The 288,358-nt window shown below is 38.2% G+C and overlaps 4 protein-coding genes, 1 long non-coding RNA gene and 1 pseudogene across 10 annotated transcripts; 3 read left to right on the top strand and 3 right to left on the bottom strand.

The window, feature by feature from the left end:
• Positions 1-5,426: 5,426 nt before the first annotated feature.
• On the top strand, positions 5,427-27,896 carry NRROS (negative regulator of reactive oxygen species). Of its 2 annotated transcripts, XM_036933174.2 has the most exons (4): positions 5,427-6,437; positions 22,057-22,177; positions 25,183-25,242; positions 25,675-27,896. In XM_036933174.2, exons 2-4 carry the CDS (start codon positions 22,070-22,072, stop codon positions 27,643-27,645), a joined length of 2,139 nt encoding a protein of 712 aa, XP_036789069.2. In that variant the 5' UTR covers positions 5,427-6,437; positions 22,057-22,069; the 3' UTR covers positions 27,646-27,896. The 2 variants fall into 2 exon arrangements, with proteins under 2 accessions (XP_036789069.2, XP_036789070.2); XM_036933175.2 differs by lacking the exon at positions 25,183-25,242 and having other exon boundaries at positions 5,432-6,437.
• LOC130683584 (uncharacterized) lies at positions 13,482-22,041 on the bottom strand. The gene is made up of 2 exons (XR_008997392.1): positions 20,233-22,041; positions 13,482-13,679 (listed from the first exon to the last, which is right to left on the bottom strand). It is a non-coding gene; the product is annotated as an uncharacterized LOC130683584 (long non-coding RNA).
• A 60,059-nt stretch (positions 27,897-87,955) lies between the features above and the next one.
• CEP19 (centrosomal protein 19) lies at positions 87,956-92,855 on the bottom strand. Of its 4 annotated transcripts, none has more exons than XM_057501498.1 (3): positions 92,313-92,855; positions 89,934-90,133; positions 87,956-89,307 (listed from the first exon to the last, which is right to left on the bottom strand). In XM_057501498.1, the coding sequence occupies exons 2-3, from the start codon at positions 90,061-90,063 to the stop codon at positions 88,946-88,948; spliced, it is 492 nt and encodes a 163-aa protein (XP_057357481.1). In that variant the 5' UTR covers positions 90,064-90,133; positions 92,313-92,855; the 3' UTR covers positions 87,956-88,945. The 4 variants fall into 4 exon arrangements, with proteins under 4 accessions (XP_057357481.1, XP_036789072.1, XP_036789071.1 ...); XM_036933177.2 differs by having other exon boundaries at positions 89,934-90,097; XM_036933176.2 differs by having other exon boundaries at positions 89,934-90,074.
• On the top strand, positions 92,744-151,693 carry PIGX (phosphatidylinositol glycan anchor biosynthesis class X; the record flags this gene model as incomplete). The annotated part of the gene is made up of 6 exons (XM_036933178.2): positions 92,744-93,017; positions 95,386-95,449; positions 134,488-134,629; positions 146,693-146,906; positions 148,493-148,593; positions 151,015-151,693. Coding segments are annotated over 6 exons (939 nt in total), but the record flags the coding sequence as incomplete, so codon positions are not given.
• On the bottom strand, positions 116,504-118,918 carry LOC130683581 (ras-related protein Rab-5A-like; annotated as a pseudogene).
• Positions 151,694-156,358: 4,665 nt separating the features above from the next.
• Positions 156,359-283,096, top strand: PAK2 (p21 (RAC1) activated kinase 2). Of its 2 annotated transcripts, none has more exons than XM_036875151.2 (15): positions 156,359-156,709; positions 222,629-222,836; positions 234,312-234,412; positions 234,741-234,888; positions 236,458-236,489; positions 237,459-237,566; positions 238,581-238,713; positions 240,402-240,465; positions 241,395-241,443; positions 241,939-242,051; positions 262,556-262,673; positions 264,843-264,942; positions 267,071-267,267; positions 278,743-278,880; positions 279,272-283,096. In XM_036875151.2, the coding sequence occupies exons 2-15, from the start codon at positions 222,650-222,652 to the stop codon at positions 279,356-279,358; spliced, it is 1,575 nt and encodes a 524-aa protein (XP_036731046.2). In that variant the 5' UTR covers positions 156,359-156,709; positions 222,629-222,649; the 3' UTR covers positions 279,359-283,096. The 2 variants fall into 2 exon arrangements, with proteins under 2 accessions (XP_036731046.2, XP_057357468.1); XM_057501485.1 differs by lacking the exon at positions 156,359-156,709 and adding an exon at positions 221,804-221,959.
• The last annotated feature ends 5,262 nt before the right edge of the window (positions 283,097-288,358 follow it).

Raw genomic sequence — 288,358 nt, 5'->3', positions numbered from 1 at the left:
GAACTTAATAGCAGTTATATGAGCACATCCTCATACATTTATGTATATCTTTTGTTCTTACCATCTCTGCTATGGTTCTAACTTTTTCTCACAGTTCTAAATATTTATTATTACTCTAGGTAGAAGTTGAGGGTGACTAGGCTTATCCCATGAATGAGGTCCCTAGGCTTTCAGACAGTTCTCTGCTGTTTTCTAGGTGTTTATAGTTGCCAGGAATCTGATTTCTGGAAGAATTAGGTGGCATTTTACTTAAAAAGAGATAGTAGATTGAAGAGGATGGGATTAACTGGGGCAGGTTTTGAGGAGGTGAGTCTTAAGTGAAATCCCCAAGAAGGCAGTAACAAAAGGCTGTCAGAGAACAGGGCATTCCTACGGGAGGTAATTTGTGAGATGTGTATGGGAAACACATCACTGGTGATACTGGTCTTGAGAACTGTGGGAAGAAGCAATGAAGAGACAGAGTCCCCTTCAATGTGGTGAAGGGTCTAAATCTAGCTGTTGAGCTCAGTGCCAGACTGATAATAACTGGATCTGAGAGGTCAATCTTTCTCTGGTTTGCTGGTGTGAAAAAAAAAAAGATCCCTTCTCCCTGCTTCCTCCTTACCAGCCTCCCCTTCTCTGCCGTCCCCACCCTGCCCCCCGTTTGTGGCTAAACTGCCCAACTGCCAATTAAAACCCACACTTCCCAGCACACCTTGCATCACCCGGGAGCCCCAGTCCCCGCCATTCATTCTGCTCTCCAGCTGAAAGCAGCTCTAGCAAATCACCTTCCAGAGTCAGGGCCCCCATCACAGGGCCTCTCGCTGTCTGGGGGCCTCTCCCCCCACCTCCTTTGACTGTGGCTGAACCTGCTACCACTTGACAATAAACCACACTTGACACCTGGAACAGGAAGGAGAATGGGGCCCATTGCCCTAGGGCTCCATGAAATCAACAAGGTTGTGCTCCTCCTCTCACAGCAGGCTGCTCTCAAGTCTTCTGCCCTTCCTTCCTCTCTCCAGGGTTTCAGAAAGCCCAGCAGGAGCCCCTCTGGTAGTTTTATCCTGATACGTAGCACTTCTAGGGGGTAGGTGGTGTGAAATGAATTTGGGAGCTTTTGACCTGTGCTTTATGGCAGTTTGCATCTTGCCCCACTGCCCAGGCCTTTCTGCACTCAGGAACCAGCACTTCCTCCGCCTCCCTGTACTCCCTTCTTCACTTCTAAGGAACCTGCTCCTTTTCCTAGAGCTAATCTCCAGGCCCACACTCCTCTGTTCTAGGAATCCCTGACCTGAACTGACAAAAGACAATTTTGACCACTTTATCTTTTTCCCACTTAATGTGAATATTCTTGTTGTTGCCAAAATATTAATGTATTGATTATGGGGTGTGGTTCTAGAACCCACTGGGGGAATTACGCAGTAGATGGCATATGTACCATGTTACTTTTGTAAACCATGAAAAAAATGTGAGTTTCTTTTTTTAAACACCTTTGACCTCAAAATTGTAGGACCTGTGCTATAATGCCACACAAAAGAGGACTAGACAATTAATTTACAGACATCCATGTGATAGAATATTACAGAACTGTTCAAAATCATGTCTTTGAAAACTTAAGAGCATGAGGATCTGTAAGAAGGACTCTATGCTTTGAGCAGAGTGAGTGAGAGGAAAGTGGGAGGGTATAAAATCAGAGGGAGCAAAGAAGGGTCCAGATCACATAGGGCCTTGAGCCCAATGTAAGGGCTTGGATTTATATTCATCAACTATGAAAAAAATTTTCTCAGTGACCAACAAGTGACTTTTCCGAAGTCCTCAATCTCTCCAGCTTCTCTAGCTGGAGACAATGCAAATGACACTTTAACATTCATTCATTTAAGAAAAACCTTTGCTGGGCACCTACCAGGTGCTAAACTAGGTATTGCTGAGGATACACACAAATGTGAGCAAACCACAGTCCCTGCCTGCCAGGACTCACTGCCCTTGGGGGAAAGGCAGAACAGTAGCATGTGAAGGTGATGCCCCGTGGACGTCTCTGGACAGAACCATGAACAAAGTCCTGCAGAGACTCAGAGATGCCATCATCTCTCCTAACTTCTCTCCTCTGACCTGGCTTTATTTGGATACATCATCTTCCTTATCCCTTCTTCAGTTTTCAACCCCGTTCCTCACCCCACCTCGTGAGGGTCCAGTTCATACACTGCCTCTTCTGGAAAGCATTCCTGGAAGTCTTCCACTTTGTCTTGTGGGAGTTGTGCTCTCTTGCTTCCATGACTCTCCCAGCACCTCGCTCCTATTTTTCCATGGTTCCCTTCCTTTCTGCCCTGAATTCGACCATGGTGAGCTGTATATACCCCTTTCCCTCAATGTCCTGCTGGCAGCCACACCTTGGCATTGGCAGGATACTCCTGTGAGCATCTTGTTACTTGAACAACACAAAATCGTTAATCATATGTTGAAACTGTCAGTGTTTCTATAAGATGAAGAGTCAGTGTTCCCACAAAGGCCTGGCACTGGAATTTGCTGCTGTGAGAGGCTTTGGGCTTATTATTCTGGGAGAACTTTGTGAACTGCCTACGTCTCCACCTGCTTGGGCAACAAGCAGCAAGAGGAATTGACTTCAGGATGTGAGACCCACCTTCCTCCCCCAGATGGTTAGTGACGAGGAGTAAGCATGCCATGAGGGACCTGCGGTCAAGCCACCCTCACTTTTCCCTTGGTCTTTGTATTGACCCCTAAGCTTTTCCAGGACTGGCATCATGAGGGATTGAGTGGTACCCATGTAGGCAGTGGCTTCTCCTCTTTCAGTTTTTGATTTTTGGTTCTTAAAAACTGCATTCCAAATGAGGGAAATGAAACTACTGAAAACTCTCCCCCAGCCGCCAGCTGACATGGAGCAAGACAAACAATTCCTAGTTATGGCCCCAAAGGAAATCCCCTCCCTGTCATGTGCTGAGGCCGGGAGAAGCGGGGGAGGTACTATTTTGCAGCTTGGCCAGGCCCAGCCTCCAAGTGAAGGGCCAGGATGGAAGGGCTCCCTGTCTATGGCTAGGGACAGAATGGAAAATATCACAGGTGAGAGTGAAAGGACGGAGATCTCAGGGCTAGATGAGCTGCCAGGTCCAGAGGCAGACCCTGCCACGCCATCGCTGGGTGCAGGGGCTGTGCTCTTCTCTCAGAGACCCATCCAGAGGAGGGAAGCTGAGCCGCATTTCTGTCGCTGGATCCCTTGACTACACTGCCCCTGACTCACATGTGTCTCCCTTTATGGTCCCTGCTGTATATTTCCCCATCCCAAGTCCTGAAAATTTTCTGTTTTTTCCTCTGGAAAGATAGTGGAAGGGCAGGGCAGAAGCCTAAGTTCATTTGAAGAGTTCTTTGGGAGAATGAGAGACCAGTGACAAGTGGTTATGAAGCTTAGCAAAAGGAAGAAAGGAAAGAAGGAAGTGGGGGGAGAGAGAAGGAGAGAGAGAGAGAAAGACCGGAGGCAGGCAGGCAGGCAGGAAGGAAGGAAGGAAGGAAAGGAGGGAGGGAGGGAGGGAGGGAGAGAGGGAGGGAGAAAAGGAAGGAAAAGAAACTCTCAGAAGACAATGCCTAGAGAATCACAGACAAGGTAGATTGATTGCTTTCCTTTCTTCTTTCCTTCTGTCTTTCCTTCCTTCCTTTCTTCATTGAGCAAATATTTACTAACCTCCTTTACATGCACTTGGCAAAAGTATACTTTTTGGAAGAACACATGACCCCTTCCCTCAAGTAGTTTATAGTGTAGTTGGGGAAATAAGAAATCTTTAAAGTTTCACATCACAATACGAGAGATGTTATGAGGCCCATGGATATTGTAGATACTTGTAATCACATGTTCAAAGGAAGAGGTAATCTCGATGCGCAGGCTTCACACAACCGGGGGAGCCTAAGCCATACCTTGGGGAAGGAGATGGTAGGGGTAGGGAGAGGAGAAGTCATTTCAAGTAAGGGAGCCCTCTAACAGTGAGAGTACAGAGTGGGGAGCATTTGTTCTGCGTTTAAGCAAATTGTGAGCAGATAAGACTGAATAAAACACTTTGGGACCAATGTTGAAGTATGGGAGGTAATAATGAAGAGAAGCTGGAGGCAAGATCAGGCTGAATGAGGCATCTGGACCTCCTTCTGCAACTGGGAAATGCCCAGCTCCTTGCTTTCACCTGAGATCTCAGAGATCCTGGGGTGCTGTTTGACACTAGGCTTCCTTAGAGTTGAGTAGGGAATGGATACAAGCTCCCCAACACACTGAACAGTTTAAAACAAAGAGGCCCATAGTTCCCCAGACTCTCACGTCCATGGAGGGCTGTGCTTGGCCAGGGAAGGCTGGATGTGCCACGAGGTGTATTCCAGAGGGAGCATCCTGATGCCCTCTGCCTTAAGCGGCATGGTCGGGAGGGGGCCCAGAGCGCGCAGCCACGTTGGAAAATCCCAAGCTGTGCAGTTAGAGCTACAGCCCTGTGAGCAAGAACATGTTCTGTTTTCATCTGGAAGTCTCAGGTCCTCCCTGCAGAGCTGGCCTGCGGCTAGACTAGAGGGAGAGCTGCTGGCACCATTGCCAACAAACTTGCTCATCTCCACACAGCCATCAAGACCGTTGGATTCCTAAGTCACTCTGAGGGCTAGCAGTTGCCTTCCTCAAAAGAAATTCTATAGGGAACCTCAGTGTATAAAACATAAAAGTGGAGTTGTTGAGATAAAGAGGGGATGGAGTCCTGAACTTCCACCCAGACAATCCGTAGGCATCTCTGAGGACCCCTGGAACCTGCTGAACCTAGTTTTAAGGTAAGAGAGGCAAAGGCAAGCCCTGGAAGGGCTTTAAGCAAGGGGTGAGATGAGCCAGTACACATTCTAGAAGGATGCCCATGGCCACTGGGTGGGTCTACAGCAGAAGCAGGGAATCGCTGAAATGGTCTGGACATGAGCTGGTAAGGTCTAGACCCATGGCAGTGGCAACCAGGATGGAGGGTAGGTTTGGGTTCAAGAAACTTATTCTGAGTTAGAATCAGCAGGAATTGGTGAACGATGGATGCGAGGGGTGGAGTCTGAGAGAGCTGGACTGCCTGGATGAAAGCATGCTGTTACTGTGACAGCCAAACAGGGCAGAGCAGCTGGCTGGGACAAAGGATAAGACTTGAGTTTTGGAGACATTGTGTTGCGGCCACTGTGGGACATGTAGGAGTTGACTGACCAGTAGAGGGTTAAAAACAGAACTCTGGATCTTCTCTCTTAGAAAAGAATGTTGGAGGTAGAGATTAAATTTGGGAGTTAGCAACATATTGATAGACATAAGGCAATAGAAAACATGCTTACTATGAAAGAGAAAAGGCCTTAAAAGAGAACTTCTGTTTATGAAAATTTGAATTTTACTTATTTTTTCATTAATGTCATCGTTATTACCATTACAAATGAATATTTTAAGAGCAGAGACAATTTGCTGGATGTGTGGAGCAATAAGGACTTGCTCCTGTTGTCTGAGGATGGGCAGGCCAAGGATAATAATGACACACAGAATCACAAATCAACAGGCTACAAGAGAGTGGAGACAATCCCCAGGACACTTCAACTCTCCATATCCGATGGGAAATAGCAGAACAGGAGATCCCTTCTCTGACTCCCCCAGTAGAGTGTCCCCTTTACTCATTTGGCATGCAGCAGCCACTCAATGTTTTGCCTCCTCCACTAGATGGTAAGTTCCTTGAGAACAGGAGTTATGAGATAATGCATATAAAGCTCTTAGCATAGTGCCTGGCACCCCTTTAACTGTGGCTATTACTAATTCAATTACTCTTTTGAATTTTTGGCGAGAATTAACAGGGCATTTTGCACACATCAAGTACAAAACATTTATTCATCCTATGATCAAGAAGTTCATGGCACTGGGACAGTCCACCACAAAGCAATTTTCATTCCTTTTTCTTTTCTTTCTTTTTTTGATGTGGACACATAAAAGGAGATTATTAATAAAGACTAGCTGAGTGGCTGACTCTTCCAGAAAGCGGACTCTCTCCCAACCAGAAATCGTGCGTCCACCTCATTCCAAGATCTTTTCCAGATTGACCCTCGGACAAACCTTGGAGAAGAATTTCTGGGTCAGCTTTGCTCACAGGCAAGGCTCGAACGCCGAGAAGTCTCTAGGGCAAGAAAGCCTGGGGAGCCTCGGTTAATCGTGCTGGGAGACCATACAAACATCCGATGCCCCTAGCCGCCCACCCGCGGCGGCAGTTCCCTCTAAGACGCCTGCTCTCGGTGACGGCTGAGTCGCTGAGCAGCGCACTCTCCATGTGACTTCAGTTTCCGTCCGTTCCTTCCGCAAGTGCTAAAATAATCTCCTGCCCCAAGGAGAGGAGGCAGCCCAGCCCCGCGTTCGGCTGCTCTCGAGAAGGCCGGAGCCCCGGGAGAGGATGCGCCGCGCGGAGCCGCCTGGGCCTGCGGGAGCCGTGAGTATTTCCCGCGCGGCCGCCTCCCCGCCGGGCAGCCGCCGCGCTTCTGTAGGGCGAGCGGGGCGAGGCGCGTGGTAGATGGTCAGCATCCGCGGCCCACAGCTTGGGGCTGACGGGGAAGTTGTGGCTTGTTGCACCCAGGCTCCACCGCGTTTGTGCTCAGTTTGGGGGCTACAGCCCGGAGTAGGTGAAAACACCTACAAAGAGGTGTTCGAACAAGGGGGGCTTCAGATTCCTGGTTGGAAGGTTTGCTTCCTGGCTCTGTGGGGAGAATTTCTGAGCCTCAGTTTCTTCATCTGCAAAGTGGGAACAATAAGGCTCCCTGCCTAGGCTGGATTTAGTGGATGTAATGAGACTACCTTGTGAACGCTCAGCATGCTGAGTGCTTGGATGGCCTTCCCTGCCCAGGACCTGGACTGAGAATCACCGTTTCGTATATGAAGACACTGAAATGCATTAATCGTGGCGCACATGTGTGGATGTCTTCCATGTGCCAGGGTGTTCAAGGTGTTGGGGATGGAGCTGTGAAGAGAGGCAAAGCCCCATCCCCACAGAATGTCCTTGGGAAATTCAGTAGGGTTGTTACTTGGACCCACAGCTAGTAAGTATCAGAGAGGCACTAGACCCCAGGACTTTCTGCCCCATTGTCCTGTGTTCTTCTGTAGCCCTCAAGGCCTCTCCACGTGGGCCGGATCCTGGAGGGTTCAGCATGTATCCCCATGTACTCAGGAACTGACATAAATAGGGAGTCACTGGCTGGACTCCAGGCAGCCCTCAGAACGGGCTGCCACCTCTCTTCACCCCTGAGAGAAGGTGACCATGTGCCCAGCTGAGGAGGCTAAGACAGGATCCTAAGAATGGAGACCCTGGATAGGGCTAGTCCCGGGCAGTGCTCTTCCAAGGGGCAGCAAAGGGACCCCACTGCAGGTTTCTTCCATGATGCTGTTAGGATTCTGGATGGTAGAAACATTCAGTGTTTATAGAACTGGCCTTCCAAGATCTGTACCCCCTGCACTGGGCTGTGCTGCACAGGCTATTTCTGTGGATGTTAATGATTTGCTAGGTTTTACAGTCCTGAGACTGACTGACTTCCCTTGCATACCTGTAGGTTAGTACATATATGTCTGAGAGTTTCTAGAGGATATTATAGAATCATGGGCCCAGAAAACAAATACAAATACAAAAACCTTCCACTCTTGCCTTTAGGTTAAAAAAAAAAAGAAAATCTGTTTCACAGAGAGGGTGCTTTCATCTAATGGGTGCCCTCATGGAAACTTCTTGAAAACCCGTAGAAACTGCTCCTACATGGTGCTTAAACCTGCCATCCAAGAGCAGCAGCCTCCCAGAGAGCAGGCTCCTAGCATCCCTGTCCTTGGGGAATGCATTGTCTTGTCTGTTTCTGGTCTTCTTTCTTCATCATGGAAAAGTGACCCTAGAACTGATTATAACCTACATTCTAGCTGCAGTGTGCATCCACACCACAAAGCATAAACTAGATTCTTGGATGGACAACTCAATGTGCCCCACGTAATGCTCAGATCCATATTATAACCACATAGGTTAGGGGAGAGTAGGCTTTCAACCATGACTGAAAAGCAGTATCTTTCTCAGGCCATGCTGGTGTGCTCAGTGATGCCTACTGATGTGTGTGCAACATTAGTGGCAAATATTTTTGCCTTTGTTGGCACTTTTTGTTATACTCATTTTCTCCCAAACTATTCTCAACTTCATTGAACAAACGTCATGTGCTCAGTGTGTGGGGGTTTCTGGGGTAAGTTAGGTACTGATTTCTGAAGGCTCAGAGAGGTGAGGAGAGAGAAAAAGGACATTGATACTTGGCTCTTATCAAACTTCTCAAGCAACTGTAAACTTGAGTTCAGGTGTCTTTTGGTTGCAAATGACAAAAACCCAAATCAGCTTGGCTTCAACAATAACAACAAAAAAGGATTTTATTGCTTCAAATAACAACAGCAAAAATCTATGGGTAACAGCTTCAGGCATGGCTGGATCCAGGAGCTCAAACATTGCCAGGAATTTATTTCCTTCTTAGCTTTGTTTTCTTCTGTGTAGGCTTTATTATCAGGCAGCTCCTAATTTTGATAGCAAAGATACTCCCATTCCTCTGCAAATTCAAAGAACATCAGCTCCGAGCTTAATCACCACCAGTTTGGCAACTGAAGCAGGAAGAGAAAGCCTCTTTCCCAAATAATTCTAGCAACTATTCTTGGATTGACTCTCACAGAGTTGGCTTCTGTAATGTACCCACTGTAAACCAAACAATGTGGGTAGGGAAACTGGAGGCTCTAATAGACCCAGACTTGTTTATAGGTCCCTCCTTGGAGCCAGGAATTGAGGTCAAACCCAAACAAACATGGACTTCTTAAAGGAAGGAGGTTGGTTGTGTGACATCATAAGGAAGTAGTAGAACCCTGTCAGGGTTCTCACCAGTGAGATGGGCATGAGGAGCAGTGCTGGTGCGGTGATGGGTTAAATGTGTCCACAAAGCCCTGTGATGACACAGAGACTTCCCGCCTCCAGCCGCAAACCAGAGGTCACCTCGGTCAGGTGCTGTGCCATGGTTCAAGGAAGTTCCTGCTGCCACCTCCAAGAAAATAATTAGGAGTGGATTTCTCCTTAGAAGATAGCACCTGGTGCCGTCTTTTCACCCTGGCTCTTCCTAAGCAGGACATTAGGTGTCTGAGGCAGCCCAGCACCCACAGTTCCTGCAGGGGCTCATCTTGGGGTGCACCTCATGTCACTCCATTTTGGATGGCAGGCTGGACACTAGCTCCTCCTGGTCCTCCCTATTGTCACTCCCTCATCTGGTCCAGCCATGATCCCTCGGGTCTCCTGCCTTTCCAGTGTCTCCTCTCAGTGGTCCTACAAGACACCAAGGCAGAGCTCTCTCCCTTAGCCTGCAGTCAGTGGGGAGTGGGTCTTCCCATGCCTGGCCCTGGGCCACCTCCTTTGGCTTCAGGCATGGTAATGGTGTCCCTACTGCTGCCCAGCCTGACATCCTGAGACTTCCTCATGGGACTCTCCCAATGGCCTTTCTCTTATTCTAGGTTCTTGCACCTTTCCTCAGGTCCCTAAACCGAGGCTTGCATTTTAGTTAATAATTCTGGCTTCTTATTTCCTTCTATATCCCCTATTTTTTTCTAGGCTTTCTAGCTCCTTTTGCAGAAGCTCTAAAGGCCCTCATCTTTGTCAAACATATACTCCATGGCATTGACAGGCTATCTCATCCCCACAGAAGACCATGGCCCCATGAACGCTCAGGGGTGCTATTCAGAATATCAAACGCTGCGTGGTATAGACAAGATCAATCAGCATGGACATTGTCATTAGATGCAGGGTCCTGGGGGCCCCTGCTGGGTCAGCTGTTACCTCCTTGGCTACTGCGTCATGGAGGCAGGGGCACCTAGGAGTTCCAAGAGAGCGGCCTGGAAGCCAGGGTAGGGGCTGGTGGTACATCTGTTTATCGACTAGTACATACCTGTGCAACCCAGCTGAACATTCACCCAACATATATTCCTCTCGGACAGGTGAACATCCCACACCTCCTACCTGGGCCAGAACTCAGCTCTGGTTTTGGCATCACTGTTTACAGTTGATGTGACTTGATCAATTCACTTTGGCCTTTTTGAGTCTTAGGCTAATTATGTGTAAAATGAAGATAATAAGCAGGGACTTGAACATAGATATCTGTACACCAATGTTCACAGCAGCAATATTTACAATGGCCAAAAGGTGGAAACAAACCAAAGGTCCACTGAGGGATAAATGGATAGACAAAATGTGGTTTATACATACCATGGGATATTATTCAGCCATAAAAAATGATAAAGTTCTGAAACATACTATTACATGGAGGAACCTTGAAACATTATGCTAAGTGAAATAAGCCAGGCATACAAGGACAGATATTACATGATTCCACGTATATGAGATAACAAGAATAAGCAAATATATAGAGAAAGAAAGAATAGTGGTTGCTAGGAGCTGAGGGGAGGGAGGAATGGGGAGTTACTATTAAATGGGTACACAGTTTCAGTCTGGGATGATGGAAAAGTTCTGGAGAAGGATAATGGTGAGGTTGCCCAACAATGTGAATGTATTTAATGCTACTGAATTGTATCCTCAAAAAGGGTTAAAATGGCAAATTATATGTAGATTTTTACCACAATAAAAAAATGGAGGTTATAATGCCTACTATATAGACTGTTGCAAGTATTAAATGATCAAAGGTCTGTAAGAAGCCTTTGCAACCTTAAGTGCTATTATGATTATCATCATCTAAGATCATTAAGGTATAATTCAATCATTTTGGTTTTATCCATGAGTTCTCTAAAAATCATTATTATTGGGGGTGTGGGATTTTTTAAAAATCACATTACTCTTATTTCTCTGTGAATAAAAAGTTTTAGAGAAAAAATATCAGCCTTAGAAGAGGTAGCCACTTTGCCAGTACAATTTGAGAGATTTTGAAAAAAACATAATTATCTCCCATACCATCCTGAAATTATACCATGAAAAATGTATTATTTTTCATCATTATCTATATAAATACATATTAGAGCAGGGTATTAAAGAGGATATCAGTCATTCACACTTTAGTGTGAATATAGCTTTCCTCCTAATTCTGGCTGAGAACACTAAGGCAGTGATTATTAAATCTTTTTTTTACAAGACAGAGTATTTTTTCTAAATAGCATAGCTAACTTTGCAACCTCAATTAAATTGAGGTTAAATAAATTAAATTGACACACAGTATGGAAAAACTAGGAACTTTTTAAAAGTTAAGTCACTTGATATGAATTCTTAAGTATTTAGAGGGAAATATACTGATGACTGAAACCTATATTGAAATGCATCAAAGAATAAGATGGATAGAAGGATAGGTAGATGAATATATTCATGACACAAACAAGTACAGTAAAATGTTAATAGCAGGATCTAGGTGGTGGGTATACCAGTGACCACTGTCAAACTCTTTCAAATTTGCTGTATGTTAAAATTTTTCATAATAAAATGTTGGGGGAAAGTCAAGTTACTAATAATACCTAGTAACCACCCACATTCCTTTTCATAAACATAAAAATCAAATAATAGATAAATAAAGCTTCCATGGGAGCTATAACCATCTATAAATATACTATCATATTATGTGGATTATTGGGTTATGGCTCCAACTGAATTGTTAGTATATGATGAAGAGGTGGCATATGCACTGGGCCTGAAGAATGAACAGGAGTTCAGCAGTTGGTGAAGACCAGAAAAGGGGTCTTTTCCACAGAGGAGACAGTATATGAAAATTCATGATTTAGTCAAGGATAGCAAGCATCCCAGGGTGGCTGGGGCTTGTGGTATTGAGGTTGACTTTTGCTGGACTCCTGACTAGGTTTGAATGGCAGCTCTGGCATTCTCTATGTGGCCTAAACCTTTGTGAACCTCAGTTTACCATGTGTAAAATAGGGATGATAACCTTTACCTGCTTGGATGTTGTGAGGATTATTATATGTAAAGCACCTGGCATAGCACTTATCCCAGGTGAGCACTCAGTAAACATTAGCTGTTACAGTTAAGAGCCTGGAAAATGATATGGGAGCTTGAATACTATCCACTGAGTTCCTCAGTTATCAGAAATCTATACCATTTCATTTTTCAGTTGCGCCCTTTCTCAAGGGAACCAAGGTTGGGAGGGCAGAGGTGATATATTTCCATTCTCGCCAACAAGCTCAATTATCACCTATAACCCCTTTCCTGCCCGTGGTCTCACACAGACTCTGAAGATCCCAAGGTCCGTCTGCAGCGCACATGCATGGGAGAAGGTGCTGAAGCTCCTCTGTTTGATTTATTCCAACCCCAGCTCCCTGTTTGCACAGAGGAACCCTGCCTTCCCTTTAATTGTGACACTACTTTGTCTTATTAATGAAGTTCACAACATTTCCTCACATTGATAAAGCTTTTTCATACACATTCTCTCCTCCGGTCTTGACACAACCCTGTGAGGTCAGCGAGGCAGGTATTATTGTCACCCATGGCCACCCCAGCAATGATCAGAGAGAACAAGCCTGTGCTACTGTAAGGAAATGACGAGTTTGAAACTAATGCATTATTGATGGACACCTGTCCACAGGCATTATGTGGGCCTGTCATAAACAAAGGTGACACCAGGGGCCCCCCACCAGCCATGGAAGAGCAAGTTGTTATCTGCTTAGTGGGAGCAGATTTGCATTTTTTAAGACCTGTGACCATGGAGCAGGACAGAGTGAACCACCACTGTTGGTTCTGAAGGGTCAGCGCTGGCCACCCAGGAAAGCTGGTTGACTCATTCCTCACACTGAGGAGCTAAATGGAGCAGGGCAATGCTCTCAGCAGGGCTCCACACGCTGGTTGCCTGGAGTTGTCACAGGAAGAGCCCAAGGGAAGAAGAGCTGCTGTGGCTTCCAGCCTCCTCCGCTATTCCCAGACCAAGACTCTTTGCACAAGCCCCGGGAGAGCCTGGCTGGCCAGGTGTGCTAGCTTCAGGGGGAACAAGAGATCTGTACTTTCAACCAGTGCTTGGAGACCACTGCACTGTGTTCCCTGTGGCACCTTGGTCATATCATTTCATTGCTCTGGCCTGAGTGCCATCACCTCCAAAACACCAGTGGCTAGTCCCTTCAGAAAGACTACAGTTCTTCTCAAAAGGATGGTCAGCTACTAAATTTGAATGAAAGTGCATTTGCCAGAATGCACATGCAACAAAGCTGTCCTGTCTCATGCCAATTCTTAAGACCCCACATTCAAGGAGCATTCCAGCAAATTCAGATCAGACAACTCCTCACTTATTTGTCCAGGCTTAGAGGGGGATCCAAGTCCTAGGAGCAGATGCAAAGGGGTCCCAGTAGTACAGCCAGCTTCATACAAGCAGTGAACTGCCAGCCTGGTGTCTTTAAGCATGGGCAGGTTGACAACCTGTCAGGGATGAGGATGCTGCAAAGATGACAAAGACTATTTTTTTAATTAAAAAAAAAAACTTCTCTCAATACAGTTAACAACCTTGCAACACGGGCATTATTTACTGGGGAGGAAATTCAGGCCAAGATGTTGAGTGATGCACCCAAGGTCAGAGGCAATCTCTGAACCTGCTCTGTCTGTCTATACCCTTGGCCAGGGCTCTTCCTTCACCCTTACAGCTGCCTTTCCAGGATCCAGGCTAAGAGACTGCATCCCCAAATCTAAATTCCCTGGACCCTGAAAAAGAAAAGTAATGTCTACAATAAAACTTATTTTAGTTATTAGCCAATGATATTTTTTATTTCATGAACTCCAAATATGATCATTTTAAGCACATACACAATAATTTCAATTTTAAGTACCCGTAAGACATTCTGTTTTAGTGATATTTATTAGGCTTTGATTGTGAAATATATTTTAATTTTTAAGGAATAATAGATTGACTCTATTCTTTTAAAATTTGTCTTAACATAGTAATTGAAGTGGATTGTTGGAAAATAGAAAAAATAAAGAAGCAAAAATACAGATGTGGAAGAAGAAAATATCAGACACAATCCTCCCCACTGTTGAGATTCTGACATGTGCCCTTTCACGTATTTCCCATGCACATGCAGATGAATCCATATTCTTTGAACTGAGTTGGGATTATATTATACATTCTGTTATGTCCTTTCCTTTTTTTCCCTAGAAATACTTCATTTTGAACATATTTTTATGTCAATAAATATATTGCTACCAAAGAAATTTTAATTGAAGAGCATTATTCCTGTCATCATGTATTTAGACAATCCCTTCACTGTTGGATTTTTGGATGGTTTCCACTTTTTAAAATTATCATTACTAATGTTGCAATAAACATTTCTGTAAAAATATTTTCACAAAGATTGTGATTTCTTAGGATAAATCCCAGAAGTGGAATTAATGAATCAAAAATATCTACATTTGCAACATCATTGGTAACTTTTGTCCTTGAGAAAAAGTGTGCTAATTTGCTCTCACACCTTCAGGGTACAAGACAGTTCTGGGGTGGGGAGACTCAAGAGCAATTGTGTTGCCTATATTTTAACAAATTCATTATTAAGAGAGAAAGCCAGAGAAGTAAATCATGGGGTCTGAATTCACACACCACAATTCTAAATTCTGTGTTGCCCCAGTCCTCAATATGCAAGCTCTTGTTTAATGCATCCACTGTCTGAATACTGATTCTTTGCAAAATACAGGAATGTATTAATTCAACCAAAGACTTCAGCTGGTTCTTTTATAACAATTCTTCAATTTCTTTTACATACTTAAAAAAAATCTTTGGATGTAAAAGTACACATCTTAGGCATTTCTCCAAATTTAGACATTTCTCCAAAGAAGATTTAGAAGTAAGTCACTAAACACGAAAATGCTCAACCTTATTAGTCAGTCATCAGGGAAATGCAAATCAAAACCACAAAGAGAGCACTTCACACCCACTAGGATGGCTATAATAAAAATGACAGAAAATAACAAGTGTTGATGGGGATGAGGAGAAACTGGAACTCTCACACACTGCTAGTGGGGATGTAAAATGGTGCAGAAACTTTGGAAAACAGTCAGTGGCAGTTCCTCAGAGTTAAACACAGACTTTACCACATGACCCAGAAATTTCACTCTCGTGGTGTATACTCAAGAGAATTGAAAACATATGTCCACACAAAAACTTGTACATGAATGTTCATAGAAGCATTATTAATAACAGCCAAATGGTGGAAGTAATCCAAATGCCCACCAACTAATGAATGCATAAACAATGTGGTAAACCCATACAATGAAATGTTATTCAGCCATAAAAAGGAATGAAGTACTGACACATGCCACAATATGGATAGTCTTTGAAAACATTATACTAAGTGAAAGAAGCCAGACACCAGAAGCCACATATGATTCGATATATATAAAGTGTCCAGAATAGGCAAATTCATAGAAATAGAAAGTAGATTAGTGGTTGCTAAAGGATGGGGGCATGTTTGCTAATAGGTATAAGGTTTCATTTGGGGCATGCAAATGTTCTGGAATTAGTAGTAATGGTTGCACTACTCCGGGTATATGCTAAACACCACTGAATTGTACACTTTTAAAGGGTGAATTTTATGTATCTCAATTTTAAAAGTACACACGGTGGCTTACTTGTAGAAAAGAGAGAACAGAGTATCTTTAAAACTTTTAGCCATCTTTCTTAGATTTGATACCTAGTTGTCAAAGTAATCCTAAATTCAGTATTCAAAATTGAATAGTTTCATCTTGAATTTAAAGTTCGAACCAAAATGTCATTCTGGTTTTTATCCTTCCCTCTCTCTGTCCCTTTCTCTCTCCCTCCCTTTCTTCTTTCATTTTAAAGCTGTATTTTAAGCAATAAATATATATTGCTGAACTCTGCTTAGTGTAAGTACAATTTCTCCAAGCAAAAATCTTGCAAATCAAGTTAGTTTTGGGTGCAGATTCTTATAAAATAGGGATGATCATCTAACATAATGATTTGTCAATACCCAAAATAAGTCAAATTTCCTGTTACATGAATCTAATTAGTTTTAGAATGCACTTTTTAAATTTTTTTCTGCTTGTATGTGTTCATTTTTTGTAACTTTTTTCAAGTGATTTCAAACTTACAGGAAACTTACAAGAACAATACAAAGAATTTCCATGAATTCTTCACCCAGATTCACCAACTGTTAACATTTTGTCAGATTGGCTCTCTCTCTCTCTCTCTCTCTCTCTCTCTCTCTCTCTCTCTCTCTCTCTCTCTCTCTCTCTCGGCAAACTTTTATGGCAAGGGCACTACAGAGATGGGGCTCTGTGTTTCCCACGGCACCACACCTGGGAGGCTCAGAATGTCAGGTAGTCTCACCATAGGAAATGCTGAATTCGAACATTTGATGAACGTTAAGTTCACTTTCATTTTTTGCTAAGAATCAGAGACCAAAGCTGCTTGCCTGAGGCTTCAAATACTTCGTGGCAGTAGGAGTTGCTTGAAGTGGTCACAGTCTAGGGTATCTGTACTTTATTATCTATTCTCTGTGGTCTGTGACCAGCTGTCCTTCCCTTTCTCTCAGGATCCCAGGTGGGATTTGCTCTTGCATTTTTAAACAAAGGCAGGCTCCCTTTCTGTGGAGCTCCCTATCTAGCACCTGTACCTTTCCGTCCACTGGCATCACCGTCACACATTTACACCCTGCACATGTGCATACACTGCTTTTAGAGATTCTCTCCCCTCAGACCAGTCTATAAGAATTTGTTTCTAACACCAGATACCGCTGAGAGTTAACTACTTTCTCCAAAGACCTCTTTGTTTAAAGCTTTTTCAGCTTATTTGATTATTTTCAGAAGAAAATTCTCAATTGCATGCTAATATATGTATAGCACTCTTAACACTTGCTACTAGCACCTTTAGCAAAGAGGTTGCAGCCCAGCTCTGGTGGCATCTGTAGTAGCAGCAACTGGAGAGGGTGGGAAGTGAGAGACCTGGGGAGGAAGGAGGTAATAGTCAGGGTACCCCTGAATATTAGAAATTCATCATCCTTTCCTGAAAATGCATCCAAAACCCACAGCAAAATAAAGGGCAGAATTAGTCCTTAGTATTCCCAAACTTTGAGCATAAGGAGACCTTCTTATGAATAAAAATTACCTGTAGACTGGTCTTTACCTGTGGTTGTGTTTTACTACCAGCTGATTAAGACACCATTATGGAAAGCTACGTGCAATTAATAACCCTTAAAAGGAGGTAAATTTTATTAATTTAGGAAAATCTACATACATTTGAAGAAAAAAGTTATATACATAGAGGACCTGATCAAAATAGGGATGCTACTGTACTCCTGCACTATTTTAATTCATATGATGATAAAGACATGGAAATTTCAGGGCTTCAGGAAGCAGAGGCCAGTCAAAAGATTTCATTCACCTTTTCTTTACAGTCCGTTGCAAATGTAAGTATCACCCACATGTCCCCTGCACCAAAGGGGACTGCATGTGGCCTGCATGTGGCTGTCATCTTCCGTCCAAGCAATCCTGAGCCCAGAACTGACATGGTCATGGGCATGGATAAGGAAATGCTGCCTCAGCTTACAGCTGAGCCACTGCTGGCAAGACCAGGATCCCCTTACGAAAGTAGTAAATGTTCCCATCCTTTTCACTGTTTCACACAGCCCATAAGACCATCCAATCAGTCTTGGGTTAACTTACATGGGTCAGTGAAGCAGTAGATTCTTCCTATTATTTTGTGGAAACAAAAAGAGTAAACAAGCAAAATCTCTAAGAAAAAGGAATTTTTGCAGAAGATGTGCATTCTTCTTGCTCACTGTTAGCATTCTCCTGTTTCAGAAGACAGTCTTGATTCGTGTTATTTTTATGAAATGAATCTGTTTTCACCACTTAATTTATTATGACCAGGTCTGGAAAGAGAAAAGCCAGACAAAAACCCATATGGTCTTTCTTCCTGAAAAGGAGTACTTTATAGACAAGGGATGAAGATGGAGTGGAATCACAGGTTTCTGTGATAACCAACTCAAGACTAATGTTTACAAAGAGTGATGACTAGACATAAACAGAATAGATAAGTAAGACATATAAATGTGACACTAAAAGGACTTCACTTTAACAGGAGGTAGAATTTATAATCTTAATATCTCCAGGTCCAATGCATTACAGACACAGTACAGAATCTTACTTCCTGCTAGCACCTGGGTCAATAGTGTCTTGTCTTTCAAGCTTTCCAGTGTTTAGAAGCTCACAGTCTTTGGCTTTAGCCATGATCATGATAACCATGACTGCAGAAAAGATATAGAGAGACCTTACAGAAACAAAGTGAATAAAAGAATATGAAATGTATACTCTCTACATAAAAGAGAATGGAATGTAACCATTTTCTGCCTCTACACTTGGAAGGAACTCTTCAGCCTTGTTGTCTCATTTAGGAAGAACAGATACAAGCAGAGTCTGTTAATGGTATCTGCTTCGCATGTCGAGATCTCGGGTCTTATAAAGTATATTTTCTCAATGGTCGCCTAGACCAGGAGGAGACACAAACTTATTCAGACCCTATTTGGAACATGGGCAGATTTGTGATTCCTTTGTATTAACTCTGTGGCTCCACAGTGCTGCACAGTCTATGAAATGGGAACCATTGTTTCAAGCACTTTTAATTATAATGAGGGGAGGTTCCAGTTTAATTATAATGTCATACTGCCACGTGTATCCTCCATCATAAGTGTTTTCCATTCACTTCCCTTTCTCCACCAAAAATATATCTCAGATGATTTGGCTTAAAAAAATGGATGCATTTTTTGGGAGATGTCAGAGAGACAGTTGTAAAGTTGGACAGTAACTTAACTACACACTTAAGCTTACTTGCTCTCTTACAGCTGGAGTCTCTGTTGAGGGATCTTCACCTAACTAAGGTTACATGTGGGTAGAGAGGAAGCAGTCCTGTGCATACAGGAGAGGGTTCATGGGATTTTCGAGAGAGATTTGGCCTCCAGATTGTTTATCTTGTAATCTTTGCAGTGCTCTGACTCTGATTAAGCCTTCTGCAGCTACACAGTCCAGGAAGAGTGTTTCTCAACCTAAATTGTTATTATTTTGACAGTCTTTTATTTATTTTCAGAGTTACTACATACCTTCTTGTTTAGTACTGCTCCAAGGCCATCCTCCCTTACATAATTGTATTAATCAAGGCCCAACCAGGAAACAGAAATGCCTAGATTATTTAAAAAGGAGGAAATTCAGTGCAGGAAATTGGCCACCTGTAATGGAAGAGGCTGAGAAGCCAACCAGAGCACAGACAGTTAACCCAGAGATTAGCCACCTCAGGAAACTGTGACCTTCCCTAGGTAGAGGAAAGGTAAAGAAAGGGAGAAGGGTGTTTCAGAACCTAGAAGTCACCAGAAGAAGCTTAAGGACTTCTCGGTCAAAGGCAGAGAGGGAGGGAAAGAAATACCCTGAATTCTCTCCTCCTTTTACCATCTACCTCCCTTTGAGCAAACCTGCTGAACGCCAGCTGACACTCAGAGCTTGGGAAACAGCCTTTAGAAGTCAGCCCCCTGCAGTACAAAGCAGGGTAGGGAAAGGATAAGGCACGGGTCCGAGAACAAACAGTTCTCAACCACCATAGTCAACTGCTACTGGGATTAGTCTTGTTCTGGTATTTATTAATGCAGAATTTTTAATCCAATCTTCCCACATATTTCACCCATTTAGTTAGTATAGTGATATATTCATTTGTTAAGCCAAATTTTTCATTCTTTTTCCTTCTTGTATAGCTATTGAATTACCTTGGCGATTATGCATAGAAATAACAACCACTTACCCAGCTCGTTGGTGTTTGGAACTCATAAGTAATAATTATGTTGTTAACTCATAGTTAATGAAGCACTTTCACATATACAGATTGATTCTCATAAAAATTCTGAATAGTTATTATCCCCATTTTGTAGAAGAATTACCTGAGTCTGAGTCTTAGAGACTTGATGTGAATTGCTCAAGGACAGAAAACAAATACTGGAGCGAGGATTCAAACCCTGGTCTGTGTAGTTCCAAACCCCATACTTTTACCATGCTGCCTCTTGAGAGAAGGAGTTGCCCATACGGGACAGCAAAAGTTTTCTGGATTGGCTGGCTGAGTTTAGGAAAAAGGAGAAAATATGTTTTAAAATCACAAAAATTTTCTCATTGACCTAGAAATCAAAATTACACCCTGGGCCTGACACCAGGCCTATTTAGCATTCCTGTCTGAAGAATTATATCCTTCTTGAAGAAACTGCACTCTTACCCTATACACATCCAGAAGCCAGTGTTTCAATACATGGGCTGGCTGATCTAGAAGGGTCAGTGTTGCAACAGCATGTACCATCCCAAGCCTGATGGACGGGGTGAGGGAGGGAGGGAGGAAGGAAACAGGCCCATGGTTCCCATCTCCCTGTCTTTCTTCAACAAAAGACAGCATGCCCAGTGAAATTTGAATGTCATATGAAAAATGAATTTTTTTAGTATGTCCCAAATATTGCATGGGACATATTTACACTAGAAAGTTATCGGTTGTTAATTTGACATTCAAATGGCATCCTGCAATTTGCTAAATCTGGCAACTTTATCTCAAGGTGGGCAGTGATCCCAATGTTTCAGGGGTGGACGTGTGTGTGTGTGTGTACGTGTGTGTGCTAGGACAGGAGCCCAGATGGCTTTGCCATCTGTGCCCTATTCATGCCACAAGGTAATAATTCCTGCAGAGGTGGGGGATTCCCAGTATCCAGCAAATACTGATGAATTCTGAATTGGAGGTTCCCTCTGTGGTAAGGAGAGCTGGTCTGACCTGAAGCTGAAGTTGATTTGCCTGGTTTCACTTAGCTTTTCTGTTTTCACTGGTGAGTATTCAAATCTGACCAGGAAGTTAAAATTAGCCTTAGAGATGTATAAACTTATTCGAAGAAAAAGAAAGAGGAAGGGGCCCAAGGTGGCCTAGATGTGTCAGGCAGAAAGGTCTGTGGGTCCCATGCAGCAGTGAGGAGGTGCGCATTAGCACTGGTGCTGCTGGCCCAGGAGAGGACTGGAAAGCAGGCCCAATGGTCCTTCCAGGGTAGATGCCAAGGAGAGGATGGGGCAGACAGGATGATGGGGCTGGGTACTTGCCTCTGGTTCTGAGGAACGTAGAGCTGGAAGGAGATGCCACTGGACTGTAAACTCTCCCAACCAGAGGGTAAGGTGATTCAACAGCCTCTACAGAGAGAGGTCTCATCCTGGGGCCCAAGGAGGAGGAACTGGGGGATGCTCCCACCCCTATCTCTACATCGATCTGGAATCTTGAGTAAGTCATTATTAACTCTGGGCCCTTGTATGCTCACCTCTAAAAATGTGATGGAGGAGGATATACTTTTCTGTTATGGTTCCTCCTAAAATCCTGTTAGTATATGTATAATTTTTAGCCTTTTCCTGACTCCTGTTTTGTGCTCACTGGCCAGGTAAGAGGGCTGGTAACAAACTTCATCAATAATTCTTATATCTGAAGATCACTTTTCACTTTCCCCTCAATTTTTTCACATATCCAGGCAAATATCAAAATCCTTTTTCAAAGAGCTATATTCAAATGACATTTACTCTTCTCTAAAAGCCTCGTGTCAACACAGCAATTAGGAACTCTGTAGGACCAGAGGTGACAATTAATATTTCAACCCCAGTTCACCATTCCTTTGTTCATTCAATCATTCAGCAGATATTTATGGAGCTCAGGCAATGTATCAGGCAGATTCGAGTTTGGGAGGAGGACTTCAAGAGAACTACAAAACATGCCACACTCTCAGGGACCTGAGACCTGATTCCTCAAATCCTTGGCTTTTCTCTTCTGCTGCTGGACTCCTCAGAGTTTCAGTGTCCAGCCACCCATCCATCAAATGGTAGAGGCAAAATGAAAATGAGTTCTTGTTGACAGCTGCAGTGAAAGGTTGAAAGTGTTGGCCAACTTGAGGTATTTGAATAATCTGTGGGTTTGCCCCTCCCTGGGCCTCGAAGACCAGACATAACTGGGAACTGGCTCCTACTGAGAGTGCAAAGGAGCCCTCTGGGATGTCCTTCACTCACTCGCTTCTTCCTTCCTCCCCAGTGCCGTACTTGAGATGGAGTTACTGCCCCTCTGGCTCTGCCTGGGTTTTCACCTAATGACAGCAGAATGGAGGAACCGAAGTGGGATGGCTACAGCAGCTTCTCAAGGGGGCTGCAAGTTGGTGAGTTTTCCCAGGGACTCCAAGTTTTTTGTCGCTCCTGTCCTGACAAGGTTTGGTCCATTTGGAAAGCTGATGGATTGTCCATCAAGGAGCGCTGGGAATGAAAGAGTCTGAATCACTCTGTACGTGCCTTGCACAATGGCATGTGCAAGCTACTCTCTAACCCAAGGTTAAGATGATGCCTGGGAAAGGCCAGACAGCCCCTGCCTGAACTTTTTCATACCTGCTGAAGATAGAAGTCCCCAGAGACAGACCTAGGTCTGCTAACTGGAACCGTGTTAAAAATCTAGATGGTTGAGCTCCACTAATGGTATCAGAATCTCTGGGTGGTTTATATTAAACTTGGAGAAGCCCTATCTCAAAGTTGGCATATGAGCTGATAGCAATGCTTAAGCATCAGTACTGAAGAGCACACAGCCCACGCTGCACTGCAGAGCAATGTATTTGACCACGCTTAGGCTAAGACAGTCCAGGAAATGGGTACCTGACCTTTTATGATTTACTCTCTCCAGGGCTTTCAGCCTATATACGTGGAAACAAACTTGCCTCATAACAGCTGAGCACATTTCTAGAAATTTTTTCCTTTGTCTATAACAGAGCAATATAAAAAATCTGCTTGAGAAACATATATTTAATAAACATTCCTTGAGTTCTATTAAATATCAGGCCCTGGGGAGGCAAAGTTGATGTCAAAGTTAATACTTGAATTCAAAAATGTGTTCTTGAAGCTGATAAATTTAAAAAACCCAGCTGGTCATGGTTCTTTACCACTTTTAGTAACCTCTAGCTGCCACACTGTGGTGTGCTCCAGTATGGGGTAAGGGTTATGAGCCAAACCCCAGTTTACTACTAGTGACTTTGGGGCCACTTTGTGTCTCAGTTTCCTCATCTGTAAAATTTGGAGGTAATAATAGCACCAACCAATAATACCATAACACGGGGTTCTCAGGATGATTAAGTGAGCTAATATATGTAAAGCACTCAGAATAGTGCCTTGGGTAGTAAGTGCTGTGTGCTCCATCTGTTGTTCTTGTTGCTGGTGGTCTCTGCTGCAGAGACAGTGTAAGATTAACTTCACAGTAGCTAGCCCAGGAATAAGAAGAGAAGGGAAGAAGGCATGAGTTCTTTGATAACTTTCAGGGTTCAGGCTAGACTCCCTGCCTGACCCTCTCCAGCCTGGTGGGCAGAAGGGACTCTGCTGCCAGTGAGCTCAAAGGGAGGAGTTCCCATGGCTCTTCTGAATTGAGGGCTGAGAGTTTGAGAGTCCAGGTACCCTCCATTGCCCCTCCTTGCTTTAGCTATTTGATGTTATTAAAGTGGACATGGTGGGCTCTAATGGTCATATGGTCATTTTGGAGCACTTCAGTGAGGCCACAGGGAATTGCAGAGGTGTGACCCCTACAACTGCAGCAGCTGTGGGGAAAAAGGGTCTCACAGCTTGAGAAAAGCCCCTAACCACAACATTCTCCAGAGGATGCCCCTGTTGAGGGGCAGACCAACACTTACTCAAATAAAGAAATGCACGTTGTTTCTGCGTGGGGAGATTCAGTTTTGTAAATATGTCAGTTCTCCCCCAGATTAACACATAATTGTTATGCCATCTCAGTCAAAATCTAAAGACATTTGGTGGGGAGGGGAGGTATGGAAGGAACCTAACAAATTCATTCTTACATTCATCTGGAAATTAGAAACAACTTAAATGGTCAAAAGTAGGAGATTAATTAATTATGCTAATCTTATAGCTAACATTTATTAAGCATTTATGTGTCAGGTTCTGTGTTGAGTGTTTTACATAAGCAATCATGCTGAATCCACCCTATAAGAACAACCCTATAAGAAAACTACAAGTATAATTTCCACTTTATAGGTGGAGTAATAAAGAGCCTGACTGGTTGGGTACCCAGTGCTACCCATATGATAAAAAGAGAACCGAGATGGACCTACCCTAGAATTCTTGCTCTTAGCCACTATTCATATGCTGTTCATGCAATGAATAATATACAGGTGCTAAAAAGAGTATGATCGAATTTATTTTTATTGCCGAGGCAATATGGCTATCATATTTCTGAAGGAGAAAAAAGTAGATTGCTGAGAAGTTTGTAGAGTACAGTCTCATAAAAATATATATATTTAAGGTAGATAATACATGTAGGAAAGAGTCCAGAAGGAGATGTAACAAAAGCTTAGTGGTGTTTTTTTGAGGGAGAGGCTGAGGTTACTGAAGAGTTTAATTTTCTGTATTTTGGTACTGTATCAATTTTTAACTATTAGGATGTTTTATTTTAATAATCAGATAAAGAACTTGGTGCTCCAAGAAGTTAATTCCTTGTGCAGAGTCCAAAGCTAGTCAGTTGCACAGCCATGAGTCAGACTTGAGTCTGTCATATCTCCAAACCTGTGCTGCTTCCTCTCTACCAGGATTCCAGTTGGCCCTGGGGTTGGGTGCACAGTTTCAGGCAATCACTGGCCCTGTCCTACTCATCAACCTGTGGAAAGGAATGCCGTTGCTCTTCTGTCTTCCCACTTAAAACTTTTTTCCTGGACGCCTAACCAAAGCCCGGCAGCTGATTGCTTTTGCCAATCTTGTAAAACACTGGACTGCGTTAAAGTATCCTAAGGCTTATTTGATTTCTGCAGGGAGAACAGGGTAGCCCCACCCCCTTTGCCTCCTTATGCTGTTCAATCGTGGTAGAACAGTATTGAGAAAAAGCACTGGACTGGGCATTAAGACCTCTGGTCACAAGTCTCAGCTCTGCCATTGGCTCTTTATTTCTCTACAGACCCCTCTCTACTTCTCTGTGGACTCAGGGTAGTGATGAACTCTGAAGTCCTTTGAAGCTCTACCATCTCTCAATACAGAATGTAGGGGAGCCTTGCAGGCAAAGCTTCTGTGGGTGAGCTGAAGATGCCACAGCACCTCTGGTTGTTTGGCAGTGTCTCTGTTAGACACACAGGTGTTACAGTAATAGCAGTAACATTGCAGTGGTGACCGTTTGCATTAATAGGGGTCCCTGTATGTCAAGCACTGTGCAGCCACTCGTCTGATCTCACTGCAATCCTCTCAAGTAGGTACTATCTTTAACTCCATTTTTTATAGGAAATAATAGACTTAGGCTAAATGATTTGCCCAAGGTCACCCAGGAAATAAATGGCAGAGGCATTTGACCAGAGACCTGGTCTTCAATTTTTCTCATAGTTAAAACCAAACTGAAAGTACAATTGTCACCATTCAGCACCAGATGGACAGGTGCTCAGACCTTCTCTACACATGGTACATTTTAAGTGGGACCTGGAGCTCAGCTCCTGGCTATTTCAGCATGAAGGCAAAGAACAAAGTTTCCTTTTGTTCTACATTTTCCTATCCTTTTAAAAATATTATGATCTCTAGAGCCATTCCCAGCCATTGCAGGAACACTCTGATGAATTAACTAGTTTCTATACATAAAGTTCTGCCTCAGAAGCCTCCTCCCTGCTGACCAGTGTGTTTTGGAACCTAGGTGGATGGAGTGGCTGACTGCCGAGGGCAGAACCTTGCTTCAGTGCCCAGCAATCTCCCACCCTCCTCCCAGGTGCTCATCCTGGATGCCAACCCTCTCAAGATCCTGTGGAATCATTCCCTCCAGCATTACCCTCACCTGGAGAGCCTCAGCCTGCACGGCTGCCACCTGGGGCGCATCAGTCGTGGAGCCTTCCAGGAGCAGGTGCATCTGCACAGCCTGGAGCTGCCTGATAACGCTCTGGCAGAGAGCTACAAGGAGACAGCGGCTGCCTTCCATGGCCTGCAGGGGCTGCGGCAGCTGGACCTGTCAGGGAACTCCCTCACAGAAGACATGGCAGCCCTCATGCTCCAGAACCTCTCTTCATTGCAGTCAGTGTCCCTGGCGAGGAACACCATAATGAGGCTTGATGACTCCATCTTTGAGGGCCTGGGGCGTCTCAGAGAGCTGGATTTGCAGAGGAACTACATCTTTGAGATTGAGGGTGGAGCGTTCCATGGCTTGACTGAGCTGAGACACCTAAACCTGGCCTATAACAACCTCCCTTGCATTGTGGACTTCGGCCTCACGCAGCTGCGGTCCCTCAACATCAGCTACAATGTCCTGGAATGGTTCCTGGCATCTGGGGTGGATGCTGCCTTTGAGCTGGAGATGCTGGACCTCTCTCACAACCAGCTGCTGTTTTTCCCACTCCTGCCCCAGTGCAGCAAGTTGCACACCCTCCTGTTGAGGGACAACAACATGGGCTTCTACAGGGACCTGTACAACACCTCATCACCACAAGAGATGGTGGCCCAGTTCCTCTTTGTGGACGGCAATGTGACCAACATCACCACCGTCAACCTCTGGGAAGAGTTTGCTTCCAGTGACCTCGCAGATCTACACGTCCTGGATATGAGCCAGAACCAGTTCCAATACCTGCCAGACGGCTTCCTGAAGAAAATGGCTTCCCTCTCCCACCTGAACCTTAACCAGAATTGCCTGGTGACACTCCACATCAAGGAGCACGAGCCCCCGGGAGCGCTCACTGAGCTGGACCTGAGCCAGAATGAGCTGTCAGAGCTGCACTTGGCTCCAGGGCTCCCTGGCTGCCTGAGGAGCCTCCGGTCATTCAACTTGAGCTCCAACCAGCTCCTGGGTGTCCCCACTGGCCTTTTCGCTGATGCCAGTAATATCACTACAATTGACATGAGCCACAATCAGATCTCACTTTGTCCCCAACCAGCTGGCTTCAACCTTGTGGGCCCCTCCAACTGTGTGGATTTCAGGAATGTGGCGTCTTTGAAGAGCCTCTCTCTGGAGGGCTGTGGGCTGGGGGCATTACAAGACTGCTCATTCCAGGGGACCGCCCTCACCCACTTAGACCTGTCTGGTAACTGGGGGGTTCTGAATGGGGGCATTGCTGCACTCCGGGATATTGCCCCCACATTACAGGTCCTGTCCCTCAGGAATGTTGGCCTCAGTTCCAGCTTCATGGAAGTAGACTTCTCTGGGTTTGGGAATCTGAGAGACTTGGATCTGTCGGGAAATTCCTTGACCAATTTCCCAAGGTTCAGGGATTGCCTGGCCCTGCAGACCCTGGATCTCCGCAGGAACTTGTTAACAGCCCTTCCCCAAAAGGCTGTGTCTAGGCAGCTCATGAGAAGTCTGCAGACCATCTACCTCAGTCAGAACCCATATGACTGCTGCAGGGTGGAGGGCTGGGGGGCCCTGCAGCACCTACACACCATCACGGACTTGGCCAAGGTCACTTGCAATCTCTCCTCCAAGGTTGTTCGCCTGATGGACCTACCCAGAGGCGTGCCTCAGGACTGTAAGTGGGAGCAGGCGGACATGGGCCTGCTGTACCTCGTGCTCATTCTTCCCAGCTGCCTCACCCTGCTGGTGGCCTGCACTGTCATCTTCCTTACTTTTAGGAAGCCTCTGCTGCAGGTAATCAAGAGCCGCTGCCATTGGTCCCCCATATACTGACCTGACTAAGTGCCAAGGTTAAAATTCGGTCTGTGTGTGGAAAAACACTTTCTCTGCCAAATTTCAGGATGTGAGGCAGAGGCGAGTCTGATGATGAGGTTTAAGTTAAAGCTTGAAATGTTTCCATCCCTAAATTACCCTGAGTTCCTCTTCCATCCTCTTGGTTCATCCCCATTATCATGGTAAAATATTTATTAAGTGACATCCAATGAAAACATAAAGCATGTCTCATAAATATTTTTTAAATCAAATGCAGTTTGTGTTTTATCTGTCTTGAATATTTTTTGGTAGTTTCCCATAGATTATTTTTCAGTGCCTTTTCCTTGGAGCTGGTAAGAAAGGGCAGTAATCCAATGCTACCTACAGCAAAAACAACTCCAAGAGCAGTCCTGTGAATGGTGAGAATCAGTGCCCTGGGGGTTCACCAAGGACAAGAATTTCAGAGCGAGCTGGGGCGTCTGAGCTGAGAACTCTTGCCTCTAGCCTTGGCTTGCATGGCCACTGCGGCCAGACTGGGCCTGCAACAGGGTCCTCGCTGGGTGCCCAGGGTTCACACCCAGAGTCTCTGGCAGGCAAATATGACCCTCCCATGGAAAAGTTAAGAGATCCATAACTGGGCCCTTAGTTTATTCATGCAGTAACTTGAAAAGCAGGCACAGCCCTTGTTCTGAGGGAAAGTAAAGAGAATGTGGATAGGAATCAGTTTGGTTAACTTGTGGATTACCCCAACTCTTCACAACCAGCCACAGACAGCATCTTAGCAGGTATTCAGTATCTGTACTCACTACATTCCTACTTTCCTTTCTGCCTCCCTTCCCTCAATGAATAGTGAACAATTTCTGCACTCCAATCTGGGGAGAAAAATAATAAGGATACAGGCCCTGCCCTTTCAGTAGTTTAGAATGTCCACTGTCTTTGCACTTTTTATGCTTGCTTATTAAATCATAAAGGGCCTAAATGCAGTGGGAGGTGGGAGTGGAAGGAGGATAGAAATCTCACAAGCTGATAGCTGATTACTGTTACTGTGAAGACTAAATGTCAGCAGGCATATTTAGGAAAATCAAAGGGATAAAATCATTGGTCTTACTTGGACAGAAACTTCCCTTGGATGCCCTACAGGGTATAAACCAGACCATTTGAGTAGGCTGTACCCTCAGTCACACTGGGGTCAGCCACGTCAGCTACTGTCCTGTCAGACCTGCATCTTTCCTGTCAATGTGTGTCCATCCTGTGCTGCCCCTGCCCAGTGCCTTGGAGTCCTTGAAGCCTCTGTCCAGGATTCTCTGGGCAAGCCCAATCAGCCAATGTCCATAAGGCCAGACCTTCCTGATTTCCTCCCCCCATGAATAAAAATGTTCCTGGGGTCCTGATGTTTCCCAAGGTGACAACTAACTAGACAAATGAATCCATCTGTGGCTGATACGATTATGGCTTTCTTGAGGTAATGTGTCACCCCTTGTACAAGTGAGTATTCTTGCAACTGAGGATGACTTTGTCTGACTGAAGTAGCATAAGGAATTAGTAAAAGGCAATTGGGAGGCTCTAGACTCTCCAGGAAAGCTGAGGAACAGACTCAGGAAATGGGCAGGAACAGGAGATGCTGTGCAGGAGTTGGGACCACAGCCCAAATCGTGCCATAAACAGTGATCGTGAGGACATGAGTGCAGCCACCCTTTACTACTGGACACCACAGTTTGCACCACTGCTCCTGGTGGCTCTGGACATAGTCATTGCCACAGGCTCACTGCCTCTGCTGCCACCCACCCACTGCCAAATAAATGCTCTCCCAAATTCTGCTACCTTGTGTCACTAGCTCCTGAGGCAATCTGGAGTAAGTGGACCTGGCTGGTTGAACTTAGGTCACATGCCCCTGCCTGGCAGCAGAAAACAGTCTCTGCTTCCTATCAATACTCAAAAGGGGTGGAGTTCTCAAAACAGGAAGGGAAGTTCTATGTTGAGACGTCGAAAAGAAAGACAAAAGTGCACCGCACCCTTCTAGGCAGCACATACATTTTAGCAGAGGACTCAGAGTGAGGGATGCGAGAGTGAGGGAGGCTGCAGACAGGCCCTCACGCCAGCATGGGAGATAGTGCGGGCATCAAGCAGGCCTTTCGAAGCCCCCCAAGTCACACCGCGTAGCTCGCAAGCCACTCTACCTCTTCTTAGGGCTTACCCTTGCAGAATGGCAAACAGGTGACTTTAAAACAAAGCCCTACCCCTGCCTCAGGCAGTGGCTTCAGAGGAATATGGGCTTTTCTTAGTTGGTTAGTCCATTGCTAGGCCCAAAGGCTACTTCCCAGGTTTCTTCTGGTATGGTGAGAAGGGTGAGAAGAACAGGTGGGTTTCTGCCTCTAGTCCTGAGCTGGGGTCTCTCCAGCAAATTCTGTACCTTCGTGCGGCTTTGCCCACCCTACCTCCACCTACAGAAGGGTGCACTCTAGTGTCCACTCTGAGAGCACTGGGGGTGTACCCACAGAGCCTGTTCTCAGAGTTCCCTGCAGGAACCAGAACAGTCTGCCTAAGGCCGCGCATACAGCCAGATTGAGCACTAAGGAGCTCCTCTTCAGTGGGTGAGAAGTGGGGGTCACCCCCAAATGCCACATGCCAGACTATCAGGAGAATATTCAGAATCAAAGATAAGGAATATCAGAGGTTAGACCGTTCACACAAGTAACAATAATTCATGAATAATGATTTTGAAAACCCAGTCACAAAACAAAAGCTTCAGGTTTTCTAGAGGTACAAAATAAGTTATTAGGAGTCAATTGATATTTTTAAGGACCCCTGTTGCAAGAAACTGGCTAAACTCTAATCCTTGGTTCATATCATTGGTCATCTTTGGTCATCATTGATCAGTACAGAGCCCACCTTTATTTATTTAACATGCCAGATATCTTCCATTTGCCCCTCCAGATCCGCTCCCCCTCCTTCTCTGCCCTGCCCCAGGAGGCTGATCTAATAGGCTCCTTCGCACTTTGCTTCGCGATGTTATTTGGCTAAGAAAGGGCCTGAACAGATCAGAGAGAAGGGGGAACATGAGGTCAGGGTGTTTATTCTCCTGACTCTTCCATGTGGATTTGTCTCAAACTGGCTGCTCTTAACAGGTCACGCTCCTTTAAAGGTGGCCCTTGCTACACAAACCTCTGCCTTGGCATTCTAGGTACTACTCATTCCATGGGTCCCTCCACCCTGGGTCTAGGGATGGGTAAGAGCTCTGTCCCTAACAGCCCAGTGTAATTACATTATCCCTTATGGTCTTCCTTTCCCTGCCTGTCCCTTTGTCAACAGTCTCTTTATAAAGCCTCCTCCTTGAGTTATCTCACACTCACTCATCTGGTTCCTGCTGGGACCCAAAGTGATGCGCTTGATTATTTATTTAATAATACAGAGCCAGAGAGATCCCAGTACATGTATCAGAGAGCCACAGGAGGCTAAGAATGGAGTCAGAGGTTTAAAGGCAAGACCCCCTCCCCATCCGGGCCCCTGCAGAGATGGTTGTCCCTATGACGCATTCTGGGTAGATGTGAGGAAGAAGCTGGACGGGAGTAAGATGGCACACCTCATCGTGTTACAGATATATTCCAAATTGGAGAGGGAGAAATTTCCAGCCTTAGAGAACTTTTTTAAAAGAATATGGGTGTTGTGATGTCATGAGGCCAAAGGAAAAAGAGTGGGGCTAGGAAAAAGGTGTTAGAAAAAAAGAAAAAGAAAAATACTCTTCACTGACTAGTCATCTACATCATCCTCATCAAGAATTACCAAGCATTTATTTTGTGCTAAGTGCTTTACATGGATAATTTTACTTAATTGGGAAAACCCTATGCTGAGGACAGTTCAGATTTGCCCAAGACATACAGAACTGTGGGAAACACGTTAGCATTGAGCTGAAGAAAAAGAAGCTGCTTCAGCAACTTGATCATCTTTATAAAGTCTATCAAACCATCAACCCATAGCAGCCTATAGGTGGCTAGTGGTTGCTGAACAACCCATATTTGCTAATTAAATGGCATACATGGAGATATTCATATGGAGCATGGGTGAGGAAGTCCAGAGCAGTTGAAGGTCACTCATCTTTCTGAGGCTGTTTTGAAGGCAGTGGCAGGGCATTGGAGGTAATTTACAATAGAGGAATCACACTCAATTCCTTCCTTCGTGAGCCACACAGCTATTCCTGTTCAACAATCAAGACAAAAGGCTGATGCTAGAGGACTGTGGTTTTTGCCATGGTTTTAAAGGTCCAGTGTGGGTGAGGGGATTAATCAGGGAAAGAAACTCTGGCCCAGGGAGGACTGTTTCTGGGATAACCATCTGATTCAAGTTTTTGAAATGCAGAACCCAACTTTTATAGATGCATTGTTCTCTAGGAAGGAAATGAGGTTAAACATCAACAGACACAGTACTCACTCAGACTTATAAGTTGTTAAAACCCTGACGCATTCACTCTTGGACCTCTGAGAGCTCAGGCCAAGTTCTTAGTAGGAGCATTACCATAGTAGATGAGGAGCAGCTAAACCCCAGAAAAGACAGGATTGCAATGCAAAAGCCTCGACATTCCATATGGAGTCTGTCTCAAATACTCCTCAGGGCTCTACTGTTTGTCAGTGACAGTTCCCAAAGTTGCTTGTGACTTTGACTTATATCCTTGACATGGCTTTTATTTTAATTGTCCCTCCTTCACATCAGTACAGTGACCACCCTCAACAGCTTTTCGGCTGTTCTTGGTCCTGTGGTCATTCCTCAGGTGCTCATTCCTGCACTCCCACCACCTATAGATCCCTTAATGTAGAAAATACAGAAAACTAGATTCCAAACTCTGTCATATTTAAAATCATATAGCTGGACACAACAATACCTCTCTCCACTTATTTTAAGGGTCTTTAGCTTATAAAGGACAACACAACAAACCATTTTACATATAAGAATATGCACACCAATATTGATACCACCTGAGTCCATGTCACAATGATTAATCCTTAGTAACTTAAGACAGCAGCATCTCACATGTTGCTCAGACTGAGAGAAGTTTCCTGCACAATCTCAAAATCTTAGGAGAGGTTGCATTAGTAGATCAGTTTGAAAACAGTCTTTCCCAGAGATCCAAAATAACATTATCTATGGTTTCACTGCTGAATTTTATCAAACATTTAATGAAAACCTAATACCCATCCTGCTTAAAGTTTTCCAAAAAGTAGAACAGGAGGGAAAACTCCAAAACTCATTCTACGAGGCCAGCATCACTCTAATAGCAAAACCAGGCAAAGACACCACAAAAAAAGAAAATTACAGACCAATATCCCTAATGAACATAGATGCAAAAATACTCAACAAAATATTAGCAAACCAAATTCAAAAACACATCAAAAAGATCATCCATCATGATCAAGTGGGATTTATCCCAGGGATACAAGGATGGTACACCATTTGAAAATCCATCAACATCATACACTACATCAACAAAAAGGACCAAAACCACATGATCATCTCCATAGATGCTGAAAAAGCATTAGACAAAATTCAACATCCATTCATGATAAAAACTCTCAACAAAATGGGTATAGAGGGCAAGTACCTCAACATAATGAAGACCATGTATGACAAACCCACAGCTAACATTATACTTAACAGCAAGGAGCTGAAAGCTTTTTCTTTAAGACCTGGAACAAGACAGGGATGCCCACTCTCCCCACTTTTTTTCAACATAGTTATGGAGGTCCTAGCCATGGCAATCAGACAACACAAAGAAATAAAAGGCATCCAGATTGGCAAGGAAGAAGTCAAACGGTTCCTGTTTGCAGATGACATGATACTGTACATAGAAAACCCTAAAGAATCCATTCCAAAAATACTAGAACTAATATCTGAATTCAGCAAAGTTTCAGGATACAAAATTAACACACAGAAATCTGTTGCTTTCCTACACACTAACAATGAACTAGCAGAAAGAGAAATCAGGAAAACAGTTCCTTTCACAATTGCATCAAAAAGAATAAAATACCTAGGAATAAACCTAACCAAGGAAATGAAAGACCTATATGCTGAAAACTACAAGACGCTCTTAAGAGAAATTAAAGAGGACACTACTAAATGGAAATTCATCCCATGCTCTTGGGTAGGAAGAATTAATATTGTCAAAATGGCCATCCTGCCCAAAGCAATCTACAGATTCAATGCAATAACTATCAAAATACCTATAGCATTCTTCAAAACACTAGAGCAAATAGTTCTAAAATTCATATGGAATGACAAAAGACCCTGAATAGCCAAGGTAATCCTGAGAAGGAAGAACAAAGCAGGGGGAATTATGCTCCCTGACTTCAAGCTCTACTACAAAGCCATAGTAATCAAGACAATTTGGTACTGACACAAGAACAGACCCATAGACCAGTGGAACAGAATAGAGAGTCCAGATATAAACCCAAGCATATATGGTCAATTAATATATGATAAAGGAGCCATAGATATACAATGGGGAAATGACACCCTCCTCAACAACTGGTGTTGGCAAAATTGGACAGCTACATGCAAGAGAATGAAACTGGATTATTGTCTAACCCTGTACACAAAAGTAAACTCAGAATGGATAAAGAACTGAATGTAAGTCATGAAACCATAAAACTCTTAGAAAAAATATAGGCAAAACTCTCTTGGATATAAACATGACCAACTTCTTCATGAACATATCTCCCTTGGCAAGGGAAACAAAAGCAAAAATGAACAAGTGGGACTATATCAAACTAAAAAGCTTCTGTAAAGCAAAGGATACCATCAGTAGAACAAAAAGACAGTACAGTATGGGAGAATATATTCATAAATGATATATTCGATAAGGGGTTGACACCCAAATTATATAAAGAGCTCACGCACCTCAACAAGCACAAAGCAAATAAGCCAATTAAACAATGGGCAGAGGAGCTGAACAGACACTTCTCCAAAGAAGAAATTCAGATGGCCAACAGACACATGAAAAGATGCTCCACATCGCTAATCCTCAGACAAATGCAAATTAAAACCACAATGAGATATCACCTCACACCAGTTAGGATGGCCAACATCCAAAAGACAGACAACAACAAATGTTGGCGAGGTTGTGGAGAAAGGGGAACCCTCCTACACTGCTGGTGGGAATGTAAACTAGTTCAGCCATTGTGGAAAGCAGTATGGAGGTTCCTCAAAAAACTCAAAATAGAAATACCATTTGACCCAGGAATTCCACTCCTAGGAATTTACCCTAAGAATGCAGCAGCCCAGTTTGAAAAAGACATATGCAACCCTATGTTTACTGCAGCACTATGTACAATAACCAAGAAATGGAAGCAACCTAAGTGTACATCAGTAGATGAATGGATAAATAATATGTTGGACACATACACAATGGAATATTATTCAGCCATAAGAAGAAAACAAATCCTATCATTTGCAACAACATGGATGGAGCTAGAGGGTATTATGCTCAGTGAAATAAGCAGGTGGAGAAAGACAGGTATCGTATGATTTCACTCATCTGTGGAGTATAAGAACAAAGCAAAAACTGAAGGAACAAAACAGCAGCAGACTCACAGAACCCAAGAATGGACTAACAGTTACCAAAGGGAAAGGGACTGGGGAGAATGGGTGGGAAGGGAGTGATAAGGGGGAAAAAAGGGCATTACGATTAGAACACATAATGTAGTGGTAGGGGGGGACACGAGAAAGGCAGTATAGCACAGAGAAGACAAGTAATGACTCTTTAGCATCTTACTCCACTGATGGACAGTGACTGAAATGGGGTATGTGGGGTGGACTTGATAATAGGGGGAGTCTAGTAACCATAATATTGTTCAAGTAATTGTACATTAATGATATCAAAAAAAACCACAACATTATCTAAGAGAAGGACATGGAGAAGGTACATAGCCAAACCAAATTTAAATGGGGATAAAGTTGGCTTGAACCCTGGAGTGGCCTGAACCGTGCAACCTCTGTGGGGCTTCTGAGGCTGCTAGGGGAAAGTGGGGCCAGCATGGGGAAGGCACAAGAGTGAGCAGGAGGTCATGCTTTCTAGAGGGTGGGTGTGTTTCTTTCTTTTCCGGCTACTGTTATCAGTGTGGTGAACACAACCCTCCAGCTGAGTGCCCTCGGGAGGAAGCCCAGAACTTCCTGTTGTCTTACCAGTGTGGCAAAATGCAAGTTAAAAATAAAGAAGAAGGGGGGAAAAGTGGCAATCTCCTCTGGCTAGATCAGGGATGCCAGACTCCAGGAGGAAATCCAGCTATATTTTTCCTGGAGATGTAGAGGAAAGGGGCATGTCTCAGATACCAGCTGCTTCTCAAACCAATCAGGGTCAGAAATAATCCCCCTATATAAAAAGGAAAAACATTTTTAAAATACAACAAAATAGACAACAAAACTGAAGACCTTAAAAGGAAGAATAATAAAATGTGTGTAGGGAGATACTGCCAAAGAAATATAACCAGGGTGTGCTTAATGCTATGAAAATCCTTCTGTTTGTGAGACTCTACCCAAGGTTTGTAATGTTGGGAAATATCATTTTAATATTGGAATCTGGTTTGTTTGGGGGCTACAAGCATCTTAGCTATCTAAGAGATATTTCATGAGATTTAGCTGAAATATCCTAACCCCTGGGGAGAAGTAGACAGGTGATACCAACAAGTCACCAACTATTTATTTATATCACTTATTAACTTATCACTTAGCAAAATAGCTTATCCTTGCCTTGCTTATTACTGGCCAACTTCATTCTTATATTCTTTAAAACATAAGTTTTATCCACTGAACTATTCATACTTTTTTTTTTGAGAGGGCATCTCTCGTATTTATTGATCAAATGGTTGTTAACAACAATAAAATTCTGTATAGGGGACTCAATGCACAATCATTAATCAACCTCAAGCCTAATTCTCAACAGTCTCCAATCTTCTGAAGCATAACGAACAAGTTCTTACATGGTGAACAAGTTCTTACATAGTGAATAAGTTCTTACATGGTGAACAGTGCAAGGGCAGTCATCACAGAAACTTTTGGTTTTGATCCCGCATCATGAACTACGAACAATCAAGTTAGATATGATTATCCATTTGATTTTTATAGTTGATTTATATGTGAATCCCACATTTCTCCCATAATTTTTTTTTTTTACTAAAATGCTGAAGTGGTAGGTAGATGCAAGATAAAGGTAGAAAACATAATTTAGTGCTTTAAGAGGGCAAATGTAGATGATCAGGTCTGTGCCTATAGACTAAGTATTAATCCAAGGTAGACAAGGGCAACAAAACATCCACGAATGCAGAAGATTTCTCTCAAAACAGGGGGGGTGAGGTTCTAAGCCTCACCTCTGTTGATCTCCAATTTCTCACCTGATGGCTCCCCTGCGACTGTGCCTGTCTTAGGTCGTTCCTCCCTTGAGGAATCTTACCTGTCTCTGGCTAACCAGTCATCTTCCGGGGCCATACAGGGAAATGTGAAGTTGGTAAGTGAGAGGGAAGCCTTATTGTTTGAAAAGGTTAGCTTTTTACTTCTTTGAAGATTTATGCCCTGTGGCTTCTATGCCCAGCATTTATCTTGAGGTATCTTTACCACTTGGAAGAATTATGATACTTGGTAATTTTCAATATGAGGCACGAATTCTACTAAAGGGTTGTAATTAGGAAGGTAGAAGAAAAGCTATAAAAGTAGCAGACAGAAGAAAACATGGGTAGATTGATTATTTCTTTGACGTATCTTCTTGTAGAGTAACATAAGCATGTATAGGTTTTAACAAACTACTAATTAAATTGCGTACACACATTAACAGAATAGGAATACAGCTACATAACAAAAGCAGACCTACAATTACCAGCCATATCCAGTGAAACCAAGAAAACCAGTTAGGTACCCTAGGCATCTGTGAAAACTTATCAATGATATGATGGATATTGTCTAACTGAATTTGAATAGTTTGAGAAAAATCAGACAAATTAAAACAACACATTCCTGGGAACTGTTCACATCCCATACGTTCTTTTAACAGTAGATAGTCTATAGTCGCACGATTTTGGAGCACTGCAACTTGCACTTCTCCTAATTCTTGGTTGAGTTCTGACAGTATAGATCCAGTCAAATTTGTTGTTTTACTGTATGCACAGGCCAGCTTAGATATCTCCTTCTTCATTCCAATGGCAAGTCCAGGAACCAGTGGGATGAATGCAGCTACAACTGCAACAGCGCCAGGATCTTTGTTGCAGTTTTTTGATGATCATCTTCTGGGATGACTCTTCCAGAGGATGTTGATGTTGGAAGTTCTTCTTCATATCGTATCTTAATTCGTTTTCTGGGTAGCCAAATTAGGCTTTGATCCTCCGTATAAACACAAACAAACCCTTTGCCTACACTTTGATATGACCTTTATACCATTGTGAAGAACCTATTGGGGATCACCACACAGGAACTGCTTTTTTTTTTTTTAAGAGAAAGGAATATTATCAGAAAAATGTACTTCCATAGCTGATCATCCGACACCCTTGAAAAGATCAAAATTAAGGATATGTAAAGCATGCATTAATCATTGATTTGCAGTTAGTTTTATCCTATCAGGGAGTGATCCCCCTTTTCTTTCCTTTTCTTTTTTTGTTATCATTAATCTACAATTACATGAAGAATATTATGTTTACTAGGCTCTCCCCTACACCAAATCCCCCCCACAAACCCCATTACAGTCACTGTCCATCAGCATAGCAAAATGTTGTAGAACCACTACTTGTCTTCTCTGTGTTGCACAGCCCTCCCCTTTCAGACCCCTTAATTATTTATGTGTAGTTACTTCATCTATCCTGATGCACATATCCAAATGGTATTAAAATTCATGTGAAGCTGGAACTTAGGTAAAGGCCTATATGTCTTTGTTTTATCTTGGGCAATTAGTTTCTCAAGATCTATTAAACTAACCTATTCTCTAGATCTATTAAATAAATTGGTTTTGCTCAATAGTTCATCATGGCTCACTCATATGCTGCAATGTGTTTTTATTTCTACCCAATCCACAAAATGTTAAAGCTTTTTTCACACCAGGATCATTTAAGCTTTCAATTCCTGGGTTGTATTTGTACAGTTTTTCCTTTCTTAGCAAACACTTGCATATATTGGTTCTTATAATACTTTAGTAGAATTTGTAGCCATTTTTGCAATTAATAACAGGTCTGTATGTTTTTTTTCACAAAAAGAAAAGAAAACTCAATTCAACTTCTGTTAGAATATTCCCCACGCTGAAGGACACCAGCTGATGGAGGCGAGCACATCCCTCTGCAGACATTCTGCATTTTGGGTTGTTGCTTTACACTTATGTCTTTTTTCTGAAATGATACATTTTGCAGAATACTTGACAGCCTTTCATAAAAATCAGTTCAGGGGAGGGGCGGAAGATGGCAGCGTGAGTAGAGCAGCGGAAATCTCCTCCCAAAACAACATATATCTATGAAAATATAACAAAGACAACCCTTCCTAGAATAAAGAACAGAGGACACAGGACAATATCCAGACCACATCCACACCTGAGAGAACCCAGCGCCTCGCGAAGGGGGTAAGATACAAGCCTCGGACCGGCGGGAGCCGAGCGCCCCTCCCCCCAGCTCCCGGCCGGAGAAGACTAGGCAGAGCGGAAGGGAGACAGAGCCCAGGACTGCCGAGCACCCAGCCCCAGCCATCTGGGCCAGAGTGCAGGGCCCTCGATACTAGGAAAACAGGGCAGCAAGAACAGTGAGCAGGCACTGGAGGCTGGGCGACAGAGGACATAAGAAAAGCGCGCGACCATTTTTTTTTGCTTTTTTGCTCTTTTGTTTTGGCGAGCGCTTTTTGGAAGTCTTAAAGGGATAGGGACCCCAATACTAGGGAAACAGGGCAGAAAGACCGGTGAGCAGAGGCCTGAGGCTGGCACTGGAGAATAAAGAAAAACGAACGACCACCTTTTTTTTTTTTTTTTTTTTTTAATTAAAAAATTTTTTTTTTCTTTTTTTTTTTGGTGGGCGTTGTTTTGTTTTGGTGGGTGCTTTTTGGAAGTCTTAAACGGGCAGGGCAGGTCACTTAATCCAGAGGTAGGGAATCCGGGATCTCTGGGCACCCTAACCCCTGGGCTACAGGGAGCAGGGAGGCCCCTTATGGAGATAAATAGCCTCCCAGCAGCTCCTGCTCCAACGCGACTCCACCATTTTGGAGTAGCTGCCCGAGCCAGGCCACGCCCACAGCAACAGCGGAGATTAACTCCATAGCAGCCGGGCAGGAAGCAGAAACCCTGTCTGCGCGCAGCTGCGCAGCACAAGCCACTAGAGGTCGCTGTTCTCCCAGGAGAGGAGGGCCACAAACCAACAAGAAAGGAAGTCCTTCCAGCCGTCACTCGTCCCAGTTCTGCAGACTATTCCTATCACCATGAAAAGGCAAAGCTACAGGCAGACAAAGATCACAGAGACAACACCAGAGAAGGAGACAGACCTAACCAGTCTTCCTGACAAAGAATTCAAATAAGAATCATAAACATGCTGACAGAGATGCAGAGAAACACGCAAGAGAAATGGGATGAAGTCCGGAGAGAGATAACAGATGCCAGAAAGGAGATCACAGAAATGAAACAAACTCTGGAAGGGTTTATAAGCAGAATGGATAGGATGCAAGAGGCCATTGATGGAATTGAAATCAGAGAACAGGAACGCATAGAAGCTGACATAGAGAGAGACAAAAGGATCTCCAGGAATGAAACAATATTAAGAGAACTGTGTGACCAATCCAAAAGGAACAATATCCGTATTATAGGGGTCCCAGAAGAAGAAGAGAGAGGAAAAGAGATGGAAAGTATCTTAGAAGAAATAATTGCTGAAAACTTCCCCAAACTGGGGAAGGAAGTAATCGAACAGACCACGGAAATACACAGAACCCCCAACAGAAAGGATCCAAGAAGGGCAACACCAAGACACATAATAATTAAAATGGCAAAGATCAAGGACAAGGAAAGAGTGTTAAAGGCAGCTAGAGAGTAAAAGGTCACCTATAAAGGGAAACCCATCAGGCTAACGTCAGATTTCTCAACAGAAACCCTACAGGCCAGAAGAGAATGGCATGATATATTTAATACAATGAAACAGAAGGGCCTTGAACCAAGGATACTGTATCCAGCACGACTATCATTCAAATATGACGGTGGGATTAAACAATTCCCAGACAAACAAAAGCTGAGGGAATTTGCTTTCCACAAACCACCTCTACAGAACATCTTACAGGGACTGCTCTAGATGGGAGCACTCCTAGAAAGAGCACAGAACAAAACACCCAACATATGAAGAATCGAGGAGGAGGAACAAGAAGGGAGAGAAGAAAAGAATCTCCAGACAGTGTATATAACAGCTCAATAAGCGAGCTAAGTTAGGCAGTAAGATACTAAAGAGGCTAACCTTGAACCTTTGGTAAACACGAATTTAAAGCCTGCAATGGCAATAAGTACATATCTTTCAATAGTCACCCTAAATGTTAATGGGTTGAATGCACCAATCAAAAGACACAGAGTAACAGAATGGATAAAAAAGCAAGACCCATCTATATGCTGCTTACAAGAAACTCACCTCAAACCCAAAGATATGTACAGACTAAAAGTCAAGGGATGGAAAAACATATTTCAAGCAAACAACAGTGAGAAGAAAGCAGGGGTTGCAGTACTAATATCAGACAAAATAGACTTCAAAACAAAGAAAGTAACAAGAGATGAAGAAGGACACTATATAATGATAAAGGGCTCAGTCAAACAAGAGGATATAACCATTCTAAATATATATGCACCCAACACAGGAGCACCAGCATATGTGAAAAAAATACTAACAGAACTAAAGGGGGATATAGACTGCAATGCATTCATTCTAGGAGACTTCAACACACCACTCACCCCAAAGGATAGATCCACTGGGCAGAAAATAAGTAAGGACATGGAAGCACTGAACAACACAGTAGAGCAGATGGACCTAATAGACATCTATAGAACTCTACATCCAAAAGCAGCAGGATATACATTCTTCTCAAGTGCACATGGAACATTCTCCAGAATAGACCACATACTAGGCCACAAAAAGAGCCTCAGAAAATTCCAAAAGATTGAAATCCTACCAACCAACTTTTCAGACCACAAAGGCATAACACTAGAAATAAACTGTACAAAGAAAGCAAAGAGGCTCACAAACACATGGAGGCTTAACAACACGCTCCTAAATAATCAGTGGATCAATGACCAAATCAAAATGGAGATCCAGCAATATATGGAAACAAATGACAACAACAACACTAAGCCCCAACTTCTGTGGGACACAGCAAAAGCAGTCTTAAGAGGAAAGTATATAGCAATCCAAGCATATTTAAAAAAGGAAGAGCAATCCCAAATGAATGGTCTAATGTCACAATTATCGAAATTGGAAAAAGAAGAACAGATGAGGCCTAAGGTCAGCAGAAGAAGGGACATAATAAAGATCAGAGAAGAAATAAATAAAATTGAGAAGAATAAAACAATAGCAAAAATCAATGAAACCAAGAGCTGGTCCTTCGAGAAAATAAACAAAATAGATAAGCCTCTAGCCAGACTTATTAAGAAGAAAAGAGAGTCAACACAAATCAACAGTATCAGAAACGAGAAAGGAAAAATCATGACGGACCCCACGGAAATGCAAAGAATTATTGGAGAATACTATGAAAACCTATATGCTAACAAGCTGGGAAACCTAGGAGAAATGGACAACTTCCTAGAAAAATATAACCTTCCAAGATTGACCCAGGAAGAAACAGAAAATCTAAACAGACCAATTACCAGCAACGAAATTGAAGCGGTAATCAAAAAACTACCAAAGAACAAAACCCCCGGGCCAGATGGATTTACCTCGGAATTTTATCAGACATACAGGGAAGACATAATACCCATTCTCCTTAGAGTTTTCCAAAAAATAGAGGAGGAGGGGATACTCCCAAACTCATTCTATGAAGCTAACATCACACTAATACCAAAACCAGGCTAAGACCCCACCAAAAAAGAAAACTACAGACCAATATCCCTCATGAACGTAGATGCAAAAATACTCAACAAAATATTAGCAAACCGAATTCAAAAATACATCAAAAGGATCATACACCATGACCAAGTGGGATTCATCCCAGGGATGCAAGGATGGTACAACACTCGAAAGTCCATCAACATCATCCACCACATCAACAAAAAGAAAGACAAAAACCACATGATCATCTCCATAGATGCTGAAAAAGCATTTGACAAAGTTCAACATCCATTCATGTTAAAAACTCTCAGCAAAATGGGAATAGAGGGCAAGTACCTCAACATAATAAAGGCCATCTATGATAAACCCACAGCCAACATTATATTGAACAGCGAGAAGCTGAAAGCATTTCCTCTGAGATCGGGAACTAGACAGGGATGCCCACTCTCTCCACTGTTATTTAACATAGTACTGGAGGTCCTAGCCACGGCAATCAGACAAAACAAAGAAATACAAGGAATCCAGATTGGTAAAGAAGAAGTAAAACTGTCACTATTTGCAGATGACATGATACTGTACATAGAAAACCCTAAAGACTCCACCCCAAAACTACTAGAACTGATATCGGAATACAGCAAAGTTGCAGGATACAAAATCAACACACAGAAATCTGTGGCTTTCCTATATACTAACAATGAACCAACAGAAAGAGAAATCAGGAAAACAACTCCATTCACAATTGCATCAAAAAAAATAAAATACCTAGGAATAAACCTAACCAAAGAAGTGAAAGACTTATACTCTGAAAACTACAAGTCACTCTTAAGAGAAATTAAAGGGGACACTAACAGATGGAAACTCATCCCATGCTCGTGGATAGGAAGAATTAATATCGTTAAAATGGCCATCCTGCCCAAAGCAATATACAGATTTGATGCAATCCCTATGAAACTACCAGCAACATTCTTCAATGAACTGGAACAAATAATTCAAAAATTCATATGGAAACATCAAAGACCCCGAATAGCCAAAGCAATCCTGAGAAAGAAGAATAAAGTAGGGGGGATCTCACTCCCCAACTTCAAGCTCTACTATAAAGCCATAGTAATCAAGACAATTTGGTACTGGCACAAGAGCAGAGCCACAGACCAATGGAACAGACTAGAGAATCCAGACATTAACCCAGACATATATGGTCAATTAATATTTGATAAAGGAGCCATGGACATACAATGGCGAAATGACAGTCTCTTCAACAGGTGGTGCTGGCAAAACTGGACAGCTACATGTAGGAGAATGAAACTGGACCATTGTCTAACCCCATATACAAAAGTAAACTCAAAATGGATCAAAGACCTGAATGTAAGCCATGAAACCATTAAACTCTTGGAAGAAAACATAGGCAAAAACCTCTTAGACATAAACATGAGTGACCTCTTCTTGAACATATCTCCCCGGGCAAGGAAAACAACAGCAAAAATGAGTAAGTGGGACTACATTAAGCTGAAAAGCTTCTGTACAGCAAAAGACACCATCAATAGAACAAGAAGGATCCCTACAGTATGGGAGAATATATTTGAAAATGACACATCCGATAAAGGCTTGACGTCCAGAATATATAAGGAGCTCACACGCCTCAACAAACAAAAAACAAATAACCCAAATAAAAAATGGGCAGAGGAACTGAACAGACAGTTCTCCAAAAAAGAAATACAGATGGCCAACAGACACATGAAAAGATGCTCCACATCGCTAATTATCAGAGAAATGCAAATTAAAACTACAATGAGGTATCACCTCACACCAGTAAGGATGGCTGCCATCCAAAAGACAAACAACAACAAATGTTGGCGAGGCTGTGGAGAAAGGGGAACCCTCCTACACTGCTGGTGGGAATGTAAGTTAGTTCAACCATTGTGGAAAGCAGTATGGAGGTACATCAAAATGCTCAAAACAGACTTACCATTTGACCCAGGAATTCCACTCCTAGGAATTTACCCTAAGAATGCAGCAATCAAGTTTGAGAAAGACAGATGCACCCCTATGTTTATTGCAGCACTATTTACAATAGCCAAGAATTGGAAGCAACCTAAATGTCCATCAATAGATGAATGGATAAAGAAGATGTGGTACATATACACAATGGAATACTACTCAGCCATAAGAAAAGGGCAAATCCAATCATTTGCAGCAACATGGATGGAGTTGGAGGTTATTATGCTCAGTGAAACAAGCCAAGCGGAGAAAGAGAAATACCAAATGATTTCACTTATCTGTGGAATATAAGAACAAAGGAAAAACTGAAGGAACAAAACAGCAGCAGAATCACAGAACTCAAGAATGGACTAACAGGTACCAAAGGGAAAGGGACTGGGGAGGATGGGTGGGTAGGGAGGGATAAGGGGGAGAGAAGTAGGGGGGTATTAAGATTAGCATGCATGGGGGGTGGGAGAAAAGGGAGGGCTGTACAACACAGAGAAGGCAAGTAGTGATTCTACAACATTTGCTATGCTGATATACAGTGACTGTAAAGGGGTTTATAGGCGGGACCTGGTATAGGGGAGAGCCTAGTAAACATAATATTCGTCATGTAAGTGTAGATTAATGATACCAAAAAAAAAAAAAAAGGCAGTTCCTGTGTGGAGACCTTCAATGAGTCCTACACAAGGGTATAAAGGGCATATAAAAGTGTAGGCAAAGGGTCTGTTTGTGTTTATACAGAGGATCAAAGCCTAATTGGGCTACCCCGAAAATGAACTAAGATACGATATGAAAAAGAACTTCCAACATCTGCACTCTCTGGAAGACTCATGCCAGAAGATGATCATCAAAAAACCCCAACAAAGATCCACGCACTGCTACAGCTGTAGATGCACTCATCCCACCAGTTCCTGGACTTGCCATGGGAATGAGGAAGGAGATATCTAAGCTGGCCTGTGCATACAGTAAAACAACAAATTTGACTGGATCTATACTTTTGGAACTCAACCAAGAATTTGGAGAAGTGCAAATTGTAGCGCTCCAAAGTCTTACAACTACAGACTATTTACTGTTAAAAGAACATATGGCATGTGAACAGTCCCCAGGAATGGGTTGTTTTAATTTGTCTGATTTCTCTCAGACTGTTCAAGTTCAGTTGGACAATATCCACCATATCATAGATAAGTTTTCACAAATGTCTAAGGTGCCTAACTGGTTTTCTTGGTTTCACTGGAGATGGCTGGTAATTACAGATATGCTTTGGTTATGTAACTATACTCCTATTATGTTAATGTGTGTGCGCAATTTAAGTAGTAGTTTAAAACCTATATATGCTGAAGTTACTCTACAAGAAGATATGTCAAAGAAATAATCAATCTTCCCATGTTTTCTTCCGCCTGCTACTTCTATAGCTTTTCTTCTTCCTTCCTAATTACAACCCTTAAATAGAATTCGTGCCTCATATCAAATTTACCGAGTATCATAATTCTTCCAAGTGGTAAAGATACCTCAAGACAAATGCTGGGCATAGAAGCCACAGGGCATAAATATGCAAAGAAGTAAAAAGCTAACCTTTTCAAACAATAAGGCTTCCCTCTCACTTACCAACTTCACATTTCCCTGTATGGCCCCGGAAGATGACTGGTTAGCCAGAGACGGGTAAGATTCCTCAAGGGAGGAACAACCTAAGACAGGCACAGTCGCAGGGGGGTCATCAGGTGAGAAATTGGGGATCAACAGAGGTGAGGCTTAGAACCTCACCCCCCCCCCGTTCTGAGAGAAATCTTCTGCATACATGGATGTTTATTGCCCTTGTCTAGCTTGGATTAACACATAGTCTACAGGCACACACCTGATCATCTACATTTGCTCTCTTATAACACTAAACTATGTTTTCTACCTTTATCTTGTATCTACCTACCACTTCAGCATTTTATTAAAAATAATAATAATAAAGAGAGAAATGTGGTATCCACATATAAATCAAGTATAAAAACCAAATGAGTATTCATATTTGAACTGACTGTTTATAGTTCATAATGCATGAACAAAACCGAAAGTTTCTGTGATGACTGCCCTTGTACTGTTCACTATGTAACTTATTCATTATGTAAGAATTTGTTCTACATGTAAGAACTTGTTTGTTATGCTCAGAAGATTGGAGACTGACGAAAATTAGGCTTGGGGTGGATTAATGATTGTGCATTGAGCATTGACTCCCCTATACAGAATTTTATTGTCGTTAACAACCGTTTGATCAATAAATATGAGAGATGCCCTCACAAAAAAAAAAAAAAAAAAAAAAAAAAAAAGGACAGACTTCCAATGGTAAAATAAATAAGTAACCGGGATGTAATGTATAGCATAAGGAATATAGTCAAGATATTGTAACAGCTTGGTAGGGTGATAGCTGGAACCTAGAATTATGTATATAAATGTTCTACCACTGTGTTGTGCACTTGAAACTAATGTAATGTAATACTGTGCGTCAACTACCGTTTAATAAAAAATAATTATTTATAAAAAAAAAAAATCAGTTCAGAAGATAAGTTCCATAGTTGGATCTTCTGGTAAAGAAGAGTGAAGTAGCGGGGAAAACAGTGTAGCACAGAGAAGGCAAATAGTGACTCTGTGGCATCTTACTACAGTGATGGACAGTGACTGCACTGGGGTATGGGTAGGGACTGATAATATGGGTAAATGTAGTAACCACATTGTTTTTTCATGTGAAACCTTCATAAGAGTGTATATCAACAATACCTTAATTTAAAAAAAAAAGAGGACTGAAGTAGGAAAATGTTAACTTTAGAAACAAAGCTGGATGTAACAAAAAAAAATGAATCTCAGATGATGCAAGCCGCAAAGACAGCTATACCTCTCAGCTGGTCGCCAGGCCTGTCGGGCAGCCAGTTTTTGCCTGTTAGGAAAACTAGGATATCAGTTGGTGATGCCAAAGTTACTTGTATTTCAAGGGGAAAGCATGACATTTTTGAAAAGTTAGAAAGTGGGAGGAAGTCTCCTTTTCTAGTTGACAGTTATGATCAAAGTGGAATTTTTGTTGTTTTATCTCTCAAAGGAAGGATGTTCTGTGATGTGAAACACAGGCAACAGAGGAAGATAATATTGTTAAAAGAGATCTAGTTCAAGAAAGGCAGGGTTGACTTGAAAAGTTTTGTCAGTTTTTCAGTAGGACAAATTAATTAGAAAAATAAAGATGAAAATGGGGAATAATGTACAAGTATTTGAATTCATGAACACAGTTTCATTTAGAAATGAAAGAACTCTGTGTATAAAGAATGTGTTCACAGACAAGAAATTGGCATTTATGAAGTCAGTGCCTGGATTATAATCCCGTGTGTGAAAGGAGTGAAAGTATCAGGTCTTTCCAAAAGTGCTTTATTTACTTTTGGCTGCTGCTATTTTTACTGAGGTTCCCGAGAGCAGGGGTACTTGGTAACAATTCAGCTTCTCTGGTTTTTTTTGGGTCTCCCATTCCCTGCCCACCAAGAGGTAGAACATCTTTGTACTTTTTAAATTTATTCAGACCAGTGGTGAAATCTTTTAACAACTGGATTTAATTTTTCTTTTGATAGCTACTAATTTGAGTAGACTTCCATTTTTGTCATTTAAGATCTTGTAAGTAGGTACAACTTGTTCCTCAGGCTTCAAAGAATATTGCTAATACTTCTTTAATTATTTGGGAAGTTCAGCCTTTGGTGGCTGGCATTGAATTCCTCTGGGTCGTCACTGAATTTATCATGTTTTCCCTTGATTTCATTGTTTCTTCTCCCCAGTTTGTGCCCACTCACCTCCACCCTCTGATTTTTAGATGCCCTTCTCAGGTGTATTTTTGTGAATTCATAACCAAATATTACTTCTTTGGGGGGAGCTTAAGTTTCTAATATTATCTTTTTGCCCTATAAATGTTAAGTCCCAGCACCATTGCAAAATGTTGCACTAACTGTTTATTTTTGTATTTTGTGTGCAGTTTTTACCACTGAATCACTTAGGGAGCTGTACTGCTCTTGCATGGTCCCCAAGAGGGTGACTGCCTTGGCTCATTTGTTAAGACTTAACTGGCACCTGAACTTTCAGGTCAGTGAGGTTTGTTCATTTTCGGAGGACAATTTAAGTTTGAGTTGGTAGTCGAAACTACTAGGTTCTCATGTTACTGGGTTTCAGAATTAAATTCTAGATTCTGCTTAATTTTTGGTGGTGGCTAACAGTGCTTATCACTTCCTTTGAGATGATAGATTATAGCCTCTTTTAGGCTTGTGTCAAATGAGGGAAGGTTGCTGGTTGCCCAGTCCTGCTCCTTTGAGTCCTCAATGACTAAAGATTTCTGCCTTTCATAGGACATATTCTTCTTCCCAGTCCCAAGCTACTCTTTTCTACATATGTAATTTTTTTAATCCAACTATATAACAAACTATAAAAATGATCCCTGAAAGTATGATCTTAAGCCAACCATTTAAAATATAAGTTTTCCCACTGTCACTTCCTGAGTTTTGATAGGTAGGACAGTCTTAGGTCTGGCTGTCAAATTTCTCTGAGGTTACTCTAGTAAAAGAGCAGTATTAGAGTAACAAAAGAGCCTTAGACTGGGAGTTACAGCTATGGCCACAGCCCCAGTTTGGTTTCTAACTCCACACGTACCCTTAAGCCACCATTTCTCTCCTGGACTTCATCTGTTCCACCTACAAAAGATGGAGGTTTACCTAGATAATCTCTAATACTAACATTCTGTGATTCTAAGGAGTTTTCTGTTCAAACATCTGGGTGAAGTAGGCAAATATTATAAATATTTAAAATAAAAGATTAATTAAATAAAATTATGAAGAGTGGGGTGTCAGCTTATGTAAGAAGTGGAGCAATATGAAGGTGCTTGGTTTACTGATGGCCCAAAGATGATGATGCAGCCCTACCTTATGTTACACACTTTTATATTATTGTGAGTAACTGTGACCTTCTGGATGCTTCCATGGGTTTTGTTTGTTTGTTGTCTGCAAGGGTTCACAAAATACCCAATTTGGGTCCAGTAACTTTCTAAGACTGGTATGTCTCCGTTTTACCTTCTAATCGGGGTTGCAGGATATATCTAAGGGATACCTCCCTCTTAATGCCCTTAAAAATGGGCTGGAATTCCCCTCTGCCACAAATCAACTGACAGCAACTCAGGAGGACTGGGCAAGAGGAAGGTTAGAAGTCACCAAGCATGACAAAGGGTGCTCTGCTGGAGAACTGCCCACCGCTTTCTTGGTATCAGTCAACTGGTGCTTTTAAAAAAACAGCTTCATCACCCCACCCACATCCTCAAATCTGATGCCTAATCAGGGAATTATAGCTCAGAGTCTTCCTTATGACTTCAATATCACAGACCCTTTAGATTTGTTAACTTTTAAGAATATTGATTCATTTTCTTGGGGCTTATTTCAAGTCCAAATACACAGAAATACCTTACTCCTTATTCCATGCCCATCAGTGTTCTACAATGAGGGAATGGGCACAGATCTCTAAACACTCACTCATTCAGCAAATATTTATTGAAACCCTGCAATGTGCCAAGCACTACTTAGCTCTGGTAATACACACAAAGCTATTTTTCTTCTCCTTGATTGCCACTTATAATTACTTTTTTTCACTTCCATCTTCCAGACCTCCTGCTGTTCTTTACTCTCCTCAGTATTCTTGAGAGCTGAGTATTGAAATACTGTGGTTAGTAGAAGGGTGAGGTACTCCTTGCTATATTTGGGCAATTATGAAAAGGGTGTGTCACATGTGTAATATAAGCTCTTTTCTGTGTCATCAGTTTTCTTAATTTAATGTGCTCCTCAGAGAGGAAACAGTTTCTGTTCCTGTGTCAACCATGTAGTTGCCACATGATACAAATGTACACAATGGCCCCTTTATATTCTTGATCCTGAGGCTGGGTGACACAAAAGAACATCAATCCTTCGCAGGCCCAGTCATCCAAAATATATTTTAGTCCAGGCTCTGAGGTCCAGAATCTAAAAGAAACTAGAAGTCAAGTAATATTGGCTTGAACCCTGGTACCAGTCTATTTACCGTCTATGTAAACTGCCTATTTAGAGTGCTTTTAAATCCTTTCTTTACTCTTCCCTGCTTTGCTCTGTATCTATCCGTACTAATGTAAAGAACTGATTAAATACATAAATAAATGGAGAAGAAGAGGCAAATATTCCTTACAGAAGAGGTCAAAATACTGAATATAGATACTTCCAACTGTAGGAAGTGAAGCTTGCTTTTGAGGGTGGGCTGGACTTAGTGACTAACTTCCAAAGACTAGAGTATAGGGAGGGAAACAGGAACTTTATAGTGGAAAACACCAGCAGATATGACTTTAACCAAGTTATCTAGGTTAGCATCACCAGGGATGTCATGTGGATATTTTATACCCCTTGATAAGACCTGATGAGATGGACACATCACCTTTGTGGTATTCTTTCCAAAAACCTATAACCCCAGTCTAACTATGAGAAAAGCATAAGATAAACCCAATTTGAGTGACATTATACAAAATCTGACCACTACTGCTCAAAACTGTCAAGATTATGAAAAAAAAGGAAATAGTAACTAAGAAACTAGTAACTAAACACAATGTAGTATCTTGGGTTGAATCCTGAAGCAAAGGTCATCAATGAAAAACATCTGGTGGAATATGAGTCTGGACTTCAGCTAATAGTAATGTACCAATGTTGGTTTCTTAGTTTTGATAAGGGGAAACAAATTAGGAGGGAGGGGCATAGGAACTTTCTTTTTTTATTTTTTATTTTGGAATCATTAATATACACTTACATGAGCAACACTGTGGTTACTAGAGTCCCTCCATTATCAAGTCCCCACCACAAACCCCATTGCAGTCACTGTCCATCAGTGTAGTAAGATGCTATAGAGTCACTACTTGTCTTCTCTGTGTTATACTGCTTTTCCCGTCTCCCCCTCCCCCGCTACATTATGTGTGCTAATCGTAATGCCCCTTTTTCCCCTTATCCCTCCCTTTCCACCCACCCTCCCCAGTCCCTTTCCCTTTGGTAACTCTTAGTCCATTCTTAGGTTCTGTGAATCTGCTGCTGTTTTGTTCCTTCAGTTTTTGCTTTGTTCAGAATACTCCACAGATGAGTGAAATCATTTGATACTTGTCTTTCTCCACCTGGCTTATTTCACTCAGCATAATACCCATTAGTTCCATCCATGTTGTTGCAAATGATAGGATTTGTTTTCTTCTTATGGCTGAATAATATTCCATTGTGTATATGTACCACATCTTCTTAATCCATTCATCTACTGATGGACACTTAGGTTGCTTCCATTTCTTGGCTATCGTAAATAGTGCTGCGATAAACATGGGGTTGCATATGTCTTTTTCAAACTGGGCTGCTGCATTCTTAGGGTAAATTCTTAGGAGTGGAATTCCTGGGTCAAATGGTATTTCTATTTTTAGTTTTTTGAGGAACCTGGGCTTGGGAACTTTCTGTACTCCTTGCAACTTTTCCATAAATTTATTATTCTAAAATAAAAATCTTATTTTAAAAAATTCCTAGCAAAACTGGTCAAGAGTATAAAACACAAATTATAACTATCAGCAATGAAAACAAGAATATCACTGATGATCCTACAACATTAAAAAGAAAAGATAACATGACTATCTTTGTGCAATAAATGTAATGCTTTTGATGAAATTAACAAATCCTTGAAAAATACAAGTAAATAAAACTGATACAAGAAGAAAGAAAAAATATGAATAGTCCTACAAATTGAATCTGTAATTAATATCTTTCCATAAAAGAAAATTCCATGTCCAGATGACCTCACTGATGAGTTACTCAAAATATTTAAGAATCAATATCAATATTGTTCAAATACTTTCAGAGAGTAGAGAAAGGGAGAGTACTTTCCAACTAGTTTTATGATGCAAGATAATCCTGATGACAAAAAAGAAAAATTACATTACAAAAAAAATTAAATAATTAGACAATATCTTTAATGAACCTATGTAAATAATCCAACCAAAATATTAGCAAATCAAATCCAGCAATATACAAAAAATGTATCACAGTTTGAATCAATAATACCAGGTTTATTTCAGTAATGCAAGATTAGCATAAAATGTGAAAATCAGAGTAAATTTTTACATTAAAGATTAAAGGAAAATAACCATGTATTCATTTCAGTATATAAAAAAATTTTGACAGAATTCAATGCCTGTTAATGATAAAATACTCAGCAAACCAATAATTGAGATCAATCCTTTTACTATAATAAATGTGATCCATCTATTAAAAGCCCATAGGTATCATCATACTTAATATTGAACACTTTCCCCCTGATATCAAAAATGTGACTGATTGGTGGTGCTGTCATTGTACAATATTGTACAAGAGGTTCTAGTAATTGCTACAAATCAAGGGCCAAAAGACATAAAAACTGGAAATAAATAAAACTGTCATTATTCATAGATGATGATAATATACATAGGAAATATAAAAGAATCTGCAAATAAACTATTAGGATTCATAAATGAATTAAAGAAGGTTGCTAGATAGAAGATCAATATCCAAAAACCAACTACTTTTCTATATGCTTGTACAATCAATTAGAGAACTATCTTTCTATATGCTTCTATAATCAATTAGAGAAAGATGTGCAAAGCTATATACTGAATACTACAAAACACTGCTAAGAGAAATTAAAGACAACATATCAGTGGAGAAATATACAATGTTCATGGATTAGACACTGATATTGCTAAACTGTTAAATCTCTCCAAATGATCTATAGATTCAATTAGATTCCAATCAAAATTCCAGCAAAATTTTTTTGTAGAAATTGATGAGAAGATTCTAAAATTTATATGGAAGGACCTAGAAGTGTAAAGATGTATTCAAGAAGAACGAAGTTGGAGGAGTTACATTACTTGATCTCAAGACTACATATAAAGTTATAGTTAATCAGACCACAGTGTATGGGAGTACACATGGAAGAGAATAGAGTTCAGAAATAAATGCAACACATATGCAGTCATTTGATGTATGACAAAGGCACCACTAAAATTCAATGGGCAAAGGAAAGTCTTGTCAATAATGGGACTACAGCAATTGGATATTATCACAAAAAAAGATCTTCTTGGATCCTCTATCTCACAGCATATACAATACTTAATTTGAAATTGATCATAGATCTGTATACTAAAACTAAAACAATAAAATTTGTATGAGAAAAGAGCATAGCATCATCACTTTGGGGTAGGTAGAGATTTTTTAGGCAGGACACACAAGGCAATACACTAAAGAAAAACACTGACGCTTTAGATTGATTAAGACTGCTCATCAAAGACACTATTAAGACAGTGAAAATCAAGTCTTGTACACGAAATTAGTCAACAAAGAATCATGATCAATCATATAAAGAACTTCTACAAATCTATAAGAAAGAAAAACAACCTAATTTTTTTAATGGGCAAAAGACACAAACAGAATTTCACAAGAGGATATCCATAAAGGAGTCCACCAAAAGACATGTACAAGAACATTTCTAGCAGTTTTATGCATAATACCTGAACACTGACAACAACATCCATCAACAGTGGACTGGAAAAGCAAATTGTGATATGCTTATAAAATGCAATAACACACAACAATATAAAAATGAATTACTGTTACAAGCTGGTGAATTAATCTCACCACCCTAGGTTGAGTAAAGAGATGGGGATGCGAAAGAGTTCATTCTGTTTGATTCAATTATGTTCAAGAAAAGATGGAAACAATCTATGGACATTAAGCACATAAAAAGATGCTCAAATAAGGAAAGTGCAATTGCATCCACAATAATTTACTAACACCCATTCACTACAATGGTTCAAATTTAAAAGACTGATAATAGCAACTGTTAATGAATATATGAAACCATATATATCCATTGCTGATGCGAATATAAGTTTATACAGCTTTGGGAAATTGTAGGTTAGCATGTACTAAACTATATGCTTATCCTATAACCCAGAAGTTCCATTCCTAGTATACATCCAAGGGAAATGAGTCCACCAAAAGACACGTACAAGAACATTGCTAGCAGTTTCATTCATAATACCTCAACACTGACAACAACATAAGAGTCCATCAACAGTGGGCTGGATAAGCAAATTGTGATATGCTTATAAAATGCAATAACACACAATATAAAAATGAATTACTGTTACAAGCTGGTGAATTAATCTCACCACCCTAGGTTGAGGAAAGAAATGGGGATGCCAAAGAGTTCACACTGTTTGATTCAATTATGTTCACGAAAAGGTGGAAACAATCTATGGTGGTAGAAGCCAAGAGTAGTTAGAACTTTGAAGGATTGGGTGTTGACAAGGAAAGGTATGAGGGAGCTTTTCTAGGGTGTGAGATGTGCTATAGCTCCATTTTGGTTGTTTTGCATGGGTGTATACATATGTAAACATCCATTGAACTATACATTTAAAATTAATGCACTTTGTTGTACTTCAGTAAAATTAAAAGAACTCTGGAACAACAATAGTAACCAACCTAGACAATAATAACAATGTAGACAATAGACGACAAAAGTCTGGACCAAAGCAATGAATGTAGAGATGAATGTTGGTTGCATAATTTTGCATTGACCCTTTAGGACTTGTAAAATCAATAGACATCTCCTTAGAAAGAAAGAAAAGTATAAAATAGCCACCCCATAATGACTAAATACATTTCTTTTCAATTTTATCTTGTATTTTAAGAGAGTATGTTACTTTAAACATTTGATGTAAACTTTTTTTCAGTAAGTGAATTACCAAAGTGTTAGAACACTTAACAGGAGAACTTGCCAAGGGGCTTATTAGTTAATTAACTAACACACATGCTACTCCCTGTGAGAAAGCAAAAAAAAAAAGAAAAGGAGCTGCAGGAAACAGGTCTCCAAATAATGAAAAGGAGGGAGTGGTGAACCTCCAGTGCATGGTGAACTCTGGAGTGAGGATGTAGCTGATTATCCTCCCCTGTACTTTTCCTTCATGGAAGAAGGAACAAAGTACAGATGTATTTGCAGAGGGGCTTTTCTCCAGAAAAAGGGTATAAACAAAATATTTTGAACCAACCTAAGGTATGGGGCTGTTCATAATTATTAGGTCTGTTTGGTGAATAACAGATGAGATCCCTAGGTCTCGGGACCCACAACCTTGCTACTACAATGAAAGCAAGTCTCAGCCTGAATGTGGCCACACACATGTCATGTTTATTATTGTGCAGGGATAGAAACAGTCTTAAAACTGAGGAACTTGATAAAGCTCCAGGTCTCTGTAGGAACCCCATTTCACTTGAAACAAATGAAACTGTTAGTCTCCCATGAGGATTCAGCAACCATCTTGTCAAATTTAAAGGGCCAAGGCTCTTCTGAATGAGTGGCTGGCTTACAGGACCATTTAGGAGACAAGCCCACAGAGGCATTCTACAGGGTGTGGGCCACCTGTGACCCCGAACACGCAATAGCAAAAATGCTCTTCAATTTTTCCAGAGAATCCACACATCTTGACATACTACTAATTGCACTAGTGAAACATTTCTAACATCCATTATGCTAGTTAACAAGACCTCTGGTGTGAACTGGACAAAGAAATACTGGAAGCATTTGATGATGGGCTTTGCTCATCACCTTTGGATTATGCATTCCTGCTTAGGACATTGAGCCATCCTTAGCTTGTAGATAAATCTAATTCACACACACACATTTACATCACTGTGATTCTGCGGAAGTCTGTAAGGTAAATTAGAGACAACAGAATAGAGGCTGTCATAGATAGGATTTCTTAACTGAGGGACATGAGGCCAAGCTTAGTGGAGGGGAACAAGGCTCTCTCTGACATTGCACATGGGGATAAAAGGATTATGAATGATGACGATTGGGAAAGAGAGAAAACAGGAAAAAAGCAGACAGTTATAGTAATGTTTTTTAAAGTTTTCTTAATTGTCATTAATAAAAGGGATTGTAAAATTGAAAAACAGAAAAAAAAAACTGTGGAAATCATAGTTGCAAACTCAGGTGAGCTCCAGAAGTGCTTTCTGCATTAATTATTGAAGCAAGTGTTCAAATCCTACCTCCGCCACTCACACTATGCTAGTTTGCCTACTGTGCACTTCATTCTGCTTGAACCCCCTCATCTACATAATAGTAACAGTAATGCCTCAGGGAAGAAGTGCTCTGAAAAGAACCCCAAACCCAGCAGGTTCAAATAGCTGACACTTACACACTCCTGTCCCCTGGTGGCAATTTTTAGAACTGTGGGTAGTGGTAAGGGCAAAAATAAAATAAGAAACTGTAAAACAAAACTCATGAGATGCCTTCTTGTAATACACACTAGCTTTTGAATTGTTAATTTTCTTCCCTCCTGAGTGCTTTTTCCCTCCTACTACTGTCAGTAGTCCAAGCACACACTGCAGAAAATGTCAGGAGTCATCCAACTACCCCAGAGGGATTGTAGTATATTCGTTTCCATTTGCATTTTTTCTTCTCCACTGGATCGCATGGATTTGTAAAGCATGTCCAGATTTCTATGTAGATACCCCAGCAGTTAACCTTGCTGTAATTTAGTTCCTGCTTAAGCTTAATCTACAGCCGAAACTAATCTAAGAAAAAGGAACAATAGGTGCTGCGTCTTAGAATATGGTGCAAGTCATCAGCAGTGTGACAAAGACTGCAAACAGTTAACTGCAAACAGTTCTCAGCAAGCAGTTCGCATGATCCTTTCTGAGGCAAACCCACAAAAGGAACACACCGTGAGACCCAAGTGGCCGGATGACTTGATGAGACATAATAAGAGAAACTTTAAGAGGTGATTAGCTTGCAATTGTTTAGCTTGATGAAAAAATTCATCCTATAATCATTAATCAATGCCAGTCTTTTTGCTTGCTGTAACTTAATAAAAGCACAGGGGAGTGCTGACTTGGTGCTTAATTTTCCAAGAAAGTCTAAGCCCTCTGGCTTAAAACATCATTCTGACTCGGTTTCTCATTTTCGTGGTCCCCTGACTGCAACATCTCTATCCATGTGGAGCGTATGTGTGTCATTAGCATGGCCTTTTTAGGAGATGTGACCACAAAGTCAAACAAAGCCATGGGAGATATACAAAATACAGCTGGAAGTCATTTATATATCTAAAACTGTTGTAGCACTAGCAGGTAGAGAATATATGAAAAGAATTCAAGACTCAATGAAGCAACAAATACTGGATTTAACTAAGGAGCAAAGCAACTTAGTTATGGAATTTTCACCCATCCTTGTTAGGTGGAAAGTGGAAAGAAATTCCAAGAATTAGTAGGGCTTTTAATTCAACCCAAGAGAATAGGTGTATGAATCCTATCCAATTGGTAGGACAAATTTATTTTTAAAAAACATCATGTATTTTCCTGCTTTCCATGACTGTAAGTGTGAGTTGGGAGTGGGAGTGGGAGAGGCAAGCAAAGAGAGGAGAAGTAGGAGGAAGGGCCCAAAAATAGGTCTGGGGTCTTGGAAAGTGTGGGAGCCAAGACCTTGGCAACCTTGTGTTGCCTCTTGATTGACCAGGGCTCCTGCTTTGTCATCCCACCTGCACATCTTCAGTGCATCTCTACCCATCTGGATATTTTGTCTGCTATACTTTCTTCCACTGAGGCTGACTTGGGCCTAGCCCTGGGTAAGGTTGTGATGTGGCTGAGATGTCTGGGCATGATTCAAGAGTCCTGTAAGGACAATTGAGTTTGGGGCTCTAGCTCCAACTTGATAATTTACCAAGCCACAACTTGGAGCCTTGGTTTCCTTATCTGTGAAATTGATGTATCTATTTTCCAAATTAATAGTATTAAATCAGACATTGGTACTATTAAGTCTGAAATAGTTATACCTTGTCCAGAGACACTTGCTTATTAAACCTTATCTCTACTTGGGTTGTAAAAACATTGAGCGCTCTTTCAAGAAATGTTAACCCACAGTTTGGAGTAGGGAAGAGAAGTCAGGCTTTCTTTGTTTTCTGAAATTACTTTATTTCATGCCTGAATTAGTGGAGCTGGAGCTCAGAGTGAATCTTTTGATTAGTGCTTTAAAGGGTCAGCCTCAGAGAATTTGAATTCCTTTTATTTCTATGCATATCATTTGTTTTTAAATTGGGATCATACGACATCTACAGTTAACATCCAATAAACCAACATGGTCCCTTGAAAGACATAATAGTGAAAGGGTTTAGTGCACAAATTCTGGAGCCAGACAACCTCAGTTCAAATTCCATCTCTCCTATTTATTGCCTGTGTGTTATTGGGCAGGTTCCTTAACTGCTCTGTACCTCCATTTCTTTATCTGTAAAATGGGGGAAGTTAATAATATCTACCTCCATAGGTTTATTGGGAGGGTTAAATTAGGTAATAGGTCTAAAACACTTAGAACAATGTCTGGCATTTGGCATTTGATAGTATTTATTACAACTACATGTAAAAAATCCAAACCATTCAGAAATTTAATTTTAAAAATTAAAAAACCCACTTAAGCTCCCTGCTCCCACTTGAACCTCACTCCCCACTCCACTGGCAACTGTTAAAAGTTACCTTTTACCATCCTTCAAGAATTTTTCCTGATACGCTTTTTAAATCATGGGATTATAATTTGCTCACTATTTGACAACTTGATTTTCTCACTTCACTGAGTAAATAGGAGGTTTTCTAGGTCACTACATCCAGCTCCACCTCCTCATTCCTATGTGCTTCACAATCCACCAAAGCACAGACACACCACAGTTTATTTAACCAATGTCTTATTGATGGATATTTGGGATGTTTCATTTTCCATTATTATGTTCAGTTTTTGCACATTCTTTCCTTTTCATAATTCAAAACCATCAAGCTGCAGCCCAGCAAGGCTTCCTTATTTCACCATCATAGCTCATTTCCTATTGAGCAAAACTTCCTCAGGTCAGTTCTTGCCACACCCTTCAGGGGTGGGGGCTTTTTCCACAGAAAGAAGAAGTGGAGTTATCTATCCTGGGCCTTAGGAGCAAACACGCTCATTTCCTTGATGGTGACATCCTGCAGCACCGCTGCTCCCCAGGGCTTCTGGATGCCTTAACAACCTCATACCCAAAATCAACATCACTTGGACTCCCATGCAGTGGATTGCACTTAATAAGTTACAACAATCAGGATGCCTTCCCATGACATACTTCCCCACCTCCTTGAAGAGATGTGTGTTTCAGGGTGCGTCAGTTTCCTCGGTGTTGCCCCAATATACACTCCTGTTTTCAGGGGGAACTGGGGATCTGGTTTACTTATCAGGAATGCTCTTTCCTCTCCCTTCTAAGTAGACCAATCTCCCTTTGAGAATGAACTGAAATCTGACCCCTTGTTTGAAGTCTTCCCAGTTCTTCCAGCCTACACTAAACCTTCCCTTTTCCAAATTTGTTCAGCAATAACGCCTTCTAAGTGCATAGCTCCTCATGAGGGTGAACCCCTGGGCTATAGACTAATGGTCACAGAATGAGGGGTTGTGGAAAGGCTTAAAAAAGTCAGATCACAGGATACCTGAATTTCATAGAAATAATGTTATTATGAGAGAAGAAGCCTGTAAGCAGAGAGAGACCATATGGAATATATTGAAGTTAATATGAACAAAAGGGAATGGTAGATTAGAAACAGGAACATCCACAACAAAAAACAGGAAAGCAAGAGTCTTTTGGAGTGTTTCTCAAAGTGCAAATTCTCAGGTCTCACCCCAGATGACTGAATCAGAAACTCTAAGTGTGGGGCCCATCTATCTGTGTTTTAACAAATCTTTCAGGTGAGTCTGATGCACACAGAAGTTTGAGAATCATTGGTAGGAAAGAAGAGATTTTTGTGACCAAAAGTCTCAGGAGATGTGAATCAAGTAAAGTCCAGGTGTTCTTTATGATTCACCCCCAACCAGTGGCTCCATTTGGGTCCCAATGGTAGGTAATGGAGGAACAAATCCAAGACATATGTGATCCTCCATTTGAAGAGAAAATGGGATGCATGAACAAGACAGTAATCCTATAAGGTAAGATGGACTCAGTGCCAAAGTGAGTGGTAGAGACCACTGGTTTTCAAATGGGGTTCCCTGAGGAAATTTATTATAAATACAGATTCCTAGAAACCACCCTGGGAGATGCTGGCTCAGGACATCTGAGGAGTGACTAAGTTTATACCTTTTTAAAGTTGCTCAACTTCTTGGTTCAACTGTAAAGAGAACCCTGATTTGGGAAGCCCTAGTATAAATAGTAGTAATGAAGAGGTTTTGAGTAGGGGGGAAAGAATTCGAGCCTGCTGTGGCTAGGAAACTCCAGACAGCAAGAAGGGATCTTTCTCCTTGGCAAACTCCCCTCCAAGGGCATGTGCTGGCCGAGGGTCTGCTGGAGGGCCTGCTGGGGCAGCAGTACAGATGTCCAGGGCCAGAGGCCTGACTGAAACTTGGCTCCAGGATTTCTCCCTGCCCTGGATGGAGGGACAAGTCTTGTCTGCCAAAGGTGGAGTTTGATGGAGGATGCAGGCCTGGAGGAAGGCATGCATGAGGAGGCAAACCAAAGGAGGAAGTGGGCATGTGAAGAAAGGCTTAAAGGTTAATGCTAGGTATCCAGCAAATCATTAGGCCTTATAGATTCAAGGGCTACTAACCAAAAGACTAAGACTGTTTTTGTTTTTGTTTTTGTTTTTGTTTCTGTTTTTAAAGAGACCATTTAGAAAGCTCCCAAAGTGATTTGAGTTCAAAGCTAAGACTTATCTAGTCATTGCTCTGGAGTGCTCTCTTGAGAGTCATGGGTCTAAGAGAAGGGAATTGTGTCACTGCCTAAGTTGGTGAGAAAGCTGTCATCTCTGGTGGCTCTTAAAATTTGACTTTAGTAGCAGAGCCCTTAACAAACATTGCAAGTGGAACTGTGAAATGGGGAAAATTAAAAATATAGGCACTGAACTGCCATGGTTAGTTTAAATCCAGGGTCAGTTCCCACCACTTTAGTCTGCTTCCTTTCAGCCACCTGGGAACAATTACTGTTCCCTGCCCCTATCCTGGCTCCTTGGGATGCCATGCCACAGAAAGCAGTTTGAAAAACACTGATCTGGTTGACCTCACATCTAGGCCTTGCTAGATTGCTTTCAAAGATAGCCAGATCACTATTTCACAAAGTCATCCTTCCCGTTTTCTAAATGAAAAGCCTTTAAATAAATATCCATTAAGAGCAGCCTTCTCTTTTCTGGGCAAAAACTCCATCGTGTCTTCCAATAGATATTCATGTGACATGATTACTCTCTGCAGGATATACTCAAGTTTGTCAATGCCCCTTGTAAAATAAGGCTCCTGAAGGTGAAAAATCTGTACTCTGAAAACTATAAGACACTGATGAGAGAAATTAAAGAAGATACAAACAAATGGAAATCTATCCCATGCTCATGCATAGGAAGAATTAATATTGTCAAAGTGGCCATCCTGACCAAAGCAATTTACAGATTCAATGCAATCCCTATCAAAATACCAACAGCATTTTTATTGAAAAATCATATGGAACCACAAAAGACCCCAAATAGCCGAAGCAATCCTGAGAAAGAAGAACAAAGCTGGGGGATTATGCTCCTTGACTTCAAGCCACACTACAAAGCTACAGTAATCAAAATAGTATGTACTGGCACAAGAACAGACCCATGGGACAGGTCAATGGAAGAGAATAGGGAGCCCAGATATAAACCTATGCATATATGGTCAATTAATATATGATAAAGGAGCCATGAATATACAATAGGAAAAAGACAGTCTCTTCAATAATGGTGTTGAGAAAACTGGACAGCTACATGCAAAAGAATAAGACTGGATTACTCTCTAACTCTCTATGCTGCCAAAACAAAAGTAAACCTGAAATGGATCAAACACCTGAATGTAAGACAAGAAACCATAAAACTCTTAGAAGAAAACATAGGCAAAAAAATATCTTCAACATAAGCATGAGCAATTATTTTCTGGACACATCACCTCAAGCAAGAGAAATAAAAGCAAAAATGAACAAATGGGACTATACCAAAAATCTTCTGCATAGCAAAGGACACCATCAACAGAACAAAAAGGCAGCCTACAATATGGGAGAATATATTCATAAGTGATTTATCTGGTAAGGAGCTAACATCCAAAATAAATAAAGAACTCATATGACTCAATACCAAAAAACAAACAACCTGATTTTAAAAATGGGTGGAGGACCTGAACAGACATTTCTCCAAAGCAGAAATTCAGATGGCCAATAGGCACATGAAAAGATGCTCCACATTGCTAATCACCAGGGAAATGCAAATCAAAATTACAAATGAGATTTCACCTCACACCAGTTAGAATGGCCACCATCCAAAAGACAAGAAATGACAAGTGTTGGTGAGGATGTAGAGAAAAAGAAGCCCTTCTACACTGTTGGTGGGAATGTAAATTGGTGCAGCCACTATGGAAAGCAGTATGGGGTTCCTCAAAAAAGTGAAAATAGAAATTCCATATGACCCAGTAGTTCCACATCAAGAAATTTACCTGAAGAAAACAAAATCCCTGATACAAAAAGATATATGCACTGCTATGTTTGTCACATTATTTATTTACAATGCCAAGTTATGGAAGCAACCTAAGTGTCCATCAGTAGATGAATGGATAAAGAAGAAGTGGTACATATACACAATGGAATATCATTCAGTCATAAAAAAGAAAGAAATCCTGCCATTTGCAATAACATGGATGGACACAGAAGGTGTTATGATAAGTGAAATAAGCCAGGCAGAGAAAGACAAATACCATATGATTTCACTTACTTGTTGAATCTAAAAACAAAACAAAACAAAATGAACAAAAAAGCAATAGACTCACAGACACTGAGAAGTGACAAGTGGTTACCACAGGGGAGGAGTTGGGGTGGGTGGGTGAGAAGGGGCATGGGAATAAAAAGACACAAAAATTCTCAATCATAATATAAGTTGGTCACAGGAATAGTAGTACAGCATGGAGAATATAGCTAATGATTCTGTAACATCTTTCTATGTTGCCTGATAGTAATTGCACTAATTGGTTGGGTAATTGGTGAACCACTGTGTTATATACTTGAAATTAATATAAGATTGTATACTTCAATTAAAAAAATAAAATAAAATAAGGCTTCTGAAAGAGAACATGGCTCCAGACAGGATCTCGCCAGGACAGCATACAGTAGAGCTATTCCTTTCTTGATCTGGACATTAAATCTTACTTAGTGCAACATAAGATTACATCAGTTTCTGTGGCAGCCACTCTACAGTCTGTTCATACTGAATCTGCTGTCAATTAAACCCCCTCTGCTTCACACTAATTGCTATTAAGTGAATTCTTTCCCATCCTGTGCTCCTGCAGTTGACATTTTTTTTTTTGAGAGGGCATCTCTCATATTTATTGATCAAATGGTTGTTAACAGTTAACAACAATAAAATTCTGTATAGGGGACTCAATGCACAATCATTAATCCACCCAAGCCTAATTCTCATCAGTCTCCGATCTTCTGAAGCACAACGAACAAGTTCTTACATGGTGAACAAATTCTTACGTAGTGAATAAGTTCTTACATGGTGAACAGTACAAGGGCAGTCATCACAGAAACTTTCGGTTTTGATCACGCATTATGAATTATAAACAATCAGGTCAGATATGAATATTCGTTTGATTTTTATACTTGATTTATATGTGAATCCCACATTTCTCCCTTATTATTGTTATTATTATTATTATTTTTAATAAAATGCTGAAGTGGTAGGTAGATGCAAGATAAAGGTAGAATACATAATTTAGTGCTGTAAGAGGGCAAATGTAGATGATCAGGTGTGTGCCTGTAGGCTAAGTATTAATCCAAGCTAGACAAGGGCAACAAAACATCCACAGATGCAGAAGATTTCTCTCAAAACAGGGGGGGTGAGGTTCTAAGCCTCACCTCTGTTGATCCCCAATTTCTCACCTGATGGCCCCCCTGCAACTGTGCCTGTCTTAGGTTGTTCCTCCCTTGAGGAATCTTACCCGTCTCTGGCTAACCAGTCATCTTCCAGGGCCATACAGGGAAATGTAAAGTTGGTAAGTGAGAGAGAGGCAATATTGTTTGAAAAGGTTAGCTTTTTACTTCTTTGCAGATTTATGCCCTGTGGGTTTTATGCCCAGCATTTGTCTTGAGGTATCTTTACCACTTGGAAGAATTATGATACTCGGTAAATTTGATATGAGGCACGAATTCTATTTAAGGGTTGTAATTAGGAAGGAAGGACATTTCTTAATGTAAGTGCTGGACTTCATTTTTATCTCTATAATGTTTCATTCCAGTGGTTTTGGTCTAGCCACTCAAAATATTATAATATCTTGGTACTGTTCTTCAATGGGCTATTACCACATGGCCTTCGTTGCCTTGAATTTTAATGTTAGTTCTGTACATCTGGAAGTCCTGTAATGTGTCTGCAGTTTAGGAGAAAGGTGGGGGCAAGACACTTTTTTTAAAACATCCACTTATTGAACTCTTACTCCCTGCCAGATGTTGGTCTATGCATTCACTATCTTATTTAATCTTTACACTGGCCCAATGAAAACAGGCATTAATGTCTCATTTTACAAATGAGGAAACTGAGGACAAGGGACAAAGATGAAGGTATTCTGTCCTCTGTGGGATCTTTCTTAGTTATCAGTCTCAGTGACAACTGAGCATCAGCTGCTCTTATGCCCATGAGCCATGCAGGCTCCACTCCATGGTTCTAAAGAAGTTTGGGCTCAGCTGTGGCTGAATGATTTGGCCCAAAGGGAAGAAAAAAAAATTAACCCTGGTTCCTCCTTATGGTGATATCTCATCAGCCTTTTGAAGAAATTTACATCAGGAATAGGAATGGACAAAAATAGCAAGCAGCTAGAAAAAAGATGAAGCTGGATTTTAAAAATAAAATTTGGGACATATAATGCTACAAAATGTGACTTGGTCATACAGGTGTTTTAGTTAGATGATCTCCATGAATTCTTTATCCTTGTCTTCCTTTTTAAAATTCTGCAGGAAGGAAGGATGGTTAAATGAAGGATTAACTCCATATCACACTACTTTAGTTTATCTGCACAGCATTCACAATCATATATTTTTCTTGTGTACTTATTTTTCCCCACAGCCTGTGAAATTCCATCTGCATTGTTGTCCTCTGTATCTCTATTACCTAGAACAGTACTTGGCATATATTCAGTGCTTAAAACAAATGAATCTAAACAACAAGTGGAAATCTATCCTGTACTCATGGATAAGAAGAATTAATATTGTCAAAAATGGCCATCCTGCCCAAAGCAATTTACAGATTCAGTGCAATCCCTATCAAAATACCAATGGAATTTTTCAATGAACTAGAACAAATAGTTCTGAAATTTATATAGAACCACAAAAGACCCTGAATAGCCAAAGCAATCCTGAGAAACATTCCCTGACTTCAAGCCAAACTACAAAGCTACAGCAATCAAAACAGTATGTAATGGCACAAGAGCAGACCCATAGATCAATGAAACAGAATAGAGAGCCCAGAAATAAACCCATGCATATATGGTCAATTAATATACAATAAAGGAGCCATGAGTATACAATGGGGAAAAGACAGCATCTTTAACAACTGGTGTTGGGAAAACTGGACAGCTACATGTAAGAAAATGAAATTGGATTATACACAAAAGTAAACTCAAAATGGATCAAAGACCTGAATGAAAGTCATGAAACCATAAAACTCTTAGAAGAAACACTACAGGCAAAAATCTCTTGAACATAAGTATGAGCAATTTTTTTCCTGGATACATCTTGTAAGGCAAGGAAAACAAAATAAAAAATGAATACATCAAACTAAAAAGCTTCTGTACAGCAAAGGACACCATCAACAGAAGAAAAAAGCAGCCTACATTATGGGAGATTATATTTGTAAATGACTCATCTGACAAGGGGTTAACATCCAAAATATATAAAGAACTCATACACCTCAACATCTAAAAAAAAATAACCTTATGAAAAAATGGGTGGAGGACCTGAACAGACATTTCTCCAAATAAGAAATACAAATGGCCAATAGGCACATGAAAAGATGCTCCACATCACTAATCATCAAGGAAATGCAAATTAAAACCACAATGAGATATCACCTCACACCAGTTAGAATGGTCACTATCCAAAAGACAAGAAATAATGTTGGTGAGGGTGAGGAGAAATGGGAACCCTCCTACACTGTTGGTGGAAATGTAAATTGGTGTAACTGCTCTTGAAAGCAGTATGGAGGTTTCCAAAAAAACTAAAAATAGAAATACCATTTGACCTAGTAATTTCACTCCTAGGAATTTACCTGAAGAAGAAAAAATCCTTGGTTTGGAAAGATACATACACCCCTATGTTTATCACCACAAATTTGCAATAGCCAAGATATGGAAGCAACTGCAACGTCCATCACAGATGAATGGATAAAGAAGAGGTGGTACATATACACAATGGAATATTATTCGGCCACAAAAAGAAAAGAAATCCTGTCATTTGCAACAACATGGATGGATCTAGAGGGTATTTTTCTCAGTGAAATAAGCCAGGTGGAGAAAGAAAAATACTTATGATTTCACTTATTTTTGCAATATAAAAACAAAGCGAAACAGAAGGGACTAAACAACAGTAGACTCACAGACATTGAGAAGTGACTAGTGGTTATCAAGGGGGAGGTTGGGGCAGGTTGGGGGAGGGAGAGGAGGATAAAGGGGCACAATAATTTGCAATCACAATATAAATTGATCACTGGGACAGTAGTATAGCATGGAGAATATAGTCAATGATTCTGTAACATCTTGCTACATTGATAGTGTAAGATAAATTCTAGCCGGAATAAGCAGGCAAAGAGAGGCAACAAAGGGCCAGGTAATTTATTTAAATACCCCCGGGTGATGTTCTCCGGGCCTGGGTACTACAAGCCGGAGAAGTCACGCCCGGTTAGGGAGGTGGGGCGCTTATAAGGGATTAGGAGGGGGAGGAGTGGGCAAACTACCTTAGGGGGATGTTCAGAGGTATGATTGGCTAAAGGTGACATAACAGTCAACTAGAAACTTTTTTCCTTCCAAGAGGGAGGAGGCTGACATCCGGGTCTTAGTTGGCACATCAGGGTGGAATTCAGGGAGAGCTGTCCCCTTTCCATATACAGCATGGATTTTGGGGTCTGGTCTGTTCTCCCCCTATGGCATCTCTCTGTTCTGTTTTCATGTCCTTGTTTTTCCTTTCTCCAGCCTAACAGATAGATAGTAACTGCACTACAGGTGGTAAGGATTTAATAATATGGGGAACTATGGAACTACCGTGTTGTATAGTTGAAATCAGTATCAGATTGTATATCAAGATATATCAGTATCTTGAATGGGAGGAGGGCGGAAAAAAGATGGGGGAGTAGGAAGGCAAGGCAGAAACCTTCTCTCCGCAAAAAAAGAATGAATCTAAGTATAAAACAGAAAACCTAGCATTTACAAAAGAGTATTTACAAACAATGTAAAAAGCTAAGCAAGTTTCAACCCCCCACCACACACCACACACCCACACCCACACACACACACACACAAAGCTGCCCTCTCTAATGGTAGTGGGGTTTTTCTGTTTTGTTTTGTTTTTTAATTTTGGCAGCAGTAGTTGAACATCTAGTTCCCTTAAGACCAAACTATAGCTGTGGATAATGGCAGAGCCAAGGAGTGGCCTGGGATTGACTTTAAGATGCACAATGTGTTTGCTATATATATATATATATATATTTAAGACAAGTCTCCTACTTACCCTTCCCCCAACCTTTCAAACCAGATTGCTACCCTGCAGCCCTGTTCTGGAGTCCTGATGGTTAACTTGGCAGTGCTAGGGAGGGCCTGTCCAGAGGCCATGCTAGGAAGACAGTGACACGGCTTGCTTGATGGGACCAGCTGGGACCCAAAGGGGAGGTGACCCTTCTATGGCAATTGTCCTTTATTTGTCAGACAGCTCAACTTGACCTCTTTCTCTTTTCCTTCAAGCTTTCTGCTCTTTCCTGCGTCCTGTTCCCAGCTCCTCTTATAGGTAGAAATGTCAAAATCTGAAAAGTTTAATATATGTCAGCCCATATATCAAAAGCATGCTCCAAAAGAGTAAAAAGATGTTCCTTTTAACATATGGGCTATCAGGTGTCAAAGTAAAATTTTCAAAAATTTAAAAATGTAATTTTCCCATCAGTATAAAATGAATATAGGTCTAAGACTTATTAACTCATTGATGCTGGGGCCCAATAAAATGGTGAAACTGGTTCAAACAGTATTTTGAAGGAGTATTTATAGGCTTTGATAAAAGGAATGTTAGAATAAGATGGCTGAGTTAGATACAAAAGTGGTTAATATCCTATAGGAAAATAAACCCATAGGTTACCTTCTTCACCAAATAGAAATTTTCAGGTTAACATGTAACTGAGAAGTATCTTGGCTCTAATCAAATATAAACAGCAAAGTCAAACATAGATACATTGTTCTAGCAAATTAATCCCTGGGAAAGCTACTAAACCATGCTACATTATAGCATTGAAAAGATGTATGGCCCTCATGTTCTGCCTTATTTGTAAATTTTGGATAATTTTTTACACTAGCTTATATATTTTCATATTTTTATATGTATCTTTGTGTATTTTATATTTTTTAAATATAAAGCTTATACATATTTCTCCTGTTAGTCTTTTCCATGTTTTGGCATATGTTAGTACTTCTCAAATACTAAACAATGGATATGAGAGAGAGAACATATACATGTCTCAAAATTTCTTTTGTTACTAGTTGATAATTCTAATTTCAGGGTGGGAGTGATTGGTGTAGAGGGGAGGGAAAAGAGATAATGTGAGGGAGATCTTGTTGGTGGTCCAAAATATGAAAATTTTGTAGTATCCAGTATCTAATAACAGGGAAGAAGGACAATGGAATCAACAAATATTTAATAGTAGTGATAACCTATGCTTGGCTCTGGTTAAAATTTCCTTTTAAGTATCTAGATAAATGATAATTTTGCTGTCCCAACTACATAAGGCTAGTATTAACAAAGTCCAGGTCAAGATGGCAGCTCTAATGGAATTTGCTAAACTAAGAGTTCTTACCAGAAACTGAAAGATTACCGGATCCATCAATACACAGATTAGGGTATCCATATTTAGGTTAGAAAAAAAGAGCCTTCATTCATTTTCAAGAATATCCTGTGTTTTTCCAACACGTACTGCCAGTTTTTTGTTTGTTTTGTTTTTCTGCTTCTGGTGAAGCATATATAGGAACTTTATTCTGACTTAAAAAAAAATCAAACCTTCTATTCTTTTATCACTTTTCTCCTCTGTAGTTTTTCTCTTTCTTTCTGAATAGCTGTTAATTCCATTCTTTTACAAATTCTTTTTTGAATTATTGATGCAGTTACCCTAAGCTATAGTAAGCACCTTATACCTATTCAAATGACTTTAGGATATGGCTGATTTTCTTTCCCCCTTTGCCCCTCATCAGTGTTCCCAGGATCTTTCTGTAAGATAAATTCTAACTGAAATAAGCAGGTGACAAGAGGCAGCAAAGGGCCAGGCAGTTTATTTGAGCACAATCCCGGGCGAGATTCACCAGTTTGAACTGGGACAGGCTGGAGAAGTTGCACTGAGCAGGGCAGGCAGCGAGTTTTTAAAGAAGGTAGGGGGAGGCAGAGCTTAGATTTACAGCGGCATGAGGACTGGCTAGCCTAAGGCACATTTTTCAGGTTGGGAGGGGGCAGTAGCCAGGGACTCTGGCACATCATCAGTGTCCGACATGCTCACCCCTCCCTCCAGTGCCTCCAACCTTACATTCCAGCCTTTTGGTTATAATGGGTGCCAACTCAATCTGGCTACTTCCAGCTGAGGAGGGGTGGCATGGGTAGTGTTGAGGCTGGTGGGAGGCCAGAGGCAGCTTGGAGGGAAGGGGCGAGTACTGATGTACCTACATGGTCTTGTGCACTTCTACTGTCTGACCTCTCTTTTGGTGGCTGGAGGTTTTAGCAGATATGTTGTCTTCATCTCTCAGGACAGATATGTTTAGCATGATCACTCAGGCTTTGCCCCATCTAGTACTATAGTTTGGACAATGAGAGACAGACTGAGGCTTGTTCATAGCAGGCAGCTTGGACGAAAGAATGGACAGACGAGCATTGGGCGGGACAAGGGGGTATCTTTCTTAGGAGTGAGAAGTAAAGTAGGTAGGAGAGGTGTCCGGGGGAACTTGAGATAAGAGTATAAGGGTTAGGGACGACCAGGTGAAGAGGGACTACAGCTTTGTTGATTATCTGCAGGTCTTGAACAAGCTGGTAGGCCCCTGATGGCTTCTTGACTGGAAGGATTGGAGTGTTACAGGGAGAATTAGTTGGTACTAGAAGCCTTTGGGAAAGAAGATAGTTGATGATAGGTAGGATGCCCTTGTGATGGGCATGGGAAATAGGAAATTGGGGTCTAGAAGGAGAGGAGGATGGGTCTTTGAGGCGGATGAGGACTGGAGCATGATGGCTTGACACTACAGGAGTAGAAGTGTTTCAGACTATTGGGTTAATGCTGGTCAACAGTACAGGAGGGTCTGTGGAGGGCTCAGGGTTACAACTTATATTGGCTAAAATGATGAGTGAGCTCAGTTGGGGATGACTAAGAGGCAGAGAGTTAGAGGCACCAAGCTTGGAGAGGAGATCTCTCCCTAACAAAGGGATGCAACAGGACGGGATGACTAGAAATGAGTGGGTAAGAGGATGGCTCTCAAATGTGTAGGCTACCGGACCTGTCTCTAGAGGCTTAGAGGGGGTTCCCTTGACACCCACGACCAAGACCTGGGAAGGATGTAAATGCCTGTGAAAGGAAGGTAAAACAGAGTAGGCAGCCTCCATGTCCACTAAAAAGGAGATGGACTTACCTGCTACCCACAGCATGGCCCTGGGCTCGGCAAAGGTGATAGGGGTGTTCAAGTTTAGGCATCTTCAGATTTTGAGTAGGCCCAGCAGGTCTAGAAGGGAGTACCTCAGGGGGGCCTGACTCCCACGAGACTCTGTCATGAGGGGATGACTTTCCCCAACTGGGTACTCTACTTTCCAATGACTCTCTTACCGTAAACTGGGCAGGGTTTAGTCAGCTTGTTGGTCGGGTTGGGGCATCTTTGCCCAGTGGCCTTCTTGGCCACACTGGAAGCAGGGTCTCGGAGGCTCACAAGCTCCAGACCCATCTTTGGTGTGATGAGACCCCTGTCCTGCCAGCTGCAGGGCCACTGCGAAGGCTCAGGTTTGGGACACTGTCTTCCTCTCATGTGTTTCCAGGTCACGGAGTGGAGTTTGGGGTCCCTCTTCTGCCTTTTTAACTTATGTCTTATGTAACTAATACTTGTTCTGGTGAAATGTAGTTCTTTACTAGTTTAGGAGTAATAAAACAGTGACTATAAATGACAAAAGACTTACAAATGACAATGGTTAAAGATCTGATGAGAGCTTACTGTAAGCAGTTGACATAAGAAAATTTGGATATTTCTTTAACACAAAACATTCAGTAACAAAGTTTAGAATTATTCTCTTTGACAGTGCTTTCTAGGTAATTAAGCAGGTAATTTTATTTCAGATAAATAAGCCAAACCGGCTAAATACTTTTCCTAATGAGAAAAAAAAACTGAATTGGCTAAATGCTTTCTCTAATGAGAAAAAATTCTTCTGACATGTTCTAGGGGCCCTCTGGAAAATATCAGAGTTAACTAGAGGTAAAAGCACCTTTTTGAATGTGATTTTGGGAAGCTGTTAAAGTTTTTTTTTTAAGACATTTGTCTAAATAGAATCATAAGTTACTATGAAACAACAGTTATCTATTTAACTAGAATAACAACAAAAGATTTCAAAGGCAAATACAGAAAGTTAGACAATTATTAGCAAAGCTTAGATTTTAGTTTTTTCATATTAAGATATCATTATCTTAAATATTCAGACAACTCATTGGGACTTTAAGCATGAGAAACTGTTTTGATTAAACAATTAGAGAACTCTTTGCAATCTTTTAACATTAAGAGCAGACTAACAGTTAAGAAAACTTTCTTTTTAACTGGAAACAAAATTCTAATTTTGCTGTGCTGTGTACTTGATACCGAGACTCATTTGTTTTAATTTTTTGTAGCATGACTATATTAAGTTCTTCCACAAGCTTTTTACAACTTTCCTTTTACATTCAGTGTTCTCCCTCTTAAATAAATAGCTGTACTTTAGAACAATTACCTTCTTTTACCCTCAACAAAACGAATTTCCATTCTTTATAACTTTCTCTTACTAAAACACACATCTTTTTAGCAAGTAGAGATGTTTTCTTCTTTAAATAGCTTTAATTAGACTTCAAAACCATTAGGAACTTTAATTTTCAGTGAACACTGAGAAGTGGGCTATTGTAAACCATTGCACTAGCATTCTTTAGATTAACAAATTCATGAACACACTTTATAATTCCTGACACCAAGTGCTTTACAGCATGATGTCTAAGCACAAAATATGTCTACTTAACTTAGCAAAACTTTAAGATGCTAGGTCACTACAAAAATTTTCAGGCTGCAGGCAGGCACACACACTGCAATACACAATCACTAAGATGTTCACTTGCTACGCCCAGCTCACCCAGTCCCAACAACCACGCCAGACCACTTACAAAATGGTGGGTGTGGGGAGGGATGTAGGGTCGGGAGAGAAAGGAGGCAGGTCTGTGCTGGGAGGAGTCTTGTCCGTGGCTTCCGAAACTGGAGGGTGGGAGGAGCGTTTTCCAGTGGGGGGGAAGAGGGCACTGAAGGCGGAAGGAGAGGGGAAGAGGAGAGGAGCAGGAAGACAGCATGGTTGAGAATTTAGGACTTTAAGATGGCAGCGACATGGGGGAGGACAAAGAACTTAAAGATGGTGGCAAAGAGGGGTGGGGGTAGTGAGCTGAGAGAGGTGGGAGACCAAGGTTCTCTGGCGAATCTGAAAAGGAAAAAGAACTGGGCAGAGTAAGAGGCTGACAATCCTTAACTAGAGATCAGGCCAGGAGAACTTGAGTCATTGAACACTTATCATAAAGGTCTGGGCGGGAGCGCAAAGTCCAAAAAGCCTGCGCATATGGGATTTCCCCCCACTCTCCGCTCCGGTGGCAATAATTAGTCAAGTCAGTGAGGAGGCTAAAATTGAAAGTTCCCTCAGGGGACCAGCAAGATTGGTTGTCCAAGGGATACTGAGGCCAGGCATGAGAGCAAAGGAAGACCAGCTTCCATTTGCGAACTTCCCAGGACAAAGAAAGAGTAGCCAGATTAGAAATGAGACACCGCAGTGGGGTCTGAGCCTCTGCTTTCAAGGGCTGGTTCCTCACGTCTGCGTCATCCTCCCAACTAATCCTGCTGAGAGGAGCGCCCAGCATCCCAAGCATGCCAAGTCAAGGGAGACGGCCTGGGAGCCCGGGTGAGGGACGTCTCCCCCACCACAGGGCCAGGGGCGGGTATCCCGGATGCCCACAGTGGATGGACCAGATGCCCAGGGGCCAGATGCCCCAACCTGGACGTGGCTACAATTTCAGATGGACCAGGTGAAACGGAGTTAGTAAGGGAAACAGACTGGGGGAAACTGAGGGACTCACTGGAAAATATAGTCTACACAGCAGAGAGCAGGCTGAGATCCTGGGTCAGGGAAGGAGGGGGCAGGACTGCCAATGGCCATTTGGGGCCCGATGCTCATGCCCCTTCCCGGGTTTTTTTGGCACCAAATGTAAGATAAATTCTAACCGAAATAAGGAGGCGACGAGAGACAACAAAGTTCCAGGCAGCTTATTTGAGTGCAATCCCGGGTGAGGTTCACCAGTCTGCACCAGGACAGGCTGGAGAAGTCACACTCAGCAGGGCAGGCAAAGAGTTTTTAAAGAAGGTATGAGGAGGCAGAGCTTAGATTTACAGTGGCAGGAGGATTGGCTAGCCTAAGGCACATTTTTCAGGTTGGGAGGGGGCAGCAGCCGGGGACTTTGGCACATCATCAGTGTCCGACATGCTCACCCCTCCTTCTGGTGCCTCCAACCTTACACTTTCAACACTAAACTATTGCTCCTCCAGACTCTTTAATTTCACAAGACTTCGTAACTTTTTTGATTTTATGGATTTCCTTCTCAATCTGTCTTGGCCCAGAAAGTTCAGATGCTGCTACCACCAGGACTTGCTGAACTTCTGAGATCTCCTAACCCAGCATTTCCCTTCTTTGACTAAGTTGCGTTACCTGCTTTCTCCCAAGCTCACCTGTCACAGCTTGCCGACATGTTGCCCTCTGGTGCCACCCTTTCTAGTACTTTTCATGGCTCAGCTCCTCCCAGTTGACTCAGCTTCCTCCTGCCTCCACAGGCCTCCATCCAGCCCTAGATTCCAAGGTCCACTGCTTTTTGCTACCCTGTGCCGGTTGCCAGGCCTTCCTCAATCCCTTAAGCTTTGCTCTATCCACTGTATCAATCTCTTTCCAAAGGTCTCCAGGCATATCCTTAAAAGACAGAGGGTCCATACTGGGTCTGGAAGTCTAAAAGGCTTGCTCCTTTGCTAACAGGAGTTTTTTGGTTGCAGAAACAGAAAAAGATCAATTTAAGCTGGCCTAAAAAATGGGGAATCTTATTATTTCATATAACAAAATGCCCAAAGGTAGGGCAGGCTCTATGTGCAGTATGCCAAGGCTCTGGCTCCATCTTTCTCTGATTCTCTTTGTTCTGCCTTCATTAATGGTTAGCATCATCCTCAGCTGATCACAAAATGACTGCAGTATTTCCAGGTGTCATATTCAGATACAACCATGTCCAGAGAATTGGAATGCACTCTTCTTCAACTAATAGGACTTTTCTTCAAGTCTTTGTAGATCCCCCTCCAGATCTTATTGGCTACAGCTGGGTTCTAAACCATAGACAACAAACTGGGACCACTGGGATTTATTGAGACCAAGCAGAATTTGCCTCTGAATCTGAGACTTATGTGGGAGGAGGAATTATACCTGAACAAACAATATTGGACCTCTGCAGGAACTGAAGAAGGGGAAAAGGATGTGGGTGGGTAATCAACATCGGCTATAGTGTGAAATAGTGAGCCATTGAAAGAAGTACTTAAGAGCCATAAAAGCTAAAATTTTTGAACTTGAAGATTGATTGTTAATTCAGCCACACTATTATTGTAAACTTGACCACAGGAAGTTCTTTTGTTGTTTGTCTTTAAGAGAGATGAGGTAAGGATGGGGAGATCATTTTTCATTTGTTAACTCCTAGATTGTAGATCTTCATTTGACCCCACAACCAGTCTACTTTCTCCATCTACATTGAACATATATAACCTAACCCTTCCACCTGAACAAAGGTCATTCCACTCATCTCTCATTTTTGCTCTAACTCCTCACTCTTTCCTAGCTCCTCCTCAATCTCACTATAATCATATGGCTCTACCTCTTCATTAAGACGACTGAAATCATAAACTTCAACCTGCCTTTGGCATCATAATGGCCAATATTAGTTTTTCTCTTTTGCTCTTCCTGATCCTTTAAAGCCATCCCTTTCAGGCATCTTGGGGAGCTTCCACACAGGAAATACTCAAAAAGTGTTTCTTGAATGAATGCATTTATTCCATGCCTTCTCCAATATTTTTCAATCTCCATGTCTACATATGTTCAAAGAGGTTTTACACATTTATTTGACCCCTCTTGTTCATTCTGAGAATGCTCTGAGGACATTGATTCTATTGTTTGCTCTTTTTTTAACAGCTTAATTAAGGTGTAATTTATATACCTCTCTCTCTCTCTCTCTCTTTATATATACATGTATATATATATATATATATATATATAAATACGTATATATATAGATACCATAGAAGTCACCTGACTTTAAGTGCACAAATCAGTGATTTTTAGTGAATACACAGAATTTGCGAACATAACACAATCTAGTTTTTAAGTGTTTCCATCACCCCCAAAATCTCTCTCATGTCCATTTGCAGTCAACTCCCATTCCTCGGCCCTCTCCCAGACAACTACTAATCAGCTCTGTCTCTATACAGAGAGTTGCCTTTTCTAGCTATTTCATATCAATGGATCATATCAATGGATCACATGATATGTAGTCTTTTGTGTCTGGCTTCTTTCACTTCACATAATGTTTCATTGCTAAATAATACTTTATTGTATGCATGTTACACATTTTGTTTTTCCACTCACCAATTGATGGATATTTGGAGTGTTTCCATTTTAGGCTAATTTGAATATTGCTTTTATGAACATTCAACTAAAATTCTTTGGGTAGACATATGTTTTCATGTCCCTTGCATAGATTCCTAGAGGTGGAATTGCTGGTTAATATAGTATGTTAATGTGTAAATTTTTAAGAAATTATCAAACTGTTTTCCAAGACGGCTGTACCATTTTACATTCCGACCAGCAATGTATAAGGGTTTCATTTTCCCCACATCCTAACACTTATTACCTGTCATATTTATTGTTATTGTAGACATTCCAGTGGGTGCAAAGAAGTATTTCATTGTAGTTTTAATTTGTATTACCCTAATGGCTGATGATGTGATCTTTTCATGTGCTCATTAATTATCTGCTTATCTTTGCTGAAATGTCTATGGAAAACTTCTGCTCATTTTTAAATTGGATTAGTTCTCGTCTTATTATTGAGTTGTAAGAGTCTTTTTTTCCATTAAATTTGTATTTTATTAACATTTTAATATAGTTCTACTGGCCAACATGTCAAATTATGGATGTGGTTTTCATGCAATCTGAGTAAACATAATGTTAATATTTTGAAAATTATTTTTCTCTGAGAAACTATTAAAAGGTTTTTAATGTCCTGAATGATATTTTAATTCCAATTCTGCCTCAATGTAAAATGCAAACACAGTCCTTACCACTCTCTATAATTCAGTAAAATGCAGAATACAATGTTTTTGAGGAATTGAAGCTTGAAGCAGTAATTTAAAATAACAATTGTTAATTAAGGTGACAAACAGTGCAGACAAGCAGACTTACTATTTTCTTATGCACTTTTTTTGTTTGTTTATATTCAGCATGATCTCATGCTTGTAAATATATATATTGTTGGTATCATTAATCTACAATTACATGAAGAACATTATGTTTACTAGGCTCCCCCCTTCACCAAGTTCCCCCCACATACCCCTTCACAGTCACTGTCCATCAGCGTAGTAAGATGCTGTAATATCAATAATTGTCTTCTCTGTGTTGTAGAGCCCGCCCTGTACCACCCCCACATTATACATGCTAATTAGAATGACGCTTTCTTTTTCCCGCCCTTATCCCTCCCCTCCCACCCATCCTCCCAGTCCCTTTCCCTTTGGTAACTGTTAGTACATTTGTGGGTTCTGTGATTCTGCTGCTGATTTGTTCCTTCCGTTTTTCTTTGTTCTTATACTCCACATATAAATGAAATCGTTTGGTACTTGTCTTTCTCCTCCTGGCTTATTTCACTGAGCATAATACCCTCTAGCTCCATCCATGTTGTTGCAAATGGCAGAATTTGTTTTCTTCTTATGGCTGGATAATATTCCATTGTGTATATGTACCACATCTTCTTTATCCATTCTTCTACTGATGAACATTTAGGTTGCTTCCATTTCTTGGCTATTGTAAATAGTGCTGCGATAAACATAGGGGTGCATCTGCCTTTTTCAAACTGGGCTGCTACATTCTTAGGGTAAATTCCTAGAAGTGGAATTCCTGGGTCAAGTGGTATTTCTATTTTGGGCATTTTGAGGAACCTCCATACTGCTTTCCACAATCGCTGAACTAATTTACATTCCCACCAGCAGTGTAGGAGGGTTCCCCTTTCTCCACAGCCTCTCCAACATTTGTTGTTTGTCTTTTCGATGGTGGCGATCCTTACTGGTGTGAGGTGATATCTCACTGTGGTTTTAATTTGCATTTCTCTGATGACAAGCGATGTGGAGCATCTTTTCATGTGTCTGTTGGCCATCTGAATTTCTTTAGAGAACTGTCTATTCAGCTCCTCTGCCCAATTTTAATTGGATTATTTGCTTTTTGTTTGATGAGGTGTGTGAGCTCTTTATATATTTTGGATGTCAACCCTTTATCAGATCTGTCATTTAAGATTATATTCTCCCATACTTTATGATACCTTTTTGTTCTATTAATGGTGTCCTTTGCTGCACAGAAGCTTTTCAGCTTGATATAGTCCCACTTGTTCATTTTTGCTTTTGTTTCCCTTGCCTGGGGAGATATGTTCATGAAGAAGTCACTCATGTTTATGCCTAAGAGATTTTTGCTTAAGTTTTTTTCTAAGAGTTTTATGGTTTCATGACTTACATTCAGGTCTTTGATCCATTTTGAATTTACTTTTGTGTATGGGGTTAGACAGTGATCCAGTTTCATTTTCTTATATGTAGCTGTCCAGTTTTGCCAGCACCATATGTTGAAGAGATTGTCATTTCCCCATTGTATGTCCATGGCTCCTTTATAGTATATTAATTGACCATACATGTTTGGGTTAATGTTTGGAGTGTCTATTCTGTTCCACTGGTCTGTGGCTCTGTTCTTGTGCCAGTACCAAATTGTCTTGATTACTGTGGCTTTGTAGTAGAGCTTGAAGTTGGGGAGCGAGATCCCCCCCACTTTATTCTTCCTTCTCAGGATTGCTTTGGCTATTTGGGGTCTTTGGAGGTTCCATATGAATTTTTGAACTATTTGTTCCAGTTCATTGAAGAATGCTGTAGGTAATTTGATAGGGATTGCATTGAATCTGTATATTGCTTTGGGCAGGATGGCCATTTTGACGATATTAATTATTCCTAGCCAGGAGCATGGGATGTTTCCACTTGTTAGTGTCCTCTTTAATTTCTCTTAAGAGTGTCTTTTAGTGTTCAGGGTATAGGTCTTTCACTTCCTTGGTTAGGTTTATTCCTAGGTAATTTATTCTTTTTGATGCTATTGTGAATGGAATTGTTTTCCTGATTTCTCTTTCTATTAGTTCATTGTTAGTGTACAGGAAAGCCAAAGATTTCCGTGTGTTAATTTTGTGTCCTGCAACTTTGCTGTATTCTGATATCAGTTCTGGTAGTATTGGAGTGTAGTCTTTAAGGTTTTTTATGTACAATATCATGTCATCTGAAAATAGTGACAGTTTAACTTCTTCTTTACCAATCTGGATTCCTTGTATTTCTTTGCTTTGTCTAATTGACGTGGCTAGGACCTCCAGTACTATGTTGAATAACAGTGGGGAGAGTGGACATCCCTGTCTCATTCCTGATCTCAGAGGAAAAGCTTTCAGCCTCTTGCTGTTCCGTAAGATGTTAGCTATGGGTTTATCATATATGGCCTTTGTTATGTTGAGGTACTTGCCCTCTATACCCATTTTGTTGAGAGTTTTAATCATGAATGGATGTTGAATTTTGTCGAATGCTTTTTCAGCATCTATAGAGATGATTATGTGGTTTTTGTCCTTCTTTTTGTTGATGTGGTGGATGATGTTGATGGATTTTCGAATGTTTTACCATCCTTGCATCCCTGGGATGAATCCCACTTGGTCATGGTGTATGATCCTTTAATGTATTTTTGAATTCAGTTTGCTAATATTTTGTTGAGTATTTTTGCATCTACGTTCATCAGGGATATTGGTCTGTAGTTTTCTTTTTTGGTGGGGTCTTTGCCTGGTTTTGGTATTAGGGTGATGTTGGCTTCATAGAATGAGTTTGGGAGTATTCCCTCCTCTTCTATTTTTTGGAAAACTTTAAAGGAGAATGGGTGTTATGTCTTCTCTGTATGTCTGACAAAATTCCGAGGTAAATCCATCTGGCTCAGGGATTTTGTTCTTGGGTAGTTTTTTGATTGCCACTTCAATTTCATTGCTGGTAATTGGTCTGTTTAGATTTCCTGTTTCTTTCTGGGTCAGTCTTGGAAGGTTGTACTTTTCTAGGAAGTTGTCCATTTCTCCTAGGTTTTCCAGCTTGTTAGCATATAGGTTTTCATAGTACTCTCTAATAATTCTTTGTATTTCTGTGGGGTCCATCATGATTTTTCCTTTCTCGTTTCTGATTCTGTTGATGTGTGTTGATTCTCTTTTTCTCTTAGTAAGTCTGGCTAGAGGCTTGTCTATTTTGTTTATTTTCTTGAAGAACCAACTCTTGGTTTCATTGATTTTTTTCTATTGTTTTATTCTCAGTTTTATTTATTTCTTCTCTGATCTTTATTATGTCCCTTCTTCTGCTGACTTTAGGCCTCATTTGTTCTTCTTTTTACAATTGTGATAATTGTGACATTAGACTATTCATTTGGGATTGTTCTTCCTTCTTTAAATATGCCTGGATTGCTATATACTTTCCTCTTCAGACTGCTTTCACTGCGTCCTACAGAAATTGGGGCATTGTGTTGTTGCTGTCATTTGTTTTCATATATTGCTGGATCTCCATTTTAATTTGTTCGTTGATCCATTGATTATTTAGGAGCATGTTGTGAAGCCTTCATGTGTTTGTGAGCCTTTCTGCTTTTTTGTACAATTTATTTCTAGTTTTATACCTTTGTGGTCTGAAAAGTTGGTTGGTAGGATTTCAATCTTTTGGAATGTACTGAGGCTCATTTTGTGCCCTAGTATGTGGTCTATTCTGGAAAATGTTCCATGTGCACTGGAGAAGAATGTGTATCTTGTTGCTTTTGGATGTAGAGTTCTATAGATGTCTATTGGGTCTATCTGTTCTAGTGTGTTGTTCAGTTCCTCTGTGTCCTTACTTATTTTCTGTCTGGTGGATCTGTCCTTTGGAGTGAGTGGTGTGTTGAAGTCTCCTAAAATGAATGCATTGCATTCTATTTCCTCCTTTAATTCTGTTACTATTTGTTTCACATATGTTGGTGCTCCTGTATTGGGTGCATATATGTTTATAATGGTTATATCCTCCTGTTGGACTGAGCCCTTTATCATTATGTAATGTCCTTCTTTATCTCTTGTTACTTTCTTTGTTTTGAAGCCTATTTTGTCTGATACTAGTACTTCAACACCTGCTTTTTTCTTCCTGTTGTTTGCATGAATTATCTTTTTCCATCCCTTGACTTTTAATCTGTGCATGTCTTTGGGTTTGAGTTGAGTCTCTTGTAAGCAGCATATAGATGCGTCTTGCTTTTTTATCCATTCTATTACTCTGTGTCTTTTGATTGGTGCACTCAGTCCATTTACATTTAGGGTGATTATTGAAAGATATGTACTTCGTGCTATTACAGCCTTTAAGTTTGTGGTTACCAGAGATTCAATGTTAGCTTCTTTACTACCTTACTGTCTAACTTAACTCGCTTATTGAGCTTTTATAAACACAGTCTGGAGATTCTTTATTTCTCTCCCTTCTTATTCCTACTCCTCCATTCTTCATATGTTGGGTGTTTTGTTCTGTGCCGTTTTAGATGTGCCGCCATCTAGAGCAGTCCCTCTAAAATACCCTGTAGAGGTGGTTTTTGGGATGCAAATTCCCTCAACTTTTGCTTGTCTCGGAATTGTTTAATCCCTCCTTCATATTTAAATGATAATCATGCTTGATACAGTATCCTTGGTTCAACACCCTTCTGTTTCATTGCATTAAATATATCATGCCTTTCTCTTCTGGCCTATAAGGTTTCTGTTGAGAAGTCTGATGATAGCCTGATGGGTTTTCCTTTGTAGGTGACCTTTTTTCTCTCTCTGGCTGCCTTTAATACTCTGTCCTTGTCCTTGATCTTTGCCATTTTAATTATTATGTGTCTTGGTGTTGTCCTCTTTGGGTCCCTTCTGTTGGGAGTTCTGTGTGCTTCCGTGGTCTGAGCAACTATTTCCTTCCCCAGTTTGGGGAAGTTCTCAGCAATTATTTCTTCAAAGACACTTTCTATCCCTTTTTCTCTCTCTTCTTCTTCTGGTACCCCCATAATGCAGATATTGTTCCTTTTGGATTGGTCACACAGTTCTCTTAATATTGTTTCATTTCTGGAGATCCTTTTTATCTCTGCATCAGCTTCTATGCATTCCTGTTCTCTGGTTTCTATTCCATTAATTTTTTAATATTTATTGTATTTTCATAAATATATATGTTTTTGGGAGGAGAGATCCACCGAACTACTCACGCCACTATCTTGGCTCTGCCAAGAGTCTTTTATATATGCTGGGTATAAGTCCTTTTTCAGATATATGGTCTACAGATATATTCTCTGTCTCTGGATTGTCTTTTTATGTTTTCAATGTTGTCTTTGGAGTAAAACATTTTTAAATTTTGATAAATACAATATATCAATTTTTTGTTTTAATGTTCCTGCTCTTAGTTCTTAGCTCTTAGATCTTCACCTAAGACCTCTTTGCCTAACCCAGGTGTTATGGACTGAATGTTTATGTCCTTCCAATATTCATGTTGAAATTCTACCCCTCAATATGATGGTATTTGGAGGTTGTGGTCCCACCTTTGGAGGTGGGGAGGTAATTAGGATTAGATGAAGTTGTAAGGGTGAAACTCCTTTGAGTGGTATTAGTGCTTTAGGAGTCATGAGAGAGGTTGCTTGCTGTGCTCTGCGTTCTACCATTAGACGATACTATATCACGCCGGGTGCGCTTCCCCATGAAAGCAGCTCCCCTGCCGGGCAGCTGTGTGCCGGCAGCGGCCTTTGGGTCTGGCCTGGGAGCTGTGCGTTGGGCTTTGATTCCGGTCGGCTGCCAGGAGCACGGCTGTTCCTGGGCTGCTCCTCCACCACCACCGCCAGCTCCCGCGGGCTGCTCCCGGAACTCTCTGGCGCCGCCTCTGCCGGCGCGTGTGGGCTGCACTTGGGCCCCTCTGGCACCGCTGCAGGTGCGCACGGGTCTCTCCTGTGCCCGTTTGGTGCCGCCACTGCCGGCACTCGCGAGCCTCTGCTGTGGGCTCTCGCGGGCCTCTCCTGGGCCCCTCTGGCACCGCAGCCACCAGCGCGCGCAGGCCGCTCCCGGGCCGCTCGGTTGCTGCCGCAACGGGCTTGTATGGGCCATTCCCGGTCCCCTCTGGTGCCGCCCCCAGCGTGCGCTGCCACTCTCCCACTACTGGGCTAGGGTGTCAGGGTCCGCGCCAGTTGGGGGAATGACTGGCAGGTTGCTTATTGCTGTGAGGGGCTTCAGAGCTGTGCTGCCACCCAGGGGGTTAGGGTGCCTAAAGTTCTCCGGGATTCCCAGCTGCTGGCTAAGTGTGCTGGGACGACTTCATCCAGCTGTGGGGTCTGTCTCTTTAAGACTTGCAAAAATCACTTGCTTTTCTTTTGTCTCAGGGGTGCCGGTTGGGGGGACCTGCCCGTAGGTTTTGCTTTTCCGTTTCTCTAATATCCAGCACCCCGTGCACCTTGTGTCTGCACTCCAGGTGCGGATTTCTAGAGCTGGTTGTTTAGCATTTCTGGGCTTTCACTCCCTCCCTGTTCCAACTCCTTTTTTCCGCCGGGTTCTGGGGTGGGGGGCATTTGGGTCCCGCTGGGCCACGGCTTGTATTTTACCCCCTTCGTGTGATGTTGAGTTCTCGCAGATGTAGATACATCCTGGCTATTGTACTGTATCCACCGGTGTCCCTTTTAGGAATAGTTGTATTTATTGTATTTTCATAAATATATATGTTTTTGGGAGGAGATATCCACTGAACTACTCACGCCGCTATCTTGGCTCTGCCAAGAGTCTTTTATATATGCTGGGTATAAGTCCTTTTTCAGATATATGGTCTACAGATATATTCTCTGTCTCTGGATTGTCTTTTTATGTTTTCAATGTTGTCTTTGGAGTAAAACATTTTTAAATTTTGATAAATACAATATATCAATTTTTTGTTTTAATGTTCCTGCTCTTAGTTCTTAGCTCTTAGATCTTCACCTAAGACCTCTTTGCCTAACCCAAGTGTTATGTACTGAATGTTTATGTCCTTCCAATATTCATGTTGAAATTCTACCCCTCAATATGATGGTATTTGGAGATTGTGGTCCCACCTTTGGAGGTGGGGAGGTAATTAGGATTAGATGAAGTTGTAAGGGTGAAACTCCTTTGAATAGGATTAGTGCTTTAGGAGTCATGAGAGAGGTTGCTTGCTGTGCTCTGCATTCCACCATGAGACGATACTATAAGAAGTTCATGATCTGCAACCTGGAAAAGAGTTCTCTCCAAAAACCGACCAGGCTGTATCCACCTTGGACTTTCAGTCTCCAAAACTGTGAGAAATAAATTTCTGTTATTTATAAGCCACCCAATTGACAGTATTTTGTTTTAGCATCCCAAGCTAAGACACCAAGGTCATAAAGATTTTCTCTTTATTTTCTTCTAAATAGTTTTAGCCATAGTTTTAGCTTTTTCATTTAGGCCTAAAATTGTTTCCTTTTTAATATCCTGCAGTTTCAATCCTAATCACTCCCCTCAAGCTTCATTTGTAAATATTGAGAGATCCAGTTGCCAAATCCAATGGCCTATCCTTAATTTTCATCCACCACTCTTGTCAAAATATTAGACAGGTGAATAATAATTACAAAACTACAAGGCAGACAGATCCTGGTGAACCTCTTATCAGATTATGTTTAAAGTGACCACTTGACACAAGGGGTGCTTGTTACATACTCACTTAATCTGAAAACAGAAAAGAACTTTTAAGTCAATTCTTGAACTGACCCAGGGTCCCAGGGTTACAATCTTTGATTAAGACTACAGTAGAGTAAGAAGTTCTAACTGATTTGCATTTCCAGGCTCACATATGAACAAACTTACCCCTCAATGAACCAGAGATTTTTTCTTTTTTTTTGAGGCTATTATAAATATCAATTTGTATTTGGGTTTTTAGGAGTTAAACATAGTCAACCATTGGTTTTGGCAAAGTGTATTTACAGTTCAAACAGCTTATTTTATTAATAACTGAGTATAAAATGACATGTAGTTGAGTCTTTTTTTTTAATTGACCTATAGTTGATATACAATATTATATTGGTTTCAGGTATACAACACAGTTGATCCAGAGATTTTTAGGGATCTAACAGACTAAGGATACCTCAGGGCCAAACTGAACTTCCAGGGTGGCTCTCATAGTATTGAGCTTGATAGGCTGAGCAAGCAGCTCTAGAACCAGAGAACAGCAGGATCTGCTCTTAAAGGGTGGATGAATGGGGTAGGGAGGGTTAGATTTATTTAACAACTAAATGAGCTAAAATTTGCGTAGGTACAGTATTAGGTAAAGAAAAACAAGGCAAGGTCAAGTGTTTTCCTGTTTTAAGACAGCAGGGTTCTATGCTAGTTTACAGACTGCAGAGAATGAGCCAGGAGGGCATGAAGCTGAAATGAGAAAGACAGAAATGGAGAGAGAGAAAATAATTGATGAAGTAAGGTCACAAGAGATGATGGGATCCAGAGCACTCTAGAGAAGCCAGTTTCTGGGCAACATGGGAAATGAGAGAAGGTGAGGGGAGAATTTTCCCATTTCACTTTTACACTAGTATTTGCCTACATTTGAAAATGATGAATATTGAATACGTATTAATTTTTTTAATGAAAAAATATAAAAGAGCCCAGCAGAAGAAATAGCTCCAGACAAAAAAAAACCCACAACTGCTCAGCTCACATGATCTCCTCCATCTGCTCTAGTTTCAGTCAGTACCTACCTCTACCTCATTTTGACTAGTTTTGTTGCTTTTGCTAAACTATGTTAACATCTCAAAGGCAAAAGTTATGATCCATTTTCTATCTTTCTATAACTCTTAATTTAGTGAACACGTGAGATATGCTTAATAAAAATCAAAAAAGCATGAACTGGGAAGTGTGCTGCAGATGACATTAACAATCAAAAGATAATTATTTGGACACATATGGAAACTTAGGATATGATAAAGGATGCATTTCAAATCAATGAGAAAAAAATGGGCAATTCAACTGATAACAGTGTTGGGACAGCTGAATGAGCATCTGGAAAAAAGCTGGATTTGTATCTCACATGTTATACCAAAATAAATTCCTGTATAGAAACAACCATGGGATTAAAAGAAAAATCTTGGATGAATGCCTCTCTATATATGACACAAAATGCAGAACCATAGAGAAAAATATTGACCAATTAGACTTGAACAAATCTGCCTAGAAAAAAACATCATAAACAAAATAAAAAACAAATGACAAAGTAGAAATACCTACAACTCATATCTTGACCAAAGATTATTTTCCTTACTAAGGAAATTAATACAAATCAGTAAGAAAAACACTACTCAATAGATAAATGAGCAAAAGATTTAAGTTATTTCATAAAAAATGGATCTTAGATGTATTAAGACAGTCTCACTCATAATAAAAGAAATGCAAATTCAAACTATGAGATACCACTTTAAGTGATAAAGTTGGCAAAGATCAACGTGTTTGCTAACATTCTCTGTTGATGAGCATGTGGGGGAGAACAGGTATTCACGTACTGCTGATAGTGTAAGTTGGTATGACCTTCATTGTAAGTGCTATGCATTGGTAAAACACACTCCAGCCTCATGTCTGTCATTTCGCTCTTGCTTAAACTGAATTAGCCATGGCTCAAAAGATCCTTTTTCTTCCTCAAATATGCCAAACACACTCCAGCCCCAAGGACCTATGTATTTACTTTTCTCCACTACCCCTGAAATGCACATCAACTTCTTACCTCCTTAGGCCTTTGCTCAAATGTCACCTCTTCAGGCCTTCCCTGATCACCCAATTGAAAACAGTGGCTCCCCGTTTCCATCATTCTTTTTACCTTGCTTTTAATTCTGAGCATTCATCAATGACATTAGTCTATGTATTTACCTTTATTGTCTCTCCTCTCCCACTAAGCTGGAAACCTTTTAAAGGCAAGGACTTTGTTGTGTATATTGCTGCATCCCCTCCCTCTAGAATAGTACAGGCTCAGCATGTAGTAGGTACTTATTAAGTACATACACTAAATGAATAAATGAATTAATGAACCCCTTTGGAAGACAACTTAGCAGTATCTATTAAAATTCATTATGCCCATGCCCAGGAACAACCATCTAGGCATTATTTATAGACTTCACACATGAGAAACAGAATGTACAAGATTATTTGCTGTGGCATTGTTTGTAACAGTAAAAGCAGAAAACAACCTAAATTCAACTCTTAGAAGAAAATATCTACATCTACACAATGGAATACTATGTAGATACCGAAAACTTTCCAATTCTGAAAATTCTATTGCTACCTTTGGCAAATATATATATGACCCATGGCCATCTTAAATCCCTGGTAATAATATCACTGTAAGAATGAATCCTTTAAGGGGGCTTTTAATGGTAAAGAGAGTTAGGATGGACAGGCACAAAGAGTGAATGATTTTTACAGTTTTATTTGAGTATTAATTTGCTTACAGCAAACATAAGATTTCTACAAATTGAATAATGTTCTAATTAAAAGAAAGATATATCTGTATACACATAACCTTGGTCAACAAAGATCCCTTTGTACATCCAAACTCAATAGGCCTACACTGGCAGTATCTAGTTTTCACTTATTATGGGTAGATTTCCCAATTTACAAACAAACCTCTTATTTATGAGAAGAGGTTCAGGGTTTCAGAATGTCTTCAGCAGATATTTCCTGATACCAAAGGGGCAGAACTCCCCTGCTGTCTATCAAAGGGCACCCACTTGCTGCTGCAGTAAACTCTTCCATTCCGGAGTTAAATACACATAAAACAGAGTTAAATAGATATGAAGACATAAGGCATACAGGACAAACCCTTAGGAACCATACATGTCCTCCAATCTTATCACATTATACTTTCCTTACTGTTCCTCAAAGAAAATCTTCTAATTCCTATCTCTTTACCACCAACCCTCACCCATCCACCCTTTTTTTTCTCCCAGTTTCTCTCATTTGGAATTGATTTAAGTTTCTATCCAAATACTACTATTTCAAGGGGCCAGGCAAAGTCCCATCTTGCCACTAAAGGACAAAATCTTCCCTATTTAACCTACAGTAATATAGGCTCTGACCCTCTTTAGCCTTTATCAAGCATCTGGCTGTCATCTCTTTGCTGCCTAGTACTGTTAATTAGCTTTTCACAAGTTTCTGACTTACCTTCCAATTAGATTGTAAGCTCCTTCAGGGCAGATTCCTATATTCTGCTTTTTCCTGTGTTCCTTATGCACCTATACAGTAGATGCTCTACATGTCCTGGGTTTTTAAAGTAACACAGTCAATCCAAATACGACCAAAAGGGTACATTTAGTGTTCTTTACAGGTATTTTGTAGAACCAACCTACATCCTTTGTGTAAACATGTATTTTTTGCTAGCCCAGTAGTTTTGAGTTTTTGGTATCAGAACTCATCAGCTGACTCTGTGTCCCAGCCACAGGACTGCAGTTGTTCATCCTGTGGGAACTCAACTTCAATGTCATAAACAAAATTTGGATCATCCTTCTTCTTCTGATTTTTCTCAAAAAGTTCATCCATGATGCTCTTCCTTTTGGCAAGTTCCTTGTCATCTAGTTTATTCAGGTCCTCCTCAGGATCAATAGTTGCTTCCCCTTGAATTTGTTTCATTGTTTCTGCCAAACTCTGTCCCCGCAAGTAACCTCGTAAGAAACTGAACAACCTCTCTAGCTGCCTCAGGGGTACCTGTTCCAGGTAACTCTTATGTCGTGGATTACTCTTTAACTGTTCGGCAGCTCTGTTGCAATCTAGGAGAGAAAAACAAAACTATATGCTACAAACAATATATATATCACAAACTACTGATGCACCACTAACTACTGAAAGCTTCATCTGCCATCACAGCAAAGTAGCTAAGTGGCTTTTTTGGAATGAAGTATTTTGCAGAACCATCCCATTATATCAAGCTTTGTGTGTGGTGTGGAAAGGAGGGATATTTATTTTATTTCCTTCACTTGAAATCATTTTAAGGAAATGTTGAACACTTTGAACTGGAGAAAATGTCCGAAGAAAAAAAGTATTATTATAGCTTTAGATATTAGTACTGGTACTGAGAATATCAAGACTGCAAATAAAAACACATTTGTGAGGAGAAAGAAAATTAATATTACTGAAAATGCCATCTCATTTAACCCACTACAAATCTGAAAGGGTTGGATTATTGACTTCCTTTTACATAATAGTAAACTGAAGCTCCTGAGAGTTAGTAATTTAGTCAGGGTCACACATCTGCCCTGATAGAGGCATGACTTGAATATAGGTCTGTTTAATTCTGAAGGCCATGTCACTCCATTACATGAGACTCAAATCATTCTTATTAAGTGATTTAGAAAATATTTAAGACAGGAGACAAGATAAAGAAAGCATGAGGTACCTGAAAACTTTGAAAAGTTTCGGACGGGCATGATGCGCAGGCGACTTTTCTCCTTCACTTCATTATCATAGATTAAGATAATAGCTGGAGGCTGGAACCTAATTCCACATTTCTTGGCAGTGCACATCATTTTCACATGTGCTTCAGGGTAAATCAGAGGAAATCTGATGAAAATATGTTAGTCACATAATGACTTCCTGCTAAAGGGGAAAAAAAATTAAGTGTTGGCTAAATCCTACTGCCTCCTCTCCTCCTCCCCAGTAGATCTGGCTCTAGTCCAGTTCTGGAGCTGCAAGCTCAGCCTACGAAACTCAGTATTTTGAGAGCTACCCTGAGAGTACAGTTTGGCCCTGGGTTACTCTTACTCTGCTGGACCCCTGAAAATCTCTGGTTCCATGACAAGATTAAGTTTGTTCAGATATGAGCCTGGAAATGCAAATCAGTTTGGACTTCTTAGTGTACTGTACTCTTAACCAAAGGTTTTCTATATATGTATAAGCCCCTGAATCAGCCCAAGAATTGGCTTACAGGATCTTTTTTATTTACCAATTAAAGTATGTACAAGCACTCTTTATATCAAGGTACTAAGAGTTTTTTTTAATCTTAAACATTATGTCCTAACAGGTTCACCAGACCAGATCTGTCACCTTTGTACATTTTATTTTTTGGTAATTGCTAATTTAATCATTTACTTTCTTTCTTTTTTATATGTTCCATGAAGGCAGGGAATATATCCATTGTTCACCAAAATTCCAGCACAATACCTGGAATGCGGTAGGCATTCCATTCATACTTGTTTAATTCAGTGTATTAAGAGAGCTCCTGTATATCCTCTGAGTGTTTATAGTATAGAAGTGTGATCAAAATGGCAGATCTGATTCAGAATCTGCTTCTATATATACAAGGCAATAAAGTTTATGTGGCTTTTATTTCAGCTTATTTGTCTCACTATATGTTTTTTCAGTTATAAGAAACACAGCTATTTTGCAGGTTAATAATTTCTATTCCTTCTTCTCTTCCCTGCCCCCAATGCCAAAATACACTTAATTTTAGGGACTGCTTTAAGTACAACTATGATATTCTCAGGAAGATTTCTAAATGTCAAGGAACCTAGAGGTAAAACAGGGTAGGGTGATGCTATCTTCATAAACTCAGTTCTGTTTGAGAATCACTATAGGAACATAGTTATTCCACATACATGCTCATTGTAGAAAAATGGGGTTATGGGTGAAAGGGGCAGGAGGAAATATAATCAATCACCCTTTCAGTCTTTCTTCTAGGCATACAGTTTTATTTTTTAAACTATAGTATGTTTTTTATATTATATGTACTATTTCTACCTTGTAAATAACCTATGTGACTTTGCCATTAAATGTTTTATGAAAATGCAATTTTTATGGCTGCCAAGTATTTGTCCTATGGATATACCAAAATCTATATTATTCACCCCTTACTATCAGATGTGAGAATTTTTACTCTTAGGAAATTAACTGCAATTGACACTTAAGGTACTTTTTTTTACTTAGTTTCCTTTCTCTAAAAAAATTAAACCTTTATTTTTACTAAAGTAATGTTTATATTGTTTAAAATGTAAAATAATTCTATGAGGCTTATAACAAAAAACTGTTATCTTCTGCCCTTTGCCTTTCCATAGGCAACCAGTTTCAATTCTTTTAAGTGTCCCTGCCGAAATTTATTTCCATGTTTCTTAATAGCAAGATTATACTGCTATTTTAAGTTTTAGATAGTATCTTCTGACATCTTTCCTCTGTGAGACGTTCCTCTTAGAGCCCTCGGTTTGCTCCAATCTGGACTGGATATACTCTTGAGGCCTGCTTACAGATTCAATTTAATTCATTAAGACAGGTAACACATTTACCTAACTCTCTTCCTAGACACTAATGCTTTTCTCCTCAGTGATCAGTGACTGCCACAATCCTGCCAGGCATCCCCCACAGCACCTAAAAATGTACAGATTTTGCCAACAGGTTGTGGATAAAACTGCAGTATTTACGAAATCTCTCACCTGGCCTTAGTGCATCTCCACATCAGTAGGTGTTTCCAAGGCGTGGAGAAAAGCAGCCATCTCCATATCAATGGGTAATTATCTAGTGATAATTAGGGCATAGCTAGACAGGAGAGGATGGGTGGAGTCCCTTTTTTTGCAGCGGGGTGCGTGCGAGAGATACAGGCGAGCGGAAGTGGATGACTGCTTGTAAGCAATAGAGGGGTTTCTCCCCCTTTATTTCTCCCTTTGACTTATCTCGGATTCAAAGGTATTTCGCCCCGGGCTGCGAAAATATTTTCCCCCGGAGTTACACAGGTAGACGATCCTCTACGTTCTCACGTCCCCACTCATGCAAAGGCTACCTTTCTTACCCTTAGAGAAGTACAGAAAGTGCATCTTCTCCAGCAGGCCAACGTCTAAAACCGCCGTCAGGGGGTCGTTTACATCCAATTGCAGTGCACTCAGAAGCACTTGAGGCCGAGGCCAAGCGGAGGCTGGCGCTGCAGGAAGAGGCGACAGTCACAGCCCTGCATACGTGACTGTGGGGTGAACTCCCTGGCTGAAGGTCCGAATCCGCAAATGCTTGGAAATGGAAGCAAGGACCCGAGCTCCGCTAGCCGGCTCCGGTGACCCGTGAGGGGACCTGAAACCGGCTGGGGAAGCGAGGAGCACTTCCCACGGCGACAGCCCGAGCGTACGTCACGGCGCTTGCGCGGCTTCTAGCCCCGCCCCCGACCGGGACGGCGAAGGGTGGAGTGGCGAGAGGAGCGAGCTTGGGGGCTGGGACCGTCGCCTCCCGTGACGCCGGAACTTTCGGCAATCACAGCTGCTAGGAGCCGGAACGGCTGGACCGCGGGCGAGCCTTCCGTTCCGGTTACTAACTGTGGTAGCACGGCCGTGTGCAGCTTCCTTCGTCTGCGTTTCGTTCCCGCGCGCTCTTCTCAGGCGCGCGTTCTCAAGCGTCCTGGCTGCCCGGGCCGTGGCCGTCCGGGCGGTGGCCTGGCTGCTCCTCTGGGAGGCGTCTGTGCTCACGCTAACGCCGTCCGCGGCCTTCACCGCCACCCCCATCAACGCGGGTAATGGTGGGGCGGGGCTGCGGGAGAGGGTCGGGCTTGAGGGCCGCTGGGCCGGGTGCGGTCCGGACTCCCGGGTCCCCTCGGCCCCTCGTTTTGCAATGGTACTTCACTGGGCGATCCTAGAACTATAGGGTGAGCTAGGGGAGGTTAACAACAAAGGCCACGTTCCTCTTCCTCTCCTCCTCCCCCCCGTCCGTTTGCTCTCTACCAGCTCCTGGGTCTCTGGAGATGGGGCTTTGACGTTTAAAGGTGGGACTGGCTGCGCTATTACTAAAATACTCTGAAGGAAATAGAGCGGTGAAGCGTTTTGGGATGCTCTTGGGCTGCATAAAGCTTCTGACTACCACTGGGCCAGCAAAGCCGCAGGGCCATGAAAGGTGTGAGAATCCCAATCCAGAATACAGAGACTTCAGGGACATGGGAAGGGGAGGACGACTCGTTTTGTTTTACAGACAGTTTTGATAATAAACTGGATGGCCTGGAGTTTCTTTATGACTCGGAGCTGGATAAGAAAGTTGCTTTTTGGGCCCAACTGCTGTGCTAGTTGCTGTTGTCCAGCCCTGAGCTGAACACGGCCCCAACCCGCGTGGAACTTGCAGTGTAGTGGAGAAGACAAATACGTGCAGTAATTACAATAAAGCTATAACATTTGATAAGGAAAGGAAAGTCAGTACAGATCAGGTGAGTTTCTCCATCTGTAAAATGAAGATATTAAACTAGTATCTGTCAGTCAATGCAGTTTTGCTTTTGTGGGTTTACATATTAGGTTACCAAATTTTAAGAAAGGATTATGAGGCCAAAAAGAATTTTTAAGTAACTGGACTTGGTGATCTCTAAAGACTCCTCTGGCACTAGCATTTTATGATTCAAAAGGGGTAAACTTCCAGAGCCAATTCAGGCCAGAGTAACCAAATAATGTTTAAGAGGAAAAAAATCTTAAAGGTGAATTCAGATGTAACAAATTCGTTTTGAAAATGGTACTTTTGCCTTAAAAATCATAATCTAGTATTTGCTATACTGTTTTGTAAATTAGCCTATCACCCCAGATGAATGTGATTTACTACTTACTCTCTAGTGTAAATCCCAATAGAATTTAAGCCTATTAATCTGACCTTTTTTTGTAACTTAATTTATAGGCAGATATAAACCCTTACTCCCACCCCATCCCCATTAAAAGTAAATATGAAGAAACTTAAGGATTTGTATAAGCGATAACATTAGGTTATTTGTTTGGGAAAAGATATATGCCTCTCCAAACAAGCATTTCTCTAGCTAAAAGAGTAGAAATATTGTAGGCTTTGAAAGTCAGGCAAGTCTTGCTTCAAAATTCAGTAACTTATTGTATGATCCAGAGTCAGTAACTCCCTAAGTCAGTTTTCTCCTATGTAAAAAGTTGTAAAAATGAAAACATATGTGAAAGCCCCAAGTAGAGGATCTGTTGTATAGGTACTATTTAAATTATTTTTTCCGTGCTTTATTTCTTCTTTCCCTTGTGTATTTCAGATATTTTCATCTCCACATCGTTTTTTTTCAGGAAAACATCTAATCGATTTAGCATCATGTAATAGTATACAGTTTTCTGTGTTTTGTTTTAATATTCTTCCCATACACCTCCAGCTTTGAAAGTGGAATGAAGTTCCATAGAAGGTTCCTGGCAGAACTGGTGATCATTAGTAACTGAATTTTTACTTTTTTGATGCTGATGTTGAATAATAGTTTTAATGTCAGAATTCTGCATGGAGTCAGTATAGTGAGAATTCAGTCACAAGTTATTCTAAAGTTTATAAAGGAATCCTTTGAACCTTTGAAATGCCTCTTTTTAAAAAACCTTCCCAACATCTCCACAAGGCATAAATGTACCACCTTCTGAGTTTTATAGGTGCAGTTGGTAGAATATAGAAGTTGCATGTATGTATGGAATACATAGTTTCAGTGAGCTAGGATTGTAACAGATTTCCTGGCTCTCTAGCCTTTCTGTTTTTTGGGTGTCCTGGAGTCATAACAAACACTTACATAGAGCTCTTACTATGTTGTAGGCCCTGTTTTAAGTGCTGCTACCTGTATTAAATTCATACAACTAAGAGAGAGAAACTATTTTGGTCAAAGTCACATAACTATTAAGCCACAGTCTGGGATTTGAAACTAGGCAATCTAGCTCCAAAGTCAATGTTCTTAACCCAAATGCTGTGTTAGAAGTAGACTTATTTGTAGCTCAAATTGCTTAAGTTTTATAAGTTTTTGTTTTATTTTTAGGTTGGTTAGGTTTTCTAGGCAAGTAAAACTATCAAATAATTATTTTCTAATTATTTAAATATTCTTTCATTGCATGCTTATTTTCTTAAAAAATATCTTTTGGTTCTTCTTACAGGCATACACGCCACTTGTTCTGAAATTATTTTGAGGCAAGAAGTTTTGAAAGATGGTTTCCACAGGTAAGTTGCTGACTGACGTCTGCTTTTATCAAAATACTGTTTCATGTAATTTAGAGCAAAAAATCAATAGTTGAAAATGATATACTAAAAAAAAACACTTGCTTTTTTAAAGTTATAAATGACAGAGTTATCTGATGTGTTCATAGTCTGAAATAATGATTAAAATAACATTGGAGAAGAGGAAACAAACATTTATTATTTATCATGTATATAATATACAGTTGACCCTTGAACAACGTGTGTTTGAACTGTGCAGGTCTATTTATATGTGGATTTTTTTCAAGAAATAGATTGAAAATTTCTTAGAGATTTGTGACAATTTGAAAAAACATTTTCTTTTCTCTAGCTTTATTGTAAGGATATAGTATATAATACACATACATACAAGATATGTGTTAATCGACTGTTTATATATTATTGATAGGGCTTCTAGTCAACAGTGGGCTGTTAGTTAAGTTTTTGGGAAGTCAGAAGTTATATGTGGATTTTCAACTAAGCTGAGGTGGGTTCTTCTAACCTCCACATTGTTCAAGGGTCAGTTGTGTTATGTATATATGGATAGCCAGAAGCTATATATACATATTCCATTTAATCTTCACAATGGTTGTGAGATAAATTATACCTTTCTTTTTTTTCAGATGAGGGAACAGAGGCTCAGAATTTAAATTAAATAGTTTGGTAAAGGTTAGGGTGGTGGAATTCTAATTTAGGACTGTCACTCTGAAGCCGTGCACTCCAATACTAAGATGTAACACCCTAAACCACTATTTCCGATTTATAAAAAATTTGGTTCCAAATGATCACACTAGTTCCAAAATAGAAATTATCCTCAAAAATTAATATTTGCCAATTTTGAAGATATTTAAAAGATTGGTAACAAGTTATGGAAACTGTTACATTAAAAAAAGTTACCAAATTAAGGTTCTCAAGGTGATTACTTTGAAATGTTTCTGGATATGTGATTTATAAATTGTTACATATATTTAAAAAATCACTTCACTTTGTAAGTCACTTTAAACTAAAACATCTCACTTTCCTCGCTCTTCAAACTTAGCGTACATGTGAATTACTAGGAGGTATAGTAGAAAGAAATTGGTGCAGTTTTTGTTTTTTTGTTTTGTTTTGTTTTTAATTCAGACAGATTTGGGCTGAGGAAGTAGCTCTATTATTTAGTATCTGTGTAACCTAAGTCAGGTTACTTAAATTTTTGCTACCTTATCAGTAAAATTGGATAATGATAGTATTTCCTCATTATAGTTGTGAGGATTAAATCAAAGACTCTGGAAAACCCTTTACTGTAGTGCTTGTCATGTATTACATACCCAGGAAATGTTAGCTATTATTATTCATAATGAAATAGGTGATCATGCTGGGCAATATAGTTCCTATTAAAGGGGAGGTATGACCATAAAGTAATAACTGATTTGGGGAGGGAAGTCACTTCTGAAAGGCATTTTTGACAGAGTTCCAGACACATTTCAAGCAATGTCAAGGTAATTATTCCAAGTATATACCTCCTCTACTTAAAGTAATTTGGATATATTCCCAAGAGAGTGGGAGATACTAAATAATGCAAATAATAATTTAGAAATACTAAATAATGCAAATTCTAATGAGGAAGAAAGGCCTGAAGAGGCTACTGTGAATAGAGAGTAACTGTGTCCAGTTATAAGTACTGAATATATAAAAAAGGACATAAAACCAAGGATAGAACCCACAAGAATAGTTTCAGAAACTAGAAATCCCAGTTATTTGAGACCTTCAGAAAATGGCAGTAATCATTTTTGAAAAGGCTTATTAGTTATGTTTACAGCAGTTATGTTCATAGCAGTTAGGTTTATAGTCTTGCTGCTAGAGTGGATAAGGAAACATTAACAGATTATAGAAAGTAGATTTTGTTAGCTCCTCTTATTTCTGTCTTCTTGGTCCAGAAGAATTACTTCCACTCTGGAAAGGGCCAACCAAATATTAGCAGTAGGAAGCTGAAATGTAATATGTAAGGGAATTTAACACAAAAGGGCCTGAACTACTGTAAATGAATGTAGGATCTCTCTCTTATTAATTATATCTCATTGCAGTAGGAGAACTTGATTAAAGGATTGCTGAATTTCTGTTTGTAGTTTTTGGATAATCTGTTAGTTGGCTGATATATATTCTGTGCAAAATTCTAGACCAGATTATTAAAAGGATAGTTTGTGAACATAGAAGAGAAAGTTGTGGTTTCCAGGAACTAGCATGACTTTATTACAAATTTATTTCCTTTATAGAGTTACTGGATAGGTAGCTCAGAGAAATGTTATAGCCATAGTATGTCTGATTTTCTGCAAGATTTTTTATGAGGTTTTACATGTTGTGAACAAGATGAAGAATGTGAACTGAGTTAATATAGGTGAATGACTTCATAAGGATTAACAGATACATTTATAACATGTTCCGATTAATGGATTGAATATCATCTTGGAGGAAAGTCCTGAAGAGTCTCTGTCTTTTTCAATATAAGTTCCTTACTTCTGATTATGAAATACTGTATGTTTATAAATACATGTAGAGTATCCAGAAGGAAATAGCTTATAAATACATTCCACTTTTATAGAGGCAGAATGAAATAGTGGCTAAGAATGTGGGCTTCAGAATACAACTACTAGGGATTTGAATCTTGGCTCTTGGATAAGTTAGTCTCTCAGTGCTTTGATTTTCTTTCTGAAAGAGGGAAAATATTTTACTCACATGTAATTTAGCTGATTTGCATATGCCATGATTAACTTTCATATCACTAGATACAATATTTTGGACAAAAAAAGAATATAATAATATATAATGATACCACAAGTACCACACAAAATTTTTTCAGTGAATGCAAATTAGTACGAAAATAAAATGCTATGTGTAAAATTACCTCAGACTTCTTTAAAGAATATAAGCAAAAAAAGCACACACACGCAGCTATTTTTGATATTTAATTCCTGAAATTGCTGCTGTGTTCTTGGAGCAATGAATTCATAATAAATATATTGATTGTCTGAGAACCAGAAACTAATGTCATACATTTATATAAAGCCTGAAAACATTTTTAGTTGGAGGTGACAATTTTTTTATGCAGAGAGTAACATTGGTATTTTAACTTCAGTGCTTTATCAGGTAAAATAGGAATTATAGTAGTACTTTTTCAAGTCTTTTTTTTTAATCAATTTCATTGAGTTTTGATGATTACCACATAACCACCACCCCAATCAAAATATACAATATTACCATCATCTCCAGAAATATACATGTACTACTTGAAATTATTCTTCCTCCCCCCATACCCACATCCAATCACTGATTGGATATATATATATATATATACTTTTATTGTGTAGATTTTCTAGAACTTTATATAAATAAAACCATAGAGTGTATACTTTTTGATATCTGACTTCTTTCACTCAGCATTTATGTCAGTGAGATTTACCCATGTTCTGCATGGCAGCAATTTGTTTCTTTTTGCACCTGACAAAATTTCTTTATCCATTCATATATCTATGGCGTTGGGGTTATTTCTAGTTTTGGTTATGATAAAGCTATAATGAACATCTGTATACAGGTCTTTGTGTGGGTATGTTTCCATTTCTCTTGGATAAATAATGATGAGTGGAATTGCTGAGTATATGGTAGATATATGTTGAACTTTTTTTTTTTTTTTTTTTTATATGTTGAACTTTTTAAAAAAACTACCAAACTGTTTCCAAACTGATTGTACTGTTTTACATTTCCCCCAGGAGTGTCTGAGAGTTCTGTTTCTATGAAATCCCTGTCAATACTTATTATGGTCAGTCTTTTAAATTTTAAATATTTAGGTGGGTCTGTAGTGGTATCTCATTGTACTTTTCTTTCTTATTATCATGTTATATATATCTTCATATTTTACTTATGTAGTTGTATAGTTAATGTACATAACATTATGGTTACTAGACTCCTCCTATTATAAAGTCCCCCCCACATAACCCATTACAGTCACTGTCCACCAGCATAGTAAGATGCTATAGAATCATTACTTGTCTTCTCTGTGGTGTACTGCCTTTGATGTGTCCCCCCTCGCACTAATCATAATGCCCGTTTTTCCCGCTTATCCTTCCCTTCCCACCCATTCTCCCCAGTCCCTTTCCCTTTGGTAACTGTTAGTCTTTTCTTGGGTTCTGTGAGTCTGCTGCTGTTTTGTTCCTTCGGTTTTTTTCTTTGTTCTTATACTCCACAGATGACTGAAATCATTTGATACTTGTCTTTCTCTGCCTGCCTTATTTCACTGAGCATAATACCCTCTAGCTCCATCCATGTTGTTGCAAATGGTAGGATTTGTTTTCTTATGGCTGAATAATATTCCATTTTGTATATGTACCACATCTTCTTTATCCATTCATCTACTGATGGACACTTAGGTTGCTTCCATTTCTTGGCTATTGTAAATAGTGCTGTGATAAAAACATAGGGGTGCATATGTCTTATGGCAGCTGTGTTCTTAGGGTAAATTCCTAGGAGTGGAATTCCTGGGTCAAATGGTATTTCTATTTTTAGTTTTTTGAGGAACCTCCACACTGCTTTCCACAATGGTTGAACTAGTTTACATTCCCACCAACTATGTAGGAGGGTTCCCCTTTCTCCACATCCTTGCCAACATTTGTTGTTGTTTTTGTTTTGGATGGTGGCCATCCTAACTGGTGTGAGGTGATATCTCATTGTGGTTTGAATTTGCATTTGTCTGAGGATTAGCGATGTGGAGCATCTTTTCATGTGCCTGTCGGCCATCTGAATTTCTTCTTTGGAGAAGTGTCTGTTCAGCTCCTCTGCCCATTGTTTAATTGGCTTATTTGCTTTTTGTTTGTTGAGGTGCATGACCTCTTTATATAATTTGGATGTCAACCCCTTATCGAATATATCATTTATGAATATATTCTCCCATAATGTAGGCTGTCTTTTTGTTCTACTGATGGTATCCTTTGCTGTACAGAAGCTTTTTAGTTTGATATAGTCCCACTTGTTCTTTTTTGCTTTTGTTTCCCTTGCCCGGGGAGATATGTTCATGAAGAAGTTGTTAATGTTTATATCCAAGAGATTTTTGCCTATATTTTTTTCTAAGAGTTTTATGGTTTCATGACTTACATTCTGGTTCCAGTCCTTGGTGCATTTGGAGTTTACTTTTATGTATGGGGTTAGACAATAATCCACTTTCATTCTCTTGCATATAGCTGTCCAGTTTTGCCAACTCCAGCTGCTGAAGAGTCTGTCATTTCCCCATTTTATATCCATGGCTCCTTTATCATATATTAATTGACCATATATGTTTGGGTTTATATCAGGGCTCTCTATTCTGTTTCACTGGTCTATGGGTCTGTTCTTGTGCCAGTAGCAAATTGTCTTGATTACTGTGGCTTTATAGTAGAGCTTGAAGTCAGGGAGCATAATTCCCCCTGCTTTATTCTTCCTTCTCAGGATTGCTTTGGCTATTTGGGGTCTTTGGTGCTTCCATATGAATTTTAGAACTATTTGCTCTAGTTTTTTGAAGAATGCTGTAGGTATTTTGATAGGGATTGCATTGAATCTGTAGATTGCTTTGGGCAGGATGGCCATTTTGACAATATTAATTCTTCTTATCCAAGAGCATGGGATGAATTTCCATTTAGTAGTGTCCTCTTTAATTTCTCTTAAGAGTGTCTTGTAGTTTTCAGCATATAGGTCTTTCATTTCCTTGGTTAGGTTTATTCCTAGGTATTTTATTCTTTTTGATGCAATTGTGAATGGAATTGTTTTGCTGATTTCTCTTTCTGCTAGTTCATCCTTAGTGTATAGGAGTAAAACATATATCTGTGTATTAATTTTGTATCTCGCAACTTTGCTGAATTCAGATATTAGATCTAGTCATTTTGGAGTGGATTCTTTAGGGTTTTTTATGGTTTTATATCATATCATCTGCAAACAGTGACAGTTTAACTTTTTCCTTGCCAATTTGGATGGCTTTTATTTCCTGGTTTTGTCTGATTGCCGTGGCTAGGACCTCCAGAACTATGTTGAATAAAAGTGGGCAGTGTGGGCATCCTTGTCTTGTTCCCAATCTTAAAGGAAAAGCTTTCAGCTTCTTACTGTTAAGTATAACGTTGGCTGTGGGGTTGTTGTATATGGCCTGTACTGTGTTGAGGTACTTGCCCTCTGTACCCATTTTGTTGAGAGTTTTTATCATAAATGGATGTTGAATTTTGTTGAATGCTTTTTCAGCATCTATGGAGATGATGATGTGGTTTTGGTCCTTCTTTTTGTTGATGTAGTGTATGATGTTGATGGATGTTCAAATGTTGCACCATCCTTGCATCCCTGGGATGAATCCCACTTGATCATCATGGATGGTCTTTTTGATGTGTTTTTGAATTTGGTTTGCTAATATTTTGTTGAGTGTTTTTGTATCTATGTTCATCAGGGATGTTGGTCTGTAATTTTCTTTTTTGTGTGGTGTCTTTGCCTGGTTTTGGTATTAGAGTGATGCTGGCCTCATAGAATGAGTTTGGGAGTATTCCCTCCTCTTCTACTTTTTTTGGAAAACTTTGAGGAGGATGGGTATTAGGTGTTCACTAAATGTTTGATAAAATTTAGCAGTGAAGGACAGGGGCGGAAGATGGCTGCGTGAGTAGAGCAGCGGAAATCTCCTCCCAAAACAACATATATCTATGAAAATATAACAAAGACAACCCTTCCTAGAATAAAGACCAGAGGACACAGGACAATATCCAGACCACATCCACAACTGAGAGAACCCAGCGCCTCGCGAAGGGGGTAAGATACAAGCCCCGGCCCCGCGGGAGCCGAGCGCCCCTCCCCCCAGCTCCCGGCGGGAGAAGAGCAGGCAGAGCGGGAGGGAGACGGAGCCCAGGGCTGCCGAACACCCAGCCCCAGCCATCCGGGCCAGAGTGCAGGGCCCTCGATACTGGGAAAACAGGGCAGCAAGAACAGTGAGCAGGCACTGGAGGCTGGGTGACAGAGGAAATAAGAAAAGCGCGCGACCATTTTTTTTTTTTTGCTTTTTTGCTGCTTTGTTTTGGCGAGCGCTTTTTGGAAGTCTTAAAGGGATAGGGACCCCAATACTAGGGAAACAGAGCAGCAAGACCGGTGAGCAGAGGCCTGAGGCTGGCACCGGAGAATAAAGAAAAACGAACGACCACCTTTTTTTTTTTTAATTAAAAAAATTTTTTTTTTTTTCTTTAATTAAAAAAATTTTTTTTTTTCTTGTTTTTTTTTGTGGTCATTGTTTTGTTTTGGCGGGTGCTTTTTGGAAGTCTTAAAGGGGCAGGGCAGGTCACTTAATCCAGAGGTAGGGAATCCGGGATCTCTGGGCACCCTAACCCCTGGGCTGCAGGGAGCAGGGAGGCCCCTTACGGAGATAAATAGCCTCCCAGCAGCTCCTGCTCCAACGCGACTCCACCATTTTGGAGTAGCTGCCCGAGCCAGGCCACGCCCACAGCAACAGTGGAGATTAACTCCATAGCAGCCGGGCAGGAAGCAGAAGCACTGTCTGCGCGCAGCTGCGCAGCACAAGCCACTAGAGGCCGCTGTTCTCCCAGGAGAGGAGGGCCACAAACCAACAAGAAAGGAAGTCCTTCCAGCCGTCACTCGTCCCAGTTCTGCAGACTATTCCTATCACCATGAAAAGGCAAAGCTACAGGCAGACAAAGATCACAGAGACAACACCAGAGAAGGAGACAGACCTAACCAGTCTTCCTGACAAAGAATTCAAAATAAGAATCATAAACATGCTGACAGAGATGCAGAGAAATACGCAAGAAAAATGGGATGAAGTCCGGAACGAGATCACAGATGCCAGAAAGGAGATCGCAGAAATGAAACAAACTCTGGAAGGGTTTATAAGCAGAATGGATAGAATGCAAGAGGCCATTGATGGAATTGAAATCAGAGAACAGGAACGCATAGAAGCTGACATAGAGAGAGACAAAAGGATCTCCAGGAATGAAACAATATTAAGAGAACTGTGTGACCAATCTAAAAGGAACAATATCCGTATTATAGGGGTCCCAGAAGAAGAAGAGAGAGGCAAAGAGATGGAAAGTATCTTAGAAGAAATAATTGCTGAAAACTTCCCCACACTGGGGGAGGAAGTAATCAAACAGACCACGGAAATACACAGAACCCCCAACAGAAAGGATCCAAGAAGGGCAACACCAAGACACATAATAATTAAAACGGCAAAGATCAAGGACAAGGAAAGAGTGTTAAAGGCAACTAGAGAGAAAAAGGTCACCTATAAAGGAAAACCCATCAGGCTAACGTCAGATTTCTCAACAGAAACCCTACAGGCCAGAAGAGAATGGCATGATATATTTAATACAATGAAACAGAAGGGCCTTGAACCAAGGATACTGTATCCAGCACGACTATCATTCATATATGACAGTGGGATTAAACAATTCCCAGACAAACAAAAGCTGAGGGAATTTGCTTTCCACAAACCACCTCTACAGAACATCTTACATGGACTGCTCTAGATGGGAGCACTCCTAGAAGGAGCACAGCACAAAACACACAACATATGAAGAATCGAGGAGGAGGAACAAGAAGGGAGAGAAGAAAAGAATCTCCAGACAGTGTATATAACAGCTCAATAAGCGAGCTAAGTTAGGCAGTAAGATACTAAAGAGGCTAACCTTGAACCTTTGGTAACCACGAATTTAAAGCCTGCAATGGCAATAAGTACATATCTTTCAATAGTCACCCTAAATGTTAATGGGTTGAATGCACCAATCAAAAGACACAGAGTAACAGAATGGATAAAAAAGCAAGACCCATCTATATGCTGCTTACAAGAAATTCACCTCAAACCCAAAGACATGTACAGACTAAAAGTCAAGGGATGGAAAAACATATTTCAAGCAAACAACAGTGAGAAGAAAGCAGGGGTTGCAGTACTAATATCAGACAAAATAGACTTCAAAACAAAGAAAGTAACAAGAGATAAAGAAGGACACTACATAATGATAAAGGGCTCAGTCAAACAAGAGGATATAACCATTCTAAATATATATGCACCCAACACAGGAGGACCAGCATATGTGAAACAAATACTAACAGAACTAAAGGGGGATATAGACTGCAATGCATTCATTCTAGGAGACTTCAACACACCACTCACCCCAAAGGATAGATCCACTGGGCAGAAAATAAGTAAGTACACGGAAGCACTGAACAACACAGTAGAGCAGATGGACCTAATAGACATCTATAGAACTCTACATCCAAAAGCAGCGGGATATACATTCTTCTCAAGTGCACATGGAACATTCTCCAGAATAGACCACATACTAGGCCACAAAAAGAGCCTCAGAAAATTCCAAAAGATTGAAATCCTACCAACCAACTTTTCAGACCACAAAGGCATAAAACTAGAAATAAACTGTACAAAGAAAGCAAAGAGGCTCACAAACACATGGAGGCTTAACAACACGCTCCTAAATAATCAATGGATCAATGACCAAATCAAAATGGAGATCCAGCAATATATGGAAACAAATGACAACAACAACACTAAGCCCCAACTTCTGTGGGACACAGCAAAAGCAGTCTTAAGAGGAAAGTATATAGCAATCCAAGCATATTTAAAAAAGGAAGAGCAATCCCAAATGAATGGTCTAATGTCACAATTATCGAAATTGGAAAAAGAAGAACAGATGAGGCCTAAGGTCAGCAGAAGGAGGGACATAATAAAGATCAGAGAAGAAATAAATAAAATTGAGAAGAATAAAACAATAGCAAAAATCAATGAAACCAAGAGCTGGTTCTTCGAGAAAATAAACAAAATAGATAAGCCTCTAGCCAGACTTATTAAGAAGAAAAGAGAGTCAACACAAATCAACAGTATCAGAAACGAGAAAGGAAAAATCACGACGGACCCCACGGAAATGCAAAGAATTATTGGAGAATACTATGAAAACCTATATGCTAACAAGCTGGGAAACCTAGGAGAAAAGGACAACTTCCTAGAAAAATATAACCTTCCACGATTGACCCAGGAAGAAACAGAAAATCTAAACAGACCAATTACCAGCAACGAAATTGAAGCGGTAATCAAAAAACTACCAAAGAACAAAACCCCCGGGCCAGATGGATTTACCTCGGAATTTTATCAGACATACAGGGAAGACATAATACCCATTCTCTTTAAAGTTTTCCAAAAAATAGAGGAGGAGGGGATACTCCCAAACTCATTGTATGAAGCTAACATCACCCTAATACCAAAACCAGGCAAAGACCCCACCAAAAAAGAAAACTACAGACCAATATCCCTGATGAACGTAGATGCAAAAATACTCAACAAAATATTAGCAAACCGAATTCAAAAATACATCAAAAGGATCATACACCATGACCAAGTGGGATTCATTCCAGGGATGCAAGGATGGTACAACATTCGAAAGTCCATCAACATCATCCACCACATCAACAAAAAGAAAGACAAAAACCACATGATCATCTCCATAGATGCTGAAAAAGCATTTGACAAAGTTCAACATCCATTCATGTTAAAAACTCTCAGCAAAATGGGAATAGAGGGCAAGTACCTCAACATAATAAAGGCCATCTATGATAAACCCACAGCCAACATTATATTGAACAGCAAGAAGCTGAAAGCATTTCCTCTGAGATCGGGAACTAGACAGGGATGCCCACTCTCTCCACTGTTATTTAACATAGTACTGGAGGTCCTAGCCACGGCAATCAGACAAAATAAAGAAATACAAGGAATCCAGATTGGTAAAGAAGAAGTTAAACTGTCACTATTTGCAGATGACATGATACTGTACATAAAAAACCCTAAAGACTCCACCCCAAAACTACTAGAACTGATATCAGAATACAGCAAAGTTGCAGGATACAAAATCAACACACAGAAATCTGTGGCTTTCCTATATACTAACAATGAACCAACAGAAAGAGAAATCAGGAAAACAACTCCATTCACAATTGCATCAAAAAAAATAAAATACCTAGGAATAAACCTAACCAAAGAAGTGAAAGACTTATACTCTGAAAACTACAAGTCACTCTTAAGAGAAATTAAAGGGGACACTAACAGATGGAAACTCATCCCATGCTCGTGGCTAGGAAGAATTAATATCGTTAAAATGGCCATCCTGCCCAAAGCAATATACAGATTTGATGCAATCCCTATGAAACTACCAGCAACATTCTTCAATGAACTGGAACAAATAATTCAAAAATTCATATGGAAACACCAAAGACCCCGAATAGCCAAAGCAATCCTGAGAAAGAAGAATAAAGTAGGGGGGATCTCACTCCCCAACTTCAAGCTCTACTATAAAGCCATAGTAATCAAGACAATTTGGTACTGGCACAAGAGCAGAGCCACAGACCAATGGAACAGACTAGAGAATCCAGACATTAACCCAGACATATATGATCAATTAATATTTGATAAAGGAGCCGTGGACATACAATGGCGAAATGACAGTCTCTTCAACAGGTGGTGCTGGCAAAACTGGACAGCTACATGTAGGAGAATGAAACTGGACCATTGTCTAACCCCATATACAAAAGTAGACTCAAAATGGATCAAAGACCTGAATGTAAGCCATGAAACCATTAAACTCTTGGAAGAAAACATAGGCAAAAACCTCTTAGACATAAACATGAGTGACCTCTTCTTGAACATATCTCCCCGGGCAAGGAAAACAACAGCAAAAATGAGTAAGTGGGACTACATTAAGCTGAAAAGCTTCTGTACAGCAAAAGACACCATCAATAGAACAAGAAGGATCCCTACAGTATGGGAGAATATATTTGAAAATGACACATCCGATAAAGGCTTGACGTCCAGAATATATAAGGAGCTCTCACGCCTCAACCATCAAAAAACAAATAACCCAATTAAAAAATGGGCAGAGGAACTGAACAGACAGTTCTCCAAAAAAGAAATACAGATGGCCAACAGACACATGAAAAGATGCTCCACATCGCTAATTATCAGAGAAATGCAAATTAAAACTACAATGAGGTATCACCTCACACCAGTAAGGATGGCTGCCATCCAAAAGACAAACAACAACAAATGTTGGCGAGGCTGTGGAGAAAGGGGAACCCTCCTACACTGCTGGTGGGAATGTAAGTTAGTTCAACCATTGTGGAAAGCAGTATGGAGGTACATCAAAATGCTCAAAACAGACTTACCATTTGACCCAGGAATTGCACTCCTAGGAATTTACCCTAAGAACGCAGCAATCAAGTTTGAGAAAGACAGATGCACCCCTATGTTTATTGCAGCACTATTTACAATAGCCAAGAATTGGAAGCAACCTAAATGTCCATCAATAGATGAATGGATAAAGAAGATGTGGTACATATACACAATGGAATACTACTCAGCCATAAGAAAAGGGCAAATCCAATCATTTGCAGCAACATGGATGGAGCTGGAGGGTATTATGCTCAGTGAAACAAGCCAAGCGGAGAAAGAGAAATATCAAATGATTTCACTTATCTGTGGAATATAAGAACAAAGGAAAAACTGAAGGAACAAAACAGCAGCAGAATCACAGAACTCAAGAATGGACTAACAGGTACCAAAGGGAAAGGGACTGGGGAGGATGGGTGGGTAGGGAGGGATAAGGGTGGTGGAGAAGTAGGGGGGTATTAAGATTAACATGTATGGGGGGGGTAGGAGAAAAGGGAGGGCTGTACAACACAGAGAAGGCAAGTAGTGATTCTACAACATTTTGCTATGCTGATGGACAGTGACTGTAAAGGGGTTTATAGGGGAGACCTGGTATAGGGGAGAGCCTAGTAAACATAATATTCATCATGTAAGTGTAGATTAGTGATAGCAAAAAAAAAAAGGGCAGTTCCTGTGTGGTAACCTCCAACGAGTTCTACACAAGGGTATAAAGGGCATATAAAAGTGTAGGCAAAGGGTCTGTTTGTGTTTATACAGAGGATCAAAGCCTAATTGGGCTACCCCGAAAATGAACTAAGATACGATATGAAAAAGAACTTCCAACATCTGCACTCTCTGGAAGACTCATGCCAGAAGATGATCATCAAAAAACCCCAACAAAGATCCACGCACTGCTACAGCTGTAGATGCACTCATCCCACCAGTTCCTGGACTTGCCATGGGAATGAGGAAGGAGATATCTAAGCTGGCCTGTGCATACAGTAAAATAACAAATTTGACTGGATCTATACTGTTGGAACTCAACCAAGAATTTGGAGAAGTGCAAATTGTAGCGGTCCAAAGTCTTACAACTACAAACTATTTACTGTTAAAAGAACATATGGCATGTGAACAGTCCCCAGGAATGGGTTGTTTTAATTTGTCTGATTTCTCTCAGACTGTTCAAGTTTAGTTGGACAATATCCACCATATCATAGATAAGTTTTCACAAATGCCTAAGGTGCCTAACTGGTTTTCTTGGTTTCACTGGAGATGGCTGGTAATTACAGATATGCTTTGGTTATGTAACTATACTCTTGTTATGTTAATGTGTGTGCGCAATTTAAGTAGTAGCTTCAAACCTATACATGCTGAAGTTACTCTTCAAGAAGATATATCAAAGAAATAATCAATCTTCCCATGTTTTCTTCCGCCTGCTACTTCTATAGCTTTTCTTCTTCCTTCCTAATTACAACCCTTAAATAGAATTCGTGCCTCATATCAAATTTACCGAGTATCATAATTCTTCCAAGTGGTAAAGATACCTCAAGACAAATGCTGGGCATAGAAGCCACAGGGCATAAATATGCAAAGAAGTAAAAAGCTAACTTTTTCAAACAATAAGGCTTCTCTCTCACTTACCAACTTCACATTTCCCTGTATGGCCCCGGAAGATTACTGGTTAGCCAGAGACGGGTAAGATTCCTCAAGGGAGGAACAACCTAAGACAGGCACAGTCGCAGGGGGGCCATCAGGTGAGAAATTGGGGATCAACAGAGGTGAGTCTTAGAACCTCACCCCCCCATTCTGAGAGAAATCTTCTGCATACGTGGATGTTTTATTGCCCTGGTCTAGCTTGGATTAACACATAGTCTACAGGCACACACCTGATCATCTACACGTGCTCTCTTACAACACTAAACTATGTTTTCTACCTTTATCTTGTATCTACCTACCACTTCAGCATTTTATTAAAAATAATAATAATAAAGAGAGAAATGTGGTATCCACATATAAATCAAGTATAAAAACCAAATGAGTATTCATATTTGAACTGACTGTTTAGAGTTCATAATGCATGAGCAAAACCGAAAGTTTCTGTGATGGCTGCCCTTGTACTGTTCACTATGTAACTTATTCATTATGTAAGAATTTGTTCTACATGTAAAAACTTGTTTGTTATGCCTCAGAAGATTGGAGACTGACAAAAATTAGGCTTGGGGTGGATTAATGATTGTGCATTGAGCATTGACTCCCCTATACAGAATTTTATTGTCGTTAACAACCATTTGATCAATAAATATGAGAGATGCCCTCAAAAAAAAAAAAAAAAAAAAAGACAGACTTCCAATGGTAAAATAAATTAGTAACCGGGATGTAATGTATAGCATAAGGAATATAGTCAAGATATTGTAACAGCCTGGTAGGGTGATAGCTGGAACCTAGAATTATGTATATAAATGTTCTACCACTGTGTTGTACACTTGAAACTCATGTAATGTAATACTGTGTGTCAACTACCCTTCAATAAAAAATAATTATTTAAAAAAAAAAAATTTAGCAGTGAAACCATGTGGTCCAGGGGTTTTGTTCTTAGGTAGTTTTTTGATTACTAATTCAGTTTCTTTGCTGGTAATTGGTCTATTCAAATTTTCTGTTTCTTCTGTGGTCAGCCTTGGAAGGTTGTATTTTTCTAAAAGTTCTCCATTTCTTCTAGGTTATCCAGTTTGTTACCATGTAATTTTTCATAGTATTCTCTAACTATTCTTTGTATTTCTGTGGTGTCTGTAGTGATTTTTCCTTTCTCATTTCTGATTCTATTTATGTGTGTAGACTCTCTTTTTTTCTTGATAATTCTGGCTAGGGATTTATCTATTTTGTTTATTTTCTTGAAGCAGCAGCTCCTGCTTTCATTGATTCTTTCTGTTGTTTTATTCTTCTCAATTTTATTTATTTCTGCTTTGATCTTTATTATGTCCCTCCTTCTACTGACTTTGGACCTCATTTGTTTTTCCTTTTCTAGTTTCATTAATTGTGAGTTTAGACTGTTCATTTGGGATTGTTCTTCTTTCCTGAGGAAGTTCTGTATTGCAATGTATTTCTCTCTTAGCACAGTCTTTGTTGCATCCCACAGATTTTGTGGTGTTGAATTATTGTTGTTGTTTGTCTCCATATATTGCTTGATCTCTGTTTTCATTTGTTAATTGATCCATTGATTATTTTGGAGGATGTTATTAAGCTTCCATGTGTTTGTGGGCTTTTTCATTTTCTTTATGTAATTTATTTTTAGTTTCATACCTTTGATCTGAGAAGGTAGTTGGTACAATTTCAGTCTTTTCGAATTTACTGATCTTTTTGTGGCCTAGTATATCATTCTTGAAAATGTTCCATGTGCACTTGAGAAGAATGTGTTTTCTATTTGCTTTTGGATGGAGTGTTCTGTAGATGTCTGTTAGGTTCATCTGTTCTAATATGTTGTTCAGTGCCTCTGTCTCTTTACTAATTTTCTGTCTGGTTGATCTGTCCTTTGTAGTGAGTGGTGTGTTGAAGTCTCCTCAAATGAATGCATTGCATTCTATTTCCTCCTTTAATTCTGTTAGTATTTGTTTCACATATGTAGGTGATCCTGTGTTGGGTACATAGATATTTATAATAGTTATATCCTCTTGTTGGACTGAGCCCTTTTTCATTTTGTAATGTCCTTCTTTGTCTCTTGTTACTTTCTTTGTTTTGAAGTCTATTTTGTCTGATACAAGTACTGCAACTCCTACTTTTTTCTCCCTATTAGTTGCATGAAATATGTTTTTCCATCCCTTTACTCTCAGTCTGTGTATGTCTTTGGGTTTGAAGTGAGTCTCTTGTAGGCAGCATATAGATGGGTCTTGTTTTTTTTATCCATTCAGTGTCTTGATTGGTGCATTCAGACTATTTACATTTAGGGTGATTATCGATAGGTATGTACTTATTGCCATTGCAGGCTTTACATTTCTGGTTACCAAAGGTTCAAGGGTAATTCCCTTACTATATAACTGTCTAATTTAACTCACTTCATGTGCTATTACAAACACAACCTAAAGGTTCTTTTTTTTCCCTCCTCTATTCGTTCTATGTTATGAATCATATTCTGTCCTTTTTGTCTATCCCTTGGGTGACATCTGTTTAGCCTTAGGAATACTTCCATCTATAGGAGTCCCTCCAAAATGCACTGTAGGGGTGGTGTGTAGGAGGTAAATTCTTTCAACTTTTGCCTATCTGAAAATTGTTTAATACCTCCTTCAAATTTAAACGATAACCTTGCCAGGTAGAGTATTCTTCGTTCAAGGCCCTTCTGCTTCATTGCATTAAATACAGCATGCCACTCCCTTCTGGCCTGTAAGGTTTCTGTTGAGAAGTCTGATGATAGCTTGATGTGTTTTCCTTTGTATGTGATCTTTTTTCTCTCTCTAGCTGCTTTAAAAATTCTGTCTTTATCCTTGATCTTTGCCATTTTAATTATTATATGTCTTGGTGTTGTCTTCCTTGGGTCCCTTGTGTTGGGAAATCTGTGCACCTCCATGACTTAAGTGACTGTCTCCTTCCGCGGATTGGGGAAGTTTTCAGCAATTTCCTCCTCAATGGCACTTTTGGTCTCTTTTTATCTCCTTCTTCTGGTACCCCTATAATGTGAATATTGTTCCGTTTGGATTGGTCACACAGTTCTCTCAATATTCTTTCATTTTTAGAGATTTTTTTCTCTCTGTGTCTCAGCTTCTTTGTATTCCTCTTCTCTAATTTCTATTCCATTTACTGTGTCTTCTACATCTAATCTGCTTTTAGATCCCTCCATTGTATGTTTCATTTCAGATATGGAATGTCTTAATGCTTGAATCTCCGATTTAAATTCATTCCTGAGTTCTTAAATATTTTTCTGTGCCTCCTTAAGCATGTTTGTAATTTTTATTTTGACCTCTCTTTCAGGAAGATTGGTGAGTTCAGTTTCATTTGGCCCTTTTTCTGGGGTTTGTGAGATTTTGGTCTGAACCATGTTCTTTTGACATTTCATATTTCTGTGTGGTGCCCACTAGTGCCCAGAAACTCCAGTCTCTGGAGCTGCTTAGCCCCTAGAGTGAGGTTGGGGGTGGTAGGGGAGCGGAGCTGGTGCCTGGGAGGAGGAAAGAGCTGTTTCCTGATTCCCATCTGTGGTGCCTGTCTCCAGTGTCAGAGCCGGTGGGCCAAGCACACAGGTGTAAGCCTCTGCTTTATGTCTCTAGCTGTTGTAGGCGGGGCCTCCCTCTGGCTGGCCTGATGCCAGCACAGTGACTGCCAGTTTGCCAACCAGGGCTGGCAGGCTAGGAGGGAGGCGCAGCAGGCTGCATGTCACAGTGGGGGGGGCGGTGCCTCGGAGCTGAGTAAGCAGCCAGGGGTATGGAGCGCCTGAAGCTTCTCAAAGTTCCCAACCAGCTGGACAGAACGCACCCAGAAAACCTTGTCCATCTCTCTCCTCCGTCTTGCAGCAAGCTCCGTGCAAACCCCTCCCCTTCAGCAGCCCTCTTGCTGCTAGGAAGCCTCTCAGACTGCCTGCCTTTCCTCTGATGCAGAGCGACTGGATGTGGATCCCCTCCTCCACAAGTGGCTGGAATCTCAGTCTCCCAAGCACTCCGCCTGTTCGAGCCCCACAATGTCCAGAGCACCACATAATATAGGTTTCTGCTCACAAAGCAGATCTCCAGGGCCAGGTGTTCAGCAGTCCCAAGCTTCCACCCCTTCCCCACTCCATTTCTTTTCCTCCTTCCAGTGAGCTGGGGTAGGGTAGGGCTTGGGTCCTGCCAGATTAAGGCTTTCGTACGTTACCCTGTTTCATGAGGTCTGCCCTGTTCGTGAGGTCTGTGTGTAGTCTGGTTCAGCCTTCTTTCTTGTTGCTGTTTTAGGGTTAGTTGTATCAATTAACTACATTTTCATACTATTTGTGGTTTTGGGAGGAGTTCTCTGTCTCACCTCTCATGCCGCCATCTTGAATCTCTCCTCATTGTACTTTTAATTTGTACTTTTCTGATGACTAATGATGTTGAGCATCTTTTCATGTACTTATTAGTCACTTGTATATCTTCCTTTGTGAAGCACTGGCTTAAATTTTTTGTCCATTTTTAAACTGGGATGTCATTTTATATATTGAGTTGTAAGAATTCTAATTTTGATGGATTCTGGTTTATCAGTTTTTTTCTTTTATGGTTCATGGTTTTTGTGTGCTCTGTAGGAAATCATGCTATTCCAAGATCATGGATATTTTCTTTTACAAATGTCGCATGGGGTATGATCAATTTTGAATTAATTTGTATATACTGTTAGATAAAAGTTGAAGCTATTTTTTTTCCATATGGGTGTCTGTCATATCTAGCATCATTTTGCAAAAGGACTATTCTTTGCTCATCAAATGACCTTGACACATTAGTTGAAAATTAATATTTTGTATGTGAACATGTATTTGTGCATTCTATTCAAACTATTACCTGTAGACCAAATCTTGCATGTGGCCTATTTGTACCACCTTTGAGCTAAAAATGATTGTTTGTAAGGTATCATTGATATATACTCTTATGAAGGTTTTACAAGAAAAACAATGTGGTTATTACATTCACCCTTGTCATTGAGTGTCCCCCGTAACCCATTGCAGTCACTGTCCTTCAGTGTAGGAAGATGCCACAGAGTTCCTACTTGCCTTCTCTGTGTTACACTGTCTTCCCCATGACCCCACACACACCATGTGCACTAATCATGATACCCCACAATCCCCTTCTCCCTCCCTCCCCACCTGCCCTTCCTCACCCCTCCCCTTTGGTAACTGCTAGTCCATTCTTGGAGTCTGCGAGTCTGCTGCTATTTTGTTCCTTCAGTTTTGCTTTGTTGTTATACTCCACAAATGAGGGAGATCATAAAAATGATTTTTGTATATATTTTAAGTTTTTTTTTTAAAAAGGCAAAGAAAAATATGCAAATAGGCTTATATGGCTCAGAGAGTCTAAAATATTTACTACTAAGATATTTACAGAAAACGTTTTCCAAACCCTGATCTGTATATCCATCTATATGCCAGTAAAATCTACCTTGATAACTGTAGCTTGATTTTATGTCTTCAAATCAGGAAGTCTGCAACTTTTTGTTTTTTTGTGGGTTTTTCTTAGTTATTTTGGATCCTTCGCAGTTCCATATTACTTTTGTAATCAACTTGTAGGTTTCTTTAAAAAAGTTTCTTGAAATTTTGATTGGATTCTGTTGAAACTCTATGTCAATTTCTAGAGAACTGATACATTAACATTGAGTGTTTCAATGCATGAATATGCGTTTCCATTTATTTAGGCTTTATTGGTTTATCTTAACAATATTGTCACTTCCAAAAGTATCAGTCTTGCACATATTTTTTTAAATTTACCTCTAAGTATTTCATGTTTTTTGATGTAAAGAGTATTTAAAATTTTTCATTTCTACTTGTTGATTGCTAGTAGTAGAAATACAACTAGTTTTTGTATATTGACGTTATGCCCTGATTCCTTAACCCTAATAGATCAATGCCTACAGCTTTTTTGTAGATTCCTTAGCATATTTACATAGATGATCCAGGTTTGCAAATAAAGGTAATCTGTATGCTTCTTATATCCTTTTCTTGCCTTTTCAAGCTGGCTAGAAACTCTAATACAAAGTTAACTAAAAATGGTGAGAGCAGATGTCCTTGCCTTGCCTTGTTTCTTATCTTAAGGGAAAGGTATCCAGTCCTTCACCATTAAGTGTGCTATTTGTTAGATTTTTTTTTTTAGGGGTGGCTTTTATCAGTTGAGGACATTCTCTCATGTTTCTAGTTTCTTGCAGTGTTTTTCATGATTGGGTGTTAGATTTTATGAATGCTTTTTCTGTATCTATTATGAGAGGATCATATGATTACTTTATTCTGTTAATATGGTAAAGTATGTATATTGATAATTCCAGTAATAACACCTACCACTTGGTTGCAATGTATTATCTTTTTGACATATTACTGGATTTGATTTGCTAATATCTGGTTGAGAATTTTTACTTCTCTGTTGATATAGGATATTGGTCTGTACTTCTCTTTTGTTGTGATGCCTTATCTGGTTTCAGTGTCAGGGTGATGATGGCTTTGTAAAATAAGTTGGGAAGTATTTCCTTCTCTATTTTCTGATTATGTAGATTGGTGTTATTTCTTCCTTTAATGTTTAATAGAATTCAACAATAAAGCCTTTTAGGCCTGAGGTTTTCTATGTGGGAAGGCTTTAAATTTCTTAAAATTCAAGATAGAACTATTCAGATAATTCTGTTTCTTTTTTGTCAGTTTGGGTAATCTTTTTATATGAATTTATTTTATTTAGGTTGTTTAATTTACTGGAATAAAATTATTCAAATATTCCCTTATTTTTCTTTTAATATGTAGTGTTATAGTATTGTTCCCTCTTTCATTCCCGATACTGATATTCTGTGCTTTTTCTCTGTCTCTCATGAAAATTCTAGAGATTTATCAGTACTATTGATCTTTGCAAAGAGACTGTTTCATTGATTTTTCTCTCTTTGTCTGCTTTCTATTTCATTGATTTGTGCTCTATATTATTTCCTTCCTTCTTACTTTGAATTTAATTTCATCTTCAGCTTTTTAAGATGGCAACTTAGGTCACTGATTTTAGACTTTTTTTTTCTAACATAGGTATCTTTGCATTTAATGCTGTTTCTCCTAAGCAGAGTTTTAGCTGTAACCTCTACATTTTGACATTTGTTTTCATTTTCATTTAGTTTAGTATATTTTCTAATTTTTTTTATTTCTTCTTTGACACGTCAGTTATGTAGACATGTTTGACTTTAAGGTTTTGGAGGATTTTCCAGAAATCTGTCTATCACTGATTTTTTTTTCTTTTTATAGTAATCATTTTATTCCAACCTGAGCACCTCAATACAAAAATCACTCGTAAACTGTTTTTCTTACTAATTCTGAATTACTATAAATATATAAGTTCTGCTAACAGTTCAACACTTAAGTAGATTAAATCATCTCTGACACATGGTAGATTAAACATAATGAAAATACCAAAAATAATTAGTGCATTATACTGAACCAATCAAAATAAAATGAATTTGGGAAAATGAGGCTGCAAGATTATTACTAACATATTATAATATTTATATTACAAATTACAGGTATATTGTTTATTATGGTTCTAGCCAAACAACTAAATCCCCTTCCTTTCAAAGCGGGAGAGAAAGAAATAATTAGCTGTTTTAGTAACTACATTTTGCATACTTCTAAGCAACTCTTGAAATATTCTATAAAAGTAATAAACATATATGGAAACTATTGTGCAATACCCTACTTAAAATATAGCTGACAATTGAATGTACATAATTGTTAGTGCATTGTCTGTATTACATCGAAGGGAACAAGAGCTCCTTCTCTGCCCTTAAACAACAAAACCTATGCAATGGCCAGCAGTGATTAAACACATTCACAGACACCTGGTTTGTTTCATCTTTGTTCAAGAGCTCACAGTATTTGAAGGGAACACTTAATATTAAGATGCATTCATCAGTTTTTATATTCTTAAAACAAGATGGGGTTACATTTGATTTTTTTAGCCCTATTTATAAAAAACAGGACTGGCTATCATTTAGGTGCCACAGATGTTTATTTTCTCCCCTGAAGATATGGAACTGTTATCATGTGGCTAATTTGTTAAAATGTGGAATGTACGCTTTAAATATAGACACTAGGATAAATTACGATTTGCCCAAATACTGTAGCTAAGTATAAGTATTTTCAGAACTTCCTTCTAAAAAAGAATGGTTTTGAAAAACAAAAATTAATATGCTTCCAAATTTTTTTATAGAACTATCTTTAACTGTGGGTCCAGATAGTCATTGCTCTGTATCTCTGGTAGTGAGAAATGACTCCCTCTAACCTTCCAATGAAACAGGTGGACATAAAGCTCTCATTTTCTTCTATTGCTGAAACAGAGGGACACATGCATGTTATTAAAAATTAAATTCAAAACATTTAAAATAATTCTGTATTAGAAACTTGACTCTATCATAAGTCTCTTTTTTTAGACATCATACTGCACTGGTTAAATGTATTAATTTCATTTGGCCCATTTTCTGGGGTTTGTGAGATTTTGGTCTGAACCATGTTCTTTTGACATTTCATATTTCTGTGTGGTGCCCACTAGTGCCCAGAAGCTCCAGTCTCTGGAGCTGCTTAGCCCCTAGAGTGAGGTTGGGGGTGGTAGGGGAGCGGTGCTGGTGCCTGGGAGGAGGAAAGATCTGTTTCCTGATTCCCATCTGCGGTGCCTGTCTCCAGTGTCAGAGCCGGTGGGCCAAGCACACAGGTGTAAGCATTTAGGAAGCAGAAGAATATTTCAGTTGATTCAAACAGGAGGTTTTGTTCCTGTAACTGACCCCTGGTTGGCGGTGTAGGTTCAGTAAGGTCTACTAATCTTCCTTGCTCCTAGATTCTGTGTTTCATTCTTTGGCAGCTTTTTAACTGTTACTATGAACATTTCATTTACATTCATTGATATTTTAGCTGATGTCTCCATGAATAATAAACTTGTCATCTGTGTAGGACTGTGCTTCCTGGAAGTCTGCAGCTCTTTTAAGTCAGACTTGTTTCTTGATATGACAGTGTTCAGACTTGATGCCTCCGAAGTTCTTTAACCCAGTTTTCTGTTCCTGGAAAGGACTACTCATTTGAGATACCATATACAACTATAGCTTCCTGTACTTCTGTATAGTACATTGCTGCTAGGCTATAGTATCATTCTTAGCTGTATCCCATATTTGAAACTTCACTATTGTGTCATGAAGGCACATAGTTTGGGTTAGAAAAGCTGCCTCAGCGGTACTGTCTTGAAATTTGTGAAATTGGCCCTTCACAAAATGAAGCACTAGACTTGATTTGTCAAAAGCAGACTCACCCAGAAGTACTGATTTGAACTGGTGTATTGTATTTCCAGTATTTGGCCCATTGGTACTTGTTGCTCCTTGACTGGCCATGTCCAAATTTGAGAAAAGTCCCTAATTTCAGTCTCTTAAATGAATTTCCAGCATCCAACGTGTATTTTTCTTTCTGGAGGTAAAGAAACCTGAGACCACACACAGGGCTGTGGAGTTGAAGCTTCCTGGCAGCAGATCCCAGGCATCGCCTGAAGGACAAGACTAAGACTGAGGCTGTGGCTTTGGAGGAGACAGTGTCTCCTCCTACTGATTTCTAATTTAATTCCATATAAGAGACCATATTCTGTGATTTCAGACCTTTTAAACTTCTAGAGACCTCTTTTATCACTCAGCATGTAGTGTTTCTTATGCACTTAAAAATGTGCTTTTGTTCAATAGAACATTCTATATAGGTCAGTTAAATCAGCTGATTGGAGGTTGTTCATGCCTTTTATTTCTTTACTGATTGTCTTTCTACTTGTTCTGCCCATTATTGAGAGAGGAGAGTAAAATATCTGGCTGTAATAATTGTGGATTTATCTATTTATCCTTCTTGTTCTGACAGTTTTTGCTGTGAAGTAAAATTCATGAATATTTTGAAACTCCATTTTTAGGTACATAACAGTACATTCAAGATTATTATGTCTTGATGAATTGACCCTTTTATCTTTGTATAATGTCTTTCTGTATCACTGACAATATTCCTTGTCCTGAAGTCTCCTTTTTTAAAAATTTTACTGAAGTGCATGCAATAAAATGCACAAATCTTAGTGTACTGCTCGATGCATTTTGACATGTGTATACTCTCAGTAGCCATCATCCAGATCAAGATATCAAACATTCTCACTAATTTTTACCCCCTTCATGTATCTCAACCATCCCCTTACTCTGTTCCCTTATAGCAACCACTAGTCTGTTCTTGGTGTCTGTGAGCCTATTTCTGGGTTTTTTTTGTTTTTTAGATTACACATGTAAGTGAAATCATATGGTATTTGTCTTTTCTGACTTATTTCATTTAGCATGATGCTTTTGAGGTCTATCCATGTTTTGCAAATAACAAGATTTCATTCTAATTTATGGCTGAGTGATATTCTATTGCATATTAGTACCACATCTTTTTTATCCATTCATCTATCAGTGGATATTTAGGTTGCTGCCATATCTTAGCTATTGTAAACAATGCCACAGTAAACATAGGATTGCATATATCTTTTTGGACTAGTGATTTTATTTTCTTATAGTAAATTCTGAAAAGTGGAATTGCAGGGTCCACCTGCTATTTTTAGTTTTTTGAGACACCTCAGTGCTGCTTTCCACAGTGGCTGGACCAATTTACATTCCAACCAAAAGTGTATGAGGGTTCCCTTTTTTTTATTTCCAGCAGCTTTTTTTAAAAATTTCATTTTGGTATCATTAATCTACAATTACATTAGGAACATTATGTTTACCAGGCTCCCCCCTTCACCAAGTCCCCCCCACAAACCCCATTACAGTCACTGTCCATCAGCGTAGTAAGATGCTGTAGAGTCACTACTTGTCCTCTCTGTTGCACAGCCCTCCCCGTGTCCCCCCACATTATACATGCTAATCGTAATGCCCCCTTTCTTTCCTCCCCCCCTTATCCCTCCCTTCCCACCCATCCTCCCCAGTCTTTCCCCTTGGTAACTGTTAGTCCATTCTTGGGTTCTGTGAGTCTGCTGCTGTTTTGTTCCTCCAGTTTTTTCTTTGTTCTTATACTCCACAGTTGAGTGAAATCATTTGATACTTGTCTTTCTTTCCCTGGCTTATTTCACTGAGCATAATACCCTCTAGCTCCATCCATGTTGTTGCAAATGGTAGGATTTGTTTTCTTCTTATGGCTGAATAATATTCCATTGTGTATATGTACCACATCTTCTTTATCCATTCATCTACTGATGGACACTTAGGTTGCTTCCATTTCTTGGCTATTGTAAATAGTGCTGCGACAAACATAGGGGTGCATCTGTCTTTTTCAAAGTGGGCTGCTGTATTCTTAGGGTAAATTCCTAGAAGTGGAATTCCTGGGTCAAATGGTATTTCTATTTTGAGATTTTTGAGGAACCTCCATACTGCTTTCCACAATGGTTGAACTAATTTACATTGCCACCAGCAGTGTAGGAGGGTCCCCCTTTCTCCACAACCTCACCAACATTTGTTGTTGTTTGTCTTTTGGATGGTGGCGATCTTTACTGGTGTGAAGTGATATTTCATTGTGGTTTTAATTTGCTTTTCTCTGATGACTAGCGATGTGGAGCATCTTTTCATGTCTCTGTTGGCCATTTGAATTTCTTCTTTGGAGAAGTGTCTGTTCAGCTCCTCTGCCCATTTTTTAATTGGATTATTTGCTTTTTTGTTTGTTGAGGTGCGTGGGTTCTTTATATATTTTGAATGTCAACCTTTTATCGGATCTGTCATTTATGAATATATTCTCCCATACTGTTGGATACCTTTTTGTTCTATTGATGGTGTCCTTTGCTGTACAGAAGCTTTTCAGCTTAATATAATCCCACTTGTTATGAGGGTTCCCTTTTTTCGACATCCTTGCCAACCCTTCTTATTTCTTGTCTTACTGATATTAGCCCCTCTGACTGGTGTGAGGTGATGATCTCATTGTGGTTTTGATTTTCATTTCCCTGATGATAAGTGGTGTTGAACATCTTTTCATCAGTCTGTTAGCCATCTGTATATCTTCTTTCGAAAAATGTCCATTGAGGTTCTCTGTCCATTTTTTAATTGGGATATTCTTTGGTGTTGAATTGTATGGGTTCTTTATATATCTTGCATATTAGCCCCTTATTGGATATATCATTTGCAGATACATTCTCCCATACTGTAGGTTTCCTTTTCATTTTGTTGATGTTTTCCTTTGCAGTGTAGAAGCTTTTTAGTTTGATGTAGTCCCATCTGTTTATTTTTGCTTTTGTTTCCCTTGCTTGGAGAGACATATCAAAAAAAAATTACTAATGCTGATCTTCAAGAGTGTACTGCGTATGTTTTTCTTCTTTTGTGTCTTATATTTAGGCCTTTAATCCATTATGAGTTTATGTTTGTATACAGCAAAAGACAGTGATCCACTTTGATTCTTCTGCATGTAGATGTCCAGTTTTCTGAGCATCATTTATTGAAGAAACTCTCTTTTACCCATTGTATATCCTTGCCACCTTTGTAATATATTAATTGACCATATAGATGTGTGTTTATTTCTGGGCTCTCTATTCTTTTCCATTGTCCTGTGTATCTGTTCTTGTGCTGTACCATACTGTTTTGATTGCTGTAGCTTTGCAGTATAATTTGAAGTCAAGGAGTGCCCCAGCTATTTTCATCTTTCTAGAGATTGGTTGGCTATTTGGTGTCTTCTGTGGTTCCCTACAAATTTTAGGATTATTTGCTCTAGTTCTGTGAAAAATGCCATTAGTATTTTGATAGGGATTTAATCTGTAGATTGCCTTGGGCATTATGGCCTTTTTCTTTTTTTAGGATTTAACAGTTTATTATTTATTAATTTTATGGTAATTATGTTAGTACAAATATAATAGTTCATCAACATAAGTGTATTACTTATATTAATATATGTTACATACTTTTTTATTGAAGTATTGTTGATATACAATTTTATATTGGTTTCAAATGTACAACACAGTGGTTCAACAGTTATCCATATTATTAAATCCTTACTCCTCTAGTGCAGTTACTATCTATCAATGTAGAAAGATGTTATAGAATCACAGACTATTTTGTCCATGCTGTACTACCATCCCTGTGACCCACTTACATTGTGATTGTGAAATGTTGTGCCCCTTTATCCCTCTCACCCTCCCCCATCCTGCCCCTCCCCCTTGGTAACATTATGGCCATTTTAACAATATTAATTCCTCCTATCCATGAGCATGGAACAACTTTTCATTTATTTGTATGTTTTTCAATTTCTTTCATCGGTGTCTTGTAGTTTTCAGGTACAGGTCTTTCATCTCTTTTGGTTAGGTTTATTTATAGGTATTTTATTCTTTTTGATGCTATTGTAAATGGGATTGATTTCATAATTTCTCTTTCTGTTCATTATTTGTATATAGAAATTAACAGATTTCTGTACATTGATTTTGTATTCTGTGACTTTCCTGAATTCATTTATTAATTCTAATTGGTTTTTGGGGGAGTCTTTAGGGTTTTCTATATATAGTGTCATGTCATCTGCAAATAGGGACAATTTTACTTCTTTGAATTTGCATGCCTTTTATTTCTTTTTCTTGTCAGATTGCTATGGCTAGGACTTCCAGTAGTGTGTTGAATAAAAATGGTGAGAATAGGCATCCTTATCTTGTTCCTGATCTTAGAGGAAAAGCTTTTAGCTTTTCACCATTGAGTATGATGTTAGCTGTGGATTTGTTATATGGCCTTTATTAGGTTGAGATAAGTTCCCTCTATACCTGCTTTGTTGAGAGTTTTTATCATGAATGGATGTTGAATTTTATCAAATGTTTTTTCAGCATCTATTGAGATTATATGTTTTTTTATACTTCCTTTTAGAAGTCTACCTTTTTTTGATATTGTATAGCCATTTCTTTATTATTACTAATATTTGCATGTATTTTTCCATCCTTTTAATTTAACTGTATGTTTATATTTAATGTGTTTCTTGTATACAACATATAGTTAAATGTTGCTATTTTTTTCACTCTGTCAATGTCTACATTCTAATGGGAGTGATAGACCATTTACTTTTCATATAAATATTGATTTGGACAGTTTGGTTTAAATTGATCAATCTTGCTGCTTTTTTCTGTTTCTTTTTCTGTTTGTCCCATCTAGTCTTTCTTTCTTGTCTTATTTTAGATAAACTGAGTAATTTTTTAAGCATTCCAATTTATCTTCATTTTGGCTTATTAACTATACCTCTCTTTTTTAAATGGTTGCTTTACGGTTTACAGTGTGCAATTTTAACTTATCAGTCAGCCTTCAAATAATATTGTTTCACACCATGAATAATGTATGAAACTTATATCAGAATAGTTCATTTCCTTGTCTCCTTTATGCTATAGTTGCCATATATTCATGAACTTTACATCTTATTTATAAACCCTACCATATTTTGTTACTATTTTTGCTTTGAATAGTCAGTCATATATATTTTACACTATTATTTCTTTAAATCGTGATAAAATACCAATAACGTAAAATTTACCATTTTAGCCATTTTTAACTGTACACCTCAGTAACATTAAGACATTCACATTGTTGTGGTACCATCACCACCATCCACCTACAGAACTCTTTTCATCTTGCAAAACTGAAACTCTGTACCTTTTAAACAGCCCTCCTTCTCCCCTTCCTTCAGCCCTGGGAACAACCATTCTACTTTCTATCTCTATGATTTGACTACTGTAGGCACCTCGTAGAAGTGGAACCATACAATACTTTTGACTGGCTTACTTCACCTAGTATAATGTCTTCAAGTTTCATCGATGTTAATTTTTTGTTGGATTGTCATACTGTTCTCTACAGTGGCTAAATCATTTTACATTCCAACCAACAATGCATAAGGCTTCCTATTTTTCTTTTTTCTTTTTTTTTTTTTTTTGTAGATAATTATTTTTTATTGAAGGGTAGTTAACATACAGTATTACATTACATTACTTTCAGGTGTACAACATAGTGATTCAGCATTTATATACATGACAATTCTAGGTACCAGCTATCACCATACCAAGCTGTTACAGTATCTTGACTATATTCATGACATCCCGGTTACTTATTATTTTACCATTGGAAGTGTATACTTTTTTTTTTTTTTTGTAAGGGCATCTCTCATATTTATTGATCAAATGGTTGTTAACAACAGTAAAGATCTGTATAGGGGAGTCAATGCTCAATGCACAATCATTAATCCACCTCAAGCCTAATTTTCATCAGTATCCAATCTTCTGAGGCATAACAAACAAGTTCTTACATGGAGAACAAATTCTTACATAGTGAATAAGTTCTTACATGGTGAACAGTACAAGGGCAGCCATCACAGAAACCTTCAGTTTTGCTCATGCATTATGAACTATAAACAGTCAGTTCAAATATGAATACTCATTTGATTTTTATACTTGATTTATATGTGGATACCACATTTCTCTCTTTATTATTATTATTTTTAATAAAATGCTGAAGTGGTAGGTAGATACAAGATAAAGGTAGAAAACATAGTTTAGTGTTGTAAGAGAGCAAATGTAGATGATCAAGTGTGTGCCTGTAGACTATGTGTTAATCCAAGCTAGACAAGGGCAATAAAACATCCGCGTATGCAGAAGATTTCTCTGAGAACGGGGGGGTGAGGTTCTAAGCCTCACCTCTGTTGATCCTAAATTTCTCACCTGATGACCCCCCTGCGACTGTGCCTGTCTTAGGTTGTTCCTCCCTTGAGGAATCTTACCCGTCTCTGGCTAACCAGTCATCTTCCGGGGCCATACAGGGAAATGTAAAGTTGGTAAGTGAGAGGGAAGCCTTATTTTTTGAAATGGTTAGCTTTTTATTTCTTTGCATATTTATGCCCTGTAGCTTCCATGCCCAGCATTTGTCTTGAGGTATCTTTACCACTTGGAGGAGTTATGATACTCGGTAAATTTGATATGAGGCACGAATTCTATTTAAGGGTTGTAATTAGGAAGGAAGAAGAAAAGCTATAGAAGTAGCAGGCGGAAGAAAACATGGGAAGATTGATTATTTCTTTGACATATCTTCTTGTAGAGTAACTTCAGCATGTATAGGTTTTAAGCTACTACTTAAATTGTGCACACACATTAACATAATAGGAGTATAGTTACATAACCAAAGCATACCTGTAATTATCAGCCATCTCCAGTGAAATCAAGAAAACCAGTTAGGCACCTTAGGCATTTGTGAAAACTTATTTATGATATGGTGGATATTGTCCAACTGAACTTGAACAGTCTGAGAGAAATCAGACAAATTAAAACAACCCATTCCTGGGGAATGTTCACATCCCTTATGTTCTTTTAACAGTAAATAGTGTGTAAGATTTTGGAGCGCTACAATTTGCACTTCTCCTAATTCTTGATTGAGTTCCAACAGTATAGATCCAGTCAAATTTGTTGTTTTACTGTATGCACAGCCAGCTAAGATATCTCCTTCCTCATTCCCATGGGAAGTCCAGGAACTGGTGGGATGAGTGCATCTACAGCTGTAGCAGTGCGTGGATCTTTGTTGGGGTTTTTTGATGATCATCTTCTGGCATGAGTCTTCCAGAGAGTGCTGATGTTGGAAGTTCTTTTTCATATCGTATCTTAGTTCATTTTCGGGGTAGCCCAATTAGGCTTTGATCCTCTGTATAAACACAAACAGACCCTTTGCCTACACTTTTATATGCCCTTTATACTCTTGTGTAGAACTCATTGGAGGTTACCACACAGGAACTGTCCTTTTTTTTTTTTTTTTGGTATCACTAATCTACACTTACATGACGAATATTATGTTTACTAGGCTTTCCCCTATACCAGGTCCCACCTATAAACCCCTTTACAGTCACTGTCCATCAGCATAGCAAAATGTTGTAGAATCACTACTTGCCTTCTCTGTGTTGTACAGCCCTCCCTTTTCTCCTACCCCCCATGTATGCTAATCTTAATACCCCCCTACTTCTCCCCCCCCTTATCCCTCCCTACCCACCCATCCTCCCCAGTCCCTTTCCCTTTGGTACCTGTTAGTCCATTCTTGAGTTCTGTGATTCTGCTGCTGTTTTGTTCCTTCAGTTTTTCCTTTGTTCTTATATTCCACAGATAAGTGAAATCATTTGGTATTTCTCTTTCTCCGCTTGGCTTGTTTCACTGAGCGTAATTCCCTTCAGCTCCATCCATGTTGCTGCAAATGGTTGGATTTGCCCTTTTCTTATGGCTGAGTAGTATTCCATTGTGTATATGTACCACATCTTCTTTATCCATTCATCTATCGATGGACATTTAGGTTGCTTCCAATTCTTGGCTATTGTAAATAGTGCTGCAATAAACATAGGTGTGCACTGATCTTTCTCATACTTGATTGCTGCATTCTTAGGGTAAATTCCTAGGAGTGCAATTCCTGGGTCAAATGGTAAGTCTGTTTTGAGCATTTTGATGTACCTCCATACTGCTTTCCACAATGGTTGAACTAACTTACATTCCCACCAGCAGTGTAGGAGGGTTCCCCTTTCTCCACAGCCTCGCCAACATTTGTTGTTGTTTGTCTTTTGGATGGCAGCCATCCTTACTGGTGTGAGGTGATACCTCATTGTAGTTTTGATTTGCATTTCTCTGATAATTAGCGATGTGGAGCATCTTTTCATGTGTCTGTTGGCCATCTGTATTTCTTTTTTGGAGAACTGTCTGTTCAGTTCCTCTGCCCATTTTTTAATTGGGTTATTTGATTTTTGTTTGTTGAGGTGTGTGAGCTCTTTATATATTCTGGACGTCAAGCCTTTATCGGATGTGTCATTTTCAAATATATTCTCCCATACTGTAGGGTTCTTTTTTGTTCTATTGGTGGTGTCTTTTGCTGTACAGAAGCTTTTCAGCTTCATATAGTCCCACTTATTCATTTTTGCTGTTGTTTTCCTTGCCCGGGGAGATATGTTCAAGAAGAGGTCACTCATGTTTATGTCTAAGAGGTTTTTGCCTATGTTTTCTTCCAAGAGTTTAATGGTTTCGTGACTTACATTCAGGTCTTTCATCCATTTTGAGTTTACTTTTGTATATGGGGTTAGACAATTGTCAGTTTCATTCTCTTACATGTAGCTGTCCAGTTTTGCCAGCACCGTCTGTTGAAGAGACTGTCATTTTGCCATTGTATGTCCATGGCTCCTTTATCAAATATTAATTGACCATATATGTCTGGGTTAGTGTCTGGATTCTCTAGTCTGTTCCATTGGTCTGTGGCTCTGTTCTTGTGCCAGTACCAAATTGTCTTGATTACTATGGCTTTATAGTAGAGCTTGAAGTTGGGGAGTGAGATCCCCCCTACTTTATTCTTCTTTCTCAGGATTGCTTTGGCTATTCGGGGTCTTTGGTGTTTCCATATGAATTTTTGAATTATTTGTTCCAGTTCATTGAAGAATGTTGCTGGTAGTTTCATAGGGATTGCATCAAATCTGTATATTGCTTTGGGCAGGATGGCCATTTTGACGATATTAATTCTTCCTAGCCACGAGCATGGGATGAGTTTCCATCTGTTAGTGTCCCCTTTAATTTCTCTTAAGAGTGACTTGTAGTTTTCAGAGTATAAGTCTTTCACTTCCTTGGTTAGGTTTATTCCTAGGTATTTTATTTTTTTTGATGCAATTGTGAATGGAGTTGTTTTCCTGATTTCTCTTTCTGTTGATTCATTGTTAGTGTATAGGAAAGCCACAGATTTCTGTGTATTGATTTTGTATCCTGCAACTTTGCTGTATTCCGATATCAGTTCTAGTAGTTTTGGGGTGGAGTCTTTAGGGTTTTTTATGTACAGTATCATGTCATCTGCAAATAGTGACAGTTTAACTTCTTCTTTACCAATCTGGATTCCTTGTATGTTTTTGTTTTGTCTGATTGCCGTGGCTAGGACCTCCAGTACTATGTTAAATAACAGTGGAGAGAGTGGGCATCCCTGTCTAGTTCCCGATCTCAGAGGAAATGCTTTCAGCTTCTCGCTGTTCAATATAATGTTGGCTGTGGGTTTATCATAGATGGCCTTTATTATGTTGAGGTACTTGCCCTCTATTCCCATTTTGCTGAGAGTTTTTATCATGAATGAATGTTGAACTTTGTCAAATGCTTTTTCAGCATCTATGGAGATGATCATGTGGTTTTTGTCTTTCTTTTTGTTGATGTGGTGGATGATGTTGATGGACTTTCGAATGTTGTACCGTCCTTGCATCCCTGGGATGAATCCCACTTGGTCATGGTGTATGATCCTTTTGATGTATTTTAAAATTCGGTTTGCTAATATTTTGTTGAGTATTTTTGCGTCTATGTTCATCAGGGATATTGTTCTGTAGTTTTCTTTTTTGGTGGGGTCTTAGCCTGGTTTTGGTATTAGTGTGATGTTAGCTTCATAGAATGAGTTTGGGAGTATCCCCTCCTCCTCTATTTTTTGGAAAACTCTAAGGAGAATGGGTATTATGTCTTCCCTGTATGTCTGATAAAATTCCGAGGTAAATCCATCTGGCCCGGGGGTTTTGTTCTTTGGTAGTTTTTTGATTACCGCTTCAATTTCGTTGCTGGTAATTGGTCTGTTTAGATTTTCTGTTTCTTTCTGGGTCAGTCTTGGAAGGTTGTATTTTTCTAGGAAGTTGTCCATTTCTCCTAGGTTTCCCAGCTTGTTAGCATATAGGTTTTCATAGTATTGTCTAATAATTATTTGTATTTCTGTGAGGTCCGTCGTGATTTTTCCTTTCTCGTTTCTGATACTGTTGATTTGCGTGGACTCTCTTTTCTTCTTAATAAGTCTGGCTAGAGGCTTATCTATTTTGTTTATTTTCTCGAAGGACCAGCTCTTGGTTTCATTGATTTTTGCTATTGTTTTATTCTTCTCAATTTTATTTATTTCTTCTCTGATCTTTATTATGTCCCTCCTTCTGCTGACCTTAGGCCTCATCTGTTCTTCTTTTTCCAATTTCGATAATTGTGACATTAGACCATTCATTTGGGATTGCTCTTCCTTTTTTAAATATGCTTGGATTGCTATATACTTTCCTCTTAAGACTGCTTTTGCTGTGTCCCACAGAAGTTGGGGCTTAGTGTTGTTGTTGTCATTTGTTTCCATATATTGCTGAATCTCCATTTTGATTTGGCCATTATCCATTGATTATTTAGGAGCGTGTTGTTAAGCCTCCATGTGTTTGTGAGCCTCTTTGCTTTCTTTGTACCGTTTATTTCTAGTTTTATACCTTTGTGGTCTGAAAAGTTGGTTGGTAGGATTTCAGTCTTTTGGAATTTTCTGAGGCTCTTTTTTGTGGCCTAGTATGTGGTGTATTCTGGAGAATGTTCCATGTGCACTTGAGAAGAATGAATATCCTGTTGCTTTTGGATGTAGAGTTCTATAGATGTCTATTAGGTCCATCTGCTCTACTGTGTTGTTCAGTGCTTCCATGTCCTTACTTATTTTCTGCCCAGTGGATCTATCGTTTGGGGTGAGTGGTGTGTTGAAGTCTCCTAGAATGAATTTATTGCAGTCTATTTCCCCCTTTAGTTCTATTAGTATTTGTTTCACATATGCTGGTGCTCCTGTGTTGGGTGCATATATATTTAGAATGGTTATATCCTCTTGTTGGACTGAGCCCTTTATCATTATGTAGTGTCCTTCTTTATCTCTTGTTACTTTCTTTGTTTTGAAGTCTATTTTGTCTGATATTAGTACTGCAACCCCTGCTTTCTTCTCGCTGTTGTTTGCTTGAAATATGTTTTTCCATCCCTTGACTTTTAGTCTGTACATGTCTTTTGGTTTGAGGTGACTTTCTTGTAAGCAGCATATAGATGGGTCTTGCTTTTTTATCCATTCTATTACTCTGTGTCTTTTGATTGGTGCATTCAGCCCATTAACATTTAGGGTGACTATTGAAAGATATGTACTTATTGCCATTGCAGGCTTTAAATTCGTGGTTACCAAAGGTTCAAGGTTAGCCTCTTTAGTATCTTACTGCCTAACTTAGCTCGCTTATTGAGCTGTTATATACACTGTCTGAAGATTCTTTTCTTCTCTCCCTTCTTATTCCTCCTCCTCAATTCTTCATATGTTGGTTGTTTTGTGCTGTGCTCTTTTTAGGAGTGCTCCCATCTAGAGCACTCCCTGTAAGATGTTCTGTAGAGGTAGTTTGTGGGAAGCAAATTCCCTCAGCTTTATTTTGTCTGGGAATTGTTTAATCCCACCGTCATATTTGAATGATAGTTGTGCTGGATACAGTATCCTTGGTTCAAGGCCCTTCTCTTTCATTGTATTAAATATATCATGCCATTCTCTTCTGGCCTGTAGGGTTTCTGTCGAGAAGTCTGATGTTAGCCTGATGGGTTTTCCTTTATAGGTGACCTTTTTCTCTCTAGCTGCCTTTAAAACTCTTCCCTTGTCCTTGATCTTTGCCATTTTAATTATTATGTGTCTTGGTGTTGTCCTCCTTGGATCCTTTCTGTTGGGGGTTCTGTGTATTTCCGTGGTCTGTTCTATTAGTTCCTCCCCCAGTTTGGGGAAGTTTTCAGCAATTATTTCTTCCAAGATACTTTCCATCCCTTTTCCTCTCTCTTCTTCTTCTGTAACCCGTATAATACGGATATTGTTCCTTTTGGATTGGTCACACAGTGCTCTTAACATTGTTTCATTCCTGGAGATCCTTTTATCTCTCTCTATGTCAACTTCTATGCGTTCCTGTTCTCTGATTTCAATTCCATCAATGGCCTCTTGCATCCTATCCATTCTGCTTATGAACCCTTCCAGAGTTTGTTTCATTTCTGCGATCTCCTTTCTGGCATCTGTTATCTCTCTCCGGACTTCATCCCATTTCTCTTGCGTGTTTCTCTGCATCTCTGTCAGCATGTTTATGATTCTTATTTTGAATTCTTTGTCAGGAAGACTGATTAGGTCTGTCTCCTTCTCTGGTGTTGTCTCTGTGATCTTCGTCTGCCTGTAGCTTTGCCTTTTCATGGTGATAGGAATAGTTTGCAGAGCTGGGACGAGTGAAGGCTGGAAGAACTTCCCTTCTTGTTGGTTTGTGTCCTTCCTCTCCTGGGAGAACAGCGACCTCTAGTGGCTTGCGCTGGGCAGCTGTGCGCAGACAGGGTTTCTGCTTCCTGCCCGGCTGCTATGGAGTTAATCTCCGCTGTTGCTGTGGGCGTGGCCTGGTTCGGGCCTCTGCTCCAAAGTGGTGGAGTCGAGTTGGAGGGGGAGCAGCCTGGAGGCTATTTATCTCCGTAAGGGGCCTCCCTCCTTTCTGCAGCCCAGGGTTAGGGTGCCCAGAGATCCCCGGATTCCCTACCTCTGGATTAAGTGTCCCGCCCTGCCCCTTTGAGACTTCCAAAAAGCACCCGCCAAAACAAAACAACGACCACAAAAAGAAAATTTTAATTAAAAAAAAAAAAAGGTGCCCGTTTGTTTTTCTTTATTCTCCGGCGCCAGCCTCACGCATCTGCTCACCGGTCTTGCTGCCCTGTTTCCCTAGTATTGGGGTCCCTATCCCTTTAAGACTTCCAAAAAGCGCTCATCAAAACAAAACAGAAAAAAAAAAAAAGGTCACTCGCTTTTCTGGTGTCCTCCAGCGCCAGGCCACCGGTGCCCGCTCACTGTTCTTGCTGCCCTGTTTCCCTAGTATTGGGGGCCCTTTTCCTTTAAGACTTCCAAAAAGCGCTCGTCAAAACAAAACAGAAAAAAGAGAAAAAAAAAAATGGTCGCTCGCTTTTCTTATGTCCTCCGGCACCCGGCCTCCGGTGCCCGCTCACTGTTCTTGCTGCCCTGTTTTCCTACTATCCAGGGCCCTGCACTCTGGCCCGGATGGCTGGGGCTGGGTGTTCGGCAGTCCTGTGCTCCGTCTCCCTCGCTCTCTGCCTATTCTTCTCCCGTCAGGAGTTGGGGGGAAGGGCGCTCGGCTCCCGCCGGGCTGGGGCTTGTATCTTACCCCCTTTGCAAGGCGCTGGGTTCTCTCAGGTGCAGATGTGGTCTGGATATTGTCCTGTGTCCTCTGTTCTTTATTCTAGGAAGGGTTGTCTTTGTTATATTTTCTTAGATATATGTGGTTTTGGGAGGAGATTTCCACTGCTCTACTCACGCCGCCATCTTCCACCACTAGCCCCATTTTTCTATTAGTCATATTTAAGAACAGTTGAAGAATGAGAAGAAAAGTTTTAATATTCATCCACATATTCACCATTTGCTCTTCTTTTTTGTAGATTCATGTTTCCATCTGGTATATTCTTTCTGCCTAAAGAACCTCTTTACCATTTCTTGCAGTGACATTCTTTTAGTTTGTGTGTGTCTGTCTTAGTCTTCATTTTGCCTTTATTTTTTGAAGGATTTCCCTACTGGATATAATTCTTAATTGACCACTTTTTTTCTTTTAATAATATGAGTATGTTGTTCCATTGTCCAGTGACTTATTCTTATCTTTGTTACCCCCTTCATAATGTTCTTTTCCCTCTAATTGTTTTTAAGACTTTTTTTTCAGTGACTAGATAATAGTCTCCATGTAATTTTCTTTGTGTTATCATGCTTGGGATTTGTTGAGCTTTTTGGATTTATGGGCATATAGTCCCCCTGAAATTCAGAAAAGTTTCAGCCACTATGTTTTCATTATTTTTTCTATTACATTCTTCCTTCTTTTTCTGGGACTATAATTATATATATATATTAGGCCACTTGATATTGTTTAGAGTTCACTGAAACTGTTTCTTTTTTCCCCTAGTTTTTTTTCTTCTCTGTGCTTCTGTTTGGATACTTTCTGTTGTTTTGTCTCCAGTCACTGATTTTTCCTTCTGCAGTGTCTAATTGCTTTTAGTTATATCTGGATATTTTTTTATTTCAGAAATTGTGTTTTTCATCTTGAAGTTGCATTCAGTTTTATATAGATATATAATTGTATTATTTATATTATGTCATTTTATGTTATGTATTATTATATATTATTTATATGTTATATATTATTTTGTATAATATAATTATATATTTGTTTATATTCTCTTTCCTCATAATATTCATATCGTTCTTTAAATCCTTGAACATGTTGGGCATATTTATAGTGACTTGTACTGTCCTTTGCTGATTTTGTCACTGTTATTATTTCTAGGTTTTTTCCTAGTGAATGATCTTTTTCTTAGTTATTGGTCACATTTTCCTGCTTCTTTGCATGTTTAGTAACTTCTTCCTGGATGCTGAACATTGTGAATGTTATGAATATGAAAATATTTAGCATGTAGATTCTGCTTTCTTTCTTTAAAGATATTGGGCTTATTTTTTCTGTTAGCAATTAAGTTGCTTGTTTATCAGATTGATCCTTTAACCTTTTTTCTTACAGATCTAATGTTAAAATGGCCTTTACTGTAATGGTAACTTAGCTACTAGGGCTTTACCCTGTTAGTATCTCTACTGAAAGCTTCAGTCTCCATGCTTTGGTTACTTGGAGTGCAAATGTCTCCTGACCTTGTGTGAAATTTTAGAATTTTTCATCTTTCAGTTCCTTGTTCATTCTTTGCCCAGTCTTGTAGAGTTGCTCCTTACTCATACTTATCTTAATATTCAAAACAACTCAAGGGGACTCCGGTTCAGATTTCTAGAACTCTTTATATGTAGTTTCCTCCTCTCTGGAACTTAGTACTATGGCTTCCAAGCCCTTCAGGCTCCCTTAACTTCTAGTTCTATTTTCTCACTTAAGCAAAACCACCATTCTGTACTTTGTATCTCCTCTCCACACTTGGTTCAAAATGTGCCTCTAGACAGAAAGCTAGAACAATTGTACATTTAAGTTTATAATCTGTTTCCAGTTAATTTTTGTAAATGATATGAGGTAGAGGTCAAGATTCATTTTTTTCTATAGATACCCTGTTGTTTCAGTACCATATGTTGAAAAGACTCATTTCCCCATCAAACTACATTGGCACCTTTATTGAAAATATCTATTTTTGTATTCTTTCCCTTCCTATTGAACTTTGTGTGTTTCACACTAATACTTTACTATAGCTTAAGGCATAAAATTATAAAAGATCCAATCGGTAGTTCTGACATGATACAAATATTTCATTTGACTTTAGAATCTTCTTTTGAAAAACTAGTAAGAAATATGTTTCCACTAATTTGAATGTAATGTTACACTGTCTGATTTAACAAATGAGTGAAGAGATTTACTTTAAATGTACTTGTCTTGCAGAGACCTTTTAACGACAGTGAAATTTGGAGAAAGCATTGAGGACTTACAAACCTGCCAACTCTTAATTAAACAGTATATCCCTACAGGACTTTTTGTGGATCCATATGAGTTGGCTTCATTACGAGAGACAAACATAACAGAGGTACAAGTATTACAGAATTTTTTTAAAAGAAATTATTTTAGGAATGCTATAATTTAGAGTAAGGCAGAATAGTAGATGACAACATTGTAGTATTTTCTGTTTTGTTGAAATGTATAAAGTAAAATTTTTTAGATAGGATAGGAGTATTCTTTAAAAAAGTGAGTGATAATTGTCATACTTGTCAGTAATAAGCCATCTAAACTGAGCTAACTAAATGCTTTTTGTCAGGATGGTTCCTAAAAAAATTACATGTCCTTGAGAAGATTAGTTAATAAATACTGCTTTAACAGCAACATTGTTAAATTAGACATAATACCCCAAAATTCGTATAATTTGGGTATAGGAGGAAAGGTAACTAATAGTAATTGGATCACATGCCCACATCTTGGGTTGGGATGAAATTGGGATGTGTGCAGGTTGATTGCAACAAGAAAACAATGTGGGTAAAGGGTGGTATCACTACCAAGTTTCTCTAATCTTTATTTTTTGCTTCCTAATCTTCTAATCCCTAATTATAAGCCTTTAAAGTGAATTTACTTTTTCATTTTGGGAATTTCTAGAGAAGTGGATGTCTCATTTTGTTATGTCTCATCTTATTTATGTCCAATAAATAAATAAGTTGGAAGTTGATTTCTTGATATATTAGATGCTATTTCCCTCTGCCTACTTGAGTTGAGTCTGTGTCCAATTCTTTGTGCAAAGACACTTTGTCATGAGAAGTGGTCATATATGTTGAATTTAACTGTATAGAGGGAATTTATATGTAAGTAATGATTGCTTATATATTTAGATTGAGATCTTGACTCTGTTCTATAAGGTAAAATTTTTGGCTACAGTAAATACAACAATGAGTTCAAATCAAATGGGTGACATGGCAACAAAATATATTAAAAGGAGTTTGTGATGGTTTGTGAGCAGTTTGAAAATAAAGACAAGCCTTAAATAGGTTCATAATGGATAACTCACATCAAGTGAACCTCACTTTATTTTTTTAGGTAGGGCTCTTAACAGATATATTTAATCAAAATATCTCACATCGTCACACCTGTGTTTATTGCAACACTATTTACGATAGCCAAGAAATGGAAGCAACCTAAGTGTCCATGAGGAAATGGATAAAGAAGATGTGGTACATATACACAATGGAATATATTCAGCCATAAAAAGAAAACAAATCCTACCATTTGCAACAAGGTGGATAGAGCTAGAGGGTATTATTCTCAGTGAAATAAGCCAGGTGGAGAAAGACAAATACCAATGATTGCCCTCATTTGTTGTGTATAACAATGAAGCAAAACTGGAGGAACAAAACAGCAGCATACTCACAGACTCCAAGAAGGCACTAGCGGTTACCAAAGGGGAGGGGTGTGGGAGGGCGGGTCAGGAGGGAGGGAGATGGGGATTAAGGGGTGTTATGATTAGTACACATGGTGTAAGGGAAAACAGTGTAGCACAGAGAAGGCAAATAGTGAATCTGTGGCATTTTACTACACTGATTGACAGTGACTGCAATGGGGTATGGGTTGGGACTTGATAATATGGGTAAATGTAGTAACCACATTGTTTTTTCATGTGAAACCTTCATAAGAGTGTATATCAATAATACCTTAATAAAATTTTTTTTTAATCTGGGCTGTGTTATTTTGATTTGTATTTGGTTTTACCCAAAGAGAATTCATGAATACATTTTTTGCAGGAGGTCTCTGGTAATACTCTGTAGAACATTGTTCTTAACCTCCTGATCCACATTTCAATTTTTTAAAATTATATATGTATATATTTTTTTAGTATTGTCTTCTTCTGGTTTTGGTTTTAGAGTGATGCTGGCCTCATAGAATGAGTTTGAAAGTATTCCCTCCTACTTTTTTAGAATACCTTTTGAAGGATTTGTATCATCTCTTTAAATGTTTGGTAGAATTTCAGCTGTGAAGCCATCTGGTCCTGGAATTTTTATTTGGGGGAGCTTTTTTTATTACCACTTCAATTTATTTGCTGGTAATTGGTCTGTTCAGATTTTCTATTTCTTCCTCTGTCAATTTTGGAAGGTTTTATTTTTCTAGGAATTTGTCCATTTCTTCTTGATAATATTTCATAGTATTCTCCAGTAATTCTTTGTATTTCTGTGGTATCTGTTGTGACTATTCCTTCTTTGTTTTTTATATTGTTTACTTGTGTTCTCTCTCTTTTTTTTCTTGATAAATTTGGCTCGGAGTTTATTTTGTTTATTGTCTCAAACAACCCGCTCCTGGTTTCATTGATTTTTATCTATTGGTTTTTTCTCCTTTACTTCATTTGTGCTTTGATCTTTATCATGTCCCTCCTTCTACAGTTTTGGCTTCATTTGTTCTGCTTTTTCTAGTTTCTTTAATTGTGAGTTAGACTGTTTATTTCGGATTGTTCTTGTTTCTTGAAGTAGGCCTGTAATGATACGTACTTCCTTCTTAGAACTGATTTTGCAGTGTCCCACAAATTTTGGACTGTTGAATTTTTGTCTTCACTTGTCTTAATTTCTGTTTTAATTTGTTCATTGATCCATTGATTATTTAGAGGTATGTTGTTTAGTCTCCATGTTTTTGTAGGCTTTTTTGTTCTCTCTGTGTAATTTATTTCTAGTGTCATACCATTTCAGTCTGATATGAGCTATTCTGGATTCTGGAGAATGTTCCATGTACCATTGAGAATAATGTATATCCTGCTGCTTTTGTGAGGAATGTTCTGTAGATACCTGTTATGTCCATCTGATCTAATGCATTCTTCTGTGCCTCTGTTTCCTTATTTATTTTATGTTTGGTTTATCTGTCTGTTGATGTAAGTGGTGTGTTAAAGTTTCCTATAATGAATGTGTTGCAATCTATTTCCCCCTTTAATTCTGTTAGTACTTGTTTCACAAATTTAGGTGCTCCTGTGTTGGGTACATAGATATTTATGATGGTTATATCCTCTCATCAGACCCCTTTATCATTATTTTATGTCCTTTTTAGTCTCTTGTTACTTTCTTTGTTTTGAAATCTATTTTATCTGATATAAGTACTGCTACTCCTGCCTTTTCTCCGTATTATTTACATGAAATATCTTTGTCTATCCCTTCACTCTCTGGCTTTGTATGTCTTTCAGGCTGAAGTGAGTCTCTTTAGGCAGCATATAGATGGGCGTGTTTCCTTTTCCTTTCTGCCACTCTATGTCTTTTGATTGTTGCATTTAGATCCTCTCTGTTCCTTTCTTCTCTTATACTCTTGTTACTTGATGATTTTCTTTAGTGTTACGATTGAATTTCTGTTTAAGTTTTTATATATCTACTATAAGCTTTAGTTTTGTGGTTACCATAAGGTTCAAGGATATCTTCGTGACTATATAACAGTTTATACTAAGTTGATGATTGCTCTGTTTCAAGCACAATCTAAAAGTACTTCTTTTTTCTTCCTCCTCCACACTTCATGTATTAGATGTCATAATCTGCCCTTTTTGTGTATCCCTTTGACTGATTTTGTGTATAGTTGTTTTTACTAATTTTGTTTTAATTTTGTAATTGCTTGGTAATTGGTCTACTACCTTTCTTGTGGGTTATTTTCACTGGTGAAAACTATTTAGGCTTAAGAACATTTCCATCAACAGCAGTCCCTTTGACATACTCTAATGCTGGTTTAGGGATTATAAATTCCTTGAGCCTTAATTGATCTGGGTTTGTTTAATCTCTGCTTCAAATTTGAATGATAATCTTGCTGGGTAAAGAATTCTTGGCTGAAGGTCCTTTTGTTTCAATACTTTATTTCACACCACTCTCTTCTGGCCTGTAAGGTTTCAGCTGAGAAATCTGCTGATAGCCAGATGGGGTTTCCCTTAAAAGTCATTTTTTTCCTCCTCTGGTTGCTTTCAATACTCTCTCTTTATCCTTGATCTTTGTCATTTTAATTATTTTATGTCTTTGTGTTGTGTTCCTGGTGTTCCTTTTGTTAGGTGATCTCTGCACTTTCATGACCTGAGTTTCTGTTTCCTTCCCTAGATTGGGGAACTTTTCAATAGTATTTTCAATAATTATTTCCTCAAAGAGACTCTCTACCCTTTCTCTCTCTTTTCTCCTTCTCGTGCCTCTACATGTGAATATTGTTTTGTTTGAATTGGTCACAGAACTCTCTTATTATTCTTTCATTCCTAGAAATCCTTTTTTCTCACTGTTTCTGTTATGTTGTGTTCCTGTTCTTTAATTTCCATCTCATTGATTGTCTCCTCTACTGGCAGCAATCTATTATTCATTCCCACCATTGTATATTTCACTTCAGTTACTGTACTCTTTAGTGCTCAGTGACTTTTTCATCTCTTGTATCTCTTGATGTCCTCCCTGAGATCCTCAATACTTTTCTGTAGATCCGTGAGCATATTTATGACTGTTAAGTTAAAATCTTTTATCAAGAAGATTGGTGATCTCCATTTCATTTAGCCCTCTTTCTAGTGTCTATTCTGTAGTTTTGTTTGGAACATATTCTTCTTCCTCTTCATTTTGCCAGAGTTTCTGCATTTCTTTGTATTAGATTGATCTGCTATGCTTTCTGGTCTAGAGTAATGGCTATATGAAGAAGGTGTCCTGTGGTGCCAAGAAGCTCAAGACTCTTTCCTCTCCTGTGTCTGGTTCTCCTTTGCAGCAGAGCCCCAGTTGCTGTTGGCAGGCCATGGGCAGAGCCACATTTCTTTCTGTCTGCTGGCAGTGGTCTCAGTCCACTGTGCCATGCAGTTTGCCTTAGCCAGCTCTTTGTGATAGAGCAGTGACTTCTGCTGGGATTGTTGTGGTTGGGGCCTGCCCTTTGCCTGCCCTGCAGTGATGGCAGGGCTGCAGGGTTAATGGGTTGGGCAGGGAGGTTGCGCAGCTCTGGGGGAAGCACACTGCACATTGAGTCATGCAGGTCCGCCCTGGTGGTAGTGATGTGTGCAGTATGAGGCTTGGATGCCCCAGGGGAGGAAGAAGCTCTTGGAATTGGCTCCTTCAGGTGCCTCCCCAGTTGAGCTGAGAAAGCTGGGAGAGGTTCCCTCTGCCCACCAGGTAGCAAAGTCTTAGGCTCTTGGGCTGGCACATCGGAGATGTGTATGGGAGCACCTCAGGGCTGAGCCACCAGCAAGGATGTTTGAGCATCTGAGGCTCCTGAGAGGGCTCAACCTATTGGGCCAAAGGAGGGCTGGGGGAGTATTTCCACCTGCTCTTTCTTCTTTGGATCAAGCTCCAGCCAAACCTCACACCTCTGGCATCCCTCCCACTGCTAGCAAATCAAACTGCCATCTCTGCTTTGGGTCTCAGCTGGATCAGTGGAGCATGCCTGTCCTCTACAATCAGCTTGAGTCTCAGCCTCCCATCCAATGGTCTCTGGAGTCCAGCACTCCCTCACTAATTACTAGATTCCAGTGCAGTGTGGACTTATTCTCCCAGAACATATCTCCAGGGCCAGGTGTGCAGAGTTCCTGAGCACTTCTCCCCTCCCTGCTCCATTTCTCTTCCTCCTGCCTGTGGGCTGGGGTGGGGGAAGGGCTTGTGTCCTGCTTGATCATGGCTCTGCCACTTTACCCTTCTCTGTGTGGTCTTCTTTCCTTCACCAGGTGTAGGTGGTCTGTTCTTCAGTCTTCAGGTCATTTTTAGGTTTAGTTGTATTTGCTCTAGTTGCTTCCTTGGTGCAGTGTTGGGGGAGATTTCCACCTTGTCTTCCTACTCCGTCATCTTTTTTCCTCAGCGTCAACATTTTTATTCTTCAGTAAAAATACAGAAGAAGACATAGTTACCAAATTCATAAATGTTATATAAACATTGGCTGACAGATTGGGATTTCAATTAAACATCAACAGCCTAGAAAGGCCTGTAACTAAAAAGATAAAATATGATAGAGGTAAGTCTAAAGCTCTGTATTTAATTAGTAAAAAGTCAATTTCCTGAAGAACTGGGATAGGAGTTAAAAGTTTTCTGCAAAAATGTTCAAATGAAAAATAGAGTGGTGAGTAGATGGAACACAAGGTCAGTGAAACGATTTTATATGATACTGTAATATTGGATACAAGTCATTTCATGTTTGTCAAAATCCATGAAATATACACATAAAGAGGGGACCCTAGCTTAAACTATGGCTTAAATAATAGTGTTACAATCAATTAATTGTAACAAATGTACCACACTAATGTTAATAATAGAGAAAACTGCATTTATGTGGGAAATGAAGGGGGACTGTGGGGATGCTGTTTTCGGCTCAGTTTTTCTGTAAACCTAAAACTACTTTAAAAAATAAAGCTTGTTAAATTTTTTAAAGAGGAAATAGATAGAGCACACTGAAATTAGGCTGCTAAAAAGTTAATGCACTTTGGGCTAAAGGAAGAGATATTGCTGCTCTACTTCCTGAGTATTTCCAATGGCAACTAATAAAATAAATGGTTTGAAAACCATGTCATGAGAAAAAGAGAACTGTGAATGTTTCTTTGTGGAGGAGAAAACAGTGGAGGCAGTATGGTTGCCTTCTGATGTTTGGGGGACCCTTAGTGAAATAAGAAATAGATTTGTTGCAGATATTGTAAGTAAGGCCAATTGGTGAATGTTACAGTCCAGAGTATCAAAATTCTACTCATAAAAAAGGAATAACCTTGTAGCAATAGAGAAAAAGAGATGATTCAAAATAATGAGCTCCCTTTTTGTCACTGAAAGTATTCAAGCAGTGGCTGAATACTTGAAAAATACTGTCATTGGGATAGTGGTTTAATTTGATCACCTCTAAGGTTCCTTATGACTCAGAGGATTATATAATTCCTTGACCTTTGCCAGTGAGTTCTTTTACTCTGGTGATTAACAGAGAAGGAACAATATATGAAGAAGTCAAACCATGTGGTGTCACTGTTAAATTAGAATTAGGATGCTTGCTGTGATGGAAAATTAGTGCTGGTGTTTTCTTTGAGATATGTCAGGGCTTTGCATAGAGATCTAGAGAGAGTGTGTGTTGTGTGTATATATCCATATGTACACACACTTACGGAGATTATATATATAATGCCTGTGTACATTTATATATGTGGTTATATATAAATGTGCATGTATATATATATGGATACATATATGTAATATAAATATAGGCACACACAATTTAGTACTAATTTCTGCCATTTGCACTTTTACTTTTGATGTTGAATACTTATTTTAAAGCATTTTTACTGTATTTTATAAAGAATCTTTCACCATTTTTTTCCATTAGGTTTCTATACCCAGTATATAGAAAGAGCACTGACCTTTGCTTTGACTTCCTGACCACAGTGCTCTATCTTACTGCCATCTTACTTGCTTTTCTGAAGAACAGGAAATTGCCAGAATGATACCAATCATTTTAACCCAATACTGGTTAACTTTTTTTCATAGTTTTCATACTTATTGAATAATGCTATATTTATTCACAAAATTTTTCTTGGTACCTGTTTTGTCACCTTAATAAAGCTTGATAAGAATTTTTATTATGATGAAATTTCTCTCCTCAGAGAATAATTTTCTCAGTTTACTTTTAGTGCACAAACTTTTATTAAACACAGATCACATCTTGTGTTTTCTACTTAAAACTGAGGATAGAAGGGGAATGGAAATTGTTTATAAGGGGGGTGAGTTTGACTTTTTCATCTGTATCTTCCGTTTCTTGGGTTTTAAAAAAATCTTCCTCATTGATTTCTTCTTCTGCATTAATACTTGTCTTTTTTTTATTGAAGTATAGTTGATACACCATCTTATATTAGATTCAAGTATACAACTCAGTGGCTCATCAGTTACCCTCATTATTAAATCCTCACCCCAACTAGTGCAGTTACTATCAACATAGAAAGGATATTACAGAGTCATTGGCTATATTCCCCAGGCTGTACCACCATCCCCTTGACAAACTTACATTATGATTGAGAATTTTTGTGTCCGTTTGTCCCTCGCCCCCTCCCCACCAACCTCTCCCCCATGGTAACCACAATCACTTTTCTTTTTTTGTAGATAATTATTTTTTATTGAAGGGTAGTTGACACACAGTATTACATTAGTTTCAGGTGTACAACACAGTGATTCAACATTTATATACATGATAATTCTAGGTACCAGCTATCACCATACAAAGTTGTTACAATATTTTGACTATATTCCTTATGCTATACATTACATCCCGGTTACTTATTTATTTTACAATTGTAAGTGTGTACTTTTTTTTTTTTTTTGAGAGGGTATCTCATATTTATTGATCAAATGGTTGTTAACAACAATAAAATTCTGTATAGGGGAGTCAGTGCTCAATGCACAATCATTAATCCACCTCAAGCCTAATTTTCGTCAGTCTCCAATCTTCTGAAGCATAACGAACAAGTTCTTACATGGAGAACAAATTCTTACATAGTGAATAAGTTACATGGTGGACAGTACAAGGGCAGTCATCACAGAAACTTTTGGTTTTGCTCATGCATTATGAACTATAAACAATCAGTTCAAATATGAATATTCGTTTGATTTTTATACTTGATTTATATGTGGATACCACATTTCTCTCTTTATTATTATTATTTTTAATAAAATGCTGAAGTGGTAGGTAGATACAAGATAAAGGTAGAAAACATAGTTTAGTGTTGTAAGAGAGCAAATGTAGATGATCAGGTGTGTGCCTGTAGACTATGTGTTAATCCAAGCTAGACAAGGGCAACAAAACATCCACAGATGCAGAAGATTTCTCTCAGAACAGGGGGGATGAGGTTCTAAGCCTCACCTCTGTTGATCCCCAATTTCTCACCTGATGACCCCCCTGTGACTGTGCCTGTCTTAGGTTGTTCCTCCCTTGAGGAATCTTACCCGTCTCTGGCTAACCAGTCATCTTCCGGGGCCATACAGGGAAATGTGAAGTTGGTAAGTGAGAGGGAAGCCTCACAATCACTTTTCAATGTGTATGAATCTACTGCTATTTTACTCATTTTGTTTCATTTTGTTTTTAGATTCCACAAGTAAGTGAAATCATATGGTATTTGTTTTCCTCCACCTGGCTTATTTTACTTAGCATAATACCCTCTAAGACCATCCATGTTGTCACAAATGGCAGGATTTCTTTCCTTTTTATGGGTAAATAATATTCCATTGTGTATATGTAGCACTTCTTTTTTTTGTTTTTGAAAGCTCCATTTTAATAACCCTTAGGAACATCTTACTTGAAAGGGGCATGCTGTACTGCTTCCTTTTACTCACTTGAACTGAATAGCATTAAACTTGCTTCCCTTGCTGTATTAGGATTATTTTTTAAATTATAACCAAACGTACATCTCAGTGTTCAGCAATCCCCCTCCCTCTCCCTCTCATCCCAGCCCGCTCCCCTCCCCTTTGGTAACTCCTAGTCATTTCTCAGAGTCTGTGAATCTAATGCTGTTTTGTTCCTTCTGTTTTGCTTTGTTTTTATACTCTCCAAATAAGTGAAATGATATGGTATTTGTCTTACTCTACCTGCTTATTTCACTGAGCATAATACCCTCTCGATCCATCCATGTTGTGCAAATGGGAGGATTTCTTTTTTTTTTAAGGTATTATTGATATACATTCTTACAAAGGTTTCACATGAAAAACAATGTGGTACTACATTCACCCATATTACCCAGTCGCCCCCCACCGTGCCCCATTGCAGTCACTGTCCATCAGTGTAGTAAGATGCCACAGAGTCAGTATTTGCCTTCTCTGTGCTATACTGTCTTCCCCATGATCCCCCCGACACCATGTGTGCCAATCATAATACTCCTCAATCTCCTGCCTCCCTCCCCACCCGCCCTCCCTAATCACTCCCCTTTGGTAACCACTAGACCCTTCTTGGAGGCTGTGCATCTGCTGCTGTTTTGTTCCTTCAGTTTTGCTTTGTTGTTATACTTCACAAATGAGGGAAATCATTTGGTACTTGTCATTCTCTGCCTGACTTATTTCACTGAGCATAATATCCTCCAGCTCCATCCATGTTGTTGCAATGGTAGGATTTGTTTCTTCCTTAAGGCTGAATAGTATTCCATTGTGTATATGTACCACCTCTTCTTTATCCATTCATCTAGTGATGGACACTTAGGTTGCTTCCATATCTTGGCTATTGTAAATAATGCTGTGATAAACATAGGGGTGCATATGTCTTTTTGAATTTGAGAACTTGTATTCTTTGAGTAAATTCCAAGGAGTGGGATTCCCGGGTCAGAAGGTGTTTCTATTTTTAGTTATTTGAGGATCCTCCATATTGCTTTCCACAATGGTTGAACTAGCTTACATTCCCACCAGCAGTGTAGGAGGGTTCCCCTTTCTCCACAGCCTCGCCAACATTTGTTGTTCTTAGTCTCTTCAATACTGGCCATCCTAACTGGTGTGAGGTGATATCTCATTGTAGTTTTTATTTGCATTTCCCTGATAATTAGTGATGTGGATCATCTTTTCATGTGTCTGTTGGCCATCTGAACTTCACCTTTGTAGAAGTGTCTGTTCATACTCTGCCCATTTTTTAATTGGGTTATTTGCTTTTTATAGCTGAGTAATATTCCATTGTGTATATGTACCACATCTTTTTTATCCATTCATATATTGATGGACATTTTGGTTGCTTCCATATTTTGGTTATTGTAAGTAATGTGGCAGTAAACATAGGGGTGCATATATCTTTTTGAATCAGAGATTTTGATTTCTTTGTGTAAATCCCTAGAAGTGGAATTGCTGGGTCGAATGGTGTTTCTATTTTTAGTTTTTTGAGGAACCTCAGTACTGCTTTCCATAGTTGCTGCACCTATTTATGTTTCCACCAGAAGTGTAGGAGGAGGGTTCCCTTTTCTCCATATCCTCACCAACACTTGTCATTTCTTGTCTTTTGGATAGTGGCCATTATAACTTGTGTGAGATGATATCTCATTGTGTTTTGATTTGCATTTCCCTGATAATTAGCGATATGGAGCATCTGTTCATGTGCCTGTTGACCATATGTATTTCCTTGGGAAAATATTTGTTTATGTCCTCTGCCCATTTTTTTTAATGAGGTTACTTGATTTTTTGATGTTGTATGAGTTCTTTATGTATTTTGGATGCTAACCCTTTATCAGATAGTTTACAAATATATTCTCCCATATTGTGGGTTGCCTTTTTGTTTTGCTGATGGTGTCCTTTGCTGTACTGAAAATTTTTAGTAGGATATAGTCCCACATGTTCATTTTTAATTTTGTTTCCCTTGCCTAAGGAGATGTGTCCAGAAAAAAATTGCACATGCTTATGTTCAAGAGATTTTGCCTATGTTTTCTTCTAATAAGAGTTTTATGGTTTCATGACTTTCATTCAGGTCTTTGAGCCATTTCAAATTTACATCTGAGTGTGCAGTTAGGTAGGCAGTAATCCAGTTTCATTCTCTTGCATGCAGCTGTCCAGTTTTCCCAACACAAGTTATTGAAGAGACTGTTTTTTCCCCCATTGTATGTTCATGGCTCCTTTATGGTATATTAATTGATCATATATGCATGAGTTTTATATCTGGGTTCTCTATTCTGTTCCATTGGTCTATGGGTCTGTTCTTTTGCCAGCACCATACTGTTTTGATTACTGTAGCTTTGTAGTATAACTAGAAGTCAGGGAGCGTTATACCCCCAGTATGTTCTTCTTTTTCAGAATTGCTTTGGCTATTCAGGGTCTTTTGTGGTTCCATATGATTTTTAGAACTATTTGTTCTAATTCATTGAAAAATGTTGCTATTTTGATAGAGATTGCCTTGAACCTGTAAATTGCTTTGGGCAGGATGGGCATTTTGGCAATATTAACTCTTCCTATCCATGACTACAGGATAGATTTCCAATTATTGGTGTCTTCTTTAATTTCTCTCATGAGTATCTGATAGTTTTCAGAGTATATGTCTTTCACCTCCTTGCTAAGGTTTATTCTTAGGTATTTTATTCTTTTTGATGCAATTGTAAATGGAATTGTTTTCCTGATTTCTTTTTTTGCTAGTTTGTTGTTAGTATATAGGAATGCAGCAGATTTCTGTGTATTAATTTTGTATCCTACAACTTTGCTGAATCCATTATTAATTTTTGCCTTCTTTTTGGCAGGCAGTGATGGTTTCAGAAAATTTTAATATGGAAGCTCCCAACTATTTGTCTGAGGAATCTGAAGTTCTCATTTATGCTGCACAAGATCCACAGTGCATTGATTGTTTCCAAGCTTTTTTGCCTGTGCACTATCGCTATCATCGGCCACATAGTAAAGATGGAGAAACCTTTATTTTGGTCAATAAACCTGATTTATTGATGCATTGTGATCAAGGTGAGGTTGCAGTTCTTTGCTGAGGGTTCAAAATAAAAATAGAGGTATAGTGGCAAGTCTGAAGTCAAGAGAAGGATGACAAAAGTATGTTTCTTTTCTCTTTTCTCAACTTTTTTATTGTAAAACAAAACACAAGTATAAAAAAGTACTGTACAAATATATAGTTAGAATTATTGTAAGGCAAATACCCTCATAACTACCACCCAGGTCAAGAAATAGAACTTTGCCAGTCACCTTAGCCACAGTTCCATATATTCTGTCCCAATCATAAGCCCCTCCTTTCCTTTAAGACTAACCCATTATCATGACTTTTAATGACTTCCTTTTGTTTCTTTATACTTTTATCACCAAAGTGGACATCCTTAGACACTACAGCTTAGTCTAGACCATTAAAAAAAAATTGTTAGCTCGATTAAATATCTTAATTTACAGGTTTTGCCTCTACCCCTTTCTTTTCTTTAAAATTTACCTGTTGAAGAACCTGGGTCATTTGACCTGTAGAGTTCTTCATAGTTGGGGTTTTGGTGATTGTACTCCTGCAGTTCATCAGAACTCTAGCAGTTGGCAGCTGGCTCCAAAGGAGTGATCAGATTCAGGTTCTATTTTGGGAAAACTATAGGGGGGGTGCTATGTTCTTGTACGAATAGGCATATAATGTCTGGTGTGTTTTTTCAGTGATTAACCCTTTTTGCCCCTTTGCTGCTTTCTGTTTCTTCATGCTGATATTGTAGAACTTGTAGCTGTTGGTGTTTTGTGTCCACTTTCATGTATTTTTTTGGTAGAGGGGATGCTTTATCACAAAGTGTTTTTGTAAATGTAGTTGGTAAGATTTTGGCTTTGTGTGAAATTGTTCTGTTTTCGTGTGTGAATTTGAGTAAATTTTAATCTATGCTTTCACCATTTTCAATCTTCCTAGAATGCAAGACTTTTCTTTAAGAAGCCCCTTTCAGATTTCAGTTCTTTTTTTCTGATTTTCTGCTTATTAAAATGTTTACAAAACTCAATAGCACTGTTACTAAAGACTGGCAGATAGGAAGTTTTTAATTAAGCTTTGCTGCCGTCACGTATTTCACGTTGAGAAAATATAAAAGTGTTCAATGATGTTAGCTCTGTTCATACAACCTAGTTTTCTTTTTCTACTAATGGTACCTTTTACTTCCCCTAAATAATATTTGAAAAGTACCCCCTCTTGAGAAAGCATATGGATTTCTGGTATTGTTTGTTTGAATACTTCTTATATGGGTGTATTAACTTTATGGAAATTTATTGAGTTGTATGCTTAAGATCTGTTCATTTTTCCAAAAACATGTTCACTTCAAAAAAAATTCGAAAAAAGTTTAAATTTTTTAAAAAGTGGACCCTTTATGTAGGATTTGTTAAGAAGTCATCCTCAACTTTTGCACGGTTTTTGTAATTTTATAATTTCACAGGCATCCACCTGGAACAGGCTGCTAAAATAGATGGATGAAAATCACATACATGGTATATTAAAATGTTTGAATACTCATATTCCAACATGAAAGAGTAGCATAGCCTCTAGTCCAGGTATGGGTTTTCTGAGAAGATATTCTACCACTTTTTCTCAGAGTTTCCAATTTTGAAATGCTGGGCTCAGTCAGAAGTGGCAGCTCCTTGTGCTTTGAAGAATAAGAATATCTGCCAATGGAACAATATGAAATATAAATCAGTAAGTTAATGTTTTATGTTATTTTAGATTATGCTGCCTCACTTAAAACTTTTTCTGCCATATTTAAGACATTTCCATTTCATATTCTACTATAGAAAGATGTTTTTAGTTTGTAATTAATATGTTTTTTTTTTTTTTGGTTTGGTTTTTTTAAATGTGTTTCTTTGCTACTGTTGCAACATTGGTCCCTCATTTATAGAGTTACAGACTCATTTAATTTGGGGATTGGAGAATTAGGGTTAGAACCTTTGGTCCAGAGCTTAAGTATAGCTAATATACTTTTTAAAGGTGTAGAATGGCAAAGAACAATAGTAGTATGTCCATCTGGTTTTACTTTATTGATAAAATTTTATTTTACTTAGAACTTCTAATTTTTGAATAAAATAAATTAGTTAACTTCATTATATTATACAGAACAAGTGAAAAAAGTAAAATAAAATTCAAAGTAGTATCATTTCAAATGGGATAAAGTTTCTAGACAGTTGTATTGCTATTACATATCCAAATCTAGGCAGTTTCAGTCCCTTTTGACCTCCCTGCCTTTCAATTATTAAATTGTGTGAGTATTAATACTTCATTAACACTAGCTTTACCTAAGAAGTCTATAATTTTCTACTTAGTTTTTTTTTAGTTAACATAATCAACTTCTCTCATCTCTTCAGAGTGGTCTTTGTACAATGCATTTCTTTTCTTTCCTTTTTTTATTATCCTTTAGTTCCTCTTTTATGAGCTGTCTTTTAACTGATACTTGTAACTGTGTTTCTCTTTGTTCCTAATTCTCTTTTAAGGCCTGCTTTCTTTGTTTGAATGGCACAATCTGTGGTGTCAGTTTTACAGTTCAGTTCTATAAGGAATCAAATGTGTTGGCAACAAAAGTAAAATAAATTTAAAAATTTAAACCAGCAGACAACTGTCAATCAAATAAACATAAAGCAGATTTGTCATGGGCTATTGTGAATATTTAGATATGAAGTGTTTTCCTTGTGGTTACTTGTGTTTACCAGCTAGCTTAGAAAACAACTACTTATGGTGAAGGCTTACTAGAGCACTGCTACTTTGTACAAGAGAACTTTCTTTGAACTAACATTTGGGATGATGTATAACTGTGCTAATATCTGTACAAGATAGAGTTGCTTTCAAGTACATTGCCATTTCCATATGGTACATGAATTTTTTCCAAACTAAAATGCATCTGGTGAATAGTTGCTTTTCCTTCGTGAATGAAGAGTATGTTGTTTTTTTTTAATGATTTGTTGATTTAAAAATTGGTAGGGTACATTGCTACAAAATAAGTAATTACCCTATTAAAGCATTTTGAATTCATTTCTTCTTAAGACCATGTAACTTGAAATTAGAGGTCATAATTAAGCACTTTGAATTTATTTTTCTTTACCTTGTGTTTCGTTTCTTGCTTATATATGACCAGAAAAATAGTTGGCCATTTCTAAGGTAGTAATGTACACTAAGTTTTAAGATGCCGTATTTTAGAAGATGATTTTCAGATGGCACCTTGTTATAAATTGTATTGGTAACGTGTTTTTTTTTTGATATGAGGTTATAATCCAGGTATTTATAAAAAGAAGCCAGAAATAAAAGTATTTCCAAGTTATCTATTTTAATCTTTGATAAACCTTTTAAACCATAAAGTTTCCTGAAGCTTCTCATTAAACTCCCTTATTTTCAGAGCCAAATAGAAAACAGAAACTCAATTCAATATAAGAAAACTTTTGCATTGTTAGTCAATATCACAACTAATTTCGTGTTGCAGTAACAGTATAGGACACATTCAGTTGTATAATTTGTGACTAACAATCTTTTAAAAGCTATTTTGGGAAAAACAACAAAACAGGAGTGAATGGATACTTTAGTTTTATTGTTGTTTGAATTTTTCCTTTAGGGCTTCAACTTAGAAAGAATTCTGTTTTCTAATATGAAACACAGTGCGAAGGAGTAAATGTTTATATTACAGAAGTGACATTGGGATATAGTCAGCATTTTTTTTGTTAGGGTATCATTGATATATAATCTTATAAAGGTTTCACATGAGCAACATTGTGGTTATTATATTCATCCATATTATCAAGTCCCCCTCCATACACTCCATTGCAGTCACTGTCCATCAACATAGTAAGATGTATAGTCAACATTTTTAAAAAAGAATATACTCAACTCTGTATAAAAGGTAGAAGAGTCATAACTAATGAGAATTTAAGAATTATTGTGGGAATCAAGTCTGATTCTGTTACATTAAATGAAATGTTGACTCCAAAAGAATTATTCAAATAGTAATGCTGCATGTAGTGCATCATTGGCTGAAAGATACTTAAAAAGATAAAGAAAAAATTAAAAATCAAGGAAATAGTGGTCTCACCTTAGGACGTGCATTTTAAATTTAACTTTCCTATCCATCTCTCTCCATAGGTATATAAGAATGTGACTCTACAGGTTCCGGTTGGACTGACTGTACATACCTTTTTGGTGTGTTCTGTGACTCTGCTCATTACCATCCTGTGTTCTACTTCGATCCTTGTGGCTGTTTTCAAATATGGCCATTTTTCCCTATAAGTTTTATGCAGTTCAATGCTTTCCATAAACCTGAGTAAGATGTATTCATTTGGGACTAGAAGCATTCTTCTAGAATTATGTCATTACTTTTGTCTTTTGTCTTCATTTATGGTTAAAATTATGTTTACTGGAGAAAATTTTGGATGACTTTCAACTAATTCCAAAATTTAGTGCTCTATTCTGTGGACCTAAAGGGAAAAGGGAAGTTCCATGGCCAAGAGTCTCACCCATTGTATATGTGTGATGCAGTAATACTTAGCCTACTGCACAGGTGTGTGCTTGCATACCCATTGGCAATAAGCTATTTACGGCAGATGTTACTCTAAGAAGAGTTCCACCCATGCTAAGGTGCAGCGGGAAGCAAAAGAGCAGAGATTAGAGAAGAGAGTAGGAGGGAGCAGAGATGGAGCCACGAGTGGAGGCAGCCCCTCTGGGGCAGAAGCTGGAGCCAAGGGTAGAGACAGAGATGGGCTTGGCGCTTGTACACAGCCGGATGACTGCCGTAAGAATAAAGCTTTTTATGAGCCCCTTTTCACCCTCAGTGTTCCATTGTCATTATTCAGTCTCAGCAAATCCATAGTGAACTTACTTGGAGTTGGGAACTGCCTCCTCCTGGAGCTACAGGAGCTTTGATAATCCTCAAGCATCAAGTGCCAGTGGAGGCAATTTAATTCTGTTCAATTTATATTTATTTTTTGAGAAGTGACTTTATTTTCATTTGGGTTAGAAAAATGATACTTTTGTATATTAGAGACAAATTCTCATTTTTAGAAACATTTTAATTTAAACAAAATTCAGAAAATCAGTATAAAAATAAAATTAATTAGATGAATCATTTAAATGTTGATTTTAATGAGAATATTAAAGTCATTTACCCAGAGTTTCAAATAAAATTATATCAAAATTGATTTTACCTTAAAACACTTCTATTCCCTCTTATATTTTATAATAACTGCTTTTGAATATATGAATTGGCAAAGGGCTTAAAGAAACTAAGTACTAAGATTTAGCTCTGATTTCATATTGAATTTGTCAGGAAGATAATTTAGATTGTCTCTTCAAAAAGTATGTGAAGTGTATTCACAGAACACTATTGTACCTTCAAGGTGACTTTTTTAAACAAAATATCTTGGTTTAATGTTTCTCTTTGGAAAAAAATTAGAAAGTAAAGTAAGTGCCATAAGCTAATTAAAAAATAAAAGAGCAAGCGCACTCTTCTATTTATTTAGTCAATGCAGTTAGGGCAAGCTTGTTCCAAAACAAGCTGATAAAGCAGGGCATGTTGGCATTATTTGTTTTATATAGAGTAATGGGATGTGATATGTTTATGTATGCTATCACTGCTTAATTTCCTAAAACATTCTGATGTTTATATGGGAATAAATCTTTTGTAATTTGACACGTACAGTTTGACAAGTTTTAACAGTTTTTTTTGAAGGTGTGTTTGAGAACTTAAATATTGAAAAAGGCAACCCATTGCCAGAAAGCAGAAATATTTGATATCTTTAAAATGACTAAACTTTCAACTTAATCTAGTGTCTATTTAGTGTTTTCTTATAAGAAATAATTCCATGTTCTACAAGCACTTTCACAATGGGATTAATATAGGGGTATTGAAATAGAATTATAGGTCAGTTAAAATTCAGTTTAAACATCAACAGACATTTTAGAATATGGATAGACAGGTGGAAGAAACATGGTACTGTTTAACCTCTTAGGAGTGTGTGGGTGTGTACACGTGTACACATGCACGTATCTTTATTTTCTTTTGCACATCAGAACCAAGTTTCATCAGTACTTCAAATTTTCATGTTAATATTTGAGATTGTGACTTGGGACATGATTCATCCATGATTAATACCTAGGTATTCAAAAGAATAATAATGTGTATGTGAATGAAGAATGCTTTGATATGACTCTTGCCTGATAAGTGGTTGCAGATGATATCACTTTTGATAGAACATTTCTGCTTTTGAACTCTGTATTATCTTCTTTGGACACTTAAAAATTGAATAACCACTTTATTTTTTAAATCAGTTTTGTAATTCTCTGTATGGTCTTTCTTTTAAGGCCAAGAAAATGGATACTGTACTCTCAGTCATTGTGTTTCCAGTATCTGTTCCATTTTTATGTTTTATTTTTAAGTATTGTGTTACATTCTTATACATAAAAATAAGCGACACTGGTTACCTTAACTAATGGTGGGAGCAGGGGACAGAGATCATTGCATAGTTGGTATACCTCAACTACTCCAGCAGGAACTAAGATTATATAGTTAGATTTCATGGAGAATAGTACATACATGTCTTGGGAACTGGAAAGGTCAATTGCAGCTCTAATGATTTCAGAATAAAATGAATTTAGGATTATTCTAGTCATTCTATTCATTTTAAGCTACTCATCTGTGTTTTGATAAGTGATGCTGATTGATAATGTAGAGATAAGGACATTAGAGTGAGGTGACCAACATCTATCTGTATTACCCCCAAAAACAAAATATGGTACTGGCAGGTAGTTGAATGTAGGGTTTGGAAGGCTGTAAGAGAATAGAATAATGTGGACTAAGTGTGCTTTTGGGGTTTGTTCTACTCAGTGGTAGTATGATAGGTTTAGCTATTTGATTTCTTGCATCTCAGACCTTACTTCTGGGATTGCTTTCCTCTTAAAGTACATCTTTTAAAAGAGTTCCTTTGGTAGGTCTCTGTTGTTGGTAAAATCTCTGTTTTTGTTTGATGATACTCTTTATTTGAACCTCACTTAAATGACTGATCATTTAACTAGGTGTACACTTCTAAATCTGATTATATTTCCTTGGGACTTTGAAAATATATTTTTGTTGTCAACTAGCACCCATTGTTGCAGTTGAGAAATCTGTGATAAATTTAAAAGTTGTTTCTTTGTAGGATATATCTTTCTGGTTTTATCTTTGGTATTCTGCAGTTTCACTTTGATGTGTTTGAGATTCTTTTACTTATCCTGTTTGAAATTTGCTTCCTGAATCTGAAGGTTTTTGTCTTTAATCTAATTCTGGGAAATTCTTAGCCATTATCTCATCAGATACCTCCTCTTGGTTTTCTCTCTTTGCTTTCCTAGAGTTCCTGTTAGTCATTTGGTAGACCTTCCAAGTCTATCCCCATGTTAATCTTTCTTTAATATTTCGTCTCTGGGCTGCTCTCAGTAATTTCTTTAGGTCTATCTTCCAGTTATCTCTTCAACTGTGTGTAATCTGCTTCTAAACCCAAACATTGGCTTTGGTTTCAATTAGTATATTTATTTCTGGAAGTTCTGATCGGTTCCTTTTCAAAGCTGCTTGGTTTTTGTTTTTTAATAGTATCTTGTTTCTTGTTCCTGTCTTATTTTGTTTAACCGTTTTTAATAAAATTGTATATTCTGTAACCAGTAATTCCAATATCTGAAGTTAATGGGCTTCATTATTCTGTTTGTGGTTTCTGTTGATTCACTCAAGATGGCTTATTTCCTCACATATATTGTAATTATATTTTGGGTACTCATATTTAGCTTTTAAAATACTATTTTTCTTTGGAAATTCTTTCAGACCTAGGTTGAGAGTGGACCTGTGCAGTAAGGATCTTTATTTATTTATTTCAGGCCTGCAAGCACTACCAGCCTGGGACTACTTTCTTGACTTGAGGTTTCCTGGACTGTGTGGGTATTATAAATTTGAACTTTCAAACCCATGTGAGGGAAAGTTTTGTAGTTATGAATTCTATAGGAAATTTTTTCCCCCTTCATGCAAACTCCAGGCTAAAACTTGGAAATGTCTGCTTCTCTCCTGGGCTGGTACAGGGAATATTTTTTCTGCCAGTCTATTCTTAAGAGGGCATACATAGCCTTTTAAGTTTCCCAGCCTTATGCAGGATCACAGGCCCAAGTCATTGTCTGGTCTTCTGTCTCTTGTGTAGCCAATAAAACCATAGAGATTTCTGAAAAAGTAGATACCCTTCACACACCCATATTTTCACTGCCCTGCTTACCACTCTGGTTTCTTTCTCTGTTTTTGGTTTGAGTATGGAGTTTGCAGGACTGTTAGAGGTAGTCCTTTCTTTCTTTCTTGAAAGTTTAGTTCTGCTCTTGGGAGGATGTTAAATTTTATTCAACATTTCTGTGTGTTTAATAATGGGACTTTTTTTTCCAGTTACCTGATAGTGTGCCCTATTGCTCCTTGCTTCTTCTCTCATACTCTTTATCAATTGAATTTTTTGCTTTACACATTTTGATAAACACAATCTGGCTACCTTTCTCCATTTCCACTACTATCTCCCTAGTATCCGCTTTGGTTACTGACTCCCTAGTTCATTTCTTCTATTCTTACATCTCTGTATTCCTTTCTTCACATAGCAATCTACTGGTCTTAAAATGTATGTAAGTCAGATAACATCACTTTCATGCTTAAAACTTAAATAATTCCTTGGATTAAAGTTCAGACTCCTTACCATGGCATTCAAGATCCTTGCTGAGTTGAATCTTGTCTATTCTAGTGTTTCCTCATACTACACAACCATTTGTGCCCTAAGCTCCAGCCACTCACGCCTTATTAATTGACCATAGTAAGTCCTTTTCTTCCTCCTCCTGCCTGTAATGCTTTTGCCTGGGTGCTTCTCATGACTTTGTCTTCTAAGCTTAAATGTCACCTCCTTTAAAATGCTTTCTCTGGTCATCCTATCCAAAGTAATCTCCCAGTTTTTTTCCTCATAACAGATAATCACTACTTTTTAAATTATATTTTTGCATTTATAAGTTCTGCAAAGGCAAAGTGACTTATGTTCATTGTTGCATCCCTGATGCCTGTGTCTGGTACATATTGGACGCTCAGATATTTGTAGAATTAGTGGATACATTCCTGGGTAAAATATGGAGGCCTTAATTTGGAAAGATACAGGACTAATTTAGCAACAAAATACAGTAAGAATTTATAGGCAAAAAGCAAAATGGATAATGGATGAATTTCCGGAAACATGTCTTGAAGCAGATATATATATAACAACAATCGTCTGTCAGCATCTTTGTTTGGCACACACTTGACAAGGTAATGCTGAACTAAAATGAGAGATGGTTGTCTCTCAATATAAAGAGTAAGGGAGGGAGGAGCAATACACACCTCCAAACTACAACTCCCTGCAGCCCCCGCGCGAGCCCGCCCATTAGGAGGCGGTGCCCGTCTCCGCCCCGGGAAGCTCGAGACTTAGGGGCCGAGGGACGGTGTTCTGGCCCCGCCTCTCCCCTCTCCCCGCTGTCGCCCTCCCCCAGGGTTTTGGCCACGCGCAGCGGCGGCGGTTGTTCCGCTTCCCCTCCAGTCCGGGCCGTCGCCATTGCCGAAGGCTTTGCCCTCCCCTCCCGGTGCCCGCGGGGCTCGGCTGCCGCTCGGCCTACCGGTAGCAGCGGCCGCGCTCCTGCGCGCCTCCTCTTCCTACCCCGCTTCCCCTTCCCTCCCCTCCCCCGCGTGCCGCGCGCCTGCCCGGGGCGTCTCCACATCCCGCCGGGAGCTCGGACGGAGGCACCTCGCTGGGGCGGGGACCGCTCCTCGCCTAGGGTAAGTGTGCAGACAGGCCGGGGCGCGAGACGTCGCTCTCCCTCCTCCCTTCCCCGTGGCCTGGCCGGCGCGAGCGATCGGGGCAGCAGACCTGCCCCACGCAGGGCCGGGGAAGCTGCCACCTGCGTGCGTGGAGCCGCGGCTCCTGGGGCGGTGGCTCATTGTCTGCTTCCTAAGGCTTTTTCTTCTCTGGCTTTAGCGCGAAATGGGAAACTTGCTGGGCTGATGAGGTCCAACTCTTCCTGGACCCAGCCCTGCCCTGAACCGTCTCGCGCCACAGGCTCTGCCCTTCTCGGCCCCCCACCCCCCTTCCTGGTGTTTCCACCTCCTATTCTCCATTTACTTCAGTGTTCGTCCAAACATCTCGGGTTTTATTCTTCGATTTTTCCTCCCTCACGTGAGTCCCAGCCCCTCCTTGCTACCTCTCTGCTCATCCCAGTTTCATTGCTTAGGCATATTGTCTCGAGTCCCTTTACTCTTCTAAACCACAATCTGAAATCTATTCCGTATTTCGAATTAGTAGAAATGTATAGTTTTCCGAGAGTTTTTATGGCTTCCGCTTAAACACAGAATTTTCGCATTTTCTTGTGATTTTTGTTTGATCTTCAGCCAGGAGGTGAATATTTGCTTCTTTAGGTAACTTAGGTGAAGGTTGGCTTTTCACCATGTTTGGCTTTCTTAAAAACTACAAGCACACACACACAAAACCATGCCGCAAACTCCCCTGTGGACTCAATCTTTTGAACAATTCTTTGAAGATAAAGTCATCCAAGAACTGAAGTGTAAAAAGTAATTGCCGTTGTCGGTTGGTGAGGTGTTGTACCCATCCGTGTATCTTAATTTTAATGGGAATACCCTGGCAGTGTGAGCGTGATTGGTTTCCTCCTTGATAAGTAATGCCAACTCGCATTGATGTTATTATTTTAGTTATACTTTACAAGTAATCTGTAGTTTTTTTGTTTTTTAACCTCTGTAAAAGTACGATCAAAATGGTTAGGCCTAAAATTAGACTACGATGAGCGGTGTTCTGGATCAAGGCTGTGCACGTCACGTTTTTTCCCCTGCTCTGTTTGACTCTTCCGCTCTTATAAGTAGGCAGGATATTGAAATGTACAAGAATTTGCTCTAGGGGTTTTGTTTTTGTAGGGTTATTCAAAAGAGTAACATTAAATAAAGTTAAATTGGGATGAAGGCAGTGAACAGTAATTTTTAAAGCAGGTTAGAACTTGTCAACTTTGGCAGAAGCTCTGTGGCATTTCCAAAACACTCGTACTTATGTATATTTTATATATATTTGGGGGAAGATATACATAAATGAAAAGCATTGTTCATGTTCTCCTGTTAGGAGTATTGATTTAAGGCAACTATTTCATCCTTGGCTTTTAAATCTTTCTAGCTATTAATAAGCCAAGAACACTGATTTACATTATGAAAAAGGAACCTTAAAATGTTTCTGGCCTGTAATATAGTTGGTCTAAAACCCACTTTAAGTGAAAGAGGTTAACCTAAATTCAGTGAATTTTGTGTTTTTACCCAATACTCCATTGTTAACCTAAATGACTTAGTACTGAGCTTCAATACTGTCATTTAGTAGTGTCATCTGTCTTTAATTTAGTGGGAGGTCTTGTTGGCCTAAAGTTAAGGTATAGAAATGTTGGAGTGTGAAACTTGGTCTGTTGCTGTCACCTTCTTTGCCAATTCTTTCTGTAAGCAGATACTTTTACCAAGGAAGAATTCCTGGGTATACCACTTCCATTAGGGCCTTGATTCCTGGCTTACCATTATTGAAAGAGTTATTCTTCTGGACTTGGTGACGTTTAATACTGAACTTGTACACCCAAATTCGTAAAGAAACGATAGCTTGTGGTTGGAGAGTACCTACTAAACAAATGAATAGGGGTCCTTCAGTTCTCTGATTTTTACAATAAGCGTATTTCCAAGTCGACAGGGTTAGCAATGGTGTATATTTCTTTTCAATTACACTTTTTTAAAGAGAAAACCTAGAACTTGTTTAGGTAGCTATGGATAAAATTAAAACTATACTTTTTGAAAAAGAGAATTTGTTCAAATAGCTAAGGACAAAACAGGTAGGTACTGTTAAATCCTTCCTATTTTTAATCTGTCAGTAGTGATTATTATTATATTCGAGTATACGATTTCTCTTGGTTTTCTGAATTTTCTACTTTCATTAAAACTTGAAACTGGGCTTTGTCAGAGGCTTTAAAAAGTCTTGGGGATTCTGATCAGTTTGTTTTCAAAAGCCCTCCAAGTTAGAAGGCTAATTCCACACTAATAGAGAAAGGTGTTAAATTATTTACAAATGTGGGTTGTCCCTAGTATCTTTGTATCTTGGTAGAAGGAGAAAGAGAAGGCAAAATTTGCCCCCACTGACGTGAAGAAATACTGTTTTTTTTCTGTGATTAAAGTTGAGTCTTACCACTTCTTTTAGGATCACTAATGTGATTAATAGTGGCTAGTCTGAACATTCATGCAGGATCTCAGAGTTCTAGCCTAGTACCTCTGAAGTGTATTAGTATCTGTCCATGTATACCCGGTGGTTATCAGCTGGAGACCTGGTTTTGGATCCTGGCTCTTCTACATGACTGGGCAAAATATCCAATCTTTTCAAGACTTGGTTTTTTAATCTGTCATGTGATTAATAATATAATACAAATTTCATAGGGCTGTTTAGAACAAATGAGGTAACACAGATAAAGTACTTAGTGAATGTAGTGTCTAAGTGCTTAGTAAGTGTTAATTAATGTGCATTCTAAGATGGGTTTTATATCAAATGTTATAGTCCTAAACTCAGATTTAAGATAGCTTTCTCAAAGAGGTTGGAATCTCAGGACCAAATTTCTGAGACCGTAACTGTTAAATTAAAATTATTTTTCAAAAAAAAAAAGTTTCATCAATGATGAAAAAAATACAGGTCTTGGAATACAAGTTTCTCGGATTTAGAAAGTATGCCTATTTCTCATAGAAAATTGGGAAAGTAGTGAAAATTACTAAGAAACAGGACAAAAACCACTTTGGTCTCAGCCCTCAGATAACCATCATAAATAGATTAGAATAGTGATTTTTTCCCCTTATTTTTAAATTAAATTCCAAAAGCAGTACATGCTTATTAAAAGGTTTGTGTAAGTCATTTCTTATAGACTGAATATTACCCTTCCCTCACTTTCTAGTCCCATTCCTTAGAGGTCCCCACTATTAACAATTTTGTTTTCTTTTTGCATTTAGGAATAAGTACTGCGTGTGTAGTTTTCACCTTGATTTTTTCAAATTAAAAATCTGATCATTATATATTCTTTTCTAGCTCAGTACATAAAGTTGTACCTCATTTTTTAAAAATCATGAGATATTTCATTACGTAGTTGTAATCTGTGGAGGATACATTCCAGGACCCCCAGTGGATGCCTGAAACCTCAGATAATACCAAATCCTACATTTACTGTTTTTTTCCTATACATACATACCTATGATAAAGTTTGATTTATAAATTAGGCACAGTAAGAGATTAACAACAGTAACTAATAATAAAACACATCAGTTATAACAATATCCTGTAATAAAGGTTATGTGAATGTTGTCTGTTTCTTACTGTACTGTACCAACCCTTCTTCTTATGACGTGATATGATAAAATATATGCATGATGAGATGAAGTGAAGTGAACGACTTAGGCATTGTGATGTAGCATTAGGCTACTGTTGATCTGACAGTATGCCGGAAAGAGGATCCTCTGCTTCCAGACCAAGGTTGACCACAGGTAACTGAAACCACGGAAAGTGAAACTGCACATGGGGTGGGAAGGGTGGGGAGGGTGGGGGATCTACTATACAGATCTTCCTTGATTTATGTATCCTGATAAACCCTACTGTAAGGTGAAAATACTGTAAAAAGAAAATGCATTTAATACACCTAACCTATGGAACATCCTATGTTAGCCCATAGTTTGGCAAAATCATCGAACAGAAAGCCTATTTTATAATAAAGTTTTAAATATCTCATGTAATTTATTGAACAGTGCACTGAAAGTGACAAACACAATGATTGTATGGGTGCAGAATGGTTGTAAGTATATTGTGAACACATGGCTGGCTGGGAGCTGCAGTTTGCTGCAGTTGTCTGGTGTCAGGAGAGTATTGTGCTGCATATGGCCAGCCTGGGTAAAGATAAAAATTCATACTTAGAAGCATGGTTGCTACTAGACAAGTATCGTTTTTACACCATCATAAAGTTGAAAAATTGTTAAATTGGGCCATCATAAGTCAGTGACTGCCTTTGTTTCCAGTTTTGAGCAATTAAAACTGGAGCCTTAATGAACAACTTTTTATCTTCTTGCACATGCATATATATTCAAGTATTTCCATAGAAGAGATTTCTTAAGTGTGCATTTTAAGTTTAAATAGATGCCAGATTGCCTTCCTATACATAATATTAATCTTTTACTTTCTGTTTAAGACTTGTACCTCCTACATTTCACCTTTACAAAAAAACACTTCTATATTAAATTCTGGTACTTTTAATAATTGTTATATTTTAATCTTGATCTTTCTGCCTTTTTTTGGTGCATGATGGGAATAAGCAAGTTCTTAAAATATAAAATAGTTTGGCTGTCAAAATAAAATAACAGTTATAAAATTTTAGGAGTTTGAGGTTGGTGAGAAAATGAGTTGTATTAAAGGGATTCAGAGAGGAATATTACATGGTTTTTTTTGCAAGCATCTGAGAAGGAAAAAAGAATGCCCCCTCTGACTCCTATCTATTGTCATTGACCTAATTCATCCTCATCGTTCAAATTTCAGCTTTTGAGGGTAGGTTTCTTTGGGAGTCTTTTTGATCTCCACTGTGATTTATATATTCTTATTGTTCTTACGTATTTTTTTAACACTTTAATCCATAATCTTTATTTGTAGTGTTCTGGAAGCATGAATTATTCATCTGGAAATGAGAGTTATTTCTCAATTTTTGTCAGTTGAAACTAATCAAAGGAAGTTTAAGGAAGAACATGGTAGTATTGGTTAAAAGTTATATATACACATGCATATAGGGCACTTTTAACCCACATTACTGAGTTCTTCCTTACATCTTTCTGATCTAGCTAATTACATTGGGTATTTTTTCATGTAAATGTTTAATAAGTTCCAGAAAGACAGAAGGTTTTATTTTGGTCTTACATTTATTTCATAAGAACAAGGTGTTTTTTTAAGGTATAATCTCAGCTTTTTAAAAATTAATTCCTATTCTTTTTAATTCTGAGAATATTTAATAATTTATAGGCTTATTAATTAAATAAAACATATAATAAACATGAGCAACGAGATGGGGCAAAGCATTTAGACAAAATTTTAGGTACTCTAATAAAGAGCAAATGATACATTGGCAGATACATTAGTGGACTTACAGCCATAAGTTTGATGAAGTATCTCTGTTGTAAATTCTTCCTAAGCTTTTTTCACCTTTCTGATTATATATTTGAGAAGAATGACGTTTTTTAAAAATACCGCTTATTCAATTACCTATGAATAACTACTGTTGATATTTTGGTATGTTTCCTGCCAGTACTTTCTCTTCTCATATATGTGTGTATATAGTTTGCTTTTGTAAAATTGGAATCTATTCTGAATAATTTACTGTGTTTCCTTTATTTTTTTACTAAACTTTAAATCTTGAATGTTTCCATTTGTTCACCTTAAAAATTATTCTTAAAAGTGATTATTTTTAATGTTTGCTTAATATTCCATTGTACCTATCTTAGTTTCACTGTTTTCCTATTGCCAAATGTGTCATTTATTTCCAATTTTTTACATAAATAACTGTAGTGAATGTCTTTCTATTCATCTGTTTATCTTAGAATATGTCCCTCAAAGTGAAATTACTGAATGAAAGGGTGTAAGCATTTAAAAGTCTTAAGTCACTCTTCAGAAAGGTTTGATGTTTGCCATCATTAGCAATATGAATACCATTTTCTTACTATTGTCATTGAAACAACCATCATTCTTAATGAAATTAATAAAATTTGCTTATTGCTAGTCAAATAAAAAAGTTCAATGTACATTTTTTATTTAAATTATAACTAATTTTGTTTTTGTAAATTTGATGTACTTAATTATTTCTTATAAGTACACAAGAGTAACGAGGTTTTTGTGTTAACTGTTATTATTTTACTGTACTTCATTAAACTTTTATTTACTTTTGTTTTCCAGGTTCATTGTCTTGTTTGAAAGTAATAGTAACTTTTGATTCCTTTCCAATAGTTGCCATATTTATTTCTACTTTAGGTCTTTACTATATTGGCCAGAAATTCCACCATACGGTTAAAGAAGAGAGGTGTTAAAATTGTCTTGGAATCTCTCTCTGGTATTTTTACAGTTAAAAATGATGGCAGCTGTTTCTTCTTAAGGAGAGATTCTTTATTATTTTATTCTGTTCCTACATTACAAAAAATAGAAATGGCTTCCGAATTTTATCAAATGTTTTTGTAATGCTTATTTAGGTGATGATAAGGTTTTTTTTTTTTTCTTTTAAGTACTGTTAAGGGCATATAATAATAGATTTGTTAATAACCAAAGTTACCCTAAGCCATATATTATGTGGAACCAAAACCCCACTCATATAAGGCAAGTGTAGAGAAATTACTGAAAAGATAGAAGAGAATCTCATAGGAATTTAGTTTACTAGGAGTATGTAAGTATATATGGTAACTTCTATAATTACTTCCATAGTGTGTTGAGGAATCCTTACTTATTCGTGAGCCAGGTTTGATAATTTTCCCCCAGATTATATGTATACATATACTTAAGACTTTCAAATTTATTGTTTTATATATATGTGATATAAAAATTAAAATGGGTGGCATTTATTTCCTTCTTTAGATCTTAGTAATTTTGTTACTTTCCTTGATTTTATTTGCCAAATGGTTTTAATAACCTAGTGGTTATTAAATATGTGTGATAATTTGATGGGCCAGTGGTTTTTAGTAACCAGCTTTTTTTTTTTTTTTTTAATAATTATTTTTTATTGAAGGGTAGTTGACACACAGTATTACATTACATGAGTTTCAAGTGTACAACACAGTGGTAGAACATTTATATACATAATTCTAGGTTCCAGCTATCACCCTACCAGGCTGTTACAATATCTTGACTATATTCCTTATGCTATACATCACATCCCGGTTACTAATTTATTTTACCATTGGAAGTCTGTCCTTTTTTTTTTTTTTTTTTTTTTTTGTGAGGGCATCTCTCATATTTATTGATCAAATGGTTGTTAACGACAGTAAAATTCTGTATAGGGGAGTCAATGCTCAATGCACAATCATTATTCCACCCCAAGCCTAACTTTTGTCAGTCTCCAATCTTCTGAGGCATAACAAACAAGTTTTTACATGTAGAACAAATTCTTACATAATGAATAAGTTACATAGTGAACAGTACAAGGGCAGTCATCACAGAAACTTTCAGTTTTGCTCATGCATTATGAACTATAAACAGTCAGTTCAAATATGAATACTCATTTGGTTTTTATACTTGATTTATATGTGGATACCACATTTCTCTCTTTATTATTATTATTTTTAATAAAATGCTGAAGTGGTAGGTAGATACAAGATAAAGGTAGAAAACATAGTTTAGTGTTGTAAGAGAGCACATGTAGATGATCAGGTGTGTGCCTGTAGACTATGTGTTAATCCAAGCTAGACCAGGGCAATAAAACATCCACGTATGCAGAAGATTTCTCTCAGAACGGGGGGGTGAGGTTCTAAGCCTCACCTCTGTTGATCCCCAATTTCTCACCTGATGGCCCCCCTGCGACTGTGCCTGTCTTAGGTTGTTCCTCCCTTGAGGAATCTTACCCGTCTCTGGCTAACCAGTCATCTTCCGGGGCCATACAGGGAAATGTGAAGTTGGTAAGTGAGAGAGAAGCCTTATTGTTTGAAAAAGTTAGCTTTTTACTTCTTTGCATATTTATGCCCTGTGGCTTCTATGCCCAGCATTTGTCTTGAGGTATCTTTACCACTTGGAAGAATTATGATACTCGGTAAATTTGATATGAGGCACAAATTCTATTTAAGGGTTGTAATTAGGAAGGAAGAAGAAAAGCTATAGAAGTAGCAGGCGGAAGAAAACATGGGAAGATTGATTATTTCTTTGATATATCTTCTTGTAGAGTAACTTCAGCATGTATAGGTTTTAAGCTACTACTTAAATTGCACACACACATTAACATAATAGGAGTATAGTTACATAACCAAAGCATATCTGTAATTACCAGCCCTCTGCAGTGAAACCAAGAAAACCAGTTAGGCACCTTAGGCATTTGTGAAAACTTATCTATGATATGGTGGATATTGTCCAAATGAACTTGAACAGTCTGAGAGAAATCAGACAAATTAAAACAACCCATTCCTGGGGACTGTTCACATGCCATATGTTCTTTTAACAATAAATAGTTTGTAGTTGTAAGACTTTGGACCGCTACAATTTGCACTTCTCCAAATTCTTGGTTGAGTTCCAACAGTATAGATCCAGTCCAATTTTGTTGTTTTACTGTATGCACAGGCCAGCTTAGATATCTCCTTCCTCATTCCCATGGCAGGTCCGGGAACTGGTGGGATGAGTGCATCTACAGCTGTAGCAGTGCGTGGATCTTTGTTGGGGTTTTTTGATGATCATCTTCTGGCATAAGTCTTCCAGAGTGTGCAGATGTTGGAAGTTCTTTTTCATATCGTATCTTAGTTCATTTTCGGGGTAGCCCAATTAGGCTTTGATCCTCTGTATAAACACAAACAGACCCTTTGCCTACACTTTTATATGCCCTTTATACCCTTGTGTAGAACTCGTTGGAGGTTACCACACAGGAACTGCCTTTTTTTTTTTTTTTTTTTTTTTTTTCCTATCACTAATCTACACTTACATGACGAATATTATGTTTACTAGGCTCTCCCCTATACCAGGTCTCCCCTATAAACCCCTTTACAGTCACTGTCCATCAGCATAGCAAAATGTTGTAGAATCACTACTTGCCTTCTCTGTGTTGTACAGCCCTCCCTTTTCTCCTACCCCCCCATGCATGTTAATCTTAATACCCCCCTACTTCTCCCCCCCTTATCCCTCCCTACCCACCCATCCTCCCCAGTCCCTTTCCCTTTGGTACCTGTTAGTCCATTCTTGAGTTCTGTGATTCTGCTGCTGTTTTGTTCCTTCAGTTTTTCCTTTGTTCTTATATTCCACAGATAAGTGAAATCATTTGGTATTTCTCTTTCTCCGCTTGGCTTGTTTCACTGAGCATAATACCCTCCAGCTCCATCCATGTTGCTGCAAATGCTTGGATTTGCCCTTTTCTTATAGCTGAGTAGTATTCCATTGTGTATATGTACCACATCTTCTTTATCCATTCATCTATTGATGGACATTTAGGTTGCTTCCAATTCTTGGCTATTGTAAATAGTGCTGCAATAAACATAGGGGTGCATCTGTCTTTCTCAAACTTGATTGCTGCATTCTTAGGGTAAATTCCTAGGAGTGGAATTCCTGGGTCAAATGGTAAGTCTGTTTTGAGCATTTTGATGTACCTCCATACTGCTTTCCACAATGGTTGAACTAACTTACATTCCCACCAGCAGTGTAGGAGGGTTCCCCTTTCTCCACAGCCTCGCCAACATTTGTTGTTGTTTGTCTTTTGGATGGCAGCCATCCTTACTGGTGTGAGGTGATACCTCATTGTAGTTTTAATTTGCATTTCTCTGATAATTAGCGATGTGGAGCATCTTTTCATGTGTCTGTTGGCCATCTGTATTTCTTTTTTGGAGAACTGTCTGTTCAGTTCCTCTGCCCATTTTTTAATTGGGTTATTTGTTTTTTGTTTGTTGAGGCGTGAGAGCTCCTTATATATTCTGGACGTCAAGCCTTTATCGGATGTGTCATTTTCAAATATATTCTCCCATACTGTAGGGATCCTTCTTGTTCTATTGATGGTGTCTTTTGCTGTACAGAAGCTTTTCAGCTTAATATAGTCCCACTTACTCATTTTTGCTGTTGTTTTCCTTGCCCGGGGAGATATGTTCAAGAAGAGGTCACTCATGTTTATGTCTAAGAGGTTTTCGCCTATGTTTTCTTCCAGGAGTTTAATGGTTTCATGGCTTACATTCAGGTCTTTGATCTATTTTGAGTTTACTTTTGTATATGGGGTTAGACAATGGTCCAGTTTCATTCTCCTACATGTAGCTGTCCAGTTTTGCCAGCACCACCTGTTGAAGAGACTGTCATTTCCCCATTGTATGTCCATGGCTCCTTTATCAAATATTAATTGACCATATATGTCTGGGTTAATGTCTGGATTCTCTAGTCTGTTCCATTGGTCTGTGGCTCTGCTCTTGTGCCAGTACCAAATTGTCTTGATTACTATGGCTTTATAGTAGAGCTTGAAGTTGGGGAGTGAGATCCCCCCTACTTTATTCTTCTTTCTCAGGATTGCTTTGGCTATTCGGGGTCTTTGGTGTTTCCATATGAATTTTTGAATTATTTGTTCCAGTTCATTGAAGAATGTTGCTGGTAGTTTCATAGGGATTGCATCAAATCTGTATATTGCTTTGGGCAGGATGGCCATTTTAACGATATTAATTCTTCCTAGCCACGAGCATGGGATGAGTTTCCATCTGTTAGTGTCCCCTTTAATTTCTCTTAAGAGTGACTTGTAGTTTTCAGAGTATAAGTCTTTCACTTCTTTGGTTAGGTTTATTCCTAGGTATTTTGTTTTTTTTGATGCAATTGTGAATGGAGTTGTTTTCCTGATTTCTCTCTCTGTTGGTTCATTGTTAGTATATAGGAAAGCCACAGATTTCTGTGTGTTGATTTTGTATCCTGCAACTTTGCTGTATTCCGATATCAGTTCTAGTAGTTTTGGGGTGGAGTCTTTAGGGTTTTTTATGTACAGTATCATGTCATCTGCAAATAGTGACAGTTTAACTTCTTCTTTACCAATCTGGATTCCTTGTATTTCTTTATTTTGTCTGATTGCCGTGGCTAGGACCTCCAGTACTATGTTAAATAACAGTGGAGAGAGTGGGCATCCCTGTCTAGTTCCCGATCTCAGAGGAAATGCTTTCAGCTTCTCGCTGTTCAATATAATGTTGGCTGTGGGTTTATCATAGATGGCCTTTATTATGTTGAGGTACTTGCCCTCTATTCCCATTTTGCTGAGAGTTTTTAACATGAATGGATGTTGAACTTTGTCAAATGCTTTTTCAGCATCTATGGAGATGATCATGTGGTTTTTGTCTTTCTTTTTGTTGATGTGGTGGATGATGTTGATGGACTTTCGAATGTTGTACCATCCTTGCATCCCTGGGATGAATCCCACTTGGTCATGGTGTATGATCCTTTTGATGTATTTTTGAATTCGGTTTGCTAATATTTTGTTGAGTATTTTTGCATCTACGTTCATCAGGGATATTGGTCTGTAGTTTTCTTTTTTGGTGGGGTCTTTGCCTGGTTTTGGTATTAGGGTGATGTTAGCTTCATAGAATGAGTTTGGGAGTATCCCCTCCTCCTCTATTTTTTGGAAAACTTTAAGGAGAATGGGTATTATGTCTTCCCTGTATGTCTGATAAAATTCCAAGGTAAATCCATCTGGCCCGGGGGTTTTGTTCTTTGGTAGTTTTTTGATTACCTCTTCAATTTCGTTGCTGGTAATTGGTCTGTTTAGATTTTCTGTTTCTTCCTGGGTCAATCTTGGAAGGTTATATTTTTCTAGGAAGTTGTCCATTTCTCCTAGGTTTCCCAGCTTGTTAGCATATAGGTTTTCATAGTATTCTCCAATAATTCTTTGCATTTCCGTGGGGTCCGTCGTGATTTTTCCTTTCTCGTTTCTGATACTGTTGATTTGTGTTGACTCTCTTTTCTTCTTAATAAGTCTGGCTAGAGGCTTATCTATTTTGTTTATTTTCTCGAAGAACCAGCTCTTGGTTTCATTGATTTTTGCTATTGTTTTATTCTTCTCAATTTTATTTATTTCTTCTCTGATCTTTATTATGTCCCTCCTTCTGCTGACCTTAGGCCTCATCTGTTCTTCTTTTTCCAATTTCGATAATTGTGACATTAGACCATTCATTTGGGATTGCTCTTCCTTTTTTAAATATGCTTGGATTGCTATATACTTTCCTCTTAAGACTGCTTTTGCTGTGTCCCACAGAAGTTGGGGCTTAGTGTTGTTGTTGTCATTTGTTTCCATATATTGCTGGATCTCCATTTTGATTTGGTCATTGATCCATTGATTATTTAGGAGCGTGTTGTTAAGCCTCCATGTGTTCGTGAGCCTCTTTGCTTTCTTTGTACAGTTTATTTCTAGTTTTATGCCTTTGTGGTCTGAAAAGTTGGTTGGTAGGATTTCAATCTTTTGGAATTTTCTGAGGCTCTTTTTGTGGCCTAGTATGTGGTCTATTCTGGAGAATGTTCCATGTGCACTTGAGAAGAATGTATATCCCGCTGCTTTTGGATGTAGAGTTCTATAGATGTCTATTAGGTCCATCTGCTCTACTGTGTTGTTCAGTGCTTCCGTGTCCTTACTTATTTTCTGCCCAGTGGATCTATCCTTTGGGGTGAGTGGTGTGTTGAAGTCTCCTAGAATGAATGCATTGCAGTCTATATCCCCCTTTAGTTCTGTTAGTATTTGTTTCACATATGCTGGTGCTCCTGTGTTGGGTGCATATATATTTAGAATGGTTATATCCTCTTGTTTGACTGAGCCCTTTATCATTATGTAGTGTCCTTCTTTATCTCTTGTTACTTTCTTTGTTTTGAAGTCTATTTTGTCTGATATTAGTACTGCAACCCCTGCTTTCTTCTCACTGTTGTTTGCTTGAAATATGTTTTTCCATCCCTTGACTTTTAGTCTGTACATGTCTTTGGGTTTGAGGTGAGTTTCTTGTAAGCAGCATATAGATGGGTCTTGCTTTTTTATCCATTCTGTTACTCTGTGTCTTTTGATTGGTGCATTCAACCCATTAACATTTAGGGTGACTATTGAAAGATATGTCCTTATTGCCATTGCAGGCTTTAAATTCGTGGTTACCAAAGGTTCAAGGTTAGCCTCTTTAGTATCTTACTGCCTAACTTAGCTCGCTTATTGAGCTTTTATATACACTGTCTGGAGATTCTTTTCTTCTCTCCCTTCTTGTTCCTCCTCCTCGATTCTTCATATGTTGGGTGTTTTGTGCTGTGCTCTTTCTAGGAGTGCTCCCATCTAGAGCAGTCCCTGTAAGATGTTCTGTAGAGGTGGTTTGTGGAAAGCAAATTCCCTCAGCTTTTGTTTGTCTGGGAATTGTTTAATCCCACCGTCATATTTGAATGATAGTCGTGCTGGATACAGTATCCTTGGTTCAAGGCCCTTCTGTTTCATTGTATTAAATATATCATGCCATTCTCTTCTGGCCTGTAGTGTTTCTGTTGAGAAATCTGACGTTAGCCTGATGGGTTTCCCTTTATAGGTGACCTTTTTCTCTCTAGTTGCCTTTAACACTCTTTCCTTGTCCTTGATCTTTGCCATTTTAATTATTATGTGTCTTGGTGTTGCCCTTCTTGGATCCTTTCTGTTGGGGGTTCTGTGTATTTCCGTGGTCTGTTTGATTACTTCCTCCCCCAGTGTGGGGAAGTTTTCAGCAATTATTTCTTCTAAGATACTTTCCATCTCTTTGCCTCTCTCTTCTTCTTCTGGGACCCCTATAATACGGATATTGCTCCTTTTAGATTGGTCACACAGTTCTCTTAATATTGTTTCATTCCTGGAGATCCTTTTGTCTCTCTCTATGTCAGCTTCTATGCGTTCCTGTTCTCTGATTTCAATTCCTTCAATGGCCTCTTGCATTCTATCCATTCTGCTTATAAACCCTTCCAGAGTTTGTTTCATTTCTGCGATCTCCTTTCTGGCATCTGTGATCTCTTTCCGGACTTCATCCCATTTTTCTTGCGTGTTTCTCTGCATCTCTGTCAGCATGTTTATGATTCTTATTTTGAATTCTTTGTCAGGAAGACTGGTTAGGTCTGTCTCCTTCTCTGGTGTTGTCTCTGTGATCTTTGTCTGCCTGTAGCTTTGCCTTTTCATGGTGATAGGAATAGTCTGCAGAACTGGGACGAGTGACGGCTGGAAGGACTTCCTTTCTTGTTGGTTTGTGGCCCTCCTCTCCTGGGAGAACAGCGGCCTCTAGTGGCTTGTGCTGCGCAGCTGCGCGCAGGCCGGGTTTCTGCTTCCTGCCGGGCTGCTATGGAGTTAATCTCTGCTGTTGCTGTGGGCGTGGCCTGGCTCGGGCAGCTACTCCAAAATGGTGGAGTCGCGTTGGAGCAGGTGCTGCTGGGAGGCTATTTATCTCCGTAAGGGGCCTCCCTGCTCCCTGCAGCCCAGGGGTTAGGGTGCCCAGAGATCCCGGATTCCCTACCTCTGGATTAAGTGGCCCGCCCTGCCCCTTTAAGACTTCCAAAAAGCACCCGCCAAAACAAAACAACGACCACAAAAAAAAACAAGAAAAAAAATTTTTTTTAATTAAAAAAAAAAGGTGGTCATTCGTTTTTCTTTATTCTCCGGTGCCAGCCTCAGGCCTCTGCTCACCGGTCTTTCTGCCCTGTTTCCCTAATATTGGTGTCCCTGTCCCTTTAAGACTTCCAAAAAGCGCTCGCCAAAACAAAGCAGCAAAAAAGCAAAAAAAAAAAAAATGGTCGCGCGCTTTTCTTATGTCCTCTGTCGCCCAGCCTCCAGTGCCTGCTCACTGTTCTTGCTGCCCTGTTTTCCCAGTATCGAGGGCCCTGCACTCTGGCCCGGATGGCTGGGGCTGGGTGTTCGGCAGCCCTGGGCTCCGTCTCCCTCCCGCTCTGCCTGCTCTTCTCCCGCCGGGAGCTGGGGGGAGGGGCGCTCGGCTCCCGCGGGGCCGGGGCTTGTATCTTACCCCCTTCGCGAGGCGCTGGGTTCTCTCAGGTGCGGATGTGGTCTGGATATTGTCCTGTGTCCTCTGGTCTTTATTCTAGGAAGGGTTGTCTTTGTTATATTTTCATAGATATATGTTGTTTTGGGAGGAGATTTCCGCTGCTCTACTCACGCCGCCATCTTCCGCCCCTCTCGTAACCAGCTTTGAGATTGATTCTATTGGTTGTCTGTTTGCTGGTTTTCTGATTTCTACTCTTATCTTTATTTTTTGCTCTTCTTACCTTCATTTTTTTAATACTTTTTCTAACTCAGTTCTTACTTATTTTTTTAATAATGAAGCTATTTAATACTCTTAATTTGTATCTGACTACAGCTTTTTCTGCACTCTATATTTTACTTAAGTGATCTTTATATTCATTATTTTCCAAATAGTTGGTAGATAGTTTGATTTCCTCTGACTCAAGAGGTATATAGGACAGAAAGTTCTTGCCACTCTATTTTCTTTCACTGACAGTGTCACTTAAAGTATCTTTTAAATTTATTGAGGTTTCTTGGTGACTTAAAGCATAATTCAATTTGGAAAATGTTCTGTGAAAATTGATAAAGAACATTTTGTTTTGCAGAGTACACTTTTTTATGTATGCATCTGTTAATTAACTTCAGTTTTTCAAATTATCTGATTTATTATTCCTTATTAATAGTTCTTATTACTTACAAGACTTAGTACTTATTTTTTATCCTAATCTGTCAAAAACTAAGAAGTAGCATTGTTTCTGAGAAGCTTGTTCTCACATTGGAGCCTTTACATTTTTGGTTCGTTTGTGTGAATACTGTCTTCCCTTCAAATGCACTGTTTTGAAGAGGGCTTCTCTAGTCAGCCATCTAAAATACCCTCCACCTAGCCCCCTGCTCAGTACCTAACTTCTTGCCCTTCTGTATTTTCCTTTATAGCACTTCTGTCTGAAGCTATTTATTTTTTTCACTGACTATTCTTTGCTATTATTCTATTCAGAGCTTAGAATAAGTAGGTCTGCAGTATGTGTTGATTGAGTAAAGAGTGTTTCTTTTATTTCTAATGATTTAATTTTATTTATTAAAATTAATAGACTATTTTATAAAGCAGTTTTAGGTTCACAACAAAACTGAGCAAAAAGTACAGAGTTCCCATAGATCCTGAGCTCATGAGTCCCCCCAGGTTCCCTCATCATCAACATCCTGTGATGTGTGATATTTGTTATAATTTGATGGGCCATTTATTGACATGTCATTATCCACCAAAGTCCATAGTTTACATTACTCTTGGTGTTGTAATTTGTGGGTGTGGACACATGGTGAATAATGACTTGGATCTACCATCACAGTATGATACAGTATAGCTTCCTAACTAAAAATCCCCTGTGCTTGACCTACTCATCCTTCCCTGCTCCCTAACCCCTGGCTGATGCTTTTACTGTCTCCTTGGTGTTGCCTTTTCCAGAATGTCCTATAGTTGTGATCTACAGTATGTACTCTTTTCGACTTGACTTTCTTTCACTTAGCAATATGCATTTGTTTCCTTCATATCTTCATGGCTTGATAGTATGTTCCTTTTTAGTGCTCAGTTAATATTCCACTGACAGGATATACCACAATTTATCAGTTTACCTACTAAGGACATCTTGGTTGCTTCCACATTTGACAATTATGAATAAAGTTGCTATAAACATTCACATCTAAGTTTTGTATGGACATGAGTTTTCAGATGATTTGAGTAAATACCAAGGAGTGCAATTGCTGTACCATATGGCAAGAGTATGTTTAGTTTTATAAGACACTACTAACCTGTCTTTCAAAGTGGCTATTCCATTTTGCTTTCCCACCAGCAGTGAAAGAGAGTTCCTATTGCTCAACCCTCTCCAGTATTTGCTAGTATTAGTGTTTTGGATTTTAGCTCTTCTAATAGGTGTGTAGTCGTATCTCATTGCTTTAATTTGTAATTCCCTAATGATATATTATGTTGAGCATCTTTTCACATGCATCTTGGCCAATTTTGTATCATCTTTGATGAGGTAGCTCTTCAGATGTTTTGCCTTTTTTTTATTGGGTTGTTTTCCTAATGTTGAGTTTTAACAGTTCTTTGTATATTTTGGGTAACAGTCCTATAAATCATATTTATTTTATAAACATGTTTTCCCAGTCTGTGGCTTGTCTTCTCATTTTCTTGCACATGTAACTTCTGTACTGCCAAATATCTTCATTATGGATTATACCTAATCAATAAAAATCATTGTCATCTTTTATCTGAGTCTTGTATTTTATCTATATTAAATTCCTATCTGTACTATCTTCCTTTGTTCAATAAATTATTATCCAGCTTTGTCTTTCTATGCCATTTTTAGTTGTCTCCCCTTTAAATTACATGTAGTTTAGTTTGTTTTACTCCAAAATGAATGTTAATGAATTTGTGTTTATTGTCATAATGAATTCTGTTGGGTGTATTTCTGTCATTTTATTTACACTTTTCTGTTCTTTAATGATTCACTGCACTGCTTTGTTGTAAAATATACATAATATAAAATTACCATCCTAGTCTTTTTTTGTATCATTAATATAAAATCACATGAGCAACATTGTGGTTACTAGATTCCCCCCATTATCGAGTCCCCACCACATACCCCATTACAGTCTCTGTCCATCAGCATAGTAAGATGCTATAGAATCACTACTTCTCTGTGCTATACTGCCTTCCCTGTGCACCCCCTACGTTGTGTGTGCTAATCATAATGCCCCTTATTCCCCTTCTCCCTCCCTTCCCACCTACCCTCCCCAGTCCCTTTCCCTTTGGTAACTGTTAGTCCATACTTGGGTTCTGTGAGTCTGCTGCTGTTTTGTTCCTTCAGTTCTGGTTTGTTATTATGCTTCATAGATGAATGGAAAACATTTGGTACTTGTTGGTCTCCACCTGGCTTATTTCACTGAGCATAATACCCTCTAGCTCCATTCATGTTGTGGCAAATGGTAGCATTTGTTTTCTTCTTATGGCTGAATGATACTCCATTGTGTATATATACTACATCTTCTTTATCTATTCATCTACTGATGGACACTTAGGTTGCTTCCATTTCTTGACTATTGTAAGTGGTGCTGCAATAAAAATAGGGGTGCTTATGTCTTTTTGAAACTGGGATCCTACATTCTTAGGGTAAATTCCTAGGAGTGGAATTCCTGGGTCAAATGGTATTTCTATTTTGAGTGTTTTGAGGAACCTCTATATTACTTTCCACAATGATTGAACAAGTTTACATTCCCACCAGCAGTGTAGGAGGGTTCCCCTTTCTCCGCATCCTCACCAGTATTTGTTGTTCCTAGTCTTTTCTGTGTTGGCCATCCTAACTGGTGTGAGGTGATACCTCATTCTGGTTTTAATTTGCATTTCCCTGATAATTACTGATGTGGAGCATCTTTTCATGTGCCTGTTGGCCATCTGAATTTCTTCTTTGGAGAACTATCTGTTCAGCTCCCCTGCCCATTTTTTAATAGGGTTATTTGCTTTTTGAGTGTTGAGGTGTGTGAGTTCTTTATATATTTTGGATTGTAACCCCTTGTCAGGTATGTTGTTTACAAATATATTCTCTCATACTTAAGGATGCCTTTTTGTTCTTTTGATGGCATCCTTTGCTGTACAGAAACATTTTAATTTGATATAGTCCCATTTGTTCATTTTTTATTTTGTTTTCCTTGCCCAAGGAGATGCGTTTAGGAAGAGGTTGCTCATGTTTATATTCAAGAGATTTTTGCCTATGTTTTCTTCTAAGAGTTTTATGGTTTCATGACTTACATTCAGCTCTGTGATCCATTTTGAATTTGCTGTATGGGGTTAGACAGTAATCCAGTTTCAATTCTCTTGTATGTAGCTGTCCAGTTTTGCCAACACCAGCTGTTGAAGAGGCTGTCATTTCCCCATTCTTTGTTCATGGCTCCTTTATCATATATTAATTGACCATATGTGGTTGGGTTTCTATCTGGGCTCTCTAGTCTGTTCCATTGGTCTATGGGTCTGTTCTTGTGCCAGTACCAAATTGTCTTGATTACTGTCCTAGTCATTTTTAAGCTTAGACTTCTTTGGCATTAAGTATATTTACAGTATTGTGCAACCATCACCACCATCCATCTCCAGAACTTTTTCATATTCTCCAACTGGACCTCTGTACTCACTAAAGAATACTAACTCCCCGTTCCTCCCTACCCACAACCCCTACTAATATGTCTCTAATCTACTTTCTGTCTCATGAATTTGCCTATTCTAGATGATTCATGTAAGTGGAATCCTATAACATTTGTCTGATCGTATCTGGCTTATTTCACATAACCATGTTTTCAAGGCTCATCCATGTTGTAGCATGTATTAGTACTTTATTCCTTTTTTTCAGACAAAATAATATTCCACATTTTATTTCTCCAGTTATCAGAGGTTTCTGTTTTTTTGCTTTGTAAATTATATTTGGTTTGCTTTAGCTCATCTTTGGAATGGATGCATCCTGTTTTTTAAGTCTGTAATTTATAGTTTAAATGAATTCAAGTGTAAATCTAAATTTAACAAAATGAAATTTTCTGATTTGTCAGTCTGAAAAATATATTTGTCTGCCTTTATATCTGAAGACTGTTTTTTTCCTCATAATCACCCTCATGGTACTTGCTTTTCCCCTCCATGGTATGCTTGAGGCCTTGGAATATAGTTTGTATATTTTTTGTACATTTCATGTTTTTAACTTACTTTCAAGACCTTTATCTTGGTAATTACATTGTGCTAACATACAATCATTTAAACTATTATTTAGATGAATTTGGATGAATCCTCTTGAGAAAGATACATTAGCTCCTTACAGTCTTCATGCTTGGTTCTTTCTTCATTTCTAAAAACATTTTTGGTTTTAGTTCTGTTTTCTTCCACTTGAAAACACTTGTAATAATTAGATTGACTTATCATTTCAGTTCTTTGGGGTGAGTTTCTCAAATGTTTGTCTTTATCACTCATTTGATTTTCCTTATCTCCAGTGTAGACTTCATTTCTGCTATTGAAATTTTAGTTTCTTTGCATCCTTTAAAATTTTTCACCACTCCCTTTTCTTCTTAAATTACACTCATTTCATCTTTCTCTTTTCTCTGTCTCTGTGCCTATTTCTTTGTAGAGTTTGCCAAACATTGTTTGGAGGTTAGTTCTGTGTCCTGAAATAATCTCCCTTCTAAGTCAGGCTCTACTTTGTGTGAAGGGTAATTTTTCCTCTTTCTTAAGCTGTGTATTGTTTTTTGTTGGGATCAGTGTAGAATTTTTTTTTATCACTCATCCTTGAATTACTTGTAACTGTTATATATTACCTGATGCACATTTATCAGAAAAGTTTGTGGATTGTCCTCGCCTCAGTAGTTGGCTGGGATTCTCGTTAACACCTCATATATGTATTGCTGGAAAATAAATAACAGCTCCTAGCCTGAGTTCAGTGATTAATAGACATTTCTTTAATATGATAGTTCTGAGTTAGGATGGTGGAATCTTATCCTACTGGTTTCTAATATGCATTGTTGTTAAGGGCGCTTCCTCATTCTAGTTTCATATCCACAGTAAAACACTGGTATGGTGACATCTCCCAGGAAGCTGTGTGCTGGCTGCACCTGAATCTTACATACGCACAGGCACATAAGACACATGCTTGTTTTCTGGAACTTGTGTGATAGTCTCCTACATGTATGTAGAAAGATCAGAGGAGAAGCTAAGGAACTCTGCTACCACAAAACCTGCCTTTGCATAGCAAGAGATGGCTTAGCAGGTGTAACTGACCAGTTTATTTCTCTGAGGTGCTTTTGGATGTCTAAATAAAAGGATGGCTTGCAAGGCGGGTCAAGGTATCTTCATATCTTCTTTTTTTTTTTAATTTTTTATTAAGATTATTGTATACACTCCTATGAAGGTTTCACATGAAAAAACAGTGTGGTTACTACATTTACCCATATTATCAAGTCCCCACCCATACCCCAATGCAGTCACTGTCCATCAATGCAGCAAGATGTCGCAGATCCACTGTGTGCCTTCTCTGTGTCTTCATAGCTTCTTTTAGGCAGATGGTTGAACTTTATTTTATGAAGCAGAGCATGGCTGAGTCATGAATCTTCCCACAAGTAAGATTGAGTGGCCTTATAGCTAGAGGAAATCCTTCAAAGATAAGATATAAATTGTCTTCTTGGAAATGTGGGATAGACTACATGGATGACTTGATTTGATAACCATTTTTTACTAGAGTAAGCCAGTACCAAATTTTGTTTAACTTAGATAACCGCCTAAATAATCAAATAATCAGTCTGCTGTTAACCTTCATTTTTCAGTAAAATGTCTTGTCTTAGCTTGATAGATTATCACTTTGATAGGAGCAAAATGGTATCTTGTTCCATTTTGCATCTCTTCAGTATCTACTGAAATTTGAAACTTCACAAGTATTCATTGACCCTCCCGTTTTTTTTTGAAATTGCCATTTGGGGTTTGTGTTAAAGCTTGGGGAAAGCTAGACTTCATACTGTTGAACGTGTTTTTTTTCACTCCCTTTTTTTTTTTTTTTTTTTTTTTAAGTAATCTTTGTTATTGCTCCTCATACCTGAACTTACAGGCAATTTTGAAGCATTTTCTGAGTCTTACCCCTTTACTTTCAAGCTTGGTCATTATTTTGCTTTTCTAGTGTAGTGATTGGGTTAAGGCCAAGCAGAAAAAAGAAAAAAAAAAGGATCACGTTTAGATTACAAAGTTTCCTTACACCCTATTCCTCTGTAAACAGAGACCTTCCTCTTTTTCTTTGCCTGGCAAATCTTTTGCATCCTTTAAAAGCCAATTCTGATTTTCTTGCATCATTATTCTCATATAAATAGGAGCTCTGGGTCCTCTTTTTCATTGCATTCCACTCATCCCTATCAGCTCTTATCTCATTGCAGAGTAGTCATCTGTTACTACTTTCCTATAGATGGTGAGCTCAAAACTGAGACTAAGTCTTAAATTATCCTTGATCTCTAGCATCTGACACATTAAAGGTATAAAATAAATATTTGAGTGACTTAGGAGAGACTACTAAAATGTTTTTTTCCTTCAGTCATATCATTTCCCTGCTGTTACAGTGTGAGAATGTAAAAAAACAGGTCTCCCTGGGAAGTAGAATTATGGATATATTTTTTTAAGATTTTATTCTGATTTGAGGGTTTTTTTTTTTTGTAATGTGCATGTACTGCTTTTATTTTGAGAATAAAAAACACTTAAAAACCAAACTTCTCAAACTTCTAGGTACTCCCTGTTGCTCAGCATCTTCAGCTTTCTGGCCTCACTCAACTCTGTTACTTGCTACCATATATCTTGTTCCTTTGCTGTCACATGAACTTCATCATGCTTATCATTCCTGTTGCCTAGAAGCCCATATTCTGGCTAGGAATATGATCTGTTGTAAATTGAGAAATACCTATAGTAGGGATTGAGTAGTGAGAATTTAGATTATTTAATGTCCTGCTGGTCTTATCCTGAATGTAGGTGGCTACTGTGAGGTTCCTGGATCAGTTAATCAGTTGTGAGGATCAAGATAAATGGAGCATCTAATTGTCTTAGCTTTGTAAAAGAATAGTGACTTCAAAAAGATAGAATAGTGAATGTATGTGCAAATTTTCATGGGTCTCCCTTGGCCTCAAAATAAAAATCTGCACCTAACTAATGCTATATCACAGATAAACCTTCCACTGGTTGATTTATTCACTCAACAACTACTCATCTCCTAGAGCATGAACTAGACAATGCTCAGTGTTAGTGATATAATTGTCAATAAAATACTGGATCCATGCTTGTGGAGTTTATAATGTAGTTTGGGAAGACAGACATTACAAAAGTATATCCAGTGTGAATATTCAAAGGAAATAAACTAATGTGCTTGGGACAGAAGTGAGGAGGTATCAAAAAAGGTCTCCTGAGAAAGTGACCTTAGGCCAAAATTTGAAGTAGATGTTTAACAGGTAGAGGTGATGGACAGAAAGTAGGGTGACCAACTCAATCCCAGTTTGCCCAGGGCATTCCTGGGTTTAAGCACTGGAAGTCCAGTGTCCCAGGAAAACTCTTCAGTCCCAGGGAAAAGGGATGATTGGTCAGTGAACAGAAAATCAAGAAAGGTCGTGTGTGTGAAGACCTGAAATGGTTATTAGAAAAACGGAAAGAATGGATAAAATTAAAGCCTGTAAAGGGAAATACTACAAACAGACAAGTGTGGAAGGTTAGGGGCCTGATGGTGCATGTCTGTCAGTGGCCTACGTAAAAGCTTCAGCAGGAGACTGAAGTAAGTTAAATATTTTTTAAGGTTGCTCCCTTGAGAAGAGATGGAGATAGACCAAGAGTGGATTTGGGAATAATAAATAATTATAAGTCTGCAATTGGATAGTTTTGAGAATTGGTGTATTATGATAAAGCTAAAGTGAAAAGCCTGAAACAAATAATTTTCAAAAATTGTTTTCCTCCAAGAACATTAATTTCTCAAAAATGTAAAGACCAAGCAGTTTTATTCCCATGTTTCTGTCATTCGATAGGAATTTTACTAGCAGAATAAAACAGCAGTTATTTTTTTAAGTGATGACTAACAACCTTTTTTTCATACATGAAGAACACTTCCATAGAATGTAGAGGACATGCCTGTGACACAGTGATTCTTTTCCTGAACACAGCAAAAGGTGTGACTTTAGTTTTGTCACCTTCAGAGTAGTCCTGTTGAAAAATCTTGTGAGTATTCCAGTGATGTGTTCTTCAGATTGTTTTTTAGAGCACTTCTCTTTGAGTTACTTTAGGAGACTGCAGCTTATTCTTTAGAGTATCTTCTTCACCAGAGACAAATTTCCACCTTTGCCTCTGCCTGTTTCCATCAGTTCCTCTTGCTTTCTGCATCTACATCTGCCCCACTGTGGTTTCTTTCTTTTCCCTTAAAGAAAATGAGATAAAATTTATATATGATAAAATCCACCCTTTAAAAAATGTACAAGTGTTCCATTAACAGTGTTTTCAAGGTTTGTCCATATTGTAGCATGTATGAGTACTTCGTTTCTTTTTGTGTGTGAATAATATTCCATTGTATGGCTAGACCATGTTTTATCCATTCCTCCATTAATCAAAATATGGATTGCGTTCTCGTTCTTGTTATGGATAGTGTCTCTGTGAACGTTTGTGTATATGTTTTTATGTGATGTATTTTCATTTCTTTTGACTATATATGTATAAATAGGAGTGGAATTGCTAAGTCAAGTGATAACCCCATGTTTAACCTTTTGAGAGGCTACCAGACTATTATTCACAGCAACAGCACCATTTTGCAATCCTGCCAGCAGTGTATGAGGATTCCAGCTTTTCCACATCCTAACACTTGCTATTTTCTTTTTGATCGTAACAGTGCCAATGAGTGTGAAATGGTATCTCCCTGTGGTTTTTTATTGCACTTCCCTGATAGGTAATGGTGTTGGGTATCTTTTTACGTGCTTATTGGTCATTTGCATATCATTAGTGAAATGTGTATTCAGATCCTTTGGGAAACCATTTTATATTCAGAATTGAATGCGTCAAATCAGTGCTTCTCAGAAACTGTAATGTACTGATAACATTTGTAAAAATACCATAAAATAGAAATGAAAGAAAAATCAGACATAACAAAATACGAGCCCCATTTTGTTGTGTTGTTGGTGTCAGTCAGCAGGAAATTATTCTGTCATATTGCCCTAAAAGTTTCTAAACACTTTCTGTCAATTTTGTATTTCATTTAGTACTGGTAATAGCTAGCCTACATAATACTCTCCAAGTGGTACTTTTTTATATTACTAAAAGGCATTTGAAAAGTAGTTCAACTTTTTTCCATGTTTGAGCTCAAGACAGTTGCTTGATTTTTGTATTTTTTATACTGCCAGCTATGGCTCACAGTTCTGATTTGCTATTGAGGTAATCCCACTGAGGCTGGTTTTGAGGCTTGATGAAAACAAGCACGTCAAACGGATTTTACACAACCTAGTTCCATTTTATTAGAATAAGCTGGAGGGTACAGTTTCAGCAAAAGACAACAAGGCAAATTGGGTTTTGGGGCAGTGAAGGTAGTCTTCTGACTGACCCTTTCCCAGTTTTCCTCATAGAAGATCTCCTCAGTGTTGATGATAGTGTCCTGTTGAAGGGGGGTTTTCTGCTAGGTTTTTAGAAGTACAGAGTAGATGGAGGCTAGCCATAAAGCCTCCGACACTTCCCACCAGGTCACCCTGAAATTCTAACAAAATTATCTTATTTGTGACATCCTTGTTCTGAGTATAATTTCTTACCTTGTTCATATTTATACCAAAATTAGCATTATGCAGGTATGCATGCACAGCTCCTTTATGACCCTGTGACCAATGAGCAGTTCATTATCTCCTATCTTACAAGGTCTAGGAGGTCTAAGCATACAGGCTGGTCCTGACTTGAGGCCTTATAGTCTAGGGACACTGAGGAATGCATTCTTTGCTATCCTAATTATTTATGCTTTGGTGGTGAAAATTCTGAAATAACATGGGTCACTTATTTGTTTATAGTAGTGAGTGTTAAACTAATGAAGTTGTGTTAAGTATTTGTGAATCATTTGAAGTTTGAGTTTAAACATTTGTTGGTGCCTGTGTTTAAAGTATTATGTTAGACAGTGTCAGATTGATAAAGAGAATTATGAAAAGAGTACCTTGCCAGCCAGGAGTATATAATCTTGTAGAAAGAGAAGTTAGAAGCCTGGTGACCAAAGTTCAAGGGAGTGTGTAATTGTCAAATTAGTGAATGAAACTATATCACACTAGATCTGGAGAGAAACCACGTAGTAATTTGAGCATGAAGAAAAATCATAGAATGAAATGAGGGGTAGCCAGTAAGAAATAAATAGAACTCTAAAGAACATGGGAATAGCAGAAATAAGGAGCAGCTGCTTAGCCCTAGGGCTGATATCTCAGCACCCAGGAAAAAGCCCTTCTTCCCCCAGAGCTGAGATCCAGACCTTGTTGGAGAAAGCATGGTTGTGGTTCACTGAATGGCAAAGAAGTGGTTGTGGTGCTGTATTGGTATAAGGTGCTCGGTACCTACCTGCCCTCCAGGGTTCCAGGAAAGAAGTTCACGGAGAGGTGTTAACTGTGCTAGGAAACCTCCCCAAAAGAGTGGGGAGCTAAAAGGCTGCTGGGTATGTAGCTGGCCACCTTTCCTTGTAGAGAGTCCTGGTGAACACACGAATCAGGAAACAAACTTTTCTCCTGCAATGTCTCACCTGTGCCCTCTACTGGTAGAGCTTAACATTGTGCCAGCTGGCCAAGGAAAAACACTTAAATGTCCCAGATCCATTTTCAGAATAGACAAAAAAGGATGAATTTGGAGTTGAGAGACACTGAGTCAATAAGCAGCATGGGAATGGTATTAGTGCTGTAGGAGCTTAGAGAAGGAGTACAGATCTTCTCAGGTTATGACCATTAGGAAAAATGTAGTATTTGTTTTTTTTTTTTTTTATAGATAATTATTTTTTATTGAAGGGTAGTTGATGCACAGTATTACATTAGTTTCAAGTGTACAACACAGTGATGAAACATTTATATACATAATTCTAGGTTCCAGCTATCAACCTACCAAGCTGTTACAATATCTTGACTGTATTCCTTATGCTATACATTACATCCCGGTTACTTATTTATTTTACCATTGGAAGTCTGTCCTTTTTTTTTTTTTTTTTTTTTTTTTTTTGTGAGGGCATCTCTCATATTTATTGATCAAATGGTTGTTAATGACAATAAAATTCTGTATAGGGGAGTCAATGCTCAATGCACAATCATTAATCCACCCCAAGCCTAATTTTCGTCAGTCTGGAAAAATGTAGTATTTGAAAGAACTCTTAAAAGTTGGGCAGGCAGAGACGAGTAAGATTCCTCAAGGGAGGAACAACCTAAGACAGGCACAGTCGCAGGGGGGCCATCAGGTGAGAAATTGGGGATCAACAGAGGTGAGGCTTAGAACCTCACCCCCCCTGTTTTGAGAGAAATCTTCTGCATCCATGGATGTTTTGTTGCCCTTGTCTAGCTTGGATTAATACTTAGTCTATAGGCACAGACCTGATCATCTACATTTGCCCTCTTACAGCACTAAATTATGTTTTCTACCTTTATCTTGCATCTACCTACCACTTCAGCATTTTATTTAAAAAAAAAATAAGGGAGAAATGTGGGATTCACATATAAATCAAGTATAAAAATCAAATGAATAATCATATCTGACCTGATTGTTTATAGTTAATGATGTGTGATCAAAACTGAAAGTTTCTGTGATGACTGCCCTTGCACTGTTCACCATGTAAGAACTTATTCACTATGTAAGAACTTGTTCACCATGTAAGAACTTGTTCGTTATGCTTCAGATGATTGGAGACTGTTGAGAATTAGGCTTGGGGTTGATTAATGATTGTGCATTGAGTCCCCTATACAGAATTTTATTGTTAACAACCATTTGATCAATAAATAGGAGAGATGCCCTCTCAAAAAAAAAAAGGTGGGCAGGGTTTTTTGTTTCTTTTTTTAATTGGAGATGACTTAACTGTTTTTCCTCCTTACAAAGAAAAGTACATGTTTATTTTATAAAAATTAGAATATAGACAAGTATTTTTGTCTTTTGTCTATATTCTAGAAAGAAGGAAAAAGCACTCAGCTCTGTTACCAATAAAGAGAACCATTGTTAATTGCTTGCTAAAATGTGGCTAGGTAGTAGATACAGTAGTGAGGAAAAACTTTCTAAGAGGGTGCTTGTTACTGCCTTTGTATCTTTGTTTGTAGAAAAAAATGGCTTTGAGATATAATAATGCTGAATGATACAAACTAGCATTTTGAAGAACTTCCTGTCTTTGGTGTTTATATGAAATATATTCTGTAACTTGAAATTTAAAATTTGTCAAACAATCACTAGACATCACTTTGGTGCTCTTCAAGTCACCATTAGGAAGGGGTTTTGTGTTGTAATTGCACTGATGTAATGTTATATCTTAGAAGTCCATCATGCTTTTCTTCTCTTTGCTCAAAAGATTTTCATATGAATGCTCCTCTTAGGAACAGGGTTATAGCAGACTTAATCTGGGAAAACAAATTGAAAACTGAATCTTACCTTTGTTGAGATACAGAGATTAATCCTCCCCCAGATATCCAAGACTGCAGGATTCTCATGAAAGAGACTGTAATACCATAGCACTGTTTATTGGCATTTACACTTTAAAAGTTGGAAAATAATTCCAGAGAATGAAAACGGAGTTCCCTTGGGTGTTAACCCACAACTGGGCTCATATAAATGGTTACAGTATATAACGTTAGGCCTCCTCTTCAGAGAAATATACTATACTACTAAATACAGACTAGTTCCTATTGATTGGTCAACCTTTTAACGGAGATAGTATGGAAGTGAATTGTTGGCTTTCCTGTTTCTGACAAATTTAAAGAACATATTAAAACTCTAATATAAGTTTAATTTTTAAACCTTTTAGATTAGACATAATCTTTGACTTAGAAATATCTGACTTAAAATAACCACTCTTCTTCTAACTGGGTATGAACAGTTGTGTAGAAAGGTTTAGAAGACTGCTGTCCAATTTGAATTTGTGGTGATGGAAGTGTTCTATATCTGTGCTGTCTGATATGGCAGTCACTAGTCACATGGGATTACTTGGCACTTGAAATACAGCTAGTGTGACTAAGAAACTGAATTTTACTTTTATTTCATTTAATTAAATTTTAAAGTCATCCATAGTGGATAGCACAGTTTACATAATAGTGTGTGCATAAGGAAAAAAAAGTTATAGAAAACAAATAATTTGAAGATGTTTTTAAGAGCACATTCCTCTTCAGGACTGATGTGACTACCTCTTAAGGACTCTGTTTTCCCAAAATATCGTTATTTGTTTTTTTTTAACTTTTTATTAAGATATTGATATATACTCTTATGAAGGTTTCACATGAAAAAACAATGTGGTTACTACATTTACCCATATTATCAAGTCCCCACCCATACCCCAGTGCAGTCACTGTCCATCAGTGCAGTAAGATGCCACAGATTGACTCTTTGCCTTCTCTGTACTGCACTGTTTTCCCCGTGATCCCCCACACCATGTGTACTAAACATAATACCGCTCAATCCCCTTCTCCCTCCCTCCCCACCCGCCCTCCCACAACCCTCCCCCCTACAACCCTCCCCTTTGGTAACCACTAGTCCCTTCTTGGAAGTCTCTGAGTCTGCTGCTATTTTGTTCCTTCAGTTTTGCTTCGTTGCTATACTCCACAAATGAGGGAAATCATTTGGCACTTGTCTTTCTCCACCTGGCTAATTTCACTGAGCATAATATCCTTCAGTTCCATCCATGTTGCAAATGGGAGGATTTGTTTCAGGCTTATGGCTGAATAGTATTCCATTGTGTATATGTACCACATCTTCTTTATCCATTCATCTACTGATGGACATCTAGGTTGCTTTCATATTTTGGCTATTGTAAAAAGTGCTGTGATAAACATAGGAGTGCATATGTCTTTTTGAATCTGAGAAGTTGTATTCTTTGGGTATATTTCAAGGAGTAGGATTCCCGGGTCAAATGGTATTTCTATTTTTAGTTTTTTGAGGAAGCTCCATATTGCTTTCCACAATGGTTGAACTAGCTTACATTCCCACCAGCAGTGTACGAGGGTTCCCCTTTCTCCGCATCTTCACCAGCATTTGTTGTTCTTAGTCTTTTCGATTCTGGCCATCCTTACTCCTATGAGGTGATATCTCATTTTGGTTTTAATTTGCATTTCCCTGAATATTAGTGATGTGGAGAATCTTTTCATATGTCTGTTGGCCATCTGAATTTCTTCTTTGGAGAACTGTCTCTTTATATCCTCTGCCCATTTGTTAATCAGTTTATTTGCTTTTTGGGTGTTGAGGTATGTAAGTTCCTTATATGTTTTGGATGTTAAACCCTTGTCATATATGTCATTTACAAATAAATTCTCCCATACTGTAGGATGCCTTTTTGTTCTGTTGATGGTGTCCTTTGCTGTACAGAAACTTTTTAGTTTGATGTAGTCCCATGAGTTCATTTTTGCTTTTGTTTCCCTTGCTCGAGGAGATGCGTTCAGGAAGAGGTTGCTCATGCTTATATTCAGAAGATTTTTGCCTATGTTGTCTTCTAAGACTTTTATGGTTTCATGACTTAGATTCTGGTCTTTGATCAATTTTGAGTTTACTTTTGTGTATGGGGTTAGACAATAATCCAGTTTCATTCTCTTGCATACAGCTGTCCAGTTTTGCCAACACCAGCTGTTGAAGAGGCTATCATTTCCCCATGTATGTCCATGGCTCCTTTATCATATATTAATTGACCATATATGGTTGGGTTTATATCAGGGCTCTCTAGTCTGTTCCATTGGTCTATGGGTCTGTTCTTGTGCCCATAGAAAATTGTCTTGATTACTGTGGCTTTGTAGTAGAGCTTGAAGTTGGGGAGCATAATCCCCCCAGTTTTACTCTTCCTTCTCAGGATTGCTTTGGCTATTCGGGGTCTTTTGTGGTTCCATATGAATTTTAGAACGATTTTCTCTAGTTCGTTGAAGAATGATGTTGGTATTTGGTAGGAATTTCATTGAATCTGTAGATTGCTTTAGGCAGGATGGCCATTTTGACATTATTATTTCTTCCTATCCATGAACACGGGATGTGTTTCCATTTATTGGTATCTTTAATTTCTCTCATGAGTGTCTTGTAGTTTTCAGAGTATAGATAGGTCTTTCACTTCCTTGGTTAGGTTTATTCCTAGGTATTTTATTCTTTGTGATGCAACTGTGAATGGAGTTGTTTTCCTGATTTCTCTCTCTGCTAGTTCATTGTTAGTGTATAGGAATGCCACAGAGTTCTATGTATTAATTTTGTATCCTGCAACTTAGCTGAATTCAGATATTAGATCTAGTAGTTTTGGAGTGGATTCTTTAGGGTTTTTTATGTACAGTATCATGTCATCTGCAAACAGGGAGAGTTTAAATCCTTCCTTGCCAATCTGGACACCTTTATTTCTTTGTTTTGTCTGATTGCCGTGGCTAGGACCTCCAGTACTATGTTGAATAGAAGTGGGGAGAGTGGCATCCTTGTCTTGTTCCTGATCTTAAAGGAAAAGCTTTCAGCTTCTCGCTGTTAAGTATAATGTTGGCTGTGGGTTTGTCATATATGGCCTTTATTATGTTGAGGTACTTGCCTTCTATACCCATTCTTTTCAGAGTTTCTATCATGAATGGATGTTGAATTTTGTCAAATGCTTTTTCAGTGTCTCTGGAGATGATCATGTGATTTTTGTCCTTCTTTTTTGTTGATGTGGTGGATGATGTTGATAGATTTTCGAATATTGTACCATCCCTGCATCCCTGGAATAAATCCTACTTGATGATAATGGATGATTTTTTAAATGTATTTTTGAATTCGGTTGCTCATATTTTGTTGAGTATTTTTACATCTGTGTTCATTGGGGGTATTGGTCTGTAACTTCTTTTTTGTGGTGTCTTTGCCTGGTTTTGGTATTAGAGTGATGTTGGCTTCATAGAATGAGTTTGGGAGTATTCCCTTCTCTTCTACTTTTTGGGAAACTTTAAGGAGGATGGGCATTAGGTTTTCACAAAATGTTTGATAAAATTCAGCAGTGAAACCATCTGGTCCACAGGTTTTTTGCTTACATAGTTTTTTTGTTTACCAAATCAATTTCCTTGCTGGTAATTGATCTATTCCGATTTTCTGTTTCTTCCTGGATCAGCCTTGGAAGATTGTGTTTTTCTAGAAAGTTGTCCATTTCTTCTTGGTTATCCAGTTTATTAGCATAATTTTTCATAGTATTCTCTAATAATTCTTTGTATTTCTGTGGTGTCTGTAGTGATTTCCTTTCTCATTCCTGATTCTGTTTATGTGAGTAGACTCTCTTTTTTCCTGATAAGTCTGGCTAGGAGTTTTTCTATTTTGGTTATATTCTCGAAGAACCAGCTCTTGCTTTCATTGATTCTATTGTTTTATTCTCCTTGATTTTATTTATTTCTGCTCTAATCTTTGTTATGTCCCTCCTTCTACTGACTTGGGCTTCATTTGTTCTTTTTCTAGTTTCGTTAATTGTGAGTTTTGACTGCTCATCATATGGGATTGTTCTTCTTTCCTGAGGTAGGGCTGTATTGCAATATACTTTCTTCTTAGCATGGCCTTCGCTGCATCCCACAGGCTTTTGGTGTTGAATTACTGTTTTTATTTGTCTCCCTGTATTGCTTGATCTCTGTTTTTATTTGGTCATTGATCCATTGGTTATTTAAGAGCATGTTGTGAAGCCTTCATGTGTTTGTGAGATTTTCCATTTTCTTTGCGTTATTAATTTCTAGTTTCATACCTTTGTGGTCTGAGAAACTGGTTGGTACAATTTCAATCTTTTTGAATTTACTGAGGCTCTTTTTGTGGCCTAGTATATGATCTGTTCTTGAAAATGTTCCATGTGCACTTGAAAAGAATGTGTATTCTGCTGCTTTTGGGTGTAGAGTTCTGTAGATGTCTGTTAGGTTCATCTGTTCTAATGTGTTGTTCAATGCCTCTGTCTCCTTACTTATTTTCTGTCTGGTTGATCTCTCCTTTAGAGTTAGTGGAGTGTTGAAGTCTCTTAGAATGAATGTGTTGCATTCTATTTCCCCTTTTAATTTTGTTAATGTTTCTTTCACATATGTAGGTACTCCTGTGTTGGGCACATAGATATATACTTTTTGTATTATTTATTTTTATGTATTTTATTTTGGTATCTTTAATCTACAATTACATGGGGAACATTATGTTTACTAGACTCCCCCCACTCATCACCAAGTCGTCCCCACATACCCCATCACAGTCACTGTTCATCAGCGTAGTAAGATGCTGTAGAATCACTACTTGTCTTCTCTGTGTTGCACAGCCTTCTCCGTGACTCCCCCATATTATACATGCTAAATCCTAATGCCCACTTTCTTTTCCCCCCAACCCTTACTCCCAACCCATCCTCCTCAGTCCCTTTTCCTTTGGTAACTGTTAGTCCATTCTTGGGTTCTGTGATTCTGCTGCTGTTCTGATCCTTCAGTTTTTTGTTTCTTCTTATACTGCACAAATAAGTGAAATCATTTGGTACTTGTCTTTCTCCGCCTGGCTTATTGCACTGAGCATAATACCCTCTAGCTCCATCCATGTTGTTGCAAATGGTAGGATTGGTTTTCTTCTTATGGGTGAATAATATTTCATTGTGTATATGTACCACACCTTCTTTATACATTCATCTACTGATTGACACTTAGGTTGCTTCCATTTCTTGGCTATTGTAAATAGTGCTGCGATAAACAGAGGGGTGCATCTGTCTTTTTCAAACTGGAGTGCTGCATTCTTACTTAGGGTAAATTCCTAGAAGTGGAATTCCTGGGTCAAATGGTATTTCTATTTTGAGCTTTTTGAGGAACCTCCATACTGCTTTCCACAATGGTTGCACTAATTTACATTCCCACCAGCAGTGTAGGAGGGTTCCCCTTTCTCCGCAACTTTGCCAACATTTGTTGTTGTTTGTCTTTTGGATGGTGGCGATCCTTACTGGTGTGAGGTGATATATCACTGTGGTTTTAATTTGCATTTCTCTGATGACTAGCGATGTGGAGCATCTTTTCATGTGTCTGGTCATCTGAATTTCTTCTTTGGAGAACTGTCTGTTCAGCTCCTCTGCCCATTTTTTAATTGTATTATTTGCTTTTCATTTCTTGAGATGCATGAGCTACTTATATATGTTGGATGTCAACCCTTTATTGAATCTGTCATTTATGAATATATTCTCCCATACTGTAGGATGCCTTTTTGTTCTCTTGGTGGTGTCCTTTGCTGTACAGAAGCTTTTCAGCTTGATATAGTTCCACTTGTTCATTTTTGCTTTTGTTTCCCTTGCCCAGGGAGATATGTTCATGGAGAAGTTGCTCATGTTTACATCCAAGAGAGTTTTGCCTAGGTTTTTTTTTTTAAGAGTTTTATGGTTTCATGAGTTACATTCAGGTCTCTGATCCATTTCGAATTTACTTTTGTGTATGGGGTTAGACAATGATCCAGTTTCATTCTCTTACATGTAGCTGTCCAGTTTTGCCAACACCAGCTGTTGAAGAGGCTGTCATTTCCCCATCTTTGTCCATGGCTCCTTTATCATATATTAATTGACCATATATGTTTGGGTTAATATCTGGAGTCTCTATTCTGTTCCACTGGTCTGTGGCTCTGTTCTTGTGCCAGTACCAAATTGTCTTGATTACTGTGGCTTTGTAGTAGAGCTTGAAGTTGGGAAGCGAGATTCCCCCCCCCACTTTATTCTTCCTTCTTGGTTTTGCTTTGGCTATTCGGGGTCTTCAGTGGTTCCATATGAATTTTAAAACTATTTGTTCCAGTTTGTTGAAGAATGCTGTTGGTATTTTGATAGCCATTGCATTGAATCTGTAGATTGCTTTTGGCATGATGGCCATTTTGACAATATTAATTCTTCCTAGCCAAGAGCGTGGAATGAGTTTCCATTTGTTAATGACCTCTTTAATTTCTCTTAAGAGTGTCTTGTAGTTTTCAGGGTACAGCTCTTTCAGTTCCTTGGTTAGGTTTATTCCTAGGTATTTTATTCTTTTTGATGCAATTGTGAATGGAATTGTTTTCCTGATTTCTCTTTTTGTTAATTTGTCATTAGTCTATCGGAAAGCAACAGATTTCTGTGTATTAATTTTGTATTCTGCAACTTTGCTGAATTCAGATATTAGTTCTAGTAGTTTTTGAATGGAGTCTTTAGGGTTTTTTATGTATAATATCATGTCATCTGCAAATATTGATGGTTTGACTTTCTCTTTACTAGTCTGGATGCCTTGTATTTCTTTGTTTTGTCTGATTGCCATGACTAGGACCTCCAGTACTATATTGAATAACAGTGGGGAGAGTGGGCCTCCCTGTCTCGTTCCCGATCTTAAAGGAAAAGCTTTCAGCTTCTCGCTGTTAAGTATGATGTTGGCTGTGGTTTTGTTGTATATGTCCTTTATTATGTTGAGGAATTTGCACTGTATACCCATTTTGTTGAGAATTTTTATCATGAATAGGTGTTGAATTTTGTCGAATGCTTTTTCAGCATCTATGGAGAAGATCATGTGGTTTCTGTCCTTCTTTTTGTTGATGTGGTGGATGATGTTGATGGATTTTTGAATGTTGTACCATCCTTTCATCCCTGAAATGAATCCCACTTGATCATGGTGAATTATCCTCTTGATGTATTTTTGAATTCGGTTTTCTAATATTTTGTTGGGTATTTTTGCATCTATGTTCATCAGGGATTTTGGTCTGTAGTTTTCTTTTTTGGTGGGGTCTTTGCCTGGTTTTGGTATAGTGATGTTGGCTTCATAGAATGAGTTTGGGAGTATTCCCTCCTCTTCTATTTTTTAGAAAACTTTGAGAAGAATGGTTATTATGTTTTCTCTGTATGTCTGATAAAATTCAGCAGTGAGTCCATCTGGACCAGGGGTTTTCTTTTGGGTAGTTTGTTGATTACCAATTCAATTTCTTTGCTGGTAATTGGTCTGTTCAGATTTTGTTTCTTCCTTGGTCAGTCTTGGAAGGTTGTATTTTTCTCGGAAGTTGTCCATTTCTTCTAGGTTTTGCAGCTTGTTAGCATATAGATACTTTCTCTAATAATTTTTTGTATTTCTGTGGGGTATGTCATGATTTTTCCTTTCTCATTTCTGATTCTTGATGTGTGTAGATTCTCTTTTTCTCTTAATAAGTCTGGCTAGGGGCTTATCTATTTTGTTTATTTTCTCAAATAACCAGCTGTTGGTTTCGTTGATTTTTTTCTATTGTTATATTATTCTCAATTTTATTTATTTCTTCTCTGATCTTTATTGTGTCCCTCCTTCTGCTGACTTTGGGCCTCATTTGTTCTTCTTTTTCCAATTTCAATAATTGTGATTTTAGACTATTCACTTGGGAATGTTCTTCCTTCTTTAGATAGGCCTGGATTGCTATATACTTTCCTCTTAGAACTACTTTCGCTGTGTCCCACAGAAGTTGGGGCTTCATGCTGTTGGTGTAATTTGTCTCCATATATTGCTTGATCTCTGTTTTAATTGGGTCATTGATCCATTGATTATTTAGGAGCATGTTGTTAAGCCTCCATGTGTTTGTGAGCCTTTTTGCTTTCTGTGTACAATTTATTTCTAGTTTTATGCCTTTCTTGTCTGAGAAGTTAGTTGGTCGAATTTCAATCTTTTTGAATTTACTGAGGCTCTTTTTGTGGCCTAGTATGTGGTCTTTTCTGGAGAATGTTCCATGTACACTTCACAAGAATGTGTATCCTGCTGCTTTTGGGTGTAGAGTTCTGTAGATGTCTGTTAACTCAGTCTCTTCTGGTTGTATTGTTCAGTGCCTCTGTGTCCTTACTTATTTTCTGTCTGGTGGATGTGTCCTTTGAAGTGAGTAGTATATTGAAGTCTCCTAGAACGAATGCATTGCATTCTATTTCCTCCTTTAATTCTGTTACTATTTGTTTCACGTATGTTGGTGCTCCTGTGTTGGGTGCATATATATTTATAATAGTTATATCCTCTAGTTGGGCTGACTCCTTTATCATTATGTGATGTCCTTCTTTATCTCTTGTTACTTTCTTTGTTTTGAAATCTATTTTGTGTGATACCAGTACTGCTACACCTGCTTTTTTCTCCCTGTTGTTTGCATGGAATATCTTTTTCCATCCCTTGACTTTTAGTCTGTGCTATGTCTTTGGGTTTGAGGTGAGTCTCTTGTAAGCAACATATAGATGGGTCTTGCTTTTTCATCTGTTCTGTTACTCTATGTCTTTTGATTGGTGCATTCAGTCCATTTACATTTAGGGTGATTTTTGAAAGATATATACTTATTGCCATTGCAGGCTTTAGATTCATGGTTACCAAATGTTCAAGGTTAGCTTCTTTACTATCTAACTGTCTAACTTAACTCGCTTATTAAGCTATTATAAGCACAGTCTGATGATTCTTTATTTCTCTCCCTTCTTACTCCTCCTCTTCCATTCATTATATGTTAGGTGTTTTATTCTGTGTTCTTTTGTGTTTCCTTTGACTGCTTTTGTGAGTAGTTGATTTTATTTTTTGCCTTTAGTTAGTATTTGGTTGGTTTACTTTCTTTGCTGTGCTTTTGTTTTCTCTGGTAACATCTGTTTATACATAGGAGTTCTTCCATCTAGAGCAGTCCCTCTAAAATACCCTGTAGAGGTGGTTTGTTGAAGGCAAATTCTCTCAGCTTTTGCTTGTCTGGGAATTGTTTAATCCCTCCTTCATATATAAATGATAATCGTGCTGGATACAGTATTCTTGGTTCAAGGCCCTTCTGTTTCATTGCATTAAATATATCATGCCATTCTCTTCTGGCCTGTAAGGTTTCTTTCGAGAAGTGGTGATAGCCTAATAGGTTTTCCTTTGTAGGTGACCTTTTTTCTCTCTCTGGCTGCCTTTAATACTCTGTCCTTGTCTTTGATCTTTGTCATTTTAATTAGTATGTGTCTTGGTGTTGTCTTTCTTGGGTCCCTTCTGTTGGGAGTTCTGTGGGATTCCATGATCTGAGAGACGATTTCTTCCTCCAGTTTGGGGAAGTTTTCAGCAATTATTTCTTCAAAGACACTTTCTATCCCTTTTTCTCTCTCTTCTTCTGGTATCCCTATAATGCAAATATTGTTCCGTTTGGATTGTTCACTGTTCTCTTAATATTCTTTCATTCCCGGAGATCCCTTTATCTCTCTCTGCATCAGCTTCTCTGTGTTCCTGTTCTCTGATTTCTATTCCATTAACGGCCTCTTGCACCTCATCCAATCTACTCTTAAGTTCTTCCTTCCAGAGACTGTTTTGTTTCTGTGTTCTCCCTCCCAGCTTTATCCTTTAACTCTTGCATATTTCTCTGCAGATCCATCAGCATGGTTATGACCTTTATTTTGAATTCTTTTTTGCACAGATTGGTTAAATCTATCTCCCCAGGCCCACTCTTGGGGGTTGTCTGGGTAATTTTGGACTGGACCAAATTCTTCTGCCTTTTCATGATGATTAAGGTAGCTTCAGGCAGGTAGCATGTGTGTCAGCTGGGAAAACAAAGTCCTTTCCTGCTTCCTGGTCCCCTTGCCCTTTTCTGCTGCCTATGTCGGTTATCCGCACTCCTGGAGCAGTCTCCGGATTAGTACCCTAAGCTGCTGTGGTCAAGGTCTCTGTCAGGGTAGGGCAGAGCCCTGTGGGGAGTGACAGGCATGCCGGGTGTGCACTCCTGCAAGGGATTCCCAGCTTCTCTGGGCTGAGTGTGCTGGAACAATTCCGTCCAGGTGTGAGATCCCTGTCCCTTTAAGACTTTCAAAAAAGCACTCACTTTTCTTTTGTCCAAGGGGAGCCCGTTGCGGGGACCCGCTCGCAGATTTTGCCCTTCTATTTCTCTAATATCCAGCACACCATGCACCGTGTGTCTGTGCTCCTGGTGTGGATTACTAGAGCTGGTTGTTTAACAGTCCTGGGCTTTCACTCCCTCCTCACTCCAACTCCTTTCTTCCCACTGGGATGGGAGGGACACTTAGGTTCTGCCGAGCCGTGGCTTTTATCTTACCCCCTTTGTGTGATGCTGTGTTCTCACAGATGTAGATGTAGCCTGGCTGTTATACTGTATCTACTGGTCTCTCTTTTAGGAATAGTTGGCATTTGTTTTCCAAAATATATATGTTTTGGGGAGGAGATCTCTGCCGAACTATTCAGGCCGCCATCTTGGCTCCTCCTTCGCATAGATATTTACAACACTTATATCTTCTTGTAGAATTGACCCTTTTATCATTATGTAATGTCCTTCTTTATCTTTTGTGACTTTCTTTGTTTTGAAGTCTATTTTGTCTGAGACCAGTACTGCAACTCCTGCTTTTTTCTCCCTATTAGTTGCATGAAATATCTTTTTCCATCCCTTCCCTTTTAGCCTGTGTATGTCTTTGGGTTTAAAGTGAGTCTCTTGTAAGCAGCATATAGATGGGTCTTGCTTTTTTATCCATTCAGTGACTCTATGTCTTTTGATTGGTGCATTCAGTCCATTTACATTTAGGGTGATTATCAATAGGTATGTACTTATTTCCATTGCAGGCTTTAGATACGCGCTTACCAAAGGCTCGAGGTTAACTTCCTTACTATCTAAGAGTCTAACTTAACTCACTTAAGATGGTATTACAAATACATTCTAAAGGTTCTTTTTTTTTTTTCTCGTTTTTCTTCCTCCTCCATTCTTTATATATTAAGTATCATATTCTGTACTCTTTGTCTATCCTTTGATTGACTTTGGGGATAGTTAATTTAATTTTGCATTTGCTTAGTAATTAGCTGTTCTACTTTCTTTACTGTGGTTTTATTACCACTGGTGACAGCTATTAAACTTTAGGAACACTTCCATCTAAAGCAGTCCCTCCAGAATACACTGTAGAAGTGATTTGTGGGAGGTAAATTCTCTCAGCTTTTGCTTATCTGGAAATTGTTTAATCCCTCCTTCAAATTTAAATGATAATCTTCCTGTGTAGAGTGTTCTTGGTTCGAGGGCCTTCTGCTTCATTGCATTAAATATGTCATACCACTTCCTTCTGGCCTGTATGGTTTCTGTTTAGAATTCTGATAGTAACCTGATGGGTTTTCCTTTGTATGTGATCTTTTTTCTCTCTCTGGCTGCTTCTTTTTTTTTTTTTAATTAATTTATTTATTTTGTTGTCATTAATCTACAAATACATGAAGAATATTATGTTTACTAGGGTCCCCCCTTCACCAAATCCCCCCACAACTCTCTGGCTGCTTTTAATAGTCTGTCCTTATCCTTGATCTTTGCCATTATAATTATTATAAATCTTGGTGTTGTGTTCCTTGGATCCCTTGTGTTGGGAGATCTGTGCACGTCTGGGGCCTGAGAGCCTATCTCCTTCCCCAGATTGGTGGAATTTTCCACAATTACCTCCTCAAAGACACTTTCTATCCCTTCTCTTTCTTCTTCTCGTACCCCTATAGCAAATATTGTTCCTTTTGTATTGGTCACACAGTTCTCTGAATATCTTTCATTCCTTGAGATCCTTTTTTCTCTGTCTCAGCTTCTTTGTATATCTGTTCTCTGATTTCTATTCCGTTTACCATCTCTTCCACTGTATTTAATCTGCTTTTAAATCCCTCCATTGTATGTTTCATTTCTGATACTGTATTCCCAAATGATTGAATCTCCATCTGGAATTCTTCCCTGAGCTTTTGCATATTTTTCTATACCTCCATGAGCATGTTTATGATTTTTATTTTGAAATCTTTTTCAGTAAGATTGGTGAGTTTTTTTTAAGATTGGTGAGTTTTACCCTTTTTCTGGTATTTGTGGGATTTTGTTTGAACCAGGTTTCTTTCACATCTCCTAATTGTATGTGGCACCCTCTAGTGCACAAAAGCTCTAGTCTCTGGAGCTGCTCAGCTTCTGGAGCCGTGTCCGGGGTTGCAGGGGAGCGGCTCTGATGCCTGGGGGAAGGAAAGAGCTGTTTCCTGCTTCCTGGCTGTTCTGCCTGTCTCCACTGCCAGAACCAGTGGGCCGAACACATAGGTGTAAGCCTCTGTGCTTTGTGTTTGTAGCTGCTATAGGCAGGTCTTCCCTCTGGCTGGCCTGATACCAGTTCAGGGGCTGCTGGTTTTCGAGCTGGTGTGGTGGGGAGAAAGACACAGCAGGCTGCATATCATCATCTGGGGCCTGGGAGCTGCATATCCAGCCAGGGGGATGGAGTGCCTGTAGCTCCTGATAGTTCCCAGCCTGCTGTGCAGAGTGAGTCCAGACAGTTTTGTCTACCTGTCCTTTCTCTTGAGCAGGAAGCTCTATGTAATCCTTGCCCTTTTACCAGCCCTTTCGCTGTTAGGAAGTCTCAGACTGTCCACCTTTCTTTGTCCCAGAGCAGCCAGATGTGGATCCCTGTTTTCCACGAGCAGCTGGAATCTCAGCTTCTCCAGGTATTCCGCCTGTCTTAGCTTTCCAACCCCACTAATCACCAGAGCACTGTGCAATGTAGGTTCGTGCTCCCAGAGCAGATCTCCACAGCTATGTGTTCAGTAGTCCCAGGCATCCACTCCCTCCCCTCTCCATTTCTCTTTCTCCCGCCGATGAGCTAGGGTCAGGGAAGGTCTTGGGTTCCACCGGATCAAGGCTTTGGTACGTTACCCTGTTCCAGGAGGTCTGTTCTCTTCTCCAGGTGTATGCAGTCTGGCACAGCCTTCTTTCCTGTTGCTCTTTCAGGATTAGTTGTATTAATTATATTTTCATGTTATATGAGGTTTTGGAAGGAGTCCTGTCTTACCTCTCACACTGCCATCTTTAATCTCCTCACATCAAACTGTGCACTTTTTTATAAAAACCTCCATATGTAATTTGATACTGCCTAAGAATATTCTTTTTAAAAACTCCTCACTTTTTTAAAAAACACTTTCTTATGGCAGTGAGAGATTTTGCCTGTCTTTGCTGGATTATTTTATTTCATATCCTCCCATAAATGGAATGCTGCCTCAAAATTCTTCTCATCACAGCACACACAATGATGTGGTAGCCAGCTACTCTGGATCATTCCAAGTAACTCTCTGAGCTCAAGCCTGCTTACTATTTGTGACTTACAGATAGTATCTGGAGTATACTTCCCTCACGTTTTATCTGTGCAAATGGTGTTTCCTTTATGTTGTTTATTAAGTCACAAACATGCTCTCTCACAGATCATTTTACTGATAAGAGTGATGTCTTACTACTCTGTGGTCATGTGTTCATTCAACAGGTATTTATTGACTCCTCACAGGAGGCACATTTTGTTGAACCATGACATTTGTGTTGAAGCATGTCATTTGTGGACTGAGACTAAGAACCCTTCAGTCACTCTCTTCCTGTTTACTTTTTATTTGTTAAGATAATGAAACTTCAAGATGGCAGCATCCTAGATCTGTAAATCACCTTAAGGAGAAGAACTAACTTCCTCAGACTTACTGTCCACTAGAAATAAACCTTTGTTGTGTTAAACCACTGAGATTTTGGGGATGTTTGTTACCAATGTATAACCTAACCTTACCTAACATAATAAAGGATTGTTTTCAGTCTTTCACTGTTAATGAGAGTGCACAGTTTGCACTTAACATGTGCAAGGGTTTCTTGGATTTATATCCAGGAATAAAATTACTGAGTTGCAGAACATACAACAGATGGTTAATTGTATAGGCTAATACTGAATTGTTTGAGTCATAAAGATATTCTATCCTGTGGTCATGGATAGGAAGAATTAGTGTTGTCAAAATGACCATCCTGCCCCAAGCAGTTTACAAATTCAATGCAATTCCTATCAACATACCAACAGCACTGTTCACTGAAATGAACTAGAACAGATAGTTCTAAACTTCATAAGGAACCACAAAAGTCCCCAAATAGCCAAAGCCATCCTGAGAAAGAAGAACAAAGCTGGGGGTATTACACTCCCTAACTTCAACCTATGCTACAAAGCTATAATAATCAAAACAGTATGGTACTGGCTCTATATCAGACCCATAGATAAGTGGAGCAGAGTAGAGGGGCCCAGAAATAAACCCATGCATGTATGGTCAATTAATATATGATAAAGGAACCATGAATATACAGTGTGGAAAAGACACTCTCTTCAACAACTGGTTGGGAAAACGGGACAACTACATGTAAGAGAAAGAAACTGAAATATTGTCTAACTCCATACACAAAAGTAAACTCAAAATGGATCAAAGACTTGAATGTAAGTCATGAAACCATAAAACTCTTAGAAGAAAACATAGGCAAAAATCTCTTAAATATAAGCATGAGCAACTTTTTCCTGGACACATCTCCTTGGGCAAGGGAAACAGAATAAAAAATGAACAAGTGGGACCTCATCAAACTAAAAAGCTTCTGTACAGCGAAGGACACCAAAAAGTCACCCTAGAATATGGGAGAATATATTTGTAAATGACTCATATGATAAAGGGTTGACATCCAAAATATATAAAGACCTCATATGCCTCAACACCCAGAAAAACAACCTAAGATGTAGAAATGGGTGGAAGACCTGAACAGAACTTCTCTTAAAAAGAAGTAATAGTGGCCAACCATGTACATTAGAAGATGCTCCACATCACTTAATCACCTGGGAAATGCAAATTAAAACCACAATGAGATATCAACCTCATACCAGTTAGATTAGCCACTATCCAAAAGAAAAGAAATAACAAATGCTGGCATGGATGTGGAGAAGTAGGAACCCTTCTACACTGTTGGTGCGAATGTAAATTGGTGCAACTGCTGTGGAAAGCAATGTGGAGGTTCCTCAAAAAAACTGAAGATAGAAATACCATTTGACCCAGTAATTCCACTCCTAGGAATTTACCAAGAAAAAAAAAAAAAGTTCCTGATTCAGAAAGAGATATGTTTATATTTATCCCTGCACTGTTTGCAAATAGCCAAGATATGGAAGCAGCCTAAGTGTCCATCAATAGATGAATGGGTAAAGAAGAAGTGGTACATAATACACAATGGAATACCATCCAGCCATAAAAATAATTTTCATCCCATTTACTATGTTGATAGATAGATAGAGGGGGTGAGTTTTTAATAATATGGGTAACTGTTGAACCACTGTGTTGTGTAATTGAAACCAACATAAGAATGTGTATCAATGATAGTTTAATTAAAAAGATATATATATATTTCCACTGAATTATGATTACAAGCACACACACAAAAGAGAAATTCTATGTAAAATTATCCTCCTATAAAAGTTAGAATTTTACCTTTCCCTTTAAATCTTTAATTCATTAAATTTCCTTTTGGTCTGATGTAAGGTAGGTATCTTTCGTCACCTGATCCCCCAGAAGGCAGAGCTTGAGGTGAAAGTTTACATTATTAGTTTTACATTATTAGGAAGTACATTCCCTGGGAGCAGAAGTATGGGCAAAAAGGAGTGAAGCACAGAAGGAGTGGTAACCGGTATGGAAGTGTAACTGACTGCTTGGCCTCAAGAATCAGTCGTAGGCTCATCTAACACATGATGAGAAAAAAGATCTGTCTGATCAGATGGAATCTATTTGTTCCCCTCACTGTTGGTCATACTTTACCCCTTGTGTTACCAGATTACACATGGTGGGTGCCATGGTATCCCATGATGGTATGCAACTCAGGCATGAAGTGATTGTTGTTATGTTGTGCCTTCATGAAAAAGTTGGCCACACCTAATACAGGGCTAGTGGCTAGAGTATGAGCTTGAACAAGAGACAATGAGGCTGAAAGGATTGGAAAAGATGCATAAGTGGTGTGATACCTGGTACATACAGAATCAAAGTTTTTCAATAAAATAATTTTCATATGAGGGCGTCTCTCTGCATTATTCTTCTTCAGCAGTGTCTTTGCTATTGCTGGGCCTTTGCTTTTCCATATGGATTTCAGAATTAGCTGTCCATCTTTCATAGACCCTTTGGGGATTTTGATAAATATTGCTTTGAATCTGTATTTTGAGGAAATTTGGCATCTGTACAATTTTGAGTCTTTAAGTTCATGAAGATTCGTATCTCTCTATTTAGTTACGTCTTCTTAAAATCTTCCAATACATTTCCTCCTATATAAAGGTTCTAGGTCCATGGTTCCCAAAGTGTGCCAAGGTACCCTGGGGTATCCCACTGAGCTCAGAGGCACCATGGGATAATTTGAGTTTTAGAGAGAAACAGTCAATAAAATTGAAATTTTTTGGAGATTTGTGATAATTTGAAAAAAGATTTTTTTCCCTAGCTTTTTGTAAGAGCACAGTATATAATTCATACAACTGGCAAAATATGTATTAATCAACTTATTGGTAAGGCTTCTGGTCAACAGTAGGCTATTAGTATTTAAGTTTGTGGGTAGTCAAAATTTACATGCAAATTTTCAACTGAGGCAGGAGGATTGGTGTCCCTAACCCCCGCATTGTTCAAAATATACTGATTTAATATATCCAGTATATTAAATAAATGGAACTGTTAGGAATTATTTTGGCCTAGAGGCACTGAAATATTTGAGAATAGAAAGGCATCATAGATCAAAGTTTGGGAACTTCTGTCTTAGGAACTTACTATTTTTTATGGTATTATAAATGGTATCTTTTCCCCCCCTCCCATTTCACTTTCTGTTTAGTATACAAAAATGCTGTTGAATTTTGTATATTCCTCTTGCAAATTTGCTAACTCCAAATATATCCTAATAATTTATCATAAGTCGTTCGCATTTTATAGACAATCATTTGCAACTAATGGCACTTTACCCTAGAATAGCAAGACAGTGGAGAACAAAGAATGAATGATATTAACGAATTCAGATAAAAACTTTTCAGTTTTTCAAATGTCCTACAGTTTCCCATCCCCTGAAAATAGTAACTCAGGGATTGAAAGGTTAAGTGATTTGACTTTCAGTATACAACTTGATTAGTAGCAGTAGTTTGCCTAAATTGATTAGCATTATTTAGTTGAAAAATCTATTTTGAATTTCTGTCATTTATATTACACTGTTAGATGCTTCTGAGAAATAAAAGACTTATTATAATATAAAATACAAGTATATAAAAGTCATTACCTCACAAAAAGTAGAGGAAATATTACTACACTGATGGGCATGACTGCAATGGGTTATGGGGGTGACATGATAATATGGACAAATGTAGTAACCACATTGTTTTTTCAAGTGAAACCTTCATAAGAGTGTATATCAATAATACCTTAATAAAAAAAAGAAATATGATCCATCATTATAGATAATAGAGGCAGTGTCATAATCTGCTTAGTGAGTATTTGCTAAATGTGCAATACAAATAATGGAAAGTTCCCACTGTAGATGTTGTAATCCCTAAAGATGTAAGAACAAAAGATTTTCAAAGTGCAATTTTTCAACCACTGCCAATTTACATTTAATTCTGTTCAGTATCTTGGTTTTTGTTTAGTTTAACTGTAAAGCTAAATAACATTCATGTATTGTCTGCAAAGTGAAAAATATATAAGGATACTTTTAGTGGGCAATGGATCATTAGATTGGGTCTCTATGGTATCATATTTATTAAAAGCAGTATTATTCATTTTACTTTTGCTGATAATTGTGTATAATTTAAAACGTTCCAAAATCAAATTTACAGAGCAAGGTATATTCAGAGAAGTCTTTTAACTCAGTCCCCTTCATTTTATTCCTTCCCTTACCCAAAGTAACCATAAAAAAGTATGGTTTATCCTTCCATTTAAAAAATAATAAGCATGTATGTATATATATTGATATACCTTTTCCCCCCATCAGTAAATGGTAGCAATACCATATATTTTCCCCCATCTTGCATTTTCACTAGTAATATATCCTGAGATCACTCCATGGCAGTATATAGAGTGATTTCCTCACTCATTTTTAGAGCTTCATAATACTTCAATGTGTGACAGTGTAGTTAATTCAACCAGACCCCAATTTATGGCCATTTGAGATGCTTCTCATCTCCTGCTGTTACAGATGATACTATAACAACAGGCTATATGTCTACTTGTATTTTTGGCAGTGTGTCTTGAGGTTAGATTCCTAGAAATGGAATATCCTGGTGCATTACTCTTAAATACTATGTCATACTGCTTTCATGTGAAATAAAAGTTGCAGATTATTTATTTAACCTATCCTCTTTTCAGGGGAAAACTCAGTCTGCCCTAATTTAATTCCCTAAGTCAATTTTTTGGGGAAAATTAATATATTGGAAAAAAGAGAAAGGAAAACTATAATAAAAAATATATATTTCCATTTGTAAATACTTGGATCACAACTACTCTAAAAGTCAGAATGAAGTGGTCATAGGCCTGTATCTATACATAGGCTTGGCCACAGTGCAGGCTCATGCAGGTGCCAGTGATGACACAACCAGCAAGAGCACAATGCTTCAGTGACATGATATTCCAAATAGTGAATACACTTCTTGGTAAAACTGAGCAGAACAAAGTACAAGCTTGTCTTAGTTTCATAGTGGATGCATACCTGAAAAATTTATTGTGTTTTAAAACTATATTAAAAAAATCTTCTGTATGTAAATTAAAACTGTGCTGTAGGTTCAGATAATTAGCTTTTTTTTTTTTTTAACTATAACTCAGTGCATGGTGGGACATTTAAGAGTTGTGAGGACTTGGTGACACATTTTAAAGTTTGGTATCTGTGACTTTGCTCACCAAATATCAGTAGGACTCCTGTTCATTCCTATTAGTGTTTATTTGTGCTTTCTTTGTTTCTTAATTTTGCCAGAAGAATTTTACTAGTTTTGTCTAAAACCCAATTTTTAGCTTTATTGATCTTCTCTATTGTATAGTAGAGAATTCAGCAATTTCTGCTTTAATCTTTATTATTTTCTTCCTACTTTATCTGGGTTTATTGTTTTTGATTATCTGGGGTTTTGTTTATTTTGCTTTTGTGTCTTAGGTTGGATGTTTAACTCATTAATTTTTAGTTCTTTTTTAGAGTAAAATTTCAGAAGTAAGCAGTCTTAAGAGCTTTAATCACATCCTGCAAGTTTTTTTGCCTTTTTTTTTTTTTTGGTGGTAGTAAATTGGTGCAGAGCATAAAATTTATCCTTTCAATCATTTTTAGATGTACAATTCATTGGCATTCATAAGGTGCATTCACATTGATGAACAACCATTACCACTATCTGTTTCCAGAATTTCTTCATCATCCCAAATAGAAACTCTATACCCATTAAACAGTAACTTCACATTTTGCCATGCCAGTAGGCCCTGGTATCCTCTATCTTATTTTCTGTCTCTCTGAATTTGACCACTTAGATGCCGCATATAAGTGAAATTACACACTCTTTGTCCTTTTGTGTAGTTTATTTAATGTTTTCAAAGTTCATCCTTGTTAAGAGTATCTGTCAAATTTCATTCCTTTTTAGAGCTGAGTAGTAGCCTACTGTCTGTCTGTCTATATACACACCACATTTTGTTTATCCAATCCTGTAAGTTTTGATACATAGTTTTTTTCATTCTGAGTATTTCCTAATTTCCATTATGTTATCTTTTCTTAACCATAAGTGTTTTGGAGGTGTTTTAAAATTTACAAAATTTACAAACTTAAGAATTTTTTTCCTAGTTATCTTTCTATTACTGATTTCCCATGTAATTGATTTTGGTTGAGTATAGAGTGATTCCATTCTTTTGAAAATTTCTCATCCTCAAAATTTTTTATTTCAACCTCATTCTTAAAGATAGCTTTGTTGAATCTGCAATTTATGTTCGCAGCTTTTTCTTCTAATACACTGAGGCTATTCCATTGTCTTCTTGATTTCATTGTTGATATCAAGAAGTAAGTTTAAAGTCCAACTTCCACTTCTGCAAAGTTTGCCCCTTTTTCTCCTTTGGCTGATTTTAGAAACTCTTTGATCTTAATTTCACTATGTATCTTCACTTTAATGTGCATAAATTACTTTTTATTCTGCTTTTGATTAAGTTTCTTCAATTATGGATTTGTGGCCTTTATCAGTTCTAGAAATTTCTCAGCTGCTAGTATATCTGGCCAACCATTCCCTCATTCATTCTATCCTCTCCTTCAGGAACTCCAAAAAGATGTATCTTAGATCCTCCAACATACTTATGTTACTTTCATATTTCTCTCTCTTTGTGTCTTTGCTGCATTCTATGTACTTTGTTCAGAAACATCTCCTAGTTCACTAATTCTCTCTTCCACTAAGTCTGCTGCTTTTTACTTCAAGTTAATTTTCAGGTATTATGTTTTTTCTTACTGAAAGTTTTGTATGTTGGGGTGGTTTCGTTGGTTGGTTGGTTGGTTGGTTGGTTGGTTGGTTGGTTGGTTGGTTGGTTGGTTGGTTGGGTTTTTGTTTTTTTGTTTGTTTGTTTTTGTTTTTATTTTCAGGCTTCTTATACATATTCTGTGTTCAATCAGTCCACATCTGTTTCACCAGTCTGTTTTGGCTAGTTCCCAATCATGGTCCCTTGTTTGTTTGCTGGATTAGAATTTAATCTTTGGGTATTATTTTGAGTTCCGTATTGAAGTTGTTGTCTCCCAGGGAGGCCTTCCATTGTATTTAATTTTGCCATTCCCCAGGGAGTTCTGGCAACATGGCTGCAATCAGTTAAACCTATTCAGGAGTTTGGGATTTCAAAGGTGCAGTGAATTCAGACTATAAACCTGCATTCTGTTGTTAGGATTCCTCAGAGCTCCCCACCTTTGTTATCACCAGACTCAAAATAATTCAGGTTTTCTTGTTCCCTCTGCTCAGAGGGAATTTATTCCTGCTTTACTCATATAGACTGTAACTTTTAGGTCCACCTGGTATGTGGGAGGGGAATCCTATTCAATTTTTCAATTTAGGCAGCCTAGGGTTTATCACCTGTCCTCTGTGACAGCCATCAAAGTGGAAGTTTAAGATCTTCAGGGTTTAGTCAGAAGTCCATCCAGAATAACTAGATTAGTAAATTGCTCACTCTCTTGTTTCTGGTTTCACTTTGCTTTGGGTTTTATGGAAACATCCCTTGCATCTTAACTAGCTTAACTGTGCAGTTTTAAAGATTTTATATGTTATCCAGTCCTTTATTTATTTGAGTCTGAAGCAAAGTTTCATTTCATTTTCCTTCTTTATTCTTTACTAGTGCCCCAGTTGTATTTTCTGCATCTCCTCGCCACTTCCCTTCTCCCTTTCCCTTTCTGGTTTTGCTACTAATAGGCCTGGCGTTAGGACCATTGCCACCAAATGAAAACCCTCCTTTCCTTCTAATCTGTAGTTTTTCCTTCTACAGTATATGTTGTCCACTTGAGGTGCTTTGGGATGTTTTCAATGATGCTTTTGCTTTAAAAGGCATTTGAGGCTTTGTTTGGAGAGGGGTAGGGAAAAGGAGAAAGGCCAGTAAATGTTTTGGGGGCTTTTACAACTTCTTGGTTGTTAGAAGTCTTATCAAATAGTGTATTATTACATTCATAAGACTAAAAACTTAAGGTTCATATATTACTTGTATAAAATCTATGTAGAAGTATAACGCAAAATTATGCTTTTTAAATCATCGTGGTTTTCAATAGTATATGATTTATACTTGGAGTACCATAATCGATATAAGCAGAGTATAATAAACTTAGTACTTCTACTAATTGGGCTGACTGGTTCCAGACACCACTCCTTTCATTTCTGTTGTATATTTAGCTTCCCCTAGTCTCCTTCAGTAGACAATTAAGGGATTGTTTGTCTTTGAGTTGTGTCACAATTAAACAATGGGCCTGTTAAAAGAGTACAGTGTGTTTTGGGCATGCTTTTTGTTTCGCCTACTTGTTTTTCACTGAAAAGTAGCAAAAAGCATTTGAACACATTTGGAGAGAGGCACTACTTATCACTTGCTCCTTTTTTATAAACATTTTTGAGTAATGGTGGAATAAAACATTGGTAAATCAGTATTTTATCATGAATTGTTTTTAATGTTCTTTATTGTTTATGGCTAAAACATAAGGTGTAAAGAACCTTGTTACATCCTCATTTGCCACTTGTTGTTAGGCACTGACACCATGAGTAGAAGCAGTACACAAAATACACTGCCTTATGGAAAATAATTAAAGACTAAGGCTGTTAATCAGCTCTTAGGGGAAAACTATAAATTTTCCAAAAATATTGTTGTTAATGAAGGGCAGTTTATATATTGTTTAGAGAAATGCTGTTTGATAAGAGAACTAATAAATTCAGGAAGAATAATATTTCACCTGGGGACAGAGTGTAGTACCATAAATCAGTAAACATTATTGTCTAATACACACAAGGATCTGTGTTAAACATTAAGGAAGATAGTAAAATAATATAAAAATATTAATGGTAGAAGACATATGCACCCCTATGTTTATCACAGCACTATTTACAATAGCCAAGAAATGGAAGCAACGTTAAGTGTCCATCAGTAGATGAATGGATAAAGAAGAAGTGGTACATATACACAATGGAATATTATTCAACCATAAGAAGAAAACAAATCCTACCATTTGCAACAACATGGATGGAGCTAGAGGGTATTATGCTCAGTGCAATAAGCCAGACGGAGAAAGACAAGTACCAAATGATTTCACTCATCTGTGCAGTATAAGAACAAAGAAAAAACTGAAGGAACAAAACAGCAGCAGAATCACAGAACCCAAGAATGGACTAACAGTTACCAAAGGGAAAGGGACTGGGGAGGATGGGTAGGAAGGGAGGGAAAAGGGGGGCATTACTATTAGCAGACATAATGTAGGGGGTGGGGCACAGAGGAGGGCTGTACAACACAGAGAAGACAAGTAGTGATTCTATAGCATCTTACTATGCTGATGGACAGTGACTGTAATAGGGTATGTGGGGGGGACTTGGTGATGGGGGGAGTCTAGTAAACATAATGTTATTCAAGTGATTGTGCATTAACGATACCAAAATTTTTAAAAAATGTAAAATATATATATATGTAAATGGTAATAATGATATAATAGTAGTATAATCCCTACCTTAGAATTGTGTGCAGTCTGTGTGACTGTAGGAAAACCACTTGTTCTTTGATCTATTCCTTCACATATAAAATAAAGAAGATGGGCCAGATTAATTGTAATCCATCTTTAATACTCTAAATTAATTTTCCTCTGTAACTTGGATTCAGAAGATGGTGAGGGGTCATTTTGTACAGGGATAGGTGGGAATGACCTTACAAAGGAAATAATTTTTACTGGGCATTAGGTGATTTGGTTGAGTAAAGAATAGGATGAAGAAAATTTAAGAATGAAGAAACAGTTACACAGAGATGGTTTGGGCCAGAAAAGTGTTATACTTGGGAAACATGAAGCATTGGATATAAGTGGTATGTTCATATGAAATCATACTGATTTAGTAGTAAATGGCCCTAAATGCCAGAGTTAAGTCCTTGGTCTGTTGATTATGCATAGCTACTGAGGGAAGGTATAGCCAGGGAGAGTGATATCATGTGTATTTTTTTGTTTTTAAATACCCCATAAATTTATTTAATGTTTGCTTGATACATTTTATATAGAAAGGTAGGGATATTTACTTTGAGTGCCCCATGGTAAATCTCATGGAGGCAACAGGTGTTATTTTTAGTCAACTTTGTGCATTTAACCAAATTCTAACTTCTTTTTTCTAAACAAAAACTGAATGCTTAGAAACTCTTTAGGAAGCTAGAGAAATCTTGAGATGAAGTGATAAAATATCTAGGTCATGCTTATATTTACTAAGATCTAATCACTTCTGGAGCATATTAGAATTATTGCTGTCATGTTTGTCATCTTGAGTAATTTCATTAGGGACATCTGTGAGTTACATGTTTAATATTAAGTTTGAGTTTCACTTAGGTATGTGTTGCCTGCAGGTAACTATATTTCTTGAACTGTAGCTAATTCAACTTTATAATGTACAGTCACCAAGAAGAAAGCTCTGAAACAGATATAATGTATTAGCACCTCTTTGGTTCTATGGGACTGAATTTGTACAGAAAAAAAGAAAGTTATTGTGCAGTATACTAAAACAGAGCAGCAAGGAAATTGTTTTGAATAACCAGACTATAAAGAAAGACAGTGTTCCAAAAGTTGCCACATAATGTGCTTTGCTTAGACTTTGTGTTTTCATGTAAATGTTAATTAGTCTCTCTGGTTAGCCCATGAAAGCTTACTCATCTTTCTGATTTTTGTTTTGAAAAACCATATAGTAAATACTATTGCACTTGTATAGGTTTTCAAGCATGTTAAAGATTTGATTAGGTTTTTATACCCTAACTTGGAAATCTAGTCACTGATTACCATTTCCTATGTTTAAAATGTGTTCTGTAGAATATAGGATGAAATAAACATGGGTCTTCTGCTACCTCAATGAAACATCAGAAAGAATTAGGGGGTGTGAGAGTGAACTTTGAGCTGAAGTATAATTTTAAAAAGCAATTGTTTAAGTATGGTCTATGTGGTATCCTTGGGGGGGGGTGTCCATGAGGTCAAAATCTATTTTCATAATAATCCTAAAACATTGTCTCTTACACACTATGTTGACATTCACATTGACGGTGCAGAAGCAGTAGTGGGTAAAACTGCCCCTACTTTAACACAAATCAAGGCAGTAGCCATGTGTTTCTAGGTTTTTTTAAAGAGCCAGTTTCACTTAAGCATGTATTTGATGAAACAAAAGATTATTAATCTTATTATAGCTCTACTTTTGAGTTCATTTTATATAGCAAAATGAGAAGTTCTCAATAAGGCGCTTAGAAAATATGATAGGTCTTGCAAACACCACTTACATGATTGAGCTAAATTGAGCCTCTTCATGGAACACCATTTTTAGTTGAAAGAACTGGCCCAAAAACTCTAGTTGTTCAGACTTAGGTATTTGGCAGACATTTTCTCAAAAATGAACAAAGTGACAGAATTTGTGGCAGTTGGTAAAATTTAAGCTTTCAGGTCAAAATTAGAATTTTAGAAAATTTGTATGCATTTTCTTGAGTTTGACAGTTTCCCAGTACTGATACTTTACTCATGAGATCAGTGGTGATATTAATGAATGTTACTTTTTTTTATAATGAAATGTATCAACATGGGAATATGTTCATAATTCAGTGAGCCAATATTCTCCAAATAGTCAGTTCATGACACTTCAAAATTCATGCATTGATAAAAGATCCATTCAAAGTACAAGAAAAATCAGTAAGCTGAATGTAATAGTGCACAAAAAACTTTTGCTGTGGTTTCAGATTCCACAACCAAACTTTAGGAAGGTTGAGTTTGATATAATATATTAAATATACCCACAATTATCTGAAAGTTATTAAATTACTGCCTTTTTAAGAACATGTTGATAAAAGGATATGTGTGCATAACCTAACGTAAACAAGTGTGCGTTGGTCTTCAGATTATGAACTCTTAGAGAAGAACTAGGTCCTCTCTTACTTTGTCCAGCATCTAGCATAGAATCTTACTATAATAATGGTCATCATAGTAGTCATAGCACCAGCAGCATTCATTCTTTATTAGCTCATTTAATCTTTCAGGTAAATATTAATTCGTATTTTAATTGAGATATAATTCACATAGCTGGCATTTGGTGTTTTAAAGTGTACAATTCAGTGGTTTTAGCATATTCACAAGTTTGTGCAACCATTACCAATGTCTAATCACAGAACATTTTCATATACCTAGAAGAAACTCTACATCCATTAGTAGTCACATCCAGTTCCCCTCATCTCTTAGCAACTACTAATCTACTTTCTGTCTCAAACGATTTGCCTGTTCTTCACATTTCATATAAATGGAATATGTGTTTTTATGTCTGGCTTTTTTCACTTATGTTTTCAAGGTTCATCCATGTTACAGCATATATCAGTGCTTCACTCCTTTTTGTGGCCAAGTAGTAGGTCATTGTATAGATATGCCTCATTTTGTCTGTCTGTTCATCTGTTGATTGACATTTTGGTGGTTCTATCTTCTAGCTATTATGAATCATTTAGCAGCATCTTTCAGCTGCTGTGAACATTTATGCACAAGTTTTCATGTGAACATGTTTTCATTCTCTTAGGTATATACTGCAAGTGGGGTTGCTAGGTCATATGGTTGGTAACTCTATATTTACCTTTTTGAGGAAATTATTACAGTGTCCCCCTTATCCAAGGTTTCTTTTTCCAGTTTCAGTTACCCAAGGTCAACCACAGTCCAGAGCAGAAGATCCTCCTCCTGATGTGTGGTCAGAATGTTAGTAGTAGCCTAATACTATGTCACAGTGCCTGTCATTCACCTCACTTCAGCTTGTTATGTAGGCATTTAATCATCTCACATCATCAAAAGAGGGGTGCTTACTTGTGGTTACCATACAGATAAGAGGTTGGGGATGGGTAAACAGGTCAAGGGGAGCAAGAATCAGTGAATGTTTGCTGTCTTGATATGGGTGATGGTTACATGAGTAACAAAAATTCATTGAACTGTGCACTTAAGATTTGTGCATTTTATTGTATGTACATCAATTAAAAGGACTAATATAAAAAATTTTTAAAGGGTGATTACAGTATAATATTTTGGGGGAGAGGGAGCCAACATTCACATAATTTTTATTACAATATATTGTTATAATTGCTCTATTTTATTAGTTATTGTTAATCTCTTACTGTGCCTAATCTATAAATTAAACTTTATCATAGGTACAGTGGATAGGAAAAACATGGTATGTGTAGTCTTTGGTACTGTCCATGGTTTCAGGCATCCACTAGTGGTCTTGGAATGTATCCCCTGCAAATGCGGGGGACTCCTGTAATTCCTTTATTAATAGACTTTTTATTTCAGAATAATTTTAAATTTATAGAGAAGTTACAAAGATAGTAGATTTCCTGTGTAACTGTCATCCATCTTCCCCTAATGTTAATATAAACCATAAAATGTATGTCAGAACAAAAAAGCCAACGTTGACACATTGCTGTGAACTAAATTCTAAACTTTATTTGGGTTTTACCAGTTTTTCCACTAAGGTCCATTTTCTTTTCTAGGATACCACATTATCCTGTTTCCTGGACTCCTCTGCTCTGTGACAGTTTCTCAGTCTTTGTGTTTCGTATCTTTGACAGTTTTGAAGAGTACTGATTAGGAATTTAGAATGACCGTTAGGTTTGTCTGATGTTCTTCCCATGATCAGAGTGTGGTTATGGGTGTTGGGGAATACCACAGAGTTGAAGCATGCTTCTCATCACATTAGATCAGGGGGTGAGTGATATCAACATGACATATTACTGGTGATGTTAACGTTAATCACTTGGTTAATGCAGTGTTTGACAGAGTTTCCAACATGAAGTTATTGTTCCCTTTTCATACTCTGTTCTTTGGAAATGAGTCTCTGAGTCCAGCCTATATTCAAGTTGGGGTGGGAGAGTTAAGTGCCAACTCCTAGAAGGGCATGTGTCTGCATACATCATTTGGAATTCTTTTGTAAGGGAGATTTGTCCCATCACCCCAATTTTACTTAATTACTCATTTTTTGTATTTATGAATAATGAGTATTTCATACTTTGGGCATTGCCTTTTTTTTTTTTTGTAGATAATTATTTTTTATTGAAGGGTAGTTGACACACAGTATTACATTACATTAGTTTCAGGTGTACAACATAGTGATTCAACATTTATATACATGACAATTCTAGGTAGCAGCTATCACCATACCAAGCTGTTACAATATCTTGACTATATTCCTTATGCTATACATTACATCCTGGTTACTTATTTATTTTACCATTGGAAGTGTGTACTTTTTTTTTTTTTTTTTTTTTTGTGAGGGCATCTCTCATATTTATTGATCAAATGGTTGTTAACAACAATAAAATTCTGTATAGGGGAGTCAATGCTCAATGCACAATCATTAATCCACCCCAAGCCTAATTTTCATCAGTCTCCAATCTTCTGAGGCCTAACAAACAAGTTCTTACATGGAGAACAAATTCTTACATAGTGAATAAGTTACATAGTGAACAGTACAAGGGCAGTCATCACAGAAACTTTCGGTTTTGCTCATGCATTATGAACTATAAACAGTCAGTTCAAATATGAATACTCATTTGATTTTTATACTTGATTTATATGTGGATACCACATTTCTCTCTTTATTATTATTATTTTTCATAAAATGCTGAAGTGGTAGGTAAATGCAAGATAAAGGTAGAAAACATAGTTTAGTGTTGTAAGGGAGCAAATGTAGATGATCAGGTGTGTGCCTGTAGACTGTGTGTTAATCCAAGCTAGACAAGGGCAATAAAACATCCACGTATGCAGAAGATTTCTCTCAGAACAGGGGGGGTGAGGTTCTAAGCCTCACCTCTGTTGATCCCCAATTTCTCACCTGATGACCCCCTGCGACTGTGCCTGTCTTAGGTTGTTCCTCCCTTGAGGAATCTTACCCGTCTCTGGCTAACCAGTCATCTTCCGGGGCCATACAGGGAAATGTAAAGTTGGTAAATGAGAGAGAAGCCTTATTGTTTGAAATGGTTAGCTTTTTATTTCTTTGCATATTTATGCCCTGTAGCTTCTATGCCCACATTTGTCTTGAGATATTTTTACCACTTGGAAGAATTATGATACTCAGTAAATTTGATATGAGGCACGAATTCTATTTAAGGGTTGTAATTAAGAAGGAAGAAGAAAAGCTATAGGAGTAGCAGGATGAAGAAAACATGGGGAGATTGATTATTTCTTTGACATATCTTCTTGTAGAGTAACTTCAGCATGTATAGGTTTTAAGCTACTACTTAAATTGCGCACACACATTAACATAATAGGAGTATAGTTACATAACCAAAGCATACCTGTAATTACCAGCCATCTCCAGTGAAACCAAGAAAACCAGTAAGAAACTTAGGCATTTGTGAAAACTTATCTATGATATGGTGGATATTGTCCAACTGAACTTGAACAGTCTGAGAGAAATCAGACAAATTAAAACAACCCATTCCTGGGGAATGTTCACATCCCTTATGTTCTTTTAGCAGTAAATAGTCTGTAGTTGTAAGATTTTGGAGTGCTACAATTTGCACTTCTCCTAATTCTTGGTTGCGTTCCAACAGTACAGATCCAGTCAAATTTGTTGTTTTACTGTATGCACAGGCCAGCTTAGATATCTCCTTCATTCCCATGGCAAGTCCAGGAGCTGGTGGGATGAGTGCATCTACAGCTGTAGCAGTGCGTGGATCTTTGTTGGGGTTTTTTGATGATCATCTTCTGGCATGAGTCTTCCAGAGAGTGCTGATGTTGGAAGTTCTTTTTCATATCGTATCTTAGTTCATTTTCGGGGTAGCCCAATTAGGCTTTGATCCTCTGTATAAACACAAACAGACCCTTTGCCTACACTTTTATATGCCCTTTATACCCTTGTGTAGAACTCACTGGAGGTTACCACACAGGAACTGCCCTTTTTTTTTTTCTTTTTTTATGTTTTTTGTTTTCTGTTTGTTGTTTTTTTTTTTTTTTTTTGGTATCACTAATCTACACTTACATGACGAATATTATGTTTCCTAGGCTCTCCCCTATACCAGGTCTCCCCTATAAACCCCTTGACAGTCATTGTCCATCAGCATAGCAAAATGTTGTAGAATCACTACTTGCCTTCTTTGTTGTACAGCCCTCCCTTTTCTCCTACCCCCACATGCATGCTAATCTTAATACCTCCCTACTTCTCCCCCCACTTATCCCTCCCTACCCACCCATCCTCACCAGTCCCTTTCCTTTTGGTACCTGTTAGTCCATTTTTGAGTTCTGTGATTCTGCAGCTGTTTTGTTCCTTCAGTTTTTCCTTTGTTCTTATATTCCACAGATAAGTGAAATCATTTGGTATTTCTCTTTCTCTGCTTGGCTTGTTTCACTGAGCATAATACCCTCCAGCTCCATCCATGTTGCTGCAAATGGTTGGATTTGCCCTTTTCTTATGGCTGAGTAGTATTCCATTGTGTATATGTACCACATCTTCTTTATCCATTCATCTATCGATGGACATTTAGGTTGCTTCCAATTCTTGGCTATTGTAAATAGTGCTGTGATAAACATAGCGGTGCACTGATCTTTCTCATACTTGATAGCTGCATTCTTAGGGTAAATTCCTAGGAGTGCAATTCCTGGGTCAAATGGAAAGTGTTTTGAGCATTTTGATGTACCTCCATACTGCTTTCCACAATGGTTAAACTAACTTACATTCCTGATCATGTGGTTTTTGTCTTTCTTTTTGTTGATGTGGTGGATGATGTTGATGGACTTTCGAATGTTGTACCATCCTTGCATCCCTGGGATTAATCCCACTTGGTCATGGTGTATGATCCTTTTGATGTATTTTTGAATTCGGTTTGCTAATATTTTGTTGAGTATTTTTGCATCTACGTTCATCAGGGATATTGGTCTGTAGTTTTCTCTTTTGGTGGGGTCTTTGCCTGGTTTTGGTATTAGGGTGATGTTAGCTTCATAGAATGAGTTTGGGAGTATCCCCTCCTCCTCTATTTTTTGGAAAACTCTAAGGAGAATGGGTATTATGTCTTCCCTGTATGTCTGACAAAATTCCGAGGTAAATCCATCTGGCCCGGGGGTTTTGTTCTTTGGTAGTTTTTTGATTACTGCTTCAATTTCGTTGCTGGTAATTGGTCTGTTTAGATTTTCTGTTTCTTTCTGGGTCAGTCGTGGAAGATTGTATTTTTCTCGGAAGTTGTCCATTTCTCCTAGGTTTCCCACCTTGTTAGCATATAGGTTTTCATAGTATTCTCTAATAATTCTTTGTATTTCTGTGGGGTCCGACGTGATTTTTCCTTTCTCATTTCTGATACTGTTGATTTGCGTGGACTCTCTTTTCTTCTTAATAAGTCTGGCTAGAGGCTTATCTCTTTTGTTTATTTTCTCGAAGAACCAGCTCTTGGTTTCATTGATTTTTGCTATTGTTTTATTCTTCTCAATTTTATTTATTTCTTCTCTGATCTTTATTATGTCCCTCCTTCTGCTGACCTTAGGCCTCATCTGTTCTTCTTTTTCCAATTTCGATAATTGTGACATTAGACCATTCATTTGGGATTGCTCTTCCTTTTTTAAATATGCTTGGATTGCTATATACTTTCCTCTTAAGACTGCTTTTGCTGTGCCCCACAGAAGTTGGGGCTTAGTGTTGTTGTTGTCATTTGTTTCCATATATTGCTGGATCTCCATTTTGATTTGGTCATTGATCCATTGATTATTTAGGAGCGTGTTGTTAAGCCTCCATGTGTTTGTGAGCCTCTTTGCTTTCTTTGTACAGTTTATTTCTAGTTTTATGCCTTTGTGGTCTGAAAAGTTGGTTGGTAGGATTTCAGTCTTTTGGAATTTTCTGAGGCTCTTTTTTGTGGCCTAGTATGTGGTCTATTCTGGTGAATGTTCCATGTGCACTTGAGAAGAATGTATATCCTGTTGCTTTTGGATGTAGAGTTCTATAGATGTCTATTAGGTCCATCTGCTCTACTGTGTTGTTCAGTGCTTCCGTGTCCTTACTTATTTTCTGCCCGTTGGATCTATCCTTTGGGGTGAGTGGTGTGTTGAAGTCTCCTAGAATGAATGCATTGCAGTCTATTTCCCCCTTTAGTTCTGTTAGTATTTGTTTCACATATGCTGGTGCTCCTGTGTTGGGTGCATATATATTTAGAATGGTTATATCCTCTTGTTGGACTGAGCCCTTTATCATTATGTAGTGTCCTTTTTAATCTCTTGTTACTTTCTTTGTTTTGAAGTCTATTTTGTCTGATATTAGTACTGCAACCCCTGCTTTCTTCTCGCTGTTGTTTGCTTGAAATATGTTTTTCCATCCCTTGACTTTTAGTCTGTACATGTCTTTGGGTTTGAGGTGAGTTTCTTGTAAGCAGCATATAGATGGGTCTTGCTTTTTTATCCATTCTATTACTCTGTGTCTTTTGATTGGTGCATTCAGCCCATTAACATTTAGGGTGACTATTGAAAGATATGTACTGATTGCCATTGCAGGCTTTAAATTCATGGTTACCAAAGGTTCAAGGTTAGCCTCTTTAGTATCTTACTGCCTAACTTAGCTCGCTTATTGAGCTGTTATATACACTGTCTGGAGATTCTTTTCTTCTCTCCCTTCTTGTTCCTCCTCCTCGATTCTTCATATGTTGGGTGTTTTGTGCTGTGCTCTTTTTAGGAGTGCTCACATCTAGAGCAGTCCCTGTAAGATGTTCTGTAGAGGTGGTTTGTGGGAAGCAAATTCCCTCAGCTTTATTTTGTCTGGGAATTGTTTAATCCGACCGTCATATTTGAATGATAGTCGTGCTGGATACAGTATCCTTGGTTCAAGGCCCTTCTGTTTCATTGTATTAAATATATCATGCCATTCTCTTCTGGCCTGTAGGGTTTCTGTCGAGAAATCTGATGTTAGCCTGATGGGTTTCCCTTTATAGGTGACCTTTTTCTCTCTAGCTGCCTTTAACACTCTTTCCTTGTCCTTGATCTTTGCCATTTTAATTATTATGTGTCTTGGTGTTGTCCTTCTTGGATCCTTTCTGTTGGGGGTTCTGTGTATTTCCGTGGTCTGTTCGATTATTTCCTCCCCCAGTTTGGGGAAGTTTTCAGCAATTATTTCTTCCAAGATACTTTCCATCCCTTTTCCTCTCTCTTCTTCTTCTGGAACCCGTATAATACGGATATTGTTCCTTTTGGATTGGTCACACAGTTTTCTTAATATTGTCTCATTCCTGGAGATCCTTTTATCTCTCTCTATGTCAGCTTTTATGCGTTCCTTTTCTCTGGTTTCAATTCCATCAATGGCCTCTTGCATCCTATCCATTCTGCTTATAAACCCTTCCAGAGTTTGTTTCATTTCTGTGATCTCCTTTCTGGCATCTGTGATCTCCCTCCGGACTTCATCGCATTTCTCTTGCGTATTTCTCTGCATCTCTGTCAGCATGTTTATGATTCTTATTTTGAATTCTTTGTCAGGAAGACTGGTTAGGTCTGTCTCCTTCTCTGGTGTTGTCTCTGTGATCTTTGTTGGCCTGTAGCTTTGCCTTTTCATGGTGATAGGAATAGTTTGCAGAGCTGGGACGAGTGACGGCTGGAAGAACTTCCTTTCTTGTTGGTTTGTGGCCCTCCTCTCCTGGGAGAACAGCGACCTCTAGTCGCTTGTGCTGTGCAGCTGCGCGCAGACAGGGTTTCTGCTTCCTGCCCGGCTGCTATGGAGTTTATCTCCGCTGTTGCTGTGGGCGTGGCCTGGCTCGGGCAGCTGCTCCAAAATGGTGGAGTCGCGTTGGAGCAGGAGCGGCTGGGAGGCTATTTATCTCCGTAAGGGGCCTCCCTGCTCCCTGCAGCCCAGGGCTTAGGGTGCCCAGAGATCTCCGAATTCCCTACCTCTGGATTAAGTGACCCGCCCTGTCCCTTTAAGACTTCCAAAAAGCACCCTCCAAAACCAAACAACGACCACCAAAAGCAAAATTTTTTTAATTAAAAAAAAAATGTTTTAATTAAAAAAAAAGTGGCCGCTCATTTTTCTTTATTCTCCAGTGCCAGCCTCAGGCATCTGCTCACCGGTGTTGCTGCCCTGTTTCCCTAGTATTGGGGTCCCTATCCCTTTAAGACTTCCAAAAAGCGCTCGCCAAAACAAAACAGCAAAAAAAAAAAAAAAGTGGTCACTCGCTTTTCTGGTGTCCTCCGGCGCCAGGCCTCCGGTGCCCGCTCACTGTTCTTGCTGCCCTGTTTTCCTAGTATCCAGGGCCCCCTGGGCACGTACTGTGTCTGCACTCTGGCCCGGATGGCTGGGGCTGGGTGTTCGGCAGACCTGGGCTCCGTCTCCCTCCCGCTCTGCCTATTCTTCTCCCGCCGGAAGTTGGGGGGATGGGCGCTCGGCTCCCGCCAGGCCAGGGCTTATATCTTACCCCCTTCGCGAGGCACTGGGTTCTCTCAGGTGTGGATGTGGTCTGGATATTGTCCTGTGTCCTCTGGTCTTTATTCTAGGAAGGGTTGTCTTTGTTATATTTTCATAGATATATGTGGTTTTGGGAGGAGATTTCTGCTGCTCTACTCATGCCGCCATCTTCCGCCCCTCTCGGGCATTGGCTTTTGAGAACTCTTTCCTGTGTCCCCTTGGCATGCCCTCATCCTTTTTTACATCTGTCCTTAACTCCTGACACTTTAAGATGCTTCAGGCTTATCCTTTATTTTCTCTGTTCTGCATAGAACCAGCCATTTCTCCAAGGATTTCTGAGACACAATTAAGTTATTTACCCAAGGCCACACACTTAAGTAAATGGTGGAACCAAGATTGCAGCCAGAACAGTCTGATTCCACAACCCATGCTGTTAGCCACAGCCCAGGACAACACACAGCTGAAGAGGCACGGGCGGTTTCTAGCCATCCTCCGTCAGCAAGCCAGCCTCAAAGATGCAACTGGTAGTCAGTTTACACTAAGCAATTACTGGGCCCTGACTGTTTTATACTTATTATTTTTTTAGCACAACTATGATTATAATCAAGTTAAAAATTACTTATTAGCAACAGGCATTACGATTAGCACACATAACGTGGAGGATGCACAGGGAAGGCAGTAGAGCACAGAGAAGACAAGCAGTGACTCTATAGCATTTTACTATGCTGATGGACAGTGACTGTAATGGGGTGTGTGGTGGGGACTTGACAATGGGGGGAATCTAGTAACCACAATGTTGCTCATGTGATTATATATTAATGACATCAAAATTTAAAAAATACTTGTTAGCCACAGGTAACCATGTTAATATTTTGGTGCATTCCCTTTTCTAAATGTATGTAAATGTATTTTGAAATTTAGTGGTATTATCCTGATTGTTTAATATGCATAAATATGGAAAGTTCACAGTATAATCAAAATGTGAACAGGCTGTTTATGTTGTAACTTGTTTTTAAGGTGGAAGAGAGCCAGCCGCTCTAGGCTTAATGGCCACCCCAAAAAGTGATCTGTTTTGCCTTAATGTTATGTTCACATAACAGATAAACATCTGTCTTAATTTATCAATTCATCAAATAATCCTCAAAGTACTGTTACTGAGCCTTATCTTTCCTCATTTATAGCAGTAGAGAAGTCCTCTTTGATAATGTACACGTGACAGCCCACGCTTAAGAACATCCAGTTGCATGCTGCTTGCATCCTACCCCAAAACAAAATAAACCCCACACGATGTGACCAGCTGGCTGGAAGAACCATTCGATTGTCATCCACACCACCTTCTTAGATCCCACCCCCATTTCTTCACTTGACCATCAGTATTAATTTCAGTTCAGTCAGCCTTTCTCAAATAACAGACATAGATCTTCACTTCTTCTCCCAGCCTTTCTCTAGCTGGTTACCCTCAAAATGTTAATTTTTCTCCTTTTTTCATAGGCTGAAAAATAAGTCAGTATGGCAGATAAAATATGTAATACAGTGCTAGTGGCATACTCCTATCAAGGAAATCAAAAGCTATAAGATTTGGAGTGATATTAGGTACAATAACCTCTTCATCCCTCAGTTCTCAAATTATACCTGCTTTTTTCTCATGTACTAGCATTCAAACTAAATAAAAAATGAAATTTAATTTTATCTAAGTATAGTTGGCATTCTTTTTATTGTATATATATGAAGTTTTGTTCACTTACATGCATTAAAAAACTATAATCAAATCGAGATTTAATGTCCAGTCAAAACCTTGTTTAGTGAGAAAAGGTGATGTTTCCTAATATATATACTTGTGTTTCAGAACTCATCTGTAACTTAGGCATCCCTTCCCCTTTTCTGCTTGTTCTATATGTGTGTAATCCACATTTTTTAAAGACAAAAAACATATATGTATAAGTATATATGTTAACAGAGTTTTTATAATAAGTAATTTATCTGTAAACAACGTTGAAGTTTGCACTGAATTAGTCCTGTGAAGAAGAGGGTTACTTGACTGCCTGGACAAGGCATCACAGGATAACAGAACCTTGGGATTTGGCCATACCTGGTTTTCAGCCAAGTTCTGGATTTACTTTTGTCAGTGTTCCCAAATGGATCAAGTTCTATGGGACTGTCTGCAAAACTTACAAGAGACTAAGGTGTGCGTCTACAGCCATACCACCCTGAACACGCCCGATCTCGCCTGATCTCGGAAGCTAAGCAGGGTCAGGCCTGGTTAGTACTTGGATGGGAGACTAAGGTGTGTGTAGTTAGCATGTCAGATTTTCAAAGTAACCAAATGCTGCATAGGTGGCACATTCTCATCCTATAGGAAAGCTTATATGGAAGGTAGGTTGTCATTGAAAGGCTAGTGAGCATGGACTCAGAATTGGGGGGTGTTGTTTGGTACATTTAATAGCAAGCATCCTATCCTTGCCCTAGAAATAGTCCTCTTGGAGAGATAGCCTTTGATTGGCCGGTCAGGACATATTATTCCTCTGTGGGATTCTCTTTTTTTTTTTAAGACTGTATGTTTTCTGTCTTTTCACCGGATCATTTGTTCTTAGAATCAGTTGATTAGATGAATTTTTTTTTTAATGTTTTAATAGCAGCTTTTCACCCCTAACCAGGATCCGAACAAGGCTGTGTACTGCATTGCATGGGCCACCAGGTCTCTTCAGGCTTGTAGTCCAGGGTGACAACACTGACGTTGTGAAGAGCCACAACAGCTGTCTTGCAGAAGGGCCCATATTCTGGATTTGGCTATTTCCTTATATTGTCCTTGAACATATCCCTCTAGCCCCACTATCCCTGTAAATCATGTAAGCCTGACTGGATTCAGGTTAAACTCTTGGGAGGATGATTTTATTGGAGATCTTATGCATCTCACACTGCTTCACATTGAGAAGCATGTAGACGAATATTTTTTGATGTTAGTATCATCATACTTTCCAAAAATTATCACAGTCCTAGTGACTGTAATGGGGTTTGTTGGGGGGGACTTGGTGAAGGGAGGAGTCTAATAACCATAATGTTCTTCATGTAATTGTAGATTAATGATAATAAAATGAATTAAAAAAATTATCACAGTCCTTTAATCTGGACATAGCTTTTCAAACATTCCCTCAGCTAACTAACCATTTACCAAATTTTTGTTAGGTGAGATTACCTATATCGATAGCCAGTTTAATTTCTTACTCATTGAGTTTTACAAATTTTGCAGATTTCCCTCTAAGTAGATAAATATGCTTATTCGAAGTTGGGGAGGGAATTACTATTTTTTTGTTTTTTGTTTGTTTTTATTTTATTTTATTTTATTTTTTTTTGATAATTATTTTTTATTGAAGGGTAGTTGACGCACAGTATTACATTACATTAGTTTCAAGTGTACAACACAGTGATAAAACATTTATATACATAATTCTAGGTTCCAGGAATTACTGTTTTTTTTACCTTGTTCTTAACCATACTGTTTTGTTTGTCTATTTCAGGCCATATCATAATTTTGAATCATGTCTGATAACGGAGAACTGGAAGACAAGCCTCCAGCACCACCTGTGCGAATGAGCAGTACAATATTTAGCACTGGAGGCAAAGACCCTTTGTCAGCCAATCACAGTCTGAAACCTTTGCCCTCTGTTCCAGAGGAAAAAAAGCCCAGGAATAAAATCATCTCTATATTCTCAGGCACAGAAAAAGGTAAATAGCTACTGTGTTTCAAGAGTCTCAGTTATTATTTTATGTTACTGATTTTTGTGTCTTTTTAATTGAAGTATAATAAGGTGAGATCTTGAATATGGAGAATGATAAGCAGATCTAGGAAAACAGTTTGTTGTGGTGTCCAGCGTTAGACTAGTTTATTTTAAACTGTGATAGAAAAGAATTAAACTGAAGTTGTTGTTCCTCCTACTTGTTATATTCAATGAATTTCTGTACTCATCTCCTTTGTTTTCTAAGATTTGGGCTGTAGTTTATTACTTCCTAACATGAATCAGATTTATGGTATTTAAGAAACACCTAATAAAGAGATTTTATGATTTTTGAGCAGAAGTAAGTAATACCGTCTTTTTATCATGTATCCTATATGCCCTCAGGAGCGTTTTAGGCAGCACTCAGTAATCGACACGGTAATATGTCTTCCACAAACATGAGTCTAGTCCAGGGTTTCTCAACCTCAGTAAGATTGATGTTGTGGAACCAAATAATGCTTCGTTGCAAGGATCTGTCCCTGTGTTATGGGATGTTTAGTTCCATTCCTAGCTTTTACCTGCTAGATGTCAGCAGCACCTCCCACCCAGTTGTGACGACTAAAAATGTCTCCAGACATTGTCAGGTGCCCCCTGTGCAGCAAAATGGCCTCCGGTTAAGAACCACTGGCCTAGTCACACAACATGAAATAAAGATTATAAATACTCTTAAATAAATTGAAGTCACTAAAATAATTTTGGTGTTAAACCCAAAGAATTTTTTATTTTCAGGGCCTTTTTGGATTTTAGAATTGGGTAAGGGATTATGGATTGTAATAGATTTTAGAATAAGGGTTAGGGGTTAGTTTAATTATCATAAGCATAGCAATATGGCTCTGATAGCTAGTGGTAGATGTTAAGTGGAGATAAAGGTACATTTTAAATTATATATCTAAGTTTACACAGGGAAGTAAACCCAAGTGAAATAAGAATGGTGCTTTGTATCTTATAATAAATATGCTTTTAGTTCGAGAATTAAGAATATATAACTGAAAATCTGAATGAGATACAGTTAATATAGTTAATAAGGAATCAAGTCTTGGGGAATTCAGATTTGCAGACAGAACATAATTATTGGACAGTTGAAAGCCTGTTCATTTTATTGTGTATCTCTTATTTCTAATTTTGCATATATTTTCAAGATTTCATGTAAGGTTGTAACTGAAAGGCCTCATGAAAGTATGTGTTTTAAGTTTATTTGACAGAAGTGATAGGGTGTATATTTGGCATATTTGAGAATGAAAAATATACTGACTAGGTTAGGTAAAGGATAAAGAAGGAAATTAGGAAATGAACCAAATAGTATGCAGGGTAAGAGGGTAAAAAGGTGTGTGTATTGGAGAGCAGTAAATCTTCATCCTCTATATTAGTAAGTTGGTATATTTAAAATAAGAAAACCTAACAATGGCAGTGTAAACACATATTTATAATTATGGAGGTTAGTACCAAAAGAAATTGCTGTAAGAGTTGAAACTAGTCTAGGGACAGCAGAGTGCAAAGTGCAGTAGGGGAATGCTCAAGGTAGGACAAAATGTACTTGGAGGCAGCCTTGGAAAGGGGAAAAGAACACAAATGAAACAAAAGGAAGTGTGGACAGTTCTTTACTCAGAGCAGTGGTAGAGTTTGTGAGCAAATTGAACATGCATTTACATAAATACATAAATACACAAATACAAACAGAAAACACATAAAAATACATATTAATACATAAAAAAGAGCATACCAATTTCTCTCATCATTTTGAGAATCTCCCAGTGTTACTCTTTGTTAACTCTGCCTTCCCTTCCTTTCTTCCAGACTTACTTATCAGCAGTAACTAACTCAAGGTCCTCCCTAACAAAGGGAGAGTGAGGGTCCTGGTGGCCCAGGGATGACTCTGATTGCATTTTGGTTTATAGGTCTTGAGATCTGTAATTAATAACTATTAGTTTTTGTGGTGATTTCTAAAGTCTTTTTGTTTTCTTAGGTTTATTACATTCAAGATCTAGTAGCTTTTTAGTGCTTAAAACTTTACAAACTTTAAAAAGAAAACTTTGCCTTACCTAATTCCTTTTTCACTTCTTTTAAAAAGTTTTCTATTATAGAAAGTGTCAAAATACACTAAGTGTAATAGTCTAGTGAACCCTGTCACCCAACTTCAACAATTATTCTGCCTTCACATGACTTATTTTTTTAGGTGAAGTTTACATGTATTGAAATGCACAAAAATTATCTGTACAGTTTTAACAAATGGATACACCTGTCTAAGTAAGCCATGATCATTATCACCATATCACATTATACACCATTTCCATCTCCCTAGAAAAGTCTTTCAGATTCTATCCCAAGCAATCTACTCTCCCCTGGCTTCAGGCAACTAATGTCTGATTTTTTACCTTTGATTAATTTAGCCTGTTCTAGAACAAACAGAATTTTGCTTTAATTTTTTAGTTCTGTGGTGACATCATATACATAAGAATATACTATACATAATGTATATATTTTAATAAAACATCCTTGTACCCATCACCCATCCTATTTTGTCAGTACCTTTGAAATCCCCATCTACTTTGCCCCATCTATCTCTTTGCTCCCTTAATTTCCACCATCCTAGATTTTGCATTTTTTTACTCCTTGCTTTTTATTGTAATTTTATGACATAATATCCCCAAATAATATGTGGTTTAAGCTTGCCTACTTGGGAACATTTCATAAATGGAATCATACTTAAAGTTATTTTTCTAGTACTTAACATTTTTCACTCAATTTCTTATATGTGTAGTTGTAGTTCATTTTCACTGCTTATGTGTAGCTGTAGTTTGCTCTTTTTCACTGCTATATATTAGTACACTGTATAAATATACGGCAATTTTCTTAAGCAGTCTCCTGTTAATACACATTTGGGTTGTTTTCATGAAAAATCCTGCCATGGGTAATCTTGAACATATCTCTTGGTGGATACACATGCAGGTATTTCTTTAGGGCAATGCTTTTCAAACATCAGGTAGTCCATTAGTTTACTTGTTCCTGATTCTAATTGCTTATTAAAATCTTTTGGGAAGCTTAAAAAAATAAATCCATGTCCAAACTCTATCCCAGACCAGTTGAATTAGAGTCAGGGACTTGCATAGACATAAGTCTTTAATTTTTAAATTAACCTGGACATTGCTTTTAATTTTTTGAATACCTCAGGTAATTCTAATATACATATAATGTTACAAACCACTGTATTATAATGCATGACAGTAAATGAAATAGAATAGAAATAATCAGAGTGTATTATACACAGTGAAAGAGTTGTTTCATGAAACTTTTGTTTTGGTTATGTGTGTACTCAGTCAGGATGTAAAATGTAGTGTGGGTCCTGGCTAAAGATTGAAAGGTTGCTCTGAGGCATACACTCAGAAGTAAAATTTCTGGGTTACAGGATATTCCTGTGTGACTTAACTAGGTTTGTCAGAGTGCTTTCTAAAGGATTTTTTTTTATGTTCAGTCTCATCCACAGAATAAGACTGTTCCCATTGCTGAACATCTTTGCAAATACTCACACTGCAAGACTTTAATTGTTGCCAATTTAGGAGGTGTAAAATTGTATGTCATAATGGCTTTAATTTGCATTCCCTTATGACTAGGGAAATTTCCTTTTCAATATGTTAATTTACCATTAATATGTATTTTTTGTAGCATCTGTTTAGTTTTTCTGTTGAAATTTTTATTAAATGTTATTAATAAATACTATTTATATTCTGTATACTAATCCTTCATCAGTTATGTTATTAAATACAGTTTTCCAGGTTATGATCGCCTTTTCACCCTTTCAGTGATATCTCTTTATGAACAGGAGTTATTAATTTTGGTGTAGTTGAATTGATAGATTGTTTTACTTTATGGTTTGAGCTTTTTGTATTTTAAGAAGTCTTTGCCAAACTATGGGTCACAGATACTTTCTCTTGTTTTTCTAAAAGGCTAAAAAAAATTAAACCTTTGAACTATCTAGTGATGAGCTGTTGTCTTGGCTTATTTTTGAAAGTCTGTGTAGTTAGGTAGTGTTGAGTGGTATAGTGTGTATTAACTAAAGTGATTTTTCACATCTAATTATTCAACCTATGCACCTTCACTTCTGGTTGATTATGAATATAATAGAACTGTAAATATCCTCCTGGTCTAAAAATCTAATTATAAGATTAATAATAGTAGCTCATATTTATCTGCCTGTTTCCCAAAGAATACCCTTCTTATAATGGAACAAGTTTAGTTTCACCAATTTGAAGCTGTTCTGGATCAAAAGGAGAAAAGGGTAATCACTGATTCTGTTAGACTGAAAACAGAAGAGTCTTTTAAAGAGATGGGGGTTTTTTAGCCTGAGACTCTGTTCAAATGTACCTAACAGTGGTGGCTGTAAAGGATGTGGCAGTGGCATACTATGATTCTCTTAAGTAACTTTTGTGCAATACATGACTTGGGGGCCCTACCTCTTGACTGAAGGTTGCGAAGGTTGCTGCCTGCCTGCTTGGTTTGTGGTCTAGTGAAGTTGGAAAATGATTCTAAGAATGTTTTTTCCCCTAGTACACTAAAGTTGTGTATTTTATTGTAAGAAGTTTCTTTTCCTGTTTGATTTGAGATGTGCTTCAATATCTTTGTTTTAAATACTGTTTTTAATATCCCGTTCCCTTCCTACTTGGACTACTAAAATACAGGGAGTATTTGGGTGTATATGTGTGTGTTTTATAAAAACAAATGGAATTAAACAGATTTTTAGGATATTGTGTCATTTTCTTTTAAGTGGACTAATGTATGTAGATGTGTCTCAAGTTCTGCTCAGTCATTTTCACTTCCTTAACTTTTCATTCTATATTCTTAACATATATTGAACTTTCTTTAGTATATGTCTCTAAACTCTTAACATTCCCAGCTGAAAAGTATGGCTGGGCCTTAGACATAATAGGAACTAGGAATTCTCTTGCTATATGTCTATCATTCCCCTTTCTGTGTGCCTGATCACATTTCTTTCTTTTTTCAGACTGATTTTCTCTGTGTGTTAGGAAGCATAACCCTCCATTAGTTCCTGGTCTTTATTTTTGTGACTTGCTTTACTAGTGAGGGAATGATTCTCAGGGTGCTAATTCTAGCTTAATTTAGGTATTCACTCCTGAATCAATCTAATTCTCTGGGAGTATGTGGGGAACTATGGTTGACCTGGCTTGAATTAGATGCCTACCTTGGACCAGTCATCTATAATCAGGGTCATATGAGAAAATAATATCTTTCCTAAACATATGCAAATCAGAAGTGGAATGCTGAGCAGATATATTTAAAAGAAGAAAGAAGTATTTTTATAGTACACAAAATTGTATGTTTTTCTGTCAGCCATTCATAGCCATGTAAAAACTAAACCATTAGCTTATAGTTGGTTAATAAAATATTTTCTCCACTATGCAGGATACCAAGTTACAAGTCAGGGGACATAAAAAGAGTAGAGGGCATGAACTCAAATTATTCACAGTCTGGTGGAAAATGAGAGTTTGTTTATGATAGATGTAATTATGTATTTCTGTAAAGATACTAGGCTTAACTAGGCTTGCATTTTCCTCTGTTCCTTTCCATGACCAGTGTGCCCTGCCCCCTTACCATAGCCAGATCTCTTACAATAAATACTGTATGTGCCTGGGAGACCTAGAGAGATGGACATTTGAGCCCAAATCACTAGTCAAAAAAAAAAGTATGTTCCTACTAATGCTAGGTCAATAGCATCTTTGTAAACAGAATAGTGTACAGTAACATTCCTGTTTTATATATGCAGACTTATCAAACAACACAACTTTCAGCTCTTCTATATTAGGAGAATCTTATGGTTAAATATAGCAGATTGACCACTCTATTTACTCTCTTCCTTCCCAGATCCAACTAAAATGCCCATTTAAAAAGGTTTTGGTGGTTGTTGTTGTTGTTTTAATATATATCACAAGGGCAACAAAAATGAGAAAGGAGACAGTAGTATACAACAGCTTTCAATACATATTTGAAAGCCCAGAATGTTTCCCACTCCAACCATGCAGAGTATACAGTATTGGACAGAGTCTTTCATCAGTAGTGGGGTAGAATTAGCCTTATATTAAATGCTGCTCTAGTCCTTCCTAGTAAAACTTAAAAATAATACCTAAAAGGATAAATTGTTTCTAAATTCATTTATCTTCTATCTGAATAAACAGCCAAGAATCACCTGTATCCCAGAACAAAGCTCACCAATATTTATAGGAATACAGAAATACCTAACACCTAACAAGGAAAAGTTTTCAATGTCTGGCATCCATTCAGTATTTTCCAGGTATGCAAAGACCCATAATGAGTAAAATCCATCAATCAGTGTCAATCCAGAAATAATACAAATGATGGGGTTAGTAGACAAGGACATTAAAAGAGTTAAATAACTGTATCCCATATGCTGAAGAACCCAAGGAAAGATTCACCATATTAAGAAGTAGCAGTGGAAGATACAATATGAACAAATCAAAATTCTAGAGTTGGAAAGTACAATGGACAGGATTAACAGTAAATTAGACATTGCTGAAGAAAAGATTAGTGAATTTGAAGATCATATCAATAGAAATAATTGAAAATGAAACACAGGGGAAAAAGACTGAAGCAAAAGTGAACAGCAGCTATGGGACAACTTTAAGCAGACTAATGTATCTATAACTAAAGTCTCCAAAGAAGGGGAAGGTGAGACAAAAAATAAGTTTTTTTTGAATGACTGAAAATTTCCAAATTTAATGGAGACTGTAAACCTGTAGATATAAGAAGTTCAGTGAATTCTGAGCACAGGAAACACAATGAAAACTACATGACAGCACATAAATTGTTTAACCAGTGATAAAGAGAAAATCTTAAAAGCTTCCAAACCTTTGGCTCAATTTTCTGTGAACCTAAAACACCTCTAAGAAATATTCTATTGAAAATAAATAAATAAAAAGCTACCAAAAAGAAAAGGCATATTACATATAGAGGAACAAGAAATGACAACAGACTTTATGTAGGCAACAGTGCAAACCAGAAAACAAGGAATAACATCTTTAAAGGACTGTAAGAAAAATATTTGTCAACTTAGGATTCTGTATCCTATGAAAAATATCTTTCAAGTGAAGGGGAAACAAAGTCTTTTTAAAATGTATAAAAGAACTAAGTGGAAAAAGCTAATTACCAAAGACCACATGGTGTATGAGCCCACTTACATGAAATGGCCAAAAAAGAAAAATCTGTGGAGACAGAAAGATTAGTGGTGGCCTACAGCTTGGAGAGGGTGAGGAGGTGCAATGGAGAGAGATTGCTAACAGATAGAAAGGTTTCTTTTAGGTGTGATGAAAATGTTCCAAAGTTAGATTTTGGTGATGGCTGTATAGCTCTGTAAAATACTAAAACCCTGGGTGAACTTTATGGCATAAAAAGAATTATAGCTTAAAAATCAACAAGGGAGATAAAAGGAAATTATTAAAAAAAAACTAGTTAATCCAAAAGAAAAAGGGAAATGGAAACAAAGAACAGATATAATGTCTGATGGAGATCAGAAAACAATAAAATCATGGGTTTAAACCCAATTTCATCAGCAGTCACATTAAATGTAACTTATATAGACACTCTAATTAAAAGACAGATTATCAGATTGCTAAAGCCAACCTATCTATATGCCACGTAAGGAAATCCACTTAATAAATAGAAAGCTGCAAAACAGACTAAAGTAAAAGGAATTTTTTTTAATATGCTAGCAGTGAGAAGAAACCTGGATTGGCTATGTTGATACCAGACAAAGTCAATTTTAGGGCAAAAAATGCTGCTCTGAATAAGGATGAGAAATGCCCATAAAGAGAATAGGGTCGGTTCATTAAGATGATAGAAGTAAACATTTACGTGCTTACTAGTAGACCTTCAGAATACATGAAGCAGTGAAATAAACCAGGCAGAGAAAGACATGTACTAAATGATTTCACTCATTTGTGGAGTATAACAACAAAGCAAAACAGCAGCAGACTCACAGGCTCCAAGAAGGGACTAGTGGTTATCAAAGAGAAGGGGTGGGTGGGGGGTGAGTGGGGAGGAAGGGAAAAGGGGATTAAGGGGTATTATGATTAGCACATATAAACAGAGAAGACAAGTAGTGACTCTATAGCATCTTACTACACTGATGGACAGTGACTGCAACAGGGGTGTGTGTCGGGGACTTGATAATATGGGTGAATGTAGTAACCATCATGTTGCTCATGTGAAACCTTCATGAGATTGTATATCAATGATACCTTAATAAGTAAGTAAATAAAATACATGAAGCAAAAATGGGTAGAATTTCAAGGAGAAATAGACAAATCCAGGTATAGTTGGAGATTCCAGTGTACTTCTCCCAATAATTGGTTGAACAAGTAGACAGAAAATTGCTAAAACTAACAACCAGTTTGACTGATTATATTATAGAAAACTCCACCCAGCAGAATACACATTCTTTTCAAGTGAACATGGAACATGTACTGAGATAAATTGTATTCTAGGGTCATTTTTTAAGTCTTAATAAATTCAGAAGGATTCAAATTACAAAAAATATTCTGTGACTGCAATGTAATTAAATTAGAAATAGATAAAAAAAAGATCTCTGGAAATATTTGGAAATAAATAAGACACTTGCCAATAAATGAAGAAATGAAAAACATATTTAGAAAGTATATTAAACTTAATAAAAATGAAAACTCGGAACATCAGTATCTGTATGATGCTGCTAAAGCAACACTTAGAAGAAAGTTTATAGAATTAAGCACTCATATTAGAAAAGAAAGGTTCCAAAGCAGTGATTTCAGCTAAGCCATCTTAGTAAACAAGAAGGGAAGAGGAGATGAGATCCAGAATAAATAGAATAAAGAAATAATAAAAATCAAAGTGGAGATAAGTGAAATAGAAAAAAAAAATACAGAAAAATCAGTGAAACCAAAAGGTGATTTGTTGAGAATATCAATAAAACAGATAAACATCTAGCCAAACTGATATGGAGAAAAAAGAGAGGAGACACAAATTACCAATATTGAGAAGGAGAGAAGTGGCATCCCTATAGATTTTATAGATATTAAAAAGGCAAGATAATATTACAAACATACAACATGTTATATAAAGGGAAAACTTCTTGAAAGACACAAAGTTTTAAAGCTCACCATAGAAGAAATAGGTAACCTGAAAACACTGTTTCTCTGACAAAAATTTAGTTTGTAGTTAATAGCCTTCCCACAAAGAAAATGTCAGACCCTAAGGGCTCCATTGGTTAATTCTAGCAAATGCTTAAGGAATAAATATCACCATTCTACTTAAACTTCAGAGAATTTAACAGGAAAAAATATTTACCTACTCAGTTTATAAGACCAGTGTTAGTTACCCTGATACTTCAATCAAAGACATACAAGAAAAAAAGACTACATACCAATATCCTTTGTGAACATAGATGCAAAATCTTAGCAAGATTTTAGGAGAGTCCAACAATATTTAAAAAGCGTAATATATCATGACCAAGAGGATTTCATTTCAGAAATGCAAGACTGGTGTAACATTTGGAAATCAGTCAGTGTAATTCACTGTATTAACAAAACTTAAAAGATAAACCATATTTTTGCCTCAATAGCTATAGAAAAAACATTTGACAAAAGTCATTATTCATTTCTGATAAAAGGCATCTTTGAAAATCTACCACTGGTGTCAAACTTAGTGGTGGAAAAAAATCACTCTTTCCCTCTAAGATCAGAAAGAGTGGAAATATTTCTCTTTCACGACTTTTATTCAGCAGTGTACTAGCAGTTCTAGCCTATGCAATAAGGCAAGAAAAAGAAAAAAAGGAATCCATAGTGAGAAGGAAGAAGCAAACCTTTCATTATTCACTGACAACATGACTGAATTTTTATAGTACATCCTGTGGTAGCTAAAAAAATACTAATACTAAAAAGTAGGTATAATGAGGCTTCAAGACATAAAGTCAGTATTTAAGATTCAGTTGTGTTTCTATATGCCATCAGTGAACAATTAAAAATCAAAATTTTTAAAGGTGTACCATTTGTAATAGCAATAGAAGTTTTGAAGTACAGTTGGCCCTTGAAAACCACAGGTTTGAACTGTGAGTCCACTAATACATTAATATTTTTCAATAAATACATTGGAAAGTTATTTGAAGATTTCCAACAATTTGGAAACATTTTCTCTAGCTTACTTTACTATGAGAATGCAATATATATACATGTAACATATCAAATACATGTTAACCAACTGTTTATGTTATCAGTAAGGTTTCCAGTCAGTAGTAGACTATTAGTAGTTTATGTTTTGGGGGAGTCAAAAGTTATACATGGATTTAAGACTGTGCAGGAGGTTGGTACCTCTGATCCCCATGTTGTTTAAGGGTCAGTTGTACTGAGACAGAAATGTGACAACAGCAGTTGCAGATCTATACACTAATAAGTATAAAACTGCTGAGGGAAATTAAAGAAGACCTAAGCTTAAGTGAGGTTCACTGTTTTTGTGGATTAGAAGACTCAGTGTTATTAAGAAATCAGTTGCCCTTAAATTTATTTATAGATTTGATGCAATCCCAATCAAAATCCCAAATACACTCTTTTGTAGAAATTAATTAAGCTCATTCTAAAATTTACATGGAAATATAAAATCTAGACTAGCTAACAGCTTTGAAAAAAGAAAAAGTTACAAGACATACTGTGCAGCTTCAGTGATCATTTTCAAACTATAATAATGAACACAGTCTGGTATTGGAATAAAGATAAAGAGATGATTACAACAAGAACATTCCAAAACAGACCCATGCATATATGGACAATTGGTACTGATGTATTTGAATTTACAGAGAATGTTATTGATAGGTATGTGGCAGAAATAATTAGTGGAACCACAGAAAAGCTGGGAAACTTTAAAATGTAGCAGTTATTAATTTCAGTAAAAAAGAAGGCTTAGAGTTGCACAAGAATTGTGACAAGGTCTTTGTGAACTACCTGTCTATATACTGTGTTTCATCCACATAGTAATAGTAATGTAAATTGTTCTTTCTGGGTGGGTTGTAGCCCAGTGCAAAAAGGATTTGATGATAGACTTTGTTTTCCAAATAGCTCAGTATCTATGGTGTAGGCCTGTATTTATGCCAGAACCAGTGTTCTGAGGGGCTTGACCTGACCCTTAGGCCTGGTACTGGCTCAGTCTGAGGCCTCTTTAAGCAGGGCACCCAGCTGGTTGTCCCCAACTCCGCTTGATGTCAGAATAGATGCTGTACTTCATTTATCAGTTTCCTGTTGGTTAGTGTCCTTAGGGGAAGTCCTTTCTAGAATGGCTTTGTTTCTAATCTGTTTCAGGAAAATATAAACACATGATTTTTAGTACCTTTATTAATCAGGTTTAAATACACCAATTGTGTTTTAATGTCATCTAGGAAGTAAAAAGAAAGAGAAGGAACGACCAGAAATTTCTCCTCCATCTGATTTTGAACACACCATCCATGTTGGCTTTGATGCTGTTACTGGAGAATTCACTGTAAGTTCACCTTGGGACTCATTTATTTATCAGTGCTCAAACCTTTCTTTTAAAGTTTGAAGTTAACTTTTCTCTCCCTATGTTAACTGAATTCTTAATACAAAGTGTTTGTAATTGGATTTATCTTTTTCCTAGAGAACTAAGCCTATTAATTATAATTATGTAAGCTAGATTTAGAAAAATAGCCTACAGAAAACTATACCTTTTAGAATTTAGTCAGACCTACAGTTGTTAGATTGATTTGTTTTATGTGTTTTGTCATTTATCCCTAGAAATTGGTTTTATTAGAGCAACTCAAAATAGCTCATTTATTATATTTTTTTGTTAGGGCATGCCAGAACAGTGGGCTCGATTATTACAGACCTCCAATATCACCAAACTAGAGCAAAAGAAGAATCCTCAGGCTGTGCTGGATGTCTTAAAGTTCTATGACTCCAATACAGTGAAGCAGAAATACCTGAGCTTTACTCCTTCTGGTAAGACATCAAACCGTGGTAAAAGGCTGATGTAAATGGGATTGCAGAGCTGTTGCTTCTGCAAAAATAAAGAGCTAATCTATGATTCTTGTCTCTACTTTTTCCCCTTGCAAAGATCTGCCATTGTAAACTGATTAGGGCTGCTCTTACACATAACTTGGAGTGTGGGGATCGTATTAATCTCTTAGCTTTGCCAAAAGTAGATATTCTGGCCTTTTGTTTGTTTTTCTTCACTGTTTTGGAATGACATACAGCAGTGGAAGGGAAAGATGCTGATTTATAGGCCTGTTTATACCAGAAGTATATTTATTGTTAATGGGACAGGAAGAGGCCTGTTTTACCATATAAATACACAGACTTTGATGTAAAAATGTTTAAGGCTATTCAGAAATTGAAACTTATTTACCAAATACATAAACATAAAACAAGCATTAGAATGAAAAGAATTTATACTTCAGAATCATAGCATCTTCAGGTAATAATGGGTGAATAGTAGATTTTTTTAAATAGTTTATTTATTCAAATCAGTGTCAGAGTGAAGTCCATTCAGTACAGTTAGTTCGTTGCTATATCTCTTGATACTTAGGCTTCCCTCCCTCACTCTCTCTTGCAATTTATTAAAGAAATAGGATCTTTGTCCTGTTTCCCCTCATTGTGGATTTTGCTAATTACATCTTTAGGGTATCATTTAATATGCGTCTCTTTCTCCTGAAGTCTTACATGCAAATTGTAAAAACAATATGATTGACCTAAAATCGTACATATACTTATAATTAATTGTACTTAGATTGCATCCTCAAAAAAGTAAGACCTGTGTTTAAGGAAGAAATAGAGGCCGCTTGGCAAGTGATCTTGGTTGGTTTGTTTGTCTTTACTTGTCTGCTATATCCTTAGCAAAAGGTCAGACTTATTCCTAAAACTTTTGTGTCAACCAGTAAGTCTGTTAGTAATCTTTTTTAAAAACCAGTGATTGACCAGATAATGGTATATTCTTTTCATCCCATGTAAATATTATATTAAATCTGGCCATTTTAAAAAGCAAAACAAAACTTGTTCTAAATTCCAGAAGAGTATTTTGACATAGTCTTTTTGAACTATGTTTTGCCTTTAGGGATTTGCTTTCATATTGATCAAAATTTATGTCAAGAATTTTCCTTTGCACAATTGCCTTTGCCTGAAGGGTTTAAGTTAAAGCAGTTTTCTGGAGAAAGTATTATGAATAAATTTCTGTTTTGTTTTAATAAGTACAGGTTGACAGGTATCATTTCAAATAAAGTTTAGTAACTATATTAAGGTATAATTTACATGCTATAAAATTCATATATTTGAAGTATACAACTAAGTGATTTTTGATTAATTTACAGAGTTCCATTAAGGTTTGAACTTTGTTAGCTTAATCTCATAAAAATTCTCATTTGTATACTGATACTGCCATTTTTTCAAGACTTCAGCTTAATCTGAAATTAGTCTAAGAACACTTGCTTGCTCTGCTTTATATTTTCTTCCTTTTGTTATATAGAAGTTTTATTTTTTAATTAACTGAAGCATTATTATCTGTCTTATATTCAGAAAAAGATGGATTCCCTTCTGGAACACCAGCAGTAAGTTAATAATGTTATTATTACTTGTAGCTCTTGTTCTAATTTAAGTTACCCAAAACAAATCTCAGGTTTTATTTTCCCTTCTAAAATAAATTACAGCCATCAGAAATAAATACTTAATATGTTCTTAGCTAGCCACTTGATTAGTTGAGGAAGCCATATTAAGTAAACAGAATTTCCTTGATAGGAATACTTAAAGTGAGGGACACTTACTGCGATTTTTAGAACAGTTTAGCTACTTTTGGTAATGTTTTCATGTATAAACATGAACACAAAGAACTTGCTAGCATTTACCTCTGGCACCATTCTGTTGAATGTAGACTGTGGAAACATACTGAACAAAAGAAGCTTGTCACAGTCTTCAGGGTTGTCCCTGAAACTGTAAGTTGTCATGTAAGCGCAATTACCTCCTGCAGACAGACACTTTTATTTCAGTTCCTCAATTAAGAGGAAACAGTCTCCTGGATTTATATGAAGACTAAATACAATAACTTGCAAACTACCTATCTAGTATATACCTGGCATATAATAAGCTCTGTATAAAGGTTAATGCCTCCTCTTTTGCTTCATTAACTACCATTTTTTTCTGTTGAATATGGCTGTTTCAAATGACCAAATATGACTCTGACTTTTACAAAGCTTAAAGGATCTTTGGTTTTAGTCTTAACAAAGTGATTGTTTCCTTTTAGGGCTTGTTTAAACGCTATAAAATTCCACATAAAAGGTATAAATTCTCTCACAATTTCATAATTGGCACTTGATATTTACTGTATACATTTATTTCATAAACTTACTTTTCTGTAACATGAAATTGCCTTTCCTTTTTAAATTATTAGATTAGAAACAGTGAAATTTTATGCTTTGAAATTAAAGAAATACATTTATTCAAGTATGTTAAAAAAGAGTACTGTTTTAACAAACTATTATATTTGACTTGTCTTCCTTATTTTGTTCATGTATGAAATGCAGCTAAATACCAAGGGATCAGAAACATCAGCAACAGTAACAGAGGAAGATGATGACGATGAGGAAGCCGCTCCTCCTGTTATTGCCCCACGACCGGATCATACAAAATCAGTGAGTGCCTGTTTCGTGGATTGGGCTGTGTGTCTGTCCATGTGTGTTTTTAAAGGGCATTAGTCCATATTTGACTTCTAGTGATTAATTTTTAAAAAGCCCTCTGGGCTTAAAATATTTTAGTATGGAGTAATTTAACTAGTAGAGTCTCACCTAAAGACCACTTGTCAAAAAACTAGTTCTTTGAAAATTAAAATGGCATAGCTTTCTTAAAAGTTAGAATACTTAACTCATTTTTTCTTTCTACATTACATCTTTTCCAGAGAATTCATCTATTTCTCTGGCTTTCTCTATCTCAGTGCATCTAACTACTACATATAAAACTTAGATCTTAACGTTGTACCCAGGTTACATATTTCATCTCCCATTTTACATTTCTCTCAAAGCCTTGGTGTCATTCAGGAGGCTGCTGAGAGTAATTCCCAACCAGACGTGGGAGAATTTGAACAGTAGTGACCTTAGATAGAGACAGACAAGAGTGCTGTACAATGGAGTGTGGTGGAGTGATGGCACAGTCGTCCTGGAGGGCTCCGAGGGCTGCTGTTAGACCCTGATCTAATGATACAGGACTCTTATTTTCTTCATCTCCTAGAACTGGCTGTTTGAAATGAAATGGTAGAAACCATATTTGTGTAAACATTTTTGTGGGAATTAATAGTTATTTCAACATCAAGGTTTCTATAATTTTGCTCTTTATCTCTCTTCTTTAGTAAAAATATGATTTTTAAACTTGTACAATTTTTACTTCATAGTTAGCATATCATTTTATATCTGGTTATACTTAAATGTCATTCATGGGTCTGCTGTTTTGCTGGACAGACTTAAAATATGTACGTGATGTCCTGAAGAAAAATGTTTCATATTATTCTTAGTTTTAAGTCTTTAATAAGATTAAGTCTGAAAATATTATTTACATTTTTTATAACACTGGAGATAACTTAGTTTAAGTTAAAAATCAGAGAATACCTAAAAATATTTCTCCTCAAATCTCAATAATTAACTGTCTCTCTGCAGATTTATACACGGTCTGTAATTGACCCTATTCCTGCAGCAGTTGGTGATTCTAATGTTGATAGTGGTGCCAAATCTTCTGACAAACAGAAAAAGAAGACCAAAATGACGGATGAAGAGATTATGGAAAAATTAAGTATGTTACCTATATTTTACATTACTCTTAAATTGTTAACAGCTCTTGAAACATTGGCCCAGATGGATTTTAATTTACCCCCTTACATTTTGACTTAAAACACGAAGAATAAATTGTTTTCTCCTGGGAACAATAGGGTAAATTAAAATCTAGTGAAGCCAAAATAATACTCTCTTTGCTAGTTTATTATTATGTGTTGACTAATGAGCAATGTCTTTGCAAAGACAGTACCTTTGGGAGTAATACTTTTTCTTGAGTGAAATCTGAAGGTCATAGTAGGAAACTTTATCAAAGGAAGTTGTATATATTTATGCATACCTATAGCTTCTCAGTATGAGAATACAAAGTGTTCCTAAATAACTAAACAACAAAATGACCATCCTCTGTGTGTGTATGTGTAGGCTTAAAAATTTTTTTTTCTCTTCTCCTTTTTCATCCATCAACTGTCTGTGAGTCTGCTGCTATTTTTTTCCTACAGTTTTGCTTCATTGTTACACTCCATAAATGGTATTTGTCTTTCTCTGTCTGACTTATTTCACTGAGCGTAGTATCCTCCAGTTCCATCCATGTTGTTGCAAATGGTAGGATTTGTTTCTTATGGCTGAATAGCATTCCATTGTGTATATGTACCACATCTTTATCCATTCATCTACTGATGGACACTTAGGTTGCTTCCATATCTTAGCTATTGTAAATAATACTGTGATAACCATAGGGGTGCATATGTCTTTTTGAATCTAAGAAGTTGTTTTCTTAGGTAAATTCCTAGGAGTGGAATTCCCAGGTCAAATGGTATTTCTATTTTTAGTTTTTTGAGGAACCTCCATATTGCTTTCCACAATGGTTGAACTAGCTTACATTCCCACCAGCAGTGTACAAGGGTTCCCCTTTCTCTGCATCCTCACCAGCATTTGTTGTTCCTAGTCTTTTCTATGTCTGATATGAGGTGATATCTCATTGTGGTTTTAATTTCCATTTCCCTAATAATCAGCAATGTGGAGCATCTTTTCATTTGCCTGTTGGCCATCTGAATTTCTTCTTTGAATATGAGTTATGGTTTTATGTACAACATTCTTTAAAACCTGTTTCTTAGTTGTGACTTTGTGAACTTTCCTAAAACAGACATGTAATTAGTTCATATTAGAGTAGAGTAATCTTGTAGTAATAAGTGGTTTCCTAAATATATTGAAAGATAGATGGTACATGGGAAAAGTCAGAAAAGCCACTTCGAATTACTCATTTGAATATTGTTTATATATATTTCTGATAGTAAGTTGTTTTATAATTTATTGTTAGTTTAACACATTTCAGTGCAGTATGAAAAGTCAGAAGACCAATTTGTCCTTTCCCCAGAAATTTCCCAGTTTGGAGACTGAATATCCCGTGCCATGAGAACCCACTAACTCAGGCAGACTAGTACAGTTTTAAAGTACTAGTACTAGTCACTTTAGAGTGTGATCATTTTTGAGAAAGTGATCAGAAAATCAAGGCATTAGTTAGGATGTCTAAGCTAAATGGAAATGTGTCTTCTGATACTTTATTACTGTACTTTCTTTAGTGCCTTTTGTTTGAAATATACATTATTTTTGAAACATTTCATTAAAAAGAATCATGACATGAGAATTAATTTATGATTTGAAAATGTATGACCAACTTCTGACTTTGTGTTGTTGTTTTGTTTAAAATAGGAACTATTGTGAGCATAGGTGACCCTAAGAAAAAATACACAAGATATGAAAAAATTGGACAAGGGTAAGTATTTATTAAGTATGTATTACATATAAGTAAGTATGTATTACCACAATATTAAATAGTCCATAGGTATACACTGTTATATCTCTTCTGCCTGCTCTCTTTGCCTGCTGACATTGAACGCTTAGAGTATTCTATGAGTGGTATTTTGGACATGTATAAATAAGTAATGTATTTATTTCTAGGTGCTATTAAAAAACTGTACTACTTAACAATGACTGTTCATCGTTTCTTGAATGTTATTTCCCATTGGTGGTAAGAGAGTATATGAGTGGGAAAATTGTCCATTAAATACATAAAAGGCATAAGAATATCTGCTACAAGATTATAGGCACTGAAAATAGGCATTTTAATCACATCATTAAGTATTGATCTTTGAGTCTGCTGATGTTCTGATTTTGTCCAGTAATTTATATTTTTAAGCTACACTAACTATTCTGGGAGCAGGTGAACATCTTAAATTTTTAATGTTGTTAATCTATGGAAAGTATTCTGTGAATTTAGAAAGAGCTGAAGTCTTTTTTGAAAACTTAATTTTTTAAACTAATTTCAGTTGTAGCACTGATTTTAATAACAAAAAAATTGAAAATCATCTTCATATTCCTGAGCATAATAGGTAAATTATAATATATTTAATAATATATATATAATAATGACTGTGAGTGAATAAGAACAACACCTCTCCAATGTTGAAATAAAGAAGCAAATTGCAGAAAAATACATAAAATGAAACCATTTTATATGAAACTTAAAAATTGTTAAATACATTTGGCATACACATGTGTCCTTTGTAGTTAAAGTAGAGAAATGTATGGAAATTATGCACATCAAATACAGAATAGACACCAAATGCAGACTAAAGTCTTTAGATGTTAAAAATTATAGTGATTTTGAAACCTTAAATCTGGTTGTTTCTTTTTTCCCTTTAGGGCCTCTGGTACAGTTTTCACTGCTACTGATGTGGCACTGGGACAGGAGGTACTACGGACTTTTCATACTTCTGGGTGTTACCAATAGCTTTTAGTATAGGAGGAAACTAGGTAAACCTAAGAAATAATTAATAGTGATCTCTTTCTGAGTTGCATATACTGAAAGAATCAGTCTATGTAATTTTATAGCACTTTTCTTATTAAGGGGGAAAAAGAAGGAATTATGCATTGAGTTTCATCAATAAGCAAATACTTATAAAATTATTTTCCCAGCTTGGAATGAAAAGAGGATTAATTCCTGGTACTGGGCTTACCCTGGGTTGGTTAATCAGCTTCAAGAGAAACCTAAAAATATTTAGGCTCTGTGTTTTACAAAGCCTTGTGCATAGGCAATGTGGAAGTGAAAGTACTACATTTGAGTAAGTTATAATTTCATTGTATAATATGTGTTTTAAAAATTAAATTATTAACTGATTGGTGTTTGTGCTTTTTCTAAGAGAATTGGGGGACTTGTTCTAATTTTTTTTAATTGTTTCCATTATAGGTTGCTATCAAACAGATTAATTTACAGAAACAGCCAAAGAAGGAATTGATCATTAATGAGATACTGGTGATGAAAGAATTAAAGAATCCTAACATAGTTAACTTCTTGGACAGGTAAATATGAAAATTTCTTAAACATTGGGACAAATATGTAGAAATTTTAAAGTCTCATCGTTTTGGGAGCTAGCCACTTCAGTTAGGATAGCATAGAATATCAATGCTGAAAAGTAAGCTAGGAGGAGGAGGAGAGGTAAAAATAGTACATTGCAGTTTAGCAGGTTGTTTTTCTACATTGGTATCACCTGGCAAGTGAGGGAAGACAGTTCACTGAAGGACATTATTGCTGGTGCCCATATTAATTACAAATAATCAGAAGGAGAGACATTAAGGAAAGGTTGGGTGTGATTCATGTCTTGAATGTCTAACGTGACTGGGCACACAGTTTTTAAACTTTCAGATCAATTTTTATTTCAAATGCTGTCATGGATAAATAGTATGTTGATTAAAACCTCATTTAACTTAGGAACTGATACTAAATGACAGAACAAAAAGAATAGAAAATAATATATCTTACAACAATGTCATACCTTTTTAAGCAATTACACACATGTGAATTAAAAACAGAAAGGTAAGTCAATAATAGTGGGGATTAAAAATGGCAGCGTGAGAGGAGAGACAGAGGCTTCCTCCTAAAACCATATACAATTAGAAAATATAGTTGTTGCAATGAATCCTGAGAGAGCAACAGGAAAGAGGACTGCGCCAGACTGCACAAACCTGGAGAAAAGAGCAGACCTCACGGTACAGGGTAACATACCAGAGCCATGGCCCAGTGGGACCCAAGCCCTTCCCCGACCCCACTTCACAGGCGGAAGTAAGAGAAACGGAACAGGGAGGAAGTGGAAGGCCTGGGACTGCTGAATACCTAGCTCTAGAGATCTGCTCTGGGAGCACAAACCTACATTTCATGGTGCTTTCATGACACTAGTGTGATTATGGGGTTGGAAAACTAATACAGACAGAATTCCTGGAGAGACTGAGATTCCAGCTGCTTGTGGAAAGCAGGGATCCATATCCGGCTGCTCTAGGACAAAAGCTTATACCTGTGTGCTTGGCCCACTGGTTCAGGCAGTGGAGACAGGCATAGCAGCTGGGAAGCAGGAAACAGCTCTTTGCTCCCCCCAGGCACCAATACCGCTCCCCTGCAACCCTTGACATTGCTTCAGGGGCTGAGCAGCTCCAGAGTAGAGCTTCTGGACACTAGAGGCTGCCATATACAAATATGAAACGCCAAAGAAACCTGGTCCAGAGTGAAATTGTTAATACAACTCCCAAGAAAGATTTAAATGACCTGGACTTTGTGACTCTTCCTGAAAGGGAGTTCAAAATAAAAATCATCAACATGCTGATGGAGGGATGGAAAGACATCCAAGAACTCAAGAAAAATGAATTCAGGTTGGAGATCCAATTGTTGAAGAGCATGATGGAGGGTGTTAAAAGCAGGTTGGATACGGTGGAGGAGATGATGAATGAAATAGAAACTAGAGACGAGGAATAGAAGCTGAGGCACAGAGAGAAAAAAGGATCTCTAAGAATGAAAGAATATTGAGAGAACTGTGTGACCAATCCAAATGGAACAATATTCACATTATAGGGATACCAGTAGAAGAAGAGAGAGAGAAAGGGATACAAAGTGTCTTGGAGGAGGTAGTTGCTGAAAACTTCCCCAATCTGGGGAAGAAGATATTCTCTCAGGCCATGGAGGTGCACAGATCTCCCAACACAAGGGACCCAAGAAAGACAACACCAACACATACAGTAATAAAATTGGCAAAGATCAAGGATAAGGACAGACTATTAAAAGCAGCCAGGGAGAGAAATAAGATCACATACAAAGGACACCCCATCAGGCTAACATCAGACTTCTCAGCAGAAACCTTACAGGCCAGAAAGGAGTGGCATGATGTATTTAATGCAATGAAGCAGAAAGGCCTGCAACCAAGATTACTTTATCCAGCAAGATTATCATTTAAATTTGAAGGAGGGGTTAGACAATTTCCAGGTAAGCAACAGCTGAGAGAATTTACCTCCCACAGACCATCTCTACAGTCTATTTTGGAGGGACCGCTATAGATGGAAGCGTTCCTAAGGTTTGATAGCTGTCACCAGAGGTAATAAAACCACAGTAAAGAAAGTAGAACAGCTAATTACTAAGCAAATGCAAAATTTAAAAAACTGTCCCCGAAGTCAATCAAGGTACAGACAAAGAATGCAGAATATGATACCAAATATATAAAGAATGGAGGAGGAAAAGGAGGAGAAAAGAAAAAAGAACCTTTAGATTGTGTTTGTAAAAGCATATTAAATGAGTTAAGTTAGACTCTTAGATATTAGGAAATTAACCTTGAACCTTTGGTAACCACGAATCTAAAGCCTGCAATGGCAGTAAGTACATATGTTTCAATAATCACCCTAAATGTAAATGGACTGAATGCACCAATCAAAAGACACAGAGTAATAGATTGGATAAAAAAGCAATACCCATCTTATGCTGCTTACAAGAGACTCACCTCAAACCCAAAGACATGCACAGACTAAAATTCAAGGGATGAAAAAAGATATTCCATGCAAACAACAGGGAGAAAAAAGCAGGTGTTGCAGTACTAGTATCAGGCAAAATAGACTTCAAAACAAAGTAACAAGAGATAAAGAAGGACATTACATAATGATAAAAGGGTCAATCCAACAAGAGGATATAACCATTATAAATATATATGCACCCAGTACAGGAGCACCAGCATATGTGAAACAAATACTCATAGAATTAAAAGAGGAAATAGAATGCAATGTACTCATTTTAGGAGACTTCAACACACCACTCACTCCAAAGGATAGATCCACCAGACAGAAAATGAGTAAGGACACAGAGGCACTGAACAACACACTAGAACAGATGGACCTAATAGACATCTATAGAACTCTACATCCAAAAGCAACAGGATACACTTTCTTCTCAAGTGCACATGGAACATTCTCCAGAATAGATCACATACTAGGACACAAAAAGAGCCTCAGTAAATTCCAAAAGATTGAAATCCTACCAACCAACTTTTCAGACCACAAAGGTACAAAACTAGAAATAAATTGTACAAAGAAAGCAAAAAGGCTCACAAACACATGGAGGCTTAACAACATGCTCCTAAATAATCAGTGGATCATTGACCAAATTAAAATAGAAATCAAGCAATATATGGAAACAAGTGACAACAACAACACAATGCCCCAACTTCTGTGGGACGCAGCGAAAGCAGTCTTAAGAGGAAAGTATATAGCAATCCAGGCATATTTAAAGAAGGAGGAACAATCCCAATTGAATAGTCTAAAGTCACAATTATCAAAATTGGAAAAAGAAGAACAAATGAGGCCTAAAGTCAGCAGAAGGAGGGACATAATAAAGATCAGAGAAAACTATAATAGCAATTATATTACAGATATGATTATAGGTGATTTTCTTTTTCCCACATTTAATTTATTTAGAATGGGGAAAAGATAACATATTGTTAGACTTTAACCCTAATTAGGGGAGCCATGTTCATAGAAATAAAATTTTGAGTTACATTCCCCTGTATTGTATTTTATTTTTTTATATCAATAATCTGTGGTGTTTATTCTTATTCACTTTTTTTACTCTATCAAATACATTTATTTTATTTATTTATTTTAATGATTTTTATTAAGGTATTATTGATATACATGCTTATGAAGGTTTCACATGAGAAAACAATGTGCTTACTACATTGACCCATATTATCTAGTTCCCCCATGCCCCATTGCAGTCACTGTCCATCAATGTAGTAAGATGCCACAGAGTCACTACTTATCTTCTCTGTGCTACACTGTCTTCCCCATGATCTCCCCACACCATGTGTGCCAATCATAATACCCCTCAATCCCCTTCTCCCTCCCTCCCCACCCGCCCTTGAATAACCCTCCCCTTTGGTAACCACTAGTCCCTTCTTGGAGTCTCTGAGTCTGCTGCTGTTTTGGTGCTTCTCTTTCTCCACCTGGCTTATTTCACTGAGCATATCTTCGAGCTCCAACCATGCTGTTGCAAATGTGAGGATTTGTTTCTTTCTTATGGCTGAATAGCATTCCATTGTGTATATGTACCACCTCTTCTTTATCCATTCATCTACTGATGGACACTTAGGTTGCCTCAATATCATGGCTATTGTAAATAATGCTGCAATAAATATAGGGGTGCATATGTCTTTTTGAATCTGAGAAATTATATTCTTTGGGTTAATTCCTAAGAGTGGAATTCCTGGGTTGAAAGGTATTTCTATTTTTAGTTTTTTGACGAACCTCCGTATTGCTTTCCACAATGGTTGAACCAGCTTACATTCCCACCAGCAGTGTAAGAGGTTTCCCCATTCTCTGCATCCTCACCAGCATTTGTTGTTCTTAGTCTTTTTGATAACTGGCCATCCTAACTGGTGTGAAGTAACATCTCATTGTGGTTTTTATTTGCATTTTCCTAATAATTAGTGATGCGGAGCATCTTTTCATGTGCCTGTTGACCATCTGAATTTCTTCTTTGGAGAATTGTCTTTTCATATCTTCTGCCCATTTTGTTAATAGGGTTATTTGCTTTTTTGCTTGTTGAGGCATGTGAGTTCTTTATATATTTTGGTTGTTAATCCCTTGTCAGTTAAGTCATTTACAAATATATTCTCTCATATTGTAGGATGCCTTTTTGTTCTGTTGATGGTGTCCTTTGCTGTACAGAAACTTTTTAGTTTGATGTAATCCCTTGTATTCATTTTTGCTTTTGTTTCTCTTGCTCAAAGAGGTGCACCCAGGAAAAGGTTGCCCATGTTTATATTCAGGAGATTTTTGCCTATGTTTTCTTCTAAGAGTTTTATGGTTTCATGACCTACATTCAGGTCTTTGATCCATTTTGAGTTTACTTTTGTGTATGGCATTAGACAGTAATCCAGTTTCATTCTCTTGCATGTAGCTATCCACTTTTGCTAGCACCAGTTGAAGAGGCTGTTGTTTCCCCATTTTATATCCAGGGTTCCTTTATCATATATTAATTGACTATATATGCTTGGGTTTATATCTGAGCTCTCTATACTGTTCCATGGGTCTATGGTTCTGTTCTTGTACCAGTACCAAATTGTCTTGATAACTGTGGCTTTGTAGTAGAGCTTGAAGTTTGGGAGCATAATCCCCCCAGCTTTATTCATCCTTCTCAGGATTGCTTTGGCTATTCGGGGTCTTTTGTGGTTCCATATGAATTTTAGAATAATTTGCTCTAGTTTGTTGAAAAATGCTGCTGGTATTTTATAGGAATTGCATTCAATGTATAGATTGCTTTAACAGGATGGCCATTTTGACAATATTGATTCTTCCTAGCCATGAGCACAGGATGTATTTCCTTTCCTTGGTGTCTTCAATTTCTCTCATGAGTTTCTTGTAGTTTTCAGAGTATAGGTCTTTTACTTCCTTGGTTAGGTTTATTCCTAGATATTTTATTACTTTTGATGTAGTTGAAATGGAATTGTTTTCCTGATTTCTCTTTCTGCTAGTTCATCATTGGTGTATAGGAATGTAACAGATTTCTGTGTATTAATTTTGTATCCTGCAACTTTGCTGAATTCAGATATTAGTTCTACTAGATTTGGAATCGAGTCTTTAGAGTTTTTTCTGTACAATATCATGTCATCTGCAAACAGTGACAGTTTAAATACTTTACCAATCTGGATGCCTTTTATATCTTTGTTTTGTCTGATTGCCTTGGCGAGCACCTCCAGAACAATGTTAAATGAAAGTGGAGAGAGTGGGCATCCATGTCTTGTTCCTGATCTTAAAGGAAAGGCTTTCAGCTTCTCACTGTTAAGTATGATGTTGGCTATGGTTTTGTCATGTATGGCCTTTATTATGTTGAGGTACTTGCCCTCTATACCCATTTTGTTGAGAGTTATTATCATGAATGGATGTTCAATTTTGTCAAATGCTTTTTCAGCATCTATAAAGATGATCATGTGGTTTTTATCTTTCTTTTTGTTAATGTGGTGGACGATGATGATGGATTTTCTAATACTATATCATCCTTGCATCCCTGGGAAGAATCCCACTTGATCATGGTGTATGATCCTCTTGATGTATTTTTTTTTTTTTTTTTTTTGTGAGGGCATCTCTCATATTTATTGATCAAATGGTTGTTAACGACAATAAAATTCTGTATAGGGGAGTCCATGCTCAATGCACAATCATTAATACACCCCAAGCCTAATTTTCGTCAGTCTCCAATCTTCTGAGGCATAACAAACAAGTTCTTACATGTAGAACAAATTCTTACATAGTGAATAAGTTACACAGTGAACAGTACAAGGGCAGTCATCACAGAAACTTTCGGTTTTGCTCATGCATTATGAACTATAAACAATCAGTTCAAATATGAATACTCATTTGGTTTTTATACTTGATTTATATGTGGATACCACATTTCTCTCTTTATTATTATTATTTTTAATAAAATGCTGAAGTGGTAGGTAGATACGAGATAAAGGTAGAAAACAGAGTTTAGTGTTGTAAGAGAGCAAATGTAGATGATCAGGTGTGTGCCTGTAGACTATGTGTTAATCCAAGCTAGATGAGGGCAATAAAACATCCACGTATGCAGAAGATTTCTCTCAGAACAGGGGGGGTGAGGTTCTAAGCCTCACCTCTGTTGATCCCCAATTTCTCACCTGATGACCCCCCTGCGACTGTGCCTGTCTTAGGTTGTTCCTCCCTTGAGGAATCTTACCCGTCTCTGGCTAACCAGTCATCTTCCGGGGCCATACAGGGAAATGTAAAGTTGGTAAGTGAGAGAGAGGCAATATTGTTTGAAATGGTTAGCTTTTTACTTCTTTGCAGATTTATGCCCTGTGGGTTTTATGCCCAGCATTTGTCTTGAGGTATCTTTACCACTTGGAAGAATTATGATACTCAGTAAATTTGATATGAGGCACGAATTCTATTTAAGGGTTGTAATTAGGAAGGAAGAAGAAAAGCTATAGAAGTAGCAGGCGGAAGAAAACATGGGAAGATTGATTATTTCTTTGACATATCTTCTTGTAGAGTAACTTCAGCATGTATAGGTTTTAAACTACTAATTAAATTGTGCACACACATTAACATAATAGGAGTATAGTTACATAACCAAAGCATACCTGTAATTACCAGCCATCTCCAGTGAAACCAAGAAAACCAGTTAGGCACCTTAGGCATTTGTGAAAACTTATCTATGATATGGTGGATATTGTCCAACTGAACTTGAACAGTCTGAGAGAATTCAGACAAATTAAAACAACCCATTCCTGGGGAATGTTCACATCCCTTATGTTCTTTTAACAGTAAATAGTCTGTAGTTGTAAGATTTTGGAGCGCTACAATTTGCACTTCTCCTAATTCTTGGTTGAGTTCCAACAGTATAGATCCAGTCAAACTTGTTGTTTTACTGTATGCACAGGCCAGCTTAGATATCTCCTTCCTCATTCCCATGGCAAGTCCAGGAACTGGTGGGATGAGTGCATCTACAGCTGTAGCAGTGCGTGGATCTTTGTTGGGGTTTTTTGATGATCATCTTCTGGCATGAGTCTTCCAGAGAGTACTGATGTTGGAAGTTCTCTTTCATATCGTATCTTATTTCATTTTCGGGGTAGCCCAATTAGGCTTTGATCTTCTGTATAAACGCAAACAGACCCTTTGCCTACACTTTGATATGCCCTTTATACCCTTGTGTAGAACTCATTGGAGGTTACCACACAGGAACTGCCCCTTTTTTTTTTTTTTTTTTTTGGTATCACTAATCTACACTTACATGACGAATATTATGTTTACTAGGCTCTCCCCTATACCAGGTCTCCCCTATAAACCCCTTTACAGTCACTGTCCATCAGCATAGCAAAATGTTGTAGAATCACTACTTGCCTTCTCTGTGTTGTACAGCCCTCCCTTTTCTCCTACCCCCCCATGCATGTTAATCTTAATACCCCCCTTCTTCTCCCCCCCTTATCCCTCCCTACCCACCCATCCTCCCCAGTCCCTTTCCCTTTGGTACCTGTTAGTCCATTCTTGAGTTCTGTGATTCTGCTGCTGTTTTGTTCCTTCAGTTTTTCCTTTGTTCTTATATTCCACAGATAAGTGAAATCATTTGGTATTTCTCTTTCTCCGCTTGGCTTGTTTCACTGAGCATAATACCCTCCAGCTCCATCCATGTTGCTGCAAATGGTTGGATTTGCCCTTTTCTTATGGCTGAGTAGTATTCCATTGTGTATATGTACCACATCTTCTTTATCCATTCATCTATCGATGGACATTTAGGTTGCTTCCAATTCTTGGCTATTGTAAATAGTGCTGCAATAAACATAGGGGTGCATCTGTCTTTCTCAAACTTGATTGCTGTGTTTTTAGGGTAAATTCCTAGGAGTGCAATTCCTGGGTCAAATGGTAAGTCTGTTTTGAGCATTTTGATGTACCTCCATACTGCTTTCCACAATGGTTGAACTAACTTACATTCCCACCAGCAGTGTATGAGGGTTCCCCTTTCTCCACAGCCTCGCCAACATTTGTTGTTGTTTGTCTTTTGGATGGCAGCCATCCTTACTGGTGTGAGGTGATACCTCATTGTAGTTTTAATTTGCATTTCTCTGATAATTAGCGATGTGGAGCATCTTTTCATGTGTCTGTTGGCCATCTGTATTTCTTTTTTGGAGAACTGTCTGTTCAGTTCCTCTGCCCATTTTTTAATTGGGTTATTTGTTTTGTGTTTGTTGAGGCGTGTGAGCTCTTCATATATTCTGGATGTCAAGCCTTTATCGGATGTGTCATTTTCAAATATATTCTCCCATACTGTAGGGATCCTTTTTGTTCTATTGATGGTGTCTTTTGCTGTACAGAAGCTTTTCAGCTTAATATAGTCCCACTTGTTCATTTTTGCTGTTGTTTTCCTTGCCCGGGGAGATATGTTCAAGAAGAGGTCACTCATGTTTATGTCTAAGAGGTTTGTGCCTATGTTTTCTTCCAAGAGTTTAATGGTTTCATGGCTTACATTCAGGTCTTTTATCCATTTTGAGTTTACTTTTGTATATGGGGTTAGACAATGGTCCAGTTTCATTCTCCTACATGTAGCTGTCCAGTTTTGCCAGCACCACCTGTTAAAGAGACTGTCATTTCGCCATTGTATGTCCATGGCTCCTTTATCAAATATTAATTGAGCATATATGTCTGGGTTAATGTCTGGATTCTCTAGTCTGTTCCATTGGTCTGTGGCTCTGTTCTTGTGCCAGTACCAAATTGTCTTGATTACTATGGCTTTATAGTAGAGCTTGAAGTTGGGGAGTGAGATCCCCCCTACTTTATTCTTCTTTCTCAGGATTGCTTTGGCTATTCGGGGTCTTTGGTGTTTCCATATGAATTTTTGAATTATTTGTTCCAGTTCATTGAAGAATGTTGCTGGTAGTTTCATAGGGATTGCATCAAATCTGTATATTGCTTTGGGCAGGATGGCCATTTTGACGATATTAATTCTTCCTAGCCACGAGCATGGGATGAGTTTCCATCTGTTAGTGTCCCCTTTAATTTCTCTTAAGAGTGACTTGTAGTTTTCAGAGTATAAGTCTTTCACTTCTTTGGTTAGGTTTATTCCTAGGTATTTTATTTTTTTTGGTGCAATTGTGAATGGAGTTGTTTTCCTGATTTCTCTTTCTGTTGGTTCATTGTTAGTGTACAGGAAAGCCACAGATTCCTTGTGTTGATTTTGTATCCTGCAACTTTGCTGTATTCCGATATCAGTTCTAGTAGTTTTGGGGTGGAGTCTTTAGGGTTTTTTATGTACAGTACCATGTCATCTGCAAATAGTGACAGTTTAACTTCTTCTTTACCAATCTGGATTCCTTGTATTTCTTTATTTTGTCTGATTGCCGTGGCTAGGACCTCCAGTACTATGTTAAATAACAGTGGAGAGAGTGGGCATTCCTGTCTAGTTCCCGATCTCAGAGGAAATGCTTTCAGCTTCTCGCTGTTCAATATAATGTTGGCTGTGGGTTTATCATAGATGGCCTTTATTATGTTGAGGTACTTGCCCTCTATTCCCATTTTGCTGAGAGTTTTTAACATGAATGGATGTTGAACTTTGTCAAATGCTTTTTCAGCATCTATGGAGATGATCATGTGGTTTTTATCTTTCTTTTTGTTGATGTGGTGGATGATGTTGATGGACTTTCGAATGTTGTACCATCCTTGCATCCCTGGGATGAATCCCACTTGGTCATGGTGTATGATCCTTTTGATGTATTTTTGAATTCGGTTTGCTAATATTTTGTTGAGTATTTTTGCATCTACGTTCATCAGGGATATTGGTCTGTAGTTTTCTTTTTTGGTGGGGTCTTTGCCTGGTTTTGGTATTAGGGTGATGTTAGCTTCATAGAATGAGTTTGGGAGTATCCCCTCCTCCTCTATTTTTTGGAAAACTTTAAGGAGAATGGGTATTATGTCTTCCCTGTATGTCTGATAAAATTCCGAGGTAAATCCATCTGGCCCGGGGGTTTTGTTCTTTGGTAGTTTTTTTATTACCACTTCAATTTCATTGCTGGTAATTGGTCTGTTTAGATTTTCTGTTTCTTTCTGGGTCAATCTTGGAAGGTTGTATTTTTCTAGGAAGTTGTCCATTTCTCCTAGGTTTCCCAGCTTGTTAGCATATAGGTTTTCATAGTATTCTCCAATAATTCTTTGCATTTCCGTGGGGTCCGTCGTGATTTTTCCTTTCTCGTTTCTGATACTGTTGATTTGTGTTGACTCTCTTTTCTTCTTGATAAGTCTGGCTAGAGGCTTATCTATTTTGTTTATTTTCTCGAGGAACCAGCTCTTGGTTTCATTGATTTTTGCTATTGTTTTATTCTTCTCAATTTTATTTATTTCTTCTCTGATCTTTATTATGTCCCTCCTTCTGCTGACCTTAGGCCTCATCTGTTCTTCTTTTTCCAATTTCGATAATTGTGACATTAGACCATTCATTTGGGATTGCTCTTCCTTTTTTAAATATGCTTGGATTGCTATATACTTTCCTCTTAAGACTGCTTTTGCTGTGTCCCACAGAAGTTGGGGCTTAGTGTTGTTGTTGTCATTTGTTTCCATATATCGCTGGATCTCCATTTTGATTTGGTCATTGATCCATTGATTATTTAGGAGCGTGTTGTTTAGCCTCCATGTGTTTGTGAGCCTCTTTGCTTTCTTTGTACAGTTTATTTCTAGTTTTATGCCTTTGTGGTCTGAAAAGTTGGTTGGTAGGATTTCAATGTTTTTGAATGTACTGAGGCTCTTTTTGTGTCCTAGTATGTGATCTATTCTGGAGAATGTTGCATGTGCACTTGAAAAGAATGTGTATCCTGTTGCTTTTGGTTGTAGAGTTCTGTAGATGTCTGTTAGGTCCATCTGTTCTAGTGTGTTTTTCAGTGCCTCTGTGTCCTTACTTATTTTCTGCCCAGTGGATCTATCCTTTGGGGTGAGTGGTGTGTTGATGTCTCCTAGAATGAATGCATTGCAGTCTATATCCCCCTTTAGTTCTGTTAGTATTTGTTTCACATATGCTGGTCCTCCTGTGTTGGGTGCATATATATTTAGAATGGTTATATCCTCTTGTTTGACTGAGCCCTTTATCATTATGTAGTGTCCTTCTTTATCTCTTGTTACTTTCTTTGTTTTGAAGTCTATTTTGTCTGATATTAGTACTGCAACCCCTGCTTTCTTCTCACTGTTGTTTGCTTGAAATATGTTTTTCCATCCCTTGACTTTTAGTCTGTACATGTCTTTGGGTTTGAGGTGAGTTTCTTGTAAGCAGCATATAGATGGGTCTTGCTTTTTTATCCATTCTGTTACTCTGTGTCTTTTGATTGGTGCATTCAACCCATTAACATTTAGGGTGACTATTGAAAGATATGTACTTATTGCCATTGCAGGCTTTAGATTCATGGTTACCAAAGGTTCAAGGTTAGCCTCTTTAGTATCTTACTGCCTAACTTAGCTCACTTATTGACCTGTTATATACACTGTCTGGAGATTCTTTTCTTCTCTCCCTTCTTGTTCCTCCTCCTCGATTCTTCATATGTTGGGTGTTTTGTGCTGTGCTCTTTCTAGGAGTGCTCCCATCTAGAGCAGTCCCTGTAAGATGTTCTGTAGAGGTGGTTTGTGGAAAGCGAATTCCCTCAGCTTTTGTTTGTCTGGGAATTGTTTAATCCCACCATCATATTTGAATGATAGTCGTGCTGGATACAGTATCCTTGGTTCAAGGCCCTTCTGTTTCATTGTATTAAATATATCATGCCATTCTCTTCTGGCCTGTAGGGTTTCTGTTGAGAAATCTGATGTTAGCCTGATGGGTTTTCCTTTATAGGTGACCTTTTTCTCTCTAGCTGCCTTTAAAACTCTTTCCTTGTCCTTGATCTTTGCCATTTTAATTATTATGTGTCTTGGTGTTGTCCTCCTTGGATCCTTTCTGTTGGGGGTTCTGTGTATTTCCGTGGTCTGTGTGATTATTTCCTCCCCCAGTGTGGGGAAGTTTTCAGCAATTATTTCTTCTAAGATACTTTCCATCTCTTTTCCTCTCTCTTCTTCGTCTGGGACCCCTATAATACGGATATTGTTCCTTTTGGATTGGTCACACAGTTCTCTTAATATTGTTTCATTCCTGGAGATCCTTTTGTCTCTCTCTATGTCAGCTTCTATGTGTTCCTGTTCTCTGATTTCAATTCCATCAATGGCCTCTTGCATTCTATCCATTCTGCTTATAAACCCTTCCAGAGTTTGTTTCATTTCTGCGATCTCCTTTCTGGCATCTGTGATCTCCTTCCGGACTTCATCCCATTTCTCTTGCGTATTTCTCTGCATCTCTTTCAGCATGTTTATGATTCTTATTTTGAATTCTTTTTCAGGAAGACTGGTTAGGTCTGTCTCCTTCTCTGGTGTTGTCTCTGTGATCTTTGTCTGCCTGTAGCTTTGCCTTTTCATGGTGATAGGAATAGTCTGCAGAACTGGGACGAGTGACGGCTGGAAGAACTTCCCTTCTTGTTGGTTTGTGGCCCTCCTCTCCCCCTTCGTGAGGCGCTGGGTTCTCTCAGGTGTGGATGTGGTCTGGATATTGTCCCGTGTCCTCTGGTCTTTATTCTAGGAAGGATTGTCTTTGTTATATTTTCATAGATATATGTGGTTTTGGGAGGAGATTTCCGCTGCTCTACTCACGCCGCCATCTTCTGCCCCTCCGATCCCTCTTGATGTATTTTTGAATTCAGTTTGCTAATATTTTGTTGAATATTTTTGTATCTATGTTCATCAGGGATATTGGACTGTAATTTACTTTTTTTGTGCTGTCTTGGCCTGGTTTGGTATTAGAGTGATGCTGGCCTTGTAGAATGAGTTTGGAAGTATTCCCTCTGCTCCTACATTTTGGAAAACTTTAAGGAGGATTGGTATTACGTCTTCACTAAATGTTTGATAAAAATTCAGCAGTGAAACCATCTGGCCAAGGGTTTTGTTCTTAGGTAGTTTTTTGATTAACAATTCAATTTCGTTACTGGTAATTCGTCTGTTCAGATTTTCTGTTTCTTTCTGGGTCAGCTTTGGAAAGTTGTCTTTTTAAAAAATTTCTCCATTTCTTCTAGGTTATCCAGTTTGTTAGCATATAATTTTTCATTGTATTCCCTAATATTTATATTTCTATGATGTCTGTAGTAATTTTTCCTTTCTCATTTCTGATTCAGTTTATGTGTACAGACTCCCTTCTTTGCTTGAAAAGTCTGGCTAGGGGTTTATCTGTTTTGTTGATTTGATCTTTCATTGATCTTTCTATTGTTTTATTCTTCTTGATTTTATTTATTTATGCTCTGATCTTTATTACATCCCTCCTCCTACTGACTGTGGGTCTCATTTGTTCTTTTTTTTTTTTTTTGTATCATTGATCTACAATTAAATGAAGGACATTATGTTTACTAGGCTCCCCCCTTCACCAAGTCCCCCCCACATCCCCGTTCACAGTCACTGTCCATCAAAATAGTAAGATGCTGTAAAATCACTACTTACCTTCTCTGTGTTGCACAGCCCTCCCCGTGCCCTCCCCACACTATACATGCTGATCGTAATGCCCCCGTTCTTTTTCCCCGCCCTTATCCCTCCCTTCCCACCCATCCTTCCCAGTCTCTTTCCCTTTGGTAACTGTTAGTCCATTCGTGGGTTCTGTGATTCTGCTGCTGTTCTGCTCCTTCAGTTTTCCTTTGTTCTTATACTCCACATATGAGTGAAATCATTTGGTACTTGTCTTTCTCTGCCTGGCTTATTTCACTGAACATAATACCCTCTAGCTCCATCCATGTTGTTGCAAATGGTAGGATCTATTTTTTTCTTATGGCTGAATAATATTCCATTGTGTATATATACATCTTCTTTATCCATTCATCTACTGATGGATATTTAGGTTGCTTCCATATCTTGGCTATTGTAAATAGTGCAGTGATAAACATAGGGGTGCATCTGTCTTTTTCAAACTGGAGTGCTGCATTCTTAGGGTAAATTCTTAGGAGTGGAATTCCTGTGTCAAATGGTATTTCTATTTTGAGCATTTTGAGGAACCTCCATAATGCTTTCCACAATGGTTGCACTAATTTACATTCCCACCAGCAGTGTAGGAGGGTTCCCCTTTCTCCACAACTTCGCCAACATTTGTTGTTGTTTGTCTTTCGATGATGGCGATCCTTACTGGTGTGAGGTGATATCTCACTGTGGTTTTAATTTGCATTTCTCTGATGACAAGTGATGTGGAGTATCTTTTCATGTGTCTGTTGGCCATCTGAATTTCTTCTTTAGAGAACTGTCTATTCAGCTCCTGTGCCCATTTTTTGATTGGATTATTTGCTTTTTATTCGTTGCGGTGTGTGAGCTCTTTATATATTTTGGATGTCAACCCTTTATCGGATCTGTCATTTATGAATATTATGAATATATTCTTCAATACTATATGATACCTTTTTGTTCTATTGATGGTGTCCTTTGCTGTACCGAAGCTTTTTCATTTGATATAGTCCCACTTGTTCATTTTTGCTTTTGTTTCCCTTGCCTGGGGAGATATGTTCATGAAGAAGTCACTCATGTTTATGTCCATGAGATTTTTGCCTATGTTTTTTTCTAAGAGTTTTATGGTTTCATGTCTTACATTCAGGTCTTTGATCCATTTCGAATTTGCTTTTGGGTATGGGGTTCAACAGTGATCCAGTTTAATTATTTCTCTTACATGTAGCTGTCCAGTTTTGCCAGCACCATCTGTTGAAGAGACTGTCTTTTCCCCATTGCATGTCCATGGCTCCTTTTTCATATATTAATTGACCATATATGTTTGGGTTAATGTCTGGAGTCTCTATTCTGTTCCACTGGTCTGTGGCTCTGTTCTTGTGCCAGTACCAAATTGTATTGATTACTGTGGCTTTGTAGTAGAGCTTGAAGTTGGGGAGCAAGATCCCCCCCACTTTATTCTTCCTTCTCAGGATTGCTTTGGCTATTCGAGGACTTTGGTGGTTCCATATGAATTTTTTAACTATTTGTTCCAGTTCATTGAAGAATGCTGTTAGTAATTTGATAGGGATCGCATCAAATCTGTATATTGCTTTGGGCAGGATGGCCATTTTGACGATATTAATTCTTCCTAGCCAAGAGCATGGGATGAGATTCCATTTGTTAGTGTTCTCTTTAATTTATCTTAAAACTGTCTTATAGTTTTCAGGGTATAGGTCTTTCACTTCCTTGGTTAGGTTTATTCCTAGGTATTTTTTCTTTTTGATGCTATTGTGAATGGAATTGTTTTCCTGATTTCTCTTTCTATTAGTTAATTTTTGGTATATAGGAAAGCCACAGATTTCTGTTTGTTAATTTTGTATCCTGCAACTTTGCTGAATTCCGATACTAGTTCTAGTAGTTTTGTAGTGGAGCCTTTAGGGTTTTTTATGTACAATATCATGTCATGTGCAAATAGTGACAGTTTGACTTCTTTACCAATCTGGATTCCTTGTATTTCTTTGTTTTGTCTAATTGCCGTGGCTAGGACCTCCAGTACTATGTTGAATAACAGTGGGGAGAGTGGGCATCCCTATCTTGTTCCCGATCTCAGAGGAAAAGCTTTCAGCCTCTCGCTGTTCAGTATGATGTTAGTTGTGTGTTTATCATATATTGCCTTTATTACGTTGAGGTACTTGCCCTCTGCGCCCATTTTGTTGAGAGTTTTTATCATGAATGGATGTTGAATTTTGTCCAATGCTTTTTCAGCATCTATAGAGATGATCATGTGGGTTTTGTCCTTCTTTTTGTTGATGTGGTGGATGATGTTGATGGATTTTCGAATGTTGTACCATCCTAGCATCCCTGGGATGAATCCCACTTGGTCATGGTGTATGATCCTTTTGATGTATTTTTCATTCAGTTTGCTAATATTTTGTTGAGTATTTTTGCATCTACGTTCATCAGGAATATTGGTCTGTAGTTTTCTCTTTTGGTGGGGTCTTTGCCTGGTTTTGGTATTAGGGTGATGTTAGCTTCATAGAATGAGTTTGGGAGTATTCCCTCCTCTTCTGTTTTTTGGAAAACTTTAAGAGAATGGGTATTATGTCTTCTTTGTATGTCTGATAAAATTTCGAAGTAAATCCATCTGACCTGGGGATTTTGTTCTTGGGTAGTTTTTTTGATTACTGATTCAATTTTGTTGCTGGTAATTGGTTTGTTTAAATTTTCTATTTCTTTCTGGGTCATTCTGGGAAGGTTGTATTTTTCTAGGAAGTTGTCCATTTCTCCTAGGTTTTCCAGCTTGTTAGCATATAGGTTTTCATAGTAGTCTCTAATAATTCTTTGTATTTCTGTGGGGTCCATCGTGATTTTTCCTTTCTCATTTCTGATTCTGTTGATGTGTGTTGACTCTCTTTTTCTCTTAATAATTCTGGCTAGATGCTTATCTATTTTGTTTATTTTCTCGAGGAACCAGCTCTTGGTTTCATTGATTTTTTTCTGTTGTTTTATTCTTCTCAATTTTATTTATTTCTTCTCTGATCTTTATTATGTTCCTCCTTCTGCTGGCCTTAAACCTTATTTGTTCTTCTTTTTCCAATTTCGATAATTGTGACATTAGACTATTCATTTGGGATTGTTCTTCCTTCTTTAAATATGCCTGGATTGCTATATACTTTCCTCTTAAGACTGCTTTTGCTGCGTCCCACAGAAGTTGGGGCTTAGTGTTGTTGTTGTCATTTGTTTCCATATATCGCTGGATCTCCATTTTAATTTGGTCATTGATCCATTGATTATTTAGGAGCATGTTGTTAAGCCTCCATGTGTTTGTGAGCCTTTTTGCTTTCTTTGTACAATTTATTTCTAGTTTTATGCCTTTGTGGTCTGAAAAGTTGGTTGGTAGGATTTCAATGTTTTTGAATGTACTGAGGCTCTTTTTGTGGCCTAGTATGTGGTCTATTCTGGAGAATGTTGCATGTGCACTTGAGAAGAATGTGTATCCTGTTGCTTTTGGTTGTAGAGTTCTGTAGATGTCTATTAGGTCCATCTGTTCTAGTGTGTTGTTCAGTGCCTCTGTGTCCTTACTTATTTTCTACCCGGTGTATCTATCCTTTGGGGTGAGTGGTGTGTTGAAGTCTCCTAGAATGAATGCATTGCAGTCTATATCCCCCTTTAGTTCTGTTAGTATTTGTTTCACATATGCTGGTGCTCCTGTGTTGGGTGCATATATATTTAGAATGGTTATATCCTCTTGTTGGACTGAGCCCTTTATCATTATGTAGTGTCCTTCTTTATCTCTTGTTACTTTCTTTGTTTTGAAGTCTATTTTGTCTGATATTAGTACTGCAACCCCTGCTTTCTTCTCACTGTTGTTTGCTTGAAATATGTTTTTCCATCCCTTGACTTTTAATCTGTGCGTGTCTTTGGATTTGATGTGAGTCTCTTGTAAGCAACGTATAGATTGATCTTGTTTTTTATCCATTCTATTACTCTGTGTCTTTTGATTGGTGTATTCAGTCCATTTATATTTACGGTGATTATTGAAAGATATGTACTTATTGCCATTGCAGGCTTCAGATTCATGGTTACCAAAGGTTCAAGCTTAGCTTCTTTACTACCTTACTGTGTAACTTAACTCATTTATTGAGCTATTATGAGCACAGTCTGATGATTATTTCTCTCCCTTCTTATTCCTCCTCCGTTCTTCATATGTTGAGTGTTTTTTTCTGTGCTCTTTTTAGGAGTAGTGTTCCCATGTAGAGCAGTCCCTCTAAAATTGCCTGTAGAGGTGGTCTGTGGGAGGCAAATTCCCTCAATTTTTGCTTGTCTGGGAATTGTTTAATCCCTCCTTCATATTTAAATGATAATCGTGCTGGGTGCAGTATCCTTGGTTCAAGGCCCTTCTGTTTCATTGCATTAAATATATCATGCCATTCTCTTCTGGCCTGTAAGGTTTCTGCTGAGAAGTCTGATGATAGCCTGATGGTTTTCCTTTGTATGTGATCTTTTATCTCTCTTTGGCTGCTTTTAATAGTCTGTCTTTATACTTGATCTTTGCTATTTTAATTATTATATGTGTTGGTGTTGTCTTCCTGGGGTCCCTTGTGTTGGGAGATCTGTGTACCTCCATGGCCTGAGAGCCTATCTCCTTCCCCAGATTGGGGAAGTTTTCAACAATGACCTCCTCAAAGACACTTTCTATCCCTTTTTCTCTCTTTTCTTCTTCTTCTAGTACCCTTATAATGTGAATATTGTTCTGTTTGGATTTGTCACACAGTTCTCTTAATATTCTTTCATTCCTAGAGATCCTTTTTTCTGTCTGTGCCTCAGCTTCTTTTTATTACCCTTCTCTAATTTCTATTTCATTTATTGTTTCCTCCACTGTATCTAATCTGCTTTAAAAAACCGTCCTTTGTATTCCATAATGATTGGAATTCCTGCTGGAATTCATTCCTGAGTTCTTCAATATTTTTCTGTTCCTCTTTGAGCATGTTTATGATTTTTATTTTGAAATCTCTTTCAGGAAGATTGACAAGGTCAATTTCATTTGATCCTCTTTCAGGTGTTTGAGGGATGTTTGTTTAAACCAGTTTCCTTTGACATTTCTTTTTTTTTTTTGGTGCTCTCTAGCGCCCAGAAGCTCTACTTTTTGGAGCTGCTTGGTCCCTTGAGTGATGTGAGGGTCGCAGGGGAGTGTGCTGTTGCCTGAGGGGAGGATAGAGCTGTTTCCTGCTTCCTGGCTGTTATGCCTGTCTCCACTGCCAGAACCAGTAGGCCGAACACATAGGCGTAAGCCTCTATGCTTTGTGTTTGTAGTTGCCATAGGTGGGGCTTCCCTCTGGCTGGCCTGACACAGGGGCCGGGGCCGCCAGTTTGCAAGCCAGGTGCCGGCTGGCAGGGTGGAAGTCACAGCAGACTGTGTATCACAGTGGGGAGCCTTGGAGCAGTGTATCCAGCCCGGGGGATGGACCACCTGTAGTTACTGAAAGTTCCCAACCTGTTGGGCTGAATGCGCCCAGACAATTTTGTCCACCTGTCCTTTCTCCTGAATAGTAAGCTCTGTGTAATCCTTGCCCCTTTAGCAGCCCTCTTGCTGTTAGGAAGTCTCTTAGACTGCCAGCCTTTCTTTGTCCCAGAGCAGCCACATATGGATCCCTGTTTTCCACAATTAGCTAGAATCTCAGCCTCTCCAGGTATTCCGCCTGTTTTAGCTTTCCAACCTCACTAATCACCAGAGCACCATGCAATGTAGGTTCGTGCTCCCAGAGCAGATCTCCAGGGTTAGGTCAGCAGTCCCAGGTCTCCACTTACTCCCCACCCTGTTTCTCTTCCTCCCGCCAGTGACCTGGGGTGGGTGAAGAGCTTGGGTCTTGCTGAATCATGGCTTTGGTACCTTACCCTGTTCTTTGAGGTCTGTACTTTTCTTCAGGTGTATGCAGTCTGGTGCAGCCTTCTTTCCTGTTGCTCTTTCAGGATTAGGTGTATTAATTATATTTTTGTATTATATGTGTTTTTAGGAGGAGGTCTCTGTCTCACCTCTTACACTGCCATCTTTAATCCTAGTCCATTCCCCTATATTTTAAAATACCATTTCAAGTTAGTAGGTGTGGTGGAGATAAGCCGTTAAGTTTTGGAGTCAGTTAGACTTGGCATGAGATTCTGATTATGTCACACTAGCTCTGTGACTTTGGATGAGACACTTAACCTTTGCAAACCTCTGTGTCTTCATCTGTTGAACAGAATGAATAATTCCTACCTTATAGCATTTAATTGGAATAACCTATGTATACACTCAAAATTTAAAGGGATTCAAAGAAATCAGAATTACTTTCATTTTATTTCTGTGATGTTACATGGCAACTTAACAGTTTTCCTCCTTGCTCTCAAAGCTATCCGCTTTTTTATTAGGATGCCTAACGTTTGACTTCCTTGGCATAGAGTGCCATGTGTTTAAAAAGAAGTAAAAATGTGAGTGTACATGTGTTTTAAAATAAGTAAAAATGTGAGTGTATTTTGTGTGCTCTTTTTTTTAGTTACCTGATGGGAGATGAATTGTTTGTGGTGATGGAGTACCTTGCTGGGGGGTCACTGACTGATGTTGTAACAGAAACCTGCATGGATGAAGCCCAGATAGCTGCTGTATGCAGAGAGGTGAGTGTACTTCCTTTTTGATAAGTTATGGTGATAAGTGGTTAGCAAAAGATGAAAAGGGGGACATTTTTTTGCACAAGTAGTTTTTATTGTGCCATATATTTTCATTATACACATACTCTGCAAGTTATCCATATCATTTCATCCTACATGAGAGTTTCAACCCTTTCCTTCAGATATAAGATAATTCTGGAATGCAGAGCTCAACTTGGAGGTAAACTTCAGTGGGGTAATACTGTAATTTATCATCCAAGCCAGGATACTTTTGAGAGTGACTTGGGATGCCATTAAAAATACACCACTCAACAGTGGGAACAAGGACTGTCTCAGGCAAAGCAGAACACATTTTCACTGAGTCTACTTCTGGCTTTAATGATCTCGTTGAAGGTGAAGAAACTGATTATTTCTTGATATTCATAATGAATTTCTTGACATACTGTTTGCTTAAGCCAGTAGAATTCTGCCAGGTTGTCTAAATCTAAGCCAAAAACAAGCCTGCCATCTTCCTCTAATCTTTTTCTACAGATGAGGTTTAGATTAAAGACTTAATTACTGTCAGTGAAACTGATACTACTTCCTTCCTGAGTCCTGGGAATCATTGTCATTTCTTAGGACTATTGTGGTTTCTGTGATTTGGTTTTCATAATTTTTAGTGATAGTTGAACAAAGTTTATAATTGTCTTAGGTAAGAACAGTATATATGGTATAGCATGGAGAATTTAGTCAGTGATTCTGTAACATTTTTCTGTGTTGACAGATAGTAACCACACTAGTGAGGGTGAGGATTTAATAATATGGGTAACTGTTGAACCACTGTGTTGTATATTTGAATCCAATAAAGACTTTGTATCAACAGTACTTCAATAAAAAAGAAAAAAAAGAAGAGTATATGTTTTCCTTTTTCAACTTTTATTATGATGTTTAAAAAACTATTGAAAAATTTTAGTCAGTTATGTTCCACCAAAGGTAGCCTCTGTGGTTATTTCAGGAGGGAATGACGTAAGCACTCTTTAATAGTCATAAATATGATATATTAAAAACCGTGATATCCTTTAACAAAGAATGTTTAGTCACTTAAAAGCTGATAAAAAGTTAACAAGGATTTAATTTATACTTTATTTGTTTTCTAATATATTTTTTTCCTAATTGATAAAACATTGTTTCAGGAGTTCTCATGACCAGTTTGTTTCTATGTCTTTGTACAAGTATTTTTCCGGGGACTTGCTCTTTTCAGGAATCTGCTTAAATGTTTGATAAATGTAATGCAGTAATACAGTTTATATGGGTTTTTTTTCCTTGAATGAATAATAAAATATTTTGAATTAAAATTTTAGTTGCTATTAATAATGTGCAGACTTTAGTTTTACTCTGCTGGGGGTAAGAAATAAAACACTTTTTCCAAGCTTGCAGTTTACACATAGTTTATATTAAAAAACATAGAGGAAAAGCAGGTTTCAAAAATCTAATCTCATCCTTGTGTTCAGAAAAGGGAGTTTTTCCTCAGTTTGAAGTCAGTGCTTTCTGAAACATGGTGCAAGAGGAAAGCTTTTCTTTCATCAGTGGGGCCTAGGTTGTAGATACAGCTTTATGTAAAATCCACCATATAAGAAATGAAGAAAATGTCCTACATTGCATTGATGAACAGCTGGGGTGGAACCATAGCACCCAAGATCTTACCCACTTTTCATTTCTTTCATTGATCAGACTTCTGATTATCTCATATTCAAATGGAATGATCACAAGTTTATCCATTACTGTTGAAATGATTTCTAAAGGGCTTGAGCTTGTTTATCAAGCATAACTTTAAGCATTTAAACTTAAAAGTCCTAGAAATTATATGGGCCTACCTGTCATAAATGAGAATGCTGAAGGCTGAGTTATATTCTTAGGGTTTTAAATGATCTGTGCAGAGATATAGGACTAGAGAAGACATAATTTAATAATTGTCTCTTGGAAAGATCAGAGGGTGGAGGGGAGGGGCCCTAATTAATTAAGGTGTCTAATTTTCATAACTTTGTACATGGGAGGATGTTTTCTGCTTATAAATGTAAATATTGGTGTGTCTTTTGCTGGATACTAGAAACAGTGCTTAGGCCGTCAGTACTACATGTGAACCTCCCTTAGACTTTTCAGGGACTGTTTCATTGACAGGTGTTTTTTTCTGTTCAGTGTTTACAGGCATTGGAGTTTTTACATGCTAATCAAGTGATTCACAGAGACATCAAAAGTGACAATGTGCTTTTGGGAATGGAAGGATCAGTTAAACTTAGTGAGTAACAAATGAACAAATAATATTTATTTATTCTTTAATGTAATGTCTGCTTTTGTTTAAGTAAAAGCTTCTGCTATTAACCTTTTTATGGTTTAATATATGTTGGGGAGGGAGAATAGTGGTAAAGAATATTGACTCTGAACTGGGCAGCTTGATTTTAAATAGCAAAATAGTTGCTACTTGCTGAATAATTTTGGGCAAGTCAGTTCTCTGTGTCTGTTTTTTTATTTGTATGATAAAGAAAATAATAGCACCTATCTCAGAGAATTCTTCTGTGTATTAATAATGGAGAGCACTAAGTAACAGTCCCCTGGGACTTTTGTAATGTTGGTGTTGTCTTCCAAAGATAAACTTAAATTTGTCTCTGTCATCTGTTAGGGTAGATTTTTTTCCATGCTGTTGCAGTTGCCTTTGAACTTGGTAGACTGTGGCCCAGTCAGGGTAGTATATGACCCTGCCCACAGAGATGATGAGGGAAAAAAACATGCGAACCTCTTTTCCTGATTATCTTCTGCTGTCAGCATGGTAGAGTCATGGGGGAACAATCCCAGACTTCCTTTTCCTCTGCTGGCTGTAATCTCTCAGTCCCAACCATGCCCTCTGGAGGATTCAAGAACTTTTACCGAGGTTTCTCCAACTATGCAAAATTCTTGCATTAAGAGACTGAAACTTTTTTCTTCTATGCTGCTGAAGAGGTTGGCTCCTTTTTCAACATCTTTTTTAAGATACATCTTCCAAATACTATTCAACCACAAGAAAGGGTCTAGGTTCTATCAGATGGTCAACTATAAGATTACTAATCTCAGTCTTAGTGGACAAGTTAGAAATGGACCTTCTCATACATTTTTGATAGATACTCATGTAAACTTGATTAGACTTGTTTGGATAACGTACTTAACCCTTGGACAATATGGGTTTGACCTGCACAGGTTCACTTAATACAGAGATTTTTTTTCAGTAAATATATTGGAAAAGTTTTTGAGATTTGAAACAATATGAAGAAACATTTTCTTCACTCTAGCTTTATCATAAGAGTACAGAATGTAATACATATATGAAATGTGTTAATCAACTTCATGTTTTAGCAAGGCTTTCAGTCAATAGTAGACTCTTAGTAATTAAGTTTTTGGGGAGTCAAAGTTAATACACAGACTTTGAACTCCATAGGGACAGGGGAAATGGGTGTCAGCACTCCTAACCCCCCACATTGTTCAAGGTCACCTGTATTTTATTCTGGCTCTGCTGCTTACAAGAGGAATAATCTTAAGTAAGTTACCTAAAAATATGTATGCCTCAGTTTCCCCACTTACAAAATTCAAATAATAATAATAAATATACCTATCTCACAGTGTTATCATAAAGACTAGGTATGTTAATTCTTAAAGGTACTTGGAACAGTACCTGGTTTGTTATAAGCACTCATTTTAGCCATAAATGTTATGATTTGACCTAACAATTGCTCTTTCTGTATTCTTTCCTATAGAATTACTGAACATACACACAAGTAGAAAGATGTTCTCTGCAACATTGTAAAAATATCTTAAATGTCTAAGTATAAGAATGGTTAAATAAAGTATCATTTTTTATTCTGTAATATTGTATAGTTATAATAATGAGGTAGGTCAGTGTACTAATATGGAAAGACCTCTAAAAATAAAGTTTTAAACAGTTTACAAAACATCCTAATTAGGTGAAAAAAACAATATGGTTCACAGATATTATTTGAACATGTGTATATATATAACAAGAAGTACAGAGCTTAAAAACCTTAATGTTGTATGTGGAGTAGAATGGGCTTTACAGGAGAAGGGAGGAAAAAATGCTGCATTCTCATCCTGACTTTCCCACTAACTTAACACTTGAATACCAAACTGGGCACTCTGCTCCTCAGCTAGTAAGATGTTTGGCATAGTGATGCTGTTGAGGACCTTGTAGGTGCAGTTGCAGTAAAATGTGTTCTTTTTCTAGACTCTCTGCTAAGGTTGATACTTAGTAATTCTAACAGTCTTAAAAAACAATGAAGTCTAAACAATCAGGTGTAATTAATTAAGCCATCTAACATGAACTCTTAGATAAAATCATCCATGGACACCATTAATTCGGGATGTTTTGTTTTGTTTTATAGCTGACTTTGGTTTTTGTGCCCAGATCACCCCTGAGCAGAGCAAGCGAAGTACCATGGTTGGAACACCATACTGGATGGCACCAGAGGTGGTTACACGGAAAGCTTACGGCCCTAAAGTAGACATATGGTCTCTGGGTATCATGGCTATCGAGATGGTAGAAGGAGAGCCCCCATACCTCAATGAAAATCCCTTGAGGGTAAGATCAATTAAACACCAGCCTTGTTTTAAGAAAAAGTCTTTTCTTTAAGATGTTTATATAGAGCCTGCTTGTGCCAGTCACTGGCCAAGAATTTAGAGTACAAAATTGATAAACCAGTCTCTGCCTTCCCTCTGCACCTAAAAATCATTTGCTCATTACTGAGTTCAGTATGTTAGGTAATAATTTACTCACTTTTTTTGCAAAGTGTAGGGTCCCTAAATAACCCTTTAGAATACCAATTTTGAACCTTGGCCTCTGTCCTTTAGGTACAGAGATGAGAAAAGCAAGATCACATTTGTGAGAAAGCTGTATAGAGGGCAACGTAAAAGCCCATAAGCAAACAAGAGTGAGGGTCCTCAGGTACAGATATGGTCGGGAGACTTAAAACAATTAAATATTCTAGCTGAGGTGGAGAGTTTGGAGATTTGTTCTTCCCTCCTTCCTTCCTTCTTTCCTTTCTTTATGTTTCTTTTTTTCTTTTTTTTTCCTCCAACTGCTACTTTTAAAAATTACTGTATATGGCTCAATATCAATAGTTATTAAGGAAATGCACATGGAAACCACAATAAGATTCCAGTTCACCATATAAGAATGACTATAATCAGAAAGATGGCCAATAATAAATGTTGGTGCGGATATGGAGAAATTGGGACTTATATACATTGCTAGTGGAAATGTAAAATGGTACAGCACTGTGGAAAAAATGTGGCAATTCCTCTAAAAGTCAACACTGAGTTTACCATATAACCCAGCAATTCCACTCCTAGGAATATGTCCAAGAAAATTAAAAGAATTTACCCAAGAGAACAAAAACTTATACACAAAGGTTCCTAGCAGCATTATTCATAATAGCCAAAAGGTGGAAACAACCCGAATGTCCATCAACTGATGTATGGATTTTAAAAAGTGGTATATCCAGACAATGGAAAATTATTTAACCATAATAAAAGGAATGAAGTACAGACACATACATTGAAATCCAAGAGCATTATGCTAAATTAAAGAAGTCAGATACAAAAGATCACATATTGTATGATACCATTTACAGTAGCTTCTTGATAGTCATGATAGTTAGTTCTGTAAAGCTGCAAATGTTGAATTAATACCAAACCATTTCTTTTAGGGGAAATACAGGGTTAGGGTCCTTATAAGCCTGTGGTCACAACAGTTTTGTCATCCGCTCAGTGCGCAAACTTGCTTTAATGTGTGTTTGTTTTAAGGACATTTTATTTATTGTTATTTCAGTAATATTGGACTTAGAGCCAACAGCATTATAACTCATGTCTGAACAAAAACTTATCAAACATAATGTATTTTCTCCATAAGGCACATCACAGCCTTTTTTTGCACGTACGAACACTAGACGGCACTTCAGCATTATGCTTTTCACCTCTCTGCACATATCCATGAGTGATCACACTGAGTGTAATGATTCTGTGGTTACAAATAAATTTTAGCAAGTAGGTGAATTGGCATATATGGGGTCTGCAAATAATGAGGATCAACTGCCTGTGAAATCTTTAGAACAGGTAAATCGATAGAGATAAGAGACTGATGGCTTCCAGGGAACTGAGGAGGGAATGGAGAGTAACTAATAATGCCTATGGGTGTTCTTTTTGAAGAGATAAAAGTGTTCTGGAATTAGACTGGTGGTAGTTGTACAACCTTATGAATGAATACATTAAAAACATTGAGCTGTACACTTCAAAAGAGTGATTTTTATAGTATGTGAATTATATCTCAATAAAGCAATTATTTAAGAAAAAACTTTTTTTTACTATATATGACTACAGCTTATTGACAGAGGTTCTTTTAATAATTTTTTTTGAGAATAAGTTGGACATGCTATAAAATGGTCTACAGACACCAAGGTAATGGGTACATTTAGGAGGTGCCCAGTCTGGATAGCATTGGATTTTCATGCTCTTTTTCCTGAATGCTTTTCATCCCCTTGCAGAGATTCCAGTTCAAGTGAGCAATTGAGGTATTTAAAGATGTGATTAATTTTAGAACACTTTTCAGAACAATTTTTAAAGAGTCTCTAATTTCATTCATTTGTTCAGAAAATATTAACTTGAGTTCCTGTGTGTCACGCACTGTTCAAGTCACTGTCTGAAAGAACCAACAAAAAATCCTGCCCTCATAGGAGGAAGAGAAAGAAAATAAATAAGAATAATATGTACTATATTAAATGATGAGACTGGTAGAAAGGGATTAGTTTGATTTCACGAGAGTGCTTGGGGAAGGCTTCACTGAGGTGACATTTTTAACGAGGTAAAAGAGTGAAACTCAGTTACCTAAGGGAAGAGTATTTCAGTCAGAAGGAACAGCACTTGCAAAGGCCTTAAAGCAGGAGCATTCCTGATGAGATGTATTCAGAGATCATTAAGGACTCCAGCATAGCTAGCTAGTGTGCGGTGAGCACACAGCAGGAAGAAATGGTAAATGAATGAAGAAATGAGGTCAAACCATGTAGTCCCTTATTTGGCCTTTGTAAGGATTCTGGCTTCTACACCTGTAAGACAGAGATAAGATTGGAGAGAGCAGTGCCTGGTTCTCACACAGGACTGGAAATAGTACCTGCTTCTGTCATCTATAGTGGAAACCTTGTAATTCACAGGATATTGAGTAGAAGATTCGAAAGACTCTTGCCTCAGTGATGGGAAATAATTACCCCTAGACCGCATGTATTGCTGCGGGCCCACCTCACAGATCTTAAAAACCAGACCCAAAGGGATCTGTGTGTTTTCAGGTAACTTCCTCAGAACAAAGTTCAAGAATATTTATAAGAATACAGAAATCGAAGAGGGGTGGAGACAACATGGCGGCGTGAGTAGGACAGTGGGAATCTCCTCCCAAAAACATATATACTTTTGAAAATACAACAAACACAACTAGCCCTAAAAGAGAGACCAGAAGACGCAGGACAGTGGCCAGACTGCAGCTACACCAGCGAGAACCCAGCGACTGGTGAAAGGGGTAAGATACAAGCCCCGGCCCGGCAGGACCCGAGCGCCCCTCCCCCCAGCTCCCGGCGGGAGAAGAATAGGCACAGCGGGAGGGAGACGGAGCCCAGGACTGCCGAACACCCAGCCCCAGCCATCCGGGCCAGAGTGCAGACACAGTACGTGCCCAGGGGGCCCTGGATACTGGGGGAACAGGGAGTAAGACCTCTGAGCGGGTGCCTAGGCTGATGCCCCTGTGACAAAGAAAAGCGGGGGCTTTTTGAAAGTCTTAAAGGGACAGGGACTTAACAGCTTGACGGAAACAACCCAGGTCACAGTACAGCAGCTGGAAATTACAGGGAAAACCGGGTGCACTAACGCCGTGGGCAACAGCTCTGAGACCCCTCACGGAGGCAAACAGTCAAGCAGCCCCCCCATCCATTACCCCACCGGGCGCTGCGAAAGCAGAGAAGCAGCCTGAGACAAATTCCGCCCACAGAAAGGGAAATTTCTCCCTTCCGGCCAGGCAAGACACAAAGACCCAGTCTACACGCAATTACCCAACACAAGCCACTAGGGGTCGCAGTTGTCCCAGTAAAGAAAGGCCAGTAGCAAGTGAAAATTTTGGCCCTCCCAGCTGACAGTCAATAGCACCTGTCAACATGAAAAGGCAAAAAAATATGATCCAGACAAGACTAACCCAGACAGCTTCGGCATCTGCTACATCTTCCCCTGAGAAGGAATCTGGGGAGATAGATTTAGCCAGTCTTCCTGAAAAAGAATTCAAAACAAAAGTCATAACCATGCTGATGGACTTGCAGAGAAATATGCAAGAACTAAGGAAGGAGAATTCAGAAATAAAACAAGCTCTGGAAGGACTTCAAAACAGAATGGACGAGATGCAAGAGACCATTAATGGACTAGAAAACAGAGAACAGGAACGCAGAGAAGCTGATGCAGAGAGAGATAAAAGGATCTCCAGGAATGAAAGAATTATAAGAGAGCTGAGTGACCAAACAAAAAGGAACAATATAAGAATCATAGGTATTCCAGAAGAAGTAGAGAGAGAAGAGGGGACAGAAAATGTCTTTGAAGAAATAATTGCTGAAAATTTCCCCAAACTAGGGGAAGAAATGGCCTCTCAGACCACAGAGGTACACAGAACTCCCATGACAAGGGATCCAAGGAGGGCAACACAAAGACACATAATAATTAAAATGGCAAAGATCAAAGACAAGGACAAAGTATTACAGGCAGCCAGAGAGAAAAAAAAGGTTACCTACAAAGGAAAACCCATCAGGCTATCATCAGACTTCTCAACAGAAACCCTACAGGCCAGAAGAGAATGGCATGATATACTTAATGCAATGAAACAGAAGGGCCTCGAACCAAGACTACTGTATCCAGCACGAATATCATTTAAATATGAAGGAGGGATTAAACAATTCCCAGAAAAGCAAAAGTTGAGGGAATTTGCCTCCCACAAACCACCTCTACAGGGCATCCTACAGGGACTGCTCTAGATGGGAGCACTCCTTAAAAGAGCACACAACAAAACACCCAACATATGAAGAAGGGAGGAGGAGGAATAAGAAGGGAGAGACATAAAGAATCATCAGACTGTGTTTATAATAGCTCAACAAGCAAGTTAAGTTAGACAGTAAGATAGTAAAGAAGCTAACCCTAAACCTTTGGTAACCACAAACTTAAAGCCTGCAATGGCAATAAATTCATACCTTTCAATAATCACCCTAAATGTAAATGGACTGAATGCACCAATCAAAAGACACAGAGTAATAGAATAGATAACAAAGCAAGATCCATCCATATGCTGCTTACAAGAGACTCACCTCAAACCCAAAGACATGTACAGACTAAAAGTCAAGGGATGGAAAAAGATATTTCAAGCAAACAACAGAGAAGAAAGCAGGTGTTGCAATTCTGCTATCAGACAAAACAGACTTCAAAATAAAGAAAGTAACAAAAGACAAAGAAGGACATTACATAATGATAAAGGGCTCAGTCCATCAAGAGGATATAACCATTATAAATATATATGCACCCAATACAGGAGCACCAACATACGTGAAACAAATATTAATAGAACTAAAGGAGGAAATAGAATGCAATGCATTCATTCTAGGAGACTTCAACACACCACTCACTCCAAAGGATAGATCCACCAGGCAGAAAATAAGTAAGGACACAGAGGCACTGAACAACACACTAGAACAGATGGACCTAATAGACATCTACAGAACTCTACATCCAAAAGCAACAGGATACACATTCTTCTCAAGTACAAATGGAACATTCTCCAGAATAGACCACATACTAGGACACAAAAAGAGCCTCAGTAAATTCCAAATGATTGAAACCCTACCAACCAACTTTTCAGACCACAAAGGCATTAAACTAGAAATAAACTGTTCAAAGAAAGCAAAAAGGCTCACAAACACATGGAGGCTAAACAACACGCTCCTAAATAATCAATGGATCAATGACCAAATCAAAATGGAGATCCAGCAATATATGGAAACAAATGACAACAACAACACTAAGCCCCAACTTCTGTGGGACACAGCAAAAGCAGTCTTAAGAGGAAAGTATATAGCAATCCAAGCATATTTAAAAAAGGAAGAGCAATCCCAAATGAACGGTCTAATGTCACAACTATCGAAATTGGAAAAAGAAGAACAAATGAGGCCTAAGGTCAGCAGAAGGAGGGACATAATAAAGATCAGAGAAGAAATAAATAAAATTGAGAAGAATAAAACAATAGCAAAATCAATGAAACCAAGAGCTGGTTCTTCGAGAAAATAAACAAAATAGATAAGCCTCTAGCCAGACTTATTAAGAGGAAAAGAGAGTCAACACTAATCAACAGTATCAGAAACGAGAAAGGAAAAATCACGACGGACCCCGCAGAAATAAAAAGAATTATTAGAGACTACTATGAAAACCTATATGCTAACAAGCTGGGAAACCTAGGAGAAATGGACAACTTCCTAGAAAAATACAACCTTCCAAGACTGACCCAGAAAGAAACAGAAAATCTAAACAGACCAATTACCAGCAACGAAATTGAAGCGGTAATTAAAAAACTACCAAAGAACAAAACCCCCGGGCCAGATGGATTTACCTCGGAATTTTATCAGACATACAGGGAAGACATAATACCCATTCTCCTTAAAGTTTTCCAAGAAATAGAAGAGGAGGGGATACTCCCAAACTCATTCTATGAAGCTAACATCACCCTAATACCAAAACCAGGCAAAGACCCCACCAAAAAAGAAAACTACAGACCAATATCCCTGATGAACGTAGACGCAAAAATACTCAACAAAATTTTAGCAAACCGAATTCAAAAATACATCAAAACCATCGTACACCATGACCAAGTGGGATTCATCCCAGGGATGCAAGGATGGCACAACATTCGAAAGTCCATCAACATCATCCACCACATCAACAAAAAGAAAGACAAAAACCACATGATCATCTCCATAGATGCTGAAAAAGCATTTGACAAAGTTCAACATCCATTCATGATAAAAACTCTCAGCAAAATGGGAATAGACGGCAAGTACCTCAACATAATAAAGGCCATCTATGAAAAACCCACAGCCAACATTATATTGAATAGCGAGAAGCTGAAAGCATTTCCGCTGAGATCGGGAACTAGACAGGGATGCCCACTCTCTCCACTGTTATTTAACATAGTACTGGAGGTCCTAGCCACGGCAATCAGACAAAACAAAAAAATACAAGGAATCCAGATTGGCAAAGAAGAAGTCAAACTGTCACTATTTGCAGATGACATGATACTGTACATAAAAAACCCTAAAGACTCCACCCCAGAACGACTAGAACTGATATCGGAATACAGCAAAGTTGCAGGATACAAAATCAACACACAGAAATCTGTGGTTTTCCTATATACCAACAATGAACCAACAGAAAGAGAAATCAGGAAAACAACTCCATTCACAATTGCATCAAAAAAAATAAAATACCTAGGAATAAACCTAACCAAAGAAGTGAAAGACTTATACTCTGAAAACTACAAGTCACTCTTAAGAGAAATTAAAGGGGACACTAACAGATGGAAACGCATCCCATGCTCATGGCTAGGAAGAATTAATATCGTCAAAATGGCCATCCTGCCCAAAGCAATATACAGATTTGATGCAATCCCTATGAAACTACCAGCAACATTCTTCAATGAACTGGAACAAATAATTCAAAAATTCATATGGAAACACCAAAGACCCCGAATAGCCAAAGCAATCCTGAGAAAGAAGAATAAAGTAGGGGGGATCTCACTCCCCAACTTCAAGCTCTATTATAAAGCCATAGTAATCAAGACAATTTGGTACTGGCACAAGAACAGAGCCACAGACCAGTGGAACAGACTAGAGAATCCAGACATTAACCCAGACATATATGGTCAATTAATATTTGATAAAGGAGCCGTGGACATACAATGGCGAAATGACAGTCTCTTCAACAGATGGTGCTGGCAAAACTGGACAGCTACATGTAGGAGAATGAAACTGGACCATTGTCTACATGTAGGAGAATGAAACTGGACCCATATACAAAAGTAAACTCAAAATGGATCAAAGACCTGAATGTAAGTCACGAAACCATTAAACTCTTGGAAGAAAACATAGGCAAAAACCTCTTAGACATAAACATGAGTGACCTCTTCTTGAACATGTCTCCCCGGGCAAGGAAAACAACAGCAAAAATGAACAAGTGGGACTATATTAAGCTGAAAAGCTTCTGTACAGCAAAAGACACCATCAATAGAACAAAAAGGAACCCTACAGTATGGGAGAATATATTTGAAAATGACACATCCGATAAAGGCTTGACGTCCAGAATATATAAAGAGCTCACACGCCTCAACAAACAAAAAACAAATAACCCAATTAAAAAATGGGCAGAGGAACTGAACAGACGGTTCTCCAAAAAAGAAATACAGATAGCCAACAGACACATGAAAAGATGCTCCACATCGCTAATTATCAGAGAAATGCAAATCAAAACTACAATGAGGTATCACCTCACACCAGTAAAGATGGCTGCCATCCAAAAGACAAACAACAACAAATGTTGGCGAGGCTGTGGAGAAAGGGGAATCCTCCTACACTGCTGGTGGGAATGTAAATTAGTTCAACCATTGTGGAAATCAGTATGGAGGTACATCAAAATGCTCAAAACAAACATACCATTTCACCCAGGAATTGCACTCCTAGGAATTTACCCTAAGAATGCAGCAAACAAGTATGAGAAAGACCAATGCACCCCTATGTTTATCGCAGCACTATTTACAATAGCCAAGAATTGGAAGCATCCTAAATGTCCATCGATAGATGAATGGATAAAGAAGATGTGGTACATATACACAATGGAATACTACTCAGCCATAAGAAAAGGGCAAATCCTACCATTTGCAGCAACATGGATGGAGCTGGAGGGTATTATGCTCAGTGAAACAAGCCAAGCGGAGAAAGAGAAATACCAAATGATCTCACTCATCTGTGGAGTATAAGAACAAAGGAAAAACTGAAGGAACAAAACAGCAGCAGAATCACAGAACTCAAGAATGGACTAACAGGTACCAAAGGGAAAGGGACTGGGGAGGATGGGTGGGTAGGGAGGGATAAGTGGGGAGGAGTAGAATGGGGGTATTAAGATTAGCATGCATGGGGGGTGGGAGAAAGGGGAGGGCTGTACAACACAGAGAAGGCAAGTAGTGATTCTACAACATTTTGCTATGCTGATGGACAGTGACTGTAAAAGGGTATATGGGGGGACCTGGTATAGGGGTGAGCCTAGTAAAGTATTCATCATGTAAGTGTAGATTAATGTTAAAAAAAAAAAAAAAGCAATTCCTGTGTGGTGACCTCCAATGAGCTCGACACAATGAAATAAAGGGCATATAAAAGTGTAGGCAAAGGGTCTGTTTGTGTTTATACAGAGGATCAAAGCCTAATTTGGCTACCCCAAAAATGAACTAAGATATGATATGAAAAAGAACATCCAACATCAGCACTCTCGGGAAGACTCATGACAGAAGATGATCAGCAAAAAAAAAAAACTCCAACAAAGATCCACGCACTGCTACAGGTGTAGATGCACTCATCCCACCAGTTCCTGGACTTGCCATGGGAATGATGAAGGAGATATCTAAGCTGGCCTGTGCATACAGTAAAACAAAAAATTGGACTGGATCTATACTGTTGGAACTCAACCAAGAATTAGGAGAAGTGCAAATTGTAGCACTCCAAAATCTTACAACCACAGACTATTTATCGTTAAAAGAACATATGGAATATGAACAGTCCCCAGGAATGGGTTGTTCTAGTTTATCTGAATTCTCTCAGACTGTTTAAGTTCAGTCGGACAATATCCACCATGTCATAGATAAGTTTTCACAAATGCCTTAAGGTGCCTAACTGGTTTTCTTGGTTTCCCTGGAGATGGCTGATAATTACAGGTATGCTTTGGTTAGGTAACTATATTCCTATTATGTTAATGTGTGTGCACAATTTAATTAGTAGTTTAAAACCTATCCATGCTGAAGTTACTCTACAAGAAGAAATGTTAAAGAAATAATCAATCATCCCAGGTTTTCTTCTGCCTGCTACTTCTATAGCTTTTCTTCTTCCTACCTAATCACAACCTTTAAATAGAACTCGTGCCACATGTCGAATTTACCGAGTATCATAATTCTTCTAAGTGGTAAAGACACCTCAAGACAAATGCTGGGCATAGAAGCCACAGGGCATAAATATGCAAAGAAGTAAAAAGCTAACCTTTTCAAACAATAAGGCTTCTCTCTCACTTACCAACTTAACATTTCCCTGTATGGCCCCGGAAGATGACTGGTTAGCCAGAGACGGGTAAGATTCCTCAAGGGAGGAACAACCTAAGACAGGCACAGTCGCAGGGGGCCATGTGGTGAGAAAATGGGGAGCAGCAGAGGTGAGGCTTAGAACCTCCCCCCTCATGTTCTGAGAGAAATCTTCTGCATACATGGATGTTTATTGCCCTCGTCTAGCTCGGATTAACACATAGTCTACAGGCACACACCTGATCATCTACATTTGCTCTCTTACAACACTAAACTCTGTTTTCTACCTTTATCTCGTATCTACCTACCACTTCAGCATTTTATTAAAAATAATAATAATAGAGAAATGTGGTACCCACATATAAATCAAGTTTAAAAATCAAATGAATATTCATATTTGAACTGTGTATAGTTCATAATGAACAAAACCGAAAGCTTCTGTGATGACTGCCCTTGCACTGTTCACCATGTAACTTATTCACTATGTAAGAATTTGTACTCCATGTAAGAATTTGTTCGTTATGCATCAGAAGATTGGAGACTGACGAAAATTAGGCTTGGGGTGGATTAATGATTGTGCATTGAGTATTGACCCCCCCTATACAGAAATTTATTGTGGTTAACAACTATTTGATCAATAAATATGAGAGGTGCCCTCACAAAATATATATATACACATATATATATATAAACACACTTCCAATTGTAAAATAAATAAGTAACCGGGATGTAATGTATAGCATAAGGAATATAGTCAAAATATTGTAACAACCTGGTATGGTGATACCTGGTACCTAGAATTATCATGTATATAAATGTTGAATCACTGTGTTGTACACCTGAAACTAATGTAATGTAATACTGTTGTCAATTACCCTTCAATAAAAAAGCTAGCAGCATAAAAAAAAAAAAAAAGAATACAGAAATCTCTGGCAACTAGCATACACACTTAAATATCCTGTCAGTTTACCAGCAGGACAGAACAACAGGAAATTACAACTCTCATTGAGAAGAAAGATCAATCAATTGAAACCAACCCAAAACTGACACAGATAAAAGAATTAACACAAAAGAATAAAATAATTATTGAAACTGTATTCCACATGTTAAGTACAGATATTTGGAAGGTTTTGTTTTTTTTTAAATTAAGCTTATAGATAAAAGCTACAGTGTTTGAGATTGCACACTGTAGAAAAAGTGATTAATGATTTAATAATCATAAGCATATAATGAAACTATCCAAAATAAACATAGTGGCAGAAATGAATTTTAAAATGCAGTAGCATCAGTGAGCTGGGAGACAAATTCAAGTGTTCTAATATATCTACAATGAAGTTTGAGAAAGGTAATGGGATACTGTATGTTCATGGGATTGTGGTCATTTTTCTTTAACCTTTGTTAATGTATTATAATTCTTTTATCAATATGTATTCCATTTATAACTCCCAAAATGAAAAAAGATGAAGCTAACTTTTAAAAAAGAAATTAGGGAAATATAGCAGCTAAGAATAAAGGAAAAAATCGCATCCAAATGGGTACAATACCTGACTCTAGTATTTATGGTGGTTGTCTTTGAAGAAATAAGAGATCCATAAACTTTATAAAGTACTTTTTTTCACTTTCTGGAGCTACCGTAAGTCAAAGATGTTCTTCTATTTTTAGGCCTTGTACCTGATAGCAACTAATGGAACCCCAGAACTTCAGAATCCAGAAAAACTTACCCCAATATTTCGGGATTTCTTAAATCGATGTTTGGAGATGGATGTGGAGAAAAGGGGTTCAGCCAAAGAATTGCTACAGGTGAGTTTGAAATGATGCTATTTTGGGTGAAAGTTGACTTTTTGAGTAAACAACAAAGTTTACATAGGGTTAATAACTACATTTTGCCATTCATTAGCAGCTGCATGGCAGCTGCTGCAGTTTAGGATTTCATATGCTGGGAATACAATATCCATGATAATACAATAAGTATATGTTTCTGCATATTATCAATTCTCAGACCAGTTAATTGCTGGCATGAGTATCTGGGTCATTTAAGTGAGATGTATTGATTTGTGTGTTGGTTTTATATAGGTATTGAAATACATGCTTATTAAATCAGTTGTGATCTATAAAATAGTCTTTGGGACTTAATTAAAAGCTTTTAAACTGGTCACATTTATACATTTGTTTTTCCTCCTCTTTCTTGCAGCATCCCTTCCTGAAACTGGCCAAACCCTTATCGAGCTTGACCCCACTGATCATGGCAGCTAAAGAAGCAATGAAGAGTAACCGTTAACATCATTGCCATGGCCTCGTTTCTTTTCCGTTTTCTAAATGAAATCTTTTAATATATGAAAATTATTATTACTCTTCTTGGATTTAAAGAAATGGTCTGCATAACATTGAGGGAAAAAGCAAGTTACTACTTCCTGAAGACAACCAAGAGAAAATTGGAAAACAGAATGACAATTTTTTATTGAATCCCTTTGTTAGGGTCCAAAAAGAAATTGTGGACTGAATCACTAGCCTTAACCTCTTTCAGCAGATGGCCCATCGGGCTATTTATCATGCTTGAGATTTGTATTTTATTTTGCTGACTTAATGGCGATAGAACCCACTCGTTGCCCCCTTTTGGGGGTATTTCCAGTACTTGAATGGCAAATTCAAGTTTTGCAGAGTGTGTTTCATCCGCTAGTCTTCCTTCCTCTTCTCCTCATAGCTTTCTTTTTCCTTGACTTGCCCCTTTTGAGTTGCTTAGAGAAATTTTTCTTAGGCCTAAAATCAAAGCAAGTGTGATAGATACTGTTATAGCTCCTTATATTGGCAAAGGAGCTGAATATAGTTTAACTTTGTATAGAAGTTAGGACCAGCTGTTGTTAGATGTAATAGTTCAGAATTTGAACTGAAGGAAGGGAAGAAAAGTATGTGATTTTTTACCTTTTCTAACAAATGTGAAAGTCAGTTTTAGAAATGTCATGGTAGTGAGTTGTTTGGCATTTGTTACCTGTATAGAGAAAAGACTAATAATCTATATTTATAACTAAATCATTGAGGCAGAAAAAGAATGCCATTGATTCTGCATCCTTACAGTTTTGTTTTCCTTTCTGTTTCCTCCTCAGATTTGGCTTCAGGAACCAAAGCAATTAGTTCTTGTTCCAACTTGGGCTTGATCACTTGGGTTGGTGCCGCTGCATTCCCCTGACCTTTTTCCCCTTCATTTTGGAAATGTTTTTGTATATGTTGTAATTTTAGTTTGTTTGTTTTTTAATTAACCTCTCACCCTATTCCTTCCCACTGGTAAGTAATATAATAACCACTGAATTTTCAGAATTTAAAAGTTAACTCTTTTTTCATCTAAAGGAGAAAATATTTGAGCTAGCAGAGACAAAATAACAGAATTGAACCTTGGTGAGCCCTAAAATAGTTAGATGAGGTTATATTCATGAAAGAGAAATGTCAGTCAGTTTATATATAAAGATGTACCTTCTGACAGTAAACTGTTGAGATTTGTTATAAAATTGCTCCCAACCCAGTACCAACATTTTGCTGTCAATGAGAACATTAGTGACAAGAGAACTTCTTAATAAATTCGTGGATCATTTGAAATGTTGAGTTACTTCAGATTTTCTTCAAATAAGCAAATAATACTCATCTAAAAAACTGGAGAAAGAAAAATGAAATGTGCTTGTTGATAGCAATACTTTTTTTTTATTTAAAAAAATTTTAAAAAGGTCTGTGACCTGTAGCATTAATTATTAGATTGCCTTCTCTTCTCCCTTCCCCTTCTCATTTCTCTTCTCTCCTTTTTAAATTAAAAAAGAAAATTCTTTTTTTGTTTTGCTTTTGGAGGCAGTATTGTCCCTTCCTTACATGCCAAGAGCCACATGAAAGAGAAAAATGTGTGGTTTAGTTCTAGCATTTTGTTCCTACTCTCCACTCTTAACTTCACACCTATGTGCCATCCTGCAATAATACAAATCATGAATAAAAGTAATCTTGATGTTTTGGAGTACCTTAGGGGAATTAGTAGAATTTTATTTCCTATCATTCCCATCATATCTGTTAAGATAAAACATTAGAAATGACTGTTTATTGATGACACAGAAAGGTTTTCACAAAAATGAGTAAAGTAATTGATGAAACATCTACAGCACTTAATAGTTTTCACTTTGATTCCTGATTGCATTTTCCTGTGGTTTCCATTGGCCTTCTATACCTATTATAAATAACAAGAACAAGCTGGTTTCTTTCTGTTGGAAAGCTGCATATAGTGTCTCTTGAGTTCCAGATTTGAACATTCTTTGTAAATAGTTGGATGGATTTTGATAAAGATGTCACCAATGAAATAGAAAACCAACTAGATGGTAAGACTGATTATCACGACCTCGTAAAAGGCACTTCCATACATAAGCCATAGAGATGCATTGAATACAGTGCCAATGCCCTGTTTTTATGCCTTTGACTTAAAAAGGTCTTTTCAGTTTATAGAAGCAGTTTGGGATTTGTACAACTTCTTTCATGGTTACCTGCACGTCCATTGCTGGCAACGGACTTAGTCGTTATAACCTGACTCCTAGGTTAAGGGAGCTACACTGTGGTTTGTTCTTTTCTTACTGGATAAACTAACTTGTAATAGAAATATACTTCAGTTAATTCTGAAATGTGTCGTTTTTAAACAAAATAATCTTAAAAGCAATATGAAATTGTGATTTGTTAATTTTAAATTAAAATGTTCATATCTTGTTGAAAAAAATTCTATCAAGATTCATATTTTTTTAATAACTGCCTTTTGCATTCACCCTTTTTGTCGTCACTTTACAATGAAAACTCATTTAAATCTAAAAGCTACTTTAGTAGTCCTCCTGTGGTATTAGAACAGTATTACTGAAGTGCTTATTTATTGTATTTCACACTCTGTTGATCTTAAAGTTTCCTTTTCTTGTTCCATTTGCTGCTTTTAGGGACAGTTAAAACTGGGGAAACTATGAAAATAATGATTATGTTTTCCTGCCCGGAATAGTAAATGGGTAGAGTGGCAACCAAAGCCAAGGCTAACACAGCTCTGTCTTCGAGTGTTGAGTGCCTGGCACACAGTATAAATTCTCTTCCCTTCCACATATAAATATTAAGCTACTTAAAATATATTTAGTTACCACCAGTCCTAAGCAAACCTGTGCCTTTAATAAGCAGTTTAAAACTACCTATGAGTATTTCTTTGTAGGGCTCACATAAATACATGTTTGTTTATATATACTGTATTCTAGCCAGAATAATTTTAGATCTGATCAGACAGCTATAAATGGGAACAAATTGTTGCCTAAAGAATTTGCATCCATTTTTTAATCTAAAAGTTTTAAAATATACTGAGATCCATATCCACTGAAATGTCAAAAAAACATTATAGAATATAGCTAAAATCCAGATTAATACTCACTTGGGTTTTTTTAATAGCAGAATTTCATAGTAATATAAAAAGCAGATAGCTTTCTTGTCTATTGCTCTCACAATTAAAATCAGTTGTTCCAATGTGTGTGTATATGTGTGTGTATAAGAAGGGGGGCAGGGAACACACAGTTTTTTTCTCATTGAAAACATTTATTGACCACTTTGGCAAAGACACTGTGATAGATACTGGCATTACAAAAGGAGAATCAAGCACTGGCCTGGCCTTGAGAGAACTGAAGTATTTCCCATTTACCATTCTAGAATATAGTCAAATGAACAGAAGAAAGAAACGTATGATAATTCTGTCAAATTTCATTTCTGTATTAAGAAAAGCAGAGAAGTATATTTGGAACTGAACATCTTCGATAGGAATTTGTTACTTTTTTTCCCTTATTTTGGTTGATAGAGATGGAATTAAGTGAAAGTAGCTTGTCCTGTTTTGTCTTCAAATTTTGTACTGACTGATCTTTAATTTAATCCTATCAATTATTTAATTGTTACATTGACATTAACTGCTGTATTTGATGACTTTGTTCAATAATTGTGTTCTTTCAGGGCTAGAAATAAACTTTTATGTTTGTTTTCCTCCTTCCTAAACTTCAGTTCTTTCTTTAGATAGAAATAACTTAAAAGAATAAGTGTAATAGGTGTTCAAAGAACATTATTTTTAAGGATAAATACTTTTTAAACATGTCATGCCACCATTTGAATGTATTACAAAGCTCTAATTTAGAAAGCTTTCCAGAGATCTACAGGTAGTATAAGCATGAGCCTTCTCCTCTAAGTCAGGTTCAGAATACATTTCTTACGAAATACTCAGAATTAGGGAGTATTCATTACATTACAGAACCTGGCTGTCAAAACCAGGGAAACACTTCTGATCTGTTTAAATACCTCCAGTAACTTGGCCTGAAATGCTAATGTTTACTTGACTGTAGTAATAATCTTGCCAGAATTTCTGTTAAATGCTCTAAGAGATCTTTAAAAGTGCAATACTTTAAGGCATCACTTCATTATATGCATTTAATTTGGAATGTGGATACACCCTGACAGGGAAAACAGCTGCAATATAAAGAGTTCATTATCAGAAATAAAAACCACACATTTTTTAGCATGGGGTTGGGGGTGTTTTAGTATGGAGGCACAATGACTGTTTAAAATATATTTGTTACAGTAGTGACTGGCATCTTGCTACACTAATAGACAGTGATTTCAATGGGGTATGGGGGGACTTCATAATATGGGTGAATGTAGTAACCACTATGTTTTTCATGTGAAACCTTCATAAGAGTATATCAATGATACCTTAAAAAAATTTTTTTAAAGCAGCTTGATGAAAAGAACTTGCCTCAGTATATTGAGGTATAATAATAACTACAGGTTGCTACTGACAAAAACAAAATGTGGAATAGAACAAGGATCTTGAAATTATCTGTGTTTGCAGATATTTATAGGATAAGTATATAGAACTTTACATATGATATAAATCAATGGTGAATTAGTTTGAAGAAATGGGTATTTCGTATATGGTATTAAGATATTTGGAGATTTTGTTAAGACATTAGAGGTCTTTCAAATGTAATTTAATCTCAATCTAGATCAAAACAAAAATTAAAAATGTCTCAGGATTGAAAAAAATAAAATGTATTTGTCAGTATAAAGCTGTTGAGTGCTTTTCTAACATTAGTATTTATAGCAAATGCTCAAAACGTAAGAAAGGTTCAAAAATGGATGATTAATTGGACAAGCACTGTTGGTAGGAGCTTAACCATGAGCTTTACAACTACTTGTATATTTTTGGCTTTTTTTTAATTAGGGCATTATTCTTTATGCTAAATTATTCAACAGGCTTTATCTTGTGAAGAGCAATAGGAGTAGAACAATGAAGGGAACAGTCTTTTTAGGCATAGTTATTTTAGGTTTCTAACAAAATAATGTAATGAACAGTGCCAGTCCACAGCTTTGAACTTGCTACTGCCAAGTCCTAATCCACAAAGGCAGCTGCTTTGGATTCAACTGGTTTCAGCATATATGAATCTTAATTTTCTAAATTATATACATACAGAGGTATTTCTTGATGTTTCTATATTTTACTTTAATAACTTTCTATTATGGCGGTGGAGATTTTGGGTACTGTCATACCATTCCATTCTCCCATTTCCACTCCCAGTCTTCCATTTAAAAGGTGATAATTATTATTCAATTAAAAGTTTTAACCTTAGGACTATGCAGTAGTGTTGTTCGCTGGAGTCAAGTAATTTTTTTTATTAAGGTATCATTGATATACAATCTTATGGAGGCTTCACGTGAGCAACATTGTGGTTACTACATTTACCCAAATTATCAAGTCCCCCACCTCCACCCCATTGCAGTCTTTGTCCATCAGCATAGTAAGATGCTATAGACTCACTACTTGTCTTCTCTGCTATACTGCCTTCCCCATGCCACCCCCTACATTATGTGTGTTGATCATAATGTCCCTTAACCCACTTTTCCCTCCCCTCCCACCTTCCCCACCCTCTTCCCTTTGGTAACTGCTAGTTTCAGAGTCTTTAAGTCTGCTGATGTTTCATTCCTACAGTTTTGCTTTGTTGTTATATTCCACAAATAAGTGAAATCATTTGGTACTTGTCTTTCTCTGCCTGGCTTATTTCACTGAGCATACTACCCTGTAGCTCCATCCATGTTGTTGGAGCCGAGTGATTTATTATGGTTACATATCATTACTTGTACAACTCTGTTTTTCCTGTTAATCTTGTCTTTTTGTCTCCTTTGAAAGTTTCTATGTTCCTATCACTAAGTTTTCCCAAACTTACTACAAAATTGTAAGAGCTCTCTCTGAAGACTATTTTCCATACAATTAATTGTCTCAGAAAATGACACTTCCTTTTTCTTTCCTGGAACTCAACTGGGCTGGGGTTCAGCTATCCACGACTTCGGCCCTCTGGCATCTGAAACTCAACTCTGCTTTTCTCCTGAGTTAAATCCTTTGTTTCCTGAATACCATATCTTCTTGATTGGTCTTTTCCATCATTTAGGATAAGTATAACTTTCACTGACTTAATGAGAAAAGGTACATTCAGGTAAGATGTTTTAAGAACTTTCATGTCTCACATTTAATTGATAGTACAAGATTTTAAGCTGGAAATAATCTTGAGAATTTTGAGGTCACTGCTTCATTGTCTTATAACCTGCTATTTCTGACCTACCTTAATATGTAACCCATTTTTCTGCATCTCTAGAGCTTCTGAAGTTTTACTGTGAAGTACTTGGCAAGGGTATATATGTTTTCATTAGCTTTGTGCATTTGTTAGGTTGTCTTAATACAGACCCATTTCCTTCTGAGAAATTCTAATATTCAGTTACATAATTTTAGTTTGTTTTTTTTCATTCTGAAATTCCAGCATTAATCTGTTTTTCTTCTCTTTATTGCTTTCTATCTCTGCCTTTTGTTTTAATTTTCTGGGAGAATTTATTTGATTTGATCTGTGACCCTATTTTGAATGTACATTGACTATTAAATTTTTAATTTCCAAAAGCTCATTCTTTTCTGATCCCCCTTTTTATAGCCTTCTGTTTCATAAACTCTGTGTTTTCTTGGTTAAGGCATAGATTGAGAGGTTTAAGTGAATTTCTCACAGCTCTAGATGCTTGAACGTCCAAGATCAAGGTGCCAGCAAGGTAGGTTTCATTCTGAGATTTCACCTTGTAGGCAGCCACTATCTCCCTGTGCATTAACACAACCCGGTCTGGACCCCTTTTGTGCAGGTGTGCAGGAGAGGGCAATCTCTCTGGTCTCTTCTAAGAACACTAATCCCATCAGGAGGCCCCACCCTCATGACCTCATCTTAACTAACTTCTATACCAATACAATGGGATTAGGACTTCAACATGAATTTGGAGAGGATATAAACATTCAAGCTATTGTAAGCCATTTTATCCAAGGTTTCTCTCTTTTTTTTTTGGTATCAATTATCTCCAAGGTTTCTCTTTATGGATTGTGTATTTGTTTTCTGGATCCTCTTTTTTTTTTTTTCCTTAACTCTGTCACACAGATTTTTTACAGATGTCTGGTGAATACCTGCAGATGAATGCTTTTTCTGTAACAACACTAGCACTGTCTGGCACTGCAGTAAACAAATATTAATTTATTTACACATTCATTTTTTTCACCTCTCAGCTGGTCTCTTGGTGCTCTTCACCAGCCATTCATGTTGCTCCTCAGTATTCCTGTCTTTTTCTCCAAACTGTCATAAGACTTCCAACTCCTTTAACCCACCATCTTAACACTTTCTTCAACCTTACTACCAGAATTATCTGGGTTTCTGTCTTTTCCTTTTTCTATTCGGTCTCTGTGGAAAATGTTCTGATCTCAGTGGCTGACACCCCCTGCCCCCACAAGCCCAAGGCCTGTCCTCCGTATGTTCTCAGGGCATTCTGATTTATTCTGGCTCTGCTGTACCTGCAACCTGTCCCTCTACTCCCTCTAACCCTCAGTAAAACAAGTATGCTTACATATCTACCTTTTAAAACAAATTTCCTTTGGCTTTTCTCAGCTAAATTTCTGGAAAGAGGAGGCCAAACTTACTGTTTTTCTCTTCATTATAATAACAGCTGCCCTCAATATGTCATTGAAAATATCTTTATCAGCATCACCAGTGACTAGTGATGTCCAGGAGATTCTCAAAAACATAAAAAAATATGATTATCTCAACTGGTAGCTAGTATGTTCACTAGGGTTTTTGAGAATTCCTAAGATTGCTGTGAAATAGAGGACTTCTTTCCTAGCCTTTAAATGCTATGACCAGGAATTTGTTTCTTAAAGACAATTTTATTTTCTCAGCCCATTCAGAATCCCAGGTGTTCAGCATTGTGACACCATCAGGCCCCTGGGAGATGTTCAGGATGTTCACTTAATTTTCTGGGACTCATTTTGGGCCTTCGTCTGTACATTTTACATCTTGCAGCCAAACAAGCTAGATCTCAGTAATTATTTGATTCACTCTGACCCCTGAGGGCCTTTGAGGGGATGGTCTCAGATGCTGAGAGTGCTCGGAGCTGGGCAGGGCAGAATTCCAGGACCCGGGCTAGGGGTAGAGTTGAGTAACCGTTTGCTCATGGAGTTTTGGTACCTGCACCCAGAGAGCATCATGGCCAGCAGTTTCTCAGGGAAGGGTCATCTTGGGGCTGAGTAGTTAATACAAACTTTCCAAGCCAAAGTGCATAAAGCAAAGAGGGAGTGTCCAAGTACAAAGAAAGAAAAACATAGTTCAAAGGTATAAATGATACCTTCTGTTTATACTCATAATTCTCACATTTCTTTAGACATTTATATAGATTAATTTATGTAGATTCATATTCCAGTATGACATTCCACAATCACGGGAATGTATATTCATGCCTTATCATTATGGTAGCCTTCAACCACATGACTTAGCAAGCATATGAAATGTGGTTAGTGCAACCGGGAAACTGCATTTTTTATTTATTAATTTAATTTAAAATAGGTACATGTGGCTAGTGACTTATTTTTTGTAGCACCGTGGTAGAGAATTTCATACTAAAGGGAAAACAAGGTAATATTTTTTTTAGGGTCTTTAAAATTAGATGAATCTATCTACCTGTATGTCTCTAGGCCTATGACTAACTCTACTTTCTGTCTTCCATTTATAAAAGTAGAAATCTTCCCCAGGGTTTATTGCTGCTGCTTGTAGTAATTGGTGACTTTTCTGAGCTAATTCTTTAAAGTCTGTATTCTTTGTTCTGTGTGGCCACTGAAGTCTCTACTCAGCTTAGTGTTGTCAACTAATGATTAAACAAGAGATGTCTCTAAATGCTTGGAAACAATAGA

This window comes from Manis pentadactyla, chromosome 1, assembly GCF_030020395.1.
Source record: "Manis pentadactyla isolate mManPen7 chromosome 1, mManPen7.hap1, whole genome shotgun sequence".
Lineage (NCBI taxonomy): Eukaryota > Metazoa > Chordata > Mammalia > Pholidota > Manidae > Manis > Manis pentadactyla.
Note: the sequence above shows the minus strand (reverse complement) of the source record. Positions and strands in the feature narration are given on the sequence as shown.

Bases quoted from the DNA above. Each gene is read 5' to 3' on its own strand.
- NRROS (XM_036933174.2), top strand. From the start codon at position 22,070: ATGGAGTTACTGCCCCTCTGGCTCTGCCTGGGTTTTCACCTAATGACA. The intron at 22,178-25,182 runs GTGAGTTTTCCC...TTGCATTAATAG, and splicing joins CTCAAGGGGGCTGCAAGTTG to GGGTCCCTGTATGTCAAGCA. The intron at 25,243-25,674 runs GTAGGTACTATC...TTTGGAACCTAG, and splicing joins TCTCACTGCAATCCTCTCAA to GTGGATGGAGTGGCTGACTG.
- CEP19 (XM_036933176.2), bottom strand. From the start codon at position 92,337: ATGCACTTTCTGTACTTCTCTAAGG. The intron at 90,075-92,312 runs GTAAGAAAGGTA...TTTACCCTGAAG, and splicing joins CTTTCTGTACTTCTCTAAGG to CACATGTGAAAATGATGTGC. The intron at 89,308-89,933 runs GTACCTCATGCT...TTTCTCTCCTAG, and splicing joins AAACTTTTCAAAGTTTTCAG to ATTGCAACAGAGCTGCCGAA.
- PAK2 (XM_036875151.2), top strand. From the start codon at position 222,650: ATGTCTGATAACGGAGAACTGGAAGACAAGCCTCCAGCACCACCTGTG. The intron at 240,466-241,394 runs GTAAGTATTTAT...TTTTCCCTTTAG, and splicing joins TATGAAAAAATTGGACAAGG to GGCCTCTGGTACAGTTTTCA. The intron at 262,674-264,842 runs GTGAGTGTACTT...TTTTCTGTTCAG, and splicing joins TAGCTGCTGTATGCAGAGAG to TGTTTACAGGCATTGGAGTT.